Source organism: Macrosteles quadrilineatus, unplaced genomic scaffold (genome assembly GCF_028750875.1).
Source record: "Macrosteles quadrilineatus isolate MER2022 unplaced genomic scaffold, UCM_ALF_1.0 Scaffold_1__1_contigs__length_201487025, whole genome shotgun sequence".
In the NCBI taxonomy this organism is placed as follows: domain Eukaryota; kingdom Metazoa; phylum Arthropoda; class Insecta; order Hemiptera; family Cicadellidae; genus Macrosteles; species Macrosteles quadrilineatus.
Window position 1 is genome coordinate 31,854,247 of NW_026542594.1, and position 288,358 is coordinate 32,142,604.

The 288,358-nt window shown below is 35.1% G+C and overlaps 3 protein-coding genes across 5 annotated transcripts in view; all 3 read left to right on the forward strand.

Annotated features, from left to right (window-relative positions):
• The first annotated feature begins 38,161 nt into the window (after nucleotides 1–38,161).
• On the forward strand, nucleotides 38,162–41,324 carry LOC128995716 (zinc finger MYM-type protein 1-like). The gene is made up of 4 exons (XM_054420737.1): nucleotides 38,162–38,166; nucleotides 39,577–39,721; nucleotides 39,970–40,044; nucleotides 40,410–41,324. Exons 1-4 carry the CDS (start codon nucleotides 38,162–38,164, stop codon nucleotides 41,322–41,324), a joined length of 1,140 nt encoding a protein of 379 aa, XP_054276712.1.
• Nucleotides 41,325–60,375: 19,051 nt separating this feature from the next.
• On the forward strand, nucleotides 60,376–167,957 carry LOC128982830 (uncharacterized). 3 transcript variants are annotated; one of them, XM_054401855.1, is made up of 6 exons: nucleotides 60,376–60,586; nucleotides 114,460–115,169; nucleotides 115,450–115,562; nucleotides 157,705–157,790; nucleotides 163,696–163,812; nucleotides 167,459–167,957. In XM_054401855.1, the coding sequence occupies exons 1-6, from the start codon at nucleotides 60,552–60,554 to the stop codon at nucleotides 167,652–167,654; spliced, it is 1,257 nt and encodes a 418-aa protein (XP_054257830.1). In that variant the 5' UTR covers nucleotides 60,376–60,551; the 3' UTR covers nucleotides 167,655–167,957. The 3 variants fall into 3 exon arrangements, with proteins under 3 accessions (XP_054257830.1, XP_054257831.1, XP_054257832.1); XM_054401856.1 differs by having other exon boundaries at nucleotides 114,463–115,169; XM_054401857.1 differs by lacking the exon at nucleotides 163,696–163,812.
• A 36,202-nt stretch (nucleotides 167,958–204,159) lies between these two features.
• The window catches only part of LOC128982067 (enolase-phosphatase E1), an 88,743-nt gene continuing 4,544 nt past the window's right edge, over nucleotides 204,160–288,358 (forward strand). Inside the window, exons 1-4 of the mRNA XM_054401110.1 lie at nucleotides 204,160–204,424; nucleotides 220,440–220,541; nucleotides 228,213–228,406; nucleotides 282,797–282,929. Of these exons, the coding sequence (XP_054257085.1) occupies nucleotides 204,326–204,424; nucleotides 220,440–220,541; nucleotides 228,213–228,406; nucleotides 282,797–282,929 (528 nt within the window). The 5' untranslated portion in view covers nucleotides 204,160–204,325. The remainder of the gene's footprint in view (nucleotides 204,425–220,439; nucleotides 220,542–228,212; nucleotides 228,407–282,796; nucleotides 282,930–288,358) is intronic.

A 288,358-nucleotide genomic window follows, 5' to 3' on the forward strand; every position in this document is an offset into this window, starting at 1 on the left:
GTCATGACGAGAAACTTTGCGCAAAACTATCCATTATTTCATAAATTGCCCTTTAAGGTCATCATTACTTTCTAAAATGGAACTTTCTATATACCTAATGTTAAAAATACCTCAGCTGTACTTATTTGTATGTTATACTTTCAATTTATTACCTTATTAAAATCAGGGGTGATTATTTATTTGTATTACTGTATTCTGTTTTGTGTATTTCAGCTTAACTTAACCAATCAACAGTTTTATTAATACCTTATGAAGTCAAACGGGGTTAACCCCGTGGGTAACAACAAGTTTAAGTACTAGGTAAACCTATATGCAGTGTATATTATTTTCTAAATAATTACATTTTACTCCAATTGTTACTGATTTAAGTGTTTGGTACCGTGCAGTATTAATCATTTCAGCTGGGCCATTATGCAATGTGAAATGTAATTTTCATCTATGTTCTTAAGCTAATATGGCATAAATTAAATTAAATGAAGTAATCTGTTGTAGGCCTAATGACTTAAGTCGTAATTACTTCCTACGGCTATGATCGGTAAACTAACATAATACAAATCTAATACAGCATTTTATATAGTTTATTTATAACATCCACTGATTACAGTGTGTCCCAGTAATGTCTAGTTCTACTCTTAAACCATGTCGGCCGTTTTCCCTTAAATAACTATCAAATTTACATACAATTTCCCACATTGACAATTAAAAAGCAAACAAGTCCGTTGTAAGCTAAATTAAAAAGCAAAAGTAAGCTGTTTTACAGTATAACTTGAAATTATTCAGCCCTTTAGGTGAACAAATTGAAAGCTATTTAGAGATTTGGTCACTGGGATTGAATTTAAACAGATTTTGATTCTGTTTTCACGTAAAATTGAGTACTACAACATTTTGACAAAAATGCTTTGAATGGCCCTTAAAGGTATTAATGTGGGTGACTGGGAAGTTTTAGAACGACGGGAGAGGGCTCAAATTAAAGGTCTCGATCCCGTGACGGCGGGAAAATAGTGAAATTCTCAAAATGTTAACACAAAATTAGATCCTAACGTAAAATGTTCTCCATGAGAGTAGAGTTAGATATTTCGGCTGATTTTTGTTTTGTCAAATACAGCTGATCGTGATTTATCACTAAGCCAGTGAGCAATATTAGGCCTACATTTAGATTATAATTTGCCAGTCGATTCTCCAATGTACTGTATACCATATAAAACCAGCGATGACGTTATCTATAACAGCTTAAAGACTTTTTAGTTACGCATTAGAAAGTTCAAATCAATTGTTTTACTGTGCAATTTGCAAACTTTTGTATTTTTAAGTAAATTAGTTAAGGGTATGATAAGTAGTAAACTCTTAGGAGATGGCTCAAATCAAAGGAATTTAATTTAATTATATTATTATTTTTTATATACTAGAGGTCGTCCAGTGGTCGAAAACTCGACCAAAAATATGTAGGTCTACAGTTGGATTTTTTAGCTAGAAGTGGTTGAGGTATGTTGGGATATATTTGAGTATGAACTTTTTTTGGCTGTTCAGTAGTTAGTGTGATCATGTGTTCAATGTTCACATGTCAATTTTTTAGGTTAAATCAAAACAAACAAACTGGCATGTTGTCAATTAGGGACAACGTTGTATTACTTACGAAAGAAGATTTATTTAAGATCAAATAAATTTATTTAGTATATGTAATTGTCTGATTTATTGGAAAATATTCAGTATTTTGGCTACCGCATTTTATAAACCAAACTCGAATCCTGCTTCCTTGACCTATCGTACAGTATAACGTTTTCCTGTTTGGTACCTGGTAAACTTACAGTATCAGATTGCATAAGTGAATGATTAACAATACAATTTAGCTGTTAATTAATTATAATTTAAATGGGTAAAAACTCAAAACGTTAGTCTATAAAGGTTTATCTCGTCATCTCGAGAGTATATAATTCTGACCCCTAACTTGAAACCCTGGGTCTTGAGATATTTCCGAACGAAACGTAAATCATCATTATGTCCCAACAGTTTATCATGATCCCAGTCACAGCAACTACATTATTATCTAAATATAATTATACAAATACAAATATATTTATTATGAAAATTACAACAGCTTGGCCTCACCAAGTTTATAAAACTTGTCGGTGAGGTCCAATTGATACAATAAGGCTAGCAAAGAAATAATTTACATTTTTTTTTTCTTTTTTTGAACAAAGATTTCTTAATTGTACTATATTTCTACGGCGGTTTGTGGCAGGCACTTTAACTTAAAACAAAGTAGTTGGCAGCACACTAAAAAATCTAAAATGTAGTGACATAAATATTACTTTATAATCTACGGAATTCTTTTGGATTGCTCATATTTGGTCCTCTTTGTTTTTCATGGTTCGTAGACCATGTTTGAACTGTTTGTTTGTTTGCACAGCAGACTGGCACTGGCAGCGCCGGCCGAGCTGAGCTGACTGAAAAAAAAGAAGAACAAAAAAAAAACCTGAAACTTTAGTCGCTCGGTTTGACCGAACGAACATAACCTCTCACTCACTGTGAAACGCCCATGCATGCATGCATTCTCACAATTCACAAAAAGCAGAGAAAAATAATAATAAAAGCAATTATAAAGCGTCAGAACTTGTATTTCTTACCTATAAAATGTTTTAAGTGTTGTATCCTTAACAAAGTGGGTTTGATATGTGTTTGTTAATGTGCTTCATAGTATGAACATTAATTTTTCAAGAAGATATAATATTTTTATATTTGCTTATGGTAAAATTATTATTTTCAAAGCAACCATCACTTTTAGTTTGAAGACAATAATTAAATAACAGTTTATTCATTAGATGATTTGAAATTAGGAATCACGCCTCTATTTCACAGTAAATATCCTCTAATGACCAAATGAGTTTATTAAAGTATAGTTAGTATGTTTAACCATTGTCAATTAAAAGAATATATAATGCTACTTTGTTTGTTTTGATTTAACACATTTAGTGTTAAAATGCCTAATTTTAGGGCCTTGTTACTATGCAAATGTATCTATTTAACACATTTAAAATTTGACACGTATGAACACAATGATCGCACTAAAAGGTCCATCTTCAAAGATATTCCACCACACCTTAACCGCTTCTAGCTAAAAAAATCCAATATACCTGTATAGACTTCTTTATTTATAAAACATGTGATTGGAATTTCTTACATTTATTTTGTTTTGATTTTCTGTTTATATTACTTTGTTATTTTGTCACCAGCATAGCAACCCATAAAGCCCATGTTAATTTTTTTTATTTCAAACTCATTTTTTGTGCTTATTTTTGAGCCTATTTGAATTTTTTAAGGGATTCTGCTATAACTACAGGAAAATAACTTTCTAACAGTATTCGTAGATTTTTCCTTAGATGCACACGAGCTGGGAAAAAAGGTTTTAAAGAAACCTGCTTGCCTATTAATATATAGATAGATTATTTATTTATATATTTTATTATTATTATTATTATTTATTTTATTTATTATTATTTTATTTATTTTATTTCATTTATTTTAGTAAGGCTGAAAAAATAATCAAGTTTTTCTTCGAATTTGAAGGTTGTTGTTGTGTTGAAGAAAAGTTTAACATAAAATAACCGCATTGACTAAATAATAAACAATTCAAGATTAAATGGAAAACTTCTGCTTTGTTTTGATATTAAAACATATTTGAAAGATTTATTCTGGAATTTGTGTATATCTACTAACATTTTTATTTTGATGTTTATTGTATTGTTTAATCAATATTTTGTATGAAGTCGAACAACCTCAACATCCTGACAAAAGCATCCTGGGAATAATAGTACAGGCAATATATTTGTTCATTGAGTAAGTACTATGACAAGTTTCAATGGGCGGAACAACAATATTGTTTGGAGATTTTAAACAGGTACTGTCTGTTAAAGTTGTATAAGTGTGTGATTAGTCTGTTGCTCTAAGCAAAATAGGTTCAAATAAATAGCCTAAATGCACGGTGGTAAAGGGAGCATCCATAATATATAACAGTAAAACCTAGAGGTAGTTTCCGTTTCTTAAAACTAACATAAATATGCATGTCGAAGATTATGATAAAAAGTAATTTGGTAATAGGTTTTGATAACTGGGTAATGGCACCCTAACCAGTCACAAAATATCTAGGGATCAGCCGTTGATTAGGTCCTTTTTTTTATAGAATATGTAAAGTTAATCGCACCTTTTGGAGGAATACCACCACATAATCTAAGTTGATCAGAAACAAATTTGGCGTTAAGTTTGGTCAATGGGATGCCTTTACTTTACACAGATTTTGTTAAACCTTTACAAAAGGAGCATGAGCTTAGAAAAAATAACTGGGTCGGGGTGCTAATTTAGCGGTTTTGGCCTTGGCCAAATAAAAAAAGGCAGCTCTTGAGCTAAGCTTATCTCAACACCTTTATTTGCCTTTTCATATTTGACGAGGACAAATTCCAGTATTTTAATTAGGGAAGCCTTTTTATCATCATTAACCAAAAGACCAAAGCTACCTTAGAAAACCAATATTTATTCACAAACATGTTTGCTGCCTTAAACAGAGTTAAACCTCTGGAGTAATTTAAACTATTTATTGAAAATAACATGAACAAAAGGAAACTAAGACAAACAACAAACTTGTTTTTACACAAAAGATATGGTGTACAGGGACACCTATCCTGACACATAGATAATTTGATTCTGAGTTTGTTTAAATATTATAATATTTGGTTTTACATTTCAGATTTTTAGGGACTTATGTCCCTATAAGCCACTAGTAGTTTGTAATTACTCTTTTACACCATTTTAGGCATAAACCAAAACCAAACACTATAAAACTATCGCCACAAGCCATATAGAATTTATAAATATAATAAATTATGATTTAACAGTGAAATTTTCCTAAGTTGTTTAACAATATTCAATTACGTACGCGTCAAAACTGTGGGCGACTGGGAAGTCGTAAAACGACGGTAGAGAGCTCAAATTAAAGGTCTTTTATCCCGTGACGGCTGAAAAAAATAGTATAAGTCCTTAAATGTTAACACAAAATTAGGTTCTCCATAAGAATATAATTTGGAGCCATTACTGTAACAGCAGATTTCTTTGTTTACTCAAATAAAGCTGATCATGATTTATTAATAATCCAGTACGCTAATTAACATTTGGGTTACTTATTTGACAGTCAGTTCTGCATGCAATGTACTGTATACTATATAACCAGCGTCACCTATAATTGAGACTTTTTCGTTGTGTCTTAGTTGAAATCCATTATTTTACTGTGCAATTTGCATTTTCATGTACATTTGTTAAGCGTATGATAAGTAGTAGTATCATGGGATATGGCTCAAATTGTTTCTGATGTATTTTTTGCCACATCAATTTGTAGTCTTACTGTAATTTGTTCACAGGGGGGAAAAATAAAAAATGCTGGAATTGACTACGGCGTACAAAGTCAAAAGCCGTGAAGAAGGGACGTGGCTCCGATACTGTTTCGGTCTGGCCTATCTCAGACCTGAACAAGTGGGCGATGCTTTCTGCGTTCTGCTGGGTGTATTCAGCCACCAAAGGAAAATATAAGAAAGTTCAGTGACTACATAGTTGAAAACTATATTTGTGGTGCAAGTTTTCCTCATTATATCTGGGCTCTCGACAAGTCAAAACTGTGGAGAACCACAAACGTGTGTGAAAGCTTTCATAGAAATTGAACAAGTCATGCTCTTCACCGCATCCAAATAGTTTTGTATTTCTCAGTGCCATTGAGGAATTGCAATTAGATACGTACTTATCACTCAACGGTAATTTGGTTATTTTTGTATCAACTGTTTCAATTGGCAACAACCACAACAACTGTAAATTTTAACGTTAAATCGAAGGCTTAACCTAAAAAATGCTATAAGTGTTGTAATGTTCCTAACTGTAACAAAGAAATATTCCATGTTTGTATTAATTAGGAAAATAATTAGTCTCTGTGTAGTGTAGCGAAAAGTAACGTTGAAAACATGAGTGAAAGTGGGTCATCTACATATTCTCGACCATACTCAAGAAACGAATCATTTTATACTCTCAAATGACAAACTAAAATTCGACAGATTATTATTTCTATTATGATTATCATTACTGATGAATACTTTCAATGTTTAAATTATGACAGACTTATTGATTTCAAAAGTCATAATTTCAATTTTATTCTGCCTTTTAGTTTTACTGTAGTAAGAATGAATTATAATACGAATAACAATAGCAGAAATTAATATTTAGATCAGCATTGTTACTCGAGTGTTGAACATTTTCAGAATGTAGATTGAGTGTTGTATAAGTCGAATAAGTTTGAGCACAAAATACAGTATTGTATAAGTCGCAGAGTGTCTATATCACACTGAAGAAACTCTCAGACTTATTAATAAGACAGTTTCTCTCAGAACTTAATTGTACAAGATAAAGGCCGCTCTGGCGCAGTACAGGTCTGTTTTGGGGGGTAGATTTAAGAGCTGCTACCTGGACCCTCTGGCGCAATACGGGTGTCCCGATGGAGATAGTTTTTGAACTCTCCTACTAGTAGGCTCTGCCCTCTATGGTTCCGGTGATAAAACCTGTCGTGCGCCAGGATGGTGGGCAATGACGAACAACAATTATGAATACTATTCTTTATTAAACACAAGTTGTATTATCATACTTTTAAATAAATTCAAATATTTTCACAGTGTTACATAATTACACTAAATTATCATACTTTATTATTGTTACTTTAAAATAAACCAACAGCATCATGGCTGAGTGAGCTCTCTGATATTCGAGAAAGGTTTGTGGGTAAGTCCTAAGTTTCGTCGGTAGCTAGAAATTTATAAGTTAAAACATTACAACAAGTACTACTGAACTTGGCTGATTAAGCAGTAACCCGAGGGACTACTTACAACTCAGAAGGTGAGTGCTGCCAGCAGGAGTCTGTAGAAGAGAATGATCTCTTCTTCAGCTAAAAACCTATGAGTTGCAAAAATCCCCTCTCTTAGTTTCACCATAATCTACATTGCCATATTTGGTAAATCCTTGAAATAAACGATTCCTATTGGTTAGTCTATTCGAGGACAACAACAGGATGCTCATATCTGTAAGTAAGCGCGTGGTGACTGATAATCATAACTGGACCAACTATCCTTTTAAATAAAATTATTTAAACAATTAAACTTTAGAAAAATAGAATTTATATAATTTATATTAAAACCAATCTAAATAAATTCCAACTAAAATTTGAATATATATCTATATATAGTGATGACAGCATCACATTCGCCCCATCTAAAAAGGAGAAAATCATCTCCCTTGAGAGTTGATTTTTTAAGGTAACATAAGTTCGTTACACTTGTCCTACAGCAAACAGTTAATCGGAAGACCCGCGATAGCAGCTATCAGACGGCCAGATAACACCATGCCGCGGCAGCGGTTAGCTGACTAGCAACAACCCACCCATGATGTGTTGGACACTTATAATCTATTACAAATATACTCATTTTACAACCTTGAATGAGAACCTCAATTAATATTGAGATGAGGATTAAATAATCTACATGAAAACAAAGTTACAAAAAGCTACTTGAAGACAAACCAAATTGGTTATCACCCATTTTACAATACAATAATAACGCAATAATAAATTCTTAACACATAATAATAATAAAGATACAAAACTTCACTTTTATAGTTTAAATTTAAATACATCATTTAAAATCTTATTATACATTATAATTCACACAAAACAAAAGCCATAATATCATATGTAATTCTGATAAAACTACTCTAACAAACATTACATAGATACCTATTTGTTAACAATATTGCGAATTTACTTATTAAAATAAACATGAACTAGAATAAAACTTTAATTGCCTGAAAGGAGAATTGATTACTAACCCTAACTCCTTTCAACTAATATCAACATTTTAAAGCTATAAAATTACCAAAGCAAAAAAAATAAAAATCATATTTCATTTAGTTGTATTCACGTTAACTCCCCCATATAAAATTCCAATACATAACAAATACCCAAAAACATACACTGAATATTACATACAAAAACAACCTAATTACTCCTAAAACTTCCCTAATTGCATTGTAAATTATTATATATACATATATTTTTTCCTATACACATACAGTATGCAAAAAGGATATAAATGTTCCAGCAAAGTTCGTTATCCCGGAGTCGTAGGCGGCATTATCAATGACCGGAGGAACTTCAGCCCTCATACACTTAATTTCCAAGTCTTTCTCGGCTGTCTAGCAAACTAGCATGTCTGCCCGGTTCATACTTGACGTATACACTCGCGTTTCTCCCAGCACTTCCTACGAGTGGTTCCGTGTAGTAATATTGTTTGACTCACAAACCCTCGCCTTGAACAAGGAAGTCTATCGGCTTTCCGACGGAAGCCGTGTCGAGGTTGACATCGACGACAACGGTGCGGGTCTACCTCTCGTTGCTCCGAGAAGTCAGCAGTCTCAGTCATCTCCGGCGACGGAGGTGACCGAAATTGATTATATCTCCATTGTCGACCTCCCACCTGTTGCGCCCGTGGCAGGTCCTCCATCGCTTCCGCCTCGTCCACCTCTCGAGCCTCCGTTTGAGTCCACATCATCGTCCAACCCTTCACGTGCCTCTAGTTGGTCACCTTTCTGCTTCCATAATCGTCGCAGCCAATAAAGGTATGTCCCTTTAACTCAAACAGATGCATTAGCTCATGTCTATAGCTAGAGAATAAATTGAAATGTTTTCTTAAATTCAATTTATTTCCCCAATTTTAATGAGAAGACTAACTGGATTAGTTTGTTGCCAATTGCCGTCCAAACGACTGGATATACTATATGACTAGATTTACTCGTTACCCTTGCATGGTCAGCAATAAGTATCATCTCACCATCATCTCCATAAATAAGTAAATTATTATTAAATATTTCCTTTAAATATAATAGATTATATTATTCCCAATAATTAACAAACAAAGAAAATGCTACATATAAAGATATGTACTTCAAGCAAGTCAATCATTTCCCCTTTTTGTAGTCCCCCGGTTGCCAATCACCAGTTCGAAATATATATATATATATTTTAAATTTATTTTAAAACCCATTCAATGATTAAAAGACAAAACATATCCTGGTAGCAATGTTCATTGGTTGATCGTACAAATAATTATGAACATACCTAACAACAATAAAATAAGAATATATACATTAAGTACAATACACTAAATAATGTTCCAATACTTAAATGGCAAATGTCATGACTAGTTATTTAGATAAAACAAAATCACAGAAATAAAATAAATGCAATCATACATAGCTATCATATTGTGCAGCAACGATTGTCAACAAACGACAATCTACGAGAATAAACATAATTCGTTCGCATACAAATATTATTATAATGTATAATGGAAACTGACTAGATAAATTATGATTCTTTGGTAAGCTAACTCTTAAGTCAAATTCAAACAGCAATATCATAACATTAATTATTTACTTCATATTTACAATCAACCAACAGTCTACATCAATACTAGCAATAATTCTATCAACAATTAATTACTGAAAAAAATATCAAAACAAGCAGAGCCAAATTATATATATTTTCTTTCAAAATTTATAATTATTCCATATACTATAAATAACATAAATAAAATAAATAATATGAATACTCCCATAATGTTCCTTAACTAAACACTGAAATCAAAATTAAATCAAATGCCAAAACACGAAAGCTTACTCATTCAAACATAATAATGTATTAACAATTCATAGCTTACTCTAATCAATTGTCACGGGCTCTAGACCTAGTACGATATGCAGGACCGTCTGCATTTTGATCAATTTGTGGCTCGAACTGAGGCACATCCGGCTCCCAATCCGCGTCACGGGGATCATCTGGTGCTTCGACTACGCTCTCATCAGAATCAAAGTCTATTGGTTCGATTTCATGTACCACGTCATTAATGAAGTTGTCCTCAACCAATATGGGACCCTCTACCCAATTTAATTCTCCTGGTACTACACCGTCAGACTCCAGCACATCGTCACCCGTTACGTCATCGCTTATCTCAACCGGAGCGCTCACAGCCTGACCCGTCGCGTTATCTTTCCTGTTACGCGCTTTACTATCAGTCAGCTGTTTGCCTCGACACTTCTTTAATCTATTTACATGTAAACTTACAACCCTACCATTGACATTAATTTTGTATACCAGCTCGCTTATCTTCCCCACCACCTCGTGAGGCCCTGACCAATAACGTTTGAATTTTGCTTGAACTCCCTTCTTAATGTCGGGATGATACACATACACCAAGTCGTCTATATCTAGTTCTAACAGACGAGTATTCTTATCATAATACTCCTTATTCTTTAGCCGTGCTGCTTCGGTATACTGAGCGGCTAACTCGTTTGCTTCCCTAATCTTCACAACCAAATCCCCTACTGGTGTCTCCGTATCGCCAGAAAACGTATAATCATCGTCCGCTGGTAACCGCATCTCGCGCCCATACATCAAGAAAAATGGCGAACTTTTTGTAACAGGGTGCTTAGCATTCCTGAGCGCCATAAGGATGTAGGGTATAAACGTGTCCCAGTTCCTACTGTCTTTATTCACATAATGCGACACCATAGCAGCTATTGTCTGATGTTGCCGCTCACACAGCCCATTACTCATGGGGTGCATGACTGTGGTCTGCAGTTTGGATATTTTCATCAAACTGCACACTTCCTTGAATAATTTAGACAGAAAGTTGCTCCCGCAATCAGTTAAGAGATATTTGGGCACGCCTAATCTAGCTATAATATTGTTAACAAACGCTTTGGCGATAGTTTCAGCTGTCTGGTCCGGAATAGCTATGGCCTCTACCCAACGTGTGGCTGAGTCAATAAATGATAGTAAATATCGATTACCCGCCCTAGTCACTACAAGAGGCCCGACTATGTCCATACTGACCATCTGCATTGGGACTTTAACTGTTTCGAATACTCCCATGGGCGCAGTGTAACGTTTTCCTGGCTTCCTAAGATTACATGAACGACAGTTACTAACATACTCCGTAACATCTTTGTTAAGTGTGGGCCAAAAATACCGTGCTTTGATGGTATCTAGAGTTCTTTTGATCCCCTGGTGACCGCTAAATACACAGTCGTGATGAGTCTCTAACACTTTAGTTATCATCCCTCTTGGAACGACAAGCCGGTTGCCGGCCTCGTCTTTCTGATACAGTAACCCATCAAGGTCGTGTATGAAGTTATTGTCTTCCCCATTTTTGATTTGTTTAGAGATCTCTTTACAAAATGGATCTGATTCTTGTCCCTGCAGGACAGCATCTCGTGACCATATTGGTCTACAGATAGTTCTAAAACGTGACAATGCGTCAGCAGCCTGATTTAATTTACCTTTTCTATGCTCAATTTCAAAGTCAAACTCGGACAGTTTAAGTGCCCAGCGAGTTAATCGACTATTTGGGTCTTTCAAAGAAAATATCCACTTTATCGCGGCACAGTCTGTTCTTAATGTGAATTTATTACCATACAGGTAACATCTCCACACTTTAGTTAGTATAACTACAGCAAGCAATTCTCTTTCTGTAGCACCGTAATTTTGTTCTGCTTTTGAGATGGATTTTGAGTAATAAGCAACCGGTCGTTCACCATCCTCGTATTCTTGACTTAAAATACCTCCTATACAATAAAGACTAGCGTCACTTGTGACAATAAAAGATTTATCAAACTGTGGATATGCCAATACTGGTGGTGTAGTAAGCGCGTGTTTCAGGGCCCTGAAGGCCTCATCTTGTCTTGTTCCCCACTCAAACTTCTTATCTTTTTGCGTCAAATCTGTCAGCGGTTTTGCCATTTCAGAGAAATTTCCAATAAATCGCCTATAGAATGAACATAAGCCAATGAAGGAACGCACGTCCTTAACATTATGTGGAATAGGGAAGTTCACTACTGCACTTATTTTATCTTCTTCCGGTCGGATGCCATCGGAACTTATGACATGTCCTAGGTAATGTACTTGTGTCTGAGCGAACACACACTTTTCCGGTCTACATACTAGATTTGCGTCTCTCAACCGACTAAAGACTTCTCTTAACCGAGTAGCATGTTCCTCAATAGTACTACCATACACCAAAATATCATCTAAATACACTAACGCTCCTGCTCCCTTTAAGCCCAAGAGAACGGAATCCATGACTCGTTGGAATGTCAATGGAGCTGTACTTAACCCAAAAGGTAACCGTTTACACTGAAATAACCCTTCCTCCGTTACAAATGCCGTCTTAGGCCGATCCTCGTTAGCGACTTTAATTTGCCAATATCCGCTCATAAGATCACACACAGAAAACCAATTACATTTACCAAGGGAGTCCAAGGTGGTCTGAATATTAGGAATTGGATAAGAATCTTTTCGTGATACTGCATTTAAGGCTCTATAATCTACACACATACGCCAATTTGGTTTATAATCTGGACCTGCATCTACTGGTCGTTTCTTCAAAACTAATACAATTGGAAAGCTCCACTCACTATCACTCGGCTCAATGATATCCTTATCTAACATATCCTGAATTTGCTCCTTTACTAACGCTTTGTGAACATACGGTAATCTATAGGGACGTTTCCGGATTGGTGGGACTTCGCCTGTATAAATATTATGTTCAATTTTACTTGTACAACCCAAAGCTCGTTGACCGTCGTAAAATACATCTTTATACTCAGAAAGAACTTCAAACATGACTTCTCTATCTTTACCCTTCAAATGGGCAAGTTTACCCTCAATTAATTTATCTACATCGACAACGCCTTTTCCCAGGACGGAAACTAATAGGTCTGACCCTTTGACAGCCTCGGAATCATCCACGGACTCCTGGACACTACTAGTTCCATCAAAACAAAGGCTTGGGACGGGTACCCTATCAGAATCACCCGCGCCAGCCCCATCAAAATTTAGGCCAGGAGCAGGTACCCGTGCTGGCAATCCTGCTGCTGCCTTTTCACTGACTACATTCATTCGTGGCAGCACAAGCGATCTGCTTCTGTGCTGTCCCTCAACCACACACACATTCACTCGCCTTTCATCATTCACCACTGGGGTAGCTATGGCCACTCGCTCCCCTTTTTCAAGGCTCACCGCCTCCTTACTTAAATTCACCAGCTGGCATTGTACACTATATACCGCGGCATTACCCTTAATACCCGGTTCTCTGAAAACTCTACTTACAACGTGCGCACCAAAAACTCCTGTCATGTCTAAATCGAACGGTTGAACATAAACTGTTTCCGGGAAAGCTAAGCCTCGGGATTCAGGTAGTGCCTTCAGCACTGCCCTGACCCTTATCTCACTTACCGGATCCAGAACAAATTTCTCAGGCAGGACCACCTGCCATACTACACCCTCCACTGGAGGCGGATTAGCTACTTCCTCCTCCGGTGAGTATTCATCGTCACTAAGTAATGGGTCCCCCTCAAACTCAATTTTATCTTTTCTTAAATCAATAATGGCTCCTATTGTCCTCAAAATATCTAAACCTAAAATTCCTCCATATGGTATTTGTAAATGTCCCACCCGAAAAGTCACAGGATAATTTTTGTCCCACATACTCCCAAAATTTCCAAATCATTTCCGGTTACTCCCTTAACAACATCATTACTCTTCATTATTGGTTGGCTACTAACGCCCTCCTTAAGCAAGGATAGTATTGCCCCTGTATCCACTAATAAGGTAACCTCTTTATTTTCAATAATCCCAATTACGGTCAGATCCCCATTCGAGGTGGTAAGGATACTAGGAACAATCACCTGCTTCAAGGTGATGCTTGGTCCGATAGATGGGCGCCTATCTAAACTACCGGACCCCTCCTGTTTCCCTGCCCATTTATGGATCTGTCGCAGTTAGAAGCATAGTGGCCTTTCTTGTGGCAACGATAACATTCTACGTCTGATAAGGGACGCCTACCCGAGCCTTGACATTCAGTACTACTGGACTGAGGCTGTTGATAACGTTCTGATAGACGTTGTGGGTGAGCATTATCTCTCCGGTCACGACCTCCTCGCCTAGTACCTACCCCGGCATAACCCCCACGGGAGGCTGCGTTTGAATCTCTCACACCACTACCACTTCCAGGTGTACGTCTTGGTGCCCTACACTCCCTAGCGAGATGCCCTGGTCGCTGACAATTGTAGCATGTGACCAAAGTGGAAAACACGTTTCTTTGCTCCCTACTCGGGTGGCTGCGCTCATCGGCGGCTATCATGACTGCATATTGCACCGCCTCGTCCCAGGTTTCTGGGAATTTATACCTTGTCGCTTGACCTGCAGGACCACTTAGTCCATGAAGGAAGGCATGCAACATGCGTTTTTCCGCTTCTTCCTTAACGATTCGTTGTTCATCCGGATCGACCCGCGGAGTTATTGTCAAGGTACCCAAACGCCTGACACGATCTGCAAATGCCTCCACAGTTTCATTTTTCGTCTGGACCGCGTTTGACAAATTTGAATAGTGATAATGCTGTGAATGTTTGCCAGTAAACCTCTCAATTATATCTTTCTTAAGTCTATTGTACTCAACTTCCTCCCCATACTTATCAAGCAGTGAGGACAGAAAAGTTGCTGCCGAACCTTTTAATTTCAACCCCAAAATATTAAGTAACTCAGTTTCTCCCCATCGGCCCACGCCTGCCGCACTTTCAAATAGACGGAAAAAATCCTTCACGGTCGGACCTGTGCCATCACCCCGGAAAGGCTCCACAAGGTTCGCTACTGATAAATCATACAAGCGACCTGGCCTCGGTTGGTCTACTTGAACGGCTGGAACTACTGGATGTGGTTGCACGGCAGGTCCCGCGCCCGCATTTTGAGCTTGATTAGCATTATTTGCTATGTTAGGTGAAGTGAAAGGTAAAACTCACACCACAGTTAAACATAGATACTTTATTAGCCAAGATCCCAAAAGTAAGTCTTCAAGCTCAAAACAACAATACAATAAAAACAAACATCAAATATGCAACATATGATAGCAAGTATAAAAATACCAAACAGCACATCTTCTCTTTTCTCTTTTTTTTTAGTTTATTTGTAAAAATCTGAATCACTGTATCTAAGAGGTGGTTTTACACTTCTTTTAGGTCTGTCATTTTCATTGCTATTGTAATTATGTCCAGCATCAGTTTCAGTTCCTTGGTCTTCTTGGTATTGGTGTTCAAATCTATTTCTACCATTTTCAATAGGCCTATGCACAGCTATTATATGTCTCCTGTTCCTTCTGATCTTCCCTGCCTGTGTATTTATCAGGTAGGACCGAGGATGATTTGATTTATTCTCAACATGTCCATAACGTTTTAAATCTGGAATCCAAACTTTGTCATTTTGATCAAGCTGTGAGAGATCTCTTACACCTTTCCTTACATCGTAGTTTCTCTTATTTCTTTCCTTGATTGAAAAATCCTTCTCTTTAAACTTTTGCAATCTTTCCCTTGTTACCTGTCTGAAGTTATTTATTGACGGTAATGTTGATCGGAGCTTCCGTGAATAAAGTAACTCTGCAGGTGAAAGACCAGACTCTAAGGGTGTATTTCTATATTCTAACAATCCAAGATTTGGATCACTACATTTTGTTAGAATCCGCTTCGCTATGTCAACTGCTTTTTCTGCTTCTCCGTTTGATTGTGGATACCTTGGGCTTGATGTCACTATACGGAAACCATATTCTTCAGCAAAATTTTTAAAATCCTGAGAAGTAAATTGCGGACCTCCATCAGCTCTTACCACATATGGTACTCCATGTCGAGCAAATATATTTTTCAATCTAGCAACCACAGCTCCAGTAGTCAATGCATCCACATAAACCAGTTCAAGAAATCTAGAATAGTAATCTTGCACAACTAAATACCATTTTGCATTACATTTCAAAAGATCAATACCTAAAGACTCCCAGGGATTATTTGGTAGTTCAGTCAACAGTAATGGTTCTGATTTGTTACTTCTTTGCTCCAAGCAAACTGGACAATTTGTTACAAGTGTAGCAATATCTGTTGAGCAGCCAGGCCACCACACCGATTCATACACTCGCCTTCGACATTTGACAATTCCCATGTGACCTTCATGTATTTTACTCAGTATTTCCTTTCTCAACGATTTTGGAATAAACAGTCTTGTGCCTAAAAGGAGGAATCCTTTACTGATGTTTAGATCAGTCCTGTACTTCCAATACACCGAATTTTTATTCCAATTGTTATTCACAATCCAGGATTTAATTCTTCCGCATTCCTCATCAGTATCCTGAGCTTCTTTGATTTCCTTGAGCCTTTTGTCAGAACAAGGAATAGCATCTAAAATACTCTGAACAAACAAATCTTGTTCCAATATGTCTTCATGTTCTTCATTTGACTTAATGGGGTTCCTAGACAAAACATCTGGTACATAAAATTCCTTTCCTTTCACATATGTTACTTTATATCTAAAACAAGCCATTCTCATTCTTAACCGCTGAAGTCTTGCCGATAAACTAGCGATTTGTTTACTTCCAAGCACCTGAACTAAAGGTTTATGGTCAGTCATAAGTTCAAACTCGGTTCCTAAAACATACTGTGAAAATCTCTCACATGCCCAAGTCAGTGCCAGTGCCTCCTTTTCTATCTGAGCATAACGCATCTCTGTCGGTGATAAAGATCTCGATGCATAGGTGATTGGTTTCCACTTTCCATCCACAAATTGTTCAATCACCCCTCCTAGGCCAAATGACGAGGCATCAGCTGCAACTCTGGTTTTACGATTTTTGTTGTAAGACACCAGAACTGGATTTGAAGAAATTAGGGATTTAATTTTATCCCAAGCACTCTTTTGAACGTCAGACCAAACCCACTGATAACCTTTCTTAAGTAAAATTCGCAATGGAGCTGTAACTTCAGCCAAGTTAGGAATAAACTTCATCAAATAATTAACCATGCCAAGAAATTGCCGAAGCTCGTTAACATTATTTGGGGTTTGCATTTTCATAATGGCCTCCACTTTCTCAGGATCAGGCTTTATCAATCCATTTTCAATCAAATGTCCTAGAAATTTAACTCTGTTCACATTAATGTTACATTTATCTTTATTAAGTGTAACATTGTGTTCTCTCAATCTTTGTAATACATTTGCTAGTCGATGGTCATGTTCTTCCTGTGTTCTACCGACCACAAGTATATCATCTGCTTGGTTTACTACCCCATCCAGTCCATCCAAAACTTGGTATATCCTCTTCTGGTAAACCTCTGGGCCAGAATTAATACCGAATGGTAACCTCTTGAAAAAGAATCGCCCAAAAGGAGTTATAAAAGTCGTAAGCTTGTAACTTTCATGATGTAAGGGAACTTGAAGAAATCCATTTGTAGCGTCTAGTAATGAAAATATTTGTCCGCCTTCTAATTTACTTAGACTTTCTTCTACAGTTGGTAGTTGCCACCTTTCTCTCTGAATGCTTTTGTTGAGTTCGGTATAATCAACACATAGCCTCACTCTATCACCTGTCTTACGCGGTACAACAACAATTGGTGCACACCAGTCTGTTGGTTCTACCACTGGCTCAATTATTCCCTCAGAATGCAGTCGATCCAATTCTTCTTTGACTTTGCTCAATAATGGAGCGGACACTCTACGAGGGGCTGCCACAGCAAAGGGACGAGCATTTTGTGTTAGTGCAATTCTGTAGTTTTCCCCTTTCATTTCACCAATAGAACCAAAAACATCAGAAAACTGAGAAAATATTTGGTTAGAGAAAATCGAATCTATGTTGAACTGAATTAGGTTTAATTTCAACATTGCATTTCTACTTAAAAGTGGAGTAGGTTGTTGCTCAATGACGTAAATATCTTCTACAATAGATTTATTTCTAAAAACCAAAGTAGCAACGATCTTACCAACCACTTTCAACCTAGTTTTCCCCGGACCAAATAATATTTTACTTGTTTCACTCGTTTCCAGTTTTAATTCCTTGCAAAGATCATATCCAATTATAGAAACATCTGCTCCAGTGTCTAACTTAAAATAAATATCATGCCCCTTGACATTAAGTTTTACTTTACAAGGATTTTGTCCTCCAACCTCTTCTATGGTCAATTCCCCTAAATAGGTTTTAGGTTTTTCTAATGGTTCATTACTTTTATTAATTTCTCTCACTTCAAATCCTTTGGTACAACATCTCACATAGTGTCCCTTTATTCCACATCTGAAACATGTAGACTGATTGGCAGGACAATCATTGCTATTGTGATGACCAACAAATCCACATTTGTTACATTTACCTTTCTTTGAAAAGCTTTGATCTTGACTTTTATTGCAAGAACTGTCCCTAAACCGATGTTTAGTGGATTGATTAATCCCCTTATTGACAAACTCAATTTCTGGTGATTCCCTCACTACTTTTTGTTGTTGTTTTAAACTCTCTGCTTGTCTTGCTTTCAAAATTGCTGTACTTAAAGTTAATTTTTCATCCAACTGTAAATTTTGAGAAAGTTTATCATCATTTACCCCAATTACTATCAAATCTCTAATTAGTTCATCTTTTAATTCCCCAAGTTTACATCGCTCTGCCAGTTTGTGTAAACTATTTATAAAAGAATCAACAGGTTCCCCCTCAGACTGACGTCTTTTTAGAAATTTAGCTCTCTCATATACAATATTGATTTTGAAACCTAAGTAAGACTCAAATCTACCCTTGACAGTGTCATAACTCTGTAATTCTTCATCTTTTAATCCGAAAGATGTTAGAAGGTCTTCTCCTTCATCTCCTAGACAGTATAAAAGCATATTAACCTGATTTTCCCCACTCTTACTGTCTAATCCTGAAGCTAATCTAAACCTTTCAAATTTTCTTATCCATCTAGGCCATTCAGAAGGTTCCCTGAAATTGAAAGGTTCAGGTGTGACAAGTTGGTATTGAACTGTACTAATTGTACTACTCACTGCTTCAGCCATGCTTAGTTCTTTCTTCTCCACAAAAGTTTATTTAACCTGACACCATGAAGTGAAAGGTAAAACTCACACCACAGTTAAACATAGATACTTTATTAGCCAAGATCCCAAAAGTAAGTCTTCAAGCTCAAAACAACAATACAATAAAAACAAACATCAAATATGCAACATATGATAGCAATTATAAAAATACCAAACAGCACATTAGGAGGCAAAGGCAAGGGAGGTGGAGTGTTGACCATTTTAAAGGTTTTTAATTTACTATTATTAACGAGGGAAACCAGAAACTATATATATAGGTATGTTATCAAAACCTTATTAAATTTGTCACTGGTACAACGGGTCCACGACACTGCACCACAAGATACGACGATACCCACTCCACGCCAATATACAAACGACAAGCAAAATCACCGTTGCTACAACCCCATACAAGAAACAGAGTAACCTACTGATACACTCCATATATCTACTTACTCCACTAGTAAAACTACCAAAAAATTCTCCCTCAACTCAACAGTCCTAATTGATGCTCGTGTATGACTAAATTCACTAGTCAGCAAACTTAATACATTTTTCAATTGTATTTTCCCTGGGATAGTCTCCTTCCGCCTCACCTCTGCGTTTCTCAACCCTAATTTAAGGTCCTCCCACAATAACACGGTGTGAGACCGACTCGTATGATAACTAGTAAAAAGAGCCACGTGTTTAGAGTCTTTTATGAATTGAACACTACTAGTATAAAGTTATTGCCTTATAAGTATATAATTACCGGTATCTGTGCAATTCATTTGCAATTTACTTTTCAATCAAAAAAAATCAATGACAATTTGTCTAACCCTAACCCTTATAACATTGGTATCATCGGTATAATTAATCCTACCCCCATTAATATATTTCTCTATAATCCTTTCTACAAGAGTTTTCAACAACGTCTCACAACCCTCCAGGATCAAATCTGGATTTTGGATGGGTAGATAATACTCTGTCCTATCTTGATTCATGAATTTCTATTAAACATTCCCTAAAAATCTATTAAAAATTACAAAAGTTCTTACACTTCTTTGAACTGTTTCCCAGTATTCAGGAATATTTCTTAATAATACAGAGTATTCTTCAACCAATTCAACTCTAATCTGGTCTATATCTACCCTACCAAGTCTCTCTGCCGCTTCTAGAACATCATTTTCCGTTATAACTAAATTAACTAACTGTTCCACTAAAACATTAACATCAGGCAAATCAAAGAACGAAGTTGCTTCCACTTCTGCTATAATTTGACTCAACTCATCTAAAACATTCTCCGACATTTAGACCATTTGTCTAATTACTTATAAGTCGGTTAATTTAGCATGATTAGGTACATCATAAATATGTTCTACTTTATCGTCTACAAATGAAACTTGTTTTAATTTAACTGGCTCTACCAGACTTTGACTACTATTTTGTTTTGAACTATTTTGATTCACAGGATAAACATGTTCATAACGAGCAGTTATTACAGCTGAACGTGTCCCTATCTTAGTGAATAATTCTGATTTTATAGGTTCTTTACTGCCCGTACTTGGCCCACAAGAAGGTGGCTTCCCAAAGGAACGTTTTTCCATACAAACTGGCTCCTCAAAGTTTTTGCTTGACTTAGACCCCAGCTTTCTTATAATATCTACTTAGTAAAATACAAGTATACACAGTACCCTATTACATACAAAGCTATTATCAAAAATACCACCATTGAACATTGCTATTTATAAAGACAATTACATAGGACTAACCAATCCCGAATATCCCACTTCTGACACCAAAATTGTCGTGCGCCAGGATGGTGGGCAATGACGAACAACAATTATGAATACTATTCTTTATTAAACACAAGTTGTATTATCATACTTTTAAATAAATTCAAATATTTTCACAGTGTTACATAATTACACTAAATTATCATACTTTATTATTGTTACTTTAAAATAAACCAACAGCATCATGGCTGAGTGAGCTCTCTGATATTCGAGAAAGGTTTGTGGGTAAGTCCTAAGTTTCGTCGGTAGCTAGAAATTTATAAGTTAAAACATTACAACAAGTACTACTGAACTTGGCTGATTAAGCAGTAACCCGAGGGACTACTTACAACTCAGAAGGTGAGTGCTGCCAGCAGGAGTCTGTAGAAGAGAATGATCTCTTCTTCAGCTAAAAACCTATGAGTTGCAAAAATCCCCTCTCTTAGTTTCACCATAATCTACATTGCCATATTTGGTAAATCCTTGAAATAAACGATTCCTATTGGTTAGTCTATTCGAGGACAACAACAGGATGCTCATATCTGTAAGTAAGCGCGTGGCGACTGATAATCATAACTGGACCAACTATCCTTTTAAATAAAATTATTTAAACAATTAAACTTTAGAAAAATAGAATTTATATAATTTATATTAAAACCAATCTAAATAAATTCCAACTAAAATTTGAATATATATCTATATATAGTGATGACAGCATCACAAACCAAATGGCAATGTGCAGTGGCGTAGCCAAGGGGGGGGGTTTGGGGGGTTACAACCCCCCCCCTTGGGTGTCCCTATATATATATTTTACTGTTGAAGTAAATATGTTTTCGTAGTATACTTTTATGCTAACCAGTAAATAAAGAAAGTGCCAAACAATTTACCTAGTCTTAGAAATATATTAAGTGTTTTACAACATTTTTCATGTCACGGCAAAGGCGTACACTACGACTATATTCACCAAAAGCTTTGATGGTACGGGGCGGGCATTGATTCTATCACATGTAGCCATGTAGTCAAAGCTGGAACAGTACTAGTGGTTCCACTTCCACCAGTTCTACCTCGCTCCCCGTTCCCACTGTGGATTCGCTGGCCGTCATTTTGCGCGGGAGAGTAGTCTGTGTCACTGTCAGTAGTCACATAGACACTGACCACAGCCACCTCTAATGTATTTGAGGTGACTGTGCACTGACACTAGACAGATCACTGATGCCCTTACTGCGTTACTGCGTGCGTTGTAAAACAATTGACCGTGATTTGAGGTTGTGAACTTTTAGATAAATTACGTATCGATTATTGGGTGTTGTACGTTATCTCGTCATTATCCTTAGCCTATGATTAATTACATTTACATATCTGAAGACTGAAGTTGAATTAACTAAGATAGTCCTGAAGAATGAGTGATGATAATTGTAAGCGGCCTGGGAAGAAACGGAAGTTAGGCAGTAGTGGCAATATGATGGTTTTACCCCACTTGGGGCGTTTTTTCCCATAAGAATAACACGGGTATCATGTATTGGCCACCAAAACCAAAAATCCTGATTTTTGCCTAAATATCCCTATATAATTGTCAAACCTTATTTCTTATTTATTCTCTATATATATTCAATATTAAGCTAAAAAAGCTATTTCTTTTATTTATTGACCCTTACAAGTGTAAATGTAGAGTAGTGGTGAACCCAGAAAGACATGACACTTTAGGCACGTTTTCCCCATGTTATTCTTATGACTCTTTTTTGACCACTTTTTTTAAGACCCGGCTCTCGTCCAATACAAGCCTATATAATTGTTCAATACCATTGTACAACTTCATTACTATTTCAAATCCACATCCATTCACATGTATATTCTCAAAATCGAGCGAGGTTTGTACGCGAACTCGGGCACGCTCCCGGCTCATGGCGCGCTCCCAGTTGTGGGTGCGCTTCTCGCTTCTTGTCTCTAAAGTCGTGGACAGGGTATCTCCGGACCAGGAAAATGAGACCTACCTGCCTCGGCTATTGTGGGGTGTCCCGCCGAATGCCGGGCAAATGCGGACACGGAATATTGGGGACACATCATTAAAGAGGGCATAAGCGGACACTAGAGATTACTGCTACCTGACAAGGGGTTGACAGGTCTCTGCAAATATTTCAAGGGTGGAACATTGCGGACACATGTATCTACGATGGGGAAAAAGGTGCGAGGGAGGGAGGGTATTAGGCAGTTTAAATCTTTCAACTATCTTCGACTATCCCTACACTATTATACGCGTTACGTTTGTGCTTACAATGTTGTTAAAAATTGCTCCAACGATTTCCAAAACTGGGACTAATAGCCTTCAACAAATGTTGTTATTTATTATGAATATTTTGTAGAGCTTTGATAGTTAATTGTTAGCTTTGATTTTAAAGCTGTTGATATTTATATTTTTTATAAATATCAACATAGAAAGAACAATAGATATTATATTTTTATTAGAGATCGGTTGCCAGATTGACAATGTTTGTTAAATAAATAAAGAATAAAGATGGGGAACCGCTAAGAGATATTGGTTTCCTTACTTTATTAGTCCGGACATGCTGGTTCCCGATCTCCTTTGAAAAAAACGTATATTTTTAAATGTTTGTTTCAAATGTTGCCAAAATCGTATTTTTCTTACTTGAGTTATAGTGCTAATGGACGCATGTACAAATATCTCTATATTGCACATACATATTTGAACGAACTGTTTTTGGCCTCTGGGTAGCTTAAAACAAAAAAATAAAATCTACTTCGGTTCCGGGTCTAGCCTGGTCTGGTTAGTAGGTCTTGCCATGAGACCTGTTTAGCGAATTTCCATTTGTGCTATTGGATATATTATGCCTATCCTGTTGTGCCGCATCACGGTAATAGATAATTCCCTATATAAACAATTTGATTTAACAGATTATAAAGACCGATTTCCATCACACTTTACACACGAACTGCAGTCCACAGGCTGTGGACTGTCAAAATGATAGTAACATTTCGTAATATCATTTTGGCGTGTTTAAAATCAGCTTACTTAGGCTTCGTCAAGTCTACTATATACATCAATAGTTTCTACAATAACCCTCTATTATATTAAATTTTCTTGAATATATACATAGTCAGCTTATTAAGGCTTCATCATAAACATTTTATACACATTTACATCAGTAACAACCAAAGTGTTGTGTCACAATTGCAGTTTCAATTGCTTTGTCAATTCTTTCCTCAAGTTTCATATATTGTTTCTTCCTCTTCTTGCCTTCCAGATACATCTCAATTTTCATACACATGTAGTTGGTGTGTTCCGCTTCTTTGTTTAAACAGTCGACCAACAAGCTCAATCGTGGGTGAGGGTTGCCGATGATGGTGATGATTTTATTATGCCATCCTTCAACAGCATTTGTAGTCCTGTGCCGTTTTCCAACACAATTCCACATCTCGATGGGGATTTGTTGATTTTCCAGCCACGTCTCCACAAAATAGTCCAAAAAGTCCTTCAACTTAGGGTACTGAAGGGCAGGAGCCGATAGACACGTCGTACAGTTTTGACAGGCCTTCAGGAATAGTATATTACACTACTAGCCCGGTAAGTGGTGTTTTACCGTGCAAGCACGACAGTTCGCGGATTTTCACATGATTTTCGTGCGTGCACAGTGAAGCTTACCGGGCGAGTACATGACATCATAGTACACAGAAAAATTAGTACATTTTAAACTCATGAAACAATTTGTTTGGATATTACATAAATAATTATAATATTTTATACTTCAGAAAATAAAATAGGTCGTTGCATTTTGCTGTTTATTTCATCAGCTGACTAAGTGCACGATAAAAAACTTTTACGCCACACTACACTGGTTTTACGAACTTCCCACACAAGGATTTATCCAGATAACAGCTGTTTGCTAATACTGTAAAGTAAGAAAACCAATATCTCTTAGTGATGCCCCGTCTTTATTCTTTATTTAATTAACAAACATTGTCAATCTGGCAACCGATCTCTTATGAAAATTTAATTATTAACAGTATAGACTCCACAAAATATTCATAATAAATAACAAAATTTGTTGAAGGCTATTAGTTCCAGTTTTGGAAATCATTGGAGCAATCTTTAAAAACATTGTAAGCACAAACGTAACGTGTATAATAGTATAGGGATAGTCTAGCTATACTATCAGAATAGAAAGAATTACTTGAATAGAAAGATAAAAGATTTAAACTTTTAATACCCGTGGCCTCCCTCCCTCACACCTTTTTCCCCATCGTAGATACATGTGTCCGCAATGTTCCACCCTTGAAATATTTGCAGAGACCTGTCAACCCCTTGTCAGGTAGCAGTAATCTCTAGTGTCCGCTTATGCCCTCTTTAATGATGTGTCCCCAATATTCCGTGTCCGCATTTGCCCTGGCCGACCCTAATTAATGTCGCTTGGCTGCGCTAAACGAAAACAACAACTAGATACCCAATACCATAAACTTAAGTTAATTTATTTACAAAAATTATTAACACTCATTATCACATAATGTTGTGTTTTTAAATGTAGATTATTTTGATACTGAATTTGATGTAAAACGGCCAATTTTGACCATATGTATACAATATTTTCTTATTGTCCTTGGAGCCTAGACGCATACAACAACAATTACAAAAGAAAATTTAATTTCTGGTCTCAAAGTGCATTGGATATTTAAATTACAATCACTTTGGTATTTGAAAAACATATTTTTTTATTATAATTATCATACTAATATTATAAATTTGAAAGTTTGTGTGTTTGTTTGTTTATTTGTTTGTTTGTTTGTTTGTTTGAAGTTCAATCACACATTAACTAATGGCCGGATTGTGTTAAAATTTGGTAGGATGATAGCGCACATTCCCGATTAACATATCTATCTATATATTAATAGGCAAGCATGTTTCTTTAAAACCTTTTTTCTCAGCTCGTGTGCATCGCAGGGAAAATCTACGCATACTGTTGGAAAGATATTTTCCTGTATGTAGATGTGCAGAATGCCTTTAAAAGTTAAAGTAGGCTAACAAATAAGCACAAAAAATTAATTTGAAAACTTCAAAAAATTAACATGGACCATATGGGTTGCCATGATGGTGACGAAATAACAACAAAATGTAAACAGAAAATCAAAACAAATGGAAGAAATTCCAATCACATGTTTTATTTACAGTGTGGGGAGAAAATAGAGAAGTCTGTACATTATATTTTTGGTCGAGTTTCGACCACAGGACGATCACTAGTATTATATTATATTATAGACATATTCTTACCTCAAAGATCCTTTCGGGCTCCGCCCCAGCGGTGCTAGAGTTTTCCATGTTAACCTTATGAGTATTCATATTTAAAAGGAATTAAATAATTTTGCCAGCTGTTTCAACTACACAATTTGTTTCTATGATATTGAATAGCATTAAAGGTTCAGGGTGCAGCACCATTAGTTCTTTATACATTTATGACAACAGCTAATTTGAACGAAGCAGCAACAAAAACCTGAGTGTGAGAACTTTACTTCTTTTTATTGTTTAGGTGAAGTGGTAGAACATTATGGCTATGGTAGATGTTCTATATACTATTGTATCTACCAGGCTAGCAGGAATCAAGCTATCTAACAGGCGGACAGATTATAGTAAACCAAATTTTCTCAAAACGTGTCCTCTCTCATTGAAAATGCAAAGTACGAGTATTTAACTACAATAAGCATTGTATACCAACCCCGTACGAAGGACGGGTACTCAGCTAGTTAACAATAATTCGACATCTATTTGAAATCATCCAAGATGACCGCTTGCATCCAAGGACTCTTAATTCGAAATGAACGTGCATTAAACCGTAATTTTATATATTTTGAGAATATTTTACAGTAAACTAAGTTACAAAGTATACTATGTATTGATAAGCAATATAATATCTCACGAAACAATAAATATATTTTATTTAATGACTATATACATTTTTAATTACTAAAGTCGGCCCCGTGGTCAAAAACTCGACCAAAACTATGTATTGTGCACACTTCTCTGATTTCATCCCACGCTCTAAATAAAACATGTCATTGGAATTTATTCCATTTGTTTTGAATTTCTGTTCATATTTCGTTGTTATCTCGTTAATGCAGAATAAAAACGACACAACTTAAAAAAAAAATTTACAGGACGTTTGAAAGTTTTTATAATTTATGTAATTCAGTAGTGTCCATAATAGCTAATATAAAGTTCACGTATTAATAGATTAAAAATATTAAGATATTAGTTAAGAGATATAGAATAAGATATTAATAGATTAAATATTGTATAGTAAATCAAGTTACTGATTATAATTATTAAAATTATGTTTTAAAATTTGTATTCAAACGAGCTATTTATTTTGGTTATGATGAAATAAAAAGATATTACAATCATACATAGGCATTTTGTTATCCCTCCATATGCTCACGCTTTGATGTAAATTTTATTCAATTTTCATTGTTTATTATGATTATTTTTATAAGAAAACCTAGTTTGGTGGTACAAATAGTCAAAATTGGCTGATTTACATCAAATTTAGTATCAATATAATCGACGTTTAAAAACACAACATTATGTGATAATGAATATTAATAATTTTTGTAAATAAAATTAACTTAAGTTTATGATATTGGGTATCCAGTTGTTGTTTTCGTTGAGCGCAGCCAAGCGACATTAGTTAGGGTCGGCCAGACAGCCCACCCCACAATAGCCGAGGCAGGTAGGTCTCCTTTTCCTGGTCCGGAGATACCCTATCCACGACTGGTGGGGCTGTGAAATGCCGCTCCCATAGGTCTTGCTTCTTGATCCTGTGGTACCTCTAGATCGAGTGCTGGATCTGTTAAAGTAATTTCTAAAATTTTAAAATTTAAAAAATTTTGAAAATTTCAAAAAGTCTATATATAGAGGTGGCATCAGCCCAAGACATCATTCCTAAACATGAAGTCGTCATGTCAACACTGCTCCGTGTCGCTCTCCACCAAAAGCAACCTGATTCGCCACTATAAGGTAATGCATCAAATGAATGTAAAACTGTGCAAGGTTTGTGATTTAATCTGTGATAGCCACATGGCTCTAAAGTCACATATATTACAAAGTCACAAGACTTGTAATTTTTGTAAGAAAAATGTTGTTGGACATTTTAGAAGACATATCAATTCTTGCAATAATTGTCCATACACAATGATTAAATTTGTTGGTGAATCGATTAGAGCTGACCTTGAAAATACTCTTAAGTCTTGTTCTCTACCAATCAAATGGACTTTAGTAAGGAGAATTAAATTTATAAAATATTCAATGGATAAAAATGGAAAATTAGTTAATGAAAAAGAACGTATAGCGGAAGTTAGAATCCATACTACCTTAACTATTGAAAAGAGAGATTTAAAGCCTCAAATTAAAAATTCACTTTTTAAGATTGACACTTCGATTCATAAATATCAAGCCCAAGGTAGTGGATGGATATATGACCATACAAAATATTGGCAGCTGCATGTTTACAAGTATAAGCCCCTAACTCCAAAGTCATATATCCCCACACCAAAAAGTATTCAATCAAAACATGCAGTTCTAAATATAAGAAATTTTGACAATAAATGCTTCCTTTGGTCAATTTTAGCAGCTTTATTTCCAAGGAACTTTAATGAACATGCTGAACGAGTCTCTAACTATACACCCTATGAAACACAGTTAAATATGACAAACATAAAATATCCCGTAAAAATATCTGATTTAGATAAATTTGAAAAACAGAATAATATAAGTGTCAATGTATTTGGAGTTGAAGACCAGAAATGTGTATATCCATTAAGAACAACCAAACTAAATAGTAGTAATACTCATGTAGATCTATATAATTAATACGCTACATGAAACTTTGTCGGTTGAACTCCTCCTCCATTTCTTAACCGATTTTATCCATTGACGTCTCATTGGAAAGAGCGTGTCGCGTATATTTGCAAACTGGCCTTACATTTTTTAAAAAGTCCCTTAGGCTCTGCCCCAGTGGCTTTAAAAGTTCTCATGTTATCCTTATGAAGAACATAATTGTTTACATTTTGATCAGCTGTATAATTTAATTGCTGTTATTTATTTATTTACTATTTGAGTTTGTGTAAACATAACCCCCGAGATGGATCGTGTTAGTATGGTTGTATCTTAAATTTGTGTATTTATCTTTGTTTTTTGTAGCTATAATTTGTTTATTTACTGTTTTTTCTTCTAAATGCCTTCGACACGATGACAACGAAACATAGACAGGAGGCGTAATCGTGATAACGACCGCAGCTACAGAACATCATCACAGTCAGCACCTGACCCTGGACAATCTCAACTAAGGTTACAAATGTGCCTTAACACTATCCCAAAACGAATTTTCGTTATCAATTGGCCCTCTATCAGTGACCTGTGTTGCCTATACAGCGAGGCATTTTGAGAAGGAGAAAACCGGCCGGAATGCTTTAGGTTTATCAATAACGAAGATAAACATGACCGGTCAGAGTTACACACCGTTAATCTTTGAGTTGACTCTTTTTTAAACTCATTGTAAATATGACTGTTATTCGTTTTGAAATAACTCCTGTAATACATTGCAATTGCTCGAATTCGAGCAACATGTACACTAGTTTATTATTATTACAAGAAGGTCGTAAATCACATTATTGTTTAATTCGTGATTTTAATAAGTTAATGTTCCACTCTACAAAACATATGAATAAGAAGCATTTTTGTAAGTTGTGTTTGCAACATTTTTACACCAACGATAAATTAGAACGTCATATTACATATTGTAAGAACATTGATGCGCAAAGAGTGGAAATGTCTAAACAAGATATATTACAATTTAACAATTTTAAATATCAAATTAAAGCCCCATATGTAATTTACGCTGATTTTAAATGCTTTATAAACTTAAATAATCATATTCCATCGGGATTTGCATTTATCGTAGTAAAAGATTCAAAAAGTATGTCTGAAGAGTTGTACAGTGGCACAAATATTATGGATGTGTTTTTTGAAAGATTATTTCAGACTTATGATTATATTAAAAATCAAATGGCAATATACATTAATGACTCCTGAGCAAGAGGTATCTTCCCAAAATTCAACACACTGTCACATTTGTGAAAAGCCCTTATATTTTGATAGGGTACGTGATCATTGTCATTCAAATGGCCACTACCGTGGAGCTGCTCACAATGATTGCAATTTAAATTATAAAGCAAAAAAAATACCAGTATTTTTCCATAATTTAAAAAATTATGATGGTCACATAATAATGCAACACTTGGGAAAGTTTGCAAAGTTTAAACGTAAATTAAATTGCATAGCTAAAGATATGGAAAAATATATATCATTCTCTGTTGATGATTTAGTATTTTTAGATTCATACAACTTTCTGTCCCTTCCATTATATGAATTGGCTTCCAATTTAAACACATTTGGATTCATACAAAATCCACTACTACAACGTAAAGGTGTATATCCCTATGAATATATGACGGGACCAGATAAGTTTGCAGAGTCTCTACCCTCAATTGAAGCATTTTACAGTACTCTAACTAAAGAACATATCTCTCCCAATGAATATGGACATTCTAAAAATGTCTGGACCCATTTTAATATAAAATAATTTACAAGAATATCATGATTTATATCTTAAAACAGATGTATTGCTACTGGCTGACGTCTTTGAGACATTTAGAGACCTGTGTTTAAAAGATTACAAACTTGACCCTGTACATATGTATTCACTCCCTGGACTAACATGGGAGGCCTGTCTTAGAATGACTGGTATAAAATTACAATTATTTCAAGATATTGACATGCATTTGTTCATAGAAAGTGCAATCAGAGGAGGAGTCAGTATGATTTCCACACGTTATGCTAAAGCCAATAATAGATATATGGGTGAACACTATGACCCCAATCAAGAGAGTGTGTATTTAATATATTTAGACTGTGACTCACTATACTCCACAGCAATGTGTGAGCCACTGCCTGTGGATGGATTTCGTTGGACTAATGAGATAGACTACAAAATATACAAAAATAATCAAAATGGTGAGTTTGGATACATTTTAGAAGTAGATTTAAAATATAATAAAAGCTTACATGATTTACATAATGACTATCCATTAGCACCAGAGAAAATGAATGGCAAATTAATACCTAATTTAAATGACAAAACTAAATATATTTTACATTATAAAGCATTACAAAAATATGAGGAATTGGGTTTGATTGTTACGAAATACCACAGAATTTTAAAATTTAGACAATCAAAATGGCTTGCGCCCTATATTAATTTTAATATTGAAAAACGAAAATGGGCTAAAAATGATTTCGAAAAAGACTTTTACAAATTGTTAAATAATAGTCTCTTTGGTCGAACAATTATGAATCAACGAAAGTTTCGTGATATATATCTCAAGGATGAGTCACTATTAACAAAATATGTCAATAATCCAAGGTTTGATTGTAGCAAAAGGTTTGATAACAATTTAAATGCTATACATTTAAATAAATTAGTTGTAAAGTTTAATAAACCTATATATTTAGGCATGACCATTTTGGATATAAGTAAAGTAATAATGTATGATTTCCACTATAATTATATGTCAAAATTTAAGAACAAAAGATTTCTTATGACAGATACAGATTCTTTAATGTATTCTATAGTTACAGAGGACTTTTACAAGGAAATAGAATGTGACTTACACTATTTTGATACCTCTGGATATAGTAAAGACCATTTCTTATACTCTGATAAAAATAAAAAAGTTACTGGAAAATTTAAAGACCAATTATATGGTCAAATTATGTATGAATATTGTGGTTTAAGAACAAAGTTATACTCTTACATTCCTCTAAAATGGTTATATGAAGAAGACAAGCAAGCTTTAGAGGTCAAAAAAGCTAAGGGAGCTGATGGTTCCACTGTTAAACATCTCCTCAGACATCAACATTATTTGAACTGTCTTGCAACTGGGCAAGATTACTATGATGATGTGACAAGAATTAAATCTACAAACCATCACCTTCAAACCTTGACCATGAATAAGAAAGTACTATCTTTTGACGATGACAAGAGGTTTATTCTAGAAGATGGCATCAATACTCTTGCGCTTGGTCATTATAAAATTGATCAAACATAGTTAGGTTCAATAAATTGTTTGTTTAGATATATCTAAAGCTGCAAAATAAATTCAAACGTTAAAAAACTTCAGTCTTTTATTTATTTACCCTTACCGTCCTCTTGATAGAATTGGTCAAACATAAATCTATATTTGCCATTATTATTATTTGACCGTTCTTTGCCTATTACGAAAAAGCCATATTTAGTTTTATCCCAACATTGATGACAGATATTTTTAAATTGGTCAAATGAAAAGTCATTACCAACATGAATGTGATATACATGTTTTAAATTTAAATCATCTTGTTTGAATAATATAAGGAAATTTACGTTATCACGTAAATGTTTGTGTACTTTTCTGTAAGATTGAAACAAGTAAAAACAGTTAATATATTTATGTCGACCCATTGAGAAAAATTGTGTAATGTTTGGACTATTTATGTCATCAAATACAACAACTGACTGTGATTTTACATCATTTGGTGTGATTTCACAATCAGTAAACGTGTGTAATTTCACTTAATCACACAAACTAAATATTTCAATTATTTAATTTTTTATTTTTCTTGTCCTAAAGATTTAGATACTAAATATAAGATTGTAAATTTTACTCCTTCCTTTCTTACAATTAAATTGTAAATTACAACCGTCTTCCCACTTCCACTTGGACCACAAATAACACATCGAATATTGGTAGGAAATAGACCCAACTTCTTTGGTATATTATCCTTAGTATATACTATTTTAAATTTATGTTTTTGTTGAATAAAAGAAATTTTTTATATAATAAAAATGGTAAAATAAGAAAACATGTAAAAAGGGCAAAGGTTAATTCCTAAAGCCTTACAGGGGTCGAGGGTTATTGAATACTCTTATAAATAACCTTCCATTCCCACTTCACATGCCATCATATCGGTACTGTGGACCTGGAACGAATATACTTGAAGATCTAGCAAAAATATACCTCCAAAAAATAAACTAGACTCTTTTTGTAAAGAGCATGACATATTCTACATGAATAATCCCGATACCGCTGCTCGGAACAAAGCAGACATGAGATTAGCAGACTTAGCTTGGACTAGAGTTACGGCCAAGGACGCAAGTCTCGCTGAAAAAGCTGCTGCTTATGCCGTGACAAATTTGATGAAGGCAAAAGCAAAAATGGGAATGGGATTAAAATTTAATAAATAAGATGGACAACTACCAGCTGTTAGAGGCCGCAAAAGACGTGCCTCACTTCAGTGGGGTGTACCTAAAAACTAGCTAAAAATATAGCACCAAGAGTAAAAGAGTGCGGAATAGTTAATTTAGATAGTTCATCTGGCACACATTGGACAGCATATCGTAAAAATAAAGATGTAATTTATTTTGACCCATTTGGAATCCAACCTCCAAAAGAAGTAATTAAATATTTTGAGGGATATAAAATCTTCTATACAACCGATCAAATACAAGATTTAAATAGTTCTATTTGTGGAATTTTATGTTTATCATTCATAAAACATTTTTGTTTATAAAAATTGATTTATTTACTATAACATTTTCAGGTACAGAGCCAGAGCTAAAGTCAGTGTTCTTTCCTCCCATAGAATTAAATGATGATTATGTAATTGGATTAGTGGATTTTCAAAGTTATAATTCTATATTTAATGTGAAAAACCTCTAAATATTTAACATATTACAAAGTAGAGAAAAAAACATTACCAAAGGGAGAGATCTTAGTTGATGATTTAAAACAGTTATTAGATGGTAAACTTAAAGTTATAACACATAAAAATGGAGATGCATTAATTAATACTCAAGTCAAACTTTTATTCAAAGGGCTTTTTCCAAAGTTAAATCAACTTAAAGGCAACAAATTAACCATTAGAGAAGGTGATGATGTTTTCTATTATGACCACAAAGCTCCAATTACAATAGAAATTTCTGAAGGAACATATGAGGGGGTTGAGCTTGCAAAGGAAATTCAAAAGCAAATCCCAGACTTTTTCCTTGCAGCTAATAATAAAACTATGAAAGCGACATTACTTTCTAGCCATGTGTTTGATTTTACAAAAACATGTTTAGGGTCTGTTTTATTGGGATTTAAAGGTGTTTCTACTCCTGGTGTTCAGTTTGAATCTACAAATAAAATAAACATTAATAATGTAAATGTGATTAGAGTAAAATGTAATATTGCAAATGGGTCCTATTTAAATGGCAACAAATCACACACCATACATAGCTTTTATCCATAAGCTCCTCCTGGCTACAAAATTATTGAAGTTCCAAGAAATATTATATATTTTCCTGTAAATAAGAGAAGTTTAGATGTTGTCAGTATTACATTTGCCGATCAGCACGACAAGGCAATTGACTTTAATGGAGAAGAAACTACAATTACTTCATATAAAAAAATATGAGAATTTATAAGAGTGGGCAGCTATCTATATGTGTACAAAATGCTAGGTTCCTAAAATAAATAGGACTAAAGTTAAAATTTTCTATTAATAAAAATGGAAGATTTTCTAGACGTTACAGGGAAATCCCAAGTCGACGATAGTGTGGTTAAAATTACAAATCACTCCTATGTTCCCCACAACACTTTGGCAATAAATAATTCTGATAAAATTCGAATATGTATTAATAATCAAGATTTGCTAACTCTGCCATGTAGGAGTTATCTGTATATTAAGGGAGAAATTGAAAATCATGATAAAAGTCATTTTATAAATAATGCATTTGCATTCTTATTTGATGAAATTAGATACGAAGTCGCAGGTAAAGAAATAGACATTGTAAGAAACCCAGGAATTTCTAGTCTAATGAAAAAATATTGAGCTCTTACAATAAAACAACTAAATTGTCAAATGTAGCATTTGATTCTGACACGAATTTAAAAGAGTTCCATAAAGGTGGCAAGTTTAGTACATGTTTGCCATTAGAACTGTTAATGGGTGTATTTGAGGATGTTAATAAGGTATTAGTAAATGTCAAACAAGAATTGGTGTTGAAAAGATCCAAAAATGATTTGAATTGCATATTAACAACCACTAGTGCTCCAGCCAGTGGCACTGCTGATGCAATTCCCAAAATTACACTTACCTCAATTCAATGGGTGATGCCACATGTGATACCATCAGATGGGGAGAAGTTACAATTACAAAAGATGTTATTGCAAAATAAAAATTTGCAAATTACATTTAGAAGTTTAGAGCTGCACGAACTTCCATCATATCCCAATACTACAAGACATACATGGTCAGTAAAGACGTCTTAAAGTTTGGAGAAGCCTAGGTATATTATATTTGGTTTCCAAACAGCTAGGGACAATAGTGCACGAAAAAGAACTGATGAATTTGATCACTGTAAATTAAAATATCTCAAAGTATTTCTAAACTCTGAATATTATCCTTATAGCGATTTAAATCTCGACTTTTAAAATGGAGATGTCTCTAAAGCTTATGAGATGTTTATGAGGTTTTGAGAGACTTACTATAATACTATCCCAGATCCTATGATTAGTAGGGCTGAGTTTATGAAGAAATATCCACTAATTGTAATAGACTGTTCTAGACAGAACGAAACAGTGAAGGAAGGAATTGTTGATATTAAATTAGAGATTAAAACTGCAGAAAATGTGCCAGCAAATACATCCGCATATTGTTTGATAATACACGATAAAGTGTTTGAGTACAATCCTTTGTCAAATGAGATAAATAAAATGTAAATAAAAGATGAAAAACATTTAACAAGAATTGGTTGATTTTGCAAATCAAATACGAGAGAAATATAGAGCTTTAAAACGTGGCAAGTTTCTAGAGGCTGAAGAGAGGTTACAAACATTCCAACCTTTAATAGAGCCATTACAAGAATTAAAAAAATAGCCAAAACAGAGAGACCTCGCATGGAGATTCTCCCAATGACTCCATCTAGAATACCAATGATACCAAGATTACAACCATTACAACAATCCACCCCACAGAAATTAGATTTTATTCTTTTAGCATCAGACTATTAAGGAAATTACCTCAGTAAAAGTAGTATGACATACACCACATATGGTATTGGACGAGAAGCAAATAAAGTTTTTATTGGAAATAAAGAAGTTTAAATTGGTAATGATGATGTTATAGTTGCAAATAAAACCTACAAGGGAACAAAAGGTTTGTGGGAATTGTTAACTTTAAAAGAACCTGAGGATTATACTCAGGTTGATTTGCAAAATTATAAAGAGATTTTGGAAGCTACAAACGGACATTTAAAAAGTTACAAAGATAGTGCACCAATTTCAAGTAATAGACATACTAAATATCTTAATACAATTAAACCTCTATTTAAATCTGTTGGTGAAGGTTTGAGACAAGTGACTGGTAATAAAATAGACTATATTTATTGGGATGATCCTAATGAGCTTGTAGATAGGTTAAGACTTCTTTGGCTAAGTTGCCAAGCCGGTAACTCAGGAGTGGATAATGAAATAGATTCCATTATTGAGGAATTGAGAGAAAGTGGAATTATTTATTAAATAAAAATATGTTTATAGATAAATTTTATCGTTTATATAATCCATATAATAAGCCTGCAGAACCCAGGGCTAGTAGTGAACCTACTTTAGATTTACAAGACGATAGTTGGAATTGTTTAAACCGTAAAATTGGTAATGTTAAAGATGGGGAGTTTTTCCCCATGATGTAAGCTGATGTATAATATCAAGTTCTTAACCTTGGAAGGATGTATCAACTTTGGGGCAGACATTAACTAGAAAAGGTGATGTCTTTTTACAAGGTAAAGATAAATATGAGTTTTTAGAATCTAAGAATAAAAATTGGAATGCTAAAAACAAAAAATTACCAATGTGGAAAAGGGTGAAAGTTTAGATGATGTGCCCTCTTTACAACAGACTTTAATACGTAAAGATGGTGGTACATTTGTACAAGACAATAATAATTATGAATTTTTAGAATCAGAGAATGGTATTTGGAATGCTAAGAAACAGAAACTTAGCGATTTGATGGAAGGTACAGATAGTAAAGATGCTGTAAATGTTTCACAAGTTCCAAAAATGGAAGCAGGCTATTGGAATTTTTATAATAAAAGCCTAGTACGTGTTAAACCTGCCATTGATGACACTGACTGTGTTACAAAAGAAAAGACTATAATTTTTTATAAAAAACATAATTGTTGGGATGCCAAAAAATTATTTATAAGGAATCTATCAGAGGGGGAACATTCGGATGATATGCATTATGATGGATCGAAATTTATGTATGGAGAAAAAAAATTGTAATTTGATGGAATACAATCCTGATTTATTAGTTGCTGACCCTACATCTTTACGTGGATTTGTATATAGATAATAGACCATATATACCAGAAAACTATGTATTTAAAAGAATGGAAGATAATCTATTGATTGGGGCTAATGGCAATATATTTACAGTTAAAGGAAAGAGTGATGTTATAAAAAATGAATGAAATTGCATACGAACTTCATAAGCCTGCAAGAAAGAATTTCATTAGAAGGTCTTTTAAAGTATTGGGTATAAACGAAACCGTACAAATAGATTTAATTGATATGCAAAACTATGCTAGAGAAAATTCTGGCAATAAATATATTTTAACGTTAATAGATACATTTTCTATAAAAGCTTATGCTGCTCCACTAAATAATAAGACAGGGTTGGTGGTTACAGAAGCCATTAAAACCATTCTACCAAAGGGGGTTAAAAACATCCAATCTGACAATGGAAAAGAATTTTTTAATCAATATTTTAGCAAACCAATAAAAAAATTAAATATTAATCTCTATCACACTTTTTCTACAACTAAGGCTGCAATTGTGGAGAGGTTTCAGAGAACTTTAAAGAATTGGTTATATAGGGAATTTAGTGCTCAGGGTAGTTATAAATGGTTAGATTCACTTCCAAAGTTAATTCGAAAATATAATAATAAAGTGCATAGATCTACAGGAATGAAGCCTAACCAAGTGAGTATTAAGAATAGTAAATATGTTGTAATGACTCAAAATTAAATGTTTATAAATATAGTCCTTATTTAAATTCCAAACTCAATCTTGTTATATTTTCAATATTTATTCATGTTCATTGTTAATTATTAAAACCATATTGTCTCAACATATATATAATTTATAATCAAAATTTATTCATTGGCTTATCCAAAATTATTATTCAAAACAATCCCTCCAAATTAAAATACAGTGCATCTGGGGTCAAGATTACAAGTAAATTTCAACCATGTTCTTATTTATGTGAACCCCATAACTGAAAATGAGGTACAACAATGAGATTGACAGTGCAGTTATAGTATCCAAGAAGAACACACAGAATCTATTAACTTAATTGTGAAAATAATTGTGAAATTATAAAAGAAAGTATTGTCAAAATTTCCAAATTTTACTGAAGAAAGAAGATATATACTAAGAAGAAAATTATTATTACAGAAGATTGGTGAGAACATTCCATTTTTATTAAGTTTATAACTCGGACTAGACTCTTCAAGCATCCATTTGGACCTAATTTACCTCCACTAATTAAAATCAAAATCCTTCCTATTTAACTTATTGTTTCTAAAAGATTATTTAATTTATAACTTACCATACTTACTGAAAATTTAAATTGGAAATCTTTTGATTCGGCCAGCACGAATTCCCACCCCTGAACAATTTTTGTAACCTTATTTTAACCATTTATGTACCATTAAACCTTGTATTTTAAAACCTCTGTCCTCGTAATTATTATTGTTTAAACTAAGATAAGACTAGAATACAAACCATATTTAAGGGTTTATTTCAATGTGCATGAGAGGTTGACTTCTAAAGTAGTGCAAGTTAAAAAGCCAAGATATAAGGTAGGTGATAGTGTGAGGATTTCCAGGTATAAACATATTTTTAGTAAAGGTTATACTCCGAATTGGACAGGGGAGCTATTTACAATAGCAGAAGTAAAGAATACAAAGCCTTGACTTATATCTTGAAAGACGAAAATGGCAATATAATCAGAGGAGGATTCTACACAGAGGAGTTGTTAAAGACCAAGTATAAAGACATGTATTTGGTAGAGAAGGTAATTAGGAGAAAGGGTGATTTATTGTATGTCAAATGGCTTGGGTTCCCAAGTAGCCAGAATTCATGGATATCCACTAAGGATGTCCAAGGGAGCGCGCCATGAGCCGGGAGCGCGCCCGAGTTCGCGTACAAACCTCGCTCGATTTTGAGAATATACATGTGAATGGATGTGGATTTGAAATAGTAATGAAGTTGTACAATGGTATTGAACAATTATATAGGCTTGTATTGGACGAGAGCCGGGTCTTAAAAAAAGTGGCCAAAAAAGAGCCATAAGAATAACATGGGAAAAACGTGCCTAAAGTGTCATGTCTTTCTGGGTTCACCACTACTCTACATTTACACTTGTAAGGGTCAATAAATAAAAGAAATAGATTTTTTAGCTTAATATTGAATATATATAGAGAATAAATAAGAAATAAGGTTTGACAATTATATAGGGATATTTAGGCAAAGATCAGGATTTTTTTGTTTTGGTGGCCAAAAAATTATCCCCATGTTATTCTTATGAGAAAAACGCCCCAAGTGGGGTAAAAACCATCATATTGCCACTACTTTAGGCCAAAGTGAGCAAAATGAAAAGCAGGCAAAACTATTAAGAAACTATTTTAGTTTTAGTATTCCTGTTAAAACTGTTGTGGAGTTTAAAGACAGACCGGATCTTGAACTGTCCATTAGCTCGGTGAGCTCAGAAGTAGACAAAACATCAGCTGAACCAGAACCTGGACCATCAGTACAAATTGATCTCAAGTCTACAAAGAACGTAAGTACATTTACTTCTAGGCCTATATTATATATTTGATATATTACTCGAAAAAATACAAACAAAACCCGTTGAAAAACATTGTTGTTTGAAAATAATAAAAAAATTGGTGTGACAATTTGTAGTAAAAACTTGTAGAGTAAACCTACGTCTACTATATTTTTTATTTGTTGTATAAAATTTTTGTCCACCTAATGTCCACCTAACCTCAACTTTTTTTATGCTGTAAATGTATCCTTTGGTTTTAGGTGTCTAGTACGGAAGAAAATTTGAAGGACAAACGCCGTTCAAATGATATTGTACACTTCGTCTCCAACTCACAGGTAGCCTACCATTTTTCGTATTCACATATATACACTATCGTACAGAGATTTCGATGAAAAAATAATGTTTATTTTATTTTACTTTATATTTGACAATACATAGATATCTTATCAATGCATTATATATAATTATAATATGAAGTACGAAAGGTTCTTATGTATGGGCTTGTTATACATGCACATATAGTACTACTATATGTGCATGTATAACAAGTTCTACAACATTTTACGTAGGCCTGCTGAAAATCATCTTTCTCTAAGAGCCATTAAGTTATAAGTACAGTAGTATAAAAAATATAAATCCTGCTACACCGGCCGCTTTGTTTGCATAAATTAGGCTGCTACCAATATTAATTCCATTCCAGATTACTTTCGAGGAACGAGCTGCCACCTTAGAAAAAGTTTGGACTCCACGACCCGCCTTCAAATTCCCTGGGAGTGGCAAGCGAAATCTACGATTTCAATACAAGTGGCTACATAGATGGACATGGCTTTCGTACTCTAAGGAAGAAGATGGCGCCTTTTGTAAATATTGTGTTCTATTCGCACCGCATGGGGCAGGAAAAGGCTATCAGCCCTTAGGAAAGTTTTGCAAAGAAAAATTCTCAAATTGGAAGGACGCCGTTGAAGTATTTGACAAACCCCAAAACACCGACTACCACAAGAAATGTCTGCTTCAAGCAAATCAGCTTGCTCTTGTTTCTAAAAACAGACAAGATCCAATCGACCAACAAATAAATTCGGCTTTAAAGGAGCAGATAGAAGAAAACCGAAGAAGATTCAGGCCTATTGTTGAAACCATTATACTCTGTGGTAGACAAAATATACCATTGAGGGGACACAGAGACCATGGAGCAATTGATTTAGCTGCAGGAGAACCTTTGGATAATGATGGCAATTTCAGAAGCCTGTTGCGTTTCAGAGCTCTAGCCGGTGATGAAGGATTAAGAAAACATCTTGGAACTTGCAAAAACAATGCAATGTACATAAGTCCTCAAACTCAAAATGAAATAATTGGACTGTGTAATGATTTTATTTTAGACCAGTTGGTTTCTAAAGTAAATGCATCCAAGTGTTTTACAGTTTTAGCAGACAAAACCACAGATATTGCCGGAATCGAACAAATGTCACTCGGCGCTAGATATTTTGATGTAAGAGAAAGTAGAATTAGGGAAGACTTTTTGCAGTTTGTCCCAGTTAAAGATGTCTCGGGCAAGGGTATTGCTACGTCGATTTTGAATAGTCTCTCAGATATTGGAATTGATTTGCAATACATGTGAGGACAAGGTTACGATGGAGCCAGCGACATGAGTGGTCAGTTCAATGGCGTCCAAGCAGTTGTGAGGGAACTCTATCCTCTAGCTTTATACATGCTATGCACTGTAGCTCACACGTTCTAAATCTGGCTCTTACCAACGCTTGTGATGTTCAAAGTGTGATGAACTGTATGGGAGTAGTCAACAACACCTACTTGTTTTTCAAATATCCCAAACGGTTAAATGTCTTACAAGAGTCCATAGAGTACAAGACCCCTACAAGTCATAAAACCAGACTGAAAGCCGTTTGTCCAACTAGGTGGTTTGAACGACATGACTGTATCAATGTGTTCCTAGAATTACTTGATGCCATCATTGACGCTCTCAATAACATCACCGGTTGGGAAAATCGAGAATCGTCCACACAAGCACACCAATTGCTATGTGGAATTCAAAGCCCGGAGTTTTTGGTAGCTATACGAGTGGTAGACAAGGTCTTCAGTATCAGTGCGCCTTTGAGCAGATTTTTCCAAACTAAAAATCTTGATCTTGTAACAGCACTACAATATTCAACAGCAGTCGAAGAAAGGTTGCTAGCCCTCAGAACTGAAGCTGAGTCGGAGTTCGGTAAAATCTTCAAAACGGTTGTAGAGAGAGCTGATGGTTTTGGCCGAACCATAACCATACCCAGAGTAACGGGGCGACAATCACATAGATGCAATGTCAAAACTAGTTCTCCTGAAGAATATTTCAGAATAGCAATTTATATACCATTTTTAGATAGTTTCATCAATGAACTAAAGAATAGTTTCACGGCACACAAAGCGACTCTACAGTCATTTCAGGGCCTTTTGCCTACAGTTGGCAACATTAAAATGACAGATGAAAATGAAAAAAACGCAAAATCTCTAGCAGCCAAGTACGCTGAAGATGTGGGCTGCAGTGTAGAAGCTCTTTTGGGAGAATTGTCTGTGGAATATATCTTGGATAAAACAGTTATTTAGCATGTTAGTTACACAGGGTTGTAGTGCTCAACATTGCCCACTAGAATGCGTTGTTAACTCAATTAACTGGCTGGGTAGCTGAGTGGTTATAGTGCTCGTCTACTAATCAAGAGGTCGCCGGTTCGATCCTGAGAAAAGTCAGTAGCTTTTTAATGGTTCGAAACTGGACCCAGCTGTTCCTGATCATTGGGCTTTAAATAAATGATCCTGGCTAATGAAACAGCTGATCATAGTCAGTAACAAAGCTACACAGATCATCTCACACCATTCTACACTCATCCTTCACTCATATTTGGGTTAAAATACGCACCTAAGTGGCGTCCCCATCTTAATGATTGATAATTGATAATTGATAAAAATTTGTCAAAATTTGGACTGAACTTATTATTAGCCTGTGGTCTTCATTTATGATCCATACCGGGTCTTTTCTAGTATTCGTGGTCCATACCGTTTATGTTTTAATATCCGTGATAAATAATAAAATACCCCGCCGCAGCAAGCCTGCAGACTAAGCGAATTTCCATTTGCCTGAATTGATTTGAAATTAAATCTATTTAAATAACATTAGTTTTAACAAGTACCTAGGTTTGCTGATACAGGGAGGCTAATAAAGTGTGTTTTTTTTAGTAAAATATTAGTAGCTTAGTATAAAATAAATAAAACTGCCAAGTTTGATCAAAATATTTCCATAAACAAGCAAACTACAATATTTTACAATATTCTCCATAAGAATAACATAGAAATTTTAAATTTTTTTTTTTTTTCTCTGTAACCAACAACCGTACAAATACAATTTGGCATACTAAATTATTTGCTTTTTAAGCTCTTTAAAACTATTTAGAGAGAAATTGGGAAATTTTGTGTTTTGAGGATCAAAAATGGAAAAAACCAATTTTTACCGCGTAAAACCCTGTTCCTATGGTCCGATCATGCTGGTTCGGGAATTTATTAAAGTTTATCCCGCCTTACCTTCAAACAAAATTTCGTCAAAATTGGACAAAAATTACTTAAGTTATCGGACGTATATAATATATATAAAACTGAAAGAATAATGTTATATTGGTCCCGGCTCCAGGTCTTAGCTAGCCCCTGTATTCTGTAGCCCCGGGTCTTACCGTGCCACCTACGGTAATAGCTACTTCCCTATAGGGAAATTCGCTAAAATGTAACATAGTATAATGTAACATACCCCCGCCGCAGCAAACCTGCAGACTAAGCGAATTTCAACTTGTCTGATTACATATTTACTAAAATACTTCCATAAATAAGACATATTTATTCCCAATTTAAATAACATTAGATATAACGAGTGCTTAGGTTTGCTGCTACAGGGAAGGTAAACGGTGTTTTTGACCAAACAACAATAGTATAGGATGAAATAAATAAGTTTGCAAAATTTGATCATCATATATCCATAAACAAGTAAGCTACAACAGTTTTCATTTTCTCCATAAGAATAACATGGGAAATTTAAATTTGCATTTTTTTTTAATTTTCTCCGTGACCGTTAGGCATACAAAAATGCTTCAATATACTTAATTATTTTTTTAAGCTCTAGAAAATGGTTGGGAATGAAATTCAAAAATTTTATGTTTTTAGGGTCAAAAATGGGAAAACCCCATAAAACCCCTCATAAATCCCTGTTCCCATGGTCCGATTATGCTGGATCGCGAACTCGTTCGAATAAATGTAGGTTTACATGTTTGTACCAAATTTCATCAAAATCGGATCATTTTTGCTCGAGTTATCGCGCTAACGGACACACACACACACATATATATATATGAATTTAAACGGATGGTGTTTTTGGCCTTTAAGGACCTCAAAACGAAAAAAAATCGGTCCCGCGTCCAGGTCTTACCATGAGTACTACGGTAATAGCTTATTCCCTATATGGGAAATTCGCTAATAACCAAAGTCAACAGCTGATCTTATGCCTTTGTTTTTGTGTCAAATACTACTTCCATAAGGATTACATTGTAATTTTGAGGGCCCGCGGGGTGGATTTCTTGAAAACTTGTTAACGCCATATAGATTAGAGATTAGATGTTAGCACTCACCAACATGGTCTTTATCACCATGTAAAATTTGAAAATGAATTCTTCAGCCGTGTAGTTACGAAATGCAAAAGAGTCGACGTAAGAGCTTCATTCGCTCTGCAAAATAAATATAACTGGTTTTATTTGAATATTTGAGTTAAAATCCAATCACAATAATTAAAATTCGCTTAGTCTGCAGGTTTTCTCCGGTGGGAGTATATCTTTATTGTTTGTTTAATAAACAGTGCCTGGGGACCGAGCTTAGCTCGGGGAAAATCATTAGTTTACTCTGAAAGCAGTCTAAAGTATTGCAGATACATTATTAATCCATTCCCAAACTCCACACTGCCCGCCTTTACTACATCCTTCAACACTCCCTACGTCGTGGATCTGTTTCCCTCTCTTACCATAGCATTTTAGGATTGCAGATACATTAATGTAATTGCCAATTGGGAAGACAGTTCCCATACTCTGGACAGCTCGCCTTGACTACTTCTTCACCACTTCCTACGTCTCGAGCCTGTTTTCCTCCATTTCCATAGAATTTTAGGATTTGAGATACCTTAATCTAATTGTCATAAACAGTTTCCTCACTCCGGACTGCTCACCTTTACTACTTCCTTCACCACTTCCTACGTCACAGACCTGTTTCCCTACCTTTCCACGGCATTTTAGGATTGCAGTCTACGCAGTAACGCAGTAAGGGCATCAGTGATCTGTCTAGTGTCAGTGTCTATGTGACTACTGACAGTGAAGTGACACTAACCAGACTACTCTCCCGCGCAAAATGAAGGCTAGCGAATCCACAGTGGGAACGGGGAGCGAGGTAGAACTGGTGGAAGTGGAACCACTAGTACTGTTCCAGCTCTGACTACATGGCTACATGTGATAGAATCAATGCCCGCCCCGTACCATCAAAGGTTTTTGGTGAATATAGTCGTAGTGTACGCCTTTTGCCGTGACATGAAAAATGTTGTAAAACACTTAATATATTTCTAAGACTAGGTAAATTGTTTGGCACTTTCTTTATTTACTGGTTAGCATAAAAGTATACTACGAAAACATATTTACTTATTTATTAACATGTATAGGGACACCCAAGGGGGGGGGTTGTGACCCCCAAACCCCCCCCCCTTGGCTACGCCACTGATTGCAGATACCTTAATCTAATCATCTTTACAGTTACCACATTTCTGACTGCTCACCCTCACTACTTCCTTCACCACTTCCTACGTCGCGGACCTGTTTTCCTCCCTTCCAATAGTATTTTAGGATTGTAGATACCTTAATCTAATCGTCATTAACAGTTCCTACACTCCGGACTGCTCGCTTTTACTACTTCCTTCAAACACTTCCTACGTCGAGGACCTGTTTTCTTCCCTTCCCATAGCATATTAGGATTGCAGAAACCTTACTTTAATCGTCATAAACAGTTCCCACACTCCGGACTGCTCGCTTTTACTACTTCCTTCAAACACTTCCTACGTCGCGGACCTGTTTCCCTCCCTTACCATAGCATTTTAGGATTGCAGATACCTTAATCTAATCTTCATAAACAGTTTCCACACTCCGGACTGCTCGTCTTTACTACTTCCTTCTCCACTTCCTACGTCGTGGAGCTGCTTCCTTCCCTTCCCATAGAATGTTAGGATTGCAGGTACAAATCGTCATAAACAGATCCCACACTCCACACTGCTAGCCTTTACTACAATATGCTACAATGTAGGGTCTATCGAGTAATCTTCAGTATAATCTTTGCTTAATAGTACAAAGTGATGTTTTTCCTTTTGTACTGTATTTTGTAATTGGTAGTATAATGTGGGTAGATCACTGAGCTAAAATTATAACTGGAGGTAGCACTGCCATGGCAGAAGTCTGTCAAAAGCGAGTCGCTGATTTTGTTAGGTTGGTATAGCAGTAAGTTTTCTTACCATAGCAATAACATGGCTTCTTATAACTAGGTTGGTATAGCAGTGAGTATTTTTGTCATACTTGAATACTTTTAATACTTTAATAATTTTCTTTGAAATGGCGAACATACAAAGTAGGTATTTTAAGCCATGTATAATAATAGTTATAGCAATAATATGGCTTCTTATGGACACCCACCTCACGCAAACATGGCGGCTGGCGACACGCATCTTTGACATTCAGTGCTACCTCCAGTTAGAATTATAGCTCAGTGGGGTAGATGGCTTATTATGAACACATGTTACAACTTACAAGTCTTTTGTTTCCTTGTTATTTAATTCTACCAAAATGGTTACTTAGCTACCCATAAGACTTATGTTAATTAATGTGATTTTCAGTTTCATTTTTCTACGTAATTAGATTTTTTGGCAGCTATAACTGCAGTAAATTGGTTTTTAGGCCAGAAATAAACTATTTACAACATTTGAAGAAAATCGTCAAAGCCGTTTTCGAGATCTTTGTGCAAACATACATACATACATACATACAAGCAAACATTGCTCATATTAGAGTATAGTATTGAATTCAAAAATATTATTATCAATATTGTTTTAAAACAATGGACCCGGACAGAATGAGTCATGACTTGTAATTAACTAGAGACTAATGGTGGGGTACCTAATGGAGTTATTCGTATTATTGGACGTTGACTTGGTTTTATCTAATTAACTTGCCAAATAAATGTATGATTACTTCATTCACTGTTTGCATAACATTACCGCGTTCGGGTATAGCTGTAACTAAATTTATCTCAATTAAAGCTACAGGCTATCGATTATTGGTAGCCCTATACATTAATTAATAGCACCTCTTTGTAAACAGCTTGTTGCGGGCTTGACAGGTTCTTTATAATAAAAACTTGGAGATTTTATAATAGCTATTTTATTTACACTAATATTATTTATTTACAATAATTACAATTACCTAACACCTAACTAACCCTACCTAGCTAAAGCCTATTCTAATTTACAATGCTTCTACTTACAGCTAGCCTTTACAGGATTTATCACTACTCTGTCACTACACTGACACTACACTCTCGCTACACCGTCACTACACTGTCACTGTCAACGGTCACTCACACCGGCCGGGGAACACCATACTCTACCAGTCTGCCTCTTGAAAAAGTTCCATACTTAAATACAAACTGAGTTCGGTTCGTTAAATAAGACACATTATGAAATTAACAGAATTAAGGTTGAATCAATAAAAAGACAATTATTTTTCAAAATATCATGTTGAACTGTGTCAAACGCTTTTGACATATCAAAAGATCTAAAATTTACTTTATTTGATTTTCCAAGTCATCAACAACATTTTCAACCAACTTAATGACAAAATTTGATGTACTTCTGTGTGGCCTGAAGCCATCAGTGAATATGTTCAATTTTTCAAAATGTTTTGAAATTTGCTTATGCAAAAAAGATTCAAAAACTGTAGACACAATCGGGACTATTGATATAGGCCTATAGTTACCTTCAATGTTTTTATCACCTTTTTTGTAAATAGGCACCACCTTGCTTGATACTTTTTAGCTGATGCGGAATGACAAAAATCAGACACTCATTGAAAAGATAGGTTATAACTTCGATTGTATAACTAGCAGACATTTTCAGTCAGTCGCTTTTAATTCATGCGTTGCGGGTCTAAAGTAGCATTTTCACTCTTTAGGGAGTAAAAATCGTTTTTAGCCTCTATGGAGTAAAAATCGTATTTAGCCTCTATGGAGTAAAAATCAGCTGTTGTCAACTCAGTTGTACATTTCGATTGTAAACGATTGCATGTATCGAAAATATGTATCGATTCGTGCTTCGTAATAAGTTTAACCTACAGTCTCTTCCCATAGCATTTTAGCATTGCAACACTCAACACTGCTCACCTTTACTACTTCCTTCACCACCCCCTACGTCCTGGACTTGTTTCCCTCTCTTACCATAGCATTTTAGGATTGCAGATACATTAATGTAATTGCCAAAGACAGTTCCCATACTCTGCACTGCTAGCCTTACTACTTCCTTCACCATTTCCTACGTCATGGACCTGTTTCCTTCCCTTCTCATAGCATTTAAGTATTACAGATACATTTATCTGACTGCCCAAACAGTTCCTCCACTCTGCACTGCCAGCCTTTACTACTTCCTTCCCCACTTTCTACGTCGTGGGGCCTATTTCCTTCCCTTCTCATAGCATTTTAGGATTGAAATTACATTAATCTAACTGCCACAGACGGTTCTCACACTATGCTCATTCTTTACTACTTCCTAAGCCACTTCCTACGTCGTGGACCTGTATTCAATACTTTCCATAGCATTTTAGTATTTTAGATACGTTTATCTAATTGCCAAAAACATTCCCCACACTCCGCACTGCTAGCCTTTACTACTTCTTCGCCATTTTCTATGTCGTGGGGATGCTTCCATCCCTTCTCATAGCATTTCAGCATAGCAGATACATTAATCTAACTCCTACAAACGGTTTCCAGTTCCCACACTCCACACTGCTCACCTAACTATAACTTCCTTACCTATATACTTCCTTCACCTCTTCCTACGTCGCAGACCTGTTTCCTTCTCTTCCCATAGCATTTTAAGATTGTAGATGCCTTAATCCATCTAATCGTCACAAACATTTTCGACACTCCGGACAGCTTACCTTGACTAATTCTTTCACCACTTCCTACGTCACGGACCTGTTTCCTTTCCTTCCCTTAGCATTATTGGATTGCAAAAACCTTAATCTATTGGTCATAAACAAATCCCAATCTCCGAACAACTCGCCTTTACTACTTCCTTCACCACTTCCTACGTCACAGACCTGTTTCCATACCTTTTCATAGCATTTTAGGATAGCAGATACCTTAATCTAATCGTCATAAACAGTTCCAACACTCCAGACAGCTCGCCTAGACTACTTCCTTCACCGCTTCTTACATCACGGACCTGATTCCCTTTCTTCCCATAGCATTTTAAGATTATAGATACCTTAATCTAATCGTCATAAACAGTTCCCACACTCCGGACAGCTCGCCTTGACTACTTCCTTCACCACTTCCTACGTCACGGACCTGTTTCCCTCCCTTCCCATAGCATTTTAGGATTGCAGGTACCTTAATCTAATCGTCATAAAAAGTTCCCACACTCCGGACTGCTCGCCTTTACTACTTCCTTCACCGCTTCCTACGTCACGGACCTGTTTCCCTCCCTTCCCTTAGCATTATTGGATTGCAAATTAATACCTTAATCTATTGGTCATGAACAGATCCCACACTCCTAACAACTCGTCTTAACTACTTCCTTCACCACTATCTACGTCGCGGACCTGTTTTCCTCCCTTCCCATAGCATTTTAGGATCGCAGATACCTTAATCTAATGGTCATAAACAGATCCCACACCCCAAACTGCTCACCTTTACCACTTCCTTCACCACTTCCTACGTCGCGGACCTGTTTCCTTCCCTTCCAATAGCATTTTAAGATTGCAGATACCTTAATCTGATCGTCATAAACAGTTCCCACACTCCGGACAGCTCGCCTTGACTACCTCCTTCACCACTTCCTACGTCACGGACCTGCTTTCCTCCCTTCCCATAGAATTTTAGGAATGCAGATACCTCAATTTAATCTTCATAAACAGTTTCCACAATCCACACTGCTCACCTTTACTACTTCCTTCACCACTTCCTACGTAACGGACCTCAAGCTAGTGTCGTCATTTGATTATATTTATGATCCATACCGTTTCTGTTCTAATATCATCTGTGGAATAATGCCTTAAGCTATTTCTTTATCTACTGCATTCAAAAGTCAACAGCTGATCATATGTCTTTGTTTATGAGTCAAATACTGCGTACAGATTGGCCAATGGTTCGAGGGTCTTTTCTATCATACAGATTGACCAAAGGTCCTAATGAGCAGGGGCAAAAAATTGGGGAGGAGCTTACAGCAGTGATGTGCGTGGGGGAGGAGCTAGTCTATTCAAGTAAATCTTACCAGATACAGAGGTGGTCTCTTTAATGCTATTGGATATCGTAGAACCAACTTGTGTAGTTGAAAAAGCTGACAAACATTTTTCAATTCATTTTAAATATAAATACTCATAAGGTTAACATGGGAAACTATGGAGCCATTGGGGCAGAGCCCGAAATGATTTTTGGGATAAGAATATGTCTAGATATGTTAATCGGGAATGTGAGCTATCTTCATACCAAATTTCAACCCGATCCGACCAGTAGTTAATGCGTGATTGGATATCAAACAAACAAACAAAACAAACAAACAAATAAACAAACTCACAAAATTTCACAATATTAGTACTACGATATATTGTAGTTTTTAAGGGTGAAAACATGATGTCTCATCATATAACTATTATTTTCATTGCGTGCGCGATCTCTTCAAGGAAACTTCAGAAAGATTAATAATACTAATGACACATACTATGAAAACAAAAAATCTAACGTAAACCATTTTCTTCTTTACATTTTATACAAAACTAGCTGTTGTACCCGTGCTTTGCAACGGGAAGAGGACACAAAATAGAAACATTTTAATCTTTACATCTGTTGCATATAATAGTTACACATCCGCAAACGCTTTCAGAAACAAAATTCAACTTTTATGGCCTTAATAGAAAAGTTAAAGTTATAAATTTTAAATCTGGTAAGTAGTGGATAGCACCATTTTGGTTTTGATTAATTTTAAATATTGTGTAGGCTGATATGAGAAAACCTGACAAAATCTTCGAATACAACTTTGACATACATGATTTACCTTCATCTCCCTTAATTAAATATCTTTTAATTTACTATTGACATTTTAAATTTCAATTTTGAAGTTGCAAAAATACTAATTATTAAATTTAAATGAACACTCTTTTAAATTTCACTCTTCTTCATATTAAATCACAATTCCTTCCATCTTAAGTTTCTTCACTCACAATAAATCATCATACGATATCCAACTGTGGGGGACATCCAGTGAATCCAATTTGAACATCATCCAAAGATTCCAATCTAAAGTTCTAAGACACATTCTCCAGGCACCATGGTTCGTCAATAACGAAGTAATTCACAGGGACAGTCGAATCCCAACAGTCAAAGAAGAAATTTCAAAATTAAGTGCCAAATACTTAAAGAAATTAGAGTACCATCCTAACTACCTTGCTGTAAATTTATTGGACAACAGCAACTATACATACAGATTGAAAAGATGCCATGTTTTGGACTTAAGTAGTCGTTTTTAGACTTCAAACTTTATATCAAATATGCAAAGTTTGTGTGTTAGCTCTATTGTTGGATAAAGATTAACTACCGTGTTTAAATTTTATCAAATTTGCTTATTGTTCTATTTTTTGTTGAACAGATTGTAAATTAAATAAAATGTTACAAAAAAAAAAACAACAATAAATCATTAGCAAAACTAAGTCAGCTGTTATAAACTTTAGAAATATTGCTGTGCCTTACCAATACAGTCATTTGAAATATTAAAGAAACTATATCTATAGGTACTATAAAAAATTGTAAACAAATAATTCAGCATTACAGACAACAGACAAAACTAATAAAGCATCAAGGACTAAAAAATATAATAGCAAATACAGTATATGTTTTATTGCATCTCTGATTCTACTCTATAAAAAATATCAACGAACAACTTAATATACAAACCAGTTCTTTTAATTAGTTCCATCGTCCATTGCCTTTACATTTTCACACTTACCATTAAGTAAACATAGTAACAGATATTTCATTGATTTTAGAAACAAAAGAACACTGTGTACTGCTTAGTTTTATGATATTTTCCTTGGTTTAATTTAATCAGTGGTGTGGCAAAACACAAATAATAAATGTATCAAATAAAGTAAATGTGAACTGTAAGCTATGTTAAGATAAAAAAGAGTATTTTGTATTACCATTTGATAATTAAATATAGTTACACATATACAACAGATTTTAGAAAACAAAAATCAACGATGTACAATTTAGTTATTGATGATATTCTTTAGTTTAATTTAAGCACAGGTTTAGCAAAACACAATAACTTAATTTACCTAAATATACATATAAAAAAACAATGTGATGTGCAAGTTATGTTAAGTTAATCCATCACAAGTTAAGCAGTTTGAATTTGTTTAAAGTAGCCTCCAAATTCATACAAAACATCTATACATTGTAATTTTTATACTGTTTCCATGAAAACATAGCAATAACATTATTTTCATAACTTAGACGCTTTAAATAATCCAAAGCAGAGCCGGACTTGATACAGCAACGGTTATAAAATCTTTATTTTCTATAATCATTGACATAGTTTTAGAATAAATAATCCACGATAAAAGGTTAGATTAAAATAAACCTACAGTTGGATTTTTTTAGCTAGAAGCAGTTAAGGTGTGGTGGAATATCTTTGAAGATGAACCTATTTGGCTGTAGTGCTATCATGTGTTCATGTGTCAAATTTTGACTTTTGAGGTTAAATCAAAACAAACAAACTGGCATGTTGTCAATTAGGCGTAGGGGCCGTGTTGTATTACTTTTGAAAGAATGCCCAATTAATATAAAATGAATTAATTTAGTATATTTAATTGTCTAATTTATTAGAAAACATTCAGTATTTAGGCTACTGCATTTTATAAACCAAACTCGAATCTTGCTTCCTTGTGGCCTATCGTATAATGTTATCCTGTTTGTACGTGGTGAACTTATCTGATTGCATTAATGAATTGTCTTTGTCATCAATACTATAATTAGCTTTAGTTATAATTTAAATGGACCAAAACGTTAGTCTTGAAAGGTTTATCTTGTCATCTCAAGAGTATTTAATTTTTGGTCCCTAACTTGAAACCCAAAAGGCGGGAAGAGATTTAAAAATCAAAACTAAACTTAAATCATCATTACTGTACGTCCCAACAGTTATTTGAGGTGTATCTCAGTCACAACAACCACGTTATTCTATTAATATAATGATCAAAATTAATTATGCAAGAAGATTCAATATTTGCTCATATAATTGACTATTTTCAAAGCAACCATCACTTATAATTTGGAGACAATAATTAAATAACAACTTATTCATTAGTTGATTTGGAATTAGGAATCACGTATCTATTTCACAGTAAATATTATGTAAATTGCCAAATAATTTTATAAAAGTAGACTAGAGTAAGTTTAAAGTATATTTAACTATTGTCAATTCCAAGTGTGCTAGTTTGTTTGTTTTGATTTAACCTCAAAATTTCACACATATGAATTAAAACATAATAGCACTACAGCCAAATAGGTTCATCTTCAAAGATATTCCACCACACCTTAACTGATTCTAGCTAAAAAAATCCAACTGTACCACTGTACCTCATATTTATGGAAAATATTATATTTAATTTCTTTGTATCAGCTGTCTGAAATTGTGAAATATGCAGTTTAGCAGTTCTTCTTGTTTACATTTAAATGTCAAAGCAAATGTAAACAAACATTGTTAGTGTTCTCATCGCAGCCATGGAGACCAATCAATATTTACTTTTAAAATGTTCACCTCAGAACTTTTAAAGCCAAAGGGGCAAAAGCCTACGGTCAGTTTTGAAATGTGAATAGTCCAATATATGGTCCTTGTTGTGGTAGCTATAATTTTGTAAAATTTAAGCCCAGTTGGTTCAGTAGTTTTTGCACCTATTAGTAACACACATACAGACACCATTAGATTTTTATATAATACTGTAGTATAGATAATACAACATTTTCTTGATTTAACTTAAACATCACCGACTTACAGATAACCCAATTTTCGTATGGATGTAAACAAAATTGTACTGTGGACATATGTTTTGATGTAAACAAAATTTCATTGTAAACTTGAACAAGTTCAGATGATTGACAACAGAATTCAGCACAAACTATGCAATTATAAAAGCTAATATGACGAGGTTATGCTTTCACGGGATATCATCCAAACGGAATAATACCTCCAATTTGGAGTTATTATTTTCTTTTAGCGGCAAAACTGAAAATGTAGCTGACTGAATATTAATAACAAACTATTATTTATTTCAGGATTTTAAGGCAAAATTTTAAGAATTATTTGAAGTTAAGAATTTTAATTTTTGGTTTACGTAAATGTTGAATAAGTGAGTAGATTTTTATACTCTGTGGTAGAACATTTTATTCAGGTTATTTCACTTCCAATGGAATACCTTTTTCCTTTTTTTTAACTTTTGTTAAAATACTACTCCTATAATGAATATTGCTAGATTGGTTTTGTGAACTTAAAAACGAACATCGTGTGCGAAATACTAAGACAGATATTCAAGTTAATTTTCAAACAATGGGTATACACATAAAAACGAGAATGCTTATGCTTTGAATCTTGAAAGAACACTTCAGGACTTTTAAATGGTAACATTATCCTTATTGCTATAACTAGGTCAAACAAACTAACAATTTCGTAACCAACTCGACCTCCCAAAAAATGTACTTTGTGTACGGTACTTGAAAAAAATTGATAGTCAGTTAATAAGCAATTAGTTAGATTTTATAGCCTATTATTTGTATTAGAATACCGCACTGTTTGTTTAAGCTACAGTTGAATGTAAAAACCTTATTTGTTTACTTAACAGCTTACATAAAACTTAGTGTTTTAAAAAGTAAAATTCGTCTCTTGATCTTGGCCACCTCTGTGACTGGTAAGATTAGATAAAGTTAACAAACACTTGACTTGAATAGACAAGCTCCTCCCCCACGGGACATCGCTGCTGTAAGCTCCGCCCCCATTTTTTGCCCCTGCTCATTAGGACCTTTGGTCAATCTGTATGTTAGAAACGACCCTTACAATCTGTATGTGGCCGCTTCCACAAGGATTACATTGAAACTTTGAGACCCAGTGGGGCGTATTCCTAAAAGACTTTTTAACGCCATGTAGATGTTGGCACTCGCCGATATGGTCTTTATCACCATGCAAAATTTGAAAACGATCGATACAGCCGTCTAGGAGAAGTTTGCGTATCACGAAATGCATAAGAGTCGACGTATAAGAGCTTCGCTCAAAAAAGACGTTAATCCGTAAATATCCAAACACTTACTATTATTTAGATTATTGATTGCCAAAAACGTGTCTTCAACTCTTACTTGCTGAAATTTAAAAACATTCGTATAATTTGCAGTTGGTTTTTTTTTTAGCTAGGAGCAGTTAAGGTGTGGTGGAATATCTTTGAAGATGAACCTATTTGGCTGTAGTGCGATCATGTGTTCATATGTGTCAAATTTTGAGGTTAAATCAAAACAAACAAACTAGAATATATACTTGGAATTGACAATAGTTAAATCTAGCCTCTACTTTAAAAAAAGTGTTTGGCAATTGAGAGAATATTTACTGTGAAATAGAGACGTGATTCCTAATTACAAATCAACTAATGAATCAGTTGTTATTTAATTATATTGTCTCCAAATTATAAGTGATTGTCTCCAAACTTTAGCGGAATACCATTGCTAACACTATATTAAAATAAAAAAAATATATGGGCAACAAAAAAATCTTTAAAACTGTTGGGCTTTATCTCAATCGATGAAGTAGCAGGTTTACACACTGTTCAGCAAGCTACGGTGTTAGTGATCTGCCATAACATTCTTAATTTATTATTTGAATTCTGTATCAAACCATTATAATAATCAACTCTTGTAATTTTTACAGCTACTTCGTAATCTCATTAAATTCTTATAACTATCTTAATTAAACTATAAACAAATACACAGTTATCTTTCATTTTTTGTAAACTACTGTCGTTACTGTCATACCATTTGTTGTCAACTTTTTTGACTTGGTGGAAGAAGTTACGAGAGGAAACGCTTCATCCACTGCCCACAAAAACAAATCATGAAAAGTCTTAAATTTATCTTGTATTTTACCTAAGCTATACACAAATTGATCTGACTTATCTTATTTAAAAACATTGTTATATTGAAATCATTGACTAGCTTAACTAACTTTTTGGGCTTTTACCTTATCAATACTAAAATATATGAGTACTAATAACATTATACCATCATGATCTGAAATTACAGTATGAATTTATTGCTCTTTGGAGACCATTTTGAAACATGTATACAGGGTGTTTTAGAATTCGTGTCGGATATTTTAGGGTATTGTTCCTGGGTAAGAAACAAATCCAAATATCATATTTAAATTGACCGGAAGTCCTTAGTTACTCACACAGCCGCCATTTTGTTTTTTTTTTCACTTATTAATTGTTTTCTAAAAAATGGTTAGAGATTAAAAATTTAAACTTTGCATAAACATTTATGACAACTAGACAAAGCTACAAAAAAATTATGAACATTTTTTTAAATTCATAAAACAAAATGGCGGCCATTTAAAATTTTGTTTCTTAAATTACTCAAAAACCGCTGAGTTTACAAAATATTTACAAGTATAACTTTTTTAAGATAATTTGATTACAAATCGATTGACACCTTAACCTTTAAGATTGGATGAATATTAACTGAGTTAAGGCAGCTTTAGTAATACGTGACCGCTGGAGGTTAGATGTAGTGCATGCCGAGGCATGCGGCCTAAGTCTGCCATAACAATGCAACTGTCTGCGTCCGCTTTGCAAGTTATGTTTAAACGATTTTAGATTATTTCAAACAATAATAAAATATTACATAACCCCAAAAGTGTCTTTTTTTATCAATTATCAATCATTAGGATGGCTTAAAAATTGCACACCTATTTACTGTTTTTAAAATTCACACTAAACACCCTATTTTTTTTAATCAGCTGTAAGCGTACGACTTGTTTGCGAGCCGGGTGCGGGGGGGGGGGGGAGAGCGGTACCAATCTCCCACCAAGCAGCCAAAGTTTCTGTAGCATTGGTCGGACTACGCTTTCTAAAAACATTCGACTAGCGCTGTTCGCGTTGTTTTCCTTTTTTGCGTACATTTTTTAGAATTTAAATTTGAATTCGATAAATACTAAGAGTTCTATATTATTGTTTTTTTACTGTAGTAGAGTATTTTATTTTGATATAACTATTTTTTTACTTATTTAAATGTACACCAAACGGTAAAATCATATTAGGCCTATATTCCAATTTAATCGTGAAGTTTGACTTTTTAGGTGTAAATTTTTAACGTTTATAGGCGATATCTTAAGATATAGATATAGATCTATGTAAAAACACATACAGATATATATATAAACAGAAAACCATAAGGCTTAGTACATAAAATTATGGAAACTTTTGCTTATTTTCATATTATGTACAATAAATAACACCTTAAAATATCGGACGGGTTTTCCGAACACCCTTTAAAACGGTTAATGACTTGCAGTTATTTATTTTATATCCCTAAGTTGATAAAACGAATGCCGGTCTCTTAATGTCGTACGTAAAGTATTTTATAACACTATATTATGACCGGAAGAGTATTGTATTCTATCGTGTTCTATCGACTGTCAGTTTATTGGACTGTGCTGTTTAGATGAGTAGTGCGGTTGAGTAATTATTGAGTGATTGTTAAGCCGTGGGTTAAAAAAGTGTCAGGCTAGGCTAACATAGATTAATATTATGGCAGCTACCCGTAAAAAAGGGCAAACCATTCACAGAGAAGCGATGGAAATATTATAAGACCAACAGGTGTCATGTGTTGGTGTTACGCATCCGCTGGGAGTAGAAGCAGTATAGACAACATTTTTAGGGCGACTAGTAGCAGATCGCCAAGAGCCGGGCAGTGGTGGGGGCCCCTCCTGGCTAAGGAGGCGGTGGAGGGGCCACGCGCAAACAAGTCGTGCGCTTACAGTACTACTACCCGTGACAGGGATACTTTTGTCGTTTTCCGAAAGTTAAGTGGTTTTTCAGGTACACTTTTCTTCATCAATTACAATACAACTAGCTGTACCCGCGGGCTTTGCCCCGTTTAACTTCACAAGTGAGCTCGTTCGCATGGCTCAATCACGTCCTGGTTGAAGTTCGTTCGCTACGCTCACTCACCTTTACGTTGGAGCTCGTTCGCTCCACTCACTTGCCTTCAGGTTAGCTCGTTCGCTACGCTAACTCGCTTCCAGGTTGAAGTTCGTTCGCTACGCTCACTTCCCTTTTGGTTGCAAATTGGCTGTAGTCATAAATAAAAAAAAATAATAGTGCTGCACCCTGTTGGTAATCCTTGTAACTTTAATGCTATTGAACATCATAGAACAGAACCAACTTGTTTAATTGAAACAGCTGTTAAGAAATTCCTTTTAAATATGAAAAATCATAAGGTTAACATGGGAAACTCCAGCCAGAGCCACTGGGGGCGGAGCCCGAAAGCCCGATCAGAATAAAAATATAGATAAAACATACTCCCTTAGTAGATTTCTCATCCTAATGGAACAGCTGAAGACAATTTTATTGTTAACTACTTAGATTTCCTATTTAATCCCAAAGAAATCGGTGTACCGAATTTCAGCCTCCTAGGTAAATGGGAAGTGGGAGAATTAGTGATGAGTGAGTGAGTCAGTCAGTCTGCAGTCTTCATCAATTACAATACAACTAGCTGTACCCGCGGGCTTTGCCCCGTTTAACTTCACAAGTAAGCTCGTTCGCATGGCTCAATCACGTCCTGGTTGAAGTTCGTTCGCTACGCTCACTCACCTTTACGGATTTTATTTAGATTTCAATAAAAATTGATGTGTATGTTCCTCATATGATAAGGGACAATAATACGAATCAGTTTCCATAACAACCAAAAACCTTTGAATAAAAAAAAAATATATTTTATGTTAAAAAATTACAAGATATTTCATACAATTTTAAAAATCATACTAAAAATTTAATTTTGCTTGAAAACTTGTTTTACTTCATATTATTGTTGGTAATGATGTATTAAACTTAGTACAAAAATCTCAAGTTGATAGGTTTTTGTAAAAGTTATGTGTACCTAAAAACGGGTGAGGCTCATTTGTCCGAGTTTTCAACTGTCCGAGTTTGTTAAAAATTACAAAATATTTGAAAAATCATTTGTCCGAGTATGGTTTAAATAATAATAATATTTCGTTAAATCAACTGTCCGAGTTTTCATTTGTCCGAATTTTTAAATTATTAAAAAAAATATCAAAATATCATTTGTCCGAGTTTTCAACTGTCCGAGTAGGGGCAACATCAAAATGTGACAATGCGCGCCGAGACTAGTGTGTCTAGAGCGCCTGTTCAGAAGTCGATGTGAACCCCTTCTGTGAAGGAGTCAGGCATTGTGCCAGCCGCGAGAGGCCCTCACGTCGACTTAAGAAAAATTATATTATTTGTATTATAAGACTAATTTTACAATTTTTAATTATAAAATTAAACTGTCATCACCAAACACAACCAACCAAACTTTCTGATAATATAATAATGGCGGGGGTATTTTATATTATCAGCAAGTTTGGTTGGTTGTGTTAGGTGATGAGAGTTTAATTTTATAATTAATATAGTAAAATTAGTCTTATATAAAAATAAAATAATTTTTCTTAATTCGTCGTGAGGGGCTCTCGCGGCTCGCACAATGCCTGACTCCTTCACAGAAGGGGTTCACATCGATTTCTGAACAGGCGCTTTAGACACGCTAGTCTCGGCGCGCAGTGTCACATTTTGATGTTGCCCCTACTCGGACAGTTGAAAACTCGGACAAATGATATTTTGATTTTTTTTTAATAATTTAAAAACTCTGACAAATGAAAACTCGGACAGTTGATTTATCTAATTATTATTAGTTATTTATCAAAACTCGGACAGTTGAAAACTCGGACAAATGATTTTTCAAATATTTTGTAATTTTTAACAAACTCGGACAAATGATGTGATCCCCTAAAAACTGCCATTTTAACATGGGCGGGATAGGGACTGCTGTGTTACCTTAAGAAAAACTGCAGCTGAAATAAAAACTGTGCAGTAGATCAAAGTAGATCCCCGTCTCGCTCGATCTTGGTTCTTGGATTTGGATTGGACTATGGACTCATGGTTAAGATCAGATCAGATTCAGAAAAAAAATTTAAAATATGTGTGTGTGTGTGACACTGACGTTATCGTGTCATCGTGATAGTAGTTGTTTGGGTTGTGTATGTGTTGTGTTTACTTTTACTTTTGATAAAGTAGTCTAAATTATTATGAGTTAATGTTTGTAGGTTCTACCACTTTCCAACATTTCTCTTGCTCATGTACCAAGTATTGAGCTTTCTGTCTTCTCAAACCAACTAAAATAAGTGATTTTAGATCAAACTATAATTGCTCAGCCAATGCTTCCTTTTTGTCAAATGGATAACTCTAACAGGTAACCAATAACTTTTGCTCGTAAACATCGATTTTATGAATTAATCTTTGTTTGTGGCAAACCATTTATCTAAAATAAACTAAAAGTGGTTAACAGTTCCGCAGGGAACCTGTGATATTTCATCGGATTTAATAACTAAGTTAGCAGTAGGCCTAGCTTGGCCAAAGCCTATTTACAATTCTGTTCGATATTTTTAGGCTCTGAGCCTATAGGCTGGTTGCATCAACTTTAATTTTACTACCTAACTTAGGAGGCTACAGCCTAGGCCTACATAAAAACATCAAGTTAATAAAGTTGTTTCTTTAACCCTTTCAGTGCTAGGCCAAAAATTTGAATTTCTTAAGACTCTTGTTTGCCTTTTAATTCCATTAACTTACCTGTTGTTGAATTTGAACTGTAATGTTGTCGCTATTTTATTAATTAGGCTAATTTTGAATAATAAGACAATAACAAATTATATAACTAGCCCTACCTACAAAGACCTTTACAAAGATTTAGCCTAAATCCTGGTAAGGTAGCCTATTTTAGTAAGTTAAACATTAAATAAAACTTAGTTTTTGTTGTAATTTTCCTGGTTTTCCTATAAATTTTTATGTTCTGATAGCATTGTTTGAAACCAAAATCTCATGAAACCAAAAGACATATAGTTTACAATGTAATATTGAATTTAACTTTGATTTAGTTGGACGAGGTTATCGTAATAACTTAAAGTCATTTTAGGGAAAATAATATTTTGCAGCAAAGTCTCAGGAACACATTTATGATCACTGTTGTGTTTCAACTGAAAAATATCATCTAAATAAGTTAGTCCGTGACTAACTAGTGCTGCTACCTAGTAACGCATTGAACAACCATCTGTAGCGCTATCTGTTCGCAATCGGTGGCGTCAGCTTAAATACCGGTTTTTGACTCCTTAGTCTTCAAGCACAGATAGCCGAGAAGGCTAGGGCGTGTGTCACTTGGCCGGTGGCATTTGTCTGCTCGGGTTTGATTCCCGTCCCGTGTGGCAAATAATTGGTGACCTGTGTGTTTGTAGCGATATACTACAACCACTGGGGCATAGTGAGGTGTTCATATAATCCTTGGTTTAGACATAGGCTACACCTCGAAATCATCGGATTGGGCGAATCTTTTAGCTAAGTGGTTGTTAGTGTATCCTATGAACATACAGGTCACCAATGGCCGTTTTGCTACTTTTTTGTTAAAATAACCTTCCTCTCTATATCTCAAAGAGATTTTTTAAAACAACGATACCTATATCTTTCATAACACTGAAAGGGTTAAGCCAATTTCCTATAGGCTAACTTAACTTAGGCTATAGGCTAGGGAATAAGTTACTGGTACCTTAGTTAGGTCTTTCAACTTAGGCCCTGTAGGTACCTAGGTCTCATGGTAAGTTGACATGGTCGCTACTGAGCGTCGCATACATGCGACGTCACGGTCATTGCCACAGACCGAGGTATAGCCTACATTGAATCTTACACATACTTAGACCGGCTGTCACTTGGTAAACAGTAGGCCTACACACAGACCATCGGCGAAAACCTGTAAAACAGTCATCATTTACATTGAATACTTACTTACTTGAATACTTGTAGTTTCCGTCCGTAGTCCAGGGCAGGAATTGTACAGGTCAATAGGTATACAGTAATAGGCTAATAATAAAAAATAACTTATAATAAAATCACATCCTAGGCCAAAGGGCTCTGTTTTTTTAAATTTAGAAAATCTTCCACATCATAAAAACCATTTTTTGTCAGGAAAGACTTGGTTTCTGTTTTGAATTTTGAGAGTTTTTGAATGTTTTGAAGTTGTTTTGGCAGTGCTTGGAAAAGTTTTAAACCGGAATAGTGAGGTTTTTGTTCAAACAATTTTAGTCTGTGTTGTTGAGCATGAGTTCCTTTGTTTCTAGTGTTGTATTTGTGATCTATGAACAAAATGAGGTTGAATGTGTTGTGATTTTATGTATACTACTGCTTCGTAGATGAATATGCATGGGACAGTCAAGAGTCCAAGCTGGATGAATGCATCTCTGCAGCTGGCATCTGGTGGCATGCCTAGGATGGTTCTTATTGTTTTTTTTTTTGCCAGACAAAAACTGTTTCCAAATTCTTTTTGGTGGAAGAACCCCACAAAATGATGGAATATGAAATGTACTGCTCAAACAGTCCGTGATAGACGAGCCTGGACAGATCATCGCTGCCGTATGACCTCATCCTACGTAGAATGAATAGTCCTCGAGCAAGCGATCTCTCTAATCCATAAATGTGCTCGCCCCATCCGAGTCTATCATCCAGCCTCACCCCTAAGAAGTCAGCCGTTTTTGATTGTTCAATTTGGTTCTCTCCTATAAATAGGTTCGGAGTCCTATTATTTTTGGAATTTTGCTTTTGTGCTGTTTGAAAACACAAATAGTTCGTTTTCTGAGAATTTAAACTGAGTTTGTTTGCTTCAAAAAATTTAGAAAGATCTGAAATTTTTTCATTTGCTTCGCCCTCCAGAGTCTCAACATCCTTACCCTTCATGACCAATGTTGTATCATCGGCAAAGAGGTAGTCATCAGACTCTGGAATCGCGTTGGTGATGTCATTAATGTAAACCAAGAATAGGAGAGGTCCCAAGACGGATCCTTGCGGAACTCCGCTTGTGATTTTTTGAGGAGTCGACATGACATTTTTAATTTTGTGATTTGATTTTCCTCTAATTTCAGTAATTTGGTGTCGGTTTGTCATGTACGACTCAATCCATTTGAAAACAATTCCGGAGATGCCAATTGAAGCCAATTTTTCCAAAAGAATGATATGATCGACACAGTCGAATGCTTTTGACAAGTCGGCGAAGCAACCCACCACTTTCTCCCCAGCCTCAACCGCATCGATACAATCATTAACAAAATCAATGAGAGCCAATTTTGTGGATCTGTTTTTTCTGAAACCATACTGTCTATTACAGACAATATTGTTCACTTCAATGAATTCAGTAAGTTGCTCCGAAACAACTTTTTCGATTAATTTTGAGACTGACGGAAGAAGCGAGACTGGACGATAGTTGCCCGGATCGGTTCTGTCCGCCTTTTTGAAAAGAGGTTTGACTTTAGCTACTTTGCAGTTTTCGGGGAAAAACCCAGTTTTTAAGGAAAAATTTATTATGTGAGTCAACGGCAGTAAAATCTCAGATTTGCAAAATTTCAGTGTGTGCATGCTGATTTCATCGATTCCGCTAGATTTTTTAGATTCCATTTTGGAGATGATATCATCCAGTTTTTGAGGTGTGATCTGAGAAAAATCGGTCATTTTGCAGTCTGTATTATCATTGCTAGGAAAACCTGAAAATTGGAAGCCTAGGTGGTTGCCATTTACAAGATTTGATACGTTTGCAAAATATGTGTTAAATGTTTCTGCGACTTGGCAAGGATCCTCTATGGTTCTGTCATTTATTTTCAAGCTTATATTGGTGCTATTATCTTTCTTTTGTGTTCTTAAGCTATTAATAACATTCCAAGAGGCCTTTGATTTATTTCTTGATGTGGTTATACTCTCTTGAGCCCAATTTAACTTTCCTATTTGGATTTTTCTCCTATAATTGTCTTTAAGTTCAATGTATTTTTTCTTATCATGGGCTGATTTTGTGAGCTTCCATATTGAGTATTGCTGGAACATATCCTCCTTTGACCTTTGAATGTCCGCTGTCATCCATTTGGACCTTTTCTTATTTCCTGTTTTTATTTTATTTTTAACTAATGGACAGCTAATATCAAAGTGATACTTTAACGTGTCAATAAAGCTATTATACATCTCGTTGACATCATTTGCCACGTACACAGAATTCCAGTTTTCATATTTAAGTCTAAATTTTAATTCTCTAAGATTTTCTGTGGTTATGTTTCTCTTTTCTATCGAGGCTTGATTTTTATAGTGTCTATTAGAATTAACTGTATTTACATTTATTTGAATAGAAATGGCACGGTGATCGGAAATATGAGGTTCAATTGTTGAAGCATGTGATGGTCTAAAATTTGTGAGGAAATTGTCAATACAAGTGCTAGAGGACTCTGTAATCCTGGTAGGCTCTGTTATATTTGGTCTCAAGTTAAAACTTTCTATTTCATTAATGAATCTATGATAACTATTGTCTTTCTTTAATAAATCTATATTGAAGTCTGATCCTACAATTATATGCCTGTCTTTTGTATCCAAATGCATTAACCCTCCAAGTGTCCATAGTTTAGGCCTTAATGTCCACCTATTTTTGGCGCATTTGCAAGGTTTTATTAAAACGAATCTGAGAAGCTTAAAACAAAGTTAATTCTAATGTTCTATATACCATTTTGTTTGGAAAATCATGGGCTTCAATATTATATATAAAACATAAGGAACATTTAAAAAAAAAAAAATTTTTTAGGTAAAAAAAATATAATTTCGAAATTTTTCAAAAAAAAAAATAAGTTTGCGCTCAATGAAATTGTATAAATTATAGGCCTATAAATATTTGAAAATAGCCACTTTGTTCTAAATTTTATGAGGATTACAAATATATAGTAATATAAGGAAGTAGATTTGCAAATAAATAAGTTATGGGCAAAAAACTGATTTCAGTACATAGCGTTTAGCTAAGAATGCATAGCCTAACCATAGCTAGGAATCTGGCTGATAATTTACATCAATATCACTACCTACTTCTTCAGGATCATCAACCAGCACTTCAAAACCACTTAAATCTTCTTATAATGCACCACGTATATCACTACTTTTGATTTTTAACACTAAAACAATGATAAACGTAATAAAACACATCAGTCATCGGTCCGAGGGTAACCTAGCTGTTTACAAATACACGCACGTCAGCAGCGTCAGCTGTCTGCTACAATATTTTCGGAACTAAAATGAATAGCGCTTAGAGACAGACCTCTGCAGAAAGCTTAGAATATTACGGAAAGAACGATACCTAACTCGATCCAGTTCAATCCGATTCAGTCAGTCATAGAGCCTTCGCCGTAAACGATGTCTGCGTGTCGAAAAATCGACAAGTAACACTACACAAAGTGTGCTGCTTGTCGAATTTTCGTCAAGTAACACTGGGAGGGTTAAATATTAATTTAGTTTGTTGAAATATTCATCTAGGTTATTCTGGTATGGAGATCTATAAATTGATGCAACAGTAAAAAGTTCTTTATTTATGGTAAAATTTATTTCGGAACATTCAAAAACTGTTTCTTTGATAAGGTTATTGCCAATTGTTGTTGGTTTAATATTTTCTATAATATCACAGTGTATTTTTTTTAAAAATAGCTACTCCACCTAGGCCCCTATCTGTTCTACCATATCCAGCTAGAAATTCATAATTTGATATGTTTAGTGCGCTTAGGCTCACCTGGTCTAATCCATGCTCGTTGATTAAAAATAAATCTGGCTTTTCTGAGAGCAAAAACTGTTCAATAATTTCAATTTTATTAATTGTACTTCTAACATTAAGATGTGTAATCTTAATGTTGTCACAATCCTTTGGCCTAGTTGAGTTAATATTTATGTTTTTTCTTGGTTTAGGCTGGTTTCCAAGTTTTTTGAGGACTTGTCACAGCCTAGTGTTTCAATGTATACAGTAAAACTAAATTGCACAATAGATCCTTCCCTTTATCGTTTAGGTGCAGCCCCTGCTCCGTATAGCAGCTCCTATCAAGCAAACTATTTAACCCTGAAACGGAAAGTTTTTTTCTAAGCAGAAATCAAAGATTTTTTTGTTCTGTTTCTTTATTAGTTCATTTTTTGTCTTATCATCCATCCGAAGAGGTGTTTCAACAATCAAAATCTGTTTTGGGTCAATACCTTTTTGTTCAAGTTCTTTCAAATTGTTTACAACTGCTTCAATTGATTGGACAGAAACATCATTCGTACCACCTACTACGACAAACATATCCTTCTTCCCAATAGGCCTGTTAGCCAGCTCGTCTTTCAGATCGACAAGGACTTTGCCTAGGGGCGCACCTGGAAGCACAGTATTTTGTACTCTGTATCGGCTTGTCTGTTTTAGCCTACTTCCGCACCCTCTTGCATGACTGTCACCAAAAATCAGCAGCCTTGGCTTGACAGGTTTTTCCCCAGAAACCTTATTCAGCTGTTTAGGCCTAGGCCCGAGACCTTTAGTTAGATTAACACTAGAGTTCTTATTTTTAGGGTCCCTATCTGGCCTACTATCAACTTTTTCCGCAGTCTGCCCCGCCCCTGTCAATGCCTCAAACGAGTTTGAAACCGACAGCGACCGGTCAGGTCCCGGAACCTTTGCTTTGCTTCCATTATTCTCAAATTTCTTTGAGACTAAGGGAGCCCTATCTACTTTACCCCTCCTAACCACCACATTCCAGCCGCAATTTTTGTCTTTTTCGCTTGGTCCCTTCAACCCTAGGTCTAGTTTGTCTTTTAACTGAATTAGTTCAGTTTCCTTTAGGTTGAGTTGCTCTTGCAGAACTTTTTTTTCTGCCAGCAGTGCTTCCCCTAGCTTGACAGCCTTGTCGAGTTCATCTTTAATTACACTATAAGGGATGTTGCTGTTGATACTTTTGTACGTATTAATGCAAGGTGGACAAACAAAGTTGTCTTTAGCTTTTATTAGTTTAAAGATTGATTTCTTTACGCCGCTACACAAGGGATCAGAGTGCACCCATTTGTTGCATATTTCACATGCAACAGAGTTAGATTCTTCATCAATAATTAATTTACTGCAGGAAGTGCATGTTTCATGTTGAATTTGTGTTTGTGTGGAGGTTGGCATGTTGTATTGAAATGTATTGAAATGTAAGAAATGTTGATTGAAAAAATTTTGACAAAATGGTTTCTAGGATATGCCCGCCGAGCAAAGACTAATAGTGCAGAGTTGAAAAAGTTAAACTATCTTACCTTGAGTTGATGCCGATTAGTCTGTAAAAAAGAAGTTATTTTTCATTTACATTGTGATCTCAAAAGGAAAGGAACATGTAAAAAATCTGGGATAAATGGAAAAGTAGATATTGGTATGGCCCTCAACGGCGTAGTAGATCTGATCAAAATGGCCGGCCGGTGGCTTCTTCCTTTGCACTGGCAGCGTCGTTGAGAAGTTCTTCGTTCTTCATTAATTGAGACTTTCCGATATAAAACTTATACCTTCCAGACACTCAGAATTACATTAAAAACTGTTTAATCTTATATTTGTGTTCAAAAAATTGGTTAAAACTATTAAATTAATGTGGACTGGTACATGCAGCAATTAGTCGTCACTCGGCAGGGCTGCCAACATTGTAATAAGTTAAGCTGCAATCATGTTTGTAAATAATTTAAGTTAGGCTATATTCTTGTTTTATTTTTTTATTTTTATAACTTAACCTTTTGTAATGTTGCATTTGCGACGCCCGGTCTACAGCGAAGACAATAGTGAAAACTATCATATTGTTTTCTTGAAATCGCCCAAACGCCGCATAGGCTATATGTAAAAGTTCATTTTTGTTTGTGTTTTGAGGTGAAAACACCCTACCTAAAAATACCTAAGTAAAAATACCCTCGCCGCAGCAAACCTGCAGACTAAGCGAATTTCCATTTGCCTGATTGGATTTACACTAAAATGTCTCCTTAAAAATATCATATTTATTCCCTATTTAAATAACATTAGTTTAATAAGTACTTAGGTTTACTGCAACAGGGAGGGTAAAAAGGGGTGTTTTTTATTTGTAAAATGTTAATGGTTTAGTATAAAATGAATGAATTTTCCAAATTTGATCAAAATATGTTCATAAACAAGCAAACTACAACAGTTTACTAGGTTACTTATTCTCCATAAGAATAACATGGGAATTTTAAATTTACAGTTTTTTGGAATTTTCTCTGTAACTTTTAGGCGCATAACCACGCTTCAATATACCAAATTATTTGTTTTTTTAAGCTCTACAAAATAGTTTGGAAAGAAAATGCTAAATTTTAAGTTTTTAGGGTCAAAAATGGGAAAACCAATTTTTACCCCACAAAACCCCCCATAAACCCCTGTTTCCATAGTCCGAGCATGCTGGTTCGCGAACTCGTTCGAATAAACGTAGGTTTACACGTTTGTACCAAATTTCATCAAAATCGAATGATTTTTGCTCGAGTTATCGCGCTAACAGACACACATATAAATATAAATTATATATATGAATTTGAACGGATGGTGTTTTTGGCCTCTAGGGACCTCAAAACAAAAAAGTAAATCGGTCCCGGGTCCAGGTCTTACCATGAGTAGGTACTATGGTAGGCCTAATAGCTTATTCCCTATAGGGAAATTCGCTAAAAACAGATTAAGTAGGCCTAACTTATTCAAGAACAGTTTATAACTGAACAAATATTTTAAAAGCTATATAGGATAATGCAGCATACATAATGTACTGCATGTACGAACATACATACAGTGATGCAGAAAAGTAAAGACCAGTTTTTCCAACTATCGACGTCATCAATCATCATATCCACAGACCAAACGACGCAGTTGTGTGTCAGACATCTCCGTAGACCACTGCAGGCAATTCAGTGCCTTCCAATAGACCGTTACAAAGATATTTAAGCATTTTAATAACATTAGAACCTTAACGAAAATATGCGACAGCAGTCTATGGGTAGAAACTGGCTGTTGCATATGTGCGTCGCTGGTCCATGTGAATGAAAAATTTCGTACTATTGCAGTAGCGAACGTGTTAAGACCTAGACCCGGGATCTACTTTTACGATTTAGGCCCTACTTGTATGTTTTGAGGTCCCCAGAGGCCATTAGGCCTAACACCCTCCGTTCAAATTCATATATAACTTAAGTCAGGCCTAAGTAGGCCTACAAGGTTTATGTCTGTTAGCGCGATAACTCAAGGAAAAATGATCCGATTTTGATCAAGTACGTTGTAAACCTGCATTTAGGCTTAGTATTCGAATGATTTTGCGAACCAGCCTGAGCCAGGTAAGTTACACTCTCTGGTATTTTATTGTGATTAACGTTACCATGGGAACCTAACTTAGTTAACTTAGGATAGATTTAATTTATCACTAGAAACTAGATTCTCAGCTGAAAATTACTGGTAACGGTGCAAAAAATGTTCTGCTCTAACAAATATTAACGGAACTACATCTGTTTAAAGTTTTGTTACCTAATTGATTAACCTATTTGTTAGCCTACAATATTTCCTCACCAGAAACTAAATAAGATAAGTTAAGCCTTCATTAATTCCAAGTTATTAAAGTAAGGTTAGTTGACTTATGCCCTTTTAGATTATTAACTTAGAGACACTTTTAACCTGAAAATAACTAAACTGTGCAAACATTTCTCTGATATGACCAATTAGTGATGTGGGCCGGGTAAATACCCAGTGGGTAGGTAAATATATAAATTTCATAATTTACCCCAGGCTCGGGTAAATACCCAAAAACTGGGTAAGTTATTTAGCCTATAATTTTTATTAAAGTTATAGAAGATTGAGATGTTTTTTGTTTGCAATTATTACCCTGTAAGAATAGTAAAATGATAATAAAATGTGTTAAACAAAATTTCACATGGTCACTACTAGCATTTTACTTCTCGGTATAATCGCCATAAATACCCTAGTCGCATTGGTTGCACTGGTCCTGACTACTTATGATTTTTTAATTTCTATGATAGACAGATAAATTTATTTTATTGAAAGTGAAGAAAAATAATTTGTAAAGTAATAATTATTACAGTAGAGTCCCGCAAACTCGGCGTAATGTGGACTGAAAGGGTGCCGAGTTTGTGAAATGCCAGGTTATCGGGAACTAGGGTTGAAAATAAGAACAATACAGTTTTTAAGCTTTTCGACGGCCTTTTTTATTTATATTTATATTACAAGTCAGTATTAAGTCATCAGATATAGTACAACAAATCCTTAGTACCAGTTACGAGTAATTTGAATTAAACTGGCTTGAGTCCATGATTAACTTGGACTAAAAATATCACTAATTTTCTGAGTCAGGTGATGGCCGAGTTAGCAAGACTGCTGGGTTATCGAGTGCCGAGTTTGCGGGACTCTACTGTATTTAGAAAGACAGGAAAATTTAACCTAGTAGTGGCCTATGTGTAAACAACTTAAGAAAATAATTAAAATTCAGTCTGTAGGATGGCAAGATTTAATAATATTTTTGTACTATCTATAATCTGACGGAAGGAGTCAATATTACTAAATAACTGGATCCATCTGCTTTAGGAAAATCATTCAGATCGTATTTGGATTGTATAAGTGAAACACCATCTTTGGTCATAAAAATACAGAACTTTATCAGCGGGAAGCATATTAAATCTGTTTTTTTTTATTTGATAAAAATATCTGATTCATCCAGAAAGCAGTAACATTCTTACTTCGATGGGGTCTAAACAATTTTGATTCCTTCTCTTGCCACATCGACCAATGTATTTAATCATCATGTACTTATTCGCTAATTGATTATCTTCTGGCGTAGTTTTGTGAAATCGTGCCATGAGGTTGCTTTTAAACGAATTTGGCAACACATCTTTGCGGAACCACATCCATAACCTAGTCTGGCTTTGTTGGCAACAAATTATGCAAATGAGATGAGATGTGATGGCACTGTTTTATTTCCGAATGTTTTGTATGTAGTGAGGTTTAGATGCGTTGTTCAACCTAGCTAGATGTGTACATCAAAGTAAAAACGCTGTACAATTTTTTTTTAATACCTGAATTGCCTTTAATTTACCTACTTCACCAAAAACCATTAACCATACTCCGTGGTTAGTCTATGCCAAAACTTGAACACAGTTCACATCCTAAACGTACTGTACTCCTCTACACTTGCATGGTTTTAAATGTATGACACAATTTTCTACCCGATTATCGAAAACTTGTATGCTAATAATCTCACAAACCTCTGACATTCTTTCTTGAATGTAGGTAATAATAAATGATTATTGAAAGTAGACCAGGGAAGGCAAGCGCCAACCTCTACAATAAATATAAGCTAACCCGATAAGGAATAATTATCTGTTCCTTTGAAATTGAAATGTCCCACTGATTTCATAATACAATATTTTCTTATATGTGCATTAAAACATAGATTTTTTAACAAAAAAGTAAAACGTATCATAAATTAATTCATCATTTTATTCAAACTATAAAAAACTTGCCATGCAGTGGAAAATCACTTTAAAACATAAATAATAATGTAAACATTTCATTTTGACATATTCAGGAAATGCTCATTGTTGGATTGGGAAATGGTAAAATTAAGATTATAAAAAAGAAACCATGTTGACTTGAGCAATAAAAACAATGTAATAAAAAAGTAAACAGAAAGAAATAATAACATGATAAATAAATATACAGTACACGTTAAATGCAGATCAAGGGGGAAAAGTCTTCAACACTCATAACACTTGATAGTCCAGCAGCCAACTACTTTAGCTGGCTATACTTTAGTGTGCAAACTTGTGTATACTCAATATTCTTGCATAACGTTTTAGTTTGATGTCTAGGGAGTTAAAAAAACCTGGGTGTTTACCTCCTACCCTCCATGATTTCCGGCTATGACGTATTCAAAATGGCGGCCATTGATTTTTTTAAAGCGTATATTTCGCAAACTTTTTGTCGGATCGGAATGAACTTTTTTTGTTTGAAAGATAAGTTTAAATTCTATCTGTTTTATATTTACACATTTGTTGTATGTTTAGTACATTTTTCGTAATTTTGCAAAAACCTGTATTATTAAATGTTTTTTTTTTTATTTTTGTTTGTAACGTTTTTTTTGTACAATATATCAAAAACCACCAATGAAAAAAGTTTTGGAATGTTTAAAAAGCTTTACAAAAATACCAAATTTGATATGTTTTACTCTTAATGTTTTACTCAAAAGGTTACATCAAAAAACTGGATAAATCTCATAAAAACACATTTTTTGGCACAAAAACGCATATTAGTCCGGCCTCTAGGGCAGTGCCCAAGTCTTATATAGACAGTTTTACCATTCAATGTTGATGTATGTGTCTAAAGAAGTGTTTTCAACTCGGGTGTCACGTCTGCTCCTACTGCAGTTTCCGGTTATGACATCATCAAAATGGCGGAAAGGGCTATATTAAAAATGACTATATTTTACATACCATGTATCGGATCGGAATGAACTTTTTTTGTTTGAAAGATAAGTTTACATGCTATCTTTCTTACGTTTACACTTCTGTTGTATGTTTAGTACATCTTTCGTAATTTTGCAAAAACCTATATTTTTAAACATTTTTGTGTTATTTTTGTTGATAACGTTTTATTGATACAATATATCAGAAATAACTTAAAGAGAAGGTTGTAGCACATTAAAAGGGCTTTACAAAAATACCAATTTCGATATGCTTTACTTAAAGGATCACGTCGAGAAACTAGAAAAATCTTACAAAACAACCTAATTTAGTGCAAAAGCGCATATAAATCCGACATCGATGGCTGTGTACGAGTCATATATTGACAGTTTTACCATTCAATGTTGATGTATGTGTCTAAAGAAGTGTTTTCAACTCGGGTGTCACGTCTGGACCCACTGCAGTTACCGGTTATGATGTCTTTAAAATTGCTACATGTTACGATTTCACCAACTATTTTACTTAAAATAAGAGCATTACCCCCTTTTATGCAAATAAAAGCACAACAAATCAATGTAATTAGTCCATTGGAATGTTCCCACTATATAAATACCCCTGGTGCAGCAATCCTGACGACTAAGCGAATTTCCATTTGCCTGGATTGATTTTCAATTAATCTATTAAATTAATATTGTTTAAAATTACCTAGGTTTGCTGATAAAGGGAAACTAATAAAGTGGATTTTTATTAAAATATTAATGGCTTAGTATTGGATAAATAAATCTGCCAAGTTTGTTCAAAATGTATCCATAAACAAGCAAACTACTACATTTAAAATATTATCAATAAGAATAACATTGGAATTTTGAATGAAAAAGGTTTTTAATTTCTCCGTAACCAATAACCGTGCAAAACACTTTTACATACTAGGCTACATTATATGTTTTTAATCTCTTTCAAAAGGTTCAGAGAACAATTGATAGATTTGGTTTTCTAGGGGTAAAAAAATAAAAAATTCCCCCATGGTCCAATCATGCTGGTTCGCGAAATTATTCAAACTTATCCTGCCTTACACCTTCAAACCAAATTACATGAAAATCATTCTCAAGTCAAAAGTAACTCAAGTTAACGTCTCTACGGACACACAGCGTTTATAGAGTTCCCTTTTTCACCGTATTTTTAATACAGATGTCAATACTGTAAGTCTTAGTTATTCACATACTTTCCAGGAATACATACTCCTCCAGGTATCCATAAATAAGCAAACTGCAACAATTTTATTTTTCTCCATAAGAATAACATGGGAATTTTAAATGTAATACCAAATTTTATTATTTATCCCAATAACTGTTAGAGATAGAGCAAACCTTGTAATATAAAAAGACTAGAGAACCCGTGCGGCTCAAGGAGCCGCATAGTATGAAACATAACGCCGAGGATAGCGTTATGCTTAAATTCGAGTATTTTTAGTTATATCTTAGAGTTGTTTGAAAACTTGTTAGAAAATTATTTTGAATAACTCTATTTGCGTCGTCAAGGTTCACCTACATTATTTCTGCTCTCAGTTTTAACTGATAAAATTTAATGGAAGCTAAACGTTCTGCTTCAATTCGAGTTAACATGTTGCAACAAAGTTTTTCCAGCATTAAGAATTGGAGAAAACTGTTGCCTTACTGATAACCCTTGTTAAGTAATTTAGTTGGGTTTTTTTAGTTTGGTAATTTCATTTCTTTTATTTGAGACATCCTCCTAAACCAACGATTTTTTTTCGTATAGAATCCCGAAAAGTCTCCGGATTACCAACTGGACAGCCATAATCTGCTTTGAAAGCAGCAACACCATTGAAAGTTGGTTAACTTAACGTGTCTCTTAGTCTCAGTATATGCCTCGCATCAGAACGTTCTTACGTTGTTCAGTGGAGTTTCTGGGGTTCTCTTAATACCTGTCTTAAAGTTTTGAAAGTATGGATTCGTTTGTCGAAATAGGTTAGTTAACTCTTGTAGCTATAAGATTTGGATAGCAATTGCAACTTTCTCTTTTTGAACAACGTATATTATTTGCCTTAGAATCGTAAAAATAAACTTAACCGTCCCTACTCGATCGTTGAATACATTGCCACTAAAGCTTTCAATAGCAACTTCTTATTTTTGACTTGAAATGTCTGGATTGTGTTGGTGAATTTTCTACCTCTCTTTTTCTACTCTCCTTATACGCATAAGATCATCTTATTATTAATTGTCTCATCCTCCCGTTTTCAATATTTCTTATTTGAACTTAAGGCATTTTCTGTTCTTCCAACAAAACTGATTAACTGTTTAACTTGGTCTTAACCTACTGAATATTGCAAACATTATATGCATTATAAATATTCACTCCCAATAAGCTAGTGAGTTTCTTTTTATAAACAGCTGTTTTTTGTTTTTAAATTTGTTCTATGTATTTCTTATGGGGAAAACCCGACCTTTGAGAGGGTCTCACGCCCTTAAGAGTTGGCATTTTAAAATTCTAAAACCTTATTGCAAAACTACATATTGAGACGAATCTTTTGACACCTTAAACGTTGAAATTGGTCCGCAAATAAGGGAGGAGTTGCGTTAACAAAAAACGGCTTCACGTATTATATATATAGATGTATTTTTAGACGGTCTTTAACTTTTGTATTTACAAAAACTAGTGTACCTGTTGCTCGAATTCGAGCAATTGCGAAGCATTACAGGCGACTCAAAGATTATGGAAATACTCACGATCTACACAACAGTTAGATATAATCAATATCTTTTGTAAATATCTTATCTTTTTTCAAAAAGCTTATCTTGTTTTTTAGTGTTTTCTAAAAATTTTCCCCTCTCATAGCCGCATTAGGTTGTCTATGACAACGATTACGATTATAAATGAAAAAAAATTATTTCTATTTCTTCTTCTTGGTTGTGTTCTATGACTTTTTCTATGTTTCCATTGTTTGCAAATTGATTATTTTGATGATTGCTCAAGAAATGTAGAACAGTGTTAATTCAGTTTTATTTTTAGCCTATATCAAATTGGCCAAGATTTCTCGCTCTTTTCCATTGTAATAATTACACCAACCCAAGTTTCGTCTACAGATGCAATATGCCAACGAATATCATCTACGTACAATCACCAAGAAGTGGTAAAAAAGGCAGAAACCAACCCATACAATAGATATAAGTTAACTCCAAAAGGAATAATTTTAAGAGTTACTGTGATATTAGGATTTTCCACTGATTTGGTAATAGAACATTATATTGCAAAACATGAATCGATGCAGAAGAAAATCCAATTTAAAATCAGAAAAACCCATTGCAAATAGGCTACTGTACTTCATTTTGACAAATTCAATAAATCACAATTTAAATATTAACAGCTGTTTCATTAAAAATTAATGTAGAATTATGCATATGGTCGTAATGTAAACAAATCTTAAGAGGCAACTTTAAAGGCTTCTGGGGCAGAGCCCCAAGGGAATTTACCTTGTTCCTCTTTTGATGGCTCATCTACAGACCAAGACCTTTCTTTAGATACCCCTACAAAGTTTCTACGCCCAGCCGTTCTCTCAAATTAGCTATGACAAAAACCCCGTTTTCCTCCATAAGAATAACATGGGATAGGAATTTAAAGGCCACTGGGGCAGAGCCCCAAGGGAATTTACCATGTTTCTCTTTTGATGGCTCATCTACAGACCAAGACCTTTCTTTAGACACCTCTACCGAGTTTCTACACCCAGCCGTTCTCTCAAAATAGCTATGACAAAGAAAAACAGTTTCAAATTAATATACAGGGTGATCAACTCAAGGAGGCCACCATTGGGATATCGGAAACGGTAAGAATTAGAGAAAACTCTAAATGGGGGACATTCCTTTATTATTTGTGGCAGTTAAAAATATGATTTTAGTTTTTGAAAATTAAACCGCCATTTTCCAAAATGGTGGCCAACTTTGAAATTTCTTATGGAACACCCTGTATTTTATCATGTTTTCGGATAGAACATGCAATTTAAAAACTTTTTTATTCTTGACATTTTTTCGATAAACCCACTCGTTTAAGAGTTACAGCGTATAGAAAAATGACTTCCGGTGTACATTTTACATCATGTAGCTCCAAAAAAAGTTGGTTTATAGCGAAAATGCGAAGAGTAAATAAGTCAAATAAGTCTTAAAATTGCATCCACATTCCATTAAGACCATAAAATACACAGTTTTCCACTTTTCAAGTTTGCCGCCATTTTGGAAAATGGCCGCCATTTTTAAATAATGGAATTAATATTTTTAACGAATTTTATGGACTTTTTGGAATGTGGATGCAATTTTAAGACTTATTTGATTTATTTTATCTTTGCATTTTCGATATAAACCTACTTTTTTTGAAGCTACATGATGTAAAATGTACACCGGAAGTCATTTTTCCATAGGCTGTAACTCCTAAACGAGTGGGTTTATCGAAAAAATGTCAAGAATAAAAAAGTTTTTAAATTGCATGTTCTATCCGAAAACATGATAAAATACAGGGTGTTCCATAAGAAATTTCAAAGTTGGCCGCCATTTTGGAAAATGGCGGCTGAATTTTCAAAAACTAAAATCATATTTTTAACTGCCACAAAAAATAAAGGAATGTCCCCCATTTAAAGTTTTCTCTAATTCTTACCGTTTCCGATATCCCAATGGTGGCCTCCTTGAGTTGATCACCCTGTATAGATTCTCTAATACCAATACAGCTTGTGAAATATTGTCAAAAAAGTGAAAATTGGCCTACATTTTCCAAAAAAGATGTATTTTTAGACGGTCTTTAACTTTTTTATTTACAAAAATTCTCTAATACCAATATATACAGCTTGTGAAATATCGTCAAAAAAGTGAAAATTGGCCTCCATTTTCCAAGATGGCGGCCGAAGCACAGCTGGGATTTTTGGGGACTTTAGAAATTTTATTTATTTAGGCTTACTAAACAACTGTGCAAAGTTTGCACTTAGTCCGAATTTGTTAAGTTGAATGGCTTTTTTATTCCTAAAATTCTTGGACTATGTGTGTTTTTACGAATAGTGATAAAACAATACATCATATGCCTAATATCTTAATTCTAATCCTAAGCTTACCTAGTAGCAAGCAATACCACTATTGGCCAATTAAGTTAAGTTGTAACCATCGATCTCTAAGTTGTAACTTATTTAATTGGTATGTTACCCGAGTATCAAACAAGTTAAAAAAAAAATCAGGACAGTTATCAATTTAGTTGTACTTGATAGGTATTCAACAATTTGTATTGTTTACAGTCCATTGGTTGTGGGATAAGAAAATACTTTTGTCTTTTAATAAAAAAACTGTTCATTTAGTTAATTTGATTAATTTATTTGCGTCAGAAACAAGTACTTTTGCAATATCAGTCGGACACAAATGGCGGACGGCAGTTACGTGATTTTCAAAAGCACATTTTTAGCGAATTTTTCACATTTGAAAGTAGCTATTATGGCAAGCGTCATGGTAAGACCAAGGTCCGGGACCGATTTAATTTTTTATTTTGACGTCCTCAGAGGCCAAACACAGTTTGTTCAAAATATTAAATTGTTTGATGAAATTTGGTTTGAAGGTGTAAGGCGTGATAAGTTAAAATAATTTCGCGAACCAGCATGATCGGACCATGGGAATGGAGTTAAACGAAGGGTTTTATGGGTTTAAATGGGATTTTTTAATTTTTTTACCCTTAGAACACAAAATCTATCAATTGTTCTCTGAAACTTTTGAAAGAGCTTAAACAAACAAATAATGTAGTATGTAAAAGTGTTTTGCACGGTTATTGGTTACGGAGAAATTAAAAACATGTTTCATTTAAAATTCCAATGTTATTCTTATGGACAATATTGTAAATGTAGTAGTGTGCTTGTTTATGGATACATTTTGATCAAACTTGGCAGATTTATTTATCCAATACTAAGCAATTAATATTTTAATAAAAAAAATCTATTTATTAGTTTCCCTTTAGCAGCAAACCTAGGTACTTTTAAACAATATTAATTTAATAGATTAATTGAAAATCAATCCAGGCAAATGGAAATTCGCTTAGTCGTTAGGATTGCTGCACCGGGGGTATTTATATAGTAGGAACATTCCTATGGACTAATTACATTGATTTGTTGTGCTTTTATTTGCATAAAAGGGGGTAATGCTCTTATTTTAAGTAAAATAGTTGGTGAAATCGTAACATGTAGCAATTTTAAAGACATCATAACCGGAAACTGCAGTGGGTCCAGACTTGACACCCGAGTTAAAAACACTTCTTTAGACACATACATCAACATTGAATGGTAAAACTGTCAATATATGACTCGTACACAGCCATCAATGTCGGATTTATATGCGTTTTTGCACCAAATTAGGTTGTTTTGTGCGATTTTTCTAGTTTCTCGACGTAATCCTTTGAGTAAAGCATATCGAAATTGGTATTTTTGTAAAGCCCTTTTAATGTGCTACAACCTTCTCTTTAAGTTATTTCTGATATATTGTATCAATAAAACGTTATCAACAAAAATAACACAAAAATGTTTAAAAATATAGGTTTTTGCAAAATTACGAAAGATGTACTAAACATACAACAGAAGTGTAAACGTATGAAAGATAGCATGTAAACTTATCTTTCAAACAAAAAAAGTTCATTCCGATCCGATACATGGTATGTAAAATATAGCCTAGTCATTTTAGCGAATTTCCCATATAGGGAATAAGCTATTATCGTAGGTCTCATGGTAAGACCTAGACCCAGGACCGATTTACTTTTTCGTTTTGAGGTCCCCAGAGACCAAAAACACCATCCGTTCAAATTCATATATATATATATATATATTAATAAATAATACACCATAGTACCCTTTTTTAAATTATTTTTAATGACTTAAATAAAAAAAAATAATTTAAAAAAGGGTACCCTACTATGGTGTATTATTTATTAATATTAATTACAGTAGCCCTAAACGTGAACAATATTAAATACAATATATATATATATATATATATATTTATATATGTGTCCGTTAGCGCGATAACTTGGGCAAAAATGATCCGATTTTGATGAAATTTGGTACAAACGTGTAAACCTCCGTTTATTCAAACGAGTTCGCGAACCAGCATAATCGGACCATGGGAACAGTGGTTTATGGGGGGTTTTATGGGTTAAAAATGGGTTTTTCCCATTTTTTACCCTAAAAACAAAAAATTTTGCAATTTCTTTCTCAACCATTTTGTAGAGCTTAAAAAAATAAATAATTTAGTATATTGAAGCGCTGTTGTATGCCTAACGGTCACGGAGAAATTAAAAAAAAAGTGAAATTTAAAATTCCCATGTTATTCTTATGGAGAAAATGAAAACTGTTGTAGTTTACTTGTTTATGGATTGATAAAATTTGGCAAATTTATTTATTTCATCTTATACTATTGACATATGGTCGAAAAACACTTTTTACCTTCCCCGTAGCAGCAAACCTAAGCACTTGTTAGATCTAATGTTATTTAAATTGGGAATAAATATGTCTTATTTATGGAAATATTTTAGTAAAAATGTAATCAGACAAGTTGAAATTTGCTTAGTCTGCAGGTTTGCTGCGGCGGGGGTATTTAATATAGCCCTTTCCGCCATTTTGATGACGTCATAACCGGAAACTGCAGTAGGAGCAGACATGACACCCGAGTTGAAAACACTTCTTTAGACACATACATCAACATTGAATGGTAAAACTGTCTATATAAGACTTGGGCATTGCCCTAGAGGCCGGACTAATATGCGTTTTTGCGCCAAAATAGCCTATGTGTTTTTATGAGATTTATCTAGTTTTTGACGTAATATTTTGATTAAAACATATCAAATTTGGTATTTTTGTAAAGCTTTTTAAACGTTCATTGGTGGTTTTTGATATATTGTACCAATAAAATGTTACAAACAAAAATACCAAAAAAATATTTAATAGGTTTTTGCAAAATTACGAAAAATGTACTAAACATATAACAAATGTGTAAATATAAAACAGATAGAATTTAAACTTATCTTTCAAACAAAAAAAAGTTCATTCCGATCCGAAAAATAGTTTGTGAAATATAACTATGCTTTAAAAAAATCAATGGCCGCCATTTTGATGACGTCATAGCCGGAAAACGTGGGGGGTAGGAGGTAAACACCCAGGTTTTTTTAACTCCCTAGACATCAAACTTAAACTTTATGCAAGAATATTGAGTATACGCAAGTTTGCACACTAAAGTATAGCCAGCTGCAGGACTATGACCTTTGAAAAACAATTTTAAAATTAACAGCTTGTTCATTAAAAGTACAGTTGAACCTCTATAAGACAAATTTCAAGGGGTACGGGAAACTTTCGTACTATAGAGGTATTCTTAATAAAGAGGGTCGTTTTATCGAGGTTTAATGCTGCTGTTATTCTTCTTATAGAGGTTTACCCTCGCTCCAAGGTTTTTCCAAACAATGACTGAGGAAGGAGGAGGGATAGGTGGGGGTTTCATGTTGAGACAAGCTTCTGTTTGTTTTGAAAACTACGTACTATGGAGGTTAAGATTATGATAAATTGGTCTTATAGAGGTTACGTTCGTCTTGTAGGTTTTGTGCTAAGAATATTCGTTGTATAGAGGTTAATCAGTCCTAGCCTATGTCACAAACAAATTCGTCTTATGGAGGTTTTTAGCTTAATTTCTACGTTGTATAGAGGTGTTTTTAGCATTGACCTATATGAAAGTGTCAAGGGGATTATAAAAAATTCGTCTTATCGTGGAATTCGTTTTATCGAGGTTCGTACAAACGAGGTTCAACTGTATAGTGTAAAATTATTCACATGGTCATAATGTAAACAAATCTCCTGAGGGGACTTTAAAGGCCTCTGGGGGCAGAGTACCAAGGGAATTTACCTCGTTTCTCTTTTGATGGCTCATCTACAGACCAAGCCCTTTCTTAAGACACCTCTACCAAGTTTCTATGCCCAGCCGTTCTCTCAAATTAGCTATGACAAAGAAAAACAGTTTCAAATTAATATATAGATTTTACCATGTATAGTTTAGTTTTGAACTAGTCATGTCAGTTGTGTGAAAAAAACATCTAAAATCAAGTTTAGTGAATATGTAGTTTTAAAGAGTTCAAATGGGTTATTCTATGCAAGAAACAAAACATAGCCTACATTAATTTTTTTTTAATTGTAAAAAGAATTTGACATGCATTAGCAATTTTTAATCTCTACATATTTAAACAGAGAAGCATCTAAAAATGTGTGTTTTATACGGTGAGTGTATGGGCGTCGCCGGCTTCTGCCAGTAGAGAGAGGGGGAGCGCAGGACCGCGCGGCCAACACTGAGCCAGCGATCCATGAGTTGTTTATATCGTTGGTCATTATAGGTTATTGTGCGTTTCAGTTCAGTTCAGACTTGTGTCAGTGTCACAGATGTAAAATGTTTAACTTATATGCAACTTTATTTGAGCTGCGGTTTTTTAATAGAAACAAAATTAGAGTTCAAAAATGAAAAAAAATAATTTTTAACTATAAAATTATGGAAAATTATAAAATTAAACTGTCATAACCTAACCCAACTAACAAAACTTGCTGATAATAAAAATATATATATATATATAAGATAAAATCCAATTAAGGTTTACTAATCGAAACAATAGTTATGTTCATAAAAAAAATTATAAATGCCTCAAATTAAAAAAAAGATGTACAGTTGAAAATTAATCGCATCCTAAGCAAAATCTTTGGCAAAACGTTAGTGTCACCGGAGAGAATCAATCTGGTTCCTTTTGGACATTAGCCGAGAACTCTATCCAGTATGCAACAACACCGATAGCTGGAATTATCGTTGCGCTAATGGTGTTCCTTCAAGAGAAGAGAGTGATGTCACACCATGACAGCAAATAGAATGTTCTCATTTTGTCCGTATTGAAAAACCGCAGCTGAAAATTTTGATTCCGCTGGCTTGGCGCTGTGGTGGGGGGTTTTGTCCTACAGAGAAGGTCTCGTCAATATACCTTTTTAAAAATTTTAGCACATAACTTAAGCTCACGTTAAAAATATAGTCTGCCTTCTTCATTAAAATAGTCATCAATTGTCTTCTTAGGCCTACCTTAAAAATATTCAGAAACCACTTTTTCCAGAATGTTTTTTTAACAAGATGTGTTCCATTTGGACGTTCCTCTTCTCATCCCAACTAACTAGCTTTGTTGGTAAGTTACTTAGTATTACGTGACGGTATAGTTACGTCATGTACTAGCCCCAGCACGTCATCCATTTCACTTGAGTCAATTTTGTATGGGTTGTCTTCATTTAGATTTATTCATCAATAATGTATTGCTTCTTTATCAAATTTCTTGCTTTGCATTCCACACATCATTGATAGTGAAGCTTAGAACTCATCGTCATTTTCATTTTCAACAGCAACGGAATCAGATTTGTCTTGTAAGCCCCAAAGCAGAACTTTTTTAAACATTCTGCAACGGACTTGGAAAAATAAAAAAAAATTCTGCGGCCTTACGCGGTCCAAGTTGTGTGAAAATGAATCGCGTGTGTGATAGTTTTAATGAATATTTGGAAATAAATAATGCATGACGTTTTGTAGTGCTCCTGTTTGCAGAACGGAGAATTTTTCAGCAGGAAATAAATTGTCAAATTTCTACAGAAATGTTTTCTGCAAACTTCTTCAAAGGCGAGTTCTGAGGGCTCCTTTCAGTTGTTTCAGTTCGTTTGGGACTTAATCGAAAGGCTTCTCTTGGGAAACGAATAAAATCATCTTCTTCTTCCTCCTCACCGGCCCTTGCTTTGAGATTATCTGCGTGGACAAACCTAACCCGACCAGCAACTCTGACCAAATATGTCACAGGACTGACGACCTTTGTTATACCTGCTGGCTGCCACTTGATCTTTTCCTGCCGAACTGTTCGGACGTAAATGTTGTCATCAATTACAAAACTCCGAGGCTTACCACGGTGATTGTTGGCCGTACGTGTAATGCCTTCTTGTTTAATCTCCATCTGACTGGTCAAGTGAGGTTTCAAAAGACTCAAATATGTTTTGGGCTTAAATTTGAACATTAATTCAGATGGGGTCAATCCTGTCATTGAATGGGGTGTGTTCCTGTACGTGAACAGAAAAGTGTCAATGTGGTGTTGCGTTGAGCGCTTGCTATTACATTTGGCATCATGAAGCATCTGTTTAAGAAATGATTCCTTCACTGTTTGTACTGCTCTTTCAGCTATGCCGTTGGAAGCAGGATGAAATGGAGGTGTCAGGATATTATATATACCATTTTTTTCCATAAATTCCTTGAATTCAGATGACTTGAACTGCGGTCCTCCATCCGTTACTACTGTTGAAGGTAGCCCAAATGCCGCAAAGCAATGACGGAGCTTTTCAATGGTGTGCCGAGATGTAGTTGTGGACATATAAAATACCTCAATCCACTTAGAGCAGCTATCCACTAGTATAAGGAAATCTTTCCCTTCAAAGTAGGCAAAATCCAAGTGTAGCCTTTGCCAACAGTGTTTCGGCCAAGTTTGGAGTGGAGCTAATGGGGCAGACTTACGTGTTTTCTGACAGATTGAGCACGTACTCACCATGTCTTCAATTTGTCTGTCCAGTCCAGGCCACCAGACAAAACTACGGGCCAAAGCTTTCATTCTGCTCTCACCGGATGTTCTGAATGGAGCAACAAAATAATTTCTTTCTGATGTGTGGGAGGTATTACGACCCTATTACCCCACAAAATGCAACCCTGTTCCACTGAAAGTTGAGTGCTTTTATTGAAGTAAGGTTTCATATCTTCTCGTTCAACATGTCCTGGCCATCCGTTCGTAACATAGTCGATTACCTTCGACAAAACTGGATCGAACCTTGTAGCTGTAGATATCTCCCTTGAAGTAATTAATAGCTGGTGAACGTAGGAAAAGAAAGAAATCTCACCTTCGAGTTCTCCCTTGTCACAGGGCAGTCGTGATAACGCATCGCCGTTAGAAATATCTGTACCCTTCTGATACCGAATGTCGTACTGGTAGGCGGCCAAGGTCAGTGCCCACCTTTGGATGCGGGCTGCTGCAAGTGTCGGTATACCCTTAGTAGGCCCTTTCAAAAATATCAATGGACGGTGGTCTGTGACCAACGTAAATTTCTTTCCGTATAGGAATTTGTAAAACTTTTTCACAGCGTAAACTAACTCAAGAGCCTCCTTTTCTCTTTGGCTATACTTTATTTCACATTTCGTTAGCGTACGGGAAGCGAATGCAATCGGCCGCTCTGTCTTGTCAGGTAAGGCATGTGCGATGACGCAACCGATACCATACCTTGAACTGTCACACATGACTACTACATCTAGATTTGGATCATAGGGCATTAAGACATTGTCCCTAACTAGCAGTATTTTACTTTCTTCATAAGCGAACTCACATTTACTACACCAGAACCATTTTGTATCATTATTCAAAAGCCTGTAGAGCGGGTGTAGCAAAGTTGCCAAATTAAGAATAAATTTTCTATAAAAGTTGATGAGCGCTAAAAATGACCGCAACTGAGAAACATATTCTGGCTTGGGGGCATTTAATATGTCCTTGGTTAATTCCTCACTCTGATGAATTCCCAATTCATCTAGGCGGTAGCCTAGGAACACAAGGCTAGACTTGAAAAACTCACTTTTACTAATATTTATTCTTACTCCACATTCCATTAGCCTACTAAGAACTAATTTGACTAAAACTTCCATTTCAGATAGGCTCTTTGAAAACACTAAAATATCATCAATATAACACACTGTGTTATTTATTCCACTCAAAATCTGATCCATAGTCGCTTGAAACAGAGACCCTGCACTGGTGATACCATAGGCTAACTTTTTGTAACAAAACAATCCCTTATGTGTGTTGATTGTGAGCAACTCTTGTGAGGACTCATTAACCCTTAATTGGCTATAGGCCGCAGAGAGATCTAACTTTGAATAAAATTTTGCCCCTGATATCCGAGTAAGGATATCTTCAGGATTCGGTAACGGATAGTGATCCGTCCGCAAGCAAGGATTAATAGTGACCTTGAAGTCCCCGCAGAATTTCATTATTATTCTCGGGTACGAAAAAACATTTTTCTGCAATTTCTCCAGCTCGTCTTCAAACGCCCCTCTAAGGGCAAATGGTACACTTCTGGCCTTACAAAAGACCGGTTTGGAATTTTCTTTCAAAATAATATTAACAGAACTGCCTTTGATTTCACCGGGTCCTTCCTCAAAAACAGGAGCAAATTTCCCTTTAATCTTAGCGACTAGGTCATTATAGCTTTCTGGAACGGACTTATCGTTCACGAGATGCACATCCTTACTGGCACATTCCTTGGTAGCACATTCCAATCGACCCGGGGTGACCGCCCTCCAATCCAACTGCAGCTGTTCCAGACAGTTCCGTCCCATCAAGGTATAGTAATACCAGAAACAAAAGAACCCTGGGCCGTTTCGAGCCGCGCAGGTTTGAATGGTACGCCACACCTACCGGCGCGAACCACGTGATCTTTTCGTTTCTGCGCAGGTTGTTTTGTTCGTGGTATGTCTATAGGTTGATTTGATTGTCTCTGGAGCTCTTGACGATGACGATAGGTAACTTGTATTCCCCCCTTCAATGTAGTTACATGTGCCTGAAACCTTCCGAGAACAGGAATATTTTCTCCAGTATATGTTTTAAGTCTAATGTTGCAATCTTCCAACTCCGAGCCAGCCTTTTGAAATTTTTTACAATAAATATTGTCTGGCATGCAGGTGACAACTGCACCGGTATCTATAACCATTTCAATTGGAACCTGGTTAACAACCAAATTGACTACAAAACTATTTGGTTTGTTATCATTAGCATATGCTATGGTATAAAGTTCGTATGACGATTCCCCAATATCTTGACTGGGACCGTTATCATTATCCTCATGAGAATCACAGAAATTGATATTTCCATTAGGCCTAGGCCTATTGCCACTAGGCTTAAACTTATATTTAGACCGACATACACTGGCTAAGTGACCTTTCCTTTTACATTGGAAACAGGTAAAATCTACGAATGGACAAGTTTTAACATCATGCTGTTTCCCACAACGATAACATTTTTGTTGGTTACCCCTTCGTACCTCAAAACTCTTAGGCCTAACTGCAGATGGTGCAGTAGGTACCTTATGACTAGGCCTACTATTCTTAACATAATTAACTTCATATGTCATTTGTTTTTCTGGATGCAAGGATCGAACATGACTATCAGCATTTTCTAGGACCAAGGCGATTTCAAGAGCCTTTGAAAAAGTAAGAGAATTCCCTTCTGCTAGGAGCTTACTTTGAATCTGAGAGGATTTCAGACTACATAAAAACTCATCTCTTAAGGCCTCGTCGAGAAATGAGCTAAAAGTGGCAGCAAGTTTCTTTAGCTGAATAGAATAATCACTAATACTCTCCCCTTCCTGTAATATATTTATATAAGTAATATAACAGTTTTTACTATTTAATAATTTACAAGGCTATGTTGGCAATATTTAAATATGTACGTTGAACTGTAACCCTTTGTATTTCCCACTACCAGTTAATAATATTTGAATAAACGAATGCTATTGGACGATCGGGTCACGCCACTTCCCCAACCCATGAGTCCATGTTAACCGACACCTCTACACCTCAGTTATAGCCAGCTTCCATCCTGAGTAACTCCGGCCTGTTCGGTCGTTAGCAGTTTTACAGTGTTAAACCGTAGTGCTTATTAACTTCCCGATCCCCGTAGTGTAAGACGTCAGGGTGACGTAGTGACTTAGTTACAGTGTATAAGGATAGCACCGTGTCAACGAAGGTACGTCAGGGTGACGACACTTCAGTGGCGACGAGGACAATTGGAGCAGTTTTTAACGTTCGGGAGTGAAGCGTCGGTCTACGTCCGGTACTGTACGCGTGGTGTAAATGGCTTGTTTTAGCGCCATAAAAAGATTTTCGTTAGTTTGTGTGGGGAAGGAATGAACATAGAGAAGCTATTTAGTGAAGGATTTAAGTTCGGACATAAAATGGCGGGAATTATAGGAAGTGTCGGGGAGTTCGACCAACACGAGGAAACGTGGGACTCGTATATTGAACGTTTCGAACTATTTTTAAGTTGTAATGAGGTCAGTGAAACGAAAAAGGTTAGTACGTTACTCACAGTAGTTGGTGTAAAGACGTTTAAGCTTTTGCGAGATTTGTGTACACCGGACAAACCGTCTACTAAATCGTACGCTGAATTAGTGAAATTAATTAAAGACCATTTGTACCCGACCCCATCTTTCATTGCGGAACGATATAGATTCAGCTTGAGAAATCAGTTAGAAAACGAGAGTGTTTCCCAGTATATCGCGCAATTAAAGCATTTGTCGACACATTGCGAATTTGGCGCGAATTTAAATGACTATCTACGAGATCGCCTGGTTAGCGGCATTAGAAGTGATTCAATGAAGCAGAGACTTTTATCGGAATCAAATTTAACATTCGAGAAGGCAGTGCAGATGACGTCACAGTTTGAGATGGCGGAGAAGAGCGCGGCGTCACTTTCGGCGGGAAGCAGCGATGGTCACGGCGGGAGGATCCAACGCATGGCGGCGGCATCAGCTTCAGCTTCACCACGCCCATCAGGTCAGCAACCCCGCCCACGAGGTTCAGCGCATCACAACACAGGAAGGGGTAGACAGCAGCAACAGCCAACATCGTCTACAGCGGCGTCGGCGTCAACGTCAAATGATAGAGTGCAGTGGCAGTATTTTTGTTGTGGTGACTTCGGTCACATCGGCAGGAATTGCCGTTTTAAAGGTTCGACATGTCACAAGTGCGGTAAGAAAAATAATTTAGCAAAAGTGTGTCGATCTCAGCAAAACAGTAAGTCACAGTTTCAGTTCCGTAGTAATAAGAGTGATTTTAGATATAATAGAAATAAGCAGCATAACTATGTAGATGAGGTATCTGATGATGTAAGCGTAAATGATGATATTGAGGAGAGTATAGGTAATCTGTTTGAAATTAGTGAAGGGTCCAGTAAAATAACTAAGGTTGATCCTTTCAAAACAGAGGTTATTCTTGAGAACAAATCAGTAACTTTTGAAGTTGACACGGGTGCGTCAGTAACTGTAGTAAGCGAGGCTTATTATAAAGATAATTTGAGTACTTTGAAATTGTTTCCTACTGACATAAAGTGATGTCGTCACTGATACGTGATTCACAATTAACAGTGATATCACGGACGATATTAAATAAGGAAATGACAAAATGCTAGATTAATTTTAGCAGAATAAAACTGAGCTTGTGTTCAATGCAAAACAAAACAACAAACTAAACTTTATTTACCTTTCAAACAATTCAACATATGACTATAAATTTAAATATCAAGACAAAACAGTCTTTTAGAAATAAATAAAACCAGTCCTTCAGCAAAGGTTAATTTAAATGGATATTGAAGTTTTAAAAATAATAGTCAGTTAGGCACAATACGACAACTATCCCCCCTAAAACCTTCAATATCGATTTGAAAAATCTTTAACCTAGACCGTTTTTACACTTGGTCTTCTTCTCCTTCTTCTTTTTCTTCTGGGGACTTGTGTATTTCTCTGCGAAAGTTTTTTTTCCTTCCTCTCCCACTACCTTTCTCATTTCTATCAGATTGGTTGATCTGCTGCTCTATCTTCCAACTTCTGAGCTGTCTGAAAATGTCTTCAGTTTCTTTGGCCTTCTCTTCATCTCTTACATTTTGTCCGTTGTGGTCAGGAATCATCTTGCTCCTGCGCGTGATCTTCTCCTCCTGTTCCTTCCCACCTTGCCTGTCCTTGACATTCTTGAAGCAATCATAGCACGCAACATTGATTGCAGGAAACAGTTCCTCACAAGCGGTGGTTGTCGTTTTCCCAGAAGTCTCCAAACGACGCGGGATCTCGTCCAGATCACATATCGTCTCCTCGTCATCATCCCCTTCGTCCACACCACAAGTCGTCTCCTCATCGGTATCCCCTTCGTTCACACCACAGGTCGTCTCCTCGTCAGCATCCACTTCGTCCACACCACAGGTCGTCTCCTCGTCAACATCCCCTTCGTCCACACCACAGGTCATCTCCTCGTCAGTATCCCCCTCGGCCACATCACATGTCGTCTCCTCGCTAGTATTCTTCTCGTCTATGAATAGTTTTTCAGTCCTAAATCTGTACATCGCACTCACTTTCTCGTTGAAGGGAGTAGAGCCAGAGATTGGCCCAATGTCCAACACGGTTTGCTCCGTGGAATCCATTCGGTGATCCGCCAAGTGGTCCAAGACCATACTGTCCTTCTCCACGTCATCCTGCCTGCTGCTCAGCATCGTTCCAATGACATCGATTCTGATCTCCAAACCACTTGATTCATCAGTCACTCCATCTTCCAGCTTAGGATCTTTGATAGTTTCAATGACAGCATCTGACTCTAATGGTCCAACTCTTGTATTTAATTTTGAATCTTTTTGAGTAAATTTTCTTATTGAGGACGTAATTTTATTGTCAATATCTGCCAAATAAGTATCCATTTTTTCTGACTGAGTCTGTACTTGTGTTAAAATCTTCTCTAGAAAAAAACTCACCGGGTCCGCTGCTCGTGGTTGCTGTACCAACTGCGTAGTTCCTCCTACCAGTTGTGGCAACTCGCAGGTGTCACGGTCTTCACCTTCTTCTTTAAGGTCCAGACGAAGGCGCCTCTCCAAGTCACCTCCGCCTCCCGAAGCCGTTAGCCTACGTCCTTCCAGAGCTTTCCCCTGCATTGCCGTTGAATCTACTAGTTGATCTTCTAGTTTTGTCATTTCTTATGTCAGTCCTGTCACGGTCGCCAATTGATGTCGTCACTGATACGTGATTCACAATTAACAGTGATATCACGGACAATATTAAATAAGGAAATGACAAAATGCTAGATTAATTTTAGCAGAATAAAACTGAGTTTGTGTTCAATGCAAAACAAAACAACAAACTAAACTTTATTTACCTTTCAAACAATTCAACATATGACTATAAATTTAAATATCAAGACAAAACAGTCTTTTAGAAATAAATAAAACCAGTCCTTCAGCAAAGGTTAATTTAAATGGATATTGAAGTTTAAAAAATAATAGTCAGTTAGGCACAATACGACAAAAGTTAAGCTCCTACACTAATGTACCAATTTACCCTGTGGGTAAGCTAGAGGTAAATGTTCAGTTCAGAGATAAAAACCGAACTTTAAGCTTGTACGTAATTAAGGACGGAGCTCATCCCCTTATGGGACGAGACTGGATAAAGGAGTTAGGAGTAGAAATTTCTTTAAAAAATATTGAGGAATTATTTTTTGCTAAAACTGAATCAAAGAGTAAACATGAAAGTTTAGTTAAGGAACTAGTAAATGAGTTTCCGGAAGTTTTCTCAGATCGATTGGGGCAGTGCAATTGTAAGCCCGTAAGGCTGGTTGTAAAAGAAAATGCCATTGCCAAATATCATCGACCCAGATCACTACCCTACACCCTTAAGGCTAAGGTAGAAAAAGAACTAGAACGTTTGGTGGAGTCCGATATTTTAGTCCCAGTTTGCAGTTCAGAGTATGGATCGCCTATTGTGCCAGTTCCTAAAAAGGATGGTTGCATTAGGATTTGTGGTGACTTTAGGCATGTTAACACACAATTAGAGATTGATAGGTACCCCATTCCTAGGGTCGAAGATTTGTTTACAGAACTACAAAAAGGGGAATTTTTCAGTAAGATCGATCTAAGTCAAGCCTATATGCAGTTAAGATTAGATGAGTCATCACAAAAGTTGTGCACAATCAGTACACACAAGGGGTTGTTTGCGTACAAAAGATTGCCTTATGGCATAGCATCAGCAGTAGGTATCTTTCAAAGAGTCATCGAACAAGCTTTGCAAGGGTTGCAAGGTGTGAAATGTTTTTTGGACAATATAATTGTATCAGGACCAAATGACGAAGTACATTTAAATAGACTAAGGGAAGTTTGTTCACGCCTCAAGGCTGTAGGTTTCACAGTGAAACAAGATAAGTGTAAATTTTTTGCATCAAAATTGGAGTTTTTGGGGTTTACTATAGACAAACATGGGCTTCACACCTCGCAAGCCAAGATAAAAGCGATTGTCAATGCCCCTGTACCGAGAAATGTGACAGAAGTAAAATCATTTGTGGGTCTAGTCAACTATTACTCTAAGTTTGTCCCCAATATTGCGGGTGTTTTGAGACCTTTGTATGACCTTTTGAAGAAATATGTAGAATTTTGTTTTGATGACGAGTGTATGAAATCGTTTAAAAAAGTTAAAGAGCTATTGTGTACGGCTCCTGTGCTAGCACACTATGACCCCCAAGCACCAGTAATACAGTCTAACCTTGATATAACGAACCTCGATATAACGAATTCCTTGATATAACGATTTTTTTTTAATCCCCTAGAACTCTCCATAAGACACAATGTATATTTTACCTCTACATAACGAACAAACCATAACAACAACCTTGATTTAACGAATTTTTCGTGATTTCGGCTAAAATAAGACACCTCAATATAACGAATTTATCATTGTCGGAACCTCTACATTGCGAATTTAACCTCTGCATAACGAATTGTCTACGTCTTTCCCTCGATATAACAAATCCCCCACCCAATTATTGTTTTGGGAAAATCTGTTTCTTTATCAAATGAAATGGAAAGGTCACGTCATCGCTTGCGCTAACATTCGTCTGCTCCGTTTTACATCTTTGTCTGCTATCGCTGCGCGCGCTATGTTGCAACTGAGAACTGAACTGATTTCATTCACTGAGGACTGATGACGACGTAATGTTTAGTAAGCTGTGATTGGGCGATATGGGATAACTATGGTGAATTGTACAATTTTTGGATAAAGAGAAAACTAAGAAAGAATATAAAAACAAAACCAAAGAGAAAGAATAGCAACATCGTTATCTTAACATTCCTTTTACGAGTGTTTTTATTATCCTTAAGTTGGCTATGGTTATACACTTTTATAATGACTTATCTAATAATTTATTGTTTTCAATACGATTTGTTTCAACTAGCAACACCAATGCTATAGTTAATGATTATTATTGACATTCCTCTGCTGTGATAAATCAGTACTGTACTGTAAGTAGCCTACCGGCCTATCACGAGCAGTAGCTTACAAAACTTTCTACTGTTTTGTTTTGTTCTTTACATGGTTTATGATTACGCAATACAGTGTTAGGCTAGGTTTTAGGAGGGTTAGAACAAGCTGTGATTTTAAACTTACAGTTTTTAACCTGTACCAAGGTCAATGCCATTGTCATGATTGCGCAATATTCAAGATCCCTCCCCTTTATTTTGCCGGATAATTTAGGTTCTACTGTACAATGTAAACACTGAACTGTAAATTATTGTAGCGTAGCCTATGCTACTTTAATTGTATTTTAATGATGTCAAATCCCGACCTATATTGACCGACGCTGGTTCTGAACCTCGACTTAGCGAAATTCCTGCAAACCAAACCTCTATATAACGAACCTCGTTTTAACAAAATCCTTGATATAACGAATATTCAGATCGGTCCCTTTAGATTCGTTATACTGAGGTTGGACTGTACTTACAGTAGATGCAAGTAACTATGGTCTAGGTTGTATTCTCAGTATAATAGACAAAGACGGTGCTGAAAAACCAGTAAGTTTTGCATCACGTACATTGAACCAAGCAGAGCAAAACTATTCACAAATTGATAAGGAGGCATTAGCTGTAGTTTATGGTGTTAAGAAATTCCACCAGTATTTGTACGGGAAGCATTTTACCCTTAAGAGAAAGGCTTGCCTGTGTTCGCAGCCAGTAGATTACAGAGATACGCCCTGTTCCTGTCAGGGTATGATTTTGACATAAAATATGTTAGGTCAGACAACAATAGCGCCGATGCGTTGTCTAGGTTACCGCTTAAAGTGTCCCCAGCAGACGAGGAACCCGAATTGTTGTGGTTAGGTACTTATTTACACTTTGTTAAAGAGAGCTCAGTACCAGTGACATGTGATCAAATTAGAGTAGAAACACAAAAAGACCCGTTATTACGGAGAGTGTTAGGCTATGTCATGTTTGGGTGGCCAAATTTTGTCCCTAAAGAGGAATTTGAATTGTTCCCATTTTATCAGAGGAGGGAGGAACTAGCTGTCGAGCAAGGTGTTTTGATGTGGGGGTACAAGGTAATTGTTCCTAGTAGTTTGAGAAGTTATGTTTTGAATGAACTTCATGCGTCTCATCTGGGCATAACTAAAATGAAGTCTGTTGCGCGTTCTTATTTTTGGTATCCAAGTCTAGACAAAGACATAGAGAACCTTGCTAACAGCTGTTCGTCCTGTCTTCTTGAAAGACCAAATCCTAGTAAAGCCGAATTGCATCATTGGCATTACCCGAGTAGACCATGGGCTAGGTTACATCATTGACTAAGGAAATAAAAGCAGACAGCCAGCGGTCGTTGCGCCGTGAGTTAGTTCGTGATGCGGATATCAGGCAGCGCCACTATCGATGATGCGAAAAATCTTCCTTACCGACGCGAGTACGAGGAACAGTGTTCTGCTACTAAATTACTTACGTTTTTAGAATGAAATATACATATTTGTAATCTGCAAACGCTACAAAACACGACAGTCTAAAAATCATTAAAATTAATTCTAGTGAATTCATGAATACATAGACGTAAATGACGCTGCAAGCGTATAATTCGATTTTATATTAAGGATAGAACAACATTTTATTTTTGCAATAAAATGTAGATAACAGCAACTTTAATACCCTAAAACAAAAAATATTTTCTATTAACTGGGATAAAATGTCTAATTCCACTTAGTACAAAGCAAGCATGCAGTCCTAGCAATGTAAAATTACGGTTTTAACCATTAAAGTTTGCAATTGTGACTGTTGTTCTGTTGGTAATTAGGCCTAAAGCTTTGTTTAAAAATTCAACACGGTACATTTTAATTAACTCGTGAGTTTTTATTTATTTTCTCAATAAACACATGTTACTAACGAAACGTTAGGTATTCCTTTGAACACAAAATACAAGAACTCTGTTGTAGAATACTGTTGAGTTTATTTTAATAATTTTAAATCAATATGTTTGTAGATCAATTACTCTGAATCTGGGAAAGATATATATCCAATAATATTTGACAAAATAACAAAAAACTGTCACAGTTATACCTCTTAAAAGAATGTTGAGCAATAATACAAATGTTTGAAGAAATTATTTATGATAAAACACGTTTTATCTTACCTGTGCACTTATTGCGCTGCTTAACTGAACACTTATTTTTCTAAATTATTAAAGTATAAAACAGGGTCGTTCAAGAAAATGATAAACCAAATTGCCTTTAAAAATTTTTATTAAGTACTTTTATCCTTGTGAATTAGTAGGCCAATAAATGTAATGAATTTCCAATAAAATTAATTGATACGATTATACATGATTAGTTTTACTATTGCAATTAATTGAAATATACTCAATGTATAATGGGACATTTAAGAACGCCAACTTAATTTCAAAGGATAGTATAAATAAGATTTCCATTATCAATCCTATTTGAAAGCAAATAAGTAATACACCATTAGATGTAAAGCGTACTAAATAAACAAAGTACTTACAACAAAATACTATTTACAACTGTGGCAGGCTACTTTTCAAATGTTTTTATAAATTTAAACCCGGTAAATCATCGTACACAGTTTATATACATGACACATATAATTAACTATCATTTTGCAAATCATGGATTTATCTGTGTAAAAAAGGACCGAAAATTATTTGCATGAAAAATGTGTACCCTTAAATCGAACATGATGAAATAATTATGTTATAGGCTACATATAAATAACATACGGTTTTATGCTACATTTTATGACATGAAAACACAAAAAATTCAGTATAATGAAAACTGCATCAAAACAGTAAGTATTTTTATGAAATGAAATCTTTTTTACCTATTTATTAAATATTAAAATAATTATACATGGGCTACATTACAAATGAGTTCCTAAATGAGCTTTTTTGCATTCTACAGGAGTCAGAAACGATTTAAGGTCACCTAAAAATGGTATTGCACTTCGAGTTTTAATTCATGTTTAAATCTGGATGTGACAAATATTACATATACGTAGATTTACGTGAACGTGACCACAGACAAGGGAATAAATATTCGCTTGTCTGCAATTTAACCGAGAAACTATAATGCCTTTACAAAAAATTTTACAATGTAATTAAACACATAACCAAAAAACGAATACGTTAAAAATGTAACTTTACAACTTAACTTACTTTACACATTAACGGTGGTGACTTAATTTACAATAAAATACAATATACAAAACTTATTCCATGTTTAAACCTTGTCTGCACGTTTGTTTGCTAGATGTCCATATGTACAATTGAAAACACAGATAAACTAAATTACAATGCCGTGGCAGTTGGAAGTTTTTAATCATATGTATTTAGGCAATAAACAATGAAAATTAAAGATATTCAATCAAACTAGTACAAGTTGAGCATGGAAAAAAAAACCCAAAAAGCCGAATGCTTTATGTTTTTAGACCTATTGATGTTTCAATATTTTAAGTTTTCCTGTAGACACTTCTTTCAGATTACTGGATGTCCACTTACACTGCTTGTGAATCAAAACTTTGAATAACAAATTTAACACATATTTTGATTGTTTACAACATTTTATACATACTATAGAATCACAACTTACAATCTTCTCAGTTACTCGCATGAGTCTGCGTACTATTTTCTTTTTGTGAGCAATCTTTGGATACAGTTTTTTGTAAACCTTGAAAGCAGCAGAAGTAACATACAATAACGCTTCCGATGGAAAGTTAAGTCCACTTGCTGGGTCGATTTTGACGTTTGAATATGCTCTATTTAGTATTAGCAGTTCTTTTCGATCCGTAAGAGAAGACTGGGGATCACACATTAATTTACAACAGTCTTTACACTTAAATTTCTTTAGATAACTATGTGCCAAGTATCCAGAGAAATAAACTTGAGAACAGTCCTCCAGTGTAATGCTGCACGTTGACACCGACGCTTGCAAGCCTTCGTCATTAGATGAAATTGTCGATGTTTGTGAAGATGATTCTGCTTCCTCCAAGGGGTTTGGATGAATATTCTGGTTAGGCATTTCTGTTACTTCCAGAAGTTCATCTACGTCTGGATCGTAGGAAGTCGTGGTTGGAGGTTCAATCAGCTGTTGAACCGTTAGTATCTTCAGTGTGGCCCTCAAAACTCTCACTGTTGGGTTTCTATTAAAACCTCCTCGCTGCCTGACTGATGAAAAAAGATTTTCTAGAGGGTCCTGATTGAGCCTAGATGTCATAATATATTTGCATTGCTCATTCTGAATAAGTCCAAGGAATGCCCGAATGGTGATGATGAATCCGTCAAAGCATGGTGGTCTAGGGTATTTGGCATTTAATTTCTTGAGTGTTGAAAATATGTCTAGAGAATCATGAAAAAGGTTTAAAATGTGATTGTTGGTTTTGCTTAGTGCACACTTGTCTGGATTTTTTGAAAAGCGTGTTCGACTGTTCATACTATCAAAAATTGAATTTATTTTGCTCACAAAATTTGCAGTGTTTGTAGCGGTTTCCGTTTGTAGCTGTCCAGTTGATACGGCGGTTTTCAAAGCTGCAGATGTAGTGTGGCTAAATACTTGTGCAGCTAGAGAAACTGACATCTTTTGAAAACTATTTGGCCAAATATGTGATGGTGTCAATTGATGAGCTGCTCTGGTTGTTTCACTTTTTATCTCTATTTCATATAACTTCCTGATGTCAGAAAACGAAACTATTTTATCGTTACATAAGAAATCATGTGTCAACAAATTGTTCCTCAATGATTTCAGCAAGTGGGGAGGATCGAACAAAGCAAATATCTGTTCTCCTCTTTCTGAAAAAAAAAATACGGGGTTTCAACGGTCACACCTAGTTCCTTCAGTCCTTTGGAGTTTGTAGTTGATTGGTCACAAACTACAGCCTTTACCGTAAGACCTACGTCGTTCAGGTTCTGTATACAGGACTGTAATGTCAACTTTATTTTTTGACCACTCATCCCTTTCTCCGTAACGAAGTACCCAACCGGAAGTTTCCATTGGTAGAAGAGCCCACGGACCATGAAGACAGTAGCATATTTCGCAATCCTACTACTTCTTCCAAGACTCCCCATGTCTTCAAACCCCTCAATCAAGTCATATTTTGGAGAATATTCCAAACATTGCTTGATTGACATGTCATCAAATAGAACGACGCAAGCTTTCTCCATCTGTGTCATGCTGTCTACCTTTATTTTAATTTGATTCATAAGTTGTTTGTTAAAACCTGGAGAGTAGCATTCTTTCGAAGATATCCAAAGCTTGACAGTAGACAGTCCTGGCAATACAAATAGTTTACGGAGATATCTATACATGGATGGGGATCTTAAGTATAAGGTGGTAGCCAGAGTTTTTTCGTTTTTTTTCCACGGTTGTCTAATTTTGTGGCTCTGCATGCCAAATAACACCGCTGCTTCTTGGGTTTTGAAACGCATGTCTTCTAAAGCTGTTTTTTTGGAATTGTTTACTTTCAGTAATTTTCTTTTTAGTCGTGAAATCTCTGCTCGTTTTAAAGCTAAAAGCTTGTTCTGGTTTTGATTTTTTATCTCGACCTTGTTTGATGTCTTAAACAGAGCTCGCTTTGCAGTTTTTGATTTCATCATTGGGGAAGCTTTCTCAATCCAGCTCCGGACCGAAGGTGACATTTCTTCTACTACAAAATGTGAAGATGAAGTGCTGACTGATGGGGAAGGCTGCGGCGATGGCTTCGTGATGCAGTAACGCTTCGGAGATATTCCACTTCTCTGAACACGAGGGGATGGACTATCAATGAATTGTTGACTGGTAGATGGGCCGGCTTCGTAGTCAGGTGGAATAAATGGGAGAGGCAATGCTCCTTTCATCAAGCGTCCACTTGGCAGGATATCTTGGGGCCTGAAGTGCCGCTCACATAAGCCCTTCTTGCGAAGCGAAGATGGAGAAAGGCCGATTAAATCTGGATTCCCTGAAAAAAAATGGAAAATGCACATAATTGAAAAAAATATAGTTTCCTCGATAAGCAAAAAGGCAAGCTCAGCATTTTAAATAACAAAATTATTTCACATCAGGAAGAACGTAGTAGACCTATGATTGATTCCTACAAAACGTAAGGGGGAAAGTTATGAAAAGTTATGGGTCCTATAAGTGCAAGTTTTATTTTTATTTTGAAAATATTTATGTTAATTTGAATTAATTTGATTTGGCCAAAATTTGAAATTTAACTTTTCTTATGGATATTTAACATGGGGCTGATTCTATAAATTAATAGACAAGCATATGTATAAAAAGATTTTTCGGCTTTTAAGCTCCTGTGGATCGCAGGGACAATTTGCGTACTGTTAGAAAGATATTTGCCTGTATATGTGCAGAATCATTTTAGTCTGTGCCTTTATGGATTAAAATAGGCTTTCATTTTAGTCTGTGCCTTTATGGATTAAAATAGGCCTGAAAATGACCACAAAACAAAAGTTTAACAGAGGTTTTACTTACATATGTAGCTAAACTCGCTTTTCCAAAGTGTCATTTTTTGTTTCTACTTACTTACATTTCGACAACGATATCGGTACATTTTTTCTACTTAGGAAGTGAAACTACATACGTCCAAAACCCCAGATTTGTGAGTTTTTTGTCACATTTCCTACGAATGTTTGCTAGATATATGTATCGATTATCGATTAGAGATTACGTAATATTTTATAAGAAACCTTTGTTTGGATAAAGGTGGTTTCTTCAAACTGTCATTAATATGTTAACATTAAAAGTTAATTACAAATAATGCTATTAATGGGAAATAACTTTGATTTTCGAAAACTTAAAAAAAATAAAACCAAGTGAGATTATAATAACTACGGTACTGCACCACATCAAGTGAATGTTTTTTTGAGAAAACCATAGGGAGTTTTTAAAGCTTTACGTTATTAACCAGGGTTGGTACGGTCAGGGAAAACCTGGAAAACCTGGAAATGTCAGGGAATTTTGTTGGTCTGGAAAAGTCAGGGAAAAGTCAGGGAATTTTGGAAAAAATCTGGAATTTCTCTTGAAAGACTACATTTTTTACAGATATGCTACATTTTGCATCTACGTCTCAATACTTGGTCAAAAACATCGAAGTTTGACGAAAACATCGATGTAACAAAAACATCTGGAACCTACCATCGATATAAAAAACATCGAACATCGACAGACATTCTATCATCACCCTCTGATTACTGGCTTAATTGAACGCACCGAGCTCCCAGTGTTTCTACACGACCAAAAGAATATAATCCCGGTCACTTGGTTAAGAAATCCCGTTTAATCCCTTAAGATTTTTGATGTTAAATTCTGAGTGTTGAATTGGACATATTTCGTTTAAATAGTTGTTTTAACATTGCTATTATATTTTGTTAAGGTAATTTTTTCGATTGGGGTTAGTTTTTCACTAAAATAAAAGCATAGTAAATAAAAACGGACGTCATAGCCAAAACTCCTGTTTTATCCCACATCCCCTTCAAATCCCGCTCATGCTCTAAAAATCCTGTTTTCGGGATCTTATCTTATCTTATCTGACAGGGGCAGGTCTTTAAGAGACCTTTAAGCACTTCATCCGAAATCGAATTATTTGGGGTGCGCAATAATTGCTTTCTTGTTGACCTACAAGTTAAGGCGCCCAATGAATGCCTGTAGCTTCCCAATTAGTTCATCCTCAGGAAGGTATCTACCTCTAGCCATAATTCCAAGAGTTATCGATCTAGCGTCAAAGAGCTCGTTACAATCAAAGAGTAAGTGATCAGCTGTCTCTTCTGACCTATCACAGTACCTACAGATCGGTTCACCATCATATAAGCCCATCCGTTGTAGATGTTTCCTGAATCTTCCATGACCAGTTATCAGTTCAACAATTAATTTAATTCTTCGTCTGTCTAGTCTCAAGAGGTCACAGGCAACCTTTTTAGAAGGCCTAAACAGAGTAAGCTGGCTGACCCTAAGAAGGGGAACATCGACCCAGCGTTTGCGATGCTTTTCCTTGGCCCATGACGCAATCGCAGAACATGCACTGTTTCGTGAGATGCCACAGAAGGGTTGTGGGCCTATCATTGAAGTCGCAGAGGCAGTATTTGCCAATCTGTCTGCAGCTTCATTTCCTTTAATGCCTGAGTGTCCTGGCACCCAGCAAAGCGTAAGGTCATTTCTCCTACCCAACTCAGACACAGAAGCAAGACAATCCCATTACATCTTTCCTGGGATTTATAGAGAGCCCATCTTCCTGGTACCAACGGTCCACTACCCTTAAAGCTCTATTCATAAGGTCAGTTATGGTTCCGTGGAACTTTCCAACCACAAGGATTGCAACATCATCAGCATAACCTAAGGCGAAAACCCCACTTTTGTTGAGTGTCCTTATAAGGTCGTCTGCTACCAAATTCCAAAGGAGAGGAGAGAGAACCCCCCCCCCCCTGAGGGCATCCTCGAGTAGTTCTTGCTTTGATCGTGTCATTATGGAGTGAGAGCCTAACCTTCCTACTGTGAAGCAAGGATTCAATCCATCTACATATTATACCGTGAAAACCTCTTCCTCTCACCGCATTAAGAATTGCTGGAGTACCAGTATTATCAAAAGCACCTTGAATATCGAGAAAGGCACCCAGGGCCACTTCACTGCTCTCTAGAGCTTTCTCAATCTTGCTTACAAGTTGGTGCAACACAGTCTCGCATGATCTTCCTGAGACATACGCATGCTGATTATTATGAAAAGGATGTGTCCTAAGAGCTGTATCCATCATATATCTTGAGACCAACTTTTCTAGGATCTTAAGGAAGAAAGAAGATAGAGAAATGGGTCTAAATGACTTAGGATCAGTGTAACTATCCCTTCCTGGTTTAGGAATAAATGCGATACTTGAATTACACCACCCTAAGGGAATGTGTCCTAAGGCTAAGCTGGCTCTGAAAAGTTTTCGGGATAAGTTAATAATCCTACGTATGGAAACACTGCTAGTACCGGGATGCGCGGAAGGATAGGCCAACATTCATCGTTTCAATTTCAATACGATACTGAATACAATTCCTCATTGAATTTATAAAAAGAGAAAAGAATTTATTTATAAAAATAAATACATCTGCCTTAAAAAATAAGGTTGCCAATGACACAGAAAAAATTATACAAGATAAAATTGTATAAGACTGATTAATTTTGATGTTTGCCATATAGATGATTTCTCATTATGCTCAATGAACCTCTTAATGTTTCATGAGTAATAATTTTCAAAAAGGATCTGTCCAAATCATATTGTTTCCAAAAGTTCACAAAAAATTTTGATAATGTTCCTCTTGAACCAATAAACAATCCAATCACCTCAACTTTCCAAATTTTAAAATTTTGCTTGAAATATTCAAAGGTAGGATCATATTTTTTTTTCTTTTCTTCATTTACTTCGTTAGGTTGATTTATGTTTATTTCAAATCGAATTGTTGAATCGAGAATTATGCCTTTGTTAGTTTCTCTTTCTATCAATAAAATATTTACTCTTCTGGTGCTTCATTTAGAAGAAAGACAGTGTACTTCTTCTTGCACTTCCCATGTGTTATACCTTTTTCGGAAGGCATTTGCTATGATACTTCTTATTTTGTGGTGCCTAGTGATTCTTAGAAGTTCACCAAACGGACAGAAGCCAAGGGCATGTGCAAGGGTTTCAATCTCACCACAGGCATGCCTGCAGCGGTTATTGCCCTGACTTCTGCTGTGGAGAACACGCACTGGCACCACATTTGCAATCATTTTTATACTGTCTTTCCACTCAGATTCTGACAAGCCTTCTTTATTAATAATACTTTTATTTCCCGGAGTATAGTCTTTGAAAAGTTCAACACCTTTACCCTTTCAATACTGATTCAACCTTTAATAAACTCAAAAAAACTGCACTTGTAGGAGTTTATAAAAAAAATGTTATCCTGTTAGTTGAAACATTTAATAGTTTAGTTTGGTATTACTTTTTGTCTCCGGTACAAGCATGGTAGTTATTTTTCCTATATCACATATTTCTTCCGATATAAGCCGATGATATCGCAAGCAAAATATCGATATATATATCAGTATCTGAAGCACCGTATCGTCTATCTGCTAGTGTCAAGTCAAGGCCAAGTAGAACATAAAGTGTGAGGTTAAGTTAGTTGGTACTCTTAATTTTCCAGATTCCAGATGTTTAATTCTTTTCTTATTGGTTTTATGAGTAAACTATTTAGGCCTACATTTTTTCTAATAATTCTCGATTCTGACTATTCGATATTTTGACTGATATTATACTTGACTGATATTAGACTGATATTAGACTGATATTATACTTTTTCCTGGAAAAAGTATAATATCAGTCTGGAAAACCTGGAAAAGTCAGGGAATTTCATTTTCCAAAATCAGTACCAACCCTGTTAACGTACATGTTACATGTTTTGTGGCCTGTGTATTTATTTATTTATATATTTGCCAACGGATTAACACAAATAATACAGGTTGATTACATGGACAGTTTGAATTGTTCTTAAGTACTATAGTTCTTTTCATAAAAATGTAAACGTTGGTTTATGGTACTGCTACTTTTCCTTAGAACCGGTGGTAGCAGTAAGAATCATTTTTACGTACAAACACATCACTATTTACAACTATCGTTATCGTTAGTGCTGCACCTTATTTCTTGTTAAATTTAATTGATGTCTTACTGTATAATTTTTGCGTTTTCTGTCTGGACTCCAAAATGTTAGTTTATCCTATTATAATGATTAAACATTAGTGAAAGATTTTTTTAGCAAACCAACATGATTTTTTAAAGCTTGGCGTTGTTAACGTATAAATGTTTTTTAGACTGTGTATTTATTTACTTATTTATATATTTGCCAAAGGATTTACACAAATTTTACAGTTTGAAAAATCGATTATCATAAAATTTGATGACAATACCAAAACTTTCAAATAATTATTTTGTTTGTAGACTACTTTGCTTTGATTAAAGCGTAGCAAATCCCTTAATTCAATTCTGTATTTGTGCGTGTATGTCTGTTGGTAACGCATTAATGTCGTCAATTCTCAGTGTTTCGTGAAAAAGACAAGATCACCTTTGTTAATGAAAATTTCAACCCGAACAAAGTGTGCAGTTGTGAGGTAGCACTGTGAAAGGTAACTTTCAATTACAGGCCTACCTTAGGGCTATGCCTCATATATCTATAAAGCAAGTCCTTTTATCATTAGATATAAAATATGGACTAACACGATCGGGTGACATTTATTTGCGAAGCATTCGTTTTGGCTTTGAAACTGTCAGATATTGTATTTGCGAAGGTTTATATGCATTCCTATACAGTAGTAGTTTTTGCAGCATATCTGGAAAAAAGCACACTAAATATGCAAACCAACTCCTGTTCTACTACAAGATTTCCGTACGTAGAATGGGCAAACAGATAGTTTTTAAATAAATTAACATAGGCCTTATGGGTTTCCACGTTGATGACGAAATATCAACAGAATATAAACAGAAAATCAAAATGTTCATCTTATTAACCTTTTTAACTGAATTTATTTAGAAACTTTTAACAGTTAAAAATGTTAACAGCTTATTTAGTATGACTTGATTTAAGTAAAGGGTTTAAAGGGCGTAAAAGCAGTATTAGCATTGTAGTATTGGAAAAATTGTCATGTGTTCGTAAAAAACTAATTTATCTGTTTATCATATAGAAGTAAGATCTATTACCGAAATGTACATAAAATGCGATAAATTTAGGTTCCATTTCATTATAATTATAAATTCAAAGGTTTTAACGAACACTCTTTGATCTTTACCGACTTCTGATTTGAAGCACAATTTGTGTTTTAAACATCGAAAAACTGCTTCCAAATACACACTAGATGAATAGCAAGATAGCGAGAATATTTTTTTCTTTTCTGTACAGTATCATAGACTAAGGAAATAAAAGTCTTTCGTTTAGTTTCCTTAGTCTACGACAGTAGCCTCGCCCGGCTGTCAGGAATGGGGTGACAATACAGTGCCAGCTGTAGATACCGTTAGGTCGGTTTATGGTCTTATTGTTTCGCCCTGAGCCTGCGTTAGGGAGGTTTCACTTTGTCTCTCTTGTCTTGGCTACAGAAAGCAACGAAGTTTAGAGAAATTTTCCTTTAGTGAATTAAAAGTTGGCAAATTCAACAATGTAGATGGGATGAGTATTTTCAGATAATGTTTCTTATGTACAGTCATTAACAAGCATCCATGAAAAAAAAACGTATTCTCACTAAAAGTTCCGAAACACAACCTTTATTGACTGAGCTATAGCCTAATTATTTTTTTACTCAGCTGTAAACAATTTACTTAAATCACACTCTTTACTACCCTCCCCGTAGTAGCAAACTTAAGAATCTAATGTTATATAAATAAGAAATAAATATGCTATTTTTAACGAAATAATGAAGTGGAAATACAATCAAGTAATAGTAACATTACTTTTCGCTATATTACAGAAACTAATTAGTTTCTTAATAAAAAACAGGGAGAGCAATAATCATTTTTAGTCTCTAGGGAGTAGAAATCAGCTGTTGTAAACAGTACTAAATTTCAATTGTGGCAATCGTATCGATCAAAATTATGCATCGATTGATTAATTAGATAAGGTTTTAGCCAATTATTGTAGAACGTGGTGTCTTTAACATTAAAAAAAAAAAACATAGAAAGTCAGCATGTGTACAAAAAATACAAAACTTGTATTTTTTCCTGTTTGAAGTAAACACAGTAAAACAGTTCCCTGTTTTCTAGTATGCAAACCACTAAAACAAACAAAAGAAAAGCTCAATAGTGACGCATATGGTTGGAAATCTTATGAAATGGAAATCTTTACAATGGGGTTTTTTACTGTTGATCCTCCTTCGTTTTCTATTATCCTTCCGATTTTGATGGAATTTGGTACAAACGTGTAAAACTACGTTTATTCGAACGATTTGGCAAACCAGCATAATCAGACCATGGGGACGGGGGTTTATGGGGGGGTTTATGGAGTACAAGTAGATTTTCCCATTTTCTACCCTGAATTCACAAAATGTCATAATTAATTTATCTCAAAACCACACTAAATCATTTAGAATATTGAAGCATTGTTCTATGCACAACGGAGACATGTTCAGTTACGGAGATAATAAAAATATTTAAATTTAAAATTTTCATGTTATTCTTATGGATAATAAATACAATTTGGCCATTTTTTTATTAATCTAAAACACACCTCAATATATTCCCCGTAGTAGCAAACCTAAATGCTCACTAACATTAATGTTATTTAGATAGGAAGTAAATCTAACAATTTTTAGGGAACATTTTTATAGTATATTTATACCAGCTGTAAACTTTTCGTAAACATACCAGCCACAGTCTGCTTAGTCTGCAGGTTTGCTGCACATACACATTTAAACATCTCTAAGCGTCTCTTAGAAATAGTTTAGAATATACTTTTAATCTAAGCAACTCTTGTGTAAATTTAAAATGTTACAAATTTTATAATTACAATGTAAGTAATAACGATTATAAAAATTTACTTACCAGAGTTCCGGACCCAAATGTCTGTGTTGTGATGAGGGATGGAGAACATTCTTAGCCCCCTCACTTTGGCTCTGCTGTTTGTACATTTTGCGTAGGCGCACAAATTACCGGACATGTTAAAAATAAAAATACTACTAATTTACATATTAAATTACAATATAAAAATTTACTATAAAACTAAAAATACTACTAAATATTAACACTACAATAAATCGTTACAAATCCGTCAACGAAGGGAGCCGCCGCGGTAGGTGAATACACGTGATCTTGATACGTAAAGCCACGCGAGTGTTGGCGAAGCGCGTGCGTACGGTAAGTCACTTCCTTTGCGTCGCGAAGGTCGGTAACGTAGAGAGCAGTCAATAGCGGAGCGTGGCAGACGACACGCGCCTGCACTCTGGTGAGCTATTGGAGAACGACCGTTGGCTGTCTGCTTTGTTTCCCTTGTCTGTGGTTACATGTAGATCACTTAGGCCCATTCAAGGGAAAGTTGTATCTGATAGTAGTTGACGCACATTCAAAGTGGCTGGAAGTTTTCGAAACTAGTTCGACTTCAGCCAATCACACTATAAATCACCTTCGTGATTTGTTTGCACGGTTTGGTTTGCCAGAGTCAATCCATAGTGACAACGGTCCTCCATTTAGTTAAATGGAGTTTGCCTCATTCTTGAAACATAACGGTATCAAGCACACAACATCGGCTCCGTACCATGCTCAAAGTAACGGACAGGCCGAGAACTCGGTTAAGTATGCTAAGTCAAAGTTAAAATGTGCATTTAGGGAAAATGTAAATACTTCTGTAGCCTTAAGTAGAATCCTTTTTGACTATCGCAATTCTGTGCACATGACCTATAGTGTGTAAAAGGGTAACCAAGAAAGTAGCTCCGGGGAGAAATGATATAATTAAGAAACTCACGAGGGAAAAAAATAAATTAAGGAATAGATATTGGAAGTCAAGAAGTGATCCTGATTGGCATAAGTATAAGGAAATAAGAAACAGATTGAATTCAATGGTCTGGCATGCGAAAAAAAGGTTTTTTACCAACAAACTGTCGACAACAAACAACAGCAAAGATTTCTGGAAATGTATAAAGAATTGCGAAGTTTATAAGAACAATTGTATAGAAACTATTGACGGTTTTGAAGCTAATGACATTAATGAATATTTTACAAAAATGGGGTCTGGTATCAAGGCTGATGAAGAAATTATTAAATTTTATATGACTAATAAACAAGATGAAACAAGAAACGAATGTCGATTTAGTGCTGTCACCGAAGCAACTGTAAAACTAGTGATGAATCAAATAAAGTCTAAAGCTGTAGGCAGTGATGAGATATCAATAGACATGTTAAAAGCTGTGAGTCCGTTTGCTATTGAAGCAATCACACATCTTGTAAATTAGTCACTCATCAGTGGAGTATTCCCGAATGCATGGAAGCAAAGTATTGTCAGGCCATTGCCAAAAACAGCTGCACCAACTAAGGTAGAAGATCTTAGACCAATATCAATACTTCCAGCAATATCTAAAATATTAGAGAAAATAGTGATTGACCAGATATCCCAATTTATGAATGACAATAGGCTGCTACCTAAACTACAGTCAGGTTTTAGAAAAAACCACAGCACATGTACAGCTTTGACCAATTTATTCTGTGACATGATTGATGCCAAGGACAAAGGGAAACATAGCTCACTTGTCATGCTTGATTACTCCAAAGCATTTGATTCTATGGACCATAGTATGCTGATTGCAGAAATGAAATATATGGGTTTTAGTGATAGAATCACTACCTGGATTCGCTCTTACCTTATCGACCGAATGCAGGTTACCAGATTGGGTAGTGAAACATCGTATCCCCTCGTCAAAAAACGGGGCGTTCCTCAAGGTAGCTGTTTGGGGCCTGTACTTTACACGCTTTACACAGCTGACTTTCCCAGCTGTGTAAAACATTGTACTGCACACTTGTATGCAGATGATTCCCAGTTGCACTTGTCTTATGAGCCTGGTTACATGAGTGAGGCCATCGACAAGATCAACACTGATCTGGAGAACATCTCCAAATGGTCTAGCATTAATGGGCTTAGGCTAAATCCAGACAAGTGCACTGTACTTCATACTGTCCCTGTGAACCTAGTACAGACACTGAGAGATAATGGCTTGAGCATAAATCTTGATGGCAGGAGTCTGGCAGTCTGTGACAAAGCCAAAACTCTTGGCGTCATTATTGACAGAAATTTAAATTTTAAAGATCACATCACGCATGTCTCCCAACGAGCAATAGGAAGACTAAGAGGTCTATACAGGTTCAGAGGTATGCTGCCTGAGGCTGCAAAGCTTCAACTCATGCAGTCACTGATATTGTCAGTAGTCTACTACTGCTTCCCTGCATATGGCAATAGTATCACTAAGGAAGACATGTGCAGAATACAGCGAATTCGAAGCTCAGCAATCAGATTTGTATTCTGCCTTAAAAAATTTGATCATGTTTCCCCTTTCCGTGAAGCAGCCGGGATGTTGCCCATGGAAGCCATGTGCAGGTTTTTGACGTGCTGCATGACTCACAGGGTACTGACTCTCCGTGAGCCCGACTATCTTTGCGAGAGGCTTTCTGTCCGGGATGAGGTCATACAACGTAGGACACGTCATGGTGGGAGGCTTCACTTTCCAAGGGTCACCTTGGAATTGGGAAAGAAAAGTTTCTCATATTTCGGACTCACATTGTACAACGAACTACCCGAGAGCCTAAAAACCGTTGCATCCAACAATATCTTTAAGATTAAGATTAAAAAGTTTTTAAAAGATATGAATGTTTAGTTGTAAGTGCAATAGGCTAATGACAAAAGTTGTTCTGAAAAAACTGACATGTATCAGAGAAACGCTGGCTAATAAAGAAGTTTTTATTTATTTTATTTATTTATTTATGACCACTAATGAGACACCTGCTATGTTAATGTTTAATAGACCTTTGAGAACCCGATTAGACCTACTCAGACCTAATTTGTCTGAGACTGTAAATAGACAACAACAAGCTCAAAAGATGTATGCTAGGGGTAGTAAGACTCGATATCTGTTTGAAAACCAAAATGTATTGATTAGAGATTATAGATCTAAGGATAAGTGGATTGAAGGATGTGTGGTTAGACAGATAAGTCCAACTATGTATATAGTTAAGTTAAGTTTGGGGGTTACGTGGAAAAGACACATTGATCAGCTGATAGCTATCGACAGTGGCCCAGTGTTGACATTAGATGCAGACAACAGGCCCACGGCAACTACAGTCATCGCGCGCCCAGCTGTTCAGAGTACACCAGCTGAGCGTGACGTCAGTCCTATGACGCGCGAGCTTCCGGGACATAGTACGCGCTCGTCCCTCTCTCCCATCACTCCGCGGCGCTCTATGGTTCCACAAACAGCTGATCGCAACTCACCACCAGCTGTACACCGTACACCTGTACAACACCGTACCTCCACTACACCACAGAGACGTTATCCCATGAGAGCTAGGAAACCAGTCGAGAGAATAGATTTATAATTAGTTTGTTTTGTTGTCATATAACGGTTGTTGTGTTTGTGTGTTGTTAGGTTGTTTTATTTATGTATTTGTTTGTCAGCGTTTATATTCTATCTGTTTACTGATACTGAAATTGAAAAATAATTATTGGTCACATTTTATGGTCAGATTTAAAGGGGAGGAATGTAATATATTTATATAAGTAATATAACAGTTTTTACTATTTAATAATTTACAAGGCTATGTTGGCAATATTTAAATATGTACGTTGAACTGTAACCGTTTGTATTTCCCACTACCAGTTAATAATATTTGTATAAACGAATGCTATTGGACGATCGAGTCACGCCACTTCCCCAACCCATGAGTCCATGTTAACCGACACCTCTACACCTCAGTTATAGCCAGCTTCCATCCTGAGTAACTCCGGCCCGTTCGGTCGTTAGCAGTTTTACAGTGTTAAACCGTAGTGCTTATTAACTTCCCGATTCCCGTAGTGTAAGACGTCAGGGTGACGTAGTGACTTAGTTACAGTGTATAAGGATAGCACAGTGTCAACGAAGGTACGTCAGGGTGACGACACTTCACTTCCCTTTGAATACGTCTGTTGAAGATAAACCTTTCATAGGTTATGTTACATTTAGGGGTGAAATATTTCCTTAAAAATTTGATATCTTCATATTTCTCATCTTTTACTAATTTAGGATGCAGTAAATCCTTTAAGGTTGAGTACAAGGATAGCCCCGTAACAGACACAAAGAATGAAACCTTGGTTTTATCCTCAATGGTATTAATAGTAAAGAAATGTTCAAGTCTCTCCACATAGTTTTCAAAACTTTCTAAATCCTCATTAAACTCACTAACCTTGCCGATGAGTTGTTTTGCCATGGTAACAGATTGTAGAAAACTTACATAAAATCATCCATAAAATATGTGCTCACGATGTTGCAACATAAAACCATCACGAAGAAACATGAAATGGAGCACTTTGTCTCAACACGAAAACCCGATCCAGGCCTAGCCCACGAAATAATTTGATTAATCACTCAATTAAGTTTACAGTACTATACTTTTCACCGTAACTCGCGTGAATACGTACTTTCTCGTCCCCAGTTAATAAAATGTTACTTAAAAACATAACCAGAATATTACTTTAGCAGTTAATTTAAAACTCTACAAATCACGGGTTATAACTACAGGCAGAAACGCGAGTCTATGCGTACCTGTGTCTCGAACTCAACTGCCGCTCCGATCGTTTCTAGGCCTTTCCTAGAAGCGTAGGGCAAAGTACAAGGGTCGTCTTAATTGTCTCTACCCAGCGCTTCCTCTTGCTATTCTATTATGTAGGCTACATGTTTAAAACCAAATGTCCACTTCTTGACTTTATAATATGAACTAAATATCTTGAGTTGTAATATAAAATAAATAATATACTTCCGATTTATAACAGTGTCACAATGGCTCTCAAAATTGTACTAAAACCTGAAAACCCCATGACAATGTATTTTCCATCATTGATGTACTAGTCTTAAACCTAATACCATGGTCTTTTCTGCTACCAACAAATTATTATATTAGCTGTTAATTTCTTTCCCCAATCTCTCCGCAAATGTTGTGGTCACAAGTAATATAATCCTACTAGGTGAAACCCATCGAAATCGACGGTTACTTTCAAGGCTTACGTTAATTCATCTAACTGCGATGATTTGGGTGAAATATACATATTTTGAGCATTTAGTATTGTTTAAAGAGTAATAAGTGTTAAAACAATAATTATATTAATTGCGTTAAATCAAAATAAGAAGGTTACAATACCTGCAAACTGCCTTTAGTGGTCCTTAAATATCCAACAGGATTACGCGTTTCGGTATTTGTTATACCATCATCAGATCCATATACAAACTTGAAGTTTTTTGACTCATGATGTCACGTCACAGTTTTAAAAACACAGTTACAAAACATTTAAACACGAAAAACTATTTATTTACAGTAGGCCTACTAATTAAAAACGAGAGACAAAAGTGAAGCAATGCATGCATTTTCAATGTCGAGTCTCAACTGGAGGTTATCTTGTCCTAGTAGTTGTACTTTGTACCCCCGGCTTCCTTTATCATTCCTTTCTGTCTCTGTCTAATCCTATTAATGTTTCAAATAATATATTAGACTGGAACAAGCTTTTATCATTTAATAAATCATTAGGGCGAATTTTTGTTGCTTTATATATTTCATAATTTTCCAAAGTTGTCATAGTTCGTCCTTTCCTACAGATATGTAAAGCTGTTAGATTTGTACTGACATTTGAATAACTGTGATTTTCATTAACAAGATGCTCGGCAAAACTGGATATTTGTGTCTCCCTGGTTCGGGGGATATGTTCCTTAAATCTTTTTTCAAAAGATCGCCCAGTTTGACCTATATACATTTTGCTGCAATCATTGCATGTTACTTGATAAATTCCAGATTTGTTATTAATGCTTTGTTTTTCCTTTGGATTAACTATGTTTTCCAATTTATTGCTGGTTCTAAAAGCTGCAATTTTCCCATGCTTTTTTAATTCATTTTTAAGAGTTAGAGGGAATCTGCTACCATATTCGACTGGGACATAATCTGAATTTTTAAACCGTTGATTAGTTGGTTTTGGTTCAGTCCTCTTTCTTAAATGTTTCCCGATTAAATCGTCAATTATATTAGGATTGTAACCATTTGAAATTGCTATATGCTTCAGTGTATTTTTCTCTTCTTTAAAATCTTCTGGACTTAATGGTACATTTAATAAACGGTTCACAAAACTATTATAAGCTGCCATTTTGTATGAAAACGGGTGATGGGAAGTTGCATGTATGGTGGTACCGGTATCTGTAGTTGTAGGTTTCCTGTAAATGTTGAATGAGAATTTACTATTTTCTTTTTTCAGGGTGATATCAAGGAAATTCAACACATTAGCTTGCTCCAATTCTGCTGTAAATTTTAGTTTAGGATGAATGCCATTAATATAGTTATTAAATAGAGCTATCTGTCTTGAGTTTCCGTTGAATAGGACTATTATGTCATCAACATATCTGTAGAAAAATATTATTTTTTCTCTGTATTTATTCTTTTCTGTGTTTATGTGCATGTTCTCAAAATTGTTTAGGAAAATTACCGCTAGTATACAAGATAAAGGTGAGCCCATCGCCAATCCTTCATGTTGAATATAATAGTTACCATTGAAGCTAGTTCATGTTATAATTGCGTTAGTTGCCAAATTTGGTTGATCATTCAATGATTAAAATATTTCCTATACTGTACGTCATCGGAGTTATTATTAGTATGTTATATGGCATCTTTTCCTTTGGAAGAACCTTTAAATACTGTAGTATTAAAATCGTTTTGGTGGATCTTTTGTTGTTAAACACTTTATTTGAAAATAAATTATTTTGGGAAGACATACTCTAACTTCAAAGGGAGGTATGTCCGTTACAGTGTAAGTTTGATTTTTCCTTCATCACTTCGCATCAGTTCATATCGTACTTCTGTGACAATAAATGAACCCTCTAGCATAGTTTTGAGAAATTGATTGTGGGGTTACTGTTAAAGCTGGAATTCCTTGACAGTCAGTTAGTTGTTTTAGCCTTATCAATAACATAAAGTTGTCAATATAATATCTCTACCTAATGTATTTCATATGGTATTGGCGGCTTCATTGGCAACAAATAATGCAAATGACATAGCAATGGGACATTTCCAAAAAGCAAAAATGCTGTAAAATGGCCGTTACGTATATATTGACGTTTACATATTGTTAATCAGCGTATCTTATAAAGGATTATGTGACCTAGTTTAAAAGGAATATGACCTTTCTGTCATGACAGTATCTGCTTAAATAGTGTATTGTCTTTACCATATTTTACAGCCAAAATGTCGTGTTATTTTCAATAATGTTACCAACCCAATGCGCCAAAGTCCGTAATATAGGCAGGTGCAAATAATTTGTCAAGATGGGTACCATTTTAGGCAAGGTTTCTATGTTTGGATTTTATTAGACACGATAAGAGCAGATATTTCTACATAAATATTTGATGTAGAATAATATGATAAGATGTAGGCAAAAGTTGTGAAAAAGGCAGACACCAACCCGTACAATAGATATGTTCAATAAGAAATAATTTAAGAATTGCTGTGATAAAAGGATTTTCCACTGATTTCGTAATGGAACGTTATATTGCAAAACATGACATGATAAAGAAGAAAATCAATTTTAAAATCAGAAAATAACATTGCAAATTAGAATTCAGTAACTCCCAATAAATATGTGTTGTTTGAAATACAATTTAAAAATGAACAGCTGTTTCATTAAAAAGTATAATTCACATGGCCAAAATGTAAACAACTCTGTGGAGGGATCTTTAAAGGCTTCTGGGGCAGAGTCCTAAGGGATTTTGCTAAGGTTTTCTTTTGATAACTCATCTACAGACCAAGACCTTTCTTTGGACACCTCTACCAAGTTTCTACACCCAGCCGTTCTCTCAAATTAGTGGGGACAAAGTTTCCAATTAAATATTTCGATTCGCCCATGTTAATCTTATGGGAGAAAACCCAACTTTGATTTATTTAATAAATTTAATTTGTTTCAGAAGGAGAGTAAAGAAGATTAATACCAGAAAACTACAAGAGATGAATGGTAACAGTAAAAGCAATTCTAGTTATAAAGTAGACAATACCCGTCGCCAAAAACACACAAGGGATTGTTGCAATAAAGAAGAACATGACCGAGAAAGAATGAATGAGGTTTTTTCAAGCTATCTTCAAGGTCAACGTTTGTTTACTGCAGTATCTGACCCAGCTGTATGTGCATATCCTATGTCACTAGGTTATACATATCCAGACTCCATTCCTGTACCTCTTGGATATCCGGTATTCCATCCTCATCAATTTCCTCATAAAGTCCCGTACAATGATCAAAAACATTCTCCGAGAAATAATTTTGTAAGAAAACCTCATGGTAAACAAGACCAAAGTAAAGACACTTTTCAGACGGTAGATGAGTATACAAGTCTACCTCCTGGAAATCTGCAAGATGTAGAGTCTGATCAGCAGCGCAGGTTTAGTGATCCTGGTTTGGCAAATAATAGTGAATCAGAGGTAGATTCTCTTTCAGAACAAGAATCATCAGCATCAGGTTATGGAGATAGTGAACTGACAGCTCAGATAGAAACATTAGTTCTAGAAAATAAAAGGCTCTCTAAAGAACTCAAAGAGACACAATCAGAACTTCAAGATTTGAAAATCGAAATTGCTTCTCTTGCCACAGTGCAATCGTCTTGTGAACCTGGCTTCATATCAGGTTGGTACACTTTCCATACTGTTTAGCCTTACATAAGCCATTCTGTAAACAGTTTTTCACTGAATGACTTTATTAAGTATAAAAAAATGTCTATTCCCATAGGTCCTTAACACTTGAAATTATCACTTTAGTTTAAAATCTGATTAGCCTAGTTGAGAAAATTGATTGGTCAAATAAAAAACAATTTATGACCAAATTGGAAGAGTGTTGGACTAAACAATAAAAAATCTAAATGTCCCATCATCAATGTTATTTATTTTTCTACATTTTTCTTTTTCAGAGCTTGTACGAGAAGTTCATGAGGCGACTAAGCTGAAAGAAGACACTTTATTGACCAAAGTTAAATTGTTTGCGGAGAATCTACTAAGTACCAGGACACAGTATCCATTACCAGTAAGTAGGCCTAAATAATTTATTACAGTTTTACACGTGTTCATTTACTGTATTTAACTAGCAACAAATAGTAATTTGTTGTTTACGATAAATAATAAAAGATTTATACCAAAAACAAAAGTAGAATATTTATTTTACTTTAATGCCATTGGATAAACAATGTTGTTTTGTTTTTTCATTAGGTGTATAAATATATGGAGTACCAACACGTGAGCATGCAACGTACATCTAAAATATTTGATTTAATAATTGATAATTAGTATTTGAATAATTATTACCAGCATAGTGTTGTGAAAGTTTTCTTGTATTTTGAACAATGTTTTCATAATCACAATAGTTAAACATCAGGAAAAATAATTAATTGAAATAACATATGGTGGTTGATGAATGCAAATAGAAAAATATACAGGGTGTCCATAAAAAACGTTTCAGGACTTTGGGAAATGAATCCCCATACTAAAAGGAAGAAAAAAGTGTATGGGAAGGTATGTCCGAAAATGCATATTAACCCAGATATCCGCCATTTCGTTTTTTTCTTTTTTGCCCTATTTTTATTTTTTGCCTTATTTTTACACAAAAAACGTTATATTTCAGTTATCTTTGTCCGATCTTTTTGATCTTGGTATTGTTTGATAGGAAATTAAAAATGCTAAAAAAAAGTGTTCTCGACATTTTTTCATAGAATTAGCCGTTTTTGAGTTATGTAAGTTATAAAAATTCAAACGGCCGCCATTTTGAAATTTACAATCGGAACAACTTTATAATTTTTTCTATTATAGGTCTTGTGTATGTTAACATTTTTGCCAAATTTCATAATCATCGGATAAAAAACTTCACAGATAAAAATATTTTTGTATAAAAAACAAAATGGGGGATATCTGGGTTAATATGCATTTTCGGACATACCTTCCCATAAACTTTTTTCTTCCTTTTAGTATGGGGATTCATTTCCCAAAGTCCTGAAACGTTTTTTATGGATACCCTGTATAACAGTACAGCTATCCATATGAAAAGCCTGCATTTTATAAATTTAAACTGGCGATAGTCAGGGATTGCCCTTGTGCCTTATTCAAGGTGATTGCGAAAGCAATACACAAAGGAAGTTGTAGTCGCTTGAATTCAAAGGGTAATTCGGACGAGATCATCGGTATTCTTGGGATTAAGACTATTTCTCCTTTGAACTTACCACTGATGGTTGTTGCTTGGATCAAATTTGGTGTCATTTTTTAAATTGTCAGTCTGGTTCCTTGCACAGCTTGGGTGGATTTGAGTTTCACATTAGTATTATTGGAGTTCCTTATTTAATGACAGTAAGTGTGGTGGCATTCCTGCTGGCTCTGTTGGGTTTAAAAATTCTACAAGTCTATTCACTCATAATCTTAACCTCAATCTTAATCTAAATACCTTAATCCTAATAATCTTAATCTTGATTAAGTTTCATAATCTTAACTAATTTAACTGGTAGTTTGGTTATTGGTAGTTTGGTTAGTTTGGTTTATTGAAATTACAGGCATACAGGTATTCGAAGGTTATGTTTACTTTTTTCTAAAGCAAATAGATAAAATTCTAGAGTTTTTTTTTCTCCTTATTAAAATTTTTTGAGGACGCATGAATTTTGCTTAAAGATTCACAACAATTTTCAAAATATAATACATTAAGTAAGCATTTAGCATTGAGCTAAAACTTATTAATGAGATATGCCTACTTAACTACATAAGCTACGGTAATTAATTTCATATATTTAATTTTTGTCCGATGATAAGTTCAAAGTTTTTCACAAAAACGCTTATACATTTTAATATACTGTATAGTTTAAGAATTACTCTTGCAAAAAAGAGGTTTAGTTTCAACAAAAGCATCATTAAAAAATTGAAACATAAAAAATCTACAGCTATTAACCCTTTGCGATCGGAAGGCCAGCAGGAGTGGCCACAACGCAGTCTGCAGCCAGTCGGAATTCAATCCGTACTGACTTGGTTCCAACGGTCAGGCGGCCAGCTGTACTGGCCAAGTCCTAGTACACGCCCCCTCGGCATTCATCATGGCGGCTCCCTCCCAGCAGCTCGGAATTGTTTTTACTGAAAACCTGCAATGTTAGCATAGGGGATATAAATTGTAATAAAACAATCGTAATGTTATACTGACAACTGATTTATTAAGTAAAAAAACAGAAGAGATATTGAATATATACATACATTTGTTTGAAAATGAAAATTCTTTGATATTACGTATTTACTAAAAGTGTAAAATGAACGTATATAGGCTACTCATACAAACAATGAGTTAAAAGTTCTCTTTAATCGTCTTGGATTTTTTTCACTGAATGATATTTTTCGAAACATTCACCCATGTGAAGTCCGGGATTGTTAGAACAAGTTTTACAAAAAAACTTTGACCTTTTTCTTTCTTTTCCTGGTCTTCTATCGCTACACACCGCACAGTCCTTTGTTTTACCTCCCTCAAGCGGATAGGGCAGATGAAGTTTTCCATTAAGTCGCTCGTCCTCGACTAAAGATGATGGTCTTCCTCGTTTTCGGACATTTCTTACTTCTCCGACCAGTTCTTTAATCAACATTTTTCTGTAACGTCTTTGGCGAACTACATTTTTCCTTTCTTGATTGGTATTGTATAGAATGAAGGAATTTACAATTGCTGTTTCCAAAAGCCAAAAGGACATTTTCCTCCACCATTTCAGGGATTTCCTTATAAATGAGTACGAGGAAATGTACTGGTCAGCGATGTCCACACCACCCATATGTTTATTATATTCACAAACTGCAGTAGGTTTTTTTTACTAACTCCCCTACTCCCCCTTTTTTGTAGCGCCTAACCGTTTGGGTAGAGTTATCACCGAACAGTGTACTTAAAATAGCCACCAAGTTTTTGTCTTTCCACAACAGAAGAGACACTTCATCATTTTTTCTGTAGATTTTTGTTTCCCCAGTTTTTAATTTCAACTTAGGTTTAGGCAGGTTCTTGTTTGTTTGTTTTTTCGCTTTGTCCTTTTTAGGCCTAGCTGGTCTCACTTCTTCCGGCAATCCTTTTCTGTGTAGCACGATAGTGCCGGTTGTATGGGCTTTCCATGCTAATAGTGCCTCTGCCAAATCAAGATTGGAGTAAAATCTGTCAGTGAAGACGTGAAGCCCTTCAACATCTCCCAGTGTTTGCTTAAGTTTGTCCACTAGGTGTAAAACAACTCGACGTGTAGCTCCTAAATCAGGCCTAATCAAGTCTGGTCTGTGGTTGTTTTACCAAAATATGGTTCAATGGCACAAATATAGCCCGTAGTCGAATCTGACAAGACGAAAACCTTGATTCGCCATTTAATGGGTTTGTCCTTGTTGTAGGATTTAAATAGGATCCTTCCTTTTTTTTTTAAAGAGGTTGGCGGCCTCTTTTAACCTTGCATTTGCCCGTCCACATAGACTACAGATCTGTGCGTGGAACGTATCCAGCAAAGCAAGGGGTGAGCCGGTACAGTACAAAGGTGAACTGTACTGATAAAAGTTAGTGGCAGTGACCAGGATCCGAACCCACGACACTACTGCCTTGGGCCCGAAGTCCGCGACGCTACCGACTGAGCCACCGACTCACCAATCCTACTTTGAACCCAATCATACTTTCGTCTACACTTACTTAATGCTGTGGGATAAAATACTCTCTAAATTTCTTATCAAGGTATGCAGCAACATTTCTTACCTTTCCTGATCGAGTTAATGTCCCAGCTACGCTGCCAGATGGAGGTGGGGAGACATGAAGATTCCAGAAGATTTGTAAAAATCTTTCCTTACTGAACACATCTTTGAAGAATGGTTGGTAGTCAACCCAATTGTTTGAAAAGTAGTCACCTATCTCTGGTTTCTCATTCATCCCCATGTTAATTATGAGTCCAAAAAAAGCTTTCAACTCTTCCAGTGTAAGGTCTTTCCACGAAAGCTAGATGGATTTCTTCTGGAGTGGTGTATTCTTCTGTATCTTTTCTGCAGCATACCGGTTTGTTTCTTTCACTATCTCTAACATTAAATCATTTGTGAAAAAAAGCTGGAAAAAGTCCAATGGTGTTGTTGGCGTTTGGTTATTTGGTGGCTTATAACCACTATCATGTTTCCACAAAAACTTATTAAAATTATTATCCCCTTCAGACCATACCTTCCACTGTCCCGACACACCCATACCTTCTTCATTATCTGTCCCTTGGGCACCTTCACCATTGTTCTCCTCAACTTCCATGCCATCATTATTTCCACTTCCGTGTACTGCTCCCGTGCTTAAATGTCCATTAAATTCCACATAGGCTACTTGAACTCCCATCACTTCCATAGTCCTCTTCAAAATTTTCTTGAGCTTCATATCCATCATCAACTTCTTCAAAAACCAAGTCCTCATACTCTGCAGCTAAATCAGTTGAATTAACGTCACTTTCGTGGTCTGATCCATAATAAATATCGGGATCGTCAGCATCTTCTTCGTCGGCAAACAATAGATCTCTCAATTCATCTGATCTTAAACGGTCGTCCATAATTACTTACTTAAATATAGGCTTGGAATAATAACAAACATAACCCAATTCGCACTTCTAAATGTTTATAAGAGATAAAACAGTTGTATTGTAGACCTAACTATTATAAAAGTGTAGCGCGTTTACGTAGTATATGTACAAATGTTCTTTAAATCAACTTATATTTACATTAAAACTTTAAACTAGATTAAAACTACAAATAAACATAAATCTGTCGAGGAAATAACCAAAAACTCAATCGTAAAACTGAACCAAAACAACGGTTGTTATAACAGCACTTTTGCCAAAACAACAGGTGTTTATTTTTGTTGTCGCCACCACAAATTTTGCGATATAATGTTGCAAACCTGCTGATCGGTTAGTTTATTAATTCCTCACTAGGTTGCAGCACTATACAGGCATCATAACACAGTTTGGAATATTACAAACGAAAACAATGTTGTTGGCCAGTCCTGGACGCCCGAGTGTTCGTTGGATTTCATGTTGGCCAGCGCCGCTGACCGCCCGATCACAAAGGACAACTGCTGTGGAAATAAATCCGACTTCCGTGCGCTAATGGCGGTGGCCAGTAGAGCTGGCCGCGCGACCGCTGAGGAATGACGGCAAATATTCATTCCGATCGCAAAGGGTTAAAAACTGTTTACGATAATGATTACCAGAACTTTAATGCTTGCTCTGTTAAATTATGATGACTGATGCCAAGATCCAACTCCAGCTTCCTACACACTTATTTATTCTTTTGTATTTGGATATTTAATTATTTATACTGAAACTTGTTCCCCTCAAATTAAATTTTTTATAAATAAACATAGTATTTTTTGTTTGTTTGTTATAAACATTGGTTTCGAGTCAGCTGACTAATAATATGTAATTTTTTACTTGTAAAATTCAGGTAGTTTTATTAACAACAATAGTTTAGTTATGAAACACTAATATTATTAATTAATAGTTTGTAACTTGTATTATTTTACTAATAATACCAGGTGTTTTAAAATAATTAGCCGGGTTTTAACACTTTATAACTTTTATACTATTAAACTTACCGCTATAAAATACATCAAATAAAAAAGCAACTCCATTGCCATTCCTTTTATTTTTGAGCGGAGCGAGCGAAGCTTTTATACGTCTAATCTTATGCATTTTGTAATACACAAACTCCTCTTAACACGTTGGGTGCTGATGACGGGAATTCCCGCCATTGCTTAACATTGAAATAAATGCAATTTTCATGTTCAAACATGTCAACGGCACTTAAAGTGTTAAACGGCTGAAGCAATCGTTTTCAAATACAGTACAGCAATCGAGAGACAAAGAAATATTACTGTCTGATATGTGCAAGACGTACGAATGCGACTTCCTCCTTGTGCAAGAAACACACTGGGGCATTTTAAAACCTAGACCCAACATAGAGGGGATGAGACTGATTCTAGAGAGACCCCATGATCAATATGGTAGCACTGTTTTTTGCCAGGCCATACATTGACATCACCTCAGCTTCGCTGACTGAGAGGAACAATACTTAGATACTAACAGTCAGGACACCACAGTACAGTGTCACCTCTTTGTATAAGCCTCCCGAATCTCAGTATGTATTTACAGAGCCCGATAATCTATGCTATGATGACATTAATTTTGTCTTGGGGGATTTTAATTGTCAGAGCATTGCTTGGGGATATAAAGAGAGACAAGTGAAAATGGGACAAAACTTGAAACCTGGGCTGAGGGAAATGACCTGCAGCTCATACATGATCCTAAGCTCCCTTGCTCCTTTAACAGTGGTAGATGGAAGAGAGGTTATAACCCTGACAACATCTTTGTGAGCAGCAGGATTGCCTCACAGTGTGAAAAGTCTGTAGGTGATCCAATTCCCCGAACTCAACACAGACCTATAGTATGCACCGTTAGTGCTGTTGTTAAACCTGAAGTTGTTCCTCTAAGGCGCAGGTTTAATTTCAAAAAGGCCAACTGGACGGGTTTTAGGGAGATCATTGACAGAGAAATCGCCAATATCCCTCCACAACCTGATATGTATGACTCCTTCGTCAAGCTTGTCCAGCAGGTTTCGAGAAAAATTATACCTAGAGGCGGTCAAACCCATTACATTGCAGGACTCTCTGAAGAGGCAAAGCTACTGCTAGAACGATATCAAGATCTCTTTGACAATGATCCCTTTGCTGAGGACACACTTCTAGCAGGTGAAGAGCTTATGTCAGTCATTGCCGAAAATCGCAAAACTAAGTGGTGAGATCTTGTGGAGATTTTAGATATGCAGGTGAACAGCAGACGGGCCTGGAAGTTCCTCAAGAATATAAATGGAGATGCGACAAAACCAAAAGACAACTTTACAACAGTTACTGCCGATCAAGTCGCTACCAACCTTCTTTTAAATGGCAAAACCTATGGAAGGAAATACCGGGAGCCTGTTGTACGTGATGTGCCAAGTGAGAATCACTTCCTGAAAGAACCATTCACCATGACCGAGCTAACTGCAGTCATTACCAGCTTAAAGACTAATAGAGCTCCAGGTATTGACAAGATCAGAGTCGAACAACTAAAGAACCTAGGTAAAAATGCCATTCAATGGTTGTTGAGCCTCGTGAACATGTGTGTAAGCCAAATGCATACCAAATACCAAAGGCATGGAGAAAAGATCGTGTGGCTGAACTGCTAAAACCCGGGAAAGATCCAAACGTTCCTAAGAACTTTTGGCCTGTTTCTCTCTTATGCCACACATATAAAATGTTAGAACGTCTGATACTCAATCGAATCAGCGATTTTCTGGAACAAAAGATCATTCCACAACAGGCAGGCTTTCGATCAGGCAAGTCTTGTTGTGGCCAAGTTTTAAACCTGACCCAGCACATTGAGGATGGGTTTGAGAGAAAACAGATCACGGGTGTCGCTTTAGTAGACTTAACAGCTGCCTACGATACCGTAAACCATCGAAGACTCTTGGGAAAAGTGTACAGCATTACCAAAGACTATCAGCTGACTTCAATGATAAGCACTTTTCTTCATAACAGGTGGTTTTTCGTGTCCCTTCAAGGCAAGAAAAGTAGATGGAGGAACCAAAGAAATGGATTGCCTCAGGGTAGCGTCTTAGCCCCAGCTCTTTATAACATATACACTAAAGACCAACCGTTGCCAAACGCTACACTTCAGTATATATTATGCCGATGATACGGCGGTGGCGGCACAAGGTAGGAGTTTTGAAGAGGTGGAACAGAAGCTGACTATGACTCTAAATGAACTTTCCCAGTACTATGACGCAAATCATCTCAAGCCGAACCCTTCTAAGACCCAAGTTTGTGCCTTTCACCTAAACGATAGAGAAGCAGGCCGTGAGTTGAATGCGAGTTGGCGGGGAGACCGTCTTCAGCATTGTCCTACACCCAAATATCTTGGTGTCATACTGGACCGCACACTTACATTTAAGGCGCATTGAAATGAAATGAAATGAAAAATGTCTTTATTTAAGAGGCGAAGTTAGGACTTGCAAGTCCTCTCTACCACTTAACCTCTAAAACATAAATAAATAAAAACTTATTCACTTATATAAGTAAATTTAAATAATCTAAAGTAATACATTAATGAGAAAACATGAAGAAATTAAGTTTAGTAATCCCAAAAAAAATCCCATTCACACAAGCCGCCAACAACCCCTCACACCAGCACCAGAGAATCATTCACGCCTGCTGCTCAATATAATAGATTTAATCTCTGCCCCAAACCTCGCACGGTTTCCTATGAATTTGATATGGTCAGGAAGAGAATTTCACATTCAAATTGCAGATACCAAGAATGATTTGTTAAAAACTGTTGACTGGTGAATTGGTGTAGATAAAAGGTGAGAGCCTCTACGAGTGGCACGGGTGCTGATGTCAGAAATAAAATGGAAGTTATCTTATTAATAATTGGGAATTTTACTATTGATAATGGAGTGTAGAAGACAGAGAGTGTGAAATTCCCGAAGTTCATTTAACTTCATCAATGAAAGCAGGTTGAAATGGGGAGTTACATGGTCATATCGCCTAAGGCCAAACATGAATCTGATACAGGATTTCTGCGCTCGCTGAAGTCTACTAGAAACTTCATTAGTCATGTCATTGATCACCACATCACAGTACAGTAGAACTCCAATTATCCGAATCAATTGGGACCCGACCCCATTCGGATAATCAAAAATTCTGATAATCGGAGTTTTACAGGAATTCCGGGAATTTCCAAGAAAAATCCTCATTTCCGATACTAAATGATTTTTAATTAATAATAAATGAATTTAGAACATTTTTACGGTATACAATGCTCTTAGCACTAAGTCTTCTTAACTTGTTCTTAATAACAATTCTTTGATATTTTCCAAACCTTATTATTACTGTAGCTTTACATTATTAAAATTGTTGAAATAAGCGATTTGGATAATCGGCGATTCGCTTAATTGGAGTTCGGATAATTGGAGTTCTACTGTAGTTGAAATGAGTCAAGATGAGAGTTTTTACTAACATAATTTTCAAGTTCAGTGGAAGTTAGTCTAACAAACGTTTGATAGTGTGAATAGCTCCAAAGACCCTGTTACAAGTGGAGTTGGCTTGGTCAGACCAATTAAAATGATTGTTCATTGTGAGTCCTAAGTTTTTCACTTTGTCGCAGTAGGTGAGATCCTTTCCGTCAAAGTTAAGTCGTGGTGCAGTGAGTAAGTTGATTTTAGTCATTAGTCTGGGGTAGCCAACAATCATTGCTTATGTTTTGTCAATGTTGAGTTTAAGTCCGTTATTTGTGGCCCACTGAGTTATCGATTCAATGTCAATGTTCATGAGACGTACAGCAATATCCATCTCGTCTACATTGAAGTGGGAGTAAATCTGTAGGTCGTCAGCATACAAATGGTAGTGTGAGTTAGTGATGTGTTCTATGATGTTATTGATGTAAATTGAGAACAGTAGTGGGCCAAGAACAGATCCTTGAGGAACACCTCTAGTAATCTGCTCCCAGGTAGGACATTTGTCAGCGACTTTGACACACTGCTGACAATCAGATAAATAGGACTCAATCCAGTCAACACAGTTGTCAGAGAAACCAGCCAAGCACAGTTTAAGGAGCAAAAGAGAATGGTATACACAGTCAAACTCCTTTGAAAAGTCAAAGAGGGTTAAAATTGTGGCCTGTCTATTATCCATTGCACGGCGGATGTCATCTGTAATTTTCAACAAAGCAGTGGTTGTGCTAAAGTATATTTAGCGCAAAACCCAGATTGAAAACAGAGAATTTATTATGCACTATTCTTTCAAGGCATTTAGAAAGGGCAGGAAGAATGCTGATTGGTCTATAGTCAGAAGGGGTATTGGGAGAAGAAATTTTCTGAAGTGGGCGAACAATGACAGATTTCCAGATGGAGGGGAAGGTAGAAGTTGCTAATGATCTGTTAAATATGGATGTTAGTATCGGGAGAGTAACTGGAAGAGTGTCTTTAATAAACCTGATAGGAATATCATCGGTGCCGACTGCGTTACTTGTCATCCCCAGAATTGCCCTGCGGACCTCAGATTCACTAACTGGGGAGAAGAAAAACTGATTTTCTGGCATATCAAGTGGTCTAGATGTGATATCGGCAACATAGTTAAAGGCACCTGCAGAACTTATAGGGTTAACAATTGGGATAAGAAAATCCAGTAAACGCAAACGAGAGCTCTATGATCTTAGTAAACACTCTTCAAGCACTCCTTTTAAAAATTATGTAAAACAAATACAGCAAAGTTCTAAGTAAATGTATAAAATTAGCTAAAATTTCATACCACAGAAATAAAATTAAAACATCTTCAAATAAGACTAAAACTGCCTGGCAGATTGTGAAAAAAGAAACAAATACTGCTGCTAGTAACAAGAACAGATTTCCTTTTTTGTCTCAATCTATAAATATTAAGGATCAGTTAAATATAGTCAATAAATTCTTTATAGAGACTTGTAAGCTTTTAAACATAAGTTCTAATGCTGATAAGTCAATCAAATTTTTAGAACAAGGAATCCATCCTGAATCCATGATAATATCATTCAAAATGACAGATCATCAAGAAGTTCAGCAAATAATTAATGATCTAAAACCTTCTAAATCTTCATGATGGGACGAAATATCACCTTTTATCTTAAAACAATGCTCATCTTTCATCTCAACACCTCTTGCTCATTTAATTAACACTTCTCTTTATACAGGTGTGTTCCCAGATTTATTAAAGCTGTCAAACGTAATACCAATTTTAAAAAAAGGAGACCCAAAAGATTTAGCTAATTATAGGCCAATTTCATTACTGCCGGCATTTTCCAAAATGTTTGAAAAGGTAGTTTATAATAGGTTATATGATTACTTTAACAATTGTCAACGTTTTAACATAAATCAGTATGGATTCATGAAAGGTAAAAGCACTGTAGATGCCATATTTAGCTTTGTATCTGAGGTAGCGGATGCTCTTGACAGTTCGCAGAATGTAGCTGGTCTCTTCTGTGACCTGTCAAGAGCATTTGATTGTGTAAATCATGATATCCTGATCCGTAAGTTGCAGTTTTATGGTATATCGGGCAGGACTATTAAATTGTTGGTTTCTTTTTTATCACATAGAAAACCGTGTATAAGGCTGCAGTCACTGGGGCTTAAGTCCGATTATGAATTCATCACAGAAGGTGTTCCGCAAGGGTCTATTCTTGGACCCTTGCTCTTTTTGATTTATATAAATGACTTGCCTATGACCTTAGATTCCAAATTAGTAATGTTTGCTGACGACGCTTCTGCAATATTTACCCATCCTGACAAATCAAGGTTTCCACAACTGATAAAACAAGAATTCTGTAAGCTAGAAATTTGGTTTCAAGCTAATGGGCTATTATTGAATCACTCATCATATTATGAAGTCACTTTTAATCAACTTTAAAAAAAAATACCAAAATACAAATTTCCAATATGATAACACCACTATACCATGCTGTTTTTCTGAATGTACCAAATTTTTAGGGATAACTTTAGACAATAAATTAACCTGGAAAACTCACGTGGCAGAAGTTATAAAAAAGTTGAACAAAGCATATTTTTCAATTCTTATTTTATCTAGATCAGTAGATGTCTCCACTCTTATAATGGTGTACTATGGGTATGTTTATCCTATTCTTAATTATGGAATCATTTTTTGGGGCAATTCTGACAAAAAGAAAAAGGTATTTAAATTGCAAAAACGAATCATTAGAATAATTTATTCTCTCAAAAGTAGAGATTCATGTGAAGATATATTTAAAATCAATAACATTCTTACTTTTCCTAGCCTTTACATCTATAATTTACTAATTTTTATGAAACAAAACATCTCTAAATTTTCTGTTAGTTCAGACAACCACAATTATGACACCAGACACAAAGACTGCCTTACATATCCCAAACACAAATCTTCTACCTTTGAACTTTCGCCCCACTACTCTGGTATTAAATTTTATAACAACCTGCCTGATTGCATTAAGTCTGCATCTTCCCTCAAGTCATTTAAAAAAAGTTTATTTGAGTTTTTATGTAACAAGTGTTGCTATAAGCTCAATGACTTTTTCCGATGAGTGTTGTACGGCTTATTTATATATATTATTTTTATGTTGGTATTCTTAGGAATTGACACTATTCATGTATATTTTGTACATAATGAATAAAGGATGTTTTGATTTGATTTGATTTGATTTGATATTCACAAAAAAGTTGTTAATCGTGTCGAGAATAATAGTTATTTGATGTAAATTGTCAGATTTGCCGATACCAAGGTTCTTAACTTTGGTCCACAAAGTTTTGGAGGATTGTTTCTGGGAGAAAGATGTATAATAATACCTAGCTTTTGAGTTTCTGATCTGTTGTTGGGTTTGATTCCTGACCCTTTTGTAACAGGCCCAGTTATTAGGTAGCTTGGTGCGCCTGGCTTTACGAAATGCAGCATCTCTATTTTTTTGAAGTTGTCTAATAAAATAATTTATCCAAGGAGCACGTGGCTTCGAAACTATTTTAGATACAATTGGACAGTGTTTATTATGAAGATTAGAAATGAGGGAAGTAAAATGTTCAACCATTGAATTGACATCAGGATCATTAGAAACCACATCCCACGGTAAGGTAGAAGTGTCTAAAAGCAGAGCAGTGAGGTTAAGATTTCGATAGTCTCTTTATTTGATAAAGTTTGGGCTAAATTTGGTCTTTTTTAATACACAGAAAATCTGGTCATGTTTAGAAAGTCCAGGGGCAGAATATTGACCGTGGTGGGCGATTAGGGATGGGTCACTAACCAGCAGTGTGTCAGCAATCGCAGTGTGATGTGTGGCAAGTAAAGGCAAGATGGTAATGTTGCAAGAGAAAAACAAATTTGTAAGTGTAGTTTGGTGTAGTAAGTGGTCCCAGTAGGTCAGTGTTAAAATCACCCATCACAATGACATGACTATAGCGAGGCAGCAGACCCACCAAATCCTGTTCAAACTCCGCGCATTGTATTGCGACAAGAGGTAAAGTCTCAGCGAGGAATAATATCATCAGGAAGCTCACCAGCAGATGCTGGGGTGCTAACCCTAATGTCCTCAGAACCTCAGCTTTGGCACTCAGTGCGCTCAGTGGCTGTGGAGTACGCTGCACCAGTATGGAATGCATCGCCACATGCAAAAAAGGTTGACATTGCAGTCAATGACATGGCTCGGATTATAACTGGGACGGATTGAAACCAATCCCAGTACACAAACTCTATCCTATCATAGGGATCGCCCTTCCATCAATCCGACATGATGTCGCTGCCGACGCAGAAAGGACTAAGCAAGAGACGGACCCTCGTCACCCATTACACGGCCACCAACCTGCAGAGCGACGGCTTCGGTCTAGAAAGAGCTTTTTATTGCGGACACGAGTCTTGGATGGATCACTATCAAGCAATCGGGTGGCAAGGTGGGCCACGTTGACTAACCCTCCCATACCAGCCAGGGAGGAACTGGCTCCTGGTGGAGACCTGCATTACACGGTGTGGGAGACCCCTCCCCCCCAGGGTCGAGGTACCAAAATGCAAGACAAACATGCAGAAATGGGTCTCTTACCAGACGAAGAAAACATTTTGTGTACGTGTGGTGCTGTTCAGGATCCTTGCCATCTGCTGATCTGTCCACGCCTAGACCAGTCTTGCACATTAGATGATCTTTTACAAGCGAATGACAAAGCCATATCGGTAGCTAATTTTTGGAAAAGCGAAGTCTGATTTCCGGATACGGAAAATAAGTATTGCTTTCAAATTGGTAACTTTCTCTCAATTGTACTGTTGTTTTTTTAAATTTTTACTTTTAGTTTTTATAACTTATTGATTGGCCATGCATCTGTTCACCATTGCCTTTGTAATGAAGAATGTGTTATGCAATAAAATACTTATGATTTATAAAGCTAGAATCAATGAGAATGTGAATGTTAACATAACTTTTGTAAAAAAAATTATTTTGAAATGTTCACATTCATTAACATCAAAATAAAGTCGAATTACAGTTCTTTTAAGTCAATCTATAAATTTTATATTGTAAAAAACAATTGTTTTTTTGAGTATATTCATCTAGTTGGCTAGTTAGTTATCTTTTAGTACCGTAGGTATGAAGGTCTCAGATCTAAGAGAGTGTCATATATTTAGTGTTTTCACTTATATAATCACCTTCACATGAAGTCCTCTTATGCAGTTATTAGCCAAAATGGTAGAATCTGAAGCTGTAAGGGTTGATTTCTAGGTTATCACTAGCTGGAACTGTACCGCACCGTTTGTGAAAAAGCTAATGACCAACCCAGATGTTTTAAACTTGAAATGTATGTAAATGCTGGCCTCCGAAAAGGCCTAAAATGACATATCTGAGTTTTTACTCCCTTTCACTACAAAACAATGTGTAGCCAAACTAAAATTACCCTAATATTTATATCCAAACAAATGTTGTCTTCACTTAAAAATGTAGGGTAAATATAATTATGAAGCACGATGGAGAAGGTCAATAACAATATACTGTAATAGGAACCCTTGATGACTCCGCTCAATTTTGTGGATGCCTCTGCAAACGCCACCTAGTTTCCTAGCTGTTGTGCCCTTGCTTTTGAACGGGAAGAAGATGCGAAATAGAAACATTTTGATCTTTATAACATTTTTACATTTTTTGTATAAAATAGTTACACATCCGCCAACACTTTCAACCAAATTCAACTTCTATGACCTTTATAGCAACGTTTGGCTTTTAAATCTGGTAAGTAGTGGAATCCACCATTTTGGTGTTGATATCAGAAAAACTTACCAAACTTTCAAATAACATTTTCACATACACGATTTATCTTCATCTCCCTTATTTACATATCTTTTTCCTTTTTTGTTGACATTTTAAATTTCAATCTTGAAGTTTCAAAACTACTTATTATTAAATTTTAATTTTTTGGTCAATCTTCTTCAAATTAGATCACAAATCCTTCCATCTTCACTCACTTGAATGTAATCAAGAAAGATCTTGAAAATAAACGTTTTTGTTCATCTGCATTCTTAGACGTAGCTGAGGCGTTTGATAAAATCTGCTATACTGGATTATTGCTCAAAATTAAAGCTTTGCTGCCTCATACTTGCTATGGCGTGTTGAAGTCATATTTGTCAAAACACCTTTTTTCAAATTAAATACAGTACCAAGATGTAGTTACAGACAGTGCCGGATTTACCACTAGACCAATTAGGCCGGGGCCTAGGGCCGCAAGCAAAAGGGGGCAGCAGAGGGTTGGAAAAACATTTTTTAGATAAAAAAAATCATTTTTTTAACCATCAGTTTGCCGCAATTGCAGGTGACTATAATGATGTCTCCGTGATTGTGGACCGAAGAAGATGTTCACCAATTCACCGCGGCCGTGGGTGACGGTGATGATGTCCCCGTGGTTGCGGCCCGAGGGAGACGTTTACGATTTAGCCGCAGCCGCGGGTGACGGTGATGTGTCCTCATGATCGCAGCCCGCGGGAGGCGTTCAAGATTTAGCCGCTGTCACGAGTGTCGATGATGATGTCCCTGTGAATGCGGCCCGCGGGAGATGTTCAATATTTCACCACGGTTGCGGGTGTCGATGATAATCTTACCATGATTGCGACCCGTGGGAGATGTTCACGATTTTGCTATGGTCGCGAGTGTTGAAGATGATTTTTCTGTGGTTGCGGCCTGCAGGAAATAATCATGATTTCCCCGCGGCCGTGGGTGTTGAAGATTATGTCCCCGTGATTGCGGCCCATGGAAGATGTTCACGATTTTGCCGCAGTCGCGAGTGTCGATGATGATGTCTCCGTGATTGCGGCCTGCGGGAGATGATTGCGATTTTGCCAGGGCTGGGGGTGTCAATGATGATGTCCCTGTGAAGGCTTCCCGAGGGGGATGTTTACGATTTCGCCACGGCCGCAGGTGACAATGATGATATCTTAATTATCAAAGTCCACGGGGGATTATTTAACACGACTTTGCCACAGTCGCGAGTGTCGGTGATGATGTCCCCATGATAGCAGCCCGCGGCAGGTGTTCGCGATTTTACTTCTGTCGCAGGTGACAGTGTGATGATTTCCTCAAAGTTACAGCTCACGGGATATGATCACGATTTCACTGCGGTCGCAAATGTCGAGGATGATGGACCTTTGTTCCAGCCCGCAGGGAATGTTCATGATTTTGCCGCGGTCATGGATACAGGCCTCCAAGTCGTCCTACTTTTCCTACTTTTTAGTAGGAAAGTAGGAAAAGTCCTACTTTTTACACATTTGTCCTACTTTCCTACTTTTTTATAAAAATTATGTCGATTTTGCTATATTTTATTACACTTATTAATGTTTACTTATCAATATTTCCCAATGAGAAGTTTTTTCCAAAAAAATATGACTGACTGAGATATTTTTTTTATAAAACAATTTGTTAAATGATTTTAAATTTTAATTTATAAGTTCCAGTACCGGTAGTATCTGTATGGTTAATCTTATCAACATTGTTATTGGGTGAAAACATTTTTATTTTCAAAGACATGGGAATACTATTGTGATAGAAAATAAAAATTGTGATTATTATCAGTGCTTACTATTCTGACATGTCTTTTAGATTCCCCAATGAAGTAAACTGAGGGGAAATCAATGCCCCTGGGGAGCCCTGGGATACTAGTTCAAAAGTAGTTTACTTTAGCACTTATTGGTCCAGTGTTTCCCTGATTAGCCTAAACATGATTTTTTGACATAACTGTATTCAAAATAAATTAAGGCTTAAGTTTAAGTTTAAATGTCCAAGTTTCACTGGCTCAAATAGTTTTTACTCATTACAATTCAAACATTCCTACTACTTTTAAGATCGCTCTAATCTAACTAATTCAAAATACTTTTGGAACATATTTTTAGAATTTTATATTATGTCTAGTTCCATACTTTATAGGCCTACTTAAATAACTATTCATGCTTCTGTTTTCCACCCAAAAAAATTCATTTTACTTTTATATTAATTTTAGTTCTGAAATATTAAATAATATAAAAAAAGAACAAATTTCTTATTTACAACACCATTTTAAACACAAATTAGGGCTGGTTAACGTTAGGGAAACATATTTATTTTTATCCTTTATCCTTTATTTATTTTATCCTTTAATGCTGCTTGCCCTAAATATTTTTTCGTGATGACTGTAGATAATGACTCCTTAACATTTTAATTTCTCTTGTGCGTTACTTCTGAATATTTGGTGTACAATCTCAGCTAAAACTATATCTGGCCTTTTAGTTGAAGATTTTTTAAATAAAAATAATTAATTATTGATTTTAATTTTAAAATTTATATATAGAATTATTTTAGTTATGTTTCCAAATTGTCTGGACATATTTTGTGGACTTCTTTCTTGGGCTAAAGCCGGGTTTTCCTAGGCGCGGAAGCGGAGAGCGGAGAGAGGAACGCGGAGAGCGCACTCCACTTGTCTTAGGTAATTTAATGTTTCTGTTTTCCTAGAAGCGGAGCGGAACACCATGTTAATTTCTTTTCCGCTCTCCGCGTTCCTCTCTCCGCTCTCCGCTTCCACGTCTAGGACCCAGCTTAAGACAAACATAAAATTCCATATAAGTATGGGTCTAAAATGCCTAGATTTTAATTTGTCGGTCTGTTTGTGATTTTTAAGAATTATTTTATATCTTGGGCATTTTTCAAGATAGAACTTTTAAAATGGATATAAATGTGTATTTTAGAAGGTGATAAGAGCTTGCAAAATTTTGATCCAATATCTCAAGCAGTTTCAATATGGCAGCCATTTAAAATATTTAATGCCAAATTTAATTTGAAACCGTAAATATTTAGAATATAGTTTCCTGGATCAAAAAGATAGAGAATTCAAATACAAATCAAATGAGACCTTGTTTTTTTAAAATCTGATGACAAACAACCAAATCAGATTTTTTCTTAATTTGTTTACGCAACTTAATAGGACTACCCATACTGCTCTGAAAAATAACAAATAAGAATATAGTATGGTAGTGCTATTAAATTGCGTAACCGAATGTTGAAAAAAAACTTATTTATGGTTGTTTGTCATCCGATTTTACAAACAAGGTCTCATTTGATTTGGATTTGAATTCTCTATCTTTTTGATCCTGGAAACCATTTTCTAAATATTTACGGTTTTCATGAAATTTGGCATTAAAGATTTTAAATGACTGCCATATTGAAACGGCTTGAGATATTGGATCGAAACTTTGCAAGCTCTTTTCACCTTCTAAAATGCACATTTATAACCATTTTAAAAGTTCTATCTTGAAAAATGCCCAAGATATAAAATAATTTTTAAATGTCACAAACAGACCGACCAACAAAAATTTAGGCATTTTAGACCCATGCATACTTATATGGAATTTTATGTTTGTCTTAGCCCCAGAAACAAGTCCACAAAATATGTCCAGACAATTTGGAAACACCCTGTATATTTATATACACTATTATATTTGATAAACTATTGTGTATGCTAGTATTATTTGGTTTTAGCGAATTTCCCATATAGGGAATAAGCTATTACCGTAGTACTCACGGTAAGACCTGGACCCGGGACCGATTTTTTTTTTCGTTTTGAGGTCCCTAGAGGTCAAAAACACCATCCGTTCAAATTCATATATATATATATATATATATATATATATTTATATATATATATATATATGTGTCCGTTAGCGCGATAACTCGAGCAAAAATTATCCGATTTTGATGAAATTTGGTACAAACGTGTAAACCTACGTTTTTTCGAACGAGTTCGCGAACCAGCATGATCGGACCATGGGAACGGGGGTTTATGGGGGCTTTTATGGGGTAAAAATGGGTTTTTCCCATTTTTGACCCAAAAAACATACAATTTTGCAATTTCTTTCGAAACTATATTGTAGAGCTTAAAAAAACAAATAATTTAGTATATTGAAGCGTTATAATGCGCCTAATGGTTACGGAGAAAATTCCAAAAAATTGTAAATTTAAAATTCCTATGTTATTCTTATGGAGAATAAGTAAACTGTTGTAGTTTGCTTGTTTATAAACATATTTTGCCCAAATTTGGAAAATGTTTTTATTTCTTACTAACTATTAACATTTTACATAAAAAACACTTTTACCCTCCCTGTTGCAGCAAACCTAAGTATGTTTAAAAAACTGATTCTATTTAAATAGGGAATAAATGTGATATTTTAAAGGAGACATTTTAGTGTAAATCCATTCAGGGAAATGGAAATTCGCTTAGTCTGCAGGTTTGCTGCGGCGGGGGTATTTAATATATATTGTATCAGCAAAAAAGTTCGATAGGGTTGTATGTAAAATTAAGTCCTACTTTTTGCTGAAAAAGTCCTACTTTTCCTACTTTTTTGAGGTCAAAAACCACTTGGGGGCCTGTGGATACCTATGCTTTGACATGATTTAGGAGAGATGTCCACGATTTCATCCACGATCACGGGTGTCGATGATGATGCCCTCCTGATGTATAGGAGATATTCACGATTACTTCCGCGATCGCAAGGCTTTCCACCACAGGGGGAGGGCCGCTCAAGTAATTTGGCCTAGGGCCGCAAGTGCCCTAAATCTGGCTCTGGTTACAGATGTACATGAAATTGAATCAGAGGTACTGCAAGGCAGTATTCTTGGTCCTATTTTATTCATTTTGTTCACTTATAATCTTCACTTAAGAACTCAGGGTATTACAGTCGCAACGTTTGCAGATGACACTGCTTTTTTGTCATCAAACTGCATTAGATGACTTGTCTCAGTGGATTTTTCTTACTTATCAATCCACCCTCAATGTTGTGTCGGCATGTAAGATAAGGTTGTTATAGACATTTTAAGGGTTGGCAAAACACAAATAAATGTATTAAGTGCATTAAAGAAAATGTGAACTGCAAGCTATGTTAAGATAAAATAAGAGTATTTTGTATCACAAATTAATAATTAAATATAGTTACATACATACCACAGATTTTAGAACACAAAAATCAACAGCGTACAATATTTAGTTATTCGATATTCTTTAGATTAATTTAAGTATAGGTTAAGCAAACACAATTACTAAATTCACCAAAATATAAAAAAGTCAATGTTAAGAGCAATTTATGTTAAGTTAATCCAACACATGTTAAGCAGTTCAAATTTATAAAAAACTAGCTGTACCCGCGGGCTTTGCCCCGCTAAACTTCATAAGTATTCGCATGGCTCAATCACGTCCTGGTTGAAGTTCGTTCGCTACGCTCACTCACCTTCAGGTTGGAAATCGTTCGCTGCGCTCACTTGTTTTCAGGTTAGCTCGTTCGCTACGCTTACTCGCCTCCAGGTTGATGTTCGTTCGCTACGCTCACTCACCTTTTGGTTGCAAATTAGCTGTTGTCATAAATTTAAAAAAGTCATCCCTTTTATTGTTTATAATACAGTACTTCGATAAAGGTTTTTATGTTTTAATATTTAACATTGGAGAATTTAAACGTTGTTAAGTGCACAGGTGTGCTGCGATTGGGGTTTAATACATTTGGACTTATTCAAAAGTTAAATAGTTTTCTGTGCTACAATCTGTAGAAACACTGTGGCATTATTTCAAATCATGACTAACTAGTGGAACCCCGTCGAAATCGACGGTTAATCTTGAGGTGTTATGTAAATTCAGCTAACTGCGTTGGATAGAGTGAAGTCATTAAAATCTTAGTTATATGAAGGGAGGATAAGCTAAGTAGGCCTATGACGATTGTGTTCCCTAAAAAACGTGATTGATGAATTCGTTTAACACAATATTTCCTACCTTTCTTTTTATCGGCTTTAGGTTGCCCAAAAGGTTTTTTAGGAGTCTTATAATTGTTTGTTCATGAGTTTGTTTCATACCAAAGCCACTTTCACTATATGGGAGAATGAGTTCATAAAATTAGTCTATCATGTTACGGAAAGAGTCAATATTTATTACTAACCACTAATTCCATCTGCTTTAGGAAAATCATTCAGATTGTATCCGGATTTACCTTAAAAGATGTAAATCTTCATCTTTTTTTTATAAAAATATCTGATTCTCCAGAAAGCAGTAACATTCTTACTTCAATCTCAGCAATTTTAAATCCTTCTCTTGCCACATCGACCCATGTATTTAATCATCCTGTTCTTACTTGATAATTCATTAACTTATGGGGTTTTACCTTGGCCAAATAGATCACATAAAGCTTAGCATGTATTTCGTGGATTGGAATGAACCATAATTGTAGGAAATTGTATCACAAATCTTGAACATTTGCGGAACCAAATCCATAACCTAGTCCAGCATTGGTAACAAATTATGCAAATACGATGAGATGTGATGACACTGTTGTGTTTCCGAATGTTTTGTATGTAGTGAGGTTTAGATGCGTTGTTCAACCTAGCTACATGTGTACATCAAAGTAAAACTGTGTACACATTTTTTTTAAATACCTGAATTGACATTAGTTCACCTACTTTACGAAAACCATAGACTCCGTAGTTAGTCTATTCCAAAACTTGAACACGGCTCTCATCATCAACGTACTCATCTATGACACAATTTTCAACCCGATTATCAAAAACTGTTATACCAATAAATGAATCTCAGGTGTTCTTTCTTGAATTTAAAAATAAATGGTGATTGAAAGTAGGAAAAAATGCAAGTGCCAACCTTACAATATATGTATAAGCTAACCCGATAAGGAATAGTTATATGTTCCTTTGAAATTGATAAGTCACACTTATTTCATAATTTAAAATTTTCTAAGAGCAATAAAGCATAGATTTTTGAACAAAACATTTCAAACGTATCATAAATTCATCATTTTGTTGAAACTATAAAAAACTTGCCATGCAGTGGAGAATCCATTTAAAATCATAAATAATAATGTAAACATTTTAATTTTGACAGTTTCAGTAAACCTTTGAATACAATTTTAATTTTAACAGCTGGTTCATTAAAAGAAGTGTAAAATTATCCATATGGTCGAAATGTAAACAAAATTGCAGAGTGAACTTTAAAGGCCTCTGGGGCAGAGCCCCAAGGAAATTTACATCGTTTCTCTTTTGAGGGCTCACCTACAGACCAATACCTTTCTTTAGACACCCCTACCAAGTTTCTACGCCCAGCCGTTCTCTCAAATTAGCTGTGACAATAACCTCGTTTTCCTCCATAAGAATAACATGGGATGGGAATTTAAAGGCCACTGGGGCAGAGCCCCGAGGGAATTCTCCATGTTTCTCTTTTGATGGCTCATCTACAGACCAGGACCTTTCTTTAGACACCTCTACCGAGTTTCTACGCCCAGCCGTTCTCTCAAAATAGCTGTCACAAAGAAAAACAGTTTCAAATTAATATATAGATGCTAATACAGAATGTTGTGATTATTCAAACCTAGCCTACAAAACAGTTGGTGAAAGTAAACATCTGCTTTTAAATTATATTTATTTGTAAACATTGTAGATCAAAAAGTCTGACATTGGCCCACTTAAAACCCTCTGGGGCAGAGCCCTTTTGACGGATCTGCACCAAACTTCACTCGAACACTCAACGAACACAACGCATTAATTTGATTCAAAACTGGGTTTTTTTCAAAAATCCGATTTTTTTGTAATTTAATGGGAAAATAATATTAGTTACAATAACTTTTGAACCGTAATTTTTATAGAAATGGGATTTGTACCATTTTGTTCAGAATCTAAAGGACTATAACAAATTTTTTATCAAAATCGATTGGGCCTTTTGTGAAAAAATCTAATTTTTCCATATTTTATGGGTTTTTATGGAAAAATCACCATTAAAACTAAAAATGTCAAAAAAATGAAAAAAATGCCTGAAGATACTATGGATTTAGTACCTACATACCAAATTTAATCAAAATTCAGAAAATCAAGCAGTGAAATCCAACAACATGACAACTCAAAAATCAATGTAAGTCATGTCCAACAAATGTCCAACAATAATCGGCAACCAATGAACAAATATGAAAAATCAGGAGTAGCCTATAACTTACCAAATAAACTGCAAAGATTGCTCTAAATTTTATATCGGACAAACAGGGCGATCAATTTCTTGCTGATTTAAAGAACACATTCAAACAGCGAAATCCAACAACATGACAACTCAAAAATCAATGTAAGTCATAAGTATTTTATTGCATAAAACATTCTTCACTACAAAGGCAATGGTTAACAGATGCATGGTCAATCAATAAGTTATAAAAACTAACATTAAAAAGTTACAACAAAATACAACAAGAACAGCACAATTGAGAGAAAGTTACCAATTCAAACAAGTTAGAAAAAAGACAAATTTAAATGAAGATCTTGAAGCAATATCAGAGAAAAAAACAGTTAAAAACATTCTGTGTCATATTTTACATAAACTAATGGTCAATTAATGTCACAGTCATTTAGGAAATCTGCCAGGAAGTAATATGATTTCTCCACCAATAATGATTTAGTCCAAATTTTAAATTTTTGTGGTGTATAGGATTTTATTTTTGAGGGGATCTTATTATACAGACAAATCCCCATATAGATGGGGTTTTTTCAAAATGAGAGTGTTTATGAATTGGATAATTTAGCAGATTTGGGTTTCGGGTATTATAACTATGAGTGGGTCTAAATTCATCAAAAAGTGTATTATTTAAATGAACAAAATTTACTGTTTCATAGATGTACAAAGAAGTCAATGGCATTATTTTTAATTCCTTAAAAGAACGACGACGGCTTGATCCATATTCTGCCCCTATCATCACTCTAATAATACTTTTTTGGACTTTAAAAACTTTGCTAATATCCCCTGAGTTTCCCCACAGAACAATACCATAACGAAGCAGAGAGTGTATCTAAGCATAATAAATAATTTTTAATGTTGCTAGTGACACTGAATTTTGAATACATTTAATTGCAAACCTAAAGAAGTCAACTTACTAACCAAATATTGAATGTGTGATTTCCAATTGAAACTTTGATCTATATTAATCACAAGAAATTTATATTTATCAGTGGTATTAAAATCCGTTCCATTGAGTTTGTGGTTATTGTTAATTCTGATGTGGAATTGCATAATGTTAAATTTATATTCATTTAGTAAAAGTCCATTTGATTCAAACCATTTCTTCAGATCTTTCAGTGTTAATTTCGAAGTGTTTTCTAATGCAGACAGGTTTTTTTCCTGAACTATTACACTTGTATTATCAGCAAATAGTACGAACCTTTTGGAAATTATGTGCTGGTAGGTCATGTATATATATAAGAAAGAGTGTGGGTCCTAAAATGGATCCTTGAGGGACGCCAAATTTTACTGTAGCCCAGTCCGAGTAAAAACGGGTTGCCCTCTCACTGATAACTGTTCTCTGCTTTCTCCCCAAAAGATATGATGTTAATAGCTTAAGAGCCGACTCCTCAATACCAATACTGGCCATTTTTTTAATCAGCATCTCATGATCCACACAGTCAAAAGCCCTGGACAGGTAACAGAAAATCCCCGCAGTAAACTGTGACCCATCCAAGGCCCTTGCTGCATCGCTCACAAAGTTTATCAAAGCTAATTCAGTACTTCTATTTTTCCTAAACCCAAACTGTTCAGCCCCTAGAAGATTATTACTTTCAAGAAAATAAACAATTCTATTATGAAGAGCTTTTTCAAAAATCTTTGATGTATTACTGAGTAAAGATATAGGTTTGAAATTTTGAATGTCATTTTTTATTCCTTTTTTAAAAATTGGTTTTATCCCTGACAGCTTCAGCTTAGTCGGAAAGGTACAAGTTCTAATAGCTAGATTAAAAATATAAGTTAAAATAGGGCTTATCACTTGAACAGACAATTTTAATAAATGAACTGGAATGTCATCCCATTCACAAGATTTTGTGTTATTTAGACCTAAGATAATTTTAGCTACCTCTTCCACTGACACAGGTGAAAATTCACTTTAATATTTTGTCTTACATGAAGGGCTGTCTTTGACAAAAGATAAATCAGCTTTAGGGTCTTTTAATAAGTCAACAGTGTTAATAAAATGATTGTTAAAACTTTGAGTGATTTTTTGAGGATTTGTAATTATCATATTGTTTATTTTTAAGGTAATAGGTTCACTAATTTTATTACAATGAGTACCCATTTCTCTTTTAACAACAGCCCATGTAGCTCTTGATTTGTTTTGGACTCAAAAATGTAATTATTATTAGATGCTATTTTTGCTGCTTTTACAACTGACTTAAACACTTTTTTTATAATTTTTTACATATTGCTGAAATTCTATACTTAGGTTATACTTTGCTTGCCAGTGTAATTGCCTCTTCTTTGCTGCTGATATCTTAATACCCTGTGTAATCCATTTTTTGATTTCATATTTTTAACCTTAATATTTTTAATAGGAAAAAATTCATTCATACAAAAGATAAAATTTTCCAAGAAAAAATTGTAGCAATCATCCAGTGAAATAAGGGGAGGCATATCTGACAACATGAGCTTAAGTCTATTTACAAATAGAATGTTGTTCTCTTCAGGGTACATTCTAATTTTTATTCTTTTGGTGCAGAACTGTCTATTCAGTTTGTTGGGTAGAGACAACAGCAGAGCATTATGATCAGAAAAAGAGGTATTGATGTTACACAATTGGCCTTTCCCAAAATTTACACTAGTCAGAATATTATCAATGCAAGAAACAGTGGTATTAGTTATTCTGGTTGGATCTCTGTTATTGATTACAAAGCCAAATTCATTTACAACTGTTTGAAAGTATTCAGAGCTCTTGTCTTTTTTTAAAGGATTGATATTAAAGTCAGAGGCAATTACGACTTTCTTAAATCTAATTTCTTTTTCTAGTGTTTGAAGTAAAAATCTAAACTTATCCAAAAAGAATTTTGACATAGAGTAACCAGGAACTGTATACAGTGAGATGAAAATACACTTAATTGACTTAATTTCAATAAAAGAATCCTCAAAAATTTATTCTTCACTCAAACAGGCCAAATCATTGCGCTTACAACAATCCAAATTCCTATCAACAAGAATACATGAGCCTCCTATAGATTTACTGCAAAAATACCCATCAGCTAGTTTAAAACCATTCAATTTGTTCAGAAAATTTGAATTTTCTGAACTCACATTGTGTTAATTTAAACAGATAATTTTAAAATAAGTACATATATATATATATATATATATATATATGTACGCCGAACACATTTTATCTCATAGCCATAGTTATGGAAAAATTGAAGATAGTGTAAACATTTTGGAATATGAACAAAAAGGAGAAAGGATGAATGTAAAAGAAGAATTACATATATATTTAGCAACAAGAAAAAATGAAAGCAACATCCTTAACATAATGCAAACACAAAATTTAAACCCAATTTATGAAAAGATCCAAGAATTCAGACAAAATTAATAATTAAAACCATTGGCATAAAGATATCTAAATATATAAAAGGCAAAGCCCTCACTGACTCACTCACTCACTCACTCATCACTAATTCTCCCACTTCCCATTTACCTAGGAGGCTGAAATTCGGAACACCGATTCTTTGGGCATTAAATAGGAAAACTAAGTAGTTTTTATTCTGATTGGGCTTTCGGGCTCCGCCCCAGTGGCTCTGGAGTTTCCCATGTTAACCTTATGATTTTTCATATTTAAAAGGGAATTCTTAACAGCTGTTTCAATTAAACAAGTTGGTTCTGTTCTATGATGTTCAATAGCATTAAAGTTACAAGGATCACCAACAGGGTGCAGCACTATTATTTTTTAAAATTTATGACTACAGCCAATTTGCAACCAAAAGGTGAGTGAGCGTAGCGAACGAACTTCAACCTGGAAGCGAGTTAGCGTAGCGAACGAACTTCAACCAGGACGTGATTGAGCCATGTGAACAGGCTCACTTGTGAAGTTAGATGGGGCAAAGCCTGCGGGTACAGCTAGTTCTTAATTATATAATTTTTCTAAGACAAGATGGATTTAGTTGAAATTTAAACATGTGATTGTATTTATTTTCTTTGTTTACATATTTAAATTTAATAACATTGTGAAAGACTGTGACCATGACCTTAGTGTTGAAATGCATCAGTTATTAAAAATAATTTTAAAAAAGGGTACTATGGTGTATTATTTATTAATATTATATATATACAGGGTGTTTTTTTTAAAACTTGCATCTTTATTTATGTAAAAACCGCAATAGATAGAAATATGCAGTTGGCGGGAATCATCTATTGACATAGGGGGCACAATTTTTTTTAATTCAACGTTACATTCACATTCCCCCCCCCTTCCCCCCCTGCCCCAAAACTTATTTTTTTAAAATAGCAAGGTACCCCTTGTGACATATCAAATAAAAGAGCATGAAAAAAGAAAATGTTTGATGAAAAAAAATTGAAAATCGGTTCATACATTTGTGAGATATTCCCCCCCTCCCCCCCCGGAACTTAATTTTTTTTTAAGCAAGGTACCCCTTGTGAAAATACCCCAAATGAAAATAAATTTCACCAAACATTTTCTTTTTTCATGCTCTTTCATTTAATATGTCACAAGGGGTACCTTGCTATTAAAAAAAAATTAAGTTCTGGGGAAGGGGTTGGGGAATATCTCGCAAATTTATGAACCGATTTTCAATTTTTTTTCATCAAACATTTTCTTTTTTCATGCTCTTTCATTTGATATGTCACAAAGGGTACCTTGCTATTTAAAAAAATTAAGTTGGGGGCAGGGGGGGGGGATGTGAATGTAACGTTGAATTCAAAACAATTGGGCCCCTTACGTCAATAGATGATTCCCGAAAACTGCATATTTCTATCTATTGCGGTTTTTATATAAATAAAGATGCAAGTTTTTAAAAAAACACCCTGTATATATGTCTGTTAGCGCGATAAATCAAGCAAAAATGATCCGATTTTGATGAAATTTGGTACAAACGTGAAAACATACGTTTATTCGAATGAGTTTGTGATCCAGCATAATCGAACCATGGGAACGGGGGTTTATGGGGTTTTCCATTTTTGACCCTAAAAACAACAAATTTTGCAATTTCTTTTTAAACCATTTTGTAGCGCTAAAAAAAAAAATAATAATAATTTAGAATTTTGAAATAATTTAGTACATTGAAGCGCTGTTGTATGCCTAACAATCACAGAGAAAATTCAAAAATAGTGTAATTTAAAATTCCCATGCTATTCTTATGGAGAAAATGAAAATTGTTGTAGTTTACTTGTTTATGAATATAAATAGATAACATTTGGCAAATTTATTTATTTCATCCTATACTATTGACGTATGGTTAAAAAAATACTTTTTACCTTCCCGGTAGCAGCAAACCTAAGCACTCGTTAAATAATGTTATTTAAATAGGGAATATGTCTTATTTATGGAAATATTTGAGTAAAAATGTAATCTGACAAGTTGAAATTCGCTTAGTCTGCAGGTTTGCTGCGGCGGGGGTATTTTTACTTATCCAAAAGTAGTTTTCTTTGCTACATTCTGAGGAAACAGTGTGGCACTATTTCTAATCACGACTAATACAGAATGCTGCAAACCGTTGGTGAAAGTAAACATCTGCTTTTAAATTAGCTATATTTATTTCTTAACATTGTAGTTCCGAAAGTCTGACATTGGACCCATTAAATTAAGACCCTCTGGGGTGGAGCCCTTTTGACGGATCTGCACCATACAGAGAGCACAGAATAGAAATACTTCACACAAACCATCCTTGAATAATGCTTAATAGCTAATAATGCCTGAAAGTTTCATCACAATCTGTTGAGCGGTTTCGGAGTCCTTAGGGTATACATACATACTTCCACTTTTATAGATATAGAAGAGAAGATAAAAGATATAAATTGTTTTTTTTTTTCTAAATTAGTAAGTAAAATAAAATAAATAGTATATTTTGTACCTAGGGCTGAAAATTAGGTTTTGCCGGCTCGAGATGTTTTAAGTTTGAGACAAAGTGGAGAACATAAAACGACTGAGAGCTGCAAAACCATTTCGGTCCGTGGTACGAACGCTATTTTTTACCACACTATACCCTATTACCACTATTCACCACAATAATAATGCACACTGATAGTCAACACAACTACAACTTTAAGGTTATGTGAAGAAATAATTTGAGGAATCAGCGAAAAAAAAAAATGGTTGCTAGGAAACAGTGACAATAATACAATTCTATTGCAATGCTATGGATACTGATTGTGTATTTAATATGCATTCATGTTTTGAATAGGGATGTAAAAACCTGCTCGGTCCCCAAATGACAATGACAGCTGGCATGGCCAGCAAAACGTAGATTTCAGCCACCAATTAACGTATGTAAAACAGCTTAAAACATCATAGTGTGTTGAAAAAATATTAAATGAGTTTTGAGTTTAATTTGTATGAGTACATAACGTTGAGGTTTTGTCAACTTTAGGCTGGTTGTGATTTTTCAACTATGTACAAACCAAATCATCATCTACTATGCTCTCAGTTGGTGATCAAAAGAGTTAAAAATTATTGGAAAATAAATGACAAGCAGATGTTCAACTGGAAACACAAGTCAATTCCCTATTCAAGGAAACATCCTTTTTCAAGTAAATTACCTATAAAAAGTTAAAGTCGAGGAATCCACCTGATTTATATCAAACCTAGCTTCAAAGTAGGTCAGTGAGATTTTTTACTTTTTTAGAGTGATTTTTGGCTATGGAAGAGGGAGGGAGGGACATCACTGTTTGGTTTGGTCTGTCAATATTGGTCTATGTAAGTGGATGGGTTCATCACATCAGCGTTATGGCGAGTGTCGTGTTACGGGCCTCATCATCCATCTAACTCGCTCTGTCCATTAGCCTCCCCACTCAATGGATAATGCTGCCACACACTCATTTGTACCCATTGCATCTTTTTGTTTGTAATGTTTGTTACTTTGGAAGAAAAAACAAGTGTGTTAATACTGTTAATTAATCAAGACAATCTAGCCAAATTCCTTTCCATCCAAATAAATCCATTTTGGAAGATATAAGACAAATTTATTTTATCAATTCTTAATAGATGGAAATAAATGTTAACTTTATAGTCTACTAACAATCAGTAGTTAGTAGAGTATTGTAATGTGCACACACTGTATAGTTAATTTTGTACTACTATACTTGTTTTTCCTTGAGAGGTATTGATGATTATTATAGGCTATGTAGCCTACTATAAACCAGTCAAGATCGTCAACCAATTACTACAGTTTACTCCTGGATGATTAAACTAATTTTGGTGGCTCAGCTTTTATTAATTAGTTCTAAAGTTAATATTATTGTTAATGCCTGAGTGGCCAAGTGGTTAGAGGTGGGTGTTATGTAATGTAATATTGGTAATATTAATATAATAAATAATACTATTTGAGTGTCGCCTATTACCTTACTTCAACCTGGAGGCGAGTTAGCGTAGTGAACGAGCTAACCTGAAGGCAAGTGAGCGCAGCGAACGAGCTCCAACCTAAAGGTGAGTGAGCGTAGCGAACGAGCTCCAACCTAAAGGTGAGTGAGCGTAGCGAACAAACTTCAACCAGGACGTGATTGAGCCATGCGAACAAGATCATCTTGAAAATTAAGAAGTTAAACGGGGCAAAGCCCGCGGGTTACAGCTATTTATATATATATATTTATATATGTGGGCACACATATAATATATATATTTATATATATTAGTTAGCGCGATAACTCGAGCAAAAATGATCCGATTTTGATGAAATTTGGTACAAACGTGTAAACCTAGTTTATTCGAACGAGTTCGCGAACTAGCATGATCAGACTATGGGAACAGGGGTTTATGGGGGGGTTTTATGGGGTAAAAATTGGTTTTTCCATTTTTGACCCTAAAAACTTAAAATTTAGCAATTTCTTTCCAAACCATTTTGTAGAGCTTAAAAAAACAAATAATTTAGTATATTGATGCGTTATTATGCGCCTAATGGTTACGGAGTAAATTCCAAAAATCTGTAAATTTAAAATTTTCATGTTATTTTTATGGAGAATAAGTTAACTGTTGTAGTTTGCTTGTTTATTAACATATTTTGATCAAATTTGGAAAATACATTCATTTCATAATACACTAATACATTTACAAAAAAAAAATACCTTTTTACCCTCCCTGTTGCAGCAAACCTAAGTACTCGTTAAACTAAGGTTATTTAAATAGGGAATAAATGTGATGTAATTTTAAGGAGACATTTTAGTGTAAATCCAGTCAGGCAAATGGAAATTTGCTTAGTCTGCAGGTTTGCTGTGGCGAGGGTATTTCTGTTCCGAGTTCGTTTGGCTCTTCTACCCAACCAATTTTCATGATTGAGGTCTCAAATTGAAGGTATGCACGTACAGATTTGCCATCAAGCATCAGCATATAATTACCTATAGTCTCACTCGGTTTATACGTAAACAAAATTTGATCTCTATGTATTTCTTATGGGAGTTAAATTTGGTTTCTCTTTGCCGAGTTTGTTTAGCTCTTCTACCCGACCGATTTTCATGATTGAGGTCTCAAATTGAAAGTATGCACGCACAGATTTGCCATCAAGAATCGGCATATATTTATCTATAATACCACCCGGCCTATACGTAAACAAAATTTGCTCCCCATTTATTTCTTATGGGGAGTTAATTTTGGATTTTTTTCCAAGTTCGTTTGGCTCCTCTACCCGACCGATTTTCACAAGTTTGGTCAAAATATATCCATAAACAAGCAAACTACAACATGTTCAATATTCTCCATAAGAATAACCTGGGAATTTTAAATAATTATTTTATGGAATTTTCTCCGTTACCAGTAACCATACAAAAACACTTTGATATACCAAATTATTTGTTTTTTAAGCTTTTTAATAAGATCTAGAGATAAATTGGGAAATTTTGTGTTTTGAGGGTCGAAAATGAGAAAAACCAATTTTTACCCCATAAACCCTCCCTATAAAACCCCGTTCTCATGGTCCGATCATGCTGGTTCGCGAACTCATTCAAGTTTATCCCGCCTTACACCTTTAAACCAAATTTCATCAAAATCTGACAAAAATTACTCAAGCTGTTCACGGCCACATAGTTATATAAATCTACTAGCTGTAACCCGCGGGCTTTGCCCCGTTAAACTTCTTAATTTTCAAGATGATCTCGTTCGCATGGCTCAATCACGTCCTGGTTGAAGTTCGTTTGCTACGCTCACTCACCTTTAGGTTGGAGCTCGTTCGCTGCGCTCACTTCCCTTCAGGTTAGCTCATTCGCTACGCTCTCTTGCCTTCGTTCGCTACGCTCACTCACCTTTTGGTTGCAAATTAGCTGTTGTCATAAATTAAAAAAAAAATAATAGTGCTGCACCCTGTTGGTAATCCTTGTAACTTTAATGCTATTGAACATCATAGAACAGAACCAACTTGTTTAATTGAAACATTTGTTAAGATTCATTAATTCCATTTCTCATAAGGTTAACATGGGAAACTCCAGAGCCACTGGGGCGGAGCCCAGAGGTCGGAGGGTAAAATCCTTTCTTAGTGAGCGTCTACTACCCAAAAAGAAGATGCCTGCCAAGTTTTAGGTTCCTAGGTCTTATGGTTTCTGAGATTTCGTGATGAGTGGGTGAATGAATGAATGAGTCAGTGGTATTTGAGCTTTATTGAGCGAAGCTCACTTTCCCTAACTTTGTAACTTCTTTGTAAGGGCATCAGAATGTAATGGCTTGACCAATTGATATGATTGAGCGAAGCTCACTTTCCCTCACTTTGTAACTTCTTTGTAAGGGCATCAGAATGTAATGGCTTGACCAATTGATATGAAATTTGGCCAACAGCTAAAGAATACTGAGCACAATGTTTTGGTAAAAAAATATTTGCAAATTTCCTTCTGGATTTTATTTTACGGGTCACGCAATTTCGCTTGTTATTTTAATGTAAGTTGAAAGAAAAATTATATTGGGTTTATGACATATGAGTTTATTTCATTTCATTTAAATAAGATAAACATATGATAATTGTTTGTAATTGTTTTGTTTACATTTCAATGTTTACTTTCATCATAGGTTAAAGTTGGAATGTAACAGTTTATCAATGGAAGTAACAGTTTTGCTATATTTGTTTTGAGCATGCTTCAAAGGCCACGTCATAATATTGGTCGTCGCACCGATAATGCAAATATTGTAAGAGAGTGGCGTCGTGAACAAGAAGAACCAGATAAAGCAGTGGCGGAAGAAGCTGATAATGATAGGCAGTTAGCTTAGACGATTGTAGAACAAATGTTGATTGCACGAGTACATCCTGCTATGCCCATTTACAAAGTACAAGCAAATGGTCAGGATGGCCAGTTTCACTACAAAGGTGCAGTATAAACTATCAGATAAATTTGTCATTCTTTAGAATTGAAATAATATCGGGCAAACAAACGGTGAATCTGTTGAAAGGGAACATATTGAAGGGTGTTAGCTGCTTTAACCATTGCTTCGCTCATTTATGCGTCTAAAGTGTAACGGCAGACCACCCAAGTATATATAGAACGTGTATTCTCTACTAACATTCCACGGGCGTTGCACGTAAAACTAGTCGCGGGACATTGCGGCTTATGGGAGTGAACACACTCATCTTATCTCGCTGAATTTTTTCCACGCACATTTCTAGTTTTAACCTGACTGATTCACTGTACAGTGAGCGTGGAAGGGGGGGAGTGCGGATCACGGACACGGACAATTTTTATTGTCAGTGTGGCTTGCTCCATCAGTCTCGCTGGTTAGCCCGAAAAACCTATCTCGTAAGACGAGTGTAGCCAAACGGAAAAAACAATCTCGCTGGTTAAAAATTACAAGTGTGGCCCCAGCCTAATACAGAAATCTCCTTACACTTTTTGGCATATTCTTCGGAGTTTATTAGGTGTTTATATTATATTTTTATTTACCCAAGCTGTAATAATAATTTTGCGTCATAAACATATTATTTCGTCTATTGATTGTTACAAAAATATAATCACCGCCTTCATTAGAAGCTTGGCAATAGCAACATCCGGGAGGGGATTGGAGCTAGTGGCTAATGCTACTAACCAATAGTGGCTTTGCGACTGCCATCTTCTAATAATTTCTGGTGACAACTACTCCCGCTATTGGCGAATGGCGAATAGTAAGCGTTGGCCGCTCCATCTCCCAGCTGTTTGCCATTAGAACCAAATGAATTGCGGTACAGTGAATGAATGAATGAAATATTATATATATTCCTCATAATGAATTCCAGCAAGAATAAATAAAATAAATTCCTAATAAACTACAAACAATAATTAAACAGGCTATAATTAGAAAATATGTTTCTGAACTAAGCTATGGCATTAAATTTGAGTTGTTGAACCTGCACTGTGTAAGAGTAAAACCTTTGGGTTGTAAATTACGTCCTGACATCAAAATGCCAATATCCTGTGCTGTTCAATGTATAATAATTATCTTATTGCGGGAAAATAGATGGAGTTTTTTTATATTACAGGTAAGCTTAGTTATAACTGGAGTTAGTAAATAAACACAACACACCTATCAGTTTAGGCTATTAGCCCGACTTAATGTAATCGTAACTGTACTTCTGGGCAGGCCTAGACAATTATCCATACCTTGCTTAAAAGTGGACTTCTATAAGCTTAGGTAATTAATTATTTACTTATTATAGTTGTAACTGGACGTGTATAGTCCTTAGCCTGGCAATCAAATAACAGTATTTATATAGCTACTGTTATCAAAAGTTGGAATTACTGAATCGTTCCCAAATTAGTGTTTCACAAAATGCAGATTCCATTTTCAGCCGAACTATTAAAATGAGGATTTGCCGAACAATTATTAATATTACAGAATAGTATTAAATGATCTACAACTTTTCACATTTCATAACTTATAATGTGCAGATGGTTATATAATGTTTTGCTATGGTCAAAGGTCCAAATCAAAATGTTCTTTTCTTTTGGTCTGTATGTTGAAATTTGCTAGAATACTGTAGATGGTTTGTTAAAACCATATGTTATAATTCTTTTTCCTACAGTCACCTAACAATGTACACGTTCTCTCACTGATTTGAGAAAGCAAAGTGGCCAATACACTCATCAGTGAGACAATGTTAACATTCTTTGTTTGAAGTTCATTGTTGGTGATGGTGAGTTAATGTTGTTCAAAGGTTTATTGCGGACATTTTCCATCACGAATGTAAAAAACAATACACAACGTTTCGGGATCTGGAATCTGATCCCGTCTTCAGGTGAAAAAACTTAACTAACACCCCAGCCATGGGGTCACCATTGTCACCTATCTTTGCCAACATCTTTATGGAGGAGTTTGAGCAAAAAGCTTTGGCTTCAGCTCGGCTCAAACCGAGGATATGGTGGAGATATGTCGATGACACGTTCGTGGTTTTCCCTCATGGAGATGATAAATTGAATGAGTTTTTAGAGCATCTTAATAGCGTTTCATCCTCCATAAAACTAACCATGGAGGTGGAATCACAAAACAAACTCCCCTTTTTGGACGTGTGCGTAGAAAAGCATTTGAACAGTCTTAGAACATCTGTTTATAGAAAAAAGACACACACAGGGCAGTATCTAAACTTTCAATCAAACCACCAAATTTCTGTCAAGGAGGGGGTTGCTTACTCTCTGTTTGACAGGGCTAAGAGCATTTGCTCCAATCAGGATGAGTTGAAGGATGAAATAAAGAAAGTAGAACAGGATTTGGCTAGTAACGGATACCCTCGATCCATTATAAACAAATGCAAGAAAGATAGGGCTACTCGTGAACCTTTACAAAATCGCAAGGAAAAACTCGTCCACATGTCAATCCCGTATGTGTCAGGACTGTCGGAAAAAATCAGAAGGGTTGCTAGGAAATTTAATGTGCAAACAGCATTTAGGACACAAAACACACTTAGGCAGAGTCTCGTCAAAACAAAACCCAAAAATGACACTCAGGATACTAAAAACTGTGTTTACAGAATAAATTGCAATGATTGTTCCAGGCCTTACTATGGCGAGACAAAAAGACCGTTGAACATTAGAATCAAAGAACACAGAGAAAACACCAAAAAAGGTTTAGTGGAAAAATCTAAGATCGCTCATCATTGCTGGTCCGAAAATCATCGTATGAATTTTGAAGAGGCAAAAATTGTCCATAAGGAACCTCATTTTTTCAAACGTGAACTCATTGAAGCCTCATACATTAAATTAGCAGACCAACCAATCAGTCAGTCATCGGTTGAAATAAGGCCACTTTGGCTACCCATTTTGAACAAGGAACTAAAGGATAGGGAACTTAATTGTTCAATAAATAGGGAAATAACGAGTTCTCCTCAAAATTCGCACGTTATGTTAACTCGTAGTAAAACTCGTGATAGGAATAAACATAATTAACACCCATCTTGCGGCATCGTACATCGCTCCGCCATTTTGTTGGTTTTACTTTTCCAGGGACCGGAAGCCATTTCTGTTGTCTCCGTGTTTCCGATTGGTCAGCCATGTTGGTTCAGTCTCATTGGTGGAGTCATAGCGTACGGTGTTGTTAGTGTTCCATTGTGTGAGTTTTTTGTACATAAACCTTTAATTATAGATTATAGTGTTTTGTGATTTGTTATTAATTGCATGTTGTATCATGACTTGACTGCTATACAGTGCATATTTTTTGACTACTACCCACGGTAGTGTATTCCAACTTAGGTTGGACGTTTGTGTATTGTTAGTTGTAATGTGTTAGTTAAGTTTTTTCACCTGAAGACGGGATCAGATTCCAGATCCCGAAACGTTGTGTATTGTTTTTTACATTCGTGATGGAAAATGTCCGCAATAAACCTTTGAACAACATTAACTCACCATCACCAACAATGAACTTCAAACAAAGAATTGATTCTCGGTACGGACCCGGAGTAAGTAATCAAATAAGTGAATTGGAACAAATGCATTTAAAATTGGCTAATCACACAAACCATTTGACCTTTCTTGTGAAATGCAAACGTGATAATTTGATACCTAAAGGTTTTTACCTAAAGCCTCCTTACAAAAGTTTCAAAGCCAGCAAAATAATGTCTTTAGCTTCTAAATCTCTAATCAATGAAAGAATTGAACACCACCGTTTAGAAAAAAGACTTCTGAAAAGCTCTATTGAGAACAAAAAAGCTGAATTGGCACTAATAATAGGTTCTGATTTTCAAAACATTTTTCAAAGCATACAAAATAGGTTCAACAAAGAATCGGAAAATGTGAAGGCTAGGCAAAAGGCTAAACTACAACATCTCAGACCTCCTGATAACATTGATAGGAATACTCAAATTTCACAGTGTGATGATGCAAAAAACCAAGTTGTGAATCTGTCTTCTAAAGTTCTAAACCCAGTTGAGATTTCTGTTTTGAGCAGAGGGCTAAATTTTTCCGTTGTGCCTAAATCAGTTAAAACGCTGGATTTTGTGACAGGGATTGAGTCTGCTGTTTCTCAGTTACCTGAGTCTCAGGGGGATCAGTTCCGTTGTGAAGCTAGTATTTTACTAAAGAAAATTCCCACTCCTAAACCTAATCTTAGTAAAGAGGAAACCAAAGCAGTATCAGTCCTTGGGAAAGACGGTACTGTAAAGATTTTGCCCGCGGATAAAGGGAATGCCACGGTAGTTCTTGATACTGTGACATACGAAGAAAAAATGTTAGAAACTTTGCAATCTGGCCAATACACCCAATTGAAAAAAGACCCCACAGAAACTTTCGAGCGTAAAATCGCGAGTACTCTAAGAAAACACAAAAAGTTTTTTAGTGACAAACAAAGGACTCGGTTGACACCACACCATTCCAAAATTCCACACATGTACGGGTTACCTAAGATCCACAAACCTAACGTTCCTCTGAGACCAATAGTTAGCTCCCGTGATTCTGCTTGTAGGGAATTGTCTAAAGTCCTTCTGGACATTTTAAAGCCTTTAGTAGGAAACACTGATTCGTTTATCAAAAACTCCAAAGATTTTGTAGAAAAGTCTAAATCTATCGTACTGGCTGATACTGACAAGCTGGTCAGCTTCGATGTTGAAAGTCTGTTTACGAATGTCCCCGTTTCGGAAACCCTAAAAATAATTGAGACTCGTCTCACAAACGACGATACTTTAGCTAACAGAACTAAACTCCCTGTTAACGTCATAATGGAACTTTTGGAGTTGTGTACTCAATGTAACTATTTCCAATTAGAGGGTAAATTATACCGTCAAGATGAGGGTATGGCCATGGGGTCACCATTGTCACCTATCTTTGCCAACATCTTTATGGAGGAGTTTGAGCAAAAAGCTTTGGCTTCAGCTCGGCTCAAACCGAGGATATGGTGGAGATATGTCGATGACACGTTCGTGGTTTTCCCTCATGGAGATGATAAATTGAATGAGTTTTTAGAGCATCTTAATAGCGTTTCATCCTCCATAAAACTAACCATGGAGGTGGAATCACAAAACAAACTCCCCTTTTTGGACGTGTGCGTAGAAAAGCATTTGAACAGTCTTAGAACATCTGTTTATAGAAAAAAGACACACACAGGGCAGTATCTAAACTTTCAATCAAACCACCAAATTTCTGTCAAGGAGGGGGTTGCTTACTCTCTGTTTGACAGGGCTAAGAGCATTTGCTCCAATCAGGATGAGTTGAAGGATGAAATAAAGAAAGTAGAACAGGATTTGGCTAGTAACGGATACCCTCGATCCATTATAAACAAATGCAAGAAAGATAGGGCTACTCGTGAACCTTTACAAAATCGCAAGGAAAAACTCGTCCACATGTCAATCCCGTATGTGTCAGGACTGTCGGAAAAAATCAGAAGGGTTGCTAGGAAATTTAATGTGCAAACAGCATTTAGGACACAAAACACACTTAGGCAGAGTCTCGTCAAAACAAAACCCAAAAATGACACTCAGGATACTAAAAACTGTGTTTACAGAATAAATTGCAATGATTGTTCCAGGCCTTACTATGGCGAGACAAAAAGACCGTTGAACATTAGAATCAAAGAACACAGAGAAAACACCAAAAAAGGTTTAGTGGAAAAATCTAAGATCGCTCATCATTGCTGGTCCGAAAATCATCGTATGAATTTTGAAGAGGCAAAAATTGTCCATAAGGAACCTCATTTTTTCAAACGTAAACTCATTGAAGCCTCATACATTAAATTAGCAGACCAACCAATCAGTCAGTCATCGGTTGAAATAAGGCCACTTTGGCTACCCATTTTGAACAAGGAACTAAAGGATAGGGAACTTAATTGTTCGATAAATAGGGAAATAACGAGTTCTCCTCAAAATTCGCACGTTATGTTAACTCGTAGTAAAACTCGTGATAGGAATAAACATAATTAACACCCATCTTGCGGCATCGTACATCGCTCCGCCATTTTGTTGGTTTTACTTTTCCAGGGACCGGAAGCCATTTCTGTTGTCTCCGTGTTTCCGATTGGTCAGCCATGTTGGTTCAGTCTCATTGGTGGAGTCATAGCGTACGGTGTTGTTAGTGTTCCATTGTGTGAGTTTTTTGTACATAAACCTTTAATTATAGATTATAGTGTTTTGTGATTTGTTATTAATTGCATGTTGTATCATGACTTGACTGCTATACAGTGCATATTTTTTGACTACTACCCACGGTAGTGTATTCCAACTTAGGTTGGACGTTTGTGTATTGTTAGTTGTAATGTGTTAGTTAAGTTTTTTCACCTGAAGACGGGATCAGATTCCAGATCCCGAAACGTTGTGTATTGTTTTTTACATTCGTGATGGAAAATGTCCGCAATAAACCTTTGAACAATGTTAACATTGTCTCACTCTAATTACTTTGTCTCACTCCAGATTTGCAACGTGAAGGCACGAAATAGTGAACGCGTAACATGCAGGCAACGGTATGCGCGCGAAATACATTGGCAGCACTGGCTGTAAATCAGCTGGTCAGCTGTTGTACTGTTGTATTTGTCACTTCACATTAAATGTTATATTAAAAGTTCACTTCTGTGTAAAAATAGGTTAATGTTTCTTCACAAATTTATTTGTTTTATGGTAACTGTAGGAAAAGTATAATGTGCAACTCGAGTTCAAAGTACAATTGCCTCACTCGAGAAACCATTCCTCACTCGCCTACGGCTCGTGAGTAAAGATTTCTCTCGAGTGAGTCAATTGCTCACTTTTCTCACTAGTTGCACAAATAACTATTATTTACATTTTCTTGTTAGTTCATAAAACTGTCATGGATACTTTCGTCCCATACGCCTAATGTTAAAAATTGTAAATTTTAAGTTCCTTTTAAATTGTATTAGCATTATGTAATTGAAATTAGTTTGTTTACAAACCTTCTCACTATTAGTCAAAGTAATCTTGTTAAGTTTGGCTGAAATGGGTTCAGCTGTTTTTGAGTTCAAGTGATACAACCTTTGCATTGAAATTGATCCCAAAGAGCTTCGCTTCGCTCAATAATGAATTTTTGTACCATACATTTTTAGACAGGAACAAGCCAGGGATTGGATTGTTCCTAAAACAATTATAAAATACCATACTAAAGGAGTATAAAAGACACAAAACTGTATGTTACTATATTTCAACTTCATTATATAAAGGGGAAAATGTGGAATTGCAGTTATAGTGGGGTCGTATAGCTGCATATGATGGCAGAATATTTCAGTTCTGGCAGAGAGGCTGCAATTTTAGGTGGTTATAGTATACAAGTTTCTGAACCTAAAACCGCCCAGACCCCAATTTTTAAGGACCTCGGTTGTCCGTAATGACGTCATCAAAATGGTGGCCGTAAGAGGATGCTGGGTCCCCATGAATTGGCTATAACGACCGAATGCCTGAACCGATTTTCATGAAATTTGGCACACAAGTGCTTGAATACATTATCTCGGCCTGGGTTGAAAATGGTCAAGTTTCATCAAGTCATTTCGAAATGGCGGCTGTTGAAAACTAATAAAATATGAGGAAAATAATTGTGAATTGTTTTATACAGGGTGATTTTCAAATGAGTTCCCCCCTACTTTTTTATACATTTCTTAAGATATCAACTCTGAACCAGGTCAGATAATTGTAGAGTAGCGAGTACTTCATTTTGACTGGGTTTTATTTTATCCGTTTTTTGTTATCAAGCTTTCGTGATAAAATATAATAATTATTTTGATTTAAAATGTCAATATTTCAAAAACCAAATATGAGAATGAAAAACGGATCGCGGCATTGAATTCAACATAAAAAAGTAGTTTAAATGATGGGTCACAACACCACCTTCATATTTAAAATAATTTATCACACTTCAAAATGGCGGATTCAAGATGGCGGCTGAAAAAAATACATCCGTCATAACTGAGTGAAAATAGGTCAACAATGAATGGTGGTGTCCACTTATCTTTATCTAGCACTATTTTGAGATTATGGCCTTAGTTTGTAAATGCACAATGTTATAATGGACTAAAAATAAAGTTATAAAAAGTTCTCATAACTTTAGAATGGATCAACATTTTTTTTTACGAATTGCAGCATCGTATTCAGCGTAAAAGTCTTGTTTGAAACGGTGGGTCACAACCCTACCTTTACATTTGAAAAAATAACTTTTTATCCAAAATGGCGGATCCAAGATGGCGGCCAAAAATTTAAACCCAGTCAAAATTAAGTACTTGCTACACTAGAATGATCTGACATGGTTTAAAGTTGATATCTTAAGAAATGTATAAAAAAGTAGGGGGGGAACTCATTTAAACTCACCCTGTATAAAACAATTCACATTTATTTTCCTCATATTTTTTTTTAGTTTTGAACAGCCACCATTTTGAAATGACTTGATGAAACTTGACCATTTTCAACCCAGGCTGAGATAATGTATTCAAGCACTTGTGTGCCAAATTTCATGAAAATCGGTTCAGGCATTCGGTCGTTATAGCCAATTCATGGGGACCCAGCATCCTCTTACGGCCGCCATTTTGATGACGTCATTACGGACGACTGAGGTCCTTAAAAATTGGGGTCTGGGCGGTTTTAGGTTCAGAAACTTGTATACTATAACCACTTAAAATTGCAGGCTCTCTGCCAGAACTGAAATATTTTCCTGCTACCCAACCTGACTATTATGGAATTTCGATGTAGATTAATTTACATACTGTTACATAACTTATCTTTATCTAGAATGTGACACAATCAGAAGATGATGCTGTTACTCAGAGGCTAACCAGGTTAGAAGAACAAATGAAGACGATTCTCGCACACAACAGGTAAAGAAAAAATTATTTATTCTACACTTTGCTACACAACATTCAAAAATGTTATCTTCCGTAAGCTCATCAATTTTTTTTTAATTTAATGGCCTAGCTTTCAAACCCTTCTCTGAAAATATCACCACACCTCCACCTGAAGTGGTGGTACGGCAATACTCGGAAGTTAAAGATAATTGATTTAAATTAAATAAAATATTTCTAGATTACCTTTTGTCATATTATGCTCAGTCAAAACAACAATATTTGGTTTTATCTCTTCCATTCACAATTTCAAAGACTATTTTCTAGATGACAGGTGTTGAATATTTTGATGAAATATTTTAATTGATTTTAAACTTTGAATCGATGATAATTTTGTTTTTGAAGTTTTTGCCAATTTTAAAATTTAAGTCAGGTTGACGAGGGGGGTCAAAGAAGAGTTTAAATTACAGTTCTGTGGAGTCAGGTGAGGCTGTGACGGTGTCAGCCGATTTACCAGGGGGTGTTTGTGTTCCAAGCTCCAAAGAATTTCTGGCAGGCTGTGTAGCGTTGTCATCCTCTTGATCTTCAATGCATGGTGGAGGCAGGGTAGATTCATCGTGCTTTGGTTAATCAGCAGTCCCGGTGCATTCCATTTCTAATCTTGCTTGCTGCACTTTTCAGAGCGCTCAAAAATTGTGGGTGCGATAATCTGTTTTGTAAAACTCGGGAAGATGCTTTGTTGTAGGAACTAATATAGTAGTTGCATTGGTGAGCAAACCAAAGTCTTCAGCCCCCTTTTCTTAAAATCATTTGTCAACTGCTTGTAGGCGTTATCGTAGTCTTGAGAGGATGGCATAGTGTAATATATTGGTTTTGTTATCAGACTATAAACAACAGCTCCATTCTTGATTTCCTGACACGTTAATTTCTCTAAAACATAATCCGAAGCAATGGGTTACCCCATTTTCGCCTGAATTTCATTGCAACACCAGCTGACATGTGCCGAGGATTGGAGAAATCAGCAGATATGGTATGTGCAGAAGCGGCTGAGACATCTGTTTCCCATTGATCCATTGCATAAAACATGTCCACCTCTACAATATTGATCTTTGTGGTAGTATCGGTCTTTATATAATTTACAGCTTTGTCTTTTTTTTATTGGATGTTGTTAATATGGCAGCCACTTTTTGAGCAAAATTAGATTTTCCTCGCCTATTGAAATTAGTCCATGGCCAGTGAAAAAATTACAGAGCGTGACAGAAAAAAAAAGACAGAAGTCCCACTTGTGAATGATCCTCAGCAATCCATTCAAGTTCAAAGTTTATGATAGAGATCTTAATGTCCAAATCTGGCCTGTCTCGCCTCATCGGTAAGGAAGCTAATAACAGGTCAGTAGCTTACGTCGATACAAACGTTTAAGTGTTTCAAGGACCCCCTGATCCATTGGCTGGCACAAAGAGGTAACGTTCGGTGGCAAAAACACACACTTTATTTCTCCACTTTTTAGTTCATCTACAGATGGGTGTGAAGGGGCGTTGTCGAGCAATAAAATAGCCTTCTTTGGCAAATTGTTTTTTTCAGCATACCTTTCAACAGACGAGACGAACTGATTGTTAAACCACTCTCTGAAGATCGCAGAATTCATCCAAGCGCTTTTTTGTCCTCTGTACCAGACCGGTAATGTCGACTGATCTTTGAAGTTTTTAAACGCTCTTGGTGTATTTGATTTTCCAATCATGCAAAGTTTGAGTTTATTGTTTCCTGTGACGTTGCTGCAGGCCATTATTGCAACCCTCTCCTTTTTCTTCTTATAACCTGGAGCGCTATTTTCTTCCTTGGAAGCCAGAGTGCAGCTAGGTAGCATTTTAAAGTTCAAACCACTTTCGTCACAGTTGTATAACTGGTCCCTGCTGATTCCTTCCTCGTCAAGCAGCTTGTGTAAAAACATTTTAAACTCTCCCACAGCGTTTTCATTTCCTGACAACTTTTCTCCGCTTATATAAAGCTTTCTGACCCCTTATCGATTCTTCCACTTTTCCAACCACTCCTCAATGGCTTCGAAATTGGGATCACTTACGATTTCCTTATTAAATTGGAGAGCCTTTTCCTGCAAAATGGGTCCAGACATGGGCAGTCCTTTTGATCTACATTGTGTAAACCACAAAAATAACGCTTTGTTCACTTTGTCATACACGGTTGTTTTCATCATTTTGCACTTTTTTATTCCTGAACTTGATGCCTGGTTAGAACACCATTTTTCTATTTTTTCATGGGATTTTATCCAGTCACTCACTGTACTAGTCCCCACTCCCATCTCACTCGCTATCTTTTTTGCACTTTCGCCCGCTTGCAAACGTTTCAACGCGTTAAGTTTTTCCTCCATCGTAATGACAATCTTTTTTCGGCCATAACAACTCATTCGCCTCTAGCACTCTTCCTTCCCGAAACTAAAACAAACCGTACAAACAAAGACTAGGTCACTGAGGCACAACAAAGGCAGCACTGAAAACTGACACAAGTGATGCGTTGTCGTCGCTGCGCATGAGTGGGGTGTTGGCGTGGGTAGGAGGGGTGGGGGGAATTCTATTTTTGTTTCGCGAGTCAGTGACCTTGCCCGCGCACCTGCACATCGCATAACCCTCACGGCACGCCAGCGTCTCTAACCGGCCTACAAACAGCGACTGCTCGGTCAACAAACATTTGCCCTAGAGTGTTTTTGAATTTTTTCAAAATCGCGTCCGGATATCGGAGGGTCCGGATATGGGAGATCCGGATAAGAGAGGGTTTACTGTATTGGTTTAAACGTCTGTAGACTATAGGGGTTTTCTCGGATATCAAACACATTGCAACACTCAACATCTACTTACATTAAGTTTTGAGGGCATATGTTCCAAGATAGCAGCTAAAAACTCTGTTTTCACATGTCTCCCTTGTTTGTTGGCTTAAAATAATTATTTAAACGTCTGAATAGGGTTATTTTCGGATGCAAAACACATTGCAACACTCAAAATTTACAGTACTTACATTAACTTATGAGGTCATATATTCCAAGATGGCAACCAAGATGGTCGCCAAAAATTCTGTATCCGTATACCTCCCTTGTTTATTTGTTTAAAATAATAATAACATCTACAAAGGTGTTTTCTCGGATTTCAAACACATTGCAACACTCATTATTTACTTCCTATGAGTTTGGAGGGCATAGGCTAAAACATAGAAGCTAAAACTCCTATGAAAGATAAGAAACGTAATATAAATTTTAAAAATCCACATGAATGGTGTAAGCAAGTGCACCAAACTACAAGTGCATGACCTTGTGTTCTGATAGTCAGGGTAGGAATGTGCAAAAGAAAATTGAAAAATTCAGCAACAATAAAATTAATGTTTTCGGATATGTTCTTGCCAATGCAAGTTTACTACAAGTTTTAGAATCATCTTCAATAGACACAAGTAACCCTGTCAGTTCAAATAATAATATAACTGAATTAACTAGATCCACTTATGATTTACAGGCATATTATATAAAAGTTTATTTGTTTGTAAATAAATATTTAATAAAATAATTTATTTAAAAACCTGCTTGCAATGAGGTTAACTTTGCTCCTAAATGTTTAATCAAATTAAAACAGTGTGCACAATATTTATAGGTATTTATTATATTTCCAGCCGGCTTCAAAACTTTAAACAACACTATTTATACTCTTCTTAATACCATATACAGTAGTTAATATGAATTAGTTTCAAACACTTTTATTGAAGAGTACAAAATCACTACATTCGTACATGGCAATGTCAACATGTCAAACCCCTTATTAATATATTTAAGAATATTAAATAATTTAACTGTTATAAATATTCTAATATTTGAGTTATAAAGTTGTTATTAAATATGAGCGTATATAATTATTGAATCCTATTGATAACCAAGTTTACAGTTATATGTTAGGTTAAAGATCAGTGTTTTGGAGTTAAAAGGCTCGCAAAACGACATTTAAATCCAAGCTTAAGACATAAAAAAGAGTAGTAATAATAGAATAGAATAGATTTATTGGTCAACTTAATCTATTTTTTGGAATTTCCAGTTTGAATTTATTTCTGGTGTTGTGTTTATGAATCTCATTTCTTTTGACCAATAAATTTACATTCTTTTTTATCAAAATCAGAACCTTATAGATGTATAAATTTATCACTGTCAGAATCCCAGTTTGAAAAAATAATGGTCTACAGTGATCTAGGCTATCTGCACCTGATAAAATTCGGGTAGCCTTTTTCTGTACTAAAAGAACATGTTCGATTCCAACACCATTACCCCACACTATGAGACCATACCTAAGCAAACTTTCAAAAAAGGCATAAGTACTTTTTTAAGTGCCATTTTAAGTACTTATCTGATACAAGTTTTTTTAGGTTTATCAAAAGGTTAATTAGTCTGGACAATTGTTTACATACATTTTCAATATGCACTTTCCAAGAGAGCCTACTATCAATACCTAGTAACTTAACAGGTGAACAGTTTTCTAAATCTAGATCCCTAAAGGAAATTTGCAAATTACATGTTTTACTTTCATTTAAATACAAAGCTATTTGAATTAAACCAATTGACAGTATCAGTAGTAGAGGTAGTTGCCACATGTTTAAGTTGGCATCATTAACATTTAGTAATGTAGTGTCATCTGCATAAATAATAGTCTTACAAGTTAAGTTATCAGGCAAGTCATTCATTAAAACTAAAAATAAAATGGGCCCCAATACTGAGCCTTGGGGACACACCTTGGTTCACACAAGCAACATCAGAACGTATGCCATCCACCACTACTATCTGTTTGCGGTCCAGCAAATATGACTTTTATATTGCAAGCTCTCTGTTGTATAAACCATAAAATCTAAGTTTATCTAGTAAAATGTCATGTTTAACACAAGTTTAATAATGCCACAAAATAATAATGGCGGCCAAACCAGAGTAGGAGGGGGCCCACTATGAGTGGCCCTGCTGAGCTATAGGCGCGTCTTTTCTTATATATATTACAACTAGTCACGATACAGACCTTGTGGCCACACGTAGTGGCCTTCCGACCGCAGAGGGATAATTTAATATACAAGTTGTTTTATAATGCGGGTTGAAAAGTAGACAAATTGGCAAAAATTAAAATGGTAAAAAGGAGGGAGCAAAAGAGGTTATGACTCACCCTACATATTGAAATCAAGTGGGCTGAACTCAATCCTCTTCTAGCTAGAGTAGAATATCCTCAGCCTGTTTTTAGTGCTCATGAAAGGTAGGTATTAGACAGGATTATGGAGTATGTGTGTGCAGTGGAATTGCCAAGAAATAAAGTTTGAAATACTAAACACAAGTAATCTTTCTACAGTAAATACTTGAGAAACAGTAAATTGGAACCATTTGTAAAAACAGTTGTAAAAATATTGAAATGCCTATATAAAAGCTGGCAGGGTTGTACTATGCACTGTATCATAGTGATACAACTTTTGTAAAATTAGAGAAAAAAACATGATACATTTGAACAGTTCATATATTGTAATAATTAAAAAGCAGTACATGTATGAAAATAGTATTTAAAATACTAACTTGTATTCTAATTACAATTGTAAAAATATTAAAATTCCTATATCTTGTAAAGCGGGCAGGGTCGAACTGTATCAAAGTGATACAATGACCTTGGGAGTGACAAGTGTTTACCCGACGAAACCGGTTACACCACTGATCGATATTAGGTAGGAGTAGAGACCAGGGTTAGGGAGGGGGTGGTGGTTGGACCGCTCACTACAAAATGGTGGCAAGGAAGTAAAGGAAGCCTTTGTATCAATTTGATCAAGTGCGACCGCCCAAAGTGCTCTTTATTTCTGATTCTATTCAATTGTGATTTTAATACTAACAACTAGTTTACTGTTTAGTACAATGTTACATTAATTTGATTTATTGCAGCATGCAGGAGAATGTAAAAAAAGAACTGTCAGCTTGTCAACAAAACAACTTGCAACTAAAGGAGGAGCTCAAAAGTGCAGTAAAAGCTAAGGATCTTGCCGAAGCAACTGCAACTAAGTATGATATTGGCTATTAACGACGTTGTAATTTTGAGTTGTTATTTTCCTGTTAGTTTAAACAAAAATCTGAAAGTTTAGTAAAATAATTCAAAAAATACCTAACAGATTATTCTTAAAAGTTATTACCTGTAGTGATAGGTTAGTATCTGTTATCACCAAAATAAAATGTGCAAAACAACTACTTAAAAATAATAATTAATTGCATAAAATAAAATTGCTACAACAACTACCATCAAACAAGCATTTTAACTTTTCAAATGATGTAATCTTGGTTCAGCTGCGGCTATGATCATATCATACAATGCTCATGCCAATGCTGGAAGTACAAAAACCTCTCTCTCGGGAGTTTTGGAGACCCCTGGCCTAGCTCATGAAGAATGCCAAGTTTTTTAATCAGATTATAGGTAAACTTATTTCAGATTATTTATCTGTATTTTCAAGAAAAATATATAGTACTAGCTGGCCCGACAGACGTTGTCCTGTCCTAATGTGGTTTTATGTCAATTGTTCATACATTTTCAAGATGAGCTCGTTCGCATGGCTCAATCATGCCCTGGTTGAAGTTCGTTCGCTACTCTCACTCACCTTTAGGTTGGAGCTCGTTCGCTGCGTTCACTCGCCTCCAGGTTGAAGTTTGTTCGCTACGCTCACTTTTGGGTTGCAAATTAGCTGTTGTCATTAATTAAAAAAATAATAGTGCTTCACCCTGTTGGTCATTAACTTTTTAATGCTATTAAACATCACAGAATCAAATTGTTTGGTTGAACCAGCTGATAAGATTATTTAATTCCATTTAAATATGAGTACTCATAAGGTTAACATGGGAAACTCCAGAGCCACTGGGGTGGAGCCCTTTTCACGAATCTGCACCAAACTTCACACAAACCATCCTTGAATAATGCTTAATAATGCCTGAAAGTTTCATTACAATCTGTCGAGCGGTTTTGGAGTCCATAAAGGACAAACAAACAAACGTACATACATTGGATTTTATATATATAGATTCAAAATAGTACCAAATTTTCCATAAAGGAGCCACCAATGGTAACTCACAAGATTCATCTTGTATCAGAGGGAATATGCTATTTTGTCAAAATTTAATCATTTTAGCGAATTTCCCTATAGGGAAGTAGCTATTACAGTAGGTGGCATGGTAAGACCTAGGCCTGGGACACAAGATCACCCCATCTAGGCCTGGGACTGTCGATTTACTTTTCATTTTAATGTCCCCAGAGGCCAAAAACACCATTCGTTCAAATTTGTATATATCTTATCTTACTAATATTATAAATCTAAAATTTTGTGAGTTTGTGTGTGTGTGTGTGTGTTGCTCAATCACGCATAAACTACTGGACGGATTGGGCTGAAATTTGGCATGATGATAGCTCACATTCCCGATTAACATTAAAGCATATTCTTATCTCAAAAATCCTTTCGGGCTCCGCCCCAGTGGCTCTGTAGTTCCCCATGTTAACCTTATGATTTTTCATATTTAAAGTAATTAATGAATCTTAACAGCTGTTTCAATTAAACAAGTTGGTTCTGTTCTATGATGTTCAATAGCATCAAAGTTATAAGGATTACCAACAGGGTGCAGCACTATTATTTTTTTTTAATTTATGACAACAGCTAATTTCCAACCATAAGGTGAGTGAGCGTAGCGAACGATCTTCAACCTGGAGGTGAGTTAGCGTAGCGAACGAGCTAACCTGAAGGCAAGTGAGCGCAGCGAACGAGCTCCAACCTAAAGGTGAGTGAGCGTAGCGAACGAACTTCAACCAGGAAGTGAATGAGCCATGCGAATACTTATGAAGTTAAACGGGGCGAAGCCCGCGGGTACAGCCAGTGTGTATATATATGTGTGTCTGTGAACGCGATAACTTGAGTAATTTTTGTCCGATTTTGATGAAATTTGGTTTAAAGGTGTAGAGCGGGATAAACTTGAATGAGTTCACGAACCAGCATGATCGGACCATGTGAACGGGGTTTTATGGGGCAAAAATAGGTTTTTCTCATTTTTGACCCTCAAAACACAAAATTTTCCAATAATTTATCTCTACATTTTTTTAAAGAGATTAAAAAAAAAAACAATTTAGTATATCAAAGTGTTTTTGTACGGTTATTGGAAACGGAGAAAATTCAACAAATTTAAAATTCCCATGTTATTCTTATGAAGAATATTGTAAAATGTTGTAGTTTGCTTGTTTATGGATATATTTTGATCAAACTTGGCAAATTTATTTGTTTTATACTAATTTATTAATATTTACCAAAAAACTCATTTTTAGCGAATTTCCCTATAGGGAAGTAGTTAATACCGTAGGTGGCACGGTAAGACCTAGGCCCGGGACCGATTTACTTTTTAATTTTGATGTCCCCAGAGGCCAAAAATACCATTTGTTCAAATTTTTTAAATGTGTGTATATATATATATATACATAGATTTATATATATGTATATATATATATACGTCCGTGAACGCGATAACTTGAGTAATTTTGTCCGATTTTGATGAAATTTGGTTTAAAGGTGTAAGGCGGGATAAACTTAAATGAGTTCGCGAACCAGCATGATCGTACCGTGGGAATGGAGTTTTATGGGGTAAAAAATTGTTTTTCTCATTTTTTACCCTCAAAACACACAATTTCCCAATTTCTCTCTAGACCTTTTTAAAGAGCTTAAAAAAACCAATAATTTAGTATATCAAAAGTCTTTTTGTACGATTATTGGTAACGGAGAAAATTTAAAAAAATTTAAGTTTAAAATTCCCATTTTATTCTTATGGAGAAAATTGTAAAATGTAGTCGTTTGCTTGTTTATGGATATATATTTTGATAAAACTTGGCAAATTAATTTATTGTATATTAAGCTATTAATATATTACTAAAAAACCCTACTTTAACAGTTTCCTTGTAGCAGCAAACCGAGGTACTCGTTAAACCTAATGATATTTAAATAGATTTAATTGAAAATCAATTCCGAAAAATGGAAATTCGCTTAATCGGCAGGTTTGCTGCGGCGGGGGTATTATAGTTTCCTTGTAGCAGCAAACCTAGATACTCGTTAAACCTAATGTTATTTAAATAGATTTAATTAAAATCAATTCAGACAGATGGAAATTCGCTTAGTCAGCAGGTTTGCTGCGGCGAGGGTATTTTTTAATATAGTTTGGAAAAAATGTTGTACTAAAAATTAGCTTTATCTGCATACATTTTATGAAAAGCCAAGAAAAATTCATAAATACCCATCCACTTTAATTATATGTAGGTATTTATTGCAAAGTTCAAATTTGTAAATCACTGCACACCAGAAAAGAAACTAAATCCTTTAACAAATGAATGGAATTTTGACATAAAAAACCCAATAAACCATTTCAAACATTGCTAGTGTTTGTACTTTTTATAAATACCCTTTTATATATAGAGAGACTTTTGGGTATATATCTGGCCCACATCACTCCAGCCACTAACTTCACCATTCCCTTCTGTAAATAACAACTTTCTGGTCTAAAAATAGTACAGAAATCAGCTGCTGGCTGTAGTGTGGTGTCATCTTTCTCCTGAAAAATAAATAGAATTATTATATAATCCTGTCCAATCACATTGTCTTTGTCTCCTGCTAAGTATTTATAATTGTTTTTCCAGATATGAACGTTTGTTTAACATGGTGAAGAAGAATGTTCCCAATGGTGTTGTGTTAGATGACAAGGAGAAGGCTCAACACTCGCTGGACACTTCAGAGTCTCTCACCAGCAGTCTAGGCTCATCTCTACCTCCCTCCTCCCCCTCCCCCTCTCCATCACACCAGGTCACCATGTCAGGACCAGTCACTGACCTCTGACCTCTTGCTTGTGTCATCTGGTAGTGCATGTCACACTTAACAACAACAACAAATTAATATTATTTAACTTGTAAATCCCAAAGTTGAAACTATAATTAATTTATACCACACTGATTCTTGGAAAGATCTGAGGAATTTGAAACTACAATATCTAATCCTTTTGCCATTAATAGGCTATAAAGAAACATAATGAAATAAATGTATGAAATAAATGTTAGGGAGTAATAGAGCCAAGAAGAAATTATTTGTGTAATTGATCAAACCAACTATTACCTCTTGCCGATTAAAAATGGTTAAAATATTTTTAATGAAGTTTAACATTTTAAAACCACTTATTAGTTTGCCATGAATATGTCTGTGTTCATTGTTAAAGGTATTGTTTGTTAACACAATTTATAATCTGTTCATTAATATGCTATAAAGAAACATAAGGTTTCATAGTATGAAATAAATGTTAGGGAGTAATAGAGCCAAGAAGAAATTATTTGTGTAATTGATCAAACCAACTATTACCTCTTGCCGATTAAAAATGGTTAAAATATTTTTAATGAAGTTTAACATTTTAAAACCACTTATTAGTTTGCCATGAATATGTCTGTGTTCATTGTTAAAGGTATTGTTTGTTAACACAATTTATAATCTGTTGAAGGGAAATTATATAGGTACGTTGTCACTGGTGCGGCTGGAACTGCAGTCGTTGGACGACAGTCGTTGAACGATAATCGTAGAGCGCCTGCTTAGCATTGTTTTCAATAGTACCGTTGTCACTGACGCGACTGTAGCCGCAGTTGCTTCGACACCAGCAAGTATGTCATTCACAGATCATGCCTTTATCCAAAATTTTACAAGGATATTGTTAGGTACCTTAGGCCCGATTTCACCAAACATTTAAACCGCCGTTAAGCCCTGCTCTAACTGCAGTTAGCTCTTAACTGACGAAATTGGATTTCACCACTCGCCGTTAGCGCTAGTTTAGACTAAACTGTTGTTAGATAATTAACTGCCCAATTTTGACCGGTTAACTTCTTTAATCTTTCGTTAAATAAATATCAGCTCTGGCTTTAGGTTTATATGGAAAGGCCAAAAGCTAGAAGAGCATACCATACGAGTTAGCTTTTGAAAGTGATAGTGAAGAAGAGTATCCTATGTTGTTCGCCGAACTAGGTGGATAAGAGAAAAGTTAATGATTTAACTAAGACGAAATTAGTTTTATTACTAGATATGAATTATTAAAATGTTTTGCCTTTTTCTTTAGGTTATCCCACAAGGTTTTTGGTAAAGGCGTATCTCTAGGTATGTGATCAGCCACTCTTTTATTTTACACCGATTCTTTTATCCCGGCTGAAAAAGTGTTTTTCTACCTACATTATCAAATTCCTTTCTTCTTTGTTCGAAAAAATAGGCTCCCTTTTCCTTTTGAGTAACCCTAACCCTACAGTCAAACAATTAATTTAGTTTGGTCAGACGTAATTAATGACAATAACTAAACCTAAATTGTCATTATTCTGCTGGTATTTTGTTATATTTTCAAATAATAAGTAAATTAGTTCAGTTGAATCAAACTCATACTTTTATGTAAACAGAAAAACTGATACAAACAAAACAAATGCAAAATAACAGGTGATCATTAATTCACATACACATATGGTCTAAAGTCAGTACATCAGTTAAACACATCAATTCTCCCCTCTGAAATGTTTTGGTAACGTTATTTCGCATTTGAGTAGTTGGTCAACATGACGCCGCCAGACAGTTCCATCGTCCATTTGTACTTTATACAGAAGGTTGCTTTCCCTTTGCAATATTCTTCCAAAACTCCACTTGTCTTTTGAGTTTGAATAATTTCTCGCTTGTACTCTGTCTCCCTCCTTAAAATATCGTGTTGCTTGCTTCACATGTTCATTTTCTTGTTTACGTGTAGGATGTAAAAGAGCTATGTGTGTTCGAATCTTCCTGCCAAACATCAAGGAATATGCATCACAGCCAGATGAATTTGAGGTTTGACGTAACTGCATAAGCATTCTGAAGAGTTTGACATCTAGTCTCCCTCCCTCGTCTTCCATTGCTCTTAGGGACTTCTTCACAGTCTGAACATAACGCTCAGCCTGCCCGTTTGACGAAGGGTGGTAAGGAGCAGTTGTTTTGTGTACCACTCCGTTTTCTAATAGGAACTGTTCAAAGACGCTAGACGTAAATTGACTTCCATTGTCAGAAACCAAAATCATGGGAAGACCAAAGTTAGCAAATAGTTTTCTAAGTTCTCTTGTGCAAAATTCTGTAGAAGTATTCTTAGTAGGTATTACCTCAATCCACTTAGTAAAGGCGTCCACAATAATAAAGTACCACTGTCCTTGCATTGGACCAGCAAAGTCTATATGCAACCTTTCCCATGGTCCCTGGGGAGCTAACCATGGATGATTTTGTTCCTTTCTTGGTTCATTTTGTTTCAAACGACATTGTTTGCACGATTTTGCCAATTGTTCTATATCTCGATCAATATTCTTCCATGCACAATAGCTTCTGGCTAGGGATTTCATTTTCTCCATGCCTAAATGTCCAATATGAAGTTCATCAAGAACCTTCCGACGAAGGGATTGTGATATTAGAACTCGACATCCTTTGAATATACATCCGTCTTGAAGTGTTAATTCATTGTCATGGTACCCAAAAGCTTCCACTGATTCACCTTGTTCAAGTGCATGTAGTATTGGTTGAAGGTCTTTGTCGTGGGCTGTTGACTTAGAAATTGTAGAACTACTAATTTGAAAAGAATCGAGTTGACTAAGTTGAAAAAGGTCACAGTTGTCCCTGCCTTTAGTTGAAGCATGCTCAGTTGGGAACCGAGATAAAAAATCTACGTTAGCATGATCCGATGTTCTTCTGTATTCAATTTTGTAGTCGAATCCAGATAAAAAGTGTGCATAGTTAAATAATCTAGTAGCAGATATTGATGGTAGTGTTTTTGTGGAGCTGAATATGGATACGAGTGGCTTGTGGTCAGTAATCAGAGTAAATTTTCGTCCATAACAGTACGGGAAAAACTTCTTAAGCCCCCAGTCGATGCCAGTGGCTTCCTTGTCAATTTGGCTGTAGTGCTGTTCACATTTTGTCAAACTGCGTGAGGCAAAACTTATCGGTCTCTCACTTCCATCACTGTAACGATGTGAAAGAATAGCACCAAGACCAACCGGAGAGGCATCCGTTGCTAGTACCAGAGGCAAATCAGGATTATAATGTACAAGGACCCGATCACTTGCTAGTTCTGATTTGACCCTTTGAAAACTATTCTCGCATTTTGAGGTCCAATTGTAGCGTGCGTCTTTCTTAAGTAGTTGGTTGAGTGGGTGTAGGATTGTTGCTAAATCTTTTATGAATTTGTTGTAGTAGTTTGTTAATCCAAGAAATTTGCGAAGTTCTGTTACGTTTTCTGGTCTTTTGCTGTTTAAGATGGAAGAGACCTTTTCCTTTGTTTTATGAATACCTTGAGCATCAATTATATGTCCCAGATATTTAAGTTTTTACTTTTTAATCTTTCTAGAACAACCTTTAATCTTTTCAAGAGTTCTTCAGATGTCTTACCTTGTATAATAATGTCATCAAAAAAGCATTGCACTCCGCAAATACCTTGTAAAGTTTTGTCCATGAACTGTTGCCAAAGTGAAGGAGCAACTTTGACACCAATACAAAATTTGACAATCTAAAAGGGAAATGTTACAGATGCGGTTCACCTTCTCATCGAGCTAACAAATGTAAATTTATAGATGCTGAGTGCAGAAAATGTACTAAAATTGGACACATAGCAAGTGTATGCTTACAGGAAAAGAACCAGACTAACAGAAATTTGAAGCAATACCAGACTCAAGATGGCTCGGAGAAAGGCAGTGAGTATGAACATGAAATTAATGTACTAAGTGACAGACAAAAAGGTAAATTCATTCTTGACATAACGATTGAAGGAAAAACTGTACCAATGGAATTGGATACAGGTGCAGCCCTTAGTACAATGTCCTATGATGATTTTAAAAAACTGAATGTACGTACAAAAGTATTTAAAACCAACATCGAACTTAGAACGTACACAGGTGAACTTATCAAACCCAAAGGTATGGCATTTGTACATTGCTCATACAAGATGCAAAAATTTGTTGGAAAACTCTACCTTATTGACCAAAATGTAGATGCTATATTTGGTAGAGAATGGCTCAGAGAAGTGACAATTGATTGGGCTGAAATAAAAAATGTGAACGCAATACAACCTGAAAGTCTTGATACCATCCTCAGCGAGTTTGAGGAAGTTTTTGATGGTAGAATTGGAGAGATACCTGAGTATCTGGGACACTATAGACTTATTGACGATGCAACACCTATATTTGTAAAACCAAGACAAATACCCTTTACCCAACAATGAGGACCCGGGAATTGAACTATGTGTCGCCTCAGATGGATTGCTGATTGGGTGAAGTGGTGTAGACCTAGTGTTGGAACATTCATTCTTAATCAACTCTTGAAGTTTTGTTGTAAGATTTAAATACTTATCCTCGACATTACATCTACATTCTATTTCATGGTGCAAGTTTTCTTCATCGGTTAATGTATCAATTTGGTCCTGAATACTTTTGTAACGTTCCCACTGGTCAGCAATTGCTTTGAGTTTAACACTCACCTCAGTCACTGTAAGACTACCTTGAGACTGGAATCTTTCTGCCTTCTTCAACTGTCCTTTTACTACTGCTCGTGCTTTCTTTAGATTATTTAACTCTTGTCCATCCATTCTTCGTTTTTCTCGTCGCCAATGTTATATTTTCAAATAATAAGTAAATTAGTTCAGTTGAATCAAACTCATACTTTTATGTAAACAGAAAAACTGATACAAACAAAACAAATGCAAAATAACAGGTGATCATTAATTCACATACACATATGGTCTAAAGTCAGTACATCAGTTAAACACATCATATTTATAGAAAATCATTATTTTTATGGTATCTTTACTATGTCTCGTTCTTGTAACTCTTTTTGCCTCAAGTTTTGCCACTATATCAAATGTACCGTAAAGGTTAGATTCTGAGTCTTGACTCAACACTCAACAGCAATACTGTACTCAATCCTCTGATCCTCAATTGAATTTGTTTTATCAATATTTCTTTGCCTTTATCTACTTAATGTTAATTGTTTAGCTATTTGTTCTTGTTTTATGTTGTTATTTTGTTCTTGTTGCTCAGAATCTATTGTATAGGCCTACTTGTACTCTTGCTGCCTTCAATGCTCCAGTTTTGTTTTCACTACCTCATATTATAAACACAGATTTATTTTCTAGGTTATGTTTACTTATTGCTCCCATAACAGCCCGCTATTATGACAGTTTTCACTGCCACCGCCACCTGGATTTTACACTAAACTCTCGTTTATAAAACCAGCGTTTGTTTTCACGCGCTTTTGCTGGTGAAACCAGATTTCCTTAACTGTGGTTTAAATCATCAGTTGGTTTTAACCGAAGTTTAACTAAACCATCGTTAGCCTGAATTTGGTGAAATCGGGCCTAAATTAGTAAACAACTTCATGGGTTTATACTTTATAGGAGGGAGGTAAACTTTTTGCTTAGAAATATAACTGGCCCGCCTTCCCTCCAATAACTTACAATGTGACCCTCGAGGAAAAATGGTTTGAGACTTCTGATGTAAACCAATAATCAAAAACCCACTAGGTCTGTCTTATTGAATGTTTTATTGTATATAGTGTTTGTTTTGTTATCAACCCTGGATTTGATAAAAACTATTCCCTAAGTATATTTGAAACATAATATTTAAAAACTATTGTGTACAACTATTACAACTGAATTTTTCATGTATTATTATGTAATTTAGTTATTTGGATGTAATACATTCCATCTTTGTTGTCTGGTTTGTATTGTTATTACTATATTTGTACATTTTATGAGATGGATGATATGTTTGTTTAATAATCAAAGATACAAAATCTGTTGTCATAGTATTGGCCTTTTTATAATACTTGTAGTGCCATTATATTTATCCTCTTTTATTGTGATGCTCAATTCAATTTTGTGTTAATTAAATTATTATTGTTACCTTACAATATCCGTTTAGTGTTGGTAGATAAACAACTGTAAGGAAACGGATATTGTAAGGTAACAATAATAATTTAATTAATATAAAGCAATATCCAGAAGTAGGACAATAAATTTCAATTTTGTGTTTAATAGTGATGGTCAAAACCAGAATCTTTGAATCTCAAAACCGAAACCAAAATTTTAAAAATTGAATCCAAAATCTTGAATCTCAAAACCTATACGCGAAACCTTTTTAGTTGCCTATTAAACTTTTACTATGCAATTACTGAAAGAAATTGACTCCTGGCACTGAAATAATAATATAGATATAGTAATGTTTTGATGTTTAACAATACATATAAAAATAAATTTAACTCCTGGCACTAACATAAACTTAGATTAGTTCCAAACCAGATCAATTAAAACATTTAGGGGCGATGCACGAGCTTGGGACTTAATAGTCCGCGACCAGACGTTGGTCCCGGACTATTTAACCCTCCGAGTGTCCCTAGTTTTGGCCTTAATGTTTGCCTATTTTTTGCGCATTTGTAAGGTTTTTTTAAAACGGATCTGAGAAGCTTAAAAACAATGTTAATTATACTGTTCTATATACCATTTTGTTTGGAAAATCGTGGGCTTCAATATTATACATAAAACATAAGGAACATTTGTTTCAAAATTTTTTTTAGGTAAATAAGATATTTTGGAAATTTTTCAAAAAAAAAATAAGTTCGCGCTCAATGAAATTGTATAAATTATAGGCCTATAAATATTTGAAAATAGCCACTTTGTTTTAAATTTTATGAGGATTACAAATATATAATAATATAAGGAAGTAGATTTGCAAATAAATAAGTTATGGGCAAAAAACAGATTTCGGTACATAGCGTTTAGCTAAGAATGCATAGCCTAACCATAGCTAGGAATCTGGCTGATAATTTACATCAATATCACTATCTACTTCTTCAGGATCATCAACCAGCCCTTCAAAATCACTTAAATCTTCTTATAATGCACCACGTATATCACTACTTTTGATTTGTAACACTAAAACAATGATAAACGTAATAAAACACATCAGTCATCGGTTCGAGGTTAACCAAGCTGTTTACAAATACGCACGTTATCTGTCTGCTACAATTATGATCGGCTCGAGAGAAAAAAGCGCTTAGAGACAGACCTAGGGAGAAAGCTTAGAATGTGCCAAATAAAACGATACCTAACTCGATCCAGTTCAATCCGATTTTGTCAGTCATAGAGCCTTCGCCGTAAACAGTGTTTGTGAGTCAAAATTTCGACACAAAACACTCTAAAAAAATGTTTGAAAGACTAACTATTTATATGATTTGTAGGGAAAATATAATGTGTAACACGAGTGCAAACTACCTCTGCCGCACTCGATAAACTTTCAACACTCGCCCACGGAACTTGCGTACACATTTCTCTCGTGTGCAGCAATGCGCCACTTCACCCACTAGTTACACAAATAACTATTGGAATAATAATCAGCCTATTTATTAATGGGTAAAATGATCTATCATCATGCGAAATTTCAACCCAATTCGAGTCATTTCTTGATTGAGTCCCAAACAAATAACGAACACACACTTACAGCTTTATAATATTAGTACGGTATATAATGATGTTTCGATTGCCAATATACTAATGCTGCCCAGGCTCTTTAATAAAGTCCTATAACAAGTGCATTTGGATTTTTTGGCTAGAAGCAGTTGGTGTAGTGGAATATCTTTGAAGTTGAACCTATTTGGCAGTAGTGTGATCATGTGTTCAGACCTGTCAAATTTTGAGGTTAAATAAAAACAAACAAACTGACATAATAATTCTTGGAATTGACAAGTTAAATATACTTTAAACTTACTCTAGCCTACTTTTATATAACTACTAGCTGTACCCGCGGGCTTCGCCCCGTTTAACTTCATAAGTATTCGCATGGCTCATTCACGTCCTGGTTGAAGTATTTTCGCTAAGCTCACTCACCTTTAGGTTGGAGCTCATTCGCTGCGCTCACTTGCCTTCAGGTTAGCTCGTTAGCTACGCTAACTCGCCTCCAGGTTGAAGTTCGTTCGCTATGCTCACTCACCTTTTGGTTGGAAATTAGCTGGTGTCATAAATTAGAAAAAAAAAATAATAGTGCTGCACCCTGTTGGTAATCCTTGTAACTTTTATGCTATTGAACATCATAGAACAGAACCAACTTGTTTAATTGAAACAGCTGTTAAGATTTATTAATTCCTTTTAAATATGAAAAATCATAAGATTAACATGGGGAACTACAGAGCCACTGGGGCGGAGCCCGAAAGGGTTTTTGAGATAAGAATATGCTTTAATGTTAATCGGGAATGTGAGCTATCATCATGCCAAATTTCAGCCCAATCCGTCCAGTAGTTTATGCGTGATTGAGCAACAAACACTCACACAAACATACACACAAACTTTCAGATTTATAATATTAGTAAGATTTGGCAATATATAGAATATTTACTGTGAAATAGAGACGTGATTCCTAATTCCAAATCAGCTAATGAATAAGTTGATACTTAATTATTTTCTCCAAATTATAGGTAATGGTTGCTTTGATAATAGTTAATTATATGAGTTAGTATTAAAATATTGAATCTTCTTGCATAAGTTAATTAATTTTGATCATTATATTAATAGAATAATATGGTTGCTGTGACTGGGATACACATAAAATAACTGTTGGGACATACAGTAATGATGATTTACGTTTGGGTTTCATGTTAGAGATCAGAATTAAATACTCTTGAGATGACGAGATGAACCTTTATAGACTCACGTTTTGACCCATTTAAATTATAATTAACAGCTAATTGTATTGCTGATAATTCATTAATGTAATCACTAATCAAATAAGTTCACCTCATACAAACAGGATAACATTATACAATAGGCCAAGGAAGCAAGATTCGAGTTTGGTTTATAAAATGCAGTAGCCTAAAAACAGATTTTTTTTCTTATAAATTAAACAATGAAATATACTAAATCATTTCATTTGATCTTAAATGGCAATTCTTTCGTAAGTAATACAACCCGGCCTCTAAATGCTTAATTATTAATTGCCAACATGCCAGTTTGTTTGTTTTGATTTAACCTCAAAATTTGACACATAAACACATGATCGCACTACAGCTAAATAGGTTCATCTTCAAAGATATTCCACCACACTTTGACTGCTTCGAGCTAAAAAAATCCAACTGTAGGTAAGAATATTTTTGTATATATAGGCTACGCTTCATACGCCACACATATATTTAAAAAATTATATAACAAAAAAATGTTCTATAATTTTAGCATTAGTATTGACTGTCAAACGCCAATCAATAGATACTTTCTTGGAAGCTCTGTTTTCTGTTTAGAAACTACTTTGCATCTACTTGTAGTGCATACAACACACGGCCACGCTCTCGTGTTGTTCTCCTCTCGCCACAGCTCACATTCACTCTCCTCACCCTCTCTCTCCTTCTCCCGCCCCTCTTTACTCGACCACCCCTTTCTCCCAGCAAAATACCCGGTATAGTACTGTTGGGGAGAATAGGCTTATGTCAGGTAGTCTTCTCCACTCGCCTCGACACTCTAATGACCCCTTAATTTACGAGTTCGATAAGCCGGGTCGCCAGCGCTCCTACACTCCAAAATACAACATTGCGCAATCATGATGTTTTGGTTCATTGACCTTAGTAACGCATCTGTTATAAGTTGATAATTATAAATTGATTATTCGATGTATTTCCCAGTGACAAGAACTAGAATATTTGTTTATTGAACGTATGTTACCTTATTGCCTTTGTTCTTGTAGAAAGATGTTAAATCCTCCAATATATTTCGCCACAGTGTGTGGCATCATCAGGGAGATGAGAAGATCTATTTACATATTTTATATCAATTGTAATTTATATAAATTGATGTTCCCGTGGTTGAAAATAATTATTCTGTAAACTTGTAAAACATTAGATAATTCATAAATAAGTATAAAATCATTCATAAAGACAATAGTAGCTTAGAAAGAGCCTAAAAAGAGATTTAAAGATAACAGCATAAACACATCATTATACTTTCTCGTTCTTCCATTTTTTCTTGGGGTTCTAATATGCATAGAATACAATTGATTATGGTGAGTTAGGCCTAAGTCTAGGTTTCTTTTGATTTCTATAACTACTATTGTATGAGCCTATTACATTATTCAGTACAATTTTCAATCTACAATAATTGTTTTGTATAACAGTAAGGTAGGCTACTTGTAGGCCTATTTAAGTACTTTATTTTTAGCATACATTTTGAGTATTTTGACAGAATGTTTGTTTACAATTAACATAAAAGATAAAAAAATTTAATTTTCTTTAATTTAAAAATTTATTTTTCTTTTACCCACTGTCAAACCATTGGAAATTTTATAGGCCTACAGTACCGTTACAAAAACCACACCAACTAAGAATAATGGTAATAATAATAAACTTACAAAACTAAAGGTGAAAAGGTAGGAAATAAAATGTCAAGTTTTAGAATAAATCTCTTTATTAAACTTTATATTGTAATTGCAACCTTAATAACTTATAGATGCAAGTATTAAGTAATTTTAGCCAAGTATTATGCAATATTACTTATCAATAGGAATTAATGTATTTAATTTTTAGATAAATAAATATACGCTCACTTACCTATTTTTCACAGAAGTAGAAGTTCATTTATGAGCTCTATTGTTGTTGTTTTAAAATTATTTTCTATGCATTATATTGATAAGTTACTGCACAAATATTAATAATTAATTTATTTACAATCGTACTTCAGCTTGTAACAAGGTTGTTTTACAAGTAACATGCTCTAGGCCTAAGGAGTTTATTAAACTCACACATCCTTCGATCTTTTTGGTTTAAACTCGACTCGAACTCGAGAATCGAATCTTTTGCCAATTACTCGACTCGACCTGAAAAACCTGTGCTTGCACATCTCTAACGGGGGGGGGGGGGGGGGGGTTTATGGGGTAAAAATGGGTTTTTCACATATTTTACCCTTAAAACACAAAATTTATAAATTTTTCTCCAGACCTTTTTAAAGGGCTTAAAAAAACAAATAACTTAGTATATCAAAATGTTTTTGTATGGTGATTGGCTACGGAGAAGATTAAAAAATTGTTAATTTAAAATTCCCATGTTATTATTATGGAGAATATTGTAAAATGTTGTAGTTGGCTTGTTTATGGATATATTTTGATTAAACTTAGCAGATTTATTTATTTCATTTTAAGCTATTGATATTTTAATAAAAAACACTTTATTAGTTTCCCTGTAGCAGCTGACCTAGGTACTCGTTAAACATAAATGTTAATTTAATAGATTAATTGAAAATCAATCCAGGCAAATGGAAATTTGCTTAGTCGGCAGGTTTGCTGCAGCGGGGGTATTTTATCAATAAAATTGTAATGACATGGGGTTTATCAGTAAAAATATCTTTGTTATGATACTTCTTTGATACCTGCATAATTTATTTGTCGTTTTAAGTTTTTTGATGATTTTTTTCATGTTTTATGAGCCTTTTTACCATTTTTACATATTTTTTAAATATGGCGTTGTGGGTAATGAAAATTTTCGGAATTTCATGAGGAACCATGTTTAAAATAATAAAAATAAAGGAGCTAATTAGATAAAACCGGCATGATGTCACCTTAAACCTGCCTCCTACCAGGTCTGAGTTGGAGACCAAACACCATTGTTCTTGGGCTCAGACTATCTCTTTTGAGCTCGGACTTGACTCATGAACCCACCGGGACTAATGATCGAAAGCCAGGACTATCTGTAGTTGGACTCGTGAACCCAACTTTTAAAACCAGGTCTTATCCCTGCACTAATTGTGTGGAGCCCATCAGTTTGGTTCGCGGCTTACATAGTCTCGAGTTTGTGAACCCGAATTTTTAAGTTGCCGCTAATACCAGTTATTTCCGGATATTGGGCTCAGACTACGATAAAACCGAGCTCGTGAACCACCTCTTAGTGGTAAAAATGTATACCTGTTTGTTTAGTAAATATGGATATAAAACGTGTTGCACGTTGTTCCAGTATAAGTAGTTATTTTAACTATTGCAGCTCAGACTGTATATTACTTGTTTCATATGTGTTACCTGATGATCTGTTTGCTTCATATCTGCCAGTGGTATAAACAATAATAACGATGCCAATAAAAGTCAGTAGTTTTAAAACCTAACCTACCAAAACCTTTGATTTAAAAACTTTTGAATCTCAAAACTCGCCGATCGAATCTCAAAACCAAAACATTTTCCAAAGTTTTGATGGATTTGGTTTTGACCCATCACTAGTGAGTGTTTAATGTTTTTGCAATAACAAATGTTTAAAATCAAGGCACATTTATCTATTAGATGTTTATATTGATTTCATATTTATATTTTTAAGATTTTTGTAATGTTGGTTATTATATTAACTTACAAACAAAACCAAGTAACAAGGCCATTAACACTGAGGTTACTTTTTACTTTTCTACAATAATAAGGGCTGTAAAAAACTCAAATTAAACATTATTGTTATCAGATGGTCACACCTGAAACATTTATGATTTTTGTTGCCATTGTGAGTGTAAATGTGCCTTGGACGATTTATTTTTTATTAGATACACAATAAGGTAGAAGTAGTTTACAAAGATATGAACTGTTGTTTAATTGACAAACTAAAAAATGTTGTAAATTTAATTTGTTTCATTTTAGATGTAAACCAGTGACGTAAGTACATGGAAAGGTGCCCCCCAGTACATTAAGATGCCCCCCACCCACAACCAAAATATCACATCTCAAAAGATTTGATTGCGGCGTAATCCAAAAACTCTCGTGGACGTTTTTACATTGTCTCCATCGGTTGTTAGAAACATGGTCATCGCCTCCTCTGGTCATGGAAACGTGTCACCGTTTTCTGTCATAGCGGCAACATCTTGTACATCATCCGCGGTCTTGAAGACATAATCATCGTCTCCCGTGGTCAAGGAAACAACGTCACTGTTTTCCACAATAGTGCCAAAATCTTGGATATCTTCTTCGGTTTTGTAGACATTGTGTTTGTCTCCCTCGGTCACGGATACGACGTAATCTTTATTATGCGATTGTAGCAAAATAATGCATATCTTCTTCGGTCTTGAAGACATCATCATTGTCTCCCGCAATCACAAAACGGCAATATCTTTTCCTGCGATTGCGGCAAAATCTTTAATATCTTCTTCGCTCTTTAAGACATCATCAACGTCTCCCGCGGTCACGGAAACAACGTCACCTTTTTCCGCGATTATGGTGAGCAGTGACATTCGGACTTCGGTGCCCGCCTGATGTAAACCCTGACAAACTTTGATGCTGGTCATTGCTGTAACCACCGCAGAACCAAAACATATTGTTTTGCTATCCAAGATGTCAATTAAAACAGAAACCTCAAAGCATAATTTTTTTGAGTTGGTGTATTAATTTTCAGAGCTGGAATTACAGGCCAGTTTAGAAATGTCGTCGAAATGTAAGAACTTGTCCATGGCCTATCTTTGTTCTATAGAACAGGTTTGTAGTTGGTCCTTGTTCATATAATTTTTCTATTGGGGCTCGGCTTTGCCTCAAGCGTGAAATTGGTTGTTCCTGTGCTTCATGAAACTTGAGCGTACACCGGAAAAATTCCTTTTTCGGTACTAGTAATGGAAATATACTATTTCCTTATATTGTGATGTTACCGTAGGTCTCATGGTAAGACCCAGCCCTGGGACCAATTTATTTTTTCATTTTGAGTTCCCCATAGGCCAAAAACGCCATCCGTTTGGATTCAATTATCCGTTTAGTTATGTCTGATAGCACGATAACTCAATTAAAAATCTTATGATTTTGATGAAATTCGGTAGAAACGTGCAAACCTATGTTTATTTGATGCAGTTAACTTTATTTTAAACAGGAATAAATCTGACATTTTAAGCAAATATTTAAGTGAATATCAAATCAGGCAAATGGAAATTTGCTTAGTCTGCAGGTTTGCTGAGGCAGGAGCACATTATTACATACATACATACATTATTGCTTCAAAAACGGATGGATGCCTAAAGTCAAATTTGATATTATTCAACATTGGATTATTTCATTGGTAATTTTTTATGGTGAAAGTATAGAAAGGCTTTTTATAACATTCATTCTTGGGCTTCCAAAATTGTTTAGATGTAAGTACCTGGAGTCCGAGAAGTTTCAGTAGGATATCAATTTATTATGATAGGAATTTTAACCCAGCAATTTACAACACATTCAATTATTTTATAGTTGATGGCAAAAATCACTTGTTTATAGTAGCTTTAATAGCATATACTATAGACTAACCAACACAAGTAGACTTCTCATCCCATTGTAAATTTTGAAGCACGTTTTTCGTGTCTAGTTCATGTACATGACACATGGGCGCTAGTGTCAACGAAACTTTGTTTCTATTATTTTAGGGTTAATTTCTTGATTTGTACTTTACTGTTTGGTTATATAACTAGGGGACAGGTTATTGTTTATGATTAGATCGTATTATTTGGTTAAACGAGGTTTTAAATGGCTATAATAACGGGAAACAAATTTTAAACAAAACACGACCTCTACATAAACCGTACAGAACTAACAATAAAATTGTCTTCAGCTGTTCCATAAGGATGAGAAATCTACTAAGGGAGTATGTTTTATCTATGCATATACTTTCATAAACATTATTTTGACAGTTTTTTTTAAATTATAACAGCTGATAAAATTGTTTAATCTATACTATAAACTAGCTGTACCCGCGGGCTTTGCCCCGTTTAACTTCATATGTGAGCTCGTTCGCATGGCTCAATCACGTCCTGGTTGAAGTTCGTTCGCTACGCTCACTCACCTTTAGGTTGGAGCTCGTTCGCTGCGCTCACACGTCCTGGTTGAAGTTCGTTCGCTACGCTCACTCACCTTTACGGTTGGAGCTCGTTCGCTGCGCTCACTTGCCTTCAGGTTAGCTCGTTCGCTACGCTAACTCGCCTCCGGGTTGAAGTTCGTTCGCTACGCTCACTCACTTTTGGTTTAAAATTAGCTGTTGTAAAATATTTAAAAAAAATAATAGTGCTGCACTCTGTTGGTAATCCTTGTAACTTTAATGCTATTTAACATCATAGAACAGAACCAACTTGTTTAATTGAAACAGCTGTTAAGATTCATTAATTCCATTTAAATATGAGTACTCATTAGGTTAACATGGGAAACTCCAGAGCCACTGGGGCGGATCCCGAGAGTCCGATCAGAATAAAAACCACTTAGTTTTCCTATTTAATGCCTAAAGAATCAGTGTACCAAATTTCAGCCTCCTAGGTAAGTGGGAAGTGGGAGAATTGGTGATGAGTGAGTCAGTCAGTGAGGGCTTTGCCTTATATATATATATATATAACTTCTTGATCAGCATTGTACGTGTTATTAAATTTACGGAAAGTAAATAAAAGAAACGTCTTATAACACTTAAAACATATATTTACGCTTATACTGTTACTCACAAGACGGTAAATATACTAAATACCCCCACCGCAGCAAACCTGCAAACTTAGCGAATTTCCATCTGCCTGATTTGATTTAAACTAAAATGTCTCCTTAAAAATATCACATTTATACCCTATTTTAACAGAATTAGTTTAATGAGTACTTAGGTTTGCTGCAACAGGGAGGGTAAAAAAGTTTTTTTTTAATGTAAAATATTAAAAGGTACTGTGTTTTAGTAAGAAATTAATGTATTTTCAAAATTTGATCAAAATATGTTCATAAACAAGCAAACTACAACAGTTGACTTATTCTCCATAAGAATAACATGGGAATTTTAAAATTACAATTTTTTTGAATTTTCTCCGTAAAAATTAGGCGCATAATAACGCTCCAATATACTAAATTATTTGTTTTTTTAAGCTCTACAAAATGGTTTAAAAATAAATTGTGAAATTTTGTGTTTTTAGGGTCAAAAATGGGAAAAACCTATTTTTACCCCATAAAACCCCCCATAAACCCCCGTTCCCATAGTCCGATCATGCTGGTTCGCGAACTCATTCAAGTTTATCCCGCCTTACACCTTCAAACCAAATTTTATCAAAATCGGACAAAAATTACTCAAGTTATCGTGTGGATGGACATATATATATATATATATAGATATAGATAAATAAAAATTTGAACGAATGGTGTTTTTGGCCTCTGGGGACATCAAAATGAAAAAGTAAATCGGTCCCGGGCTTAGGTCTTACGATGAGACCTACGGTAATAGCTACTTCCCTATAGGCAAATTCGCTAATACTTCCCTATAGGGAAATTCGCTAAAAGGTGGTAAGTGGTAGCTATACTATAATATGAGGAAATCGTCAAAGCCGTTTACGAGATCTTTGTGCAAGCATACATACAAGCAAATATTGCTGAAATAAGAGTATAGGATAATTGTATTATTAAAGTGATACAGTCAAATTTGTTGTCATCCTTTAAAGCCACTAATCAAATCAAAATATAGGCATATGGCACATAAAAATGAAGATAAGTGTGTGTAGATTTGCTGGTATGAACTGATTACCTAAGAGATTGATTTCCAAAGGGCTACTCCTTGCATGCTTTGAAGTTAACATTACTTAATTAATTAAAAGAACAACAGTTGGTCGATTCAATTAACAGCTATTTGTGTATTACTTAAAAGGGTTTTTTATAGTGATTTTGATTTATTTACATTATTTCGGAAGTGTGCTAGTTATTTGGCAAAGGGTATGTTTTGTTAAAGAAAAAAAGAAGGTACAGAGCATATTTTAAGGGATTTCCACTGGGCGACAGTGGCGTCGGACTTACCGATTGTTGGGGGGGGGGGGGGGTACGCATCTTTTCATGAATTTGCTTACCGGTATTGTATTTGCTTGTAAATAGTCCATATAATCTCACTTAATTGCGTATTCTTGAACAGCCCAAGGCTTCCTTCACAACCTCTTGGGCCAAAATCATACCAATTTCTAAAGTGTACTAATGTACTACAAACATTAAACCAAACATGTTTAAAATATCTACGTAAAACCTAAAACTACAATGTAAATTTCCTCTTTTTATTTTTATATGGGTAAAAATCATAACCATAAAAAATTGTTAATGATAATTACAAATTTATATATAAGTATGAGTAAAAATATCTGTAATTATCTGTAGATATAATTATGACAGAAGATGATTTTTAACGTGTTTCCTCAATGTGCAATTTTCGCTTTTAAATTCCAATACATTTAAAATGTGCATCATTAAAAAAAAATATGCCGGCACCACCCATAGCGACTGGGCGACAAAATCTCAGCACTGGGCGACACATGCTTCGCCCATTTAACATGTTATTTTATGCCCTGAAGAAGGAAGTAAAAGTTTTGTAGGATTGTCTGAATTTAAAGAAAATAATTTATTGTTACCATAATAAATGTTTTGTTTCTAAAACAAATAATAGGTGTGTTACTATTTCATACAGCAGATGTAAAATTTACTATATGGAAAATTTTCTAAAACATCATTATTCTATTTTGTTTCCTCCCTCTCCATTAAATAGCTTAGTTCTCACGTAAAACAGATTTAGAAGTTCAAATATTAGAGAACTACAATATTCTAGACACAATTATAGCCTATGGTGATGTTATATTAAGCTTCTAAAACAAAGAAACATTTCTCAAAACCATAATTTGAAAACAAACCTAGTTGTGCATACCCACATCTAGTACAAATTGTAAAGATGTTTAGTTTACTTTAGATGCAATTTTAACCCCTCCTTTGACACAGTGAAAAGGGGAGAGGGGGGGGGGGTCATACTACTTATGCTCTCTTTAAGATGATCATTAGGATAAATAATTTTCTTTGTATGATGCATTTCCTGTATCTGGTTTATTTAATTTTTTTTCCTTTTTTTGTCCTAGGACGCTAGGTACGACCCCGGGATTGTTTTTCACATTACTTCAGGCTAGACCTAGGGGTTTCAGCATTATCACTTACATAAAATCCATTGGTGATTTGAACCATTTAGATATACCTTATTACATTCTTTAAAATAGACATAGACAAGACAGAAATATACATATTTTTTGTAATAAAAACAGTTTAATTGGTATTTGTTCAACTTTAAAGAGATCCTAAACTTATTTTGTCAAGAAAAGAAGATCAAAGAAAATACATCACAAAACATACGCTTAGGCTGACAATTGTAGGGATACGTTCAAATTTGTTCATTCAAGCAATATCAATAATTGTAAGGTGAACGTTTTTTGAAAAGTGAAATGAATACTGTGAGGTATAATTGTTTTGTTGTTAACCTTTTCAATACGATAATAATCACTTCTCCATCCTTTTTGTGCCTTCCTAAAAATACTGAGTAATATTGTTGTTTAATAAAAAGTGGTTTGATAGTTTTTTACACATAGATTAAAATTTAATCTATATTGATATTATTTATTAATAAATAATATCAATATCTTCTACTGTTTGAAATGTAAGATAGGTATATGAGACACTGCATTTTACATTGAGTCTTGCTTTGCAAGATTACAGCACATGTACTATTTGCTACCAATGTTCTAAAATTATGAATGTACATAAATAAATGGCATCAAACAACTTGCAGTAAATTATTCCTGAGCCTAAACCTGAGATGAGCTTTGTTTACATTGACTATAGTAGGATCATTTCCATGACCATGATAGAATTATACAGAAAAACAACATGTTTGTAGGTTCACCGGCCGCGGCTGACATCCAAGCCACATCTTAACTAGATCGTTGTGGTCTACCTGACCTTTGACCTCAGTATTGTTTTGATCCTTGTCTAATAGGATGCGTCAGTGTCGCTTGGGTTTTGATTATTTTGTTGAATATTAAATTGGAGCTGTGGTGGATTTGGTCGTTCAGTAGGTTGTCTGCATCTTCTTTTAATGATTTGTTGATGTGGAACTCTTCTAATGTGTCTAGTAAAAATTCTTTCTTACAATAGCTGAGAATGGAAACATTATCGTCCAATTTTCTCATTCTTTGGTCATGTTCACAATTATATGCTGGGCGAATGTAGATTTTTGTTGGGTAAAACGGAGGTTTGGTATGTGCTCATTTAATCAGGCTGCAAACAAAGGACCGACCTGTTTGGCCAATACAGTATCGTTCACAATCACCACATGGGTCAGTTGGTTCGGGTTAAGATGTTTGTTTATGTTTTTATTTCGGTGTTTTTTAATCAGCCTATCAACCATCTTACTTTCATACCCATTAGAGGTCGCAATATATTTTGAAGTGTTTAATTCCTTCTCATAGTTTGTAGGTGATAATGGCATTGTTACGAGGCGATGAACCGCTATTATAACCAGCTTTTTTATGGCTTTGAGTGGGGACGCGGAAAGGTCGCCCCCGGAAACATCACCCCCCCCCCCCTACGTCATATTGACGTCAGAGACCGGGGGGTGATGTTTCCGGCCGCGGACACTCAACTTCAGTTGCAGCATGCACTCGTCGATATGGCGAGTTATTTTAGAGTTTGCGTATTAATTAGATAATTATATTCACTTATCATATACAATTACCTACCAGATTTTCTAATTAGAATTGATGTTAACCGGATACGTTAACCCCGATCGTTTTCAAAATGCACACCCCGGAAAGGTCCCCCCCTGCCATGATCTCCCCCAGGTATACCTGCTGTAGGGCTTGGGCTCGTGACTCGAGCCAGCTATTGTTCACAATGGTGGAGACTGTCCCATATTACCACCGCTCGACTGTACTCTCGTGAATGTGAAGGAATTTAACTTGCATGAATGGGAAGGATTTTGTATTATGTAACGGTCGTATTCCTCTTGGAATACCTACCGCTACTTTGGGTGACGTAGCTCAGGAATGAAACTCAGCACTCGCTTACAAAACCCAACTTTATTAATTACTCAAAACAACACAAAGAACACAAAGCTGAACTAACAATCAAAAAGGTAGAGTAGACTGGAACTGTATAAATCATTTAGTTAGAAACTGAACCCCCAATTTGGAAGATACCCTAAACCCCAATTTTGAAAACCCTTAACATTGTCTTACCTGGACCCAAGGCCAAGGGCCTTGGACTCCAGCTCCCCAGCAGGACCCTGTCCTCCGGTGCACCTCACAACCACTACCCACCAAAACTGACCCCCTGATCAAGTGCACTGGCCTACTTAAAGCAACAGCTTTCAGTAGGTCAGCACAACAAGTTATTGTTTAACAACACTACCAGCCTACTCACACAACATTGCTAAACACTTCCTCTGTACAATATTTGACCCTCCTATTACAATTATTACGCAAATTTTGTCGATATTAAGATAAATACAAATTAACACTTCGATATTGTGCTTTCTCTAGACATTTCCCGTTAATTTTATACATCAAATGTGTAAATCTTACTAAGGACGGATACTCTGCTAGTTACATAGTTTTTTTCCGTCAACGTACAAAATGTATTTGAAATACGTGGAAATGAATTAAAATGTTTATAGTAATATAAGTAAATAATTAAGTAAGGAATCAACTCGTAATAATATGAGTATGCTTTAACCACGCGACATCATAATACAGTACACACTTGACAAACATATTTTCACATTTCCTAATTCTTAAATTGTAAACATTGACCAATAAATGTTGTATATAATATCCATTTAAAAAGATTATCTGGATTTTATGGTTAAATAAACGCATTGAGATTATTCCTGATTTGATATTAGGGAATGACTCTTTCCCGTAAATATTGGTTAGTTTCTTCAGAAATAAACGGAGAATAGTTCACACTCTGTTTACGTTTGCGTTGACGGGAAACAAGCAACAGTGTCACATTCACTTTATTTCATGATTTCACACTGCTGATTTTAAATAACAAAATTGACATTGAAGTAGTACAGTTATTCAATGAACGGTCGCCCATCGTTTTGAAAAGTTACACATTTAAATCTACCTGTCGTTCGCAGAAAATTTAATACGTAGAACTTAAAAATTTGCAAGAGAACATAATAATTCGAAGTATAGTATCAACTATTTTCAGAGTATTGATTAATAATGGAATTCGTCTGTAATTTGAAGACTATTAATTCGTAGAATACAACTGTATTTATAGCGGGAAGTATTTTTTTTTGTAAAATAAATTAGACCTTCCCACTTCAGGTATCCCTCCCAAAAATACCAGAACAAATACGTGTGTTTAACATAGTTAAGGAAAAGTTTAGTTATAAATGTTATATATGTTATAAATGTAGTTAGGCTATTTACTAAATAATTAATCCAACTAAAATGTAGCTTGCCAATAGCTAGTATTTTTAAAGTCAGTTTAATCTTTTTACTATAATTCGTACATATAATTCATAATTATCAGTGTTATCTAGCCTATGTACATAATTAATTTGGAAGGGGTTAGTTTATGGAGGGGTTAACAGAACCCCTCATAGAGTTTTAAACAGATTTTGAAAATGTTAATGCAATTGGTAAAAAGTAAGATCCAATCACAGGGTGTTCCAAAAATGGAGGGTTCAGGATCGAATCTTGGATTATACTTTGGTCAACATAAGGATTTTTAGGATACACTAAAAATCAAATAGTATCAAATGTCAGATAGCATATATCTATATTATTAATACGCTACGTGAAAATGTGTGAACAATAATGCTGTTTTAGTTTAAGATTTAATCCCACATATTATATACCAAAATGTTGTCTAGTGCCAGACATTCCATAAGAAAACATGGCAGACATGTGACACCAGCTCATTATTTTGCGTACTATTAAATAAAAATGTATGAAAATCAATTTATTGAAAGATAGAAAATAAAACATATAAAATTGAAAACAAAAACAACATTTATATAGAAAATCAATTTTTGTACTTTTTAAGTGGAGTCAATATTGTCATAGTCAAGTAACCAAGCTTTCTTAAATACACTAATACCATTAGTTAGCTACTGCCAAACTAAACAGCTGTTACAACACCACTTGCAACATTGCCACTTCGAAGGCCGCGGCCTGGAGTTAAAGGCGGCCGTGGTATATTACAGATTTTATTTACGTAGATCAATAAGGTTTTGACAAATAACATTTTATCATAAAACATTCGTCGGTGAATCACATTCATGTATCCATCTCATAAATGACAAACTTAAACAGATCCACAAAGTAGGAAGTGGTGAAGGAAGTATTAAGGGTACCTAAATAAAAATTAGTAAAGTGCGGAGTGTGGGGAATGTTTGTGGCAGTTACATTAAGGTATCTGCAATACTATAATGCTATGGGATGGAAGGGAAACAGATCCAGGACGAGGACGTAAGAAGTGGTGAATGAAGTAAAGGCTAGCAGTGGAGGGCGTGGGAACGCCTTGGGGCAGTTAAATTAACGGATATAAAATACTAAAATGCGATGTGAAGGTGGTCCACGACGTAGGAAGTGATAAATGAAGTAGTACAGGCCAGCAGTGTGGTGTGTGGGAACCGTCTGTGGCAGTTAGTTAATGTATCTGCAATCTTAAAATGCTCTAGGGAGGGAGGGAGGGAAACAGGCCCACGACGTAGGAAGTGGTGAAGGGAAGGAAGTAGTGAAGGCTAGCAGTGCAGAGTGTGGGAACCCTTTGTAGCAGTTAGATTAATGGCAAATATTTACTGTACTTACACTGGGATATGATGTAATTTTTATATGTCTACTTACAGTATTTATAACGCTGAATCCAAAAATGCAATCAGTTTTTGTCGGAGAGATGCCTAATTGGCTGTAATGGCCGTAAAACGAAGGTTAGGATTACGAATCTAAGGTTAATTGAGCGGTACTGATTAGTGATTACTGAAGGTAATGGTAATATGGCGTGGTGGCGTGGTCTGGACGGGTCCGTACTGAGTGAGGAGTGAGGACTGAGTGAGAAGAGCAAACAACTGTTTGTACTTGATCTAATGCGGAATGAAATCAAATCAATTTGTTTTGAAACTAAATAATCAGTTCTTATTTAGGCATGTGAGGAAGGTAGGTCGGGTTTTATGCGAAACGGCACAAGGAAGATTTCTCAGGTGCCGTTTGACGTCATTAACTGCTGACGTCACTTTAAGGGAACACCAATACCGCAACGATACGGTTCCGGCCATCGGCCTCGGTGGTGCAGTGGATAGCGTTGCGGGCTGATAATCCGAATGATCCGGGTTCGAATCCCGCCGGCGGCACTAACTTTATCAACAATTTTTTCATATCAGCAAGTTTGGTTGGTTTGGTTAGGTTATGACAGTTTAATTTTATAATTAAAAGATTATAAAATTGAATTTTAGACAATTATAATTTTATTTTATGAACAAAACTATTTTTTGGATTAGTAAATCTTTATTCGATTTTTCCATTATCAGCACGTTTGGTTAGGTTATGAGAGTTTAATTTAATAATAGAAAATTATAAAATTGTCTGTTTCTTCAGAGGCAGCAGTTAATGACGTCAGCAGTTAGTGACGTCAACCGGCACCTTAGAAATCTTCCGTGTGCCCCACCGGGGTTTTATGCGGATTCGTGACTGTATTGTGTTTTGAAGTGAGGTTCGATTAGGAAGGTAAAGGTTAGGTTCAATATAACCTAACCTTTAACTTCCCTAATCTAACCTCACTTCAAATGACTTAATATACTCACGAATCCGCATAAAGTCCGACCTATCTTCCTCACATGCCTTTTCTGACATAAAATGCGATTTAAACATTAATACTAAGGTTGGGTTGGGTTAGGTTATATTAGATTAGATTATGTAACATCATTTATTAGTTGCTGATACATTAAATTATGCACTGAGGCACGTTTTCACTTTTAGACTCAATGGGATTATGTACTATGGGATTATGCACTATGGCACGTTCATTAACAGACGTTGAGGCATTAGGCAATGGTTGAAGATTGGAATGAGGACGATGATCATGTCGGCAGTGGCCTAGCTTCTATTAGGTACTGATATTTGACGTGAATAAATTCTATTTTCGTTTTATAATTCATGTGATTAATAGTTTATGTATCGTAGTTGATTAATCGTATTTTCTAAACAGCACCAAAGTCCATTTTCTTAAAATAATCTAGTTATTGCATTTTGTAACTCTGATTTTGCTCTCATGGCGTCGTGTGTGGTTTTGTCGAATGTTCGAATGTCAAACAGCTGACATCTGTTTCCACTCCACAAACCTTCCACCCCTTTTAGTATTAGTCGCCACTAGAACTTGGACTCGTCCATACCACAAATATGTTAATAAATCAACAAGCAGCAAATGTTAAAGCAGCAAATATGTTAAAACTCAAGCTTAATATTAATTATTTAACTGTACGGCCACTTAGGAATCAACCAAAACAAATTTGGATTCAGCGTTAAAAATACTGTAAGTAGACATATCAAAATTACGTCATATCCCACCCAGTGTAAGTACGGGAAGGGAAAGAAACAGTTCAACGACGTATGAAGTAAGGTAAACGCACCAGTAGCTGACAGTAAGAAACTAATATATACTTAATATATATAGTATACGCACATAATCCGTGGTTTTGAATAAATAGGAACGAAAGAGATATTACGAATTTTATGTGATTCTAAATATTTTATAACATTTTTTAACTTAATTCAACCTTTGTACGTGTTCCAGTGGCTGACAGTGAAAAAAGTGCTTGTACCAGTAGCTGACTGTCAGTTGTCCCAGTAGCTGACACTGGAACTATAAATGTAGCCTACTAGCTGCTAAACCTAAGGGGTTTATAATTTAAGACGAATAAAATCTAACTTAATAATTAAATTATAAAATCATGTAAATCGTTATTAAGAAAATTTATTTCACATATTTTAAAATAATAAATATTTACATAAAAAATATATTTTACATATATTTTAAAAAATTTACATTTTTTAAGATAATTTGGCTTATTAATTAAAAAATTAAAATGTGTGAAATCAAACACATAAAATTAAACATTAACTATTAATCTTCTATATATTTAATACACAGTTGTAACACTGTTTTCTCAGTACCTAATTACTGGACCGATCTACAAGATTTATGTCTCAAATTAAAGGGGATAGTGTGTAGATTTGCCGAACTTCCTTAGAATTTACGTTTTTTATATGGGCTACGACCTACAGCCCTTTAAAGGTCGAGTCAATACAATTCTTACTGAAGAATATAATACACAGTTTATAAATTATTCGTCAGCTGTTTAATGTTTGTCAGACATTTGTTATTATTTTTATAACCTCACTTTCAGTATGCAATTATTAAACTTGGAGTTTCTGTTTATAAACACACGATTTTGATCAAGGAAAGTGTATTTGTTAACTTATTTTTGAAATGTTTTAGTTTTCCTGCAAAGTGATCTGAAGGAAAGTGGTAATTGAGTTTAAGTTCGAGTATGGAATGTGAAATAATACCCATAGTAGGGAACGGACACTTATTGTTTTGATCAATATAATTTATTCTCTACGGCCACCAGAATAATCATGGGGAAATCCGCTTGCAAGTTGTACATATAATTGCTAATGAGTGGGAAACATGCAAGCATTTTATAGTAGGTGACGAATCTTACTCAAGATCAGTGTTAGACGTTCAGTGGTACCAAACTTTAACTTCTCGAGATGGCGAGTACGCTGGGATACGTGGAACTACAATATATCAGTGAATTTTTTTTCAAGTACACATGGAAGTTGCTTGAGAAACAGTGACTTACCATTCGGTTCTGGCGAAGAAGTATGTGACATGATGTTTAATGGCAATGTTGACTCGGGTCATTATAGCGTTATACAACTTTATCATTAACCCCAGGGTGTGAAAAGTACAAAAAGAAAAAGAAAAGGTAATCATTAACCGGGGGTAAAGAGACATACCGAACGAAAAAAATTTTAGAGAACCATCGAACTAAAAAGGTAAAGAGCTGTGTTGGTGTTAAATGTGCTCTGGAAGTCCCTACAAAAAAATACCATTTTTTTTTAATTGTGGTCGTTAGATTGGATTTGTCGTACTCATTAACCGGGCGTAAAGAGACATATACAGAACGAAAAAAACATGTAGAGAACCATCGAACTAAAAAGGTAAAGAGCAGTGATGGTGTTACATGTGCTCTGGAAGTCCCTTCTAAAACATACCAATTTTTTTGAATTGGGGTCGTTAGATTGGATTTGTCAGTACTGCAAATCTATGAATTTTGAGTCAGAACAGACTTAGGCTACGGCCACACGGGCGTTTTTTTCACGCACAAACGCAGCGTGAAAACACGCGAAAAATTAGAGTAGCATTGTAACAAATAGGCGACCGCTAATGCGGGAAACACACTGCGTGTGGCATACCTCATTACATTTAATGCTGCTCATATTTCTTGCCTTTTTTCACGCTGCGTTCTTGCGTGAAAAAAACGCCCGTGTGGCCGTAGCCTAACTGGGACACAAATATTTTTTCCTTATATTGTCACAAGGGGAAGGTAAAATGAACTCCTTATCAACATTTTGAGTTTATGGAAAATCTTATCAACAGCGACTATAAAAAAAAGTATTAAGGGTCAAAAGAGACAAAAAAACTATTTGAGTAAAATATAAAACAAATCTGCATTTGAAATGACCAGTTCTAAGTCTCACTTGAATCAACATCTTTCTGGTAGTGGTAGTCTACATAGTTTTAAAATCCACGACTCCTTTTTTCTTCAAATTGGACCGTTAATACCCTCTAACATTGAACAAAGTATGCCTATAACTATGACGTAAACACAGCTTTTACTCACAGTATGGGTCAAAGATTCGTGAAATGCGACCAACTGCTGATGCGTGATTTACATGTAGCTAAGTGACTTTCTTTATTCCATACAACAAATGTAATGAAAAAAAAACGACGAATATAGGAATATACTTGAGCAAATTATCTAAATATCATAAATAGCTGCTTATTAGGTTATCAGCATTGCCCAGTTCGTATATACTATTTATTTTTTAATAAAACTCGAATTAATATAAAACATTTATTTGGTTAAAATAATATCGGTTTGATTATCATAAAACTATCAGTTCTATTTCATGTAAAAAATTAAACAACCTGTTGTATCTCTATGTTTCAAATGCTATGCATTTAATAATTTAATCATATGTTATTTTCAAAAATGTGATTCAATTGATATAAATAAACTAGTGACAAAATAAGGCTCATTTTTCATCCTACATTTATTTCAAATATAAACTTACAATACACAACAGAAATGGCGACGAGGAGAGCCTAACGTGTTTTCTATTTGTTTTAAAGTTTATTTTATATATTTTTTTCAAAATGAACCAAGAACAGTTTGAAATATTAATCAAGACCTTGTCTTCAGCTATTCAAGGTATGTCAAAGACTCAACAATCCAACATCACATTAATTTCCAATTTCGAACAATTTGACTCAAACAAAGAAACTTTTCAACTATACAAAGAAAGATTTGAAAATTACCTAAATATAAAGAATGCTTTTGATGATAAAACTATTTGTGCCCAGCTTTTTCTCAATAGTGTAGGTTCTAAAACATATGACCTTTTGTCTTCACTCTCAGCTCCAAAAAGTATTAATGAGCAAACCTATGATGAAATTACAAAGTTATTAGACAATTACTTTCCAAAAACCAATGAAATTGTAGAACAGCATAAGTTTTTATCCAGAATCCAGGCACAAAATGAATCAATAACAGACTATGTAACAGCTCTTAGGAAACAAATTGCAACTTGCAAACCTACCTGTACATCATGTGAAGCATCTGTATCTGACTTATTCTTAAGATCACAGTTTATCAGGGGAATTCATGACTCTTCAATTAGAGAACAATTAATCCAGACCAAGGACTTAAAATTTGACATTGCCGTAGAAAAGGCAATAGCAATTGAAGCTTCAAAAATAGACTGTGTACTCTGAACAACTTTTCTAGTCCTCAAACATCGTCACAGGCAGAAGTCAACAAATTATTGACAAGACCAACACACCAGAATTATACACCAAGAAGGACAGCCTTCCTCAACAACAGATCTAACAACAGACTAAATCACCCTTCCACAAGACGAAATAAGGTTGATTTGGCAACACTTGGAATTGGAAACCTGTGTTTAAGATGTGGTAAAGCAAATCACATGTCCAGGGAATGTAAAACCAACATATCACGCCTTCACTGCCAAAGCTGTGACAAGGATGGACACATAGCCAAGGTCTGTATATCAACTCTACTCTCTAAGAAATCCAGGCCTACAGTTAATACAATAAGTACTACTCCAAATATGATTCACAGGACTTAAACTCACTTTATGGAATAGGGCAACTTCAAATTCTCAATGTAACTGACTACAATTCATCAGACACAGAAAAATTTTTCACAACTATTCTAATCAATGGGAAACCACAAAAGTTTGAGGTAGATTCAGGCGCAGCTCATACCCTTCTACCAAAGGCTCAATTTGATAGACTTAATCTTCCTCAAAACACAATCCAGAGTACAAATATAAGGTTTCGTTCTTACACAAATGAGGTTTTCCAACCCTTAGGCTTAGTTAATGTTCAGGTTGAATACAATGGACGCTCATCTACACAGCAGTTGTTTGTAGTTCCTGACATGTACAGCCCTCTACTAGGTAGGACTTGGATAAGACAACTTGGAGTCCACTTGAACGATCTTGACACCCAGAGACCAAAAGATACCGGTACTTATGTAAACTTAGTTTCCAGTGACACAGACAAACTAGTTACTGCAGTAGAATCAAAATTTCCAGAAATATTTTCACCAGAAATAGGACATATTCGTAATGTCACCTGCTCTCTAAAGTTAAGACCTCAATCCAAACCAGTATTTTTCAAACCTAGACCTTTACCGTATGCACTCCGGGATAGAGTGGGACATGATCTTGACAAACTCGAACAAGACAAAATCATCACTAAAATCGAATCATGCGACTGGGGTTCACCCTTAGTTGTAGTGCCTAAGCCTGATGGTACACTTAGGCTATGCGCAGACCATAAAGTCACAGTCAACCCTCAACTCTACGATTCACACTATCCGATTCCTAGGATCGACGAAACACTCCACAAACTGAGAAACGCCAAGTTTTTCTGTACTCTCGACCTCTTTAAAGCTTACCTACACATAGGTGTCGATGAAGAAAGTGATTGTGTTCAAACAATATCAACCCATAAAGGTACTTAAAAAGTCAACAGATTGTCTTATGGAATCAAGACTGCACCCAGCATATTTCAAAAAGTAATGGAACAAGTTCTACAAGACCTTCCAGGTGTCAGCTCTTACTTTGACGACATAATTGTCTACGGTTCAACTTTGGATGAATGTTTCAACAACCTTGTAGCTTGTCTGGAGCGACTTCAAACCAACAATCTTCACCTCAACAGAAATAAATGCACATTCTTCCAAGAAAGCATCACATACTTAGGATATGTTATTGAAAACAACAAGATATCCAAGTCTCCAGCAAAAGTGTCAAATATCCTCAATATTCAAAGACCAAATTCAGTAGAGGAAGTGAGAAAGTTTCTAGGACTTGTAACTTATTATTCAAAATTCATTCCAGCAGCTTCTACCATAACTTACCCTCTACGCCAGTTACTCGTCAAGAATAAACCATTCAACTGTACAAAAGATTGTGAGAAAGCGTTCATCAACATCAAGAAGGAAATAGCCTCAGATAGAGTGGTAGTTCCTTTTGACCCGGACCTTCCAGTATCCGTAGCCTGCGATGCAAGCCCACATGGGATCTCAGGAGTACTATCACACATTATCAATGGAGAAGAAAGGCCCATTGCATTTGTATCCCGCTCACTTTCAAAATCAGAGTCCCAATACAGCCAACTTGATCGCGAAGCACTCGCTATTGTATTTTCTATTGGAAAATTTTTCAACTACCTCTATGGAAGAAAGTTTGAATTGATCACAGATAACCAACCACTCACACGAATATTTCACCCAAAGAATGTTCCTCAAATGACAGCGGGTCGACTTTTACGCTATGCAGTTTTCCTCAGAGGATTTGAATACAACATCAAACATCGGAAAGCAGAACATCACCAAAATGTAGACTTTCTATCCAGGACTTTTCAAACAACGGAACATCGTGGTATCGACACAGCACTGAATAAAGAAGAAGATGAAATAGAACAGAATTCAATCCTTCAAATCTCATCAATCAACATCACGAGTGATCCAATTTCAAAAGAAACTGCGTACGATCCAGGAATGAAAGATCTTATGAAACAAATAAAAGAAGGTGCAAATGATCCAATCTACTCAACCAATCAAGGAATTGTATTCAGAGGAGAACGTGTATACATTCCAAGATCACTACGCTCTCATGTTTTAGAAGAGCTTCATGCAACACACATAGGAATGGTAAGAATGAAACGACTCGCAAGACTCCACTGTTATTGGCCCGGAATTGACAAAGACATTGAAAATAAAGTTCGATCATGTGCAGCTTGCGCTTTACAGTCAAAACAGCCAACAAAAGTTTTTCACCCTTGGGAAATCCCTAAGGAAAACTTTGAAAGAGTTCACATGGACTACGCAGGACCATTTAATGGACACCATTTCCTAGTAGTGATTGATGCAAAATCTAAATGGCCTGAGGTTCGAATAACCAAAAACGCACCATCCACAGCTACGACAATAGAATTTCTAAATGATATCTTCTCTACACATGGATATCCTGCTGTACTAGTTTCTGATAATGCCACTATTTTTACTAGCCAAGAATTTACAGACTTTTGCCGACAAAGAGGCATATTTCAAAAATTTATCGCCCCAGGACACCCAGCAACCAATGGGTTAGCGGAACGCTATGTGCAAACGTTAAAGACATCTTTGAAAAATTGTGCTGAAGATCCTCGAAAGAATATTAAATCACAAATTCAAGACATACTGTTTCGCTACCGAGCTGTACCTCTACAATGCGGACAATCACCGGCTGAACTGTATTTAAATCGAAAGATCAGAACAAAACTAGATGCTCTCAAACCCCCTAAGAAAAACACATCATTACATCCAGGTTTTCAACAAGTAAAGCCGCTCATTTAAAGTGGGGGAGAGAATATTAGTACGTTCCTCAGACGGCTGGAAGTTCGGAAAAGTTATTTTTCAACTTGGAGCTCTGCACTACAAAGTCAAACTGGACAACGGTTACATTGGCAAGAGACACATCGATCAGTTGAAGAGAACATCAGTGCCAGAAACAAAAGACAAAACACACTCCAGCTCATCTCCTAAAGAAATTACCAGTTCGCAACAACAGAACGTGACATTCAAGGACAATGATCTGGAAAATATAGAAATCAGGCTTCAACGCAGAGAAGATAACAATGATCAACTTGAAAATGCAGAAATCAGGCTTCAACCCAGTGAACATAATAATCCTCAAACAGATAATTATTTAGAAGTTATAATAAACCTCTCAAATCAGCCAGAACGAGAAAGCAACGGAAAAGACTGGACTTATAAATCAAATTTAGTGGGGAAGAAACTGTTGTATCTCTATGTTTCAAATGTTATGCATTTAATAATTTAATCATATGTTATTTTCAAAATGTGATTCAATTGATATAAATAAACTAGTGACAAAATAAGGCTCATTTTTCATCCTACATTTATTTAACTACTAGCTGTTGTACCCGTGTTTTGCAACGGGAAGAGGGCACAAAATAGAAACAGTGTAATCTTTACATCTGTTGCAAATAATAGTTACACCTCCGCCAACGGTTTTAGAAACAAAATTAAAATTGTATGGCCTTAATAGAAACGTTAAAGTTACAACTTTTAAATCTGGTAATTAGTGGATACCATCATTTTGGTTTTGATTGATTTTAAATCTTGTGTAGAGAAATCTTGTGTATGTGAGAAAAACTGACCAAATCTTCGAATAAAACTTTGACATACATGATTTACCTTCATCTTCCTTAATTACATATCTTTTAATTTATTATTTGCATTTTAAATTTCAATTTTGAAGTTGCAAAAATAATAATCACCAAATTTAAATGAACATTTTTTTAAATTTCACTCTTCGTCATATTAAATCACAAATCCTTCCGTCTTCAGTTTCTCCACTCACAATAAATTATTAACAAAACTGAGTCAGCTGTTATAAACTTTAGAAATGTTGCTGTGCCTTATCAATACAGTCTTTTGAAATATTAAAGAAACGCAAACAAATAATTTAGCATTACTGACAGCAGACAAAACTAATATGATTATCAAAGCATCAAGGACTAAAAAATTTAATAGCAAATACAGTATATGTTTCATTTCATCTCTGATTCCACTCTACAAAAATATCAACAAAGAACCCGACTTAATATTATACAAACCAGTTCTTTTAATCAGTTTCATCGTCCATTGCCTTTACATGTTCACACTCACCATTAAGTAAACATAGTAACAGAGATATTTAATTGATTTTAGAAACAAAAGAACTCTGTGTACTGCTTAGTTTTATGATATTTTACTTGGTTTAATTTAATCAGTGGTGTGGCAAAACACAAATAATAAATGTATCAAATAAAAGTAAATGTGAACTGAAAGCTATGTTAAGATAAAATAACAGTATTTTATATTACTATTTGATAATTAAATATAGTTACACATATACAACAGATTTTTGAAAACAAAAATCAACGACGTACAATTTAGTTATTGATGATATTCTTTAGTCGAATTTAAGCATAGGTTTAGCAAAACATAATAACTTAATTTACCTAAATATACACATAAAAAACAATGTGATGTACAAGTTATGTTAAGTTAATATAACACATGTTAAGCAGTTAGAATTTATTTAAAGTAGCCTCCAAATTCATACAAAACATATTTTCATACTGTTTCCATGAAAACATATCAATAACATTATTTTCATAACTTAGACGCTTTAAGAAATCCAAAGCAGAGCCGGAGTTGATACAGCAACGGTTATAGAATCTTTTCTCCTATAATCGTTGACATAGTTTTAGAATACATAATCCATGATAAAAGGTTAGATTAAAATAAACATACCTCATAGTTATGGAATATATTATATTTTATTGCTTTGTATCAGCTGTCTGAAATTGTGAAATATGCAGTTTAGCAGTTCATTGTTTACATTTAAATGTCAAAGCAAATGTAAACAAACATTGTTAGTGTTCTCATCGCAGCCATGGAGACCAATCAATATTTACTTTTAAAATGTTCACCTCAGAACTTTTAAAGCCAAAGGGGTTTAAAGCCAAAGTTAAAGCCAGACCGGTGAAAGCCAAAGACGCCTACGATCAGTATCGAAATGTGAATAGTCCTATAATGGTCCTTGGTATGGTAGCTATATTTTTGTAAAATTTAAGCCCAGTTGGTTCAGTAGTTTTTGCACCTATTAGTAACACACATACAGACAGACACCATCAAATTTTTATATAATAGTATAGATTTATTTCAAATATAAACTTACAAACAATCCCTAAATAAAATACAAAGATAAACAGTATTTGTTAATTATTATTTCTTTTATTGCTGACAATATTCCCGTGGCGGAGCACGGGCGGTTAACTAGTTAGGTTAATGCAGGTCCCGGGCTTAGGTCTTACCATGAGACCTACGGTAATAGCTCTATTTCCAATAGGGAAATTCGCTAAAAGTAGTTATGGGGTCTTATTTCTTTATTATAATGACATTTTAAGGTGTGGTTGAGATCACATAAATTATAAATAGCATGCAAATTTCGATGGGTAAAACCAATTTAATATTGTGCAAGTAGCAAATATTCCCTGTCAGCTAGTGGAACTTGTATAGCTTTTGTGTACCAAAACCTGACATTGATATAATTTTAAATCCAAAACCCCTAACACCCCAATTTTATCATAAAATTGTCAACAAAGGTATAATTGATAAAAATAATGAGCCTAATCATTAATACTATTTAAGAAATTTAAGCTGGGTTTTCCTAGACGCGGAGTCGGCCAGCGGAGAGAGGAACGCGGAGAGCGGAATTGAAATTAACATGGCATTCCGCTCCGCTGCTAGGAAAACAGTAACATTAAATTACCTAAGACAAGCTGAGTCCGCTCTCCGCGTTCCTCTCTCCGCTGGCCGACTCCGCGCCTAGGAAAACCCAGCTTTAGCGAAATTACAAAAAACCAAACTTACCTTCTTAACAATTTCATTATCGACTAAATGTGAGTGTACTGTACAGACAGGGTCGCTTTCAAACCACCACCATTCAGCGAGTATGGGCTAAAATTTCACTGATTTGTTTGTAAACAAATCAAGAAACATCAAGAAACATTGCATCTAACAATGCAATCATGTGTACATATTTTTAAGAGACCACATTATAAAGAAACTCAAACTGTCAGCTTCTGGAGCACTGTCAGCGACTGATGCATTTACCTTAGTAAAGGCTAGCATAGTGCAGAGTTTGGGAACAGTTGTATTTTGTATTATCTATAATATTAAAACGAAACAGGGTTTTTTTATTTCACGATTCTGAATCAACCACTTGACCGATTTTCATGATTTTTGTGTTGAAAGAAAGATAATTTTGAGAACTAGGGAATGTCGAAGCCATAATTTTAATTTAGGGTTTCAGTTTTTTAGAAATTAAGTTTCAATTTTTAAAAAGTCTAGCAGCCGACACTAGCAATTCAAAGTATTTTCAGTGCTGGTTAAACTAACAGCTGGTTATAAACTGTCATTGAAATGTTTATGTTACAAGTTGTTTGTATACAAAAATATTGTTCTTCGGTGTTGGCCTGCATACTATTTCACTTAAAAAATTTTTTTTCTACCGTGAAGGATCTGCTTTATCGGGAAATGTGTTATTTTGATCTATACATCTCAAACAGTTTAATCAAGTTTTGTTGTAAATGCAAAAACTGTGTAAGTAAGTTATTTAGTTTATACCATGGAAATAAAGTAAAAGACCAGAAGTAAAAGGCTTGGACGGGCAGGCTATGCGTGGTGGATAGGAGATAAATCAACTTTTTTAAAAGTATATTCCATATTACCGCAAGATAAAATACCACTTGGAAGACCAAGAATTAAGTGGAAAGACCAAGTTATGACATACATCCTCAGTCGGGGATCTAAATTAGAGAGACAGGGGATGGAAGAGAATGGGTGGCCAATCCTCGTAAGGTGTCAGTCTGTGGTCACGGAGGTAAAGGTGCGGTAAGTACATATATAAGTGGTATATGCAATTGAAGCAACTCTACTCAATACCAGTGTGTGTCGGTCTCCAATCTCACTTCATGTGTTTTCAAATCGACGCAACTGCTATTTTATGGTAAAATTATCAAATTCAAAATGCATATCGCTATATTTTAGGTCTATAATCGGATGGAAGAAATGAGTAGTCACGTGACATTTGTTAATAAGTTCAACAACTAAAAAATAACAATTAATTGTTAATTAGGTTGTTTTGGGGTAGTTGGCCCCCATTAAAACTGCCAGAATTTGTCACTGTGCGTGTAAACTAGATGTTCTTCTGAACTATTCCGTTTTACTTGAATACTCGATTCCCATACGTAGGACGGGCCAACAGCTCGTATCTATAAATTTTATCTATTTATTGATGTATTGAAAACCATGAAATATGATTGTTCCGTTCAACTGGCTTTCACTGCTTCAAAGCAATCATAGTATATAGCGAGCATAGTGTGTAATTAGCATGATTGACAATGGTAAAGCCTGTGTCACACTTGGCTACTTACTAGCAGCTACCTAGTAGCAGCTACTGAAATAGCAGCTTTTTTTCCTGTCACACTTATTTTGGTAGCGTCTATTCACTAGCCGCTACTACTAGTTTAGCTCAAGAGAGGTTATGTCCCAAAGACACGGATATTTTTTATACAGGTTCAAAAAATTAATAACATCTCCCCCACCCCACTTCGGATCACTCATGATTACTTCAGAAATTATTCAAAATGAACGAGAATAAACAAATGAGGCAGACAGCACGTGGTGCAAGTAGCCGCTAGTCTGCTATTGAAGCTGTCACACTGGGCGACAGTCGCTACTTGATAGCTGCTAGTTGGTCACGTGACTCACTAGCGCAGTTTAGTAGCACGGAAAGTTGGACATGTTCAACTTTCCATGCTAGTAAAATTTCACTAGCGCGCTACTCTTAGTAGCTGCTACTGCCTATGTCACATTCGCTACTTAGTAGCTGCTATTTCGCTAGCTGCTAGTAAAGTAGCGTAGTGTGACACAGGCTTTTAGTCATGTAGACTGTCGCAACTACTTCCTCTCTTTTTCTTTTTGCATGCCTGGAATCACTTCCGCTCTCGTCATCTTCTTTTCTTCAGCTCCAGCTGTCCTTTTGTACGATCGATTGTCGATTCTCCAATCTGACTGAATCTCCACTACTCCACTCCATTCCCATTTATTCTCCATTCTCCTTCTCCTTCTCCATTTCACACCCGGCAGGGCTAGGGCAGTCCGGACGGTACCATTTTCATTTCACCATTCTAAATCTCAAGTCATTACTAAAATTATTTCTATACCAACTCACTTGTTCTTAATATTAATTTTTTTAACTTTGGGCTCAATAATCTCGAATAATGTGCAGTGTAAAAAGAGAAAACAACTGTATTACTGTATCTTGTAATACAGTTATCTTGGATATCGAAGGAACTACAACGTCTATTTCTTTTGTTAAGGTAGGTTTCCCTACGTAGGCCTATGTACTAATAACTATTGACTTACTATTAGTCTAATGGCCACACCTGTGTTAAGTGGTAAACAATATAACTTAGGTACTGGTACAGTAGGCCTAACGAGTGAATCAATAATTTATTTATTTGACCATTCAACAAATTACATGCTAGGCTATCAGTCTCGTCATAATAAATTACAAAATGCTGTAAAAATACATATAAGCCTATTAATTGAAGTTAAGTAGCCTGCAACAAACAAATTAACTAGGCCTAAGTTAGTGCCTAAACTTTAAGTCAGAGGGTGCATTAGGCTCAAGTAACTTAGGCCTAGCCTAGAACTGCAGAATTAGGACCAAGCTATAAATAATTGTTAGTCTACCTACCACTTTCAGTCTAATCAATTATAGGCTACATATAATTTGATAGTACTTAATAGGCTAGTTAAGCATTCAGGGTGTCCACATTCTGGAAAGTCAGGGATAGTCATGGAAAGTCATGGAAAAAAGTTTTGGTCATTGAAAGTCAGGGAAATAGGCAAGAAGTCATGGAAAGTCATGGAAATTTCCAATTATGGATGGATTTGAGGGGACCATTCAATGCTCTAGCCAGCCGTAACCCGGACTGTTGTAGCATTTTTCAGGATTTTTCACAAATGTTCGACAATTCAATTTATTACAGTTGTACTAGGTGGCGTTCGCAGAGGCATCCACAAAATTGAGCGGAGTCATCAAGGGTTCATATTATATTGTTTTTGTCTTACTGCAGTAAAAACAGTATTTTTTCATGCATGCGCTGCGAGTCTAAAGTAGCATTTTTAATATTTAGGGAGTAAAAATCGTTTTTAGCCTCTATGGAGTAAAAATCAGCTGTTGTCAACTCAGTTGTAAATTTCGATTGTAAACGATTGCATGTATCGAAAATATGTATCGATTTGTGCTTCGTAATCATTTTAACATATTACAGTCTACAGTCTCTTCCCGTAGCATTTTAGCATTGCAGATACATTAATCCATTCCCAAACTCAACACTGCTCACCTTTACTACTTCCTTCACCACACCCTACGTCGTGGACCTGTTTCCCTCTCTTCCCATAGCATTTTAGGATTGCAGATACATTAATTTAATTGCCAAAGACAGTTCCCACACTCTGCGCTGTTAGCCTTACTACTTCCTTCACCATTTACTACGTCATTGGCCTGTTTCCTTCCTTTCTCATAGCATTTAAGTATTACAAATTCATTTATCCATCTGCTCAAACGGTTCCCCCACTCTGCACTGCCAGCTTTTACTACTTCCTTCACCACTTACGTCGTGGACCTGTATTCATCGCTTTCCATAGCATTTTAGTATTTTAGATACGTTAATCTAATTGCAACAAACATCCCCACTGTCCGTACTGCTAGACTTTACTACTTCTTTCACAATTTCCTATGTCTTGGGCATGCTTCCATCCCTTCTCATAGCATTTCAGCATTGCAGATACATTAAAACTGCTACAAACGGTTTCCAGTTCCCACACTCCACACTGCTCGCCTTACTACTTCTTTCACCTGTTTCTACGTCGCGGATCTGTTTCCCTCTCTTCCCATAGCATTTTAAGATTGCAGATACCTGAATCTAATCGTCATAAACAGATCCCACACTCCGAACAGCTCACCTTTATTACTTCCTTCGCCACTTCCCACATCGCGGACCTGTTTCCCTCCCTTTCCGTAGCATTTTAGGAACGTTGTGACCTTAATCTAATCGTCATAAACAGTTTCCATACTCCAGACTGTTCACCTTTACTACTTCCTTAACCTCTTCATACGTCACGAACCTTAAGCTAGTGTCGTCATTTGATTATAGTACCTAGGGACCGAGCTTTGCTCGGGGAAAATCATTAGTTCACTCTGAAAGCACCGTAGTATTGGAGATGCATAAATCCACACATCTACATCCTACACAATTTCCTACGTCATGGATCTGTTTCCCTCCATTCCATTGCATTTAAAGATTGCAGATACCTTAATCTAATCGTCATAAACAGTTCCCACACTCCGGACTACTCGCCTTGACTACTTCCTTCACCACTTCCTACGTCGCGGACCTGTTTACCTCCCTTCCCATAGCATTAGGATTGCAAATACCTTAATCTAATCGTCATAAACAGTCCCCACACTCCGGACAGCTCACCTTGGCTACTTCCTTCATCACTTCCTACGTCGCGGACCTGTTTTCATCCCTTCCCGTAGCATTTTAGGTTTGCTGATACCTTAATCTAATTGTCATAAACATTTACAACACTCCGCACAACTCGCCTAGACTACTTCCTTCACCACTTCCTACGTCGCGGACCTATTTTCCTCCCTTTCCATAGCATTTTAGGATTGCAAATACCTTAATCTAATCATCATAAACAGTTCCCACGCTCCAGACAGCTCGCCTTGACTACTTCCTTCGCCACTTCTTACGTCACGGACCTGTTTCCCTCCCTTCCCATAGCATTTTAGGATTGCCCATACCCTTATCTAATCGCCATAAACAGTTCCCTCACTCCTGACAGCTCGCCTTGACTACTTCCTTCACCACTTCCTACGTCGCGGATCTGTTTCCCTCCATTCCATTGCATTTAAAGATTGCAGATACCTTAATCTAATCGTCATAAACAGTTCCCACACTCCGGACTACTCGCCTTGACTACTTCCTTCACCACTTCCTACGTCGCGGACCTGTTTTCCTCCCTTCCCATAGCATTTTAGGATTGCAGATACCCTAATCTTATCGTCATAAACAGTTCCCACACTCCGGACAGCTCACCTTGACTACTTCCTTCATCACTTCCTACGTTGCGGACCTGTTTTCCTCCCTTCCCGTAGCATTTTAGGTTTGCTGATACCATAATCTAATTGGCATAAACATTTCAAACACTCCGGACAACTCGCCTAGACTACTTCCTTCACCACTTCCTACGTTGCAGACCTATTTTCCTCCCTTTCCATAGCATTTTAGAATTGCAAATACCTTAATCTAATCGTCATAAACAGTCCCCACACTCCGGACAGCTCACCTTGACTACTCCCTTCATCACTTTCTACGTCGCGGACCTGTTTTCCTCCCTTCCCGTAGCATTTTAGGTTTGCTGATACCTTAATCTAATTGTCATAAACATTTCCAACACTCCGCACAACTCGCCTAGACTACTTCCTTCACCACTTCCTACGTCGCGGACCTATTTTCCTCCCTTTCCATAGCATTTTAGGATTGCAAATACCTTAATCTAATCATCATAAACAGTTCCCACGCTCCAGACAGCTCGCCTTGACTACTTCCTTCACCACTTCTTATGTCACGGACCTGTTTCCCTCCCTTCCCATAGCATTTTAGGATTGCCCATACCCTTATCTAATCGCCATAAACAGTTCCCGCACTCCGGACTACTCGCCTTGACTACTTCCTTCACCACTTCCTACGTCGCGGACCTGTTTTCCTCCCATCCCATAGCATTTTAGGATTGCAGATACCCTAATCTTATCGTCATAAACAGTCCCCACACTCCGGACTGCTCGCATTTACTACTTCCTTCATCACTTCCTACGTCACGGACCTGTTTCCCTCTATTCCCATAGCATTTTATGATTGCCTATTAGTATAGGCAATGCTACTTCCTTCACTACTTCCTACGTCACGGACCTGTTTCCTTCCCTTCCCATAGCATTTTAGGATTGCAGATACCTTAATGTATTCGTCATAAACAGATCCTAGACTTCGCACTGCTACCCTTGACTACAATGTATCGAGTAATCTTAAGTATAATCTTTGCTCAATATTAACAAGTGATGTTTTTCCTTTTGTACTGTATTTGTAATTTCCTAGTATACTGTGGGTAGTTGGCTTATTATGAGCACATGCTAAAACTTCAAATCTTTTGTTTACTTTTTACTTGTTATTTAATTCAGCCAACATGGTTACCTAGCAACCCATAAGACTAATGTTAAAAAAATGTGATTTTCAGTTAATTTTTCTACGGATTCCTGAGAGACTTTTTTAACGCTATATAGATGTTGGCACTCACCGATATGGTCTTTATCACCATGCAAAATTTGAAAACGATTGATTCAGCCGTCTAGGAGGAGTTTGCGTATTACGAAATGCATAAAAGTCGACGTATAAGAGCTTCGCTCGCTTCGCTCGCTCCGCTCAATTATTTTATGAGTTTTCGGTTTGTTTTAGTTCATTGTTGTACCTATTGTACTCCATTGTTATCTGTTATTACATATTCAGTATTTTCTGCAAAATAACATGTCAAGGCAAGATTATTTGTGTGTGTATGTTATATTATAATTTGCGTGTAAAGTTTGTGAGTCATGGAAATCAATGGTAAATGGTCATGGATAGTCATGGAAAGTCATGGAAATTAATGACAAATCTTTTGTGGACACCCTGAGCATTCTTCTTGGCATGACTAAGTTAGCCTACCAATCTAGACTAACTGAGCGTCAGTAACTTAGGCTAAGTTAAGTTATCTTGGCGTTCACAATCCAAACCAGGGGTCTCCAACCTATGGCCCACGGGCCTGTAATTAATTTTACAGTAAGTAATTGGTGATAACCAGTGCTAAGCTTAGTCAAAGTTGTGACAACACTCGTGAGTAAGTTAAATGTCTCAGTCCGCGGAAACTCGGTGATACCATGATAACTTAACTTAGTCATTCAAGGTCGCTGCAACACCGGTGAATAAATGTTAAGTTATGTAAGTAACTTAAATGCTGTCTCGGTAATAATGTGATCGTCATTCGCAACCACAGCAACACTCGCAAGCACATTTTGTGGTCTCGGCCATACGGTACAGCGATCATCACTCACGGGTCGTGGCAATAAGTTAACCGTAATCAATTGTTGTGGTCTTGGCGATAACGTGATCGTTTTTGCGATCACGGCAACTCGGAAATACCGTGGTCGTCACTCACGCTCGTGACCATATTTTTCTTTCTCAGCGATTCCGCAATCGCGACTGCACTGTTGCGGTGCGGTATCAGTAAAATTCCTGTGATCATACCAAGTGCTGATGCTCGTTAAGTTATTTAAGTTACCGGTACTTACATAACTTATGATGTTAAAAAGAGAACCAATGGAACATTGTCAATGAATTGAGACTTATTGGCTATTGGTGATCATTGTGTAGTCCTTGGTTCATGCTGAATTGAAGTACAATTCATGGTGTCCAGGTTAGATACCTAAATACCCTGTTTAAATAAGTGTTAAAATAATAGTAAAACTTAAACCTCTCTTACACTTTCCACGTTTGTTCCAATATGAGAAAATTAGCTGTTTAAGCATGTGCCTAGTGGTTTAGCTATCTTAACTTACAGATCTTTCAAGCTAAATGAACCTTTGAATTGAAAACACTCCTAAGGATCAGGACCAACAAACTTTAACCCTGATTTCGCTGACCTTAAAGTGGCAAATATACAAAATTCTCCCTAAAGATTGCTGTTAAACTTAATTTTAGCTTTACACTCCTTTTAAACTCAAAAACAAAAATTCCAGCTGATCTCCATAACCTGCACAATCGATGCGTACAGGTCTGAGCAACAGAAAGATCCAGAAACTAAAAAAAAAAAACAAATAAACATCTAACCTACACAATCGTGTTGGTTAGGTTGTCAGGACTGAAAAATTTACCTACACAAATGAGTTTGCTGGGTCTGAAAGGGTTAGTCTAAAGGTTAAAAAAAGGTCTAAAGGTAGGATTTTTTTTGTGATATGGCAAAAAAATCAGCAAGAAATGTTCAAACTTCATTGCTGGGCTCTTAAAGTAAAACCCCGGTTAACCGAATTTGGGTTAACCGAGGTTCCATAAAATAGTACAGGGCTAAAATATAGCCTAAGTAATAAGTTACGTAAGATAATGTAAAATGCTTTTTATTAACTTCAGTTGCTTAGATTTTTTAAAGTATTTTCTAAACCATTGTAACATTTCTGTCTTAGCTGATATAAAATACCATACTGTAGGCCTATTATAAAAACATTGTTTTAAATTAAATTTTCCAATCCAATGTGTGGTAATAAGTTCCATAGGCTATTTAATAGCATATGAGGGGTTAACCGAAAAATTGGTTATCCGAAACAGTTCTCCCCCCTTTATTTCGGTTAACTGGGGTTCTAAGGATGTAATTAGAAAACTACCTCTTTGTGGGTTATTTAGAGGGGAGCTACGGTACCTTTCTACACCATTGACGGTCCGGCCCGCCTTTCCTCAAAATATTGTCAATGTGGCCCTTGAGTCAGGGTTGGCACTACTGACTAGTGCAGTTATAGTTTCTCAGTTCAGAGCTCTTCATATTTTAGTATTTTATTTAATTCAGTGCGGGTTTAACTCAAATTTAGTGTAACTTATTGAAAGTTAAAGTATTTTAGCACAGTTTTAATACCTAAACGCATCTCTACAGTAATTATTTTTCCAACAAATAGTAATTAAACTCAGACGACCATCCGCTGCCATTGCACAACTCAAGCCGTATTCACATTCAACTCTTATATTCAGTATTTTTATTCCATTCCAGAGCGTGAATATACAAATTTAATATTACATATTGACACAAAAGTTTCCCAGGCAATATTTAAACCTAATAAAATCTCAGCAGTACTTAATTGAATTATCAACATAAGTACTACAGTGATACAACTCAAGACGACCACATGCCGCCATTACGTAAGCTGCATTCGTTTTCACAATTCAATGATCAAATTGCAATTGTAAATGAGTTAACTTGCAACTTGGCTCTTGTGAGAAAACATAACTAACTGCATTTTATTGAAACAATTTTTACATATTTTTAATCAAAATATGCTTTAATATTTTGACCAAACAGGTTAAAATAGGTTGTGTTAAATTAACCCAACCGATTTAACAATAACCATCTTGTATTTAAATAGTAACTTAGGCTGAATTGCCACCAATCCAAGACAAAGCTTACCTAGAAGCCTAATAATTATTTTAGAATTTGACTTAGGCTACTTAAGCCTAAAAAGGAAGAATAACGATAATGAGTAAGTTTAAGAAAAATAAATCAGTAGACCTAGAAATAACTCTGGAAATGAAGAAAGGTGTGGACATTACAAAGATGTAGTTCCAGATAGTGAAGCTGTTTTTGTGAAGGCCCATGTAAATCATGGTACGACCTAGGATGTGCAAAGCTTTCCAAAGACCAGTATGAGTGCCTTAATAAAATTGCTGACTGTGTTACATGGTGTTGTCAGACCTGTAGGCCTATGGTTATGGACCTTCTTGACATGAAAGTTGGCCTAGCAAATGAAAATGAGGAATCATCTTCAATTTTAAATATTTTACTGAATAGCATACAAAACAATTCAGCCGCTATGAAAGAACTAGCCAATAGGATGGAGGCAGTAGAGAAGAGAGACCGAGAGGTGACTGATCGTTTAACAGCCGTATCAATGGAAATCTATGAGCTAAAAAGCGAAATTAAAGTAACACCAGAAGATAATAATGTTAGCCAAATTGAAATTGAACCTGCACGTAAATGTATAAACTCTTACCGGGAAGCCCTAAAGAAGCCGAAGAAAATGGAAATGGAACCACACGTGGAGGACATCATTTCAATCAATGAAGAAACTGAACTTAACCAAACTAAGGAATCACACAAGGACGATTGGAAAATTTATCAAAATAAGAAAAAGAGTAGGACTCAATTTCAGAATCCTAAATCCAAAATCCAACAAAATCTGTCCAACAATCAAAAACCCAGACCTACGCTAATTATTGGCAAATCCCAACCCACAAGTAAATTGACTGCTGCACCAAGACAATCTTGGATATTTATATCAAGGATCGGCACAAATGTGGAAACTTCTGACCTTCGTGAGTTTGTGAGTGAACTTTGCAAGGGTAGGCCTAATGAGGTTCACTGTGAAAACTTAAATACAAAGTATCAAACATACAAGTCCTTTAAAGTGGGTATACCGAGTGAGTTTTTTGAAAATCTTATGAATGCTGAGATGTGGCCTGAAGGTGTGCTGGTGAGCCCATTTAAATCATCTAGATGGAACCAAGGTAGGCCTACACCCTTAGTAGGCCTCCCTCAAAAAAACTAAATATGAGACCATGTGGGTCCAAAGTTTTGATGAAGCCCAAGCTTAAACAGGATTCAGTTACCAAAATATTAAAATTACTATTTGTAAATATAAGATCTATATGTAATAAAATTTATGCCTTTGAAGTAACATTGGATGAACATAACCCCGACCTAGTCTGCTTAGTAGAAACATGGCTAACTGAAGATAAGAAATCCACATTTAAAATAAATGGCTATGATACAAAAACAGAATATAACAGATCCCATACTGTTGGAGGAGGCTCCTCTATTCTCATTAAAAACAACTCTGCAATAAAAGTAGGCCTAAGTGAAATTAAACAAGTTAATTCTCTAAGTGTTGAGGGGGTATTTGAAGGCTGTTGTTTGCTGGTCTCTTTCAGTGATTTCAAGTTCATTGTTTTAAATTTATACCGCCCACCTTTTGAAGAGAGGTTTATTGAGTTTCTGGATATACTGGATGAAGCACTGAATCTAATAAGAAGCAAATATAACTTACCATTGCTATTATGTGGGGATCTAAACATTGATAATTTGGTACAATCTATAAATAAGAGTTGCCTGTTAGATTTAATAAATACTTACGAACTACAAGTGATGTTTGAAGGCCCGACCAGGGTTACTGAGACAACAAGCACTCAACTTGACTATGTTATCTCAGAGCCTAATTCAAATATAATCAGAGTGAGATCAGATATAAACATTCTAAGTGACCACAACATACTTTTAGCTGAAATTGGTAAAAGTACCCCCTCCCTGTCTAAGTAATGGGGTAAAAGACTTAACGTAAGTTGTAAACTATGCATGGGATTGAAAAGGGATGGGCAATAAAATCACTCTAAAATAGTATTTTTTTTTTTAAGATATGATTTTTTTTCATTCATCTACAGTGGCCCTTCAAGGTGTCCACGCAATGAGAATCCCAGGAACTCCGGTAATTTAATGTCGATGAGAATCTTCCAGGAATTAAATGGGAATTTTGTAAAAAATGCAGAATGTTTGTATTTTATGTAAATAGGCATATAACGGAAATAGCTAACTGTATGAGATGTTCCAAAATCATCCTATTTGTTTGCTTTTCAATTTGTATATAATTTGTTTATATTTATAAAGCTAAGTAATACAGTTCAATTTCGTTTCTAAATTAAATGGTAGGTGTGAAACCATTTTTAAGACATTTTCAAAGAACCAACATTGTCTCTTTTGCATACTGACCTGTGGCAAGGCACTGGTAGCTGCTAGTTGGAAGTTGAAATACTGGTACAGTAGAACCTCTTTAATCAGAACTAATTGGGACCGGGAGTAGTTCGGGCTATTGAATAGTTCGGATTACAGAACATATTGTTGTTTTTACATAACAATAGCTAAAACGTGGCTAAAATGGATCGTGGTACGGGAAAAGTGAAAAAAAAATGCTTTATGAAGTAAAATACAGTGTTTATTTAATACAGTAGTAAACGTATTGAATAAACAGTTCTGTACATTAAATACAGTATACAATAAAGAACTACTGTACTTTGTATAGAGTACAGCAATGAGGCATTCGGATTAGTGGACGTACAGATTACAGGGGTTCGGATTAAAAAGGTTCTACTGTAGGTTTAATGACCTGCATAATAAATTAAAACTAGGGCATAGAGCATAGGCCTTTAAAATGAGAGTGGTAAGGGTTAAACACATTCTAGGCTTTTACTCGTGTTTAGTGCATTTATTATTTTTCCTATTCATCCGTTAGTGTGCGTCTTAGTTTATAAAATGGAAAATAAAATAAAATATTTTAGCTATTTATTTAAAACATGTACCTATGCATACTTTTGCCAATTATAACAGGGGTAGTACTGTTGTTTGAAAATATATTCACTTACTGAAAGAGGCAGATTTGAAGATTTGCTGCCCCCTGGGCCATCAACAATTGCTAATTTTGTTATGCAAGTGTTATTGAAATAACATACTGAATATACCTTAAATATGATCGGTGACAGTATTTTAATAATACTGTTACTGTATGTACTGAATCAGTATAGAATCAAAAACGCTTCTTTAATATTCAAACTATCATTCGTTCCCTCTCTCAATTCTGTGCTAAAAAGTTAAATGTTTCATGACAGCTGACACTGTTTATGTGAATCGTTTCCTAACCAAGCTGAATCTAAACTTATCAAATTGTTAACATAGGACCTGTGCTTCTTAATGTTTGTGTATTAATTGCTAACTAGCGTACATGTTGCTCGAATTCAAGCAATTGCAATGTATTACAGGAGTTATTTCAAAACGGATAACAGTCATATTTACAATGAGTTTGAAAGAGTCAACTCAAAGATTACCGGTGTGTAACTCAGAACATGTTTATCTTCGTTATTGGTTTTCTCCTTCTCTAAATGCCTCGCTGTACACAGTGGCGGATTTACCTACGGCGCCGCCCCTAGGCCCGATCGGCCAGCCGCCCCTTTGTGTTCCGCGATTGAGGAAAGGTTTCAGCGTAAAAGCAACTTCCCGTTGTTGGCATGCTTATTAATGCATTTTCCAGGAAAAACATAGTCACTATATGAGTAGGGCCTACTTTATATTAAAGTTGCATTAATATAATAGGTTTTAAGGAAAACCTATATTTTGTTGTTGAGACAAGAATTCAATTCAAATGTATTCAGCTTAAATTGGTTTTGTTTTGGTTTTTCTTATTATTTCTATGAAATTATTAATACATATATATATATTTGAATTTAGGTTTTCACGTAATAGGGCTGCTGATAATATATTAAATTACGGTAGTAAAAGTTCAACAGAGAACCCTAAAAATTATATTTCTAGTAGATATATATTCTAGTTAGTTATATATATAGGCCTATATATATATACAGGGTCTTTTTAAAAGAATTCCGGGATTTTAAATTATAATTGCTTGGGTAATATTCAAGGCAACTAAACGTTTTATACGTAATATTGAAACTAAAATAACTTTGTTTCTCCTGTAGCAAGGGAAGAAATTTTGACCTTGACATGCGCAAAACAGGTGCGCGGAGGTGGTGGTAGGCCAATATTGTGACTCGTACTCCAAAACGCCATTCGCTAGTATGACGTTTACGGCACAACATCTGCCACCACACTTTTTCACTGCCATGCCAATGAAATACAACACAGGTACTACCACACCAGAGGGTACTACTGTAACTGGTACTAATGACACACTGACTACTGATAGTGCTCGTCGAGCGTCTAGGGTCTAGATAGATACTCAGAGCAACGAGTCGGCTCACCGGAGCAAATGTGGTGGTGGGGAGCGGGGAGAAACTATGATGTCATTACTTAATTCAAACCTTCACCATGGGTAGCGCTCTTAGCGGTTAGTTGTCTGCTAGCCCTGTAGCGAGTCCGAATCAAGATGCATGGAGTAAAAGCATAGATAAAACATACTCCCTTAGTAGATTTCTCATCCTAATGGAACAGCTGAAGACAATTTTATTGTTAGTTCTGTACGGTTTATGTAGAGGTTGTGTTTTGTTTACAATTTGTTTCTCGTTAATACAGTCATTTAAAACCTCGTTTAACCAAATAATACGATCTAATCATAAACAATAACTTGTCCCCTAGTTATTTAACCAAACAGTAAAGCGCAAATCAAGAAATTAGCCCTAAAATAATAGAAACAAAATTTCGTCGACACTAGCGCCCAGTGTGGCGTTCATGAACTAGACATGAAAAACGAGCTTCAAAATTTACAATGGGATGAGAAGTCTACTTGTGTTGGTTAGTCTATGGTAAAAGTTAGTTACTTTTACTCCATGCATCTTGAGTCTGAATTCCAAATGTGGTAAACCAAATGAAAATGGCAAATAGATTTTTAGCGATTGGTTGGAATAAACGTTAAACTGAAAGGATTAAAGTTGTTCGAAGAATGATTGTTTATGTCATCTTATAATATGGAATCGTAATTATAGAAATAACAACATATTATATGTTGTTGTAAATCTATCTACCTATCTATAGCTGTAACATAACTTATTGGTAGCCTATTTTTGAATAATTACTAGCGTCTAAATTCTCAGATTTATCTTACGATTAACATATTTTTAGTAATTGAAGTTATTAGGTTGAAGAACTCTTGATAAACCCTTCACAGGTTTATTATTCTCTGGCTTATGCACAAGCTGTTGATTCAAAATGATTTAAGATTAGATAATCAAAATAGATTCATGAAATCTGGAACTATGCTCAAATTGTGTGGTAAATAAGTCCAACATAAACGTTGAAATGAATTCTATGATATCTGTAGGCCAACTGGTTTACCAACCGAGAGCCAATTTTAGTGTCACATCACCTTTTGTCATCGTTCCTCCCCGCTCCCCACCACGACTGTTGCTCCGGTGGGCGGTGAGCCGACTCGTTGCTCTGAGTATCTAGACGCTAGTTTAGTGCTTGCTAGCTACTCGCAGTCTATATTATGTCTGCATCTGCACGTCGGGACATGAACTTGAGTCATCTTCACCGATCGATAATCACCTGGCGCCCGCCGCCACGCACGCCGCCCGTAGTCGCGCCGCCCGTCACGTTAACCCGCTGCCTGCCGCGGCCAGGCGCCCTTCAACCCCTCAACGGCTGGCGCCCCTAGGCACGTGCCTAGTGTGCCTTATGGTAAATCCGCCACTGGCTGTACAGGCAACACAGGTCATTGATAGAGGGCCAATTGAGAACGAAAAGTCGTTTTGGGGTAGTGTTAGGGCGCATTTGTAACCTAATAGTTGAGATTGTCCGGGGTCAGGTGTTGACTGTGATGAGTTAAGCCTAGTACGCGCCACTGTTCTGTAGCGGCGGTCGTTATCACGATTACGCCTCCTGTCTATGTTTCGTTTTCGTCGCGTCGGAGGCATTTAAAAGGAAAAAACAACAAATAAACAAATTATAGGTACACAAAACAATAATAAATGCACAAATTTAAGTTAGAATCATGCTAACACGATCCGTCATAGCGACGCAAAACAACCATAAAACACAAATTTAAAAGAGAAAAGAGTTTATTTATAAAAATAAATACATCTGCCTTAAAAAATAAGGTTGCCAATGACACAGAAAAAAATGTACCTACACTTAAAATATTGAATAGGCCTATATTAAAATAATAAAACCATACTAACACGATCCGTCTTGGGGGTTATGTTTACACAAACTCAAATAGTAAACAAATGTACTCAATGCGTTTCATTGAATTGAAAAATAAATTAAAATAAAACAGCAATTAAATTATACAGCTGATCAAAATGTAAACAATTATGTTCTTCATAAGGATAACATGGGAACTTTCAAAGCCACTGAGGGCAAAAACATTTTCAAAAATGTAAGGCCAGTTTGCAAATCCACGCGACACGCTCTTTCCAATGAGACGTCAATGGATAAAATCGGTTAAGAAATGGCGGAGGAGTTGAACCGACAAAGTTTCATGTAGCGTATTAATTATATAGATACTAGGTGAAACCCGTCGAAATCGACGGTTACTTTCAGGGTTTACGCCAATTCATCTAACTGCGATAAATTGAGTGAAACTATACATATTTTGTTTACATGCATTGTTAACCAACGTATCTTATAAAGGATGACATGATCTAGTTTAAAAGGAATATGACCTTTCTGTCGTTATTCATTGGGCCATATTTACAGCCAAAATGTTGTGTTATTTTATTTTGAATAATATTACAAACCCAGTAGGCCACGGTCCGTAATATAGGCCACTGCAAATAATTTGTCAAGATAGGTACCATTTTAGGCAAGGTTTCTGAGTTTGGATGTTATTAGACATAGACACAGGGTAAGAGCAAAATAAAAGTCTTCTGCAGATGAATTATCTGTTGAAGAAATATAAGCCGAATTATAAATGTCACAATGGGAGTTTGAGCGTTTTGTAACCATATGGGTAAGCTACATATATATTTTTTAAAGCTGCTGCTCAGTGCACTTTAAGAATATATTTTTTAGAGATAAATTGAATGGTTTTTGTTGCTGAGTAGTGCTAGTAAACATGCATAACCCTTTTTGTTAGTCTAATAACATTCAAAGGCTCTCTAAGAGTTCAAGTTCTTATTTGTATACATATCTATATTATGTTTTCATAAGCTAAATGAATACATCGAAGTAACCTCTCTGAAAAGTCTGCAGTATATTGCTATATTGCAGTTTTCCAGCTTAATGTCTTTCAAAATCATGCACATTATTTCTACATAAATATTGTAAAATGTTTTATCCAGTTGCTGTAAACCACTATTAATTTAACAAAATATGGACATGGCTCAAATGGGTACTGTGCCCTTCTGCACTTGTACTATTTTGTATTGTATTATACAATCGAACATTTACCCAAAGATTGAAAGCATGAATGACAATAATCTCATAAACCTATGATGATCTGCCTAGAATAATATGAATAATTGTAAGAGTTATTGTGATAAAAGGATTTTCCACTGATTTCGTAATGGAACTTTATATTGCAACATATGACGGAAGAAATTCAATTTTAAAATCAGGAAATAATATTGCAAATACTTCTTTTGGATAGTTCAGTAACTCCCAATAAATGTGTGTTGTTTAAAATACAATTTTAAAATTAACAGCTGTTTTATTAAAAAGTATTATCCACATGACCAAAATGTAAACAAAACAAATCTGTGGAGGCATCTTTAAAGGCTTCTGGGGCAGAGCCCTATGCAAATTTACTTCGTTTTTCTTTTGATAACTCATCTATAGACCAAGACCTTTCTTTGGACACCTCCACCAAGTTTCTACGCCCAGCCGTTCTCTCAAATTAGTGGAGACAAAGTTTCCAATTCAATATTTAGATGCCCCCATGTTAATCTTATGGGAGAAAACCCAACTTTGATGGAAAATCCTGTCCAAACTAATAAAGATATCAAAAAACAAAAAACACTTTGCAAAACTACAGATCAGGGCAATTTTTTTGACACTTAATCATCAAAATCGGTCCAAAAATGAGGGAGGAGTTCTGTTCACAAAAATCGGCTTAGCGTATTATATATATATAGATTACTCAATAAGCTTATTCTAGTATATAAAGAGACGAAAGAACGTTTGATAGCCTACCATCTGACAATACCTAGTAAATAAATGTAAAAATGTACACAATTTAAATTTAAATACAGAATACAAATGAACGATAACAATAAGGGCTTTAAAACTTCACCTCAAGCACCTAATACCACTGCACTGGTATCATGAATGTGTCAAAAACACTCACTGGATACTGTACCTAATATTGCTCGCATAACTCGCAAGACAATGAGTATGAGTCAACCTGCCGGCCGCCACTTGGCTGTCCGCTGATTCGAACAAGTGCTTGGCTATTTTCAGGGATGGAAGCTTGGTTGGTGTGTGCTGTTACAGTGAAGGTTGAATGTTCTGACTAAGGTGTTACTTTCCTAAATATGAAGTATATTTTTTTTTAATTTTAAGTCAATATATTTTTGAAATTTCAAACTAAAAAAACATACTTCTAAAATTTGCCGCCTTTAAAAATTTGTCGTCCGAGCTGCTGCCCCTTCAGCCCCCCCCCCCTAAATCCGCCACTGCTTACTGAAGAATTACGAGCCTAATTAGTTAAGCAGGCTATTGCTATTGTATTCCAATAATTAACAATCTTGTTATGTAGCGGTATTGCCTTCTAACAACGTTGAAAACATCATGATGAATTAAGTCAAAGGAGGGGAATACTGTTGATTCGTTGTGGAGGCTGCAGAAAGAGAGTTAGAAACTGGTTTTTACAAGTTCTAGTGATTGCCTTTTCGTCAATCAACAAGGTCATAAAATTAGGTGAGCACTGTAACCACTCAGCTACCCAGCCATATTATAGTCATGTCATGAAGTCATACTCTTATATCATGTAATAAGGATTGTGTTGGATGTAATAAATCATCTCTCTTACAGGAAACACTTTTCCCTTATGTCCGGGAGCATTTGGAAGCATATCTAAAAGAGAATTGGGATTCAGAAGTTGTTCAAGCCATAGTTGATGCTCTAAGGTCGCAGGTAAGTTTTGTCGTAATTTTATAGGAAACAGCAAACTATTCTATTCAGTGAATTGACCTTTTATCATTATCAGTTAATATGGGGACGCTTGTATGTGTGTATTTTAACCCAAATATGAGTGAAGGATGAGTGTAGAATGGTGCAAGATGATCTTTATAGATTTGTTACTGACTAAAAACGGTGACACACTATCGATCTTTTCCCCGAACAAGACCCCGAACCGAGCAGGGAGAAGGGAGGTCGAAGGGAGCATGCTCGATAGTGTGTCAGGGGTCCGTACACCGATCCAGACGGCGAACCAGACATCAGGCCGAGCAGGGAGACGAGCGCTCTGGAGGCGGTTTTTTGGAGAAAGATCAAAGAAAAGATCGGTCCGATATACGGAGTGATGTACGATAGTGTGTCACGGTACATTTTTGCCCTGTACGCCGTCGCGAGCGTCGCACCGAGCGGCCGCCTGTGCTAGCGTTGATTTATAATTTAATATGGCAATTAGACCCTTTAATTGGTAAAATAAATAAATGGTGGGTAATATGTTGCCGGTATATATTATGATCATTTAAGATGTAATGTTGTGGTTTGTTTGGTCAAGGTTGAAAATGTAGAAGCCGTTAAATCAATTAATAATATTAAAGTGAATTAAGTAGGGTAATTGATGTTGTCTTAAATTCTTTCAGAATTAATATAAACAATAATATTATTAAAGGCAATTAAAATGATCATTCTGTAACGTTATTTCAATGAATAAAACCAATAAAAATCAATACATATATCTAAGCATCCTTTCTAGAATATTTTATTTTTGCAGGTAATTGATGTTGTCTTAAATTCTTTCAGAATTAATATAAACATTAATATTATTAAAGGCAATTAAAATGATCATTCTGTAACGTTATTTCAATGAATAAAACCAATAAAAATCAATACATATATCTAAGCATCCTTTCTAGAATATTTTATTTTTGCGACAAGTTTTCAAAAAGCGACTTTTAATGCGCTCTCACTCGCACACACTCTCCATCTCTCTCTAAACTCCCTTTTGTCGCGCTCGGTAGAATTCGTCTGGTCTTGGTCTTGTTTAGGGAAATGTTCGGAGTGAAATTTTGCTGATATTTATCTCCCTTTTCCCTTCTCCCTGCTCGGTTCGGGGTCTTGATTGGGGAAAAGATCGATAGTGTGTCACCGCCTTAAGATCCTAGCTGTGTCATTGGCTAGGATAATTGAGCGAAGCAAAGCTCTTTGAGATCGACCTCAATGCAAACTTTCTAACACATTAACTCAATAATGGTTGAACATATTTTAGCCAAACTTACCAAGGTTATTTTGTAAAATGTTTGGAAGGGTTGGACAAAACTAATTTCAATTTTTGATAATGCCTATATAATTTATAATACTCCCGCCGCAGCAAACCTGCAGACTAAGCGAATTTCCATTTACCGGGCTGGATTTATACTCCCCTAAGTATTCCCTTAAAATTGACAGATTTATTTCTATTTAACCCTTTGGATCCCAATAATTAACCCTAGATTTAGTTGAGTAGTCCCATGCACTTTGGCTTGCGTTGGCTGGGGCGGCCCAGCCATTTGATGCCAGCTGTTACTCAAGAATCCCAAGCCAATAACACATGTTTTACACATGTTTTGAAAAAAAAATTAATAACTCCCTTATTATTGCAGTTAAATACAATTTTTTTTAAGGTATGTACATTGCGACTGTGTTGATTGAAATAGTGTAGCCTAATATAAATTTTTTTTTCTAATTTTTTCTTTCAAATTTAAAAAATATTTTTTATAAAAAAGTACCAATGAAATATGTGTGCTTCTTTAAAATAAGTTATATTTTCAGTTCATTACCTTGTAAAGATAACATAATGAAAGTTTGACCAGAAAATTTTAGCGAATTTCCCTATAGGGAAGTAGCTATTACCGTAGGTGGCACGGTAAGACCTAGACCCGGGACCGATTTACTTTTTAATTTTGATGTCCCCAGAGGCCAAAAACACCATTCGTTCAAATTTTTATATATGTATATATATATATAGACATATATATATATATATATATATATATATATATATACGTCCGTGAACGCGATAACTTGAGCAATTTTTGTCCGATTTTGATGAAATTTGGTTTAGAGGTGTAAAGCGGGATAAACTTGAATGAGTTCGCGAACCAGCACGATCGGACCATGGGAACGGGGCTTTACGGGGGGTTTTATGGGGTAAAAATTGGTTTTTCTCACTTTTGACCCTCAAAACACAAAATTTCCCGATTTCTCTTTAGGTGACAAAAAAGTCTGGAAACGGCTTGATATCTTTTTAACCAAATTCGTTAGAAAATTCAAACCTTTCGCATCAACTTATATGCATGAAAACTACTTTTTGCAAGTATTACCATTTTTTTACCTTCACCAGGGGACGGCCCATGAGGAGTAGGTACATAATCTTTAATGTAAGCATAGGTTGATATGCACATCATTTTAAAGGTCTGGTGTAGTGGAGTTCATTGCCGGAAACCGCGTCAAAAAAGGTTCATTCGTTACAAAATGGCGGCATTTCAAAGTTCTTGCGGAATATACCTGCACAGGCCTTAGTAATGGTAAATACTCATAGTCAAAATTAGCCGGGAAATCTGAAACCCGGTTAAATATGTTTTGAAGATTGAATAAACGTAGTATATGGGCTAGTTGACTTTAAAATACAGTTTCTGCTCTCAAGATAATGTTTAATACGAGTATTTACCAATATTAAGGCCTGTAAAGGTATATTCCACAAGAACTTTGAAATGCCGCCATTTTGTAACGAATGAACCTTTTGAGATGCGGTTTCCGGCAATGAACTCCACTTGACCAGACCTTAAAAATGATGTGCATATCAACCTATGCTTACATTAAAGATTATGTACCTACTCCTCATGGGACGTCCCCTGGTGGAGGTAAAAACATGAAAATGCTTGGAAAAAGTAGTTTTTATACGTGTAAGTTGATGTGAAAAGTTTGACTTTTCTAACGGATTTAGTTAAAAAGATATTAAGCCGTTTCCAGACTTTTTTGTCACCCTGTATATTTAATTAATAGTCATGAAGATTATTATTGAAAAATGTTCCTTAGTTGTATTATGATTAGAAAGTTTATATTATAAACACACCGCATGAACAGTCCTTTGGAATTTTTATTTTAAACAGAGCAGACATCAAAATGCATTATGCAGGTATGTAATAACTATTATACATATTATAATACACAAAAATGTTAAACGATAATTCAAGTCAGAATTCATTGTCCTACTTCTGGAGATTGCTTTATTAATTTTTAAGATTAATTTAATTAAATTATTTTGTTACCTTACAATATCCTGTTTAGTGTTGGTAGACAAACTACATGTTTCGTGGCGACTGCCACATCCTCAGGTTTATCCTCTTCTCAGATTTTTCATCAATTTAAAACACAGAACACACGTAAAAAAACACGTTACATTTATTTTGGTACCGTCACGGTGCGTAATTTAATTGATAATTCAAGGTAGGGTAACCCATGAGACCTTATAATTTGTACAAGCCACTAGTAACTAATATAAACTGTGATAGAGTAGAAGTTGAGGGGATTGTGACTGCTCTCTCTGACCGTGACGGGCAAATACTAAATATATTAGTAGATGAAAATAGTAAGAAACATAATAACTTTACTATAAAGTACAAACGGACCTTTTCACAAAACAATCTGGAAATATTCAAAAACTATTTGGGAATGGAAGACTGGTATGATGTCTATTATGCAAATGTTGAGGATAAGTCCAATGCTTTCTTCAAAACTTTTATGTACTATTTCAATCTTATATTTCCTAAGACAAAAACTAGGATAAAAACTTACAATAATAACAATTGGATCACAGATTCTCTAAAAGAAGAAAGAAAAGAAGTAATAAATTTATTTAAAATAGCAAGGCAAACAAAAAACAAACATTTAAGTAATAAAGCTAAACAAGGAAATAACAAATTTAAATCAAGGTTAACTGAAACAAACAAGATTTTTTTGAAGAACAAAATTTAAAAATCAACCTGTATTGGAAAAAAAACTTGGGGAATAATTAAATCAGAGACAGGGAAGGACAAGGGAAAAATTAATGAGAATATAAAACTGGTTGTAAATAATAATAAGCTAGGAAACCCATATGAAATAGCTACTGAATTTAATAAATATTTTGTAGAATCTATGAATGATGCTAGCAGTAGTAACAGTTCAAATATTTGTAGTACTAATACATGTAAACAGAGTGATCAGTTGGATAAAGACAGCATCATTTCTAGACTGGTAGGCCCAAACAGTTTTAAGATTGAACCAATAGATAATAAAGAATGTATGACAATAAAGTAGAACCTCTTTAATCCGAACCCCCCTAATCCGAACGTCCACTAATCCGAACCCCTCATTGCTGTACTCTACACACAGTACAGTAGTTCTTTATTTTATACTGTATTTAATTTACAGTACTGTTTATTCACCATGTTTACTACTGTATTAAATAAACACTGTATTTTACTTTATAAAACATTTTTTTCACTTTTCCCAAAATAATGTTGATCAATTTTAGCCAATTTAGCTATTGTTATGTAAAAACAACAATATGTTCTGTAATCCGAACTATTCAATAGTCCGAACTACCCCTGGTCCCAATTAGTTCGGATTAAAGAGGTTCTACTGTAATTGATGGCTTAAAAAATTAGTTTTCATGTGGGTACGATGAAGTACCAATAAAAGTGATCAAGTTTATTGGCCCAGCAATATGCAAGGTGATGGTTCATCTGATCAATTCATCCTTTGTCTCTGGAATTTTTCCACACAAACTAAAAATAGCCAAAGTAATACCAGCTCTAAAAAAAGGTGATCCTAAACAAATTTCAAATTATAGGCCCTTATCGTTGCTCCCAACTTTCTCAAAAATCTATGAGAGAGCCATGCACAAAAGGCTATTGGAATATTTAGAGACGGAGGGTTTGTTAGATGAATCTCAGCATGGTTTCCGCAAAGGGAGATCAACTGGGACTGCAACAGCAGAATTTGTGGAAACCATTCTAAATTCAATAGATAAAGGTGAAACATGTATTGGCATCTTTATGGACCTTAAATACCCCCGCCGCAGCAAACCTGCCGACTAAGCGAATTTCCATTTGTCTTAATTGATTTTCAATTAAATATATTTTAATAACATTAGGTTTAACCAGTACCTAGGTTTGCTGCTACAAGAAAACTTATGAAGTGAGTTTTTTTGTAAAATATTGATAGCTTAGTACAAAATAAATAAATTTGATCAAAATACAAAATATATCCATAAACAAGCAAACTACAACATTTGACAATATTCTCCATAAGAATAACATGGGAATTTTAAATTAACAATTTTATTAATTTTCTCCGTTACTATTAACCGAACAAAAATACTTTTATATACTAAATTAATTGTTTTTTTAAGCTCTTTAAATAGGTCTAAAGAGAAATTGGGAAATTTTGTGTTTTGAGGGTCAAAAGTGAGAAAAACCAATTTTTACCCCATAAAACACCCCGTAAAGCCCCGTTCCCATGGTCCGATCATGCTGGTTCGCGAACTCATTCAAGTTTATCCCGCTTTACACCTTTAAACCAAATTTCATCAAAATCGGACAAAAATTACTCAAGTTATCGCGTTCACGGACGTATATATATATATATATATATAAGTCTATATATATACATATATACAAATTTGAACGAATGGTGTTTTTGGCCTCTGGGGACATCAAAATGAAAAAGTAAATCGGTCCAAGGTCTAGGTCTTACCGTGCCACCTACGGTAATAGCTACTTCCCTATAGGGAAATTCGCTAAAAAAGCATTCGATAGTGTTTGCCACAGTAAGTTGTTAGAAATTCTAAAGAATGTGGGAATTACCAACATTTCTTATAATTGGTTTCAGTCATATATAGAAAACAGAGCTCAATATGTAGAAGTAACACACTCTCACAAAAACAGTACATCAAAAATAACATCAAAACTTGAAAAAATAAAAACAGGTGTACCTCAAGGGTCAGTTTTGGGCCCCTTATTGTTCATAATCTACATCAACGGTTTGAACCAAACACTAGTAAATCAAAGGGAGAGCAAAATAATTCTTTATGCAGATGATTCAAACTTAGAGATATCAGGAAAAAAATTGGAGGATATAGAATCTGTGGCAAACTCAGAACTCATTAATATCCAAAGGTTTTTAATTGAGCATAATTTATTTTTGAATATTTCTAAAACTAATTATATTAACTTTTCCACCAAAAACAAAACAATTGCTTTCCCCAACATAAAAATTGATAATACATCTTAAGAACCTATTCGACAAACAACCTTTTTAGGCCTAAATATAGACAGCAGTCTCAGTTGGAACTCCCATGTTGAAAAAATACTGGCAAAAATGAATTCGGGTGTGTCTGCTCTCAGGACATTAACAAATATTTGTGATCTGACAACTCTCAAAATGGTCTATTACGGTATGATTCATTCTCATTTAGCCTACAATATACATGTTTATGGAGCAACCAATATTAATAATCTGAATGAGATATTAAAACTACAAAAGAAATCAATCAGAATAATGCTAAATATGGAACAAACAGACCATGTTAAAGAAAATTTTAAAGAATTAAGAATTATGATGGTTAGTCTTTCCCCGGCCAATGCCTAAATTGTTCATTTTGGCAGATGCCCTGCGTGGTATCTGGAAATGTAAATAAAAGCAGCAATAAAGCACTTTTTCATTTCATTCATTTTCATTTCATTTAATTTACTTACGCTACAAAACAATGAATAAAGAATGTTTTGACTTTGACATAACTATTAGGCCTACTTGCAACTGTTGACACTATTCAATGTATTTATGTACAAAAAATGAATAAAGTAGTTTTGAATTTAATTGAATTCAATTCTCCATCTGAGTTATTCCAAGGTTCAGGGGCAGTAATGACTCACTGGCTGATGTTTCCGAGCAATTTATTAGCTGGATGAATTTCGAAACCTCCCTCTTAAATAAACTAGTATGAATGTATCAACAAAGCTTCTTTCGATGAGCTGATGGTTGAGTCAATTGTCGACGAAGGGGAGTCTCGCACTTAGTAATTTAATTTTACAGGCTAGTCAATGGGATTGACGATGAAATAACTTGTCGACAAATAGGTTTTTGGTATTTATATACTTAATTTAAAAATACAGTCTAGTGGCCTGACGACAAAGTAAATTGTCGATCTACTGGTAGGCTCCCGTTAAAACCGCAATGGCAATGTATTTTATACTGAGAAAACCTTTCAAGCAAATTAAATTGAATGTTTTTATTACAAGTTATTTTTTTAACATAAACATTTCACACAAATAATTTGAAACTATAATATCTAGGAGGCTTATAACACTTTTTACTATTCTAACAATGTTATTAGAAGACCTTTCCTGACTCGAAACACATTTTGCATGGAAGCAACGCCTGAAACAAGTGAAACTAGAATGTCTCATTGCTCCCCCCACCACTTTTCTGAGGGCTTCACCTCTTCTGCTTGATGCCCGCTCTATTTTTTTTTTTTGCTCTCTGGTTTGCAGGTGTGCTGCAGCAGGTATATTTTCAAATTGTATCAACTAAATTTTGTTTTGCACTCATTAGGCAAAAGAAGACAAAGAAAAGAATCTGGAGGGCTTTCTCGACATCCCAGTGGATGGGGAAAAAGATGATTTGATTAACTCTGTGATCAAAAATGTTCTTTGGCAAATGGATCTTGATAGCAAAGCCAAAAGTCTGAAAGATCTTCAGGGTTTAATAATGGAGAATGGCTACAAAAAAGGAGAACTTAAAGGACAGTAAGTGAAATTTTTTTCTAATTTCTTATTGTTATTAGTAGTTTAGTTTCTAATCATCAGTTTAGGTTTCCCAATACTTTGTGTAGCAGCTTACTATAATGCATTTGTAGTAATTGAGCCTTACTTTTACTTACCTTACCTTACCTCCTTGGCCATTGAAACCTCAGAAGGTTTTTGGCCTCGCCAACGATGCTTCTCCACTCTTCTCTATCCTCCGCTGCCTCAGGAGTAGTGCCCAATACAGCCACATCCTTTAGCACCTGACTCGTCCATCGCAGTCTCGGCCTGCCGAGTGGTCTTCTGCCTTCTGGTTTGTTCTGGTCCACAGCTTTAATTAATGATGAGTTCTCTCTCCTCCTCACATGTCCAGCCCATCTCAATCTCCTGCTTTTAGCGAATTTCCCTATAGGGAAGTAGCTATTACCGTAGGTGGCACGGTAAGACCTAGACCCGGGACTGATTTACTTTTTCATTTTGATGTCCCCAGAGGCCAAAAACACCATTCGTTCAAATTTTTATATATGTATATATATATATATATATATAGTTATGAAAACAATCTAATTCTGACCCTCATACAATTCTGACCCTGGTGGGTCGGGATTGTATTGGTTTTATACAAACAAACACCAGGCGGGTCAGAATTGTATTAAATCTATATTCAGCGGGTGGCTGAGAAAGTAATTTGCAACCCCCCCCTAAATTTTTAACTATTTGAGATATTGGTAATTGGTTTGCAGGAACCTCTTATACATGAGAGTCTTCAATAATTATTGATAATTTAGAAGATTTTGCCCTAATAAATAACTGTCACCATAAAATGATTCAAATCCAATTAACCACGAGAGTTTCAAAAATAACTAGCACCCCCTGCCCTTAACTTTTAACTATTTGAGATTAGTTTGCGGCAACCTTCTTATATATGAGGAACTCTAATAATGATGTTAAAAGTTGTAAAATTCAGGCCTTAGGCGTAGTGGGGGTAGGGAGGATAGTTCAATATTTTCAAACGGGAATTATGGTTGAATTTAGTATCATTTAAAAGGTCTTGATGAAACCAAACGATTGATATAAAGAAAATATAAAACTGACTACTTATTTAAAAAGGCAGTCAACAATTAGCCTAACTTTAACAAGTTACTTAAATATTTTTTGCTGTCATTTCGTAATTAGTGATCTGATTTATATTTTCTTTAAATCAATTGTTTAGTTTCGTCAAGACCTGTAAAATGAACCTGTAAAACAGTGAGAAAAACGCTTTTCCAGAATGTACAAGAGTCGTGGAACTCGATTTACACAGTTGCCCTCACCGTTTTAGATTTTGATAAAGAGACATGGTTCTTGGCTAAAGTTATTGCATTATTACATTCCTGTTATTGTTCCTCATTTGATAACTCAGGAGTGACGGGGAGAATGTCTGATGACGTTATAGCTGTTTACTCGTTAAAGACGTTGCTTACTACAAAACATTAAACATTTCAGTGAACTAGTAGGTAAGTTGTGAGTATGAAATATGTTCAATCCTTCGTGTGTAATGTAAATCTTTCCCACACCTTCCTCCCGTACTCGACAATTATTTTTCTGGGATTGAGTACACTGTGTTTACAAATTTCTCAGTCTACCATTACTCGAACCTTTTAGCACGTTTTATTACCCGCGCCCAACTACTGCAGTACCCTAGTGTCCCAGCTGTAGTGCGGAGAGCTATTTGTGCCGGTGACAAAAGGTTCCAGTGTGTTATTTTGTTAAACACATCCTTCAAATACTAGGCTAAAAATGGCGGATGTGTGACTGTGAGTTACTAAGGAATTCTGGAAAATTTTAATATGATATTTAGATATGTTTCTTACCCAGGGACAATGTCCTAAAACTTTGGTAGGGAGCTCTGAAAAGCCCTGTATATCGAATAGGCCCCGTTTATGCACGAAGTGCGGTAGTGGGGCGGGAGCCACTACCGCTATCGCTGTAAAATTTTTGCCTAACTGTGCAAGCGATAGCGGTAGCGGTCGGTCAATGGCGAACGGAGTGGAGGACACAGTTTTGCCAACTCTCTTCCAAATACACATCTACAGTACTGGTCTAGCCTATGAGTGCAATGGAGTATTTGGTCAAGTTGGTAACCATGGCTGCAGCCGCTACCGCTTCCGCCGTGCATAAACAGTATGTTTTGACTCAATGTAGTTGAAAACCGCTCACTCTCAAACAACCGCTGCGATTTCTAACTACAGCGTTCGTATTGGAAACCGCAGCGGCAAGACAACCGCTACCGCTCTTCGTGCATAAATAGTCTCATTAAACTCAAAGTTGTTGAAAACCGCTCCCGCTACCGCAACCGCTCCCGCTCTTTGTTTTAACGGGGCTTTAGGGTAGAAACACACATACAGCGATAGGGAGCGGAGCGGCGCGGGAAGGAGTGGCACGATTTTTAGTGACGAAATCAAACCCATACAATCAAGTAGGAACGCGCACACAAACAGCTGTTGCGAGCGCATGGTTAACTTTGGAACAATCTTGTTTGTATGTTCGAGCGTTTGAGAGCGGAGCGGGCAACGATCTTGTAGACATTTTTAGTTCGACTTTAGGCAGCAGGTCGCAATGTAAGCTTGGAAATAATCAATTCAAACTCCCATTCGTGTCGCTCTCGCTGGTCGCTGTTTGTGTGGTTTATGCACGAAGAGCGGTAACGGGCGGGATCGCTCCCGCTATCGCTGTGAAAATTTGGCCAAATAGTGCAAGCGATAGCGGTAGCGGTTGGTCAACGGCATCGATATATACTACGATAGTACGTAGTACTTAGTACTAGTACATATCGATGGTCAACGGCGAACAGGAGTGGGGGACACAGTCTTCAACTCTCTGGCAAATACACTACTTCAGTATGGTCTAGGCTATTCTTGTAATGGGCCCTGTTGTTATTTGTAGTGATTTATTTATTACTTACTAAAAATAGAAAACGAGGACAAAGACGACATAACCTATGATGGAGAAAGTCGCTGCCGTAGTAGGTAGTCTTTTGCCTTTTCAGGATCGAATATGGACACAAGAGGCTTAATCAGTAATCAATATAAACTTGCGTCCATAAATTTATGGGATGATTTCCTTTCAGTCCAAAATAAATAGCTGCTGCTTCTTTATCAATATGATTATATTTCACTTCACTTTTTTTTAGGGTGCGTGATACAAAAGCTTTTGGGTTTTCTGTTCCATTTTCTAGTCTGTGTGATAGAACTGCTCCGAGACCAACAGGTGATGCATCCGATTCGAAGCTAACAGTCAGCTTTTTATTTCCATTGTGAAACCTGTTTTTAGTTTAAGTAGACCTAAATTAACTGTCCTGTCATACTCTTTTGCCATGTTGAATTTCCTTGTTAACTAATGGCTAAACACCAAGCAACATGAAACAAGTTGGCGCCCTCTCAGAGGTTTTGGAAACATTTACACCATCATACTTTGCACTAGTTCTATGTTAGAACATTTTGTACCACCCCCCTACTCTACCAAGATAGGAATATAAATTGAACGATTGAACGATCTATCACTACGAGCTAGCTTGGATAAAGGTTAAGAGAAATACGTGATTTACAATGTATTAACTGTTTAATTTGTAACATAATGCTTATAATCATTAACCCTCCAAGTGTCTCTAGTTTTGGTCTTAATGTTCGCCCATTTATTGCGCAATCGCAGGGTTTTATTAAAATGTATCTTAGAAACTTAAAAACAATGTAAAGTATACTGTTTTATATGTCATTTTGTTTGGAAAATTATGGGCTTCAATGTAACATATAAAACATTACAAAAAAAATGTTCAACAATTTTTGTGGGGTTAACATTTCTCAAAAATTATGAAATAAATAAAAAAATGTATGTTTGCGCTCAATAAATTGTTATAATTTATAGGTCTACAAATATTTTAAAATAGCCACTTTGTTCAGAATTTTATGGGGATTCCAAAAATATAATAATATAAGGAAGTAGATTTGCAAATAAATAAGTTATGGGCAAAAAACCGATTTCGGTACAAAGCGTTTAGCTAAGAATGCATAGCCTAACCATAGCTAGGAATCTGGCTGATAATTTACATCAATATCACTACCTACTTCTTCAGGATCATCAACCAGCCCTTCAAAACCACTTAAATCTTCTTATAATGCACCACGTATATTACTACTTTTGATTTTAACACTAAAACAATGATAAACGTAATAAAACACATCAGTCATCGATGCGAGGTTAACCAAGCTGTTTACAAATACGCACGTCAGCTGTCTGCTACAATATTTTCGGAACTAAAATGAAGAAACAGACCTCTGGAGAAAGCTTAGAAACTGCCAAAAAGAACGATACGTAACTCGATCCAGTTCAATCCGATTCAGTCAGTCATAGGGCCTTCGCCGTAAACGATGTTTGTGTGTCGCAAAAGCGACACATAACACTACACAAAGTGTGTTATTTGTCGCTTTTACGACAAATAACACTCGAATGGTTATAAAGTTTTTTTATGGTAGGCCTAAATGATATGTTAAGGAGAACTGTGAACAGTAGTTAAATATTTTTAAAAACATATTTTACTGAAATTTGAAAATAGTCCGTATAACTTTATAAGGTCTATAATAGGATATGATAATATTTCAACACTAGTTTTTACTATAAGAAAATACACTTCCAACCATACTGAAATTGTAATAATTTTGGATGTAATATTTGCATTATGAATTTGACTTGTGCCAATCATAAAAACAGATTTAAGCTTTGAAGATGTATACTATCCTAGCCCATTGGTCTGTGTCAGTTTACAGACCTGTGTTGCATGTGATAGTACATAATCAACAAACCCATATATATCTCAGGTTATGATTGTGAGTTTCCTCCGGTCAGGCCAAACAGTCATTTGAAAAAAGACAACATTTGACATCCTAATTGACTGCCATTAGTCAAATAGTGAATTTAACTTTAGGCAACTACAAGACATCTTTAGCTCTCCTTTTTCTACAACCGATGGCCTATCCTGTCACAAAACTCTCAAGTCTGAAAAAAAAACACTTAAAATGTTATAAATTGTAACCCTCAGGCTGTTTAGTGTCGTTGTAGCGACTCATAACACACCCGTTGGGGTATTATGATGTGCGAGATATTACGAGCTATTATTATAGGCTTCAGCTATTGCTAAGGGTGCAAATTATGTTTTTGACCCAAAATTTATTTAGTTGCAGAATCAGCTCCCTATTTGATAACATTTTTGAAAACCCCATAAAATTTAGAACTAAGTGGCTATTTTCTTAAATTTTTCCCTCTGCTATTGTGCAATAAACAGGACAATAATGAGCCCTTTACTGTAGACACTTGGAGGGCTATAAGACATACATTAAAATTGTATGTAAAATTAAACTTGTCAAACTTCTTACATACAGTAGGCTACAATAACTCATGCATAAAATGATACCAGTAAAAGTTTATAAAAATAATATTAATACAGTAATGAGAAAAATGGTACGACAAAAGTTATTTCTAGAAAATGTGATTAATTATAAAGGCAAGTACAAAATAAAGACAAATAAACACTTACAGAAAGCTATATAAAACCAAACACCATTCCTTTCATGAGCTCTAGTCCCATCAAACAATCATCAGATAATACACAGCTTTCAATGATAGATCAACTGCAAAATATAACCCAATAACAAGGCTCTCAAGTGTAGAACAAAACACTGGAAATATAATAAAATTGAAAACATCATAAGGTATGGAATAATGATAAACATGTAAAAGTTCTTAGATGTATAAAATGTTAGAAATAAATGTTATTTAGGTAAAATATTAGTAATGACAAAATAATGGTACGATAAGATTTTTTTTTGTCTGGTTAGTTACAAACCTAAGTAAAAAATGAAGCTAAATAAACTAGTATACACTAACAGAAAGCTATCAAAAACCAAACGCCATTTCTTTCATACATATACTCGTATAAAATATTTAACAGATATACAGCTCAGCTGATTTGCTTTTCAAAATGTAGTAAAAAAAATGTGTCACTAATTTATCCTACTTCAATCCTATATGTAAAAAATACAATACGTATTTTTTGTTTCATCTGCGGTGTTCAGTACCGTTAAGACATTCACCACATTTAGGAAAAAATATGATAAATTACAAATACAAAGTTATTTCTAGAAAATGTGATTAATTATAAAGACAAGTACAAAATAAAGACAAATAAACACTTACAGAAAGCTATATAAAACCAAACACCATTCCTTTCATGAGCTCTAGTCCCATCAAACAATCATCAGATAATACACAGCTTTCAATGATAGAACAACTGCAAAATATAACCCAATAACAAGGCTCTCAAGTGTAGAATAAAACACTGGAAATATAATAAAATTGAAAACATCATAAGGTATGCAATAATGATAAACGAGCAGGGTAGTATTTGCCATCTTTCCACTTGACCTCGCGCACATCGCCCGGTATTATATTTGAATTATCCCTGATTTTGTCAACTGTAACTTGATGTTTCACTTTGTCACTCAGGAACAGAACATCAACCGTGCCATCACACCCTGGAATAAAGTTTGCATTTTTTTAGAATTGCTAGTAAAGAAACTTATTCTTACCATTTTATGCAGTAATACTGAAATTTGTGCACGTTAAAAATAATGTAGGGATAAATTGTCAAGTTGAACATAATATTTTATCATAATTCATTATGTATTTTCCGTTTTTCTCTTTTTGTGGACTGCAGACTAAGCGAATCACCATTTGCCTAATTCAATTTTCAATCATAAATTATATTAGTTTTAACAAGTAATTGATTTGCTGCTACAGCGAGGGCAGCAATTTAGTTTAGCAATGGGTCTTGTTATCATGTTTTCGCATAGCACACGCAATTTAAAAATGTTTTTACTCCCGAAATTCTTTATTTAGAGCTACTTGTTTAGGAGTTACAGCGTGTTAAACTCAAGAGCCCCTGGAGCCTAGACGTTCTAACTCGTAAACAATTAAGAAACTAAAAGAACATTTCTAATCTCACAGGTTACTAGATATTTTAATTACAATCACTCTGGTGTGTGAAAAAATGAGATGGTAAATAACTCTTCAGCAGCTGTTTTAAACTATCCAAGATGGCTGCTAGCCTCCAATTACTCATCAAGGAACAAATTACTTGAAGTTTACATTTTGCATCATGTAGTTCCAAGTAAGCGAAATGTGATCGAAAGGGCGAAGAGTAAATTAGTCTTGAAATCGTATCTACATTCTAAAAATACCATAAAATACATCAACAATATTGATGCCATTGTTTAAAAAATTGCCACAAACTTGAAAATTTGAAAACTGTGTATATTATTGTCCTTTTATAATGTAGGTGCAATTTTCAGACTTATTTACTCAACGCATTTTCGCTCTAAACTTACTCACAAGGAGAAAAATTATGCAAAATGTACGCCATTAAAGTACTGTAATTTTTTTCATAGGTGTTGCACGCTGTAACTCCTAAACGAGTAGCTCTAAATGAAGAATTTCGGGAGTAAAAACATTTTTAAATTGCATGTGCTATGCGAAAACATGATAACAAGACCCATGGTCTTCCATGAGAAATGTCAAAGTTATCCGCCAATTTAGAAAATGGCGATCAAATTTCTAAAAAACTTTCCAATATCCCAATGGTGGCCTTCTTTAGTTGATCGTGATGTACTTTATACATACAGGGTGATTGAAAAAGGTCGGGACGTAATTTACGCAGTGATTCCTTGGGTCAAAATAAAGAGAAAATCAAGAAAATAACGTTTTTATAACCGGATTTCCCCCATTTTGTATTTGTTACAAAAACATTTTTATTTTTGGATTGTTTCAACAGATCTTTGTAAAACTTGGTATGTATGTTAAGCTAAAAGAGACCCATGTTGGATAAAAAGTTACTCTAATCCAAATAAAAATATCATAATGGCAGCCATTAATTTTTTTTTATTTTAACTACTAATAACTGGCTTATTTTATTAAAAGATGTCTAGAACACTTTTAATTAGCATTTAATATTTAATTTTGAACTACACCAAGTTGTTAATTATCAAATAGAAAATAGCTTAAACATCGCGATCTTTAGTTGTACGATGAAGCAATTGACTAGCTTAATCTTATTCTACAATTCTACCCCATTTACAGCTTAAAATCTTGACATTTTATCTATTTTTTATAAGATATTTTTTGACTTAGTGTCGTTTGATAGGAAATATTAAATGCTAAATAAAAGTGGCATTAAAATATTTTAGTAATTTAAATTTAAAAAAATATATGATTAAAAATATTAAATAATAATATTATATAATATATATAATAATATATAATAATATTATATTAATATATTATAATATATAATAATAATAATAATATTAAAAAAATATATCTAAAAAATATATATAAAAAAGTGGCCACCATTTTGGAATTTTAAATTGAATCGGAGTAAAATTTTTACATAGGTATGTATCTTCTGCCTTAACATACACACGAAGTTTCAAAATGTTCGGTTAGAATAATCCAAATGTAAGTAGTTAATCGTCCTTACTATGTACTTACCTATATTTTTTATTTTTGCCTTGTAGAAGTTCTCATCTATCCACTGAACTGGTCTCACATCCCCTTGTTGCAAAATTGTAGAATTTCTAACTCTACTTAGAATGCAGGTGTAACGGATACTATCTTCAATAAATTCAACATCAACTAATGGTTCTGAAATTAAAAAAATATATTTTTTTAGTTTTTAAACTCTTTAGTTTAATGAGATACATACTTACACTGTTTATCTAAGCAAACTGTTATTACCTATACTACTGTAAGTCTGAAATCTACTATTAAAAATGTATTAGAAGAAAATAATTTTATTTACAATAAAATTGTAACACATGTAAAACTGTTAAAAATAATGTAAATAAGTATAGATGTACTTCAAATTATATATACAATAATTTGAAAATACTTCAACTTCTTATCCGTACATAATTTTGGTTTTATCTAAGTCCACGATGACTTCAACAATATAATTAAAAACATAAGCTTTGTCAAAAAAAAAATGTAAACTTCTAAAATTCAGGATCTCTTAAAGCTATAAGAAGGGTTTACAATCATTGTTTAATTTCACACGTAAAACCTAATCCATACCAAACTTAATGGCAAACTAGCATGTAGAATACGAGTTTATCCACGTTAAGTAATAAATAAATAAATATACGGTACAAAATATAAAGCAACTTATTTTTAAAGATAATTCGTCATAAAAAAAAATACTGTGCCGTATGTAAAATCAAACAAAAAACTAAACCTTAATTGTGATGAGACTTTTGACTGGTAAATTAAAACCAAACTTATTATATTGTGAATTGTATGCAAACATTTTGTGCTGTATACAAACACTTACAAATAAAGGATTACATTTTAAACTAAAACAATTTACAGTACACTTACCAAACTTAATTTTTTTGGCTTTGTAGAATGGCTCATTTTTACATTTTACATTTCTTGTACCTCCAGGCTGCAAGGTAGGTCGGTTTTTTATTTTGCCAAGTGAACGTTCATATAGCACCTTATCTTTTAAACATTTTGCCGTAGCTTTGGTATCTGTAAAAGTATGAAATGCTTGTATCGATCTAAAAACTTCAATAATATGTAAATCAATTATATTGTTCAACTACTCTTATTCAATTTTAACCTATTTAACTAAAAGCTCTGGTAAAATAAACGAACGTGTGGCGATTGAATATACAAACTATAGTATAAAATCCCTACAGAGTCGTAGGGCCAGATTAATAAATTCAAACGAAAATTTTATCGTGATTTGGTCTCAAATAAATTTGGGTTACTACAGTATTATTCGTGATTAATTGTTAAAATCTGGATACTCCCAAAGTTTTTAACCCCTTAAATAAAATTCGGTACCCTACAAAGTGTATAACTTAATTTAAATAATTTTATACATGTAACAGGTGACTTTATTGACAAGGGTAAAATAAAACCTTTGTAGCATAAGAAAACATCTTACCTTGGTTGGGATGATTATCCATCTCTTCATATAATGTTCTAACAAAAGTAGAAACTCACATACCAACTGAATTACACCGTGCACAAAAGATGTAACCAAATTAAACTACAAACGTACGCAATTAATACTTCCGTATAGTAAACGTTTATAGAACTTTTACACATTTGTCTTGCATCTTAATCAATGTACGAGGCAAACGAATTAGGTCTACTACAAACAAGGTAGGGACGTACAAGATCACGGCTCACTCGGAACTGAAATGGGAAAAATAATGTTGTATCAGAAGCAGAAAATCCCCTCTCCAAAAATAAATGGCTTTATCTTATCATTACAGCTGGAAATGTGGAAATGTGTAGGATGTTCTCACGAGTACATCCATGTACAACATACATATACAGGCTGCATAACAAGTTTGCAGCTGTAGATAGATTAGATAGTCCTGACTTGATAGATTACTTTAAGACACTGTTATGGACGCAGCCTTTGGTAGCATGATTTTAGCAAATTTCTTATATTAGGAATGAGGTTTAACTGGACCTGGGACCGATTTTATTTTTCGTTTCGATGACCCCAAAATCACCATCCGTTCAAATTCATACGATATTCATCGTTCAGATTTTGGCGGGTTTCACCTAGTAGTATCTTTATTTGGCAAAAGGTGAATTTATATGGCGAACGGGGATAGTATGAATTTTAACCATTTCAATTGATTTCGTTATAATATGGTTATAGTGGGTGGATTAATTTGCGCGAGAAAGGAGAATTGAATTAATTATTATGAAAGAAAGAATGTTTTGTTCTAGATGTAGATGTAACCGTGTGTATTCCGGGCTGATAAGCTTTATCTGTGTCCATGTCTAACAACCAAGTAGTCAAGGCCCCTTTTATAAACATTGACAGGAAGTAGAAGCCACAAGTGGCTTTGTCGCATTATAAACAACAAAACTGTATCCTGGTTATGTAAGCAAACCAGTGAGGCACTTTCTACAATGCAATCAGAATGTAGCTTTAGCAGGGGCTCAAGAAATAGTAAATTCGAGTGTTATTTTGATTTTTTTGTTATTTTTGTGTATTTTGTTATTTTTGAGCCAGATTAAGGTACTGGATGGAAATCGGAAGTGACACGTTAATCCACCCATTTCTATCGGCTATGACTTTGTTTTATTTTTTAATAACCAACGAAAGTCCTGGAGAACTGTGTATAAAAATAACGAAAAATAAACTATTGGTATATAGATATAATAATTTTTCGCAAGATGAAGTTGCGTGCTGTAAACCGAAAGTGTTAGATTTGTGTCTTTATTTAGGGCCTATTATTGCCTATAACTTTATTTCTGGATAACTAACCGAAAGATTTTCCCTGCGATGCACACAAGCTGAGAAAAACATTTTGTAAGAAATATGATTGCCTATTAATATTTTACTATTTAAATCCCGTCGAAATCTACGGTTACTCTTGAGGTTTTACGTAAATCCAGCTGACTGCGATGGATATAGTGAAGCTATGGACTGAACTATTTTGTTGTATCGAGTTTGAGAATTTTTTATGTTACCATCTAGGTAAGTTACATAGTATTTTTTAGGCTGCTGCTCGGTGCACTTTGAGACATTTTTTTGCTGAGTAGCGCTAGTAATCATGCACAACCCTTTTCGTTAGTTTAATAACATTCAAGGGCTCTATATTATGTTTTCACTAAGCTGAGTGAATACATAGAAGAAACCTCTGAAAAGTTTGCAGTAAATTGCTATTTTCCAGATTTATGACTATGACTTTACATAAAAATTATTAAAAATTTCATCCAGTTGCTGTAAACCACTATTAATTTAACAAAATATGGACACGGCTCAAATGGGCAACGTGCCCTTCTGCACTTGTATTATTTTGTACTAGCTGTGTGCCCGTTCTACGCACGGGGATCTTATAGTAGTCAGTTGAAACCTTCTTATATTAAGATTAAGAACAGCAATTAGTTTGCATATTTGCAGATATGCTGGCAAAACTATTATATATAAACCTTCGCAAATACAGTATCTGACAGTTCAAGCCAAAATAAATGCTTCGCAATTAAATGTCACCCGGATCGTGTTGGTCCATATGTCCAATGATTAAACTTAAAAATGTTTTATAGATCCATGAAGCGTAGCCCTAAAGTAGGCCTATAATTGAAAGTTACTTTCCACATCGGTTAACTTAAACGTATTTAAAGTACTACCTCAACCTCACCATTTAACACTTTATTCCGGTTGACATTTTCAGTATCAAAGGTGCTCTTGTCCATTCCGTGAAACACTGAGAAATAAGGACATTAATGCGTTACCAACATACAACAAAACAACACAATACAACAATCCAACAAAGGCCACGAACTATTGATACATAAACAATATAAAGGCGTAAACAATTCATGATGATTTGCCCAACAAATGTTTTACTCAAATAGGTTATCATTTTCTTAGCATACCGGGTAAGCTAAGATTTGGAATCCAGGCAGAAAAAGCAAAACTTATACAGAGTTAAGACATCACTTAAATTGAATACGGACGGCTCTAATAAATAAGGTGCAACACCAACGATATCTAATTTGTAAACTACCGGTTCTAAGGAAAAGAACCAGTACCTACGTAAGAACCTACCTAAGAATTACAGTAAATCGGACCAATTAAATACATTAATATCTAGTCCCGAGGTTATTGATCTCTTGCTTTTGGATTTTCTCGTAAAAAGTTGTAGCGTAAACTTATCGGTGTCAGTTTGAAAAAGAAGCAACCTTACCCAAACAACTTTTTGTTATTTAATAGATTACGCATTCTCTAAACAATGATTAGTATATCTATTAACATTAGAAGGAAATGTGACGAAAATCACACAATGTTGGGGGTTTGGTCATTTGTAATTTTATTTTTTAAGTAGGTAGGCCATGTATTCTATGGAAAAGTACCGGTATCAAGGATCGTCGTCAAAAAGGTTGTTATGAATAAATATGTAGGCTTACGTACCCAAGATATGAGCTATGGGCCTATTGGCTGTATGGTCCAGCGATTGCATCACACGGTGAGTAGAAACAGAAAGTGACACATTGGAAAAGCGAGTTTAGCACTTCCTCTGTTAAACCTCTGTTACAATCACCCACTGCAGTTGTGATTTTTTACTTTACACTTTACACAATCGCCATTGAAGCGCCGTCAATGAGTGGAAACCTTTTTTGTTAGCTATTGGCGACGATCATTTCAGTGTCACAGCCCTATACAACACTGATTCAAGGTATTCTTCTTTCTGGTTGTCAAAACTCAAGAAACATTTTATACTCAAAGAATTTCTGGTTCCGATTTGGACGATGTCTAGTTATTTAATTTCATTTACGGTTACACTATTAGACTATATTATTGCACTTGCGATTAATTAAATCCGTTATGTAAGAAAAACGTTTTTAATCTCACTTGGTTGGGATTTGCTTTCAAAACGTGATTCGAAATAGTTGCGGTATTTGTAAACAACATTTGTAAACATGTCATTGACAGCTAGAAAAAATAATCTTGATCCGAACAGCTGTTCGTTATTTCATAGACGATTATGTGATAAAAATTGAACGAAAATTTGACAAAAATCGCACAAAACTGCATTTTTGAACGTCCGTAATTTTATTTACAAAGTAGTGAGGCTATATTTAAATCACTCTCGCCAATCCAGTGAATACATTAAAATGACTTGGATCTTGATATGTACTCTGGTTTTCACGGAGAAGATTGCGTAAAATGCCATCTTGAGTGTTACAGACAAAGGGACAGACAGACAGACAGACAGAAATTGAGATAAGACTCGTTTCTGCTTCTTTAATGTATAAAACGTAAAAATAACCTAAAAGTATATAATTCTGAGCAATGTACAGACAAAACTCTAATTTTATTTATATAGATTAAATAATTGAAAATCATGTTTGAAAATAATCTCATAAACCTATGATGATCTGTCTTGAATAATAAGACAAAGTATAGGCAAAAGTGGTCAAAAAGGCAGACACCAACCCGTACAATAGATATAAGATAAACATAGGCAAAAGTGGTAAAAAAGACAGAAACGAACCCGCACAATAGATATAACAATAACCCGATAAGAAATAGTTTTAAGCACAGACAATGTGCCCATCTATATGTACAGAACATGCTGAATATGAATTGAAATACAGGATTGATATAGAAGAATACAAAATATTCACTAAGAACGGATATCTCAATATCAGGCATACAGACAAACTCTGGTCTGGAATTTGGTATGATCAGGCCATCAAACAGACCCTCATAAAGACAATGAAAAGCTCAGTGGATTGACTCGAGGACGAGGTATAACAGAAAATGTTCTAACTCGAAGGACGCTTGGGATGATCCATCTTCATCAAATCTATAAGGAAGTTAAGAAGTATTATAATACCCCCGCCTCAGCAAACCTGCAGACTTAGCGTATTTCTATTTGCCTGATTGGATTTACACTAAAATGTCTACTTAAAAAATATCACATTTATTCCTTACTAGCTGTGTGCCCGTTCTACGCACGGGAATCTTTATATAGTAGTCAGTTGAAACCTTCTAATATAAAGAACAGCAGTTGGTTTGCATATTTTCAGATATGCTTGCAAAACTATTATATACAAACAAATACAGTATCTGACAGTTTTAAGTATAAAAAATGCTTAGTAAACATCAGATGGAAAGGTAGAAAAAATCACACAATGTTGGGATTTTTAAAGTTTTAAATTTATTTCCTAAGTAGGTAGGCCATGCATTCTAGGTAAAAGTACTGGTATCAAGGATCGTCGTCGAAATTTGGTTATGAATAATTGTTTAGTCCTACGAACCCAAGAGATGGGCAATTGGTCTATTGGCCGTATGGTCCCGGTATGGTCCAGCGATTGCAGCACATAGCGGTGAGAAGACACATTGGAGAAGCGAGTTGAGCATAATCCGTAAACCTCTGTTACAATACCACTGCAGTTGTCACTTTACACAGCCGCAATTGAAGTGCCGTCAATGAGTTGAAACCTTTTTTGTAAGCTCATATTGGTAACGCTTATTAAAAATAAATGTAAGTTTCCCAGCCATATACAACACTGATTCAAGGTCTTTTTCCCGGTTATCAAAACTCAAGAATAATTTTATACACAAAGAATCTCTATTTTCATTTACGTTACCCTACAAATTATTGCACTTGCGATTAATTAAATCCGTTATGTAAGGAAAAACGTTTTTAATCTCACTTGGTTTTGATTTGCTTTCGAAACGTGATTGGAAATGGTTGCGGTATTTGTAAACAACATTTGTAAATATATCAGTGACAGCTAGAAAAATAATCTTGACCTGAACAGCTGTTCGTTATTTCATAGATGATTATGTGATAAAAATTGGACGAAAACTTGACAAAAATCGCACAAAACTGCAATTTTGAACGTTCGTAGTTTTATTTACAAAGTAGTGAGGCCATATTTTAATGGCTAAAGACACTCTCGCCAATCTAGTAAATACATTAAAACGATTTGGATAATGATAGGTACTCTAGTTTTTTAAGAGAAGGCCGCGTAAAATGGCTCTTTGGCCGTAACAGACAGACAGACAGACAGAAATTGAGATGAGACTTGTTTCGGCTTCTTTAATGTATACTAGCTGGGTGCCCGTTCTACGCACGGGAATCTTTATATAGTAGTCAGTTGAAAACTTCTTATATAAAGAACAGCAGTTGGTTTGCATATTTTCAGATATGCTGGCAAAACTATTATATACAAACAAATACAGTATCTGACAGTTTTAAGTATAAAAAATGCTTAGTAAACATTAGAAGGAAATGTGAAAAAATTACACAATTTTGGGGTTTTGAACGTTTTAAATTTATTTCCTTAGTAGGTTGGCCATGTATTCTAGGTTAAAGTACTTATTAGGTAAAACTTAAGAATAATTTTATACAAAAAGAATCTCTATTTTCATTTACGTTACCCTACAAATTATTGCACTTGCGATTAATTAAATCCGTTATGTAAGGGAAAACTTTTTTAATCTCACTTGGTTTGGATTTGCTTTCAAAACGTGATCGGAAATGGTTGCGGTATTTGTAAACAACATTTGTAAACATATCAGTGACAGCTAGAAAAAAGAATCTTGATCCGAACAGCTGTTCGTTATTTCATAGGTGATTATGTGATAAAAATTGGACGAAAACTTGACAAAAATCGCACAAAACAGCATTTTTGAACGTCCGTAATTTTATTTACAAAGTAGTGAGGCCATATTTTAATGGCTAAAGACACTCTCGCCAATCCAGTAAATACATTAAAATGATTTGGATCTTGATAGTTACTCTAGTTTTTCAAGAGAAGGCCGCGTAAAATGGCTCTTTGGCCGTAACAGACAGACAGACAGACATACAGACAGAAATTGAGATGAGACTTGTTTCGGCTTCTTTAATGTATAAAACGTAAAAATAACATAAAAATTTATGATTCTGAGCAATGTACAGACAAAACTCAAATTTTATTTATATAGAAAACGTAAAAATAACCTAAAAATTTATGATTCTGAGCAATGTACAGACAAAACTCAGATTTTATTTATATAGATTTAAATAGCATTAGTTAAATGAGTACTTAGGTTGCTGCAATAAGGAGGGTAAAAAGGTGTTTTTATGTAAAATGTTAATAGTTTAGTATGAAATAAATGCATTTTCCAAATTTGAATAAAGTATGTTCATAAACAAGCAAACTACAACAGTTTACTTATCTATATATATAAAATCCAATGTATGTTTGTTTGTATGTATGTATGTTTGTTTGTTTGTCCTTTATGGACTCCGAAACCGCTCGACAGATTATAATGAAACTTTCAGGCATTATTAAGCATTATTCAAGGATGGTTTGTGTGAAGTTTGGTGCAGATCCGTCAAAAGGGCTCCGCCCCAGTGGCTCTGGAGTTTCCCATGTTAACCTTATGAGTACTCATATTTAAATGGAATTAAAGAATCTTAACAGCTGGTTCAACTAAACAATTTGATTCTGTGATGTTCAATAGCATTAAAAAGTTAATAGGTTTACCAACAGGGTGCAGCACTATTTTTTTTTTTTAATTTATGAGAATTGCTAATTTGCAACCAAAAGGTGAGTGAGCGTAGCGAACAAACTTCAACCTGGAGGCGAGTTAGCGTAGCGAACGAGCTAATCTGAAGGCAAGTGAGCAAAGCGAACGAGCTCCAACCTAAAGGTGAGTGAGTGTAGCGAACGAACTTCGGCCAGGACGTGATTGAGCCATGCGAACGAGCTCATCTTGAAAATGAACGAGCATTTGACATAAAACCACATAGGACAGGACGACGTCTGTCGGGCCAGCTAGTTCTCCATAAAAATACCATGGGAATTTTAAATTTACAGTTTTTTTGGAATTTTCTCCATAACCATTAGGTGCATAAGAACGCTTCAATATACTAAATTATTTGTTTTTTTAAGCTCTACAAAATGGTCTGGAAAGAAAATGCTAAATTTTAACCAACTTTTACCCCATAAAACCCCCCATAAACCCCTGTTCCCATAGTCCGATCATCGCTAACTCGTTCGAATAAACATAGGTTTACATGTTTGTACCAAATTTTATCAAAATCGGATGATTTTTGCTCGAGTTATCGCGCTAACGGACACATATATATGAATTTGAACGGATGGTGTTTCTGGCCTCTAGGCACCTCAAAACAAAAAAGTAAATCAGTCCCGGGTCCAGGTCTTACCATGAGTACTACGGTAATAGCTGATTCCCTATATGGGAAATTCGCTAAAATGACGTCAGTGACTAGTGACCAACATGTTGACGTACGCCCTTCTCGCATTTCTCGAGAGAGTAAAATTGCTGAAATGCTTATTGTGGTTTTCTCAAAACAAACCATTCAAAATTAATGATGTGCTGATTATTAGAAAATTTCCTATACCTATAGCTATTACAGTAGGTCTCGTGGTAAAACCTAGAACTAGGACCGAAATAATTTTCCATTTTGATGTCACTAGTGACCAAACATACTGTCGGTTCAAATTAATATAATATTTTTATAAATATACTAGCTGAACCCGGCAGACGTTGTCTTGCCTTTGACTATTTATAATTTAAGTACCGTTACGTTTAATTGTCTTATTGTATACTAGCAGAGGACCCGTCCTTCGTCCTGGGTTGATGTATGTTTAAATGGTGCTTTTTGAAATCTTACATGAAAAAGAAAATAAAATAAGATTAAATTCCAATAAATGTACCTATTAAAAACTTTTAACTTTCTAATTACATACAAAAAAATTTCAAACAATAAAACAAAAATAAACTCAAAGCTTTACTTACTTTTAAAGGATAAAATCAAATCAAACTAGGTGGCGTCCAAACAAGATGTTAAGGCTATTAGTATACGATTCAGCTTAGTGTCGTCATTTGATTATATTATTTATGATCTATAACGTTTCTGTTTTTATATCTGTGGAATAATGCTATCAGCTATTTCTTGATCTACTTCATTCAAAAGTCACCAGCTGATCTTATACATTTGTTTATGTGTCAAATACTGCTTCCATAAGGATATGAGACATGCTTGTTGTGGATATCAGACAACGACCAAGTGATGCTCTATCACATCAGCTGATTACTCAGCATAAAGACAGCGCAAAGTGACAGGAAAATAAGAAAAAGATACTGGAATCATTCCAGTTGGGATCTGCCGATTCTCGATACCACCGATTCTGGAACATTGGTATGTGTACGGTATCGAAAATAATTGATATGCTAGAGTCATTGCTACTACCTATACCTAGAAGTGGATAGGAATAATTCTATAACTTTGTTATTACTGATAAATACAACCATAGACTAACAGATGAAAGTGGGTTTTCGACTTTCTTGTAAATTTTGAAGGTCTTTTTTCATGTTGGTGACACTGTACCATATGAACATACCTATATAACCTATAATACATAGACATACATTCTTTGATTATACATAACAGGATTTGGAAAGATTGACGTGTTCCTTAATAAATGTTCTCAAACCTGCCTTATGACTTTGGAACAAGGTTTCCTTGCATAAACCAACTCCCTGATTCCTGGTGCTGCTTTTTAATGACGCAAGCCTAATCCCAAAGTGCAGTAAAGAAAGTGCTTCGGTGAAAGAAATATTATGAATTTGGTTTAACTTAGTGCCTTAATGAAGTCAAAAACTGCTTGAGCAGCTGATAAAATGATATAAATGTGGGTAGGCCTACTGTTAAATAACATATTGGTATGTATGAAATGGTCTTCGTTCAATCTCATACGTGACTTCGGAGCGTACCGTACTCCTAGTTAATGTTGCTTAATGCATGAAATCACATGTTAAAATACAGTACGGTATTATTAGTTGTTAGTTTTTGTTTAGATTTGGAATAAAAATGGTCTTTTATGATTGTTTTCAACTTCTTGGCTGTAAGCGAGTTCATCTTCAATGTCATCTTCATCAATCATTAATTCAATGTGGTCCTGTATTATCTAAAATTGCATGTGCAGTTAATTCAAATGTTGTAGTCTAACTGATCTTTTGAACAATCAACACCTGATGTAGGCCTATTAATTTTAAGAGACGAAGCGGGCAAGGCCAGCCTTGCTTTTCTCAGTGCAAAAAATTGTTCCAAACTTTTGGCAGTGAGACCTCTCTAAAAAAATTCTCCATCATAACTTTGGGGCGCTTGGAACACAACTTCTTTTTGGTGTTATGAAAAAACTGGAAGCCTTGCCTCCAACAAGTTATGTACTGTGACGACTACAACTCCTAAGATGTCATTAGGTAAAGACACGATCGTAAGTGAGGGCATACTGTACTCAATGGTTTTACAAACCAATTGATTTTTTTGTACTGACAATTTTAAAAATCTTTCCATTTGAACGTGTTGGAAACTTCTCATCTTGACCGACCGGTGATGATGGATTCCGAGTCATATAGCTGGGGGCTTCACCAAAACCAGTACTTCCCATCCTTTAGCATTGTGCCCGTCGCAAAAGCCTCCACAGATATGCTAGCCTGTAATTGTTTATCCAAGTGTCTATCTACAATGTGCACGTGCAAGAAGAATGGACTGACTTGCACCAAACTGTACCACCGTTCTCGACAATGTTTGAACCTTTTATATGGTTAATTCATTTTGGTCATATCTTCTTTGAAATATTGTAATTAACAATATTTTTACTCTGAAATGGTCTTTTTCTCACATTCCTTGTTCTCTTCTGAGGGCACTCAAAATGTTCAAAATCATAAAATGAAACTTCCTGCTAAGATTGCAAGACCACCAAAAGGATATCATAGTATCTTTACTTAGAAAAATATTATATTGTCTTGGCTTTTTATTCATCCTGTATAATGTTGAAATATTACGCAACGATCGCGTAACACTATTTACGTGAGTTGCGTACACTACTTTACCTACGACCGGTTCTTAATTACAAATAATCACTACCAAAAACTTCTAAGAGAGGTTATGTTCTCGTTATAGCCTCTCATTGCCACTGATAGTGATGCAACGACTCATTGTACCAAACAATAATAACACCAATCGTTAACAATATCTTAAAGAAATCTTTTAAATGCGACTTTGTTACACTGGATTACAAATGACAATGAATACAATTTAACAACTGGTAAGGTGGACAACAAATTCTCACTGGAATCTCAAACCAGTAACAACCATCAACACTTTAAAAAGAGCAAATAAAACAAGTAAGAGCAGCTGATTTCGAACGATTTGTGTTTTTGGTCTCTAGGGATAACAAACTGAAAAAGTATATCCGTACCGGTCTAGGTCTTACCATTCCACCTACGTAAATAGCTACTTCACCATAGAGAAATTCACAAAAAATCTAAGAAACAGTAGGTTTTATACATAATTTTTTACCTAACCCGCCATGTTAAACTTCCCTATCCCAAGCGGGATGTATATAACTTCGTTACTTCTCGAGTGATGTAAAGTTGAAAAAAACTCACTCGGTGATGTAATGAAACCCATTTAAATAACATTGAGTGCTTAACTTAAAAAATATACCTCTATGGAGCCAACGAGGTTCAACGCTAGAAATCAGCTGTGCGCTTGAATTTTATTGTTATGTTTTGAAGAATTTTCCTAACCTAGCTTTTGTTTGTAAATGAACGTTACTGTTAGAAGATGAGTGAAATGGATAGTGAAAAATATTGTACGTAGCCCACTGTATATTGTCAGGTCAGGTAAAATCTTGTACGTTACACGTTACGCAAGAGCGTGTTTACATCACTTCGGTAAATTATGCAACTCGCTTCCGCTCGTTGCACAACATTCACTTGCGTGATGTAAAAACGCTCTTACTACACTTGTAAGGTAAATAGCTATAATGCTATTCACTGAAGATGTTTTTAGTATTGTAATATATATTGACACTCACTACAGTCCAGTGTAGTGGCCCATAAAAAGCCCTCGTTATTATTACGTTACTAGTCCTGAAAATATGTGTTTACCAGACGAGTATGGTCGTTCCCGTGCGAGACGAAGTCGAGTTACCATACGAGTCCGGTAAACACATTTTGGACGAGTGACGTACGATATTTTACGCCATACTCTAAGCTATCTAAACAAAAAACCTGTACATGTCGTTATACAGGGTGGCTGAAAAGTAACTTGCACCCCTCTTAACTTTTCAACCATTGATTTTATGTTTCCCACTCGGTTCACTTTATTTTGACAGTTCAAAGAGTGTATGGTTCACCATCACGTTTTAAGCCTAAAAAAGTAAGATTTAAAATTAAAGAAGAGTTGTATGAGTCTTTTTTCCTGTAAATAGCTTTTTATATCTCCTCTGCACCTCAACATATTCGGATATGTTTCAGTTGTATTGGTTTATCTAAAGAGTTCTAATAACTTAAATACCTTCTTTCTTGCGTTTAAAAAGTTGCATGGTCAAACCAAGCAGGCTGTTTGCCAACAAAAGGTGTTCGACCTTAGCTTAAAATGTTCCCAGTTTTTGTAGAAAAATGTTCAACGTAAGAGTATTAAAAACACTACTATATGATACTTCATTATTTTTTTCTTTGTAAAATTACCACACGGTCACAAATCACTCCCTAACCTGTGATATGCAGGGTGAAACGAAGTTAGTGTTACAAATATTACGTGTTAAACTAATAAGTATTGGTGACAAAATAGCACCAATTTTGGTTTCCTCACTCTCACAGATAGAGAATAACAGCAAAATCACGGTTTAAAATAATATACAGGGTGTATATAAAGTCCCGCACGGGCTTAATATTTTCTAAACGACAACAGATAAATCAATAATATTTGGTACACCAACACCACACCTAAAAATCTACTTTTTCAAGTAACTATGAATTTTCTGTCATATCATGGGGACGTCCACAAGGAGACGGAAGAAAATCTTAAATGGAAGCATAGGTCAATATCAAATGAAAGGTCTTTTTAGTAGAATACAATGCCGCAAACCGCACTTCAAAAAGTTAATCCTGCGCTAAATGGCAGCCGTTCAAAGATTTCTTGAATCTGCCATTTTGAATCTTTGAACGACTGTCATTTTTTACTCAGGCGTTATTTTGAGCTTGAATTTACGGTATTGTAATGTACTAGTGAAGACCTTTAATTTGATGTGCATATCGACTTATGCTTACGTTAACAATTTTCTTCCGATTCCTAGGGCTGTGCCCCCAGAGGAGTAAGCGTATAATAACAACTGTCATTCTTGGCTCGTTTGTCCGTTTGAGTTAAAATTTGTGGCATTATATTCTGCTAGTAAAGACCTTTAATTTGATGTACATATCAACCTATGCTTCTATTTAAGATTTCCTTCTGACTCCTTGCGGGACGTCCCCATGATATGACAGAAAAATGATAGTTCCTTAAAAAAATAGACTTTTAGGTGTGGTGTTGTTGTACCAAATCTTATTGATTTATCTGTTGTCGTTTAGAAAATATTAAGCCCGTGCAGGACTTTATATACACCCTGTATGTATTTGCTAAAATAAAATGGCCATAAGTGCATTCAACATAGTTATTTCAAATCTATTGTTATTTTAAGAATTCTCATACAATCTTCAGTAAGAATAGTACGGACGCACTGTGAGAAAACATCTGTATAACTTTATTCTTAAATTAAAGTTTGAATTTGTGAATTGTTTGATGAATTTAATAACGTTTATGCCACACGACGAACCTTCCACGAAAGTAGTTAGTCCAGAAAACATCTGGACATTTACCGGACACTAGCTTATTATATTTCGCAATGAGTGGTTATAATCAAAAACATAACCTCCCTTAGAGGTTATGAATAGAATAATTTTACACTCATTCAAATTTTACTGAACCCTCTGGTAGAAAGCACTACAGTATTTCGTTTGTAGAACCTTTTATTACAGTTGATTATCTTGATAGGGACTTTAATTTACTGGAATCAAAAGTTGTACGGACAACCTTGAAAAACAGTGAGACACCGGCGTAGATAGGGTTCCCTATGTGTTTTTTAAGAATACCCAGACCTATTTTTATATTTATAAAAATAGGCCTGGGTATTCTTTTTTAGTAGTTTATTTAAACTACTTATTATTTGTAATGACATTTTTCGGAATAAGGTCATCTCAGAAAGCTTTAAGAAATCAATAATTTTTCCATTTTTTAAAAAGGTTGATATTAATTTAGTTCAAAATTATAGAGGATTATATTTTATAAATTGTATTGGTAAAATATTTATTGCTATGATAATCAAAAATTAAAAATATTGATTCAATGAAACTACATCTTTTTGGGCTTCAGGCAAAACTATTCCACTATAGAAAATATTTTTAATTTGGCATCGCGGCATCGGTGATCATACTACAGTTTAGTTTATCAAAAGTTACTAAAGGATGAAAAAGTCTTAAATTTCCATTTACTGCCCGAAATTACCATAAAATTGTATTGGTATTTCACAAGAAAAGATTAATTCGACCACAATATTGGAAAATGGTGCCCATATACAATCATTGTACTTACTTATTATCAAACTTTAAAAACAAGGGCATGTTCCCCATTTAAAGTTTACTGTAATATGTATAGAGTACAAGATTCCAATGGTGGCCCGGGAAAAAAAGACAAAAACACCCTGTAAATACAATCCAATGTATGATTTTCGTTTGTCTGTCGTATGTTTGTCCTGAATAAATCCGGCCATCCGATCGAGATGAGACTTTGGGAAGATGTTCTATGCACCCCCAAGACGGTTTCTGTCCCATTCCCAGTCTTGAACCCCTTCAAGTCCTAGAGGCTCATGCTTACCTATGAGTAGGTATTCATATTTAAAAAGAATGAAAGAATATTATTTAGAGCTGTTAAAATAAACAACGAGATGAATTCTGTGTGTTTCAATAGCTAATGTTGATCCAATTTTATAATTAAAAGTTACAAGGTTTACCATGCAGCGAATTTCCCCCCTGTTGCAAAGCAGCTAGACCGAATAAAAGCATTGCAAATTTCCAACCTATTGCTATTTTAAGCCTTTATTTTTAGTTCTAGCTGTTACCACTAGCCAACCTATTAAAGTAAAATAGCTACGAGGTGTTAGCCCGTCCTACGTACGGGGATTGAGTAGTCAGCTAAACTGTGTACAATTCAGAACAGCTAGTTTACACATGTAAAGACAATTTTCTTGCAATTTAATGTGAAAAATCTTCTTGTAAACAAATGTTGCGTGACCAAATATGTTTTTATCCCATCATAGACCTATATAATATGCATTTTAAATTCGATAATTCTACAATAAAACAGCAATTCTGCAATTGTGACGATGTGAAAAGCGTTGAAGTGAGATTTGTGGACGATTCGCACAGACGCACTCTGATTATAAGTAGCCTACAGTAGAGAGAGTAATAGTCAATTCAGAAGTGACCTAGTCAACGATATCACCTTCCATCGCATACCTCCCTCTTCCATAATTATTATCACCACAATAAAATTACTCATACTATAGACAATATCCAGTAGGTCTAAATAAACACACATACAACTCATAAAATAAATAGTTAATTAGAAACAACTCATAAAATAAAACGATAATATCCAATAAAATTCACAGTACATATAATTTAACTCTAATTTCCTAACATCATTAAACGAATCGTCCACACCTACCTATCCTTCATATCAATTTCACTGCCTCAATTGCTTAATAAATAAGAGTAAAAAAAATCAAAACAATAACATGTAACCTTTTAATGTAACCTTTTATTGAATAACATATTGTTTGTTTTGAAACAGCTGTTTGGTTCAAATAACATTCATTTGAAAAAAAGTACTGGTAAAATGTTGAAGGAATTAAAAAAGTAAACACGCTAGTAAAGCTAGTGACGTAATTGTCGATGTTTATTATCCATACCGCTATCAGTTCTAACATCCTTGATAATTACCCACCCTCATTAATCAATGTACATCGTAATTTCCCATATTTAATTTAAACTATCTAGGCCTAATATATTTTCATAGTTTAAATCAAAGTAATAACACCAAAAAACTTCTTTTAAGATTTCATAAAAGGATGGTTTGTCTAATTGTGGTATCCTAGGTCAATGTTGACGTTGTTTTCAATCTATGTCATCCATACCCGGCTGAGGTTGTTGCGGGAATTTAAAATCGTGATTCCTGATTATTATTGATCTCATTTATTATGACATCAATATTTCGGGGCCTAATCCAAACAAAGTTTAAGCAGATAAACACTAATTATAAACAAAAAGATACCAAGATGAATTTAAACATGTAAACATTATCGTTTTTCTACTCTTTCCTTGAAAAGTCGAGCAGTAAAATAATGTATATATCCTTTTCTATTAAGACTCGTGTACAAAGCCTCGATTTGTACTGTGGTTTAATTAACTTTGGTTAAAACTGTGGTCTAATTATCTCTACTAATCTTACTTATTTCCGATAATCAATGACAAAATGATAGTGAATAAAATAACCTTATAGTTCTATAGAATATTTTTATATTTAACCAGCTGTTAGTTAAAACAAATGATATTCCACTAAAACAAATCGAAGATTACAAATATTGCCTTAAAAAATAATTTGAACATCCTAGTGTTTTACTATGTATATTTAATTAATCCGTCATCCTCTTACGGAAGAATTAAACGTATCAAGGATTAGCATTACACATGGTATAAATAAGTTAACCCTAAGTATGTCTTTTCATTTTTATCCAAATGCTGAATTTGTGTCACAAACGCTGAATGTTTACTGCTGTTATGTTAAGCAAATTATTTTATACCAAAAGCCAGTTTAGAATCTTAGCGTCGGCTGCTAGACTTTTTAAAAATTAAAAGTTATTTCTAAAAAACTGGGACCTTAAACTAAAATTATGGCTTCCGACATTCGATAGTTTTAAAAATTATCTTTCTTTTAACACAAAAATCATAAAAATCCGTCGAGTGGTTGATTCAGAATCGTGAAACAAAAAAACCCCTGTCACGTTTTAATATATAAGATACTTTTCGTGCAAAAAATTAATACATAGTTAAATTAAATCAAACATGCGTCCTCACCCGATATACAACAGATTTTGACCAAGAAAGATAAAATCATGACAGTTGATAAGATGTCATGTTTAAATGTTTGCTCATGTCAAAACAAACTTTTCTAATCGATTTATCTTAAGAACATAAAAACAAACAGTTTTTAATACATCGGAGAACATTATTATGTCACAAAGTTAAGAGTTTTACGTTACTTTATCTTAATTTACGATAGCCTATCTAATAAAGTTATGAGAAAACTAAACTGTACTATTGGCAAATTTGTAATACGGGTACCAAAATACGGGAATAGTATTTTGCTAAAAACTATATGAATATGTTTCACAAGCTGATATTCATAGTTTAGTAGTCCCATATGTTTAAATAGCCTAGGTGGCTAGGCTGTATAAGCTTCGGTTAAATCCTTAATAACTAGTATTAAGATCGAACGGGAATAGGCCTAGTAACTTAGTAAAAAACATTTTAATTTTATTCCAGAGACAGTAGTTCGAAGCTCTTGGTAGAAAGCCAGTTAATTTTTGCTAATGAAGAATTCTCCCTTAGTTTGACTTCAGTAGTCCCATGTGTCTAATTAAAATACAATAGGCCTACTATTTGGGCCAAAGAATGAAAATGTCTAGAGCGAAAGTATGGTTTGTATTCGGTATTGTTTTCGGGACAGCAGATGTTTTTTGGCGATTAGTGGAGATAACAGAGGCAGACAGAGATTGATAAAGAATTCATATGGCAGGGCGCGTACATCGCATATCACCAATATCACCAACAACTGCTTGCCGTCGACCTTGAACTGGGGCCCAGGAGGTTTCTCACTTACAACATCAATGTAGGTCTTATCGGTCATTAACCTAACACTACTTATCTGATTTAAAAGCCATAAACGTTAATCAAAATGAAATTGTATGGTTGGATTTTGTTTCTAAAATTGTTGGCGGATGTCTAAATGTGTTATACGACATAGGCTAGGTGAGGATAAAATGTTCCTATTTCACATACTCTTTCCGTTGCAAAGCACGAGTACAACAGCTAGTATAAAATATAAACAGTATTAACTAAAGTATATTTTTAACTAGCAATTTCATGCCGCCTGGTATAGTTGTAATATCAGAATTGGCGACATTTGTACTTAATTGTTCATTGGAACTTAACCATACCAAACATTTTACAACCCTGTGTTTTGTAACAGTATATTTCGTACCTAGGGCTGAAAATGAGGTTTTTCCGGCTCGAGATAGTTTTTTAAGTTCGCGACGAAGTCGAGAACACGATCGAGAGCTGCAAAACCATTTCGGTCTGTAATACGAACGCTATTTTTCACCACACTATACCCTATCACCACTATTCACCAAAATAATAATTCACACTGATAGTCAACACAACTACAACTTTAAGGTTACCTATGTAAAGAAACAATAATTTGAGGAATCTGTAAAAATAATAATAAATAGTTGCTTGGCAGCGGTGACATTAAAACAATTCTATTGCAATGCTATGAATACTGATTGTGTATTTAATATGCATTCATAATATGTTTTAATAAAGTAAGCGGGTAGCTGATTTTGCAGAAGAATTCCATTTAATGAACTACAAGTTAGTTTGTTTACAAGTAAGTTTGTTTACAAAAACAATATAATAATAATTAACAACCATATGACTTTATAGTCATATGTCACCTAGGGATGTAAAAACCTGCTCGGTCGTATTACTCCTCTGCTCTCGATCGTATTAAGTTCTCGACTTCGTCGCGAACTTAAAAAAACTATCTCGAGTCGGCAAAACCATTTCGGTCTGTGGTACGAACGCTACTTTTCACCACACTGTACCCTATCACCACTATTCACCACAATAATAATTCACACTGATAGTGAACACAACTACAACTTTAAGGTTATGTAAAGAAAACTAATTTGAAGAAATTGTAAAAATAATAATAAATAGGTAGCGGTGACATTAAAACAATTCTCATTGTTCTTAAATTATTGTGGACGGACTCATCAATTTTGATGTTTATTTGTTTTCACGTCCAGTGCCTTTGGATGACTGAAATCTGTCATCGCATGCTGATTGGTTCCTGGAATCTGGAACCCAATTTCAGCTGTCTCTAGTAGACATTTCTGAATTTCGATATGACTAATCAAAGTCATTTTAAACTAAATTGAGGTATAATTAATAATATACATAGTCTCTGTGAAATCTTGAAAAGTAGGGCACTCTTGACATTGTGGATTGCTAAATTCTTCCACTGTCACACTAAACACTTGCACCTAATGTTACAAGTCACTCAAAATTATTAATTGGTTAAAGTGATTGTGACAGGTGATGTAGTTGCAAATCCAGCGGAGCTGGTCAGTCTTCTCAATCAGACTGCAATTTTAGAATCACTGATATCATCAAACAGTAGCACGTTTAGGCTCTTCTACACAATTCGTGTGGGCGACATCCGTCTATCCGGCGATCGTGAGGGTTCCCACAGCATATAGCTTTTGTGGTTGATAGCTGCAATTAAGATCAGCATCTGCCCTACGTCTAAAACCCGGTTACGCGTTATTGTGAGGGGATATGACTAGCGCTTCATTACAGGTTAATCTTTTTGAAGGTAAATGGGACGAATCCCTTGCCAATTTTCAATTACATTCGTTTGAATGTTCTTTCAAATTACAAAACCAAAATCTCAACCTCTCCGAGCATTGGGATTATCACACGTACCGTCTCGGGTGTGTACGATCCATGTTCGTGTGTGGTTTGTAGATTCGAAATTTGATTGAGCCTGCGCTATGTCAAATACGACTAATCCATCTTTCAGGATTAGAAGTGTGCTCTGTTGTTTCGACTTTATTTTATTTTAGTCTCTTCAGTCATGGATAGGTCCGAAGACCACCATGAGACAACAGTAAATGTGATTTGCGTGGAACGTGTTCATTACGAGATTCCAGCATTCACTGGGCAGTACGAGCGTTCGACTCGCTTTTACAAACTCTGTGTGACAGTGGAAGAATTTAGCAATCCACAATGTCAAGAGTGCCCTACTTTTCAAGATTTCACAGAGACTATGTATATTATTAATTATACCTCAATTTAGTTTAAAATGACTTTGATTAGTCATATCGAAATTCAGAAATGTCTACTAGAGACAGCTGAAATTGGGTTCCAGATTCCAGGAACCAATCAGCATGCGATGACAGATTTCAGTCATCCAAAGGCACTGGACGTGAAAACAAATAAACATCAAAAAACAATTCTATTGCAATGCTATGGATACTGATTGTGTATTTAATATGCATTCATAATATGTTTTAATAAAGTAAGCGGGTAGCTGATTTTGCAGTCCTAGGGATGTAAAAACATGCTCGGTCCCCAAATGACGATGACAGCTGGCATGGCCAGCAAAACGTAACTTTCAGCCACCAATTAACGTATGTAAGACAGCTAAAAACATCATAATGTGGAGAAAAAAACTACTATTACTAATTCTTACTGGTTTTGTGCAACATTACTAAGTCTAGAGTTTAATAATTGTATAACAAGGGTCAAATTATCACGTGAACAACCAAATAAGATGTACTATCTTAAAACCAAATTAGATTTTACGACCCCTAACATGCCATTCTCAATTTCAAAGTACACCAAATCCATAAAATAGATAATTGCAAAGGACTCGGTATATTCGCCAAATGGCTCGTTCGATATGGCATCAATGAGCTTAACATCACAACACTGTAATAGAAAACCACTTTTTTGGGTCCAGGGGGACCCAAAACGAATATATCCACTCAAAACTCAAACTCGAAAATTTTTACGAAAACAATACTTTCTCCATATACTATGGTATAGGGGGAGAAAGTAAAACAATAAAACTGTAATTTTATTTTACATGTTACAATTAACTCCTTAAGTTTGTAAAATACTATTAACACAACAGCCAAACCACGCTAAATCTATAGGTTGAGAGTCGGGTCAGGATTGTACAGCAAGGTCAGAATTGTATAGAGTGAGGTCAGGATTGGCATGTCCTTATATGAAAACGGTCAGAATTGGAACGTTCCTATACTTATATATATATATAGACATATATACAGGGTGAGTCTTCTAAGCTGTCCTAAACAGATTACAGACGAACGGCTTGACATACAGAGATGAAACAAAACTTTTCCCCACTAATCCATACCCAAGGAACAACGTAAAAATGTTTTTACCATGTTTAACATACAGGGTGTTCAAGAAACTGGGGGTCATGGGTTCGAATCTCAGAGTTTTCAAATGTAAACATATGTCATGTTATGCACCATTGTGAAGCTCTAGACTAGACAAACAATTTAGTGAAAACAGAACTCATTTATCTTTTTCCGTTTCAAAATGGCGGCCATTTTTATATAAAATATTGATATTTACAGAATACCCTGTATCTTGAAAACCACTAAACTTATTTTCGTTCTGTTTGAAAATTCTTAATCCTCGTAGGTTCAGCTTTAATTTGATATACAACAAGTCAACATTTTAAAAACTAAATATTTTTTCTATGATTTAATTTTTTTTTAAGTTGGTAGCCTTGTAAATGAAAATTTTTAAATGGCAACATATGTAAAAGTGTGTATAATTTTGAAGGTCTTGTAAAAACAAACAACTTTTAAATTTAAACCTACCGTCTATCTTTAGTCGTTTTCTAGTAATTAACCAAAAACTCCAATTGCCCATTTAAAACCCATGTTAAACGTACAGTACTGAAGATTAGTGGATGGAGATACAATATTCCCATGGTTCTGCGCGTTTAACATGAGTTTTATATGGGCAATTGGAGTTTTTGGTTAATTACTATAAAACGACCAAAGATAGGGATCATCTCATAACTCCAAGGTTTCATAACTCCAAGTGATCATAACTCCAAAGTTTCATAAGTCCAAGAGATCATAACTCCAAATTATATTTAATCCAAAGTTTCAAAACTACAAGTACCCGAAAAGGGATAATTTCATTACTCCAAGAAAAATATAAGTGCAAGTGATCATAACTCCAAAGTTTCATAAGTCCAAGATATCATAACTCCAAAGTTTCATAAGTCCAAGTAAAAATTAAAGCAGAGTGTCATAACTCCAAAAGTTGAGTCGAGTCTCATATCTCCAAGTGGAATGTGTAGTACAGTCAGCGCCACAAGTTCCTGCGCTGTCCGCTCCGCTGTAATACTGTCAGCAGCCTTTGCCGCATCATTGTATCCATATACCTACCGTCGCCTGTCAAACGATTATGTAATTTTGTTATATACTTACAGATTAATTAATTGATATACTTCTTACTTCTATGCTAAAGGTACTTTAACCTTTAACTACTCGCGCGGGTTTTACTAACGTATGTACTCGCGTGGGGTGTTTTTGACACCCCGTTATTACATATTTGTTATAATTAATTGAATTAACACTAATAATTGGTAAATAACATTTTTTGTTGTTATTTAAGTTTATTAAAACGTTTTTATTAGCTCGCTTTCTTGTCCGGTACAAATTTTGCAATCAATTTTATACTAACTTCCCGATGAGCTAGAGACTTGAAACTTGAAACATAGCCCACAAATGGAAGACAATGCAATATAATATCATTTAATTTTCATATTTCCCTTGGGCTACGCCCCATGGGCTTGTTTTTATTTTACTGTATACTGTTTCCAATATGAAAGAGTTATTTATTTTAAGTTATACAATGTAAATAATATATTTCTTTTACCAACTGCAGTTTGTGTGTGTATTTGGTCAAGTTTTGCATATAAACCATTTGTTGTATTAAAAAATATGTATTTTGTCATTGAACTGTTTGATATTGAATAACTAGCATATGTACTACCCGGAAAATATATAATTTTTAAAAGATTATAATATGTCTGTGAATGGTAAAGGTATTTTTTTCCCCTAAAATGTACTACTAAAAAAACAAAATTACAAGTCTGGTTCAATTAAATGTATTGTCTACCTCAAAGTATATATGTGTCATCTGGTTCTCATAAATTAAATGTATATTTGCAGTAGCAGTATCCTAAATCAATAGTACGCCAGATTCACAAAAATGAGAAATTTACTTGCAGTATCCAATGTCAATGGTCCATTTGGTTCACATAAATAAGATGCCTATTTGCAGCATTCAAAGTCAATGATACGTCGGGTTCACTTAAACGAATTGTTTACTTGAAGTATACAAACTCAATGGTACATATCGTTCACATAAATAAATTGTCTACTTGCAGGATCCAAAGAAATGGTTAATTTGATTCCCATAAACGGAGTGCCGATTCGCAGTATATTAAGTCAATGTTACGTCTGGTTCACGTCAATGGAATGTCTACTTGCAGCATCTAAACTCAGTGGTATCTTCGGTTCATATTAATGGAAGTCCTAATTATTGCAGTACCTATTCAAAGTCTGCATTATTTAATTGTAAGTCTAGTTCACTGAAATGGAAAGCCTACTTGGAATTGCAAGTTAAATGGAAATATAACTCAATGGTAGGCTTATATTTGGTTAAAATGTAATGGATATTTAGATTATTTAAAGTCAAAGGTGTTTCAGCCTTATTCTGGCGACCATAATTATTGGTTGTTTTCATTTTGTAGTAAATTATGCTCAATGATATTAATCTTATTGTTCTTCCCTTTTTCTGTGTACTATACGGTAATGTACTTTTTAAACGATTCTTTGACTAACATATGTGGCAACTCTTGTTTCATTCAATAAGATGTTTTATGACATTTCTTCAATTTGAATCATGCCTATTTATATTTCATTACTATATACATTACAAATAAAACTGTGAGCAATACTCTTACAAAACTTGTACAACCTTTTTTTGTCCGAACATAATCCCCCAGATAAAAATATTTCCTAGCATCAAAAACATATTTTTTCAAGTAAATAAAACAAACGCCAATTAATTGCATTGCCCAGCTCTTTCATTAAATAAACAGAATTAAATTATTCAAACTGTGAAAGCATAACAGACGTAGCCCGTTGAATTCGGCCTATGGGGACCTGAGAAATTAGTCCATACCTATAATATTCAGCAAATATGCACATTCTAAGCTCAAGTTTGATGTGCTGTATGCCTATATTTTTATTTGGTAAACTGCCATAACCGTTTACATTTAATTTGATTGTATCTATATGCAATATTTATATTTTAATTTATATTTATATTTATATTAATATTTTTTTATTATATTTATATTTATAGGCCGTTCTTACTTAAATTTACATTTTTTAAACGGGCAGTTCAGAAGACGGGGCACGGAAGCCACGTCATGTTGGTAACATTGACAATTCGAAGTAAGCGGCAGGCAGGTTGCCAGTATGGATACTAACAAAGTCCCACACGCCCCTGCTCGCCCCTTCACGCAACTCTCCATCAATTCCAGAACATGAAAGGATCCATAATGTCATATGGGTTCAAGTTATGACCAAATGTTACAGGACCACTTTTGTTAGCTGTATTGTTCTACACCTTTTAATTTTCTAACTCTTCTCTAGAGTCATTATTAAAAGAATTAATAAATACTAGTGTACATGTTGCTCGAATTCGAGCAATTGCAAATACTACAGAAGATATTTCAAAACGAATAACAGTCATATTTACAACGAATTTAAAAGAGTCAACTCAAAGATTACCGGTGTGTAACTCAGACTATGTTTATCTTCGTTATTGATAAACCTAAAGCATTCGGGCCGGTTTTCTCCTTCTCAAAATGCCTCGCTGTACAGGCAACACAGGTCATTTATAGAGGGCCAATTGAGAACGAAAAGTCGTTTTGGGGTAGTGTTAGGGGGCATTTGTAACCTAATAGTTGAGATTGTCCAGGGTCAGGTGCTGACTCTGATGAGTTAAGCCTAGGTTCTGGCGCACAATGCTGGGATCGCCACGGTAGTTAGGCCTACAGCGTACGCGCTACGTAAACTACAGCGGTGTGCGCCCGAACTTATGGTAACCATGGTAACCGCAGCACGGCTGACAGTCTATATTTAATTCTTTTTGTCTATGCTAATACTCGCCACTGTTCTGTGAGCTGCGGTCGTTATCACGATTACGCCTCCTGTCTATATGTGTTGTTGTCGTCACGTCGGAGGCATATAAAAGAAAAAAAACAACAAATAAACAAATGATAGCTACACAAAACAACGATAAATGTTACAATCGTACTAACACGATCCGTCATAGCTACACAAAACAACGATAAATAAATACACAAATTTAAGATACTTTACAACCATACTAACAAAATCCGTCTTGGAGGTTATGTTTACACAAACTCAAATAGTAAATAAATGTACTCGATGGGTTTCATTGAATTGAAAAATAAATAACAGCAATTAAATTAAACAGCTGACCAAAATGTAAACAATTATGTTCTTCATAAGGATAACATGGGAACTTTCAAAGCCACTGGGGCAGAGCCCAAGGGACTTTTTCAAAAATGTAAGGCCAGTTTGCAAATCTATGCGACACGTTCTTTCCAATGAGATGTCAATGGATAAAATCGGTTAAGAAATGCCGGAGGAGTTCAACCGACAAAATTAAATTTTGATCAGCTGTATAATTTAATTGCTGTCAATATTTAAACTGCATTTCAAAGAAAAGCGTCCTACAAAAATTAAATCGTTGAAAAATAAATCATCGAAAGAACCCATTTGCAAATTATTGAAACATTAAAAGTCATAGAACGCCCCCTAGTAGAAGAAATAGAGATAATATTTTTTAAAAGAATTAACTATCGTCATTAGCCTGTATAATGAAGAACACCTACAAGATTCAGATTCCTACAAACTATGTATGAACGAGGATGTTAGCCGAAGTGCTACAAATTTTATTAGGAAACATGGACTTAACTTTGTAATCATTGCAGAGGAAAGCCCTCTAAAGCCAAATAAATCTGGTACGTCAATGACATTAATCTATGTTTTCATAAAAGTCAAGCAATTTTAATAATAGCCTATGAAAATATCCAAGAGCCCCTTACCAACATTTTACTGAAGGCTTTTAATTATTATTCATATGCTAAGGGAAACAAAAATCATCTGAACAACAGAAGGTCTTTAACTTTGCATTTCTCAGGTAAATATAATTAACGTTATTGCAACTAAACAAAAAATACACCAATTGAACAAATAAAATTGTGACAGACAATTTGATGAAAAATAAGTACGACAACGAATTTAACACAAACAAAAAACTAACATTTGGATTATGAGTTAAAATTCTGGTGACGCAATAACAACGATAAATATACAGAAAATCAAAACAAATTGAAGACTGGTACACAATCATCACATGTTTGATTTTCAGCGTGGGATGAATATAGATAAGTTCATATTTTATTTGGATTGTGGTCGAGTTTTGACCACTGGACGACATCAATTCTTATATTAAAGTACTTAACTCATAAGGTACTTCAATAATACCTAAATTATAAATACCTTCTATTTAACTCAAATAAAACAATCTGGTATTAGGTATAGATGTATTTACTCAAAAACCTATTTCTATGATAATTTAGTCACGAAATCCAAATGTTTAGACCTATCTATAAATTATATCCGCTTGTTTGGATCATACAAGTCTAGATAGTATTTTTAAAATTTTAAATATGGTATTTTTTTATTAAACCCATTATGCACTACAGACATTTTGCGTACAATTTACTTTGCTAACATACACTCTCATATTTGTTACGGAATAAAGATTTATGAGGGAACAAGTAATTGTAACTATAATCAAATTTTATATTTACAAATGAATGCTACAAGATGAAACCTTAACCTGGATTAATACTGTTTAAATTTTTTCCGAAAATAGGAGATGAAAAATAGTGGAAAAAAAGGCACTACGACTTATTTGCGTTGTGCACCACGAAAATTATGCAGAAAAAATTTTGAAATTTCGTAAAGACTAAATATTTTTCATAGTTTAGAAATTTTAAAACGTGAACTAATACTGTATTTCCTTAATATTGTTGTTGGAAGACGGCAATTGCTAAAATACTGTGCGCGTGAACTAATTCATTCACCTCATGGTGGTCATCTAAGTCGATTATTGGACAAACTAAAAGTCTTACGAAAAAATGTTTGGAACAAAAATTGAAGAACATCTTATTATCTATACTTTTCTCGCTGAAAGTTTTCATCTGACCAAAAAATAAAAAAAATCCTCGCTCACTTACTTTTTCATGTTTACATTGAACAACCTTTTCATATTTTCCATTATTAAACATTAATCATCTGCACGAACTAAATTGTATTTATATAGTATTAAACATCAGTTTACGCAGAATTTAAATATGTAAATTTCATCCTCTCACTATTTGTATTACAATTTAGACGAACGTGCAAAGCGACAGGGAACGCACCACTTCGAATAATCTCGCCAACATCGGAAACTCTCTTCCAGCATGTGTGTGTGTAATGGGTGCGTGTGTGTGCGTATGTTATCGCTTCCTGCACAGACTGTACCCATTGTCACTTGGAGTTATGAAACTTGGTGCTATGAACCCTTGGAGTTTTGAAACTTGGACTTGTGGTCCTTGCAAATCTGTACGTTTGGAGTTATGAAATTTTGTATTTTAATTTACTTGGTTTTATTTTAACTTGGACTTATGAATCTTGGAGTTATGAACGCTTGGAGTTATGAAACTTGGTCTTATGATATTTTGGTTTTAATTTACTTGGACATAATTTTACTTGGAGTTATGAAATGTTGTATTTAAAAGTACTTGGAGTTATGAAAACTTGGAGTTATGAACCTCACCCCAAAGATAGACGGAAGGTTTAAATTTAAAAGTTGTTTGTTTTTACAAGACCTTCAAAATTATACACACTTTTACATATGTTGCCATTTAAAAATTTTCATTTACAAGGCTACCGGTACCAACTAAAAAAAAAAAAAATTAAATCATGGAAAAAATATTAAGTTTTTTAAATGTTGACTTGTCGTATATCAAATTAAAGCTGAACCTACGAGGATTAAGAATTTTCAAACAGAACGAAAATAAGTTTAGTGGTTTTCAAGATACAGGGTATTCTGTAAATATCAATATTTTATATAAAAATGGCCGCCATTTTGAAACGGACAAAGATAAATGAGTTCTGTTTTCACTAAATTGTTTGTCTAGTCTAGAGCTTTACAATGATGTATAACATGACATATGTTTACATTTGAAATCTCTGAGATTCGAACCCATGACCCCCAGTTTCTTGAACACCCTGTATTTAAAAAATGGTAAAAACATTTTTACGTTGTTCCTTGGGTATGAATTAGTGGGGAAAAGTTTTGTTTCATCTCTGTATGTCAAGCCGTTCGTCTGTAATCTGTTTAGGACAGCTTAGAAGATTCACCCTGTATATATATATATATATATATATATAGTTACCCACGGGCTTCGCCCCGTTTGACTTCATAAGTATTAATAATACTATTTTCTACACTCATCTCCATTCATACTTGGCTTAAAATACCTACTTTGTATGGTCGCCATTTCATTGAAAAGTATTAAAGTACCTATTAAAAGTATTAAAGTATTTGATTGGTTAAGTTAAGCTAAAATAAACAAAACAGTAATATAAACAAATAGCTGTACCTGCGGGCTTTGTCCCGTTTAACTTCTTAATTTTCAAGATGATCACGTTCACATAAAGTATTAAAGTATTTGATTGGTTAAGTTAAGCTAAAATAAACAAAACAGTAATATAAACAAATAGCTGTACCTGCGGGCTTTGTCCCGTTTAACTTCTTAATTTTCAAGATGATCACGTTCACATGGCTTAATCACGTCCTGGTTGAAGTTCGTTCGCTGCGCTCACTTGCCTTCAGATTAGCTCGTTCGCTACGCTAACTCGCCTCCAGTTTGAAGTTCGTTCGCTATGCTCACTCACCTTTTGGTTGCAAATTAGCTGTTTTCATAAATTAAAAAAAATAATAGTGCTGCATCCTGTTGGTAATCCATGTAACTTGAATGCTATTGAACATCATAGAACAGAACCAACTTGATTAATTGAAACAGCTGTTAAGATTTATTAATTCCTTTTAAATATGAAAAATCATAAGGTTAACATGGGAAACTCCAGAGCCACTGGGGTGGAGCCCGAGAGTCCTATCAGAACAAAAACAACTTAGTTTTCCTATTTAATGCCTAAAGAATCAGTGTACCAAATTTCAGCCTCCTAGGTAAATGGGAAGTGGGAGAATTAGTGATGAGTGAGTGAGTGAGTCAGTCAGTCAGTGAGGGCTTTGCCTTTTATATATATAGATATACGTCCGTGAACGCGATAACTTGAGTAATTTTTGTCCGATTTTGATGAAATTTGGTTTAAAGGTGTAAAGCGGGATAAACTTGAATGAGTTCGCGAACCAGCACGATCGGACCATGGGAACGGGGCTTTACGGGGGGTTTTATGGGGTAAAAATTGGTTTTTCTCACTTTTGACCCTCAAAACCCAAAATTTCCCAATTTCTCTTTAGACCTATTTAAAGAGCTTAAAAAAACAATTAATTTAGTATATAAAAGTATTTTTGTTCGGTTAATAGTAACGGAGAAAATTAATAAAATTGTTAATTTAAAATTCCCATGTTATTCTTATGGAGAATATTGTCAAATGTTGTAGTTTGCTTGTTTATGGATATATTTTGTATTTTGATCAAATTTATTTATTTTGTACTAAGCTATCAATATTTTACAAAAAAACTCACTTCATAAGTTTTCTTGTAGCAGCAAACCTAGGTACTGGTTAAACCTAATGTTATTAAAATATATTTAATTGAAAATCAATTAAGACAAATGGAAATTCGCTTAGTCGGCAGGTTTGCTGCGGCGGGGGTATTTATCCTTGCTACTACATCTGGATGGTGATACACATCTCTCAATTCTCTATTCTTCCTAATTCTCCAGCCTTCTTCACCTTGAATTGGTCCATATATTTTTCTCAGAATCTTGTTTTCAAAAATAATAAGTTTCTTTTCCCATTCTTTTGTTAGTGCCCATGTTTCCGATCCATATAGTAGTACTGGAAGAATGATGGAATGGTAGATTTTAATTTTGGTATTTTTGGACAGAGTTTTTGACTTAAGCATATTGACTAGGGACCAGTAGGTTGCTGAGGCTACAATCACTCTATTTTGAATTTCTTTTTCCTCTTTGTTATCATGTGTTATTGTTATGCCGAGGTATTTAAACTCATCCACATGCTCAAACTCCAAATCATCCACTTTAAAATTCTCTTTCCTGGCTACTCCTTCGGTTCTAGCCACATTCATATATTAATTTTGTTGATGGTTTATTGTTAGCCCAACATGGTTGGCTTCTTTTATTAGGACTTTTGTTAAGCTCTCTAGATCCTTTCTGTTTTCTGCAAGAAGTGCCACATCATCAGCAAACGCTAGCACATTAATTTTGGTTCCAATATTAATTCCTGCTGCTAACTGTTTAGTCTTTTTGAGGGCATATTCAATCACTAAATTAAAAAGGAGGGGCGAAAGGCCATCTCCTTGACGCACTCCTGTTGTTACTTCAAAACTTAAAGTATATTCTCCATTTATTTTCACTTTGCAGCGTGATTTTTGAATACACATTCTTGTCAGGTTAATAAGTTTGTCAGGAATGCCAAACATTTTAATTTTTTCATACATTTTCTTCCTAAGTACACTATCATATGCTTTTTGAAAATAAATGAACAGTAGGTGGACTTCTTTATTATATTCCCAATATTTTGAAAGATATTGTTTGATAGTAAATATCTGGTCCGTTGTGGAGCGACCTTGGATAAATCCAGCCTTACTTTTACTAGTAACAAATTACAAATTAATCAACTAACTAATTACAGTTGACTCAATCTTATCCGGACTCCTCGGGACCGAGGCCAGTCCGGATAACAGGTTTTCCGGTTAAACCGACGTCCCCAAAAACTCGTTAAAACGGACCGTTTTAACGCATACTGTATACAGTATTTGACATAAATTTAGAAGAGCATTGTATTTAGACATGTGATCACGTCTATCGTGCGGGTCTGCTCCTGGAGCAGCCAGAGTCGCAGTCGTTGGACGATTTTAGAGGCATTCACAGCTTTTTCTCAAGAAAGTGCCACGAGTGTACTCAGCCCCAATGTTATTCTTATAGAGGATAATAAAAATTATATATATCGCTTGGTTGTTAATGCATTTTATTATACTTGGTAAATGGCTTTATGTGGTAGTATTAAGATACACATAAATGCATTGGACACTCCCTGAGTACGCAGGTTTGCCGCTACTAGGGTATTATTATTTTGTATACTGAACATGTTTTATTCAGAAAAGAATAATACTGAGGCATTCTAATAGTTTATTACCTTAACACAACAATTTAACCAGTATAAAAATAGTTGATTAGCTGGGAGTGTTTCATAATCTCCAAATTTCACAAACCCAACGCTTAAAATATTAAATCAACAGAGTGTTTCATAATGTCCAAATTTCATAAGCTCCAAAACTATAACATTCAAATAATCACTGTTTCACAATGTCCAAATTTCACAAACTCCAACGTTTAAATACCAAATAAACAAAGCGGTTCATAATGTCCAAATTTCATAACCTCCGACGGTACAGTCTGGGCCAGAAGTTTCTACAGTGCTTGCCACAGTCAGATAGCAGGCACCATCCGCCGGCGCTCAACTACTGATTATACGTACATTTTAATTGTTGAAGAACACTAAGCTGTATGACAACTAGATGTGTAAACACACAATGTGCAAATCAAATTTTCATTTATATATTTTTAATGGCTTTAATTTAAGCTTTCAGCTGAGTTTCTTAACTGTTCCGTCTCTTAATAAAAAAATAAAAAAAACCATTACAAATAGCATAAGAGATTTCTTTACCGATGATAAATTGTAAAACGTATAAATTTGTTTTATAAGGATGTTTTCTAATAGCTGTAAAAATGTCATGATGATTACATCAGTAGTTTTTTTTATTTTTATAAAATTCCAAAATAGCCCGTTGTTAGAAAAGTGCCGAAAACATTCTACTTAATTCATTCAACCCGCTGAAAGGATGAGTTGAAACTACATAAAAAGGTAGAAAATAACATACATGAACGCAGAAATAAATTTTTATAAATAGGATTTAACTTATACATTATATTGTAAGTATACTGGTCACGTTTCAATAATAGCTCAAACTCGAGTATTTATACTTCTTTACTCGACAGCAGTCTCGTTTTCTCTTTGCAACTTAATGTGGCTAGTTCAATAATGTTAAAATTTTGACAGGGCAATAATTTATATTTGGATTTGCCTTTTCAGTGGAGAGCTTAGCATTGTATAAATTTTATTTACAAAAAACTCAGAGAAAACTACAGTACCAATCAAGATTCAAATCATTTTTCTGTATTCACTGAATTGGCGAGAGTATCTTTGGCTATAAAAACATGTCCTCGCTTCAGTATTGTCCAAAATTCAGTTGTCCAACTAATGGTAACAGTTTATCAAAACTTTAAACTAGTGATGGGCCGATTCCAGAATTGGTCGATTCCAATACCGATTCCGATTCTACAACTTTAGTTTTGATTCTCGATTCCGCACTCGATACCGATATTTGTTAAAAATGCATTTAATAACACACATAACTTACTGTGCTCTCGCTATCCCTATAAATAAAGAAGCATGTTAACTTATTTTTATTGAATGAACGAAGTGAATTCTCATACTGGTACGAAAAGCATCTGTATGGTTCACAAAAACTCGAGAATGGTTACATCTATCAACTTGATGTTTTGCACAAAGATTCTATAGTATAATATCTTGCCGGGGATCGTTGTTGGAGCATATTTGTTCAGTAATTATTATTTAATCCTAAAAAAAACCATTTTAATTTTTCCCTATAAGAATAACATTAGGAGCTACCTTCTTCTTCTTTTTTTTTTTACATTTTACGAGCAACAACTTTGTTGTGAATTCTAGGGACTGAAGTGAATTCTATTATTTCTTTCATCCATGGAGTAAACAGTGTCTAGGTATATTATATTAGTCAATGGTTTTATGCATAATAAATCTTTAAATTATAATTATAAAAAAAATATTCATCTGAGGAAATAAATATGGGATTTAAAAATATCCACTGAAATGTATTACAATCGATAAAAATATTTTAAATAGTTACATGTTTTAACTTTTTACACGTGTTTATGAATGTTTGTTTAGTAGGCTTGAATTATTTTGATTAAAACCAGCATGATCGGACCATGGGAACGGGGGTTTATGGGGGCTTTTATGGGGTAAAAATGGGTTTTTCCCAGTTTTGACCCAAAAAACTTAGATTTTTGCAATTTCTTTCCAAACTATTTTGTAGAGCTTAAAAAAACAAATAATTTTGTATATTGAAGCGTTATAATGCGCCTAATGGTTACGGAGAAAATTCAAAAAAATTGTAAATTTAAAATTTCCATGTTTTTCTTATGGAGGATAAGTAAACTGTTGTAGTTTGCTTATTTATTAACATATTTTGTCCAAATTTGGAAAATCGATTCGATTACAGTAGTAAACCTTCATGCGATTTTTTCACCCTTGTCAATGGCAAACACTAGATCTAGGAAATGAAATGAAAAATGAAATATTACTTTATTATCACAAAACATTTCACAGATCCAGCGTTAGCTGGTGAAACAGGTGATATTGTCAGAGATCTTAAACACTAAGTTGCATAACAAAACTAAAATCCACATAGCTTAAACTAAAATATATTTACTTATCATTTAAATAATCGGAAATATTATAATAATTTTTCTGTAAAAGGTATCGTTTGAAATCATTTTTAAATTTTGAAATACTGTTAATTTCTTTGAAATTAGTGGGTAGACTGTTGTAAAGCCTTAATCCCATATAATAAGGAGATCTTTCATATAAACAAAGGCGATGTCTTGGATATTGAAAATTTTTTGAGCGTGTAAGATATGGATGACTGATTTGTTTATCATTGTACATTTGATAATTAATTTTAAAATTCACCATCATTTTAAATATATAAAGTGAAGGCAAAGTTAATATCTCATATTTAGCAAATAAAGCTCTGCATGAGGTTCTTTTAGGCATAAATGATAAAATCCTTATAAATTTCTTCTGAATTTTGAAAACTGCTTTAGAATAAGAAGTTGCTCCCCATAATTCAATCCCGTATTGCAAGACAGAAAAGAACATTGCATAGTACACTGTGAGTTTAGTTTTTAAATCTATTACATTTCTCAAAACATACATTTGAAAGCAAGCCGTATTTAATTTACCAACTACCATTTTTATGTGTGTTTTCCATGTTAAATTCTTATCGATATCTAAACCCAAAAATTTTGCATTTTCAGTAAAGGATATAATATTATTATCATAAGATAATTCAACAGTGGAGTTTTGCCTATTCTGAATTGTTTGAAATAACATCACCTGTGTTTTAGAATTATTAAGTTTTAGCCCGTTGGCTGTAAACCAATTAGATAAGTTAAGAATAGAAAGACTGATTTCTTGTTTAAGATTTTGCAAATTATTTGATTTAACTATTGCTGTAGTGTCATCAGCATATAAGATAAGGTTAGACGATACATTTCGAGGTAAGTCATTAATAAATATTAAAAATAGCAAGGGGCCTAGTATTGACCCTTGCGGAACCCCACATTTAGTGTTAAGCCACTGTGAAATACATTTTTTACCATTTTTTACGATTATTGTTCTTTGATGTCTGTTAGTCAAATATGAATGCATCCAAGACAGAGCCATATCAGAAAATTCATAATATTTAAGTTTACTCATTAATATATTGTAATTTACACAATCAAATGCCTTGGATAGATCACAGAACACCGCAGCTATGCTCTGAGACCCATCCAAGCCATCAGAAACCTGATTTATGAAATCTGAGACAGCAGATAATGTGTTTTTCCCAGATCTAAAACCATATTGTTTATTGGTAAATAAATCATTATTTTCGAAATATGAATAGATTTGGTTGTAAGCAATTTTTTCAAAGATTTTAGACAAAGATGGGAGTATTGAAATAGGACGATAGTTATCAGGGTCCATTACTGAGCCTTTTTTGAAAAGTGGTTTCAGCTCAGCATTTTTTAATTGATAGGGAAAAATTCCTTCATCAAAACATTGATTGATTACTAGACACAGAGGCTCTGCAATATGGTTTATGACATTTTTAATTAATTCAATAGGAATTTCATCCCATCCAGAAGATTTTTTATTTTTTAAATTTCTAACGGTTTTTTTAATTTCTAAAATCGATACATGTCTGAACTGAAATTTCATTCTTATATTATTAGGCCTACTAGTACTATTAATCATATTAGTTGCAGTGTGTAAGCAAGGCATACAATTTATATGTTTGTAAATGTTACAAAATTTATCATTGAGAAAATTTACCACATTTTGTCCATCTTTTAATTGCTTGTCTCCGACACACAAATCAGGGAAATCCAAATGATTGGAATTCAGGACTCCAAGTTCAGACTTCACAACATTCCACACCGCTTTGCTCTTATTATCTGAAGATGATATAACTTTACAATTAAACATTTTCCTAGCCTTATCGCAAACAGCTTTAAATATTTTTCTATAGTTTTTGTAATACTTTTTAAAAATAACATCTTGAACCGTTTTGGCAATAGTGCTTAGCTCTCTTTTTCTCTGACTTGATATTTTAATACCTTTAGTCACCCAGCTTTTCCTATATTTATTTTTGGGTGGTTTGTTAGTGTAAAATTTAAGAGGGAAACATTTATCAAAATTTACTAACAACTGATTGAAAAAATGGTTAAAATTAGTTTGAGCATCTTGTTGAGGCAATGTATTCCAATTAACTCCTGATATGTGTTGATAAAAAAGCGCTTTATTTTGTTTTGAAAATAATCTTTTTTTGTACCTACTGTATTTTTTTGCAAAGTGCAGTATTTCTTGAAATTTCAATAAAAAGTGCCCTGTGATCCGAAACACCTAGTTCAAGGTTCATTTTAGATCTTATATTCTGGTTAAAAACAAAGTTGTCATTAGTTAAAATATTGTCAATGCATGAGCTTGTATTTATAGTTATTCTAGTTGGAGAACGAAAATTAATTGTAAAACCGTACATGCTGATTAAATTTAAAAACCTAGTTTTATGGCTGGGTGAGCTGCAGGTTTCTAAAATATCTATATTAAAATCTCCTGCTATACAAATCTGATAAGTTTTTACATATTTTTGTAGCTTAGAAAGTAGCAATTCTAATTTATCTATAAATATTATAAAATTATTCTCATATGGAGTTCTATAAATTGAAACAATAATAACATTCAAAATAGGTATTTCAATACTACAAACTTCAAAAATACTTTCTTCATTGTATATATATAAATCTGTCATTTCTTTAAAAACATAATCAAGTTTCAAAAGTATGCATGAACCTCCCCTTGCAATTGAGCTTCTACAATAGTAAGCTGCTAACTTACATTCGTTTAGACTTGATAACAAATTTATTTGATTATCCTGTAAACAATGCTCATTCAAACACACTACATCAACATTTGAATCATCCAAAAATAAGTGTATATCATGCAGTTTTTTCACCAGACCACCCTGAATATTCAAGTGCATGATAAATGCATTTTTCTTATTTGCACAAAAGGTTTGACCATATTCCCACTTAACACATTTTCTATACAGATCAAAATGACGCTCTTTGCAATTTACACAGTAGTTATCTTGGTCTAAAAGGCTTACATTAGAGGATTTAGAGGATTTATCAGCATTTAAAAAAGATGAATTTTTATCAACATTTAAAGGAATTGTTTCTCTGGGGTAAGATACATTTTCTTCAATTTCTCTTTGTTTAGTAGTTAATGTATGGATTGAATTGGATTCTTTTGGAAACTCTGGATAAGTTTTAACACATGATATACTCTTATACTTAAAGCTAACCCCCTTCAAATTTGATGACAAATTGGTATTCATAAAAAACTACTATTATTTAAAGACATTTGACATGGTGGAACTTGAATATTTACACTATTTACACTCTCTAATGCGCCACTGCTCTGCTTTTTAACACTTCCCGGAAGCTTGACCACTTCACTAAACTGAAGATCACCAGGAGTGACTTTTGGACTGGCAGGGTTACTAGTGGAGGTTGGGCTGTTGTGAGTCGGCTTAGGTGAAGTTCTTTGGTCTAGTGTCGATCTATTGGAAACGGATGCAGATGATTCCAAGTGAAGCTCGCTGATAGGGGAAGACTGTTGGGTGTGATAGACATCAATAATTTGTTGTAGTCGTTTCAGAAAATAGTTATAGGGTACACCGTTGTATAAAAGCCTATTTGAGTTTTGATAATAGCAGATAATATTTACAAATGCTCCAGTATTTTTTTGAAATCTTATTAAGTTTTGTATAAAGTGATCTGGCCATATTTGATCTCTAATGCAACCCATTGCTGAACATATAAGTATCTTAAGCTGTCTTTTTTTAAATTCATTTGTCAGTTGTTCAAAAGCACAGTCGTAGTCAAATTTTGTAGGTTTCAAAAAATATTTAGTTTTTGTAATGAGACTAAATATGCTTGCTCCTTTATTCACCTTTTGATATGCCAAGTGACTGCTAAGGCAATTTGAAAGGAGGGGCTTGCCAAATTGATTCCGGAAGGTAACCGCAACCCCAGCACTCATACTCCTCTCACTATCCAGGTCAGCTGATATTGTATGCGCAAAAGCCACAGTCTCGTTGTTCTGAAATCCATCTATAATGTCCTTCATGTTTGCTTGGATGATATTAATACCAGCTGAATTTCTTATCTGTCTGGGAGAGTTACTATTTACGGATTTACTATTTACAGAATTACTATTTACAGGCCTATCACCTCCAATAACATGTGTGACGTTGTTTATCTTAATTTTATTTATGAGTGATGTTATCATGTAGGATAGCTTTTTCTTTCCACGATGATTCAGATGCAACCCATGATTGGTAAAATGAAACCTTTCCAGTTCGTCAAGATCAATAACTTTTACGCAAGGAGTTCTTACCGTAATTTCTTTGATATAGTTATTGATCATGGTTATGATCATGGGCTGAGTCCTTTGGATTTAGATCATAGCGGTGAGGAATAGTAGTGACTATTATTGTTTTACTGTTGTCTCCAGCAATCTAAGTTTTTCAGATACTTTTCTAAGTTTTCATAGATATTATTGGTTGTCTTTTTAATTACGTCATTTGAGCCCGATATTAAAAGCAGCATCTTGTTCCTAATTCTACTTCTCATTGCCTCATTATACACTTTTTCGGTAGTTGCCCCGGGCATCACTTGGCCACTAACTTTTATTTTATTTTTACTGCAGAAATTTATTATTTCAGGAAGCTGTCTTCCGTGACTATCTGCATATAATTCTATTTCCATTTTAGTACTATTTTCCCTGTCATGGATCCATTTAGGCACAGCAGATCTTCTTTTATCTTTTGCTGTACTTTGTACTGGGCTTGTGAAGTTGTTAGATCTACCGGTATCTTCTAAGTATTCTGCCCCATGATTATGATGTAGTACATCATAGCGGTTGTTTGTTTGTATTGTAGTGGTGTTCAGGTTAAGGTTAGTTTTTGGATGCGGCTTTGCTTTTGACGCTTTTTTAGGTTGTTCCCATTTTTGGCTATTATTATTGTTTCTGATTAAAAATCCTTTTTCTTTAGTTTTAGGGTCCGTAGATGTTGTGGATTGGATGTCTGTGACTTGAGGTGTAGGCTCTGTTAAGCAGGTCTGAGGCATGCACTGCTCAAAGAACAATTTTTTTACATCAGGTGCTTCAATGAACAAGTGTTGACTGTTGTACATTAGGTAGGCAAGGGTGGCTCGTTTGGAGATTACTTGAGTCCTGTTTATTTTTAGTTCATGAAACTGTTGGAGAGCTAGATCAATATTGTTATTTAGGATTCCCTTCACTATGTGGTCAACAAACAGAAGCAGATATACACCACAGTCCACCATATTGTCCTGCTGTGAACAGTTGACAATATGAAAATTTGCATTTTCGGGACTATCTGTAATGACTCTACTGACTTTCAGGAAAATTTCTTTAGCAGATTCCAAGTTGTATTGTTTTGAAGAATCCAAGTAGTAAAAAGTGTTTCTTGATTTTTGATACAATAATAAGCACCATGTGTGCCACCCACTGCACAAACAGCTTTTGCATCGTTTACTGGTATTAATATAAATGATTTTTCTTGTAGTTTTAGAGGTGTTATTAAATAATCTGTATCATCTAGGCACTTGATTGCTTGGCTTACAACAGGGTTTATAAAATAGATGTTTTCATTGTTTACTATTTTATCATTCAGCATTTCAAGATAAATTCTAATCATATCATCATTTAACCATTCGTTGTTAAGCAAAGACATACAATGACCGGTGTTTACATCAGTTTGAATTTCCTTTGCAATTTTGGAGTTCTTCTCAATGTCGTTTAGTTTATTTACAACAAATGAATCTTTATGCATTGGAGTACTATTACTAGATGTTATGTGGTTGTCGAAATCAACAATGGGCTGTGTACTAAGGGGAGTTCCAGCGTTCAGTTCTATTGAAAAATCATTTTGCAAGTCAGATATGATTTCTACACTATTTAAACTATTTAAGCTGTATGAGTCGTCAGAAGTACAAACACTGCCACTATCTGTACAAGTAGAAATATCAACAGACTTTATATCACCAGGAGGCTCCAACAGAAAATTTTGATTTGTTTTCTTAACAGAAAAATTGAAATCTTCAATTTTGTACACAAGTTTTTTCTCATCAATGTATTTAGCTAGTTCTTTTTTAGAACGAAATAACTTGCCCGACGGTGAGGTTATATATACATCAATTTTTCCTTTATGAATCCCTTTCTTTCTAACTATTTCCTCTCTTTTCCACCCTTTGGGAATCGTACATTTTTTATCCTTGCTATCCAATCAAAAAGTGTAAAACATAAACACAAAATAAAATCAAAACTACTTTTGATTGCAGTTTATATTTCCAGTAAAATAATTATATTAATTTACAGTTAAAATATTAAATTGCTTTCCTTAAATAATGTATGTAATATCTTAAACAACAATAGTTCTCTATTCTGTTATGAGAAGTGATAAAACATTTGAATATTGTGGCAATAGCTCTATTAGTAGGTCAGTTGAAGGGTCAGTTCTCCGAGTAAACAAAGCAGCTGATAAGGAGTCTGTTGATTCTGCTGAAGCAGGTTTCAAACTCCAACAGGTTATCCTTAGGTTACAGGTTTACTTGTGGTTCTTGAGTTCCGTAGTTGGTATCTCTTGTATAATTTAAATTACAAATTAAAATTTTCATTGTGTTAAAAGAAAAAAATATTATTTTATTTTGCTAAGAAATTAAGTTCAAAATGCTTTTTACCTTTATTAATAATTTATGAATAAGACTTTATACTTTTCCTGCCAGTTTGCTCCAGTCAGTGTAACAATGTGTTTTGGCCTGCTGTAGAAAGTGGAAAACTATTTTTCAAATATTCTTGGAACTTGTGTTTTTCTTTACGGAATTTATCACTTATAAATGTTTATATATGGTTAAATTTAAGGTATGTAGCACTTTAAACACTATTCAATACTTAGAATATATTAAAAAAACTTCTTAAATGCACTGGATACTTTAGACCTGTTCACATATTAAATAGTCAAGTTCACTCCTAGGATCTAGGCTAGATGAACTGATTGGTAAGACTAAGCAAGGAAGTAACTTAAATTACTGTGTCTGGTTTAGTGTTTAAAAAATTAATCGTCATTGTTGAGATATGATCTTTCAAGTGTTATTTTGAAACTAGGCCTAACTTATAACTTAACGTTATCCGGTAGGCATATGAGCTAAGTAAACTTAGATAGGCCTACACTAACAAATTAGGCCTAAGTTATCAAGTGTAACTGACAGAGTGTTCCCCATCAAGTTAGGGAAGCATGCAATCAAAGGTAATAGCCTACCTTGGCCTTTTCTACAGTCTTAAATGTAAGTTAAAGGACCTAGGCCTAAGTTAATAGATAAATTTCTTTTAAACTTTAACTAAGTTAGCTTATCTGTGGCCTTAAGCCTGGTTTTCCTAGGCGCGGAGTGCGGAAAAGCGATTAACAACGCATTCCGATGCACTTCTAGGTAAACAGTTAAGTTAACATTGACTTAAACTTAACTTAAATGACTGTAAGAGGCCTAACTTACCTAAGGCAAGAGGAGTCTATATATAAGGTTACATTACCTTGATCGCCAAGTGATCCATGTAATTCAAAAATAGAACATACAAACCTGTTTGGACGAGTTAGCACAGGAGCATGATCGAACTACGGGAACAGGGATTTATGGGTAAAATTTGGTTTTTCTCATTTTGGACTAAATAAAAATTAAATATTTTCTCTCTAAACCATTTTGAACAGCTTAAAACACACAAAAATTAATACATTGAAATGTTTTCGTACGGTTATTTAATACAGAGAAAATATTTTAATAGAAATTCCTCTGTTATTCTTTTTGTTTGATTTTATTCTAAGCTATTAAGTATTTTACCAAAAATTACACTTTATTATTACCCTCCCTGTATTAGCAAACCTAGGTACTCGATAAACCTAATGTTATTAAAATACATTTAAGTGAAAATCAAATAAGGCAAGTAGAAATTCGCTTAGTCGGCAGGTTTGCTGAGGTGGAGGTAATTTTTTAGAGCCATATAATGAAAATTGGGATTTACTGAATGTTTAAGATAAAAAGAGTCTTGAAATTGGGGACTCTCTAAAGATTTTAACCCTTCCAGGGCTATGGACGGATATATCCGTCAATCTTTGTTTACTTTCCGGGCTAAAAACGGATATATCCGTCCCGAGAAATTTCTTTTCTGGGACAAAGATGGATATATCCGTCCAAAAACGAATTTATATACAATGTTTATAATATGGTAATATAAGTTTTAAGATTGGTTTCAACTAACTTACAGCATAGCAGAATCCATGACTACAAGTTCTGTATTGAGTACTGAATTCTTCAGGTATTAGTTAGTGACTTGTATCTTAAGTAACAGTCTAATGAACACCAACAAGCTGTAGAAATTCTGCAGGAATGCCATCAGGGCCAGGTGCTCTTCCATTTCTAAGGAATGGGACAGCGGAGAAAAGTCCCTCTTCCGGAAAGACTGGTAACGCGCCCTAATCTCCAAATTCCCTCGCTGGTAGCGGTGGATGCTTTGGAATAACGCTTCAATGATAGTAGCCACGGTGACAGGTCCTTGACTGTAGTTGGTGGTCAAGTCCCTTGCTTTTGGGTTTCAATCTTGTAGCCCATAACCATGGCCCCCACAAGGGTGGGGCTGGCGCAACTCTAGTCACAGGGCCCGGGCCCTCAGGGGGCCCGGGCCTACCCATTTGTTTTTTATTTTTTTCCCCATTGAAGATCACTTTACAGCTCATAAATTGAAGATAAAAAAATAATATTTAAATATTTTACAAAAAACAAAGTTAAATAATTTAAAATGTATTAATTCTTGATTCTAAGGAAGTTTATATTTAAATTCTATAGGTGCGTAGGTGCGTATGTACTATACAACAGCAGAACAGCCAGCTCGGGCCCCAGTGGCCGGCTCCACAAACTCCCTCTACCCCTTCCTCCCGCCAGGCGCCTAGCCACTCCTACCTCATTCCCCCCATAATAAACAAAGTTTGGTTTTATAATTGAACTGATAGTTTCAAGAATGAATCCTTATAGTTATAAGTTAAAATAAAATTTGTAAAGCATTGAAAAATTGACATGTACTATGTACCATAGCTAAGGTGACCAGACGTCCCGTTTTAGGGGGACTGGTCCGTCCCGACAAATCCTCTCGGGACGCTTATTTGTCCTGTTTTATCAACATTTGGTCCCGGTTGCACTTTTATGTATGGAATATTTCAATTAATAATTATTGCAATCTAGGTTATTTGACACAAACTTAAAAATTCTTTACTTTTGGAGTTTTAAAAATGTGAAAGATTGTAGGCCTAATAATTTTGACCTAAGTTTTCTTCCCAATTTGCTCGGTATAATACTGTACTAAAGCATGGATTGGATAGCATCGGTCATTCTCGGCATTACTCGTGCACATTTGTTTTTCTCCGTGACTACTCGGCGCAAGTTCGGCAGCTCAGGCATCCACTCCCAAAAAATGTAGTATTGTTAAAATTCTTGATGAAAATTGTCACTGAATAAAATATGATTTCATTGGTGTAAGCTGTTAAACTCAATTTACGTAAGTTTTTTCCTACTCCATATTACAAAGTACAATTATAGCAGTTAAGATAGCCAAACCCTCTTATAGGGAAATAAAAAGGACAAAATATTAATAGGCATGGAGCTTTTGTGTATTGATATAATAGTTTTAATTGCTGAATTCCTGTAATTTTAAGTCTTATAACACTCATTGAAGAACTCTTTTCTTCCTTAAAAAAGGCTGCAAAAGTGCCATTTACCACTCACAAATTTAATACCTAGATTGCCTTAAAAACTCACTAAAATACATGACATTTTACGTCCCGGACCCCCCCTCTACGCTGGGGGGTATTCCATACCCCCCCGACCCCCCGGTTGGTAGGGGGGCCCGAGCCAGATCCTGGTAACAGGGCCCACAATTAAATGTGGGGGCCATGCCCATAACTCAAGAATTGTTCTGGATGTCCTGACAGTTGCTTCCAGCACCTGACGTTACTCCAATTGATAGCACCATGGGGATCTTGCATGGCAGCCTTGTGCTCTTCCGATCTAGCATTAGCTTCAGGCCAGTTTCTGGCATGCCGCGCTGCTCGTTGGAGCTCAAGGCATATTCTCCGGGGTTCTACAATCTTGGGTTTCCACCAGTTAACTGGCTTCTTTCTGCGGTGGCGAAAATCTTAGGCATGGAACGATCAAATGCCGAAGATGGTGGGACGCATTGTCAACGTAGCTTGAAATTCGGCACTTCCAATGTCCAACAGGCTTATTTTTTATGTAACCCTGAAATAAATGTGCCCTGGCAAAGACAACTGAGGTACATTGAGACGGATGAACTGAGCTGGCATATCGTTGTATATGTCCAGCTCAGGAAAGTTCAGGAATTTCCTTGAAGACAATTGCCTGATAAGTCGCTTGCAGAGTAGTCCTTAGAGACTCTCCTGTCAGTGACCGGTGGGCTAGGGCTTCAGATGCCAGAGAGATGTCAGGGACCATCTTTCCATGCTGGGGGTGACGGATGGTGGAATACTGAATGGTGGAAACGTCACCTGTGTTTAGGATATAAAACCATCTCCTGGTGTGTCGATATTATCTTATAAGACCCCTGTAAATTGTGATTTAAGATGTTTGAATTGCATGCTACAGAATGCGTAATGTCTACTTTTGTGTAGCACTTATGTGTACATCTATATTATATAAATAATATTTTAAAATTTACAAAAAGTAACTTTTTCATCCTAGTATCTAACTGGAATCTTAGAGGATTATGCTTTTAAATTTTGTTTAAAAAAGAGGTTGGAGGCCTCTTTTAACCTTGCATTTGCCCGGTGCAAGGAACCTAACCAGCAATGCAAGAGGTGAGCTGGCTCAGTACAAAGATGAATTGTATTGTTAAAAAATAGTGGCAGGTACCAGGATCCGAACCCACGACTTCAGAGCCTTGAAACCAAAGTCTGTGGTTTGGTTATACTACCGACAAAGCCACCAACTCACCTGAAAAATTTCTCATTTAAAATGTTAACATTTATTTTCTTGTCTCATTATAATTTTATTTGATTAACTCATATTGCAGTATCTACGAGGATGTTGAAGAAAACTTAAAGCTATGGACAGAACTTGGAAAATGTATCTACATATACTCATCAGGAAGTGTACATGCCCAAAAATTGCTGTTTGGTCATACCGGAAAAGGCGATCTTTTACCGGTAAATATAGCAACTTTCTTTATTATTATTTGTGTTCAATTCTAAAATATTAGCATTTTGTTAAATAATTTATTTTTAATAATTTTTTTTTACCAAAACATACAATAACAGTTAAAGGTGAATATCAAATTGATAGAAAAAATTAAAACAGACAAATATTTTGTTTAAATGCATACTTTATTGACTAAATAATAAAGTGTTACATTATACATTGCTAACCTTAGCAGAGCTTAAATGTAACTTTTATATTTGTTATGAATATTTGTCTTATCATTTATCAACTCAACCACCAAGACAACATCAGGTCGCTAACACTTTTAAGCATCTAAAAAAATGGTAAATACTACTGAAAATTATAAACAATGTTCATAAGAACATTGTTGGAAATAACAGGTGGACATTGCCGTCTTCAAATTAAAACTTTTACAACAGGCAGATTGTTTGGCAATAGCTTTTTTGCCTCTTCGACCTCATCAACAGTGTTATGCTTGTTTCACAGCAGATGTTATTTCTCTTCCATATCTCACTCTGGAGTGAGCAAATCATTAAATCCTATATATAATAGGTTACGTACCTTGTTCCGTCTTCAGTCTTAACTTAGTCAATGGATGACTAGTTTCGGGAACAAAGTCCCATTATCAAATCCTTATTTAAAACATCATATTGAATATGGTCAAATATCCGACGTAAGTCTTCATCAATGTATACATGCAGGTTGACAGCACATAAAATTTACACGTTTTACAAAAATAAAAGTTACAAATAGATTTACGATAGGCCGGCCACATTGAATATGGGACAACCCGACGCAGGTTACACGGCGGACACGACATTGACTATGTTAAGACTGAAGACGGAACAAGGTACGTAACCTAATATATATTCTATTATCAGTCTTGGTGGCAAAGATGTTTAAATCCTATACTCTAATACGAGCAAAGTTTGCTTGTATGTATGTATGCTTGCTTGCACAAAGATCTCGAAAACGGCTCCGACGATTTTCTTCAAATGTTGTAAATAGTTTATTCCTGGCCTAAAAACGAGTTTACTGCAGTTTGAACTGCCAACAAAAATCTAATTACAGTAGAGTCTCTACTTGAAAACGCGAGTGTCCATATTTCACAACAGCAGTACACTGACGACTGACGTCTGCTACGGGTAGTTGCGTACAGTGCGTGGCGTGTGAGTTGAGTGAAGGTAGTGTTGTGAGTACTGTGCAGTGTATATACTATACAATCTACAAGTGTAGTGCGATGTCGGGAAAACGTAAGCATGTAACGCTGACTTTAGATAAAAAGTATACGATTTTAAAACGTTTGGAAAAGGGTGAAAAGTTGGCTCATCTGTCTAAGGAATACAATATCGGCCGTGCAACTATACACAACACAAAGAAAAAGAAGGAGCAAATTGAATCATTCTTTAAGAGGAGTAGTGAATCATCTTCGAAGGTAAGAAAGACATTAAAAGTAGGCGAATTTCCGCAAGTAGAAGACGCACTTTATAATTGGTTCATGCAAGAAAGGAGCCGACACACGCCAATTTCAGGTGATATTATAATGGAAAAGGCGAAACTGTTCTATAACAAAATCATGAAAAAGGACGACTTCCGTGCAAGTGTTGGGTGGCTGGATAAATTCAAACGACGCTTTGGAATTCGACTGCTAACTATGACTGGTGAAAGGCTTTCGTGTGATGTAGCAGCTGCAGAACCTTTTATTGAAAAATTTAAAGAAATCGTGGATGAAATGGACTTAGGCCCAGATCAGATCTACAATGCTGACGAGAGTGGTCTGTTTTGGCGTCTTTTGCCGAAACAAACATTCGTTCATAGAGAGGAAGCTAGTGCCCTGGTCACAAGTTGGCCAAAGATAGAGTAACTTTTATGCCGTGTTGTAATGCTAGTGGCACGCATAAATTAGAATTGCTTGTTATTGGGAAAGCCAAAAAGCCAAGGGCTTTCAAAAACACACAGTTGCCAGTTACATACACAAACTCGACAAAAGGATGGATGACAAAAACTCTTTCGGAATGGTTTAATCAAACTTTTGTTCCATCAGTAAAATAGTTTTTGAAAACACAGAAACTGCCTCAAAAAGCCCTTTTGCTGCTCGATAATTGTCCTGGACATCCAGATGAGGATGAGTTAAAAAGTAGGGATGGAAAAATCACTGCTTTATTTTTGCCCCCAAATGTAACTCCGATACTCCAGCCCATGGACCAAAATGTGATCCAAACTATAAAAACGAATTACAAAAAACCCTTTTGTACAGTGTTTTGTCAAAAGAGGGGAGTGTTGTTACAGCTCTGAAGGAAACCAACCTGAAAGATGTTGTTTTTAATCTTGCAAGCATGGGAAAAACTTGCAACAAAAACAATTGTTTGTTAATGGGCGAAATTGTGGCCTTCTCTTGATTTATTAGAGGATTACAGAAGACAATCAAATCCTCAAACGACAGTGACAACAGATGCTGAGCTAAATGACTTGAGAGAAGCAATAGCCGAACAGTTAGTAGACGATCCAGAAGATCTGACATCAGCCGATGTTACCGCCTGGTTAGACGGAGCAGACGACAAGCAGTGTCAAATCATGACAGACGATGAGATCATCGAAGATGTTCTAGATGGCAGTGACGTGGAGGAGGGGGACGAGGAGGGCGGAGTGGGCGGAGCCAGTACGTCGACAGCTGCAGCTGCACACACAGTCAACACGGATTCGGCGCTCTGTGCCTACGCAACTGCAATAACTTGGGCGGAAGAAAACGGTGCTTCGGCTTCTGATATTATGACACTAAAGAGGCTCCAGGAAAATGTTTTAAAACTTTCTTTTAATGCAAAGAAGCAGAAAAATATTACAAACTATTTTGCTGTTGTTTAAGTAGGTCTTACATGTAAAGTGTACAGTAGGCCTAAAGTTCTGTAATTTTCATTTTGTACACGTACAGTATTAATCAATCAATCAATCAATCAAATCACTTTATTTGTCCTTGTACATGTCATTACAAGAAATGGCGTCAAATATAAAACTAAAAAACAATACAATTATAAATTAAAAAAAAAAAAAAAAACTACCACTACTGCTTCATAATTTTGTTGTAATCATAAAATTCCTCTATTGAGTAAATGGGTTTGTTGATCAAATATATTTTCAATTTACATTTTAGTTTGTTATTGTTTTTTTCTGATCTTAGTTCATTCGGAAGTGCTTTAAAGAATTTATTGCCAATGTATGTCGTCTTTTTTTTTTAAATTCCAATCTATGTTTTTCAAAATGTTTTTCGGTCTGTCTTCTTGTATTATATTGATGACCTATTGGTTGCACATAAGTTCAGTTTATTTAGTGATTATCTTTGTTCATTGTCTGATATTGTACTGTACAGTTGTTTGCTGTTTCATATCACTGTTTATTTTTCACAATAATACATTAAACAACATTTCATTAGGCCTATACTGTACAGAAATTCAAATGATTGTTATCATAGTTTTCGTAAGCATTAAAATGTTGTTTATTGTAAAACCACTTCAATTTCTGATGCATTTCCACTAATCCGGCATTTTCTATAATCCGGCCCTACTAATCCCCATATAGGGCCGGATTAACGAGATCCTACTGTACGTAGAAAAATGAAACTGAAAGTCACATTTTTTTAACATTAGTCTTATGGGTTACTAAGTAACCATCTTGGCTGAATTAAATAACAAGGAAAAAGTAAACAAAAGACTTGTAAGTTGTCAGTCCACAGTATACTAGAAAGTTAAAAATACAGTACAAAAGGAAAAACATCAGTTGTTACTATTGAGCAAAGATTATACTGAAGATTACTCGACACATTGTAGTCAAGGTTAGCAGTGTGGAGTGTGGGATCTGTTTTATGACGATTAGATTACTGTGTCTGCAATCCTTAAATGCTATGGGAAGGGAAGGAAACAGGTCTGCGACGTAGGAAGTGATGAAGGAAGTAGTAAAGGTGAGCAGTCCGGAGTGTGGGAACTGTTTAAGACGATTAGATTAAGATAGCAATCCTAAAATGCTATGTGAAGGGAGGGAAACAAGTCTGCGACGCAGGAAGTGGTGAAGGAAATAGTAAGGGCGAGCAGTCTGGAGTGTGGGAACTGTTCATGACGATTAGATTAAGGTATCTGCAATCCAAAAATGCTAATAATGTTGGAATTCACATCAATATTAGATTGAATTCTATTTAAGTTGGTAAAAACTTTAAAAAACGTTAAATCAGATAGCTACTACTTTCAACATGTTTTATTTACAATTTGAACTCACAACAATAAGCATTTAAATCATAACTGTATCTTAGCAATGAAACATCAAGTACCAAGAGAATAAAATATATAACAGCTTAGGAAGGGATGAAAACAGGTCCAAGACGTAGGAAGTGGTGAAGGAAGTAGTCAAGGTGAGCAGTCCGGAGTGTGGGGACTGTTTATGACGATTACATTAAGGTATCTGCAGTCCTAAAATGCTATGGGAAGGGAGGAAAACAGGTCCGAGACGTAGGAAGTGGTGAAGGAAGTAGTTAAGGTGAGCTTTCCGGAGTGTGGGAACTGTTTATGACGATTATATTAAGGTATCTGCGATCCTAAAATGTTATGGGATGGGAGGGGAACAGGTCCGCGACTAAGGAAGGGGTGAAGGAAGTAGAAAAGGTGAGCAGTGTGGAGTGTGGGAACTGGAAACAGTTTGTAGCAGTTAGAATAATGTATCTGCAATACTGAAATGTTATGAGAAGGGATGGAATCATGTCCACGACACAGGAAGTGGTGAAAGAATTAGTAAAGGCTAGCAGTGCGGAGTGTGGGAAATGGATTCATGTATCTGCAATACTAAGACTGCTTTCAGAGTAAACTAATGATTTTCCCCGAGCAAAGCTCGGTCCCCAGGTACCAAGGCATAAATAAGTCTAAAATCATGGGACTACTTGAATATAAAACGTGCAAAAAGAGCATATAAAGATAACGATGTTGTTATACTTTTGCTTTGTTCTTAATTTTTCTTAAGTTTCTATTCACCCACGAGTTCAACAAATCGTCATGGTTACTAATCACCCAATTATGTCTTCATCCCTGCTAATGACATCTGTTGTGATTGTCAGCGTAAGCAAGTGTTGACATCATCTTTTCATTAAATTTTCCTCATAGGAGTGTGATGTTTAAAAAGCAATAATTTAGAGGTTAAATTCGCTATATAGTGGTACTGATACTGATAAGTTTGTTATATTGAGGTGACTTCTATTAGCCGGAATCGTAAACATTTTATATCCTTTTTATGTCCACACATATCCTGCGGCCGTGTGCATATCATCTTTCATCTTCTGCAATTGCGGCAAATTCCTCAATATCCTCCGTGGTAACATAAACATCCTGAATATCTTTATCGGTCACTTAACACGTTACCGCAATGGTAGTAAATTTTTCAT

What these genes read in the sequence shown, in the direction of transcription:
- LOC128982830 (XM_054401855.1), top strand. Translation starts at nt 60,552, where the DNA reads ATGCTTCCTTTTTGTCAAATGGATAACTCTAACAG. An exon ending in GGACACAGTATCCATTACCA is followed by an intron (nt 115,563 to 157,704) that starts GTAAGTAGGCCT and finishes ATCTTTATCTAG; the next exon opens with AATGTGACACAATCAGAAGA. An exon ending in GCCGAAGCAACTGCAACTAA is followed by an intron (nt 163,813 to 167,458) that starts GTATGATATTGG and finishes TTGTTTTTCCAG; the next exon opens with ATATGAACGTTTGTTTAACA.
- LOC128995716 (XM_054420737.1), top strand. An exon ending in ATCTCAAGTCTACAAAGAAC is followed by an intron (nt 39,722 to 39,969) that starts GTAAGTACATTT and finishes CTTTGGTTTTAG; the next exon opens with GTGTCTAGTACGGAAGAAAA. An exon ending in ACTTCGTCTCCAACTCACAG is followed by an intron (nt 40,045 to 40,409) that starts GTAGCCTACCAT and finishes ATTCCATTCCAG; the next exon opens with ATTACTTTCGAGGAACGAGC.